General features: G+C 44.1%; 1 protein-coding gene and 1 non-coding gene across 3 annotated transcripts; one reads left to right on the top strand and one right to left on the bottom strand.

The window, feature by feature from the left end:
• Positions 1-68,031: 68,031 nt before the first annotated feature.
• Positions 68,032-68,105, bottom strand: trnat-agu (transfer RNA threonine (anticodon AGU)). The gene has a single exon. It is a non-coding gene; the product is annotated as a tRNA-Thr (tRNA).
• A 55,688-nt stretch (positions 68,106-123,793) lies between these two features.
• On the top strand, positions 123,794-252,960 carry esrrga (estrogen-related receptor gamma a). 2 transcript variants are annotated; one of them, XM_063006930.1, is made up of 8 exons: positions 123,794-123,888; positions 186,533-186,661; positions 205,451-205,866; positions 208,642-208,758; positions 225,944-226,054; positions 230,324-230,506; positions 247,053-247,322; positions 252,582-252,960. In XM_063006930.1, the coding sequence occupies exons 2-8, from the start codon at positions 186,534-186,536 to the stop codon at positions 252,824-252,826; spliced, it is 1,470 nt and encodes a 489-aa protein (XP_062863000.1). In that variant the 5' UTR covers positions 123,794-123,888; position 186,533; the 3' UTR covers positions 252,827-252,960. The 2 variants fall into 2 exon arrangements, with proteins under 2 accessions (XP_062863000.1, XP_062862999.1); XM_063006929.1 differs by lacking the exon at positions 123,794-123,888 and having other exon boundaries at positions 208,642-208,768; positions 225,942-226,054.
• Positions 252,961-267,266: the final 14,306 nt, after the last annotated feature.

The following is a 267,266-nucleotide window of genomic DNA, read 5'->3' as shown; positions in this document are numbered from 1 at the left end:
AAAAAAGACGTTCTGTTCACGAGTGTAATAATAATAATAATAATACATTTTATTTATAACGCACTTTACATTTGAAAACAAATCTCAAAGTGCTACAGAAAAACAGTAATATAAAACATGAAATATAAAACAAATATAAACATAGCATTATGAGACATACATCATAAAATCAGCGTTAATTTAACAGTCATAACATCTGTTAAAAAGAAAAGTTTTTAGACCCTTTTTAAAACTCTCAATCGTCTGTGGTGCCCTCAGATGGTCAGGAAGGGCATTCCATAGACGAGGAGCAGCAGAACAGAAAGCCCGATCACCCATGGTACTTAGTTTAGTTCTGGGAATGTGGAGAAGATTTGATTTTGCAGAACGGAGGGATCGCAATGAAATTTTAGGGGTAAGAAGTTCTTTCATGTAGGGCGGTGCATTTCCATAGATGCACTGATATGTAAGGAGAGAAATTTTATATTCTATCCTTGCAGAGACAGGGAGCCAGTGGAGTGAAAGAAGGATAGGTGTGATGTGCTCGTGTTTCCGTACTCTCAGCAGGATCCGTGCAGCACTATTCTGGATATACTGTAATCTCTGGAGACTCTTGGTAGAAATCCCGATGAGAAGTGCATTGCAGTAATCCAGCCTGGAGGAAACAAATGCGTGAACCAGCTTTTCAGCATCTGAGACGGTGATGGTAGGACGAAGTTTGGCAATGTTTCTGAGATGATAAAAGGAGGTCTTGCATAGATGTTTAATATTGGCTTCAAAAGTGAGTTGAGGGTCGAATTTTATGCCAAGATTGATAACCGTTGAAGAGGGAGAAATAGTATGACCAGCCAGTGTAATACTGGTTATAGGGGATGACTGGGTCTGGAGTGAGGTGCCAACCAACATCACTTCAGTTTTTGCACTATTTAGCTGAAGAAAGTTGTGTTTCATCCACAAACTTATCTCCTCCAGGCAGGCAGAGAGTATTGAAAGAGATGCTGATGAAGATGATGATGAGGGAGCAGCAGAATGGAGGGAATTTGTGTCAATTTTCATGTAAAGTTGTATATCATCAGCGTAGCAGTGAAATGAAACTCCATAGCGTTTTATAATTTGGCCAAGGGGAAGCATGTATAGGGTGAAAAGGACGGGGCCCAGGACTGACCCCTGGGGGACTCCGCATGTCACAGCATATGACTGGGACCTTGCATTTCCAATAGAGATGTACTCTGTTCTGTCGGTAAGATAGGACTGAAACCAAGCCAGGGCAGCATCAGTGAGTCCAATGGTGTGGTATAACCGGCGTAAGAGCATACCATGGTCAATGGTGTCAAATGCTGCCGATAAATCCAGGAGGACAAGCAGAGAAGGTGAGCCAGCGTCAGCCATCATCAGAAGGTCATTGGTAACTTTAACCAAGGCCGTTTCTGTGCTATGAGCAGAGCGGAAACCAGACTGAAATTTTTCAAAAAGGTTGTTGTGTTTAAGGTGATCCTGGAGATAAGTGTCAACTACTTTTTCCAATACCTTAGAGAGAAAAGGAAGATTGGAGATAGGCCTATAATTTGCCAAAACTTCAGGATCAAGTGCTGGTTTTTTTAGAAGTGGTCTAATTATGGCAGTTTTTAATGAAGGTGGAACATAGCCAGCTTGGAGGGAGAAATTTACTACAGTTGTAATCAGAGGACTTATAGTAACGGTGTGCACTTTTACTAAAGCAGTAGGAAAGGGGTCCAGGGCACAGGTGGAGGATTTCATCTTCCTGATAATGTCTTCAATCTGTTGTTGTGAGACTTCTGGGAAACAGTTAAGGGGCTGGGAAACCTCTGCCTGTGTATAAAAAAGAGTCTGCACTTGTAGAGAGTTGGTACTAGAGAGATCAGAGCGGATTGAGTCAATTTTTGTTTTGAAATAAGTCATAAAGTTATTACAGCGCTCTTCTGTAGCTGTAGTGATTGAGGGGACCTGTGGGTTGAGGAGATAATTGATAGTGGAGAATAACTGTTTAGAATTCCCTGGACTGTTGTTAATGATGCTTGAATAGAATTGTGAGCGAGCCTCTCTAAGGGACCTTGAGTATGCCTTCTGATGTTCCCGATAGGCCAACTTGTGGACGGTGAGGCCGGAGGCTTTGTAGCAGCGCTCGAGGGCACGCCCAGCTGTCTTCATTTTCCGTAGTTCATTAGTGAACCAGGGGGCTGAGCAGGAGAAGGTGACTGTCTTGGTTTTAACAGGAGCATGGAGATCCAAAATGTTGCTTAGTGTTCTATTATAGAAATCCACTGCATCACTGACTGATGTAAAGTTTCCAGGAGGATTTGAATGAAGAAGATGCCGTAGATCAGCTGTCATGGTTTCTTGGTTAATATTTTTCAAATTCCTAAAACAAATTTGGCGTTTGGGCCTAAGGAGAGGTGTAAGAAATGGCAGATCCATAGACACCACCTTATGATCGGACACACCCAGATCATAAACAGATAGTCTGCTGACAGTGGCGGAACCAGTAATAACTAAATCAAGAGTGTGCCCCCTAGTATGTGTGGGGACATTAACAAGCTGCTTGAGATTAAAAGTCAATTGTTTGCAGAAATTCAACTGCTGAGCAACAGGAGGGTGTGTCAACATGAATGTTAAAGTCCCCTAGTATTATAATGTTGGCAGAAGAAGTACAGAATGATGAGAGAAGGTTGTACATCTCAGAGAAGAAAGAATGGTTATATTTAGGAGGTCGATAAATGAGCAAAATTGTCACAGGGAAAGGGGGTTTACATCTGAATGCCAAACATTCAAAAGAAGACAGCTCGGGTAGAGGCAAAGTAAACAGATCCAAATCACTCCGGTAGATAACAGCCAGGCCACCACCACGACCAGTGCTACGGGATTTCTGAACATAACAATAACCAGGAGGACACGTCTCATTTAAAACAGAAAAAACCTCTGGTTGATGCCAGGTTTCTGTGAGACACATTAAATCCAGATATTTGTCCAGGATATGGTCGTGTATAAAATGAGATTTGTTTGTTAATGATTGCACATTAAACAGTTCAATTTTGAGATTAGATGATGCAGTGAATCTCGGTATCGGTCGAAGCAGATGAAAGTCCACTCCGCGTTTCCCATCCCACTCCGTGGACAGCGTTGTCATGGAGACTACATCGCTACTCGTGTGCAAGGCAGCAGTGCTCTGATGACGTGTTAGCGGAGCGACAGTGCGCACGGCTGACCAGAAGGATGGAATAGCGTTACCGTTTCGAAGATAAACAAGCTTTCTCCGGGAGCCCCTGTGAATGTAACGAGGCCGGCGAAGGAGTCCAAGCTGTTTGATGACTGAAATACACGATGGAGTAGTGTAATTGTTGAACTTCATCAGCTGGTCAACGGAATAGTTCAACATTGTGCCGATCCCAGGAAAACTCATCCACCGTTCGCCACCAGCCGCAGACGCGATGCACAGTAGAAGGCACAAAAAGTATCAAAAGAACAAATAAAAGTATCAAAAGTAAATAAAAGAAATAGAGCCACAAGTAAAAAGATGAAAATGAGAAAGAAAAAACGATAAAATTACAATAAAATACGGTAACGGTAGCGGCAGCCAAATGCGCCAGCGTCCACCATCACCATGACAACTGTTCTGTTCAGGTGTAACCAATTGCAAGTCGATTCTTTGCTTTAAATGATTAAAAACGACGAGTTCATTGCTGTAATTTGTTTTTGTTTATCATTATATGGGCGAATGGACGTTCGGTTCACATGTGTGTGCATTAGACTAAAGAGAGTCGATTCTTTTTTCAAGTCATGAAATACTGAGAGTCGACTCCTGATTGAAATATGACGTTAACTTAATAATACGCATAATATTAAGCTGTTTGATTCACATGTGTAACGAATTGCAGCAAGTCGTTTCTTTTTAATGTCATTGAAAACGGTGTTGATACGAGTTGCTATTCGGTTTGTACGTGTAAGGAATCGCTGGTTGAGAGTCGGTTCTTCATTTAAGTGCTTGAGAATAGAGTTGACCGCTGTAGTTTGAATTTACACATTTAAAGGAAAAAAAGACGTTCGGTTTACAGGTGTAACCAATTGCAAGTCGATTCTTTGTTTTAAATGATTAAAAACGACGAGTTTATTGCTGTAATTGGATTTTTTTTATCATTATATGGACGTTCGGTTCACATGTGTGTGTATTAGACTGCAGGCTGAGAGTCGATTCTTTCAATTCATGAAGTACTGAGAGTCGACTCCTGATTAAAATATGACGTTAAGTTAATAATACGCAGACTGAGAGTCTAAAGTCATGAAATGATTTATTTAAGTTTATGTAATTTAAAAAGCTGCTGCGTAACGAATCGCTGCAAGTCGATTCTTTTAAATGTCATTTCCAACAGGGAGTCGATTCTCTTTTTGTTGTATGTGTTAGGGATTGCTGTTTGAGAGTCGATTCTTCGAAGTGTTCCGAATTAAGAGTCGACTCTGGAGTTGAATTTGAAATGTGTGGCATGCACGAATGGCATATTTAGAGTCCAGAATTTTAATTAATTGACAACAAAGTCACTGATTCTATGCCGATTTGCAGTCCTGTATGTTTTGGAGGGTGGCACGGCACAGACTTGAGATTTTGGGGTTGGTTGGAATTTGTTACTTCTACTAATAACAAGTTATTCATGTTAATTATACAGGGGTCAGTTCCACAAGCTGCTTGGTTGCCATAAATGTTGGTCAGTTCATGGGTGTTTTTTAAATATAAGAGTATTATGATCATTACAGGATCAATATTGGGTCAGTTTAACATGTTAGACATTTGGAATTTACATTATCTTAATGATATAAGCATTCTGGGGCCTGCTCAAGGCTCTGAGCTTTTCATCAGCAGGTACTGAAGCTGATCCTCACACTCGAATGTCGATGGATGATCATTCCTGAGCTCCATTCCAGTATTTTAGTTTTTGTCCCTTTATAAACTTGATCCATGTGCCGTGTTGCAATGATCGCTTTGCCGCCCTGGTCTTGACGCCGGCCCTCCATCCTGAGCCCGGCGCTGGACTGGAAGCCGCGGTAATTACCTCCAGAGTGGAGCTTTGACAAGCCGGGCGGCTGTAGAGCCATCATTTCCCCTCAGCACAGAGACATGTGCATGTTTTACACGTGACCGCATGACCTGCTCTACAGAAGCAAAAGTATATGGACACCTGACTATGAGCTCTCTATGTGTGGCTTTAACAGCCTTTACGTTTCTTAAAACCGCATCATCTTACTGTTATATTTTGGAGCATGGCTGTGGGAATTTGCGCCCATTCAGTCAAAGACTATATGTGAGGTGAGGCACTGATGGCTCTCGGTCAACGTTCCAATTCATCCCTAAGATATTTAGTGGGCTTTGTGTATACAGGTACAGCCATACATATATTATTATACACATATTTAGCAATCAGGTTGCCTGAAACACAGAAACTCATCAATCTTGGAGGGTTTTTCCCCGGTTTCAGCTCTGAGGGGCTACAGAAATGAAATGATGGTCATTATTTCCCATCATCTTTACCCACCGTACCTTCTAACCGGAGAGAAAATCATAATTTTATTAGATGGTCAGTATCCGGGGAGGAGAAGCGGGAAAGCTAATGAATTGAGGAACGCGGACGCCGCTTTAATCTCCCGGCGGTTTATCATTATTTGTGGCGCCCTCGCTCAGAGACAGCGGTAATCCATTAAGAAGGGGGATGATCCTGCGAGGGGCGTCGGCGAAGTCCAGAAAGGGCGTTTGGTGCCGTCGGACTTCGGAGCCATCGCTGACGCGGTTTGGCTGATCTCTTCATCATTCTCATACCTGAGATCATGTGTAGTATGGACTAAAGTATTTAGATGCCACACGAATCATTCGAGGAGGGTATATTTTCTGCTCACGCCCCCTCCGACCCATGCGCAGTCCTTTCGGACCACTTCTTTTCACCCATGCTTTCTGCACAGGCTGAAAAGTCTCCACCCACTTATAGTCCGGCCATCCCACCCTAGCAGACACGGTGGAAAATTAGTGTCTGCTCCAGGTGTCTATATACTTCTGCTTCCATTACCATTACCAAAGCCCACTATAAACCTTTCGGATGAATTGGAACGTTCACTGAGAGAACGTAGGCCTTCCTTATATTGTTGATTCAAATGTGGAAGCAAAAGTATATGGACACCTGACTATGAGCTCTCTATTTGTGGCTTTAACAGCTTTCACTTTTCTTAAAACCACATCATCTTACTGTTATATTTTGGAGCATGGCTGTGGGAATGAATTTGTGAGGTGAGGTGAGGCGCTGATACAGGTACAAGAAGACCTGGGTCTCATTTGTGTAGATCGATGGACTTTAGTTTGAGCACAGGATACACCCAGCAGACACGGTGGCCAATTGTTGTCTGCTAGATGGCGCCAAGCTGACCGGTAGCAGAGCCGAGATTCCAACCGAGGTGTTCAGAATCCCAGTGCTGGTGTGCTAGTGGAATATCCTGCTGAATCTCTAATCCTGTCTTCAGGGCTTCGCCACGGTGATTGAAGCGAATGCTAAAACTCATCATTTGAGTCCCAACTTGCTTGTTTTTGACGGATGGGGTTCTTTTTTTGGGGGGAAGGGGGGGCCTGCCCACCTATGAAAAATAATACAGCCAGGTGCTTTCCATCACCGTACCTCTTAAAGATCAGTCGCTTTTTTCATCTGCGTCTCAGGTTGTACTGGTGTGATCGAAACAGGCATCAAAGGCGGCGGTATGTTCCTGTTCTGGAACTTCAATCGCAGCCTCACGGGTCGCAACACTTTCCTCCCAAGTATATTCCCAATTATATTCATACGCTATGTACGCCCACTGTGGGGTATGTGGAAACCACTAGGCTTTCATTTACATGCTTAAAAGCTTTGTTTTTGGGGGATTTTGGTAACTCTGGACACCCTGGACCACTGGTTTAAAACAGCTGTCTCAAACGTGAACATTTTTCTCCCAGTTCTGGCCAGATGTCTGATTAGGGACTGATTAGGTAGCCCAATGGGTAGAGCTTTGGGCTATCAATCGAAAGGTTGAGAGTTCGAATCCCAGCTCTGCCATGCAGCCACTGTTGGGTTCTTAATTAAGTAAGGCCCTTAAGACTCTCGGCTCCAGGGGCGCCAGACGATGGCTGACCCTGCGCTCTGTGTATTATTTACATTGACATTTTTGCCATTTAGCAGTATACTGTCTAAGCAATTGAGGGTTAAGGGCCTTGCTCAAGGGCCCAACAGTGGCAACCTGGCAGTGGTAGGGCTTGAACCAGCGACCTTTGGATTACTAGTCCTGTACCTTAACCACTAGTGCCCTGTTGTGTCTTTTAGAAAACTAGCACACTAGTGCTAGGATTCTGGGTGGAAAAACACAGGACTAAACACAGGTGGAAAAACATAGGACTATTTTATCAGCTCCACTTACCATATAGGGGCACTTTGTAGTTCTACAAATACTGACTGTAGTCCATCTGTTTCTCTGCATGCTTTGTTACCCTCTTTCACCCTGTTCTTCAATGCTCAGGACCCCCACAGGACCACTACAGAGCAGGTATTATTTAGGTGGTGGATGGCTCTCAGCACTGCAGTGACACTGACATGGTGGTGGTGTGTTAGTGTGTGTTGTGCTGGTATGAGTGGATCAGACACAGCAATACTGCTGGAGTTTTTAAATACTGTGTCCACTTACTGTCCACTCTATTAGACACGCCTACCTAGTTGGTCCACCTTGTAGATGTAAAGTCAGAGACGATCGCTCATCTATTGCTGCTGTTTGAGTCGGTCATCTTCTAGACCTTCATCAGTGGTCACAGGACTCTGTTGGCTGGATGTTTTTGGTTGGTGGACTGTTCTCAGTCCAGCAGTGACAGTGCGGTGTTTAAAAACTCCAGCAGCGCTGCTGTGTCTGATCCACTCATACCAGCACAACACACACTAACACATCACCACCATGTCAGTGTCACGATTTGTTTGTTGTTTATTTACTGGAGCTCAATTTATAGGTGCTATTATCGTAGACAGATTTGTTTTCTCGGAGCCTGATGATGTGAGACCGGGGGACATTTTGGTGGTTAGAAGGCTGTTCAACGTGGAAAAGTTTGAATGTCAAATCGGTTGAGCAACTAAGGTTGGTGTAACAAACTTCAGGAACCGAATGGATTTGTTATTCAGCTTGAGGTTCCATCACTTAGCGGCTACTCCAGGCTCCACTCTTATGGAAACGCTGTCCACAAAATTCTGGAGTGTCTGGCTTGGCTGGTAATGGACGTTTCAGTTTTGCAAAGGACGTTCCAGTATCCCAAAGGACATTCCATCCAGTATCCCAAGGGACGTTCCATCCAGTATCCCAAAGGAAGTTCCATTCAGAATACCACTGGACGCTCCATCCAATATCCCAAAGGACGTTCCAGTATCCCACTGGACATTCCATCCAGTATCCCAATGGATGTTCCAGTCTCCCGAAGGACGTTCCGTCCAGTATCCCACTGGACGTTCCAGTATCCCACTGGACGTTTCGCCCAGTATCCCACTGGACGTTTCGCCCAGTATCCCACTGGACGTTTTGCCCAGTATCCCAATGGATGTTCCAGATTCCCACTGGACATTCCATCCAGTATCCCACTGGACGTTCCATCCAGTATCCCACTGGTTGTTCCATCCACTGTCCCAGTGGATGTTTCAGTATCCCAAGGGATGTTCCATCCAGTATCCCAATGGATGTTCCAGTATCCCACTGGACATTCCACCCAGTATCCCACTGGATGTTCCACCCAGTATCCCAATGGATGTTCCAGTATCCCACTGGACGTTCCACCCAGTATCCCAATGGATGTTCCAGTATCCCACTGGACGTTCCATCCAGTATTCCAATGGATAGTCCAGTGCCCCAAAGGACGGTCCAGTATCCTGATCGATGTTCCTGTATCCCACTGTACATTCTTATCAATTGTGTGTTAAGGGTCTTGCTCAGGGGGCCACCAGTGGCAACTTGGTGGCAGTGGGGCTTGAACCGGCAACCTTCTGATTACCAGTCCAGTATGTTAACCACTGAGCTATCACTGTACATACGTTATTATTAATAGTCGCTGAGCCCGCTTTTACTAATCATGTGACCTGATGGACCATGTGGTACCTAAAGGATGTTCTTCACCGCAAGGTTTATCAAAGCTCTTTAAGCATCGTAAAATTGTATTAACAACATAAAGACCTGGATTCTGATTAATTCGTTAAAGAATCATTTGCTTGGACTGATTCGCTAAAGAATAATTTTCCTTCCGACCACTTTGACTGTCACATGCTGTCCCGCTGCTTGTGTTGATTCAGTTTAAATACTCTTCTAGGTGTTTTTTTCCTGACACTGTGGTGTAAAATAGAAAAAAAATCTATTTTGGGCCGATTGAATAATTAAAGCGGTGGAATGGCACTGAGGTGGAGTAAATGGAATCGATAAAGATGGCAGTGTGCAGCGCAGATAGCAGCTTTTCTCCTCCAGTTTTTTTGATTAACCCATCCAGTGGTGAACTCGACAGTAATATAACACCGCCGGCTACGCCGAGCTTTTCCCTCGGGCCCCGGCGTTGTCTTACCGAAAACCGTTCTGGGTGTATTAGTGGTTTTATGGCTCGAACGTTGAATTTAATACGATGCTTTTCATTACAGCTCATGTAGTCAGCGTAAGAAGCGAAGTGAAAAGTTCAGTGTTTTAGTGTTTTAGAGTTTTTATTTATATTATATTTATGACAGGAGAGCAACAGCTGTCATTTTTTTTATTTAAATGAGCAAAACTCATGGAAAGCGACTTCATTATTGAAAATTTAATTTAACATGTTGTGTAGGTTATCTTTGTTGACTTTTTGTTTAAACGTCATTTGAAATAAATTCAAAATCATTTATTTACTTATTTATTTATTTTTCTGTCCCAACAATTTTGGAATCCTAACATTGTAATATTAAATTTAATATATTTATATATATAATATAACATTTAATTTAATGTATTCATATATAATATTAAATTTAACATAATATGTTTATATATAAAATAACATTTAATTTAATGTATTTATATATAACATTAAATTTAATGTAATATATTTATATATAGATTAAAATTAATTTAATGTATTTATGTATAATACTACATTTAATGTAATATATTTATATTTAATATAAAATTTAATTTAATATATTAATATATAATATTAAGTGTAATTTAATATATTTATATATAATATATTTTATTTAATATATTTATATATAATATTAAATTTTATTTAATATATTTATATGTAATATAACATTGTATTTAATATATTTATATATAATATAATATTTTATTTAATACATTTATATATAATATAAAATTGTATTTAATATATTTATATGTAATATTAAATACAATTTAATATATTTATATGAAATAATAAATTTTATTAAATATATTTATGTATAATATTAAATTTTATTAAATGAATAAATATTTATTATGTATTGAATTCAAATGAATTTTATTTGGCTCTTTAAAATGGTTTACTGGGGACCCCGGGCACATCCGAGGAGGGTATTTTCTTATTCGCCCATACTTGGGTGGATTTGTGTGTATGGAGAGTCACGCACTGATCTCCACGTTCCTCCACTTTTGTACAGGCTCCCACAGCGACCCTGACCATGATAAAGTGGTGGTAAAACATGATAATTAAATGAAAATATTATATTAACCAGTAAGGGAAAATTTATTACCCTCGCTTATATAATAAATCTAGGGCCGCATTCTAAATCCCTCAGAGCTCCAACTTCTCTGGCTGGAAGACATCGGAGCGTCGCTGAAGCATTAATTAGTGATGCGGCGAATTAATAGGCGCATCGAACTCGTCGGCGACAACAGACGATACAAGCCGAGGACGTTTCGCTACGGCGGGACGGCGGAAATGAAAACCTGCTGTGTGAAACGCCAGATGTTTGTGTACCAAATCCAGGCTTATTAATATGGTTTCACTATATATTGTGGCTATAACAGGCTCTAGTCTTCTGAAAGGCTTTCCACACTAATGTGTGTGTGTATCTGTGGGAATTTGTGCCCATCCAGTCTAAAGAGATTATGGGAGGTCAGGTACTGATGTTGGATTTGTTGCTGGCTTGTCATTGGCCGTTTTGGTTTTTATATATGTTATTTATGGAGCTTGGGCACTAGCCCACTTCCATTGGGATCCAGGGTTTGAAACCTTAGAGGTGCTATCGGCCAGTCGGGGGTCTACATGCAGACACGATTGCCCATGTCCGGGTCAGTGGATTGTCCGAGGTGTTACGACATCGCGTTTTTACATCTTATGTGAGCACAGTTTAGGGAAGGCCCTCTCCTTTTGTAGCTTGGCTGCCAGATGGCAAATGTTTATATACTGTAGTTCTACAATTACTGACTGTAGTCCATCTGTTTCTCTGCATGCTTTGTTAGCCCCCTTTCATGCTGTTCTTCAATGGTCAGGACTCTCCCAGGACCACCACAGAGCAGGTATTATTTGGGTGGTGGTTCATTCTCATTACTGCAGTGACACTGACATGGTGGTGGTGTGTTAGTGTGTGTTGTGCTGGTATGAGTAGATAAGAGACAGCAGCGCTGCTGGACACCTCACTGTCACTGCTGGACTGAGAATAGTCCACCAACCAAAAATATCCAGCCAACAGCGCCCCATGGGCAGCGTCCTGTGACCACTGATGAAGGTATAAAAAATGACCGACTCAAACAGCAGCAATAGATGAGCGATCGTCTCTGACTTTACATCTACAAGGTGGACCAACTAGGTAGGAGTGTCTAATAGAGTGGAGTGAGTGGACACGGTATTTAAAAACTCCAGCAGCGCTGCTGTGTCTGATCCACTCATACCAGCACAACACACACTAACACACCACCACCATGTCAGTGTCACTGCAGTGCTGAGAATCATCCACCTAAATAATACCTGCTCTGTGGTGGTCCTGTGGGGGTCCTGACCATTGAAGAACAGGGTGAAAGCAGGTTAACAAAGCATGCAGAGAAACAGATGGACTACAGTCAGTAATTGTAGAACTACAAAATGCTTCTATATGGTAAGTGGAGCTGATAACATGGACAGTGAGTGTAGAAACAAGGAAGTGGTTTTAATGTTATGGCTGATCAGTGTATATACAGTGTATCACAAAAGTGAGTACACCCCTCACATTTCTGCAAATATTTCATTATATCTTTTCATGGGACAACACTATAGACATGAAACTTGGATATAACTTAGAGTAGTCAGTGTACAGCTTGTATAGCAGTGTAGATTTACTGTCTTCTGAAAATAACTCAACACACAGCCATTAATGTCTAAATAGCTGGCAACATAAGTGAGTACACCCCACAGTGAACATGTCCAAATTGTGCCCAAATGTGTCGTTGTCCCTCCCTGGTGTCATGTGTCAAGGTCCCAGGTGTAAATGGGGAGCAGGGCTGTTAAATTTGGTGTTTTGGGTACAATTCTTTCATACTGGCCACTGGATATTCAACATGGCACCTCATGGCAAAGAACCCTCTGAGGATGTGAGAAATAGAATTGTTGCTCTCCACAAAGATGGCCTGGGCTATAAGAAGATTGCTAACACCCTGAAACTGAGCTACAGCATGGTGGCCAAGGTCATACAGCGGTTTTCCAGGACAGGTTCCACTCGGAACAGGCTTCGCCAGGGTCGACCAAAGAAGTTGAGTCCACGTGTTCGGCGTCATATCCAGAGGTTGGCTTTAAAAAATAGACACATGAGTGCTGCCAGCATTGCTGCAGAGGTTGAAGACGTGGGAGGCCAGCCTGTCAGTGCTCAGACCATACACCGCACACTGCATCAACTCGGTCTGCATGGTCGTCATCCCAGAAGGAAGCTGACGCACAAGAAAGCCCGCAAACAGTTTGCTGAAAACAAGCAGTCCAAGAACATGGATTACTGGAATGCCCTGTGGTCTGACGAGACCAAGATAAACTTGTTTGGCTCAGATGGTGTCCAGCATGTGTGGCGGCGCCCTGGTGAGAAGTACCAAGACAACTGTATCTTGCCTACAGTCAAGCATGGTGGTGGTAGCATCATGGTCTTGGGCTGCATGAGTGTTGCTGGCACTGGGGAGCTGCAGTTCATTGAGGGAAACATGAATTTCAACATGTACTGTGACATTCTGAAACAGAGCATGATCCCCTCCCTTCGAAAACTGGGCCTCATGGCAGTTTTCCAACACGATAACGACCCCAAACACAACCTCCAAGATGACAACTGCCTTGCTGAGGAAGCTGAAGGTAAAGGTGATGGACTAAACCCAATTGAGCACCTGTGGCGCATCCTCAAGTGGAAGGTGGAGGAGTTCACAGTGTCTAACATCCACCAGCTCCGTGATGTCATCATGGAGGAGTGGAAGAGGATTCCAGTAGCAACCTGTGCAGCTCTGGTGAACTCCATGCCCAGGAGGGTTAAGGCAGTGCTGGATAATAATGGTGGTCACACAAAATATTGACACTTTGGGCACAATTTGGACATGTTCACTGTGGGGTGTACTCACTTATGTTGCCAGCCATTTAGACATTAATGGCTGTGTGTTGAGTTATTTTCAGAAGACAGTAAATCTACACTGCTATACAAGCTGTACACTGACTACTCTAAGTTATATCCAAGTTTCATGTCTATAGTGTTGTCCCATGAAAAGATATAATGAAATATTTGCAGAAATGTGAGGGGTGTACTCACTTTTGTGATACACTGTATATCACATACTAGCATTTATAGTTTTGGAATGGGACATACAACAAGCTCATGGTCAGGTGTCCTCACACGTGGACTAACAGGAACACAACACGATGCTTGTTGCACACCGTCTTATTTAGTCATGATCAATCACGCAGCCCAGCCAAACCGGGTCGGTGGAGAGTAGGCAGGCTTAGTGATTCATCCCAGGCCTTGGAACCTAATTTGTTTCGGATTGATTAACATTAATTAACGACGGTAATTACGCAGGATGGAAACAGATGTTCCCGTCTTGAGGACTAGACTTTAATTACCGCCTCTCGATTCGCCTAAAAATAACGCAAAGTTCTTAATAACAGTTAACTGTAACTGGGCTGTAACTTAATAACTGGCTGTGTGCAGTCAATTAGCTTCTCGCTTGGCAAGAAAAAAGCATTTTTATGTAGGAAAGGTTGTGATAAGGGCTTGAAATTGTCAAGGGTATGAGTAAATTACAGTCGTTCCATTGATCGGAAAAAATAATATAAAAAAAACATCATAACATCGTTTTTATTTCAACCCAAAGCCAGAATCCAGCCATTAACTCGCTGGCGTCTTTTATTTCTTATTTATTTCTTTATTTTTTGGGCCGGTATGTCCTCCAGCGTGATCATGTGTGTCGGTCCTTTTCTTCACCGAAAGCCTGTCATCACCGGCTGCCACTCACTCGCGCTCCTGTCTGTCAGGCTGTGATATGATAATTCACCCTGGTCGAGTGCGGTAATGACTAGTCTGCCGGGTGCGATTAAGCAGCCCGGTCTTTCCGTGTGACCCGGCGAACCTGGCGCACTGCTAGCGTGACCTGAGTGGGACTGCCTGAGGGTGTCGTCGGTCCTCTGATGAGCTGGTGCTATATAGACCTACATGGAAACACTAAACTGCTACTAGAGACTGGTGTCCTTACGTGGGGCCGGACATATACAGTGGATAAAGAAAGTATTCGGACCCCCTGAGCTTTATGTTGTGGATTTGATTTGGATCGGATAGAACTTCCATTTTTACCCAACAAACTTCACTTAATTTAAAATGAATAATAATAATAAATAATTAAATGACCCCACTTTTTTCAGAATTATTAATATTAAAATTAATAATGATATTAAATAATCATTATAATAATATTAAATAATAATAATAATAATAATCCAATAAATAATCATAATAACAATAATACTAATAATAATATGTTATATTTATTATATATAATTAATACTACTAATTATTATAATTAAATAATAATTTTAATATTGTCATAATACACAAGTTATATTAAAAATAATAATATTAAATAATAATAATAATAATAATTATAATCACTGTTTTAAAAATATTCAGACCCCCTGATTTTTCCTGCGCTTTGTGTTGTGGATTTGATTTGGATTGGACATAATTTACATTTTTACCCATCAGTCTTCACTTAATTTAAAATTAATAATAATAATAATAAATAATTAAATAAATTAAAAACATGTCTCTTTCACAAAAGTATTCAGACCTTTTGATTTTTTCTGACCCCACTTTATTCAGAATTAATAAAAAATATAAAAATTAATAATAATAAAATAATAATATCTAATAATAATAATAATAATAATAATAATAATAATAATAATAATATTAAATAAAAATAATAATCCTCTTTTTTACACAAAAATATTCAGACCCCTTGATTTTCCTTGTGTTACTTTATTGTGTTGTGGATTTAATTCTGATTGGGCATAATTGACATTTTCATTGTAATTTTGACTAAATTTAAAATGATTTAATAATAATAATAATAATAATAATAAAATCTTTTGAGTTAATTTGGATCGGATAGTCTTCACCTAATTTAAAATGAATCATAATAAATTAAATAAATAAAATCTGTAAATAAATTAAAAAAAAATTCATAAAAACGGCAGCTTTAAATAGCTTCCTATTATGATTGTATGATTAAGTCTACTTTAATCCCCCCCAAATGTTTCTTACGGGCGTCTGTAAACTTGTGAGCTGTAAATACATGAAACAGAAGTCATCGTGAACTTGCCGTTGTTTTCTTTAATAAGTCTCATCAGCCAGGGTGCATCGCCTAACAGGAAATGTCAAACTGCGGAAGGTTGATCCAGAATTTGATCTGGAGCGCATTTTCTATCGGGTTCGACCCCCCCGCCTTCTCCCGCCCCCCTCTTTTCTGTAGCTTAACTGCATGGATTTGCTGCTGAAGTTTGAGCAGGTTTGAAATTAAAATGTATTGCTCATTCTCATCCTATTGATTCGCACCTCGGTGTGTCAATATTAACTGCAGCTAGTTTTCCAATAGCAAGTGAAGATCTGATGGTGGATTCGTTCTCGCTCGCACTCTCTCGCTCGCCCACCCGCCGTCCTAATGTTGGTTTCGGCAGTCGCTGCGCTCTGATGGGGTGTATTGGATTTTAAAGCGGCCATTGGAATGTGTGGTGGTGTGTAAATATTTTCATAAACGACCCAAATAATATAGAGCAGTGTGACAAATTACAACTATACACTGATCAGCCATAACATTAAAACCACCTCCTTGGTTCTACACTCACTGTCCATTTTATCAGCTCCACTTACCATATACAAGCACTTTGTAGTTCTACAATTACTGACTGTAGTCCATCTGTTTCTTACATACCTTTTTAGCCTGCTTCCACCCTGTTCTGCAATGGTCAGGACCCTCACAGGACCACCACAGAGCAGGTATTATTCGGGTGGTGGATGATTCTCAGCACTGCAGTGACACTGACATGGTGGTGGTGTGTTAGTGTGTGTTGTGCTGGTATGAGTGGATCAGACACAGCAGCGCTGCTGGAGTTTTTAAATACCGTGTCCACTCACTGTCCACTCTACTAGACACTCCTACCTGGTTGGTTCATCTTGTAGATGTAAAGTCAGAGACGATCGCGCATCTATTGCTGCTGTTTGAGTCGGTCATCTTCTAGACCTTCATCAGTGGTCATAGGGCGCTGCCCACGTGGCACCGTTGGCTAGAAATCTTTGGTTGGTGGACTATTCTCAGTCCAGCAGTGACAGTGAGGTGTTAAAAACTCCAGCAGCACTGCTGTGTCTGATCCACTCATACCAGCACAACACACACTAACACACCACCACCATGTCAGTGTCACTGCAGTGCTGAGAATGATCCACCACCTAAATAATACCTGCTCTGTAGTGGTCCTGTGGGGGTCCTGACCATTGAAGAACAGGGTGAAAGCAGGATAAAAAGGTATGTAGAGAAACAGATGGACTACAGTCAGTAATTGTAGAGCTACAAAGTGCTTTTATATGGTAAGTGGAGCTGATAAAATGGACAGTGAGTGTAGAAACAAGGAGGTCGTAATGTTATGGCTGATCGGTCATCTGGCAAAGTATGTGGACGCTACATTTTATTCACCCGATCGGTTGCCAGATCTCCTAAAGTTAACCACTTCAGCTCTATTCTGATCCTATTATTAAATATCCATCTCCTTTAATTCTCTCACCCCCCTCGGGGTGTCCACGTCACCCTAATCCTCTCTCCTCTCCTCATTGTCAATACCCATCTAATTCTGCTTGAACGTCAGTAATTGGCTGATAGAGTAGCGCTATAGATCCGGCTTCTCTTTCTTCCCCCCATCGCTAAACCTAATAGAATTCAAATCCTTTCCGCTGCGAACGCACCACGAGCAGGTCAGAAGTTATGTCAAGGTCCTATCGGAGTCTTCGCGTCTGACGTCTCAATTTAGAGTCAGATCCAACCCACACCCACATCCACCCACCCTTCCAGTCCTCCAGTCCTTCCAATTCGTCCCGTCTTTCATTTCAGAGCAATTCTGATCAGGCCTGTTATGTTAGCCGATTAGTCTATTTTTAGCAAACGTATTTAATTCATGTGTGTGCGTGTGTGTGTGTGTGTGGCACTATTATCAGATGGGACTTGTTCCTCCCCGAAGGATTGCGCATTTGATCTCCTTACATACCCCCCTCCTTCGGTCCCGACCCGTCCTGAGCGCTGGTCTGTTTTTATTTATAGGCTTTTGAATTGAATTCCTGATCGATGACAGAGGACGTTTTGCACTCGCGCGCTTCCTTTCAAACTGAAAAAAGGGGTGGAGGGAACAAAAAAAAAAGAGAGAATTGATTGCATGGGCGCGGGAGACCGAGTTCTGTGCCTCGGCTCACGCTGCGCCGGCCGAAAATAACCGAGGCGCAGCTGGGCGTCGGGAGAAGTTACCTTGAGCGAAGGGCGATCGGGGTGGCGGTTCGCAAGCTAGTGAGAATCTGTACAGCCCGGGGAGCCGGGGGTATCGGATCTAGCTGACAAAAGTATTGGGACACATTTTTGCGTGTGATTCAGCCACAGCAATTGCTAACAACTGCTAATAAATCAATTATGCTGTATAAAGGATATGATATCCTTCCAACTTCCAACTGCACCAACAGTTTAGGGAAGTCCCAGCAACATCTTCACAGAAATTGACCGCAGACTCACTGAACAGCTCTGGAATGAACCAGAACATCAGTTTCACAATCGAACCAATGATAGGGGCCAGTGATAGCTCAGTGGTTAAGGTACTGGACTAGTAAACAGAAGGTTGCCGGTTCAAGCCCTGTCACCACCAAGTTGCCACTGTTGGGTCCCTGAGCAAGGCCCATTGTGTAAGTCGCTTTGGATAAAAGCGTCTGCTAAATGCTGAAAATGTAAATGTAAACCAATGCTGCCGTTCGACTACATGGGCACAAATTCCCACAGTCTTGTGGGAAGTCTTCTGTGAGAAGAGTAGTAGCTAAACAAACCACATATAGGTCGCTCAGTTTAAATGCTGTTTGTATTTTTTAGCAGTTGTTTCCTAGTGGTTAAGGTACTGGACTAGCAATCTGAAGGTTGCTGGTTCAAGCCCCACCACTGCCAGGTTGTCACTGTTGGTCCCCTGAGCAAGGCCCTTAACCCTTAATAGCTCACTATCACAGTACTGCAAGTCGCTTTGGATAAATGTGTCTGCTAAATGCTGAAAATGTAAATGTATTTGAAATGGGATAAATAAATAAAAAATATAAAAAATAAATAAAACAAAATAAATAGAAGTAAAAATAAAATATATAATTTTTTTTTTTAATTATTAAAATCAAATAAATATAAATATAAATAAATAAATACAAATATAAAAAATTAAAATAGACGAAATTTCCATAAATAAAAATATTAAAAAGAAATAACAAATAAAATAAATAGAAACAAAAATAAATAAATAAATAAATTAAAAATATAAAAATAAATAACGTAAAAAATAGAAATAAAAATAAATAAAAATATTTTTAAAATAAATAAAAAATATATTAAAAAAAAAAGCAATGAAATACACAGTATGGTCAAAAGTATGTGGACACCCTTTAATTGAGTTCGGATGTTTCGGGTACATCTGCTGCTAATTAATTATTAATTAATTGGAAATGACACAAATAGCCACACCCACTTCCACACGCAAAGCATTCCCAGACGTTGAGCTAAGAATTTAGACATGCCTTCTTCTCGAAATGCATCAAAGTAGAGAGATTACTAGATTTTCAGGCAGACCCTGTGTTTTCACACTGGGCTAAACAGCAGGAACCCATCTGTGTCCACATATTTTTGGCCATGTAGTTTTAGACCTATTAGCACATAGCTCCTTTAGCACTCGGTCAAGTCGTTTAAGTTTTAAATTATGTAGACGTAGCTTTTATATCATGATCCATTTACTCTCCCAACAGCGGGCAGCTTCAGCCAGGTGCAGCTACAAGGTCGGGCTCCGCACTCGGGCGCTTAATTTCCCTTTTTACGGTAGCTCCTAGCACTCCGCCCAATTTCCTCCGCTCCGCCGGCGCGTCCCTGCTCTCGCCGAGCTTCACTTCATTAGGTCAGCCCGCAGGCATGAAGGTTCCACTCATTACCGCGCTCCCGTCCGAGAACCGGCGCCGGCTAATGGGACAGCGCCTCGACTTAAGTTCCCGAAAGAAGTCGTTTTTCCGTCCCTTAATAATTAATGTCGGAGGACGTTTGCGAAAACGTTATCGGTCTCGAGTCAGTGGGGCGAGTCAATGTGAGGCATTTTCTTTTTTTTTGCTTATTCGTTCCTGTACGTCGGGTCCTCTTGGTCTCGCGGGGCCCGGGGAACGTCGCGCATACGGGGCGAAGAAAAGGTAAATTAGATTGTCATGCTAATTTAGTATCAGGTGACTGTGTAATCTAATGCATAGCGAAGGTTGCATGATCTTGACCAAGCTGAAACGAGCTGACCTTGACACCCACCACACACACAACACCAGCGGACACTCTGTGGTTTGGAGCTCATTGAGCGATGATGCTGTCCCACCACCGCTGAGATCCAGGGTGCTATCGGCCGGTCGGGCGTCTACACAGACACGATTGGCTTTTTGTGTGGTTCGGATATACAGAAGTCACATGACATTACGTGAACCTACACTTTAGGGTTGCATCAGGAAGGTTATCTGGCGTAAAAAATGGCACAGAATCAACCAGCGAATCATCTCCTGTGGCGACTCCTTAAGGAATCATTTGTTCCATAACTGAACAACTAATAAGTTGAGTTCTTTAAGAAAAAAAAAAAGATCTGGACCTGTCAGTGGACTATAAATCCCGATTCCCAATTTTGGGATGAAAGGGAGGAAAAATAAGTGCCTTGAATCATCTAATAATATTATGCACAGTAGAGGGAGAAATATGCCATTTCTTTCCAGTTTAAATCATGATTATTGTCACCTCCCAATCACATATTGGGTCTGTCTGAAAACCTAGTGAGCTGCCTTGCTGCCTACTGCCTACCTGGGCAGCTGCCTAAATAGAGAGGATTCTAATATGACATCGAACTTGTAAGGCAGATTATTTAGACGCACTACTTAGACATTCGACATGAGAAAAGTTGTTCCGCACTGAATGCTGGGATTGCCTTCAGCGCTAAGGAAGCATCAGATCCTTTCTCGTCATTCAGTCAGATTATCGCTCAGAATTAAGGCACCTCAGTAGGAGCGTTTTAAGGTCTCTGAGGTTTTAGACATGCCTTCTTCTCAGGAGTGTGTTGCAGGCCTGAAATGCGGGAATGAATGTATATTAACACATTAAATTAAGTTGACCGGACAAAACTTGAAATATTTTGGGTTCATACAAGTGTTTCCGGCATTTTCCGGACTGTCCCAACTCTTTCTGATTTGAAGTTTCTGACTTTTTAGTCAGTCCACATATTGTTGATAGGGTTTAGGTAATAAATAATATATAAACAAAAAATAAATAAATAAATAAATAAATAAATAAAAAATAGAAATAAATAAAATAAATATAAATACAAATAAATAAATAATATAAAAAATAGATAAAAAATAAAATAAATATAAATAAAATAAATACATAAAAATATAAAAAATAAATAAAATAAATATAAATAAAAATAAATAAATAAGTAAATAATATAAAAAATACAAAAATAAAAATAAAAATAAATGTAAAAAATAGAAAAAATAGAAAAGAAACAAAATAAATAAAAATAAAAATAAATAATTAAAAAATATAAAAATAAATGAATAAAAACTTCATTTCATATGTTAATCTACATCCATTCCTGCATTCCAGGCCTGCTACACATTCCTACAAAATGGGGGTGATGGGTTGTCACCGTCCTGCTGGAACACCCCTTTGCGTCCAATATCCAAGACCTCTCGAACTAGGCAGTCTTTCTTTTTGTATTTTTCTGTCCACTATTTTCAATACACTAGTTGAACGGCTGCAAAAGAGCCACCGCTACCAATACACGTGACAGTAGGTACAGTGGTGTTGGGTTTGGAATCCTCACTTTTTCAGTCAGGTGTCCTTTAAGAGGCGTTCTTGTACTTAATTGTACTTGATTAAAAAACGAGAGACCACTGTTCCATGTACATTGTACTTACAGTACACCCAGTTGTTTTGGGACCCGGTTAGGTGGCTTGGTCTAAGGGGCGTGGCCAAACTAGCCCTATTTATATGGACATATAGAAATCACCTGCTTTAGTCAAGCATAATTAGCATGCCTCGATGTTCTAAACATCTGACCGTGAGCTTGCTGGACATCCCGTTCCAGAAGCGTGGGAATTAATATAGAGCTACTCCTCTGGAAATGCTTTTGACTGTTCCTATGGGAATTTGTGCTCACTTTATCAATGCAGCGACTTTTTAAAATAATTTACCTCGCAATCACGCCTGCTTCCTTTCATTTGAGAGATGGATATCAGCGGTCGGCCATTCTTCTAGATGAAGGTGACCTCCGTTCGCTTGGAACGAGCCGCTTTTACTTTTTTGCTGTTTTTGTTATGCTGGTGATTTTATTTTTCGCTTCGAATGCAACTTTGTCCAGCTGCCGGGCAACGACGCGGCGTTCGGGTCATTAGGAGAAAGAAAAGCTACGCTACGCGCAGAAATGCTAGGTGGCTGACGGTTTAATCAGGGACGATGGGGAGGACGGGGGAACGCGAGGACATCTAAGGGATAAGGACACAATGAGATGGCAGCAATGAATGTGTGTGTGTGTGCGTGCGTGAACCAAACACAAACTTCATTAGCGTGGACGAGAGATGAACGCGTGAGGCCTCTGAAGGACAGACTCGATCGTTACTGGAACTGGAAATGTGTCGGGTAATACTTCCTGTCAGGTTTGCGCCATATGACTAAAAGTATGTGCACTGCCTTCTAATTAGAAAGTTTGGTTCCCCCAACTTTATTCATTGAACTTTAATAAAACTGTTTGGCACAATCGTGGGTTCCCACAGCAGTGGAATAGCTGAAGAACAAGGAACAGAGCTGTGGGCCTCCCTTTATACTGCTCTAGTCATATCACATTGGGTGTTGGACTTCAGAACCTCCATTCTGTGCTAATTGTTGTTTCTTATCTGCGCACAACAAACATGTTGCTTATCTCCCAGCTACATCTCAAGCACAATAACATTAAAACCACCTCCTTGTTTCTACACTCTTTGTCCATTTTATCAGCTCCACTTATTATATAGGAGCACTTTGTAGTTCTACAATTACTGACTGTAGTCCATCTATTTCTCTGCATGCTTTGTTAGCCCCCTTTCATGCTGTTCTTCAATGGTCAGGACCCCCACAGGACCGCCACAGAGCAGGTATTATTTAGGTGGTGGATCATTCTCAGCACTGCAATGACACTGATATGGTGGTGGTGTGTTAGTGTGTGTTGTGCTGGTATAAGTGGATCAGACAGCAGCGCTGATGGAGTTGTTACATCTCACTGTCACTGCTGGACTGAGAATAGTCCACCAACCAAAAATATATCCAGCCAACAGCGCCCAGTGGGCAGAGTCCTGTGACCACTCATGGTCTAGAAGATGAGCAACTCAAACAGCAGCAATAGATGAGCGATCGTCTCTGACTTTACATCTACAAGGTGGACCAACTAGGTAGGAGTGTCTAATAGAGTGGAGTGAGTGGACACGGTATTTAAAAACTCCAGCAGCGCTGCTGTGTCTGACCACTCATACCGGCACAACACACACTAACACACCACCACCATGTCAGTGTCACTGCAGTGCTGAGAATGATCCACCACCTAAATAATACCTGCTCTGTAGTGGTCTTCTGGAGGTCCTGACCATTAAAGAACAGCATGAAAGGGGGCTTAGAAACAGATTGACTACAGTCAGTTCATGTCCTACACGAACACAAAGTTCACTACATTAATCTGTACATCAACACAACGCCATGGTCGTTTTAGGAGTCGTTTATAATTAGAATCATTTTTCTTTCATTATGTACAAAGCACATCCTGACTCTGTCCTTCTGTAGCATGATCTAGCGGCCGCCTGTAGCTAGCGCACCGCGTGGAGATTAATGGAGCCCCGCGTGTAAAGTAGCTTCACTTTCCTAATGCTGGTGTTTGCCTGTCACACCGACTCTCTCCGGGCCAATTCATTATGATGGCCTAGTTATGATGCTTCATTCTGATGATTTATGGTTTAAATGAACTGTTTGTGCAGGATGGATCTTGTTCCGTCAGGATGTAAAGCTCAGCCGCCGCCAGCTGCTTTCGGGCGTTATTTCGGGCATCGTATTTTAGCATCGTACATTAACGCCATACCTGATCATATGGTGCTATATTAACTAGTGCTCATGGTTTCACCTTATATGCTACTATAACAGTCTCCATTCCTCTGTCGAGGTTTTCTATGTTGTTCATGTTGGTTTATCTGTTGGTGTGTTTTAACCTAATGTTTTGATACTAATCCTCAGTATAAAACTAAACCAACTCAAGTTATGCAAAATGATAAAAGTGTGACAGTGTGGTGCTTATTATTATTATTAATAATAGTATTAATAATTAATAATAATAGGTTCATTCATAAATATAAATATAATATAAATAATACTCAGTATAATGTCAGTGCACGTCTAAATAAACGTAAATCAGTATGTTAAAGTTAAACAAGCCGTGAATAATAATAATAATAATAAAAAATAAAAAAATAACAATGATAATAATAATAACAGTGATAATAATAATAATAATTTTAGTGATGATGATAATAATTAATAATAATAATAATAATAGTAGTGATAATAATAATTATAATAACAATAATAATAATAATAATAACTGATAATAATAAGTGTTATTTTTATTATCATTATTTTACTGTTATTATTATGGCTGTTATTATTACTATTATTATATTAGTAATAATAGCAGAAATAATAATAAAATATTAATAATTATAGTCATATTATGAATAAAGCAGTTATAATAATAACATTAATATAATAACTAATATAATAATAATAATAATAATAATAACAACAGAAATTGTAATAATTATATATATTATATAGTAATTGTATAATAACAGTCTCCACTCTTCTGTCAAGGCTTTGTTTATGTTGGTTTATCTGTTGGTGTGGTTAAAACAACCAAACCCACTAATTAAAAGGCTCGTCCACGTACTTTCGAGCATATAGTGCATATCTGACAAAAAAACCCTCAGATCTGTACATGCCACTGATGTTCTATCAGACCAGGCTCATTAAACCAGGTCTTCACAGTTCTCATGTTGTGCTCTGCTGGAATAAGAAACGACCTTCCCCAAACTGCTGCCACACTTTGCAAGTTAGAATCAAACTACTATTTTTTTACACCTAAAGTAAACTATTAAGAGGGGTGTCCAGATACTTTGGCCATTATAGTGTAGGTTTTATGTGAGTCTTGACCCCCTGGCTGGACGAGCCCCGCCTCACCATTTCCACAGACGGGCCGTGCCAGCCATCACGGCCGGGGCCATCGGCTCCACTCCGGCGAAAGCCCCGGTGATGAATGGCGAACGGCTGGCACCCCGGCACGCCACCCCAAACGCAAATAAATCTTGGGCGTGTAATAATGACAGGAAGCAGGGAGAAGACTGGCAGCTATAACAAGGCGGCCCATGTCACCCACTTACGCCGGCCTTTCCAGATCCATCATCGGCTGGCAGGTCGCACGCAGGGGTGAGCCGGACACGGCCGGCCCGAAAAGAAGGATGTGTTGTTTTCGCTCGAGCGTCCAGCCAGTCCCATCTGGTGCTGTGCAAATGGGATTGTTTTCCCCCCTCCATCTTTACGTTCCCACCTCGTTCGGCCACTGGAAGTGTCTGTCATTTCGTAAACATATCGGACTCCTAACTATAGGTGTTGTGTGGAACCGGACCCGTCCCGATCCTGACCAGGATAAAACGAATTCCTAAGAACCTGCAGCCAATCAAATACAATCAAGTACAATTCAATCAAGTTATTGTATTTTGTTGAGATTAAAACTGCTCGTAACTGGGTTGGTCGCCCAAATCTCTCTCGTTCAGTTCCATCATCACTGAATATTTTAAAAGTTTAAATAATCATTATTTCTGACATTTTTCCGGACCTTTCTCCGGACCTTTCTCCACACTGTATAAACACAAGCTTACAGGTGAATCCTCAAAGTCTAACGATTCGCAAATCATAATTAAATGATTATTTTAAAAGGAGTAATCAGGGAGCCCTGTGAGGGTCCCTGCTCATTTCAAACCCCACATATAAAAGAACCAGAATTTATTATATAATATTTATTTATGCAGATAACTGCTTATTAAAGTAAGTTAAAATGTCTTCATACAGTTTAATGATTGTTAATTAAATTACATTTTATTACTAGTTATGCAATCATACCATCTGTCCGTCTTTCAGTTTTTTACCCTAATATTAAAGGTTTTAACCTACAATACTGGTCCTCAGTACAACACTAAACCGACTCCTTACAGGCAAGTTATGCAAAATGATAAAAGTGTGACAATGTGACAATGTAGTGCTTTAAGATCCAGTCTGATATTCATAATGTTTTAGGTTCAATACTCTGTATAAATAATAATCAGTGTAACATGAGTTCACCTCTAAATATTATCAGCAAAGTAAAATAAAAAAGGGACCATATTTATCTATTTGTATCCTGTATGAAGAAAAAACCTTAATCAGTATGTTAAATGAGACGTGAATAATAGTAATAATAATAACAGTAATCATGTTACTTTTAATAATCTTAATATTAATAATAACAATAATAATAATAATAATAATAATAACAATAATAATATTAAATAAATAACTATAGTAATAATGATGATAATAATAATATCAAATAAATAAACAAATATAATAATAATAATTGTAAAATATATAATAACTATAATAATAATAATAATTTCAAATAAATTTAAATTAACTAAACTATAATAATAATAATAATAATAATAATAATAATAATAATAATAAAATCATGGTGAGAATATTATTATTATTATTATTATTATTATTAATAATAATAATAATAATAATAATAATAATAATAATGCACAGCTTTCAAAATCAACCTGAATAAATAGCAGGGAGAGACTGATCACTTACAGTCAGTCCCTAGAATTAAAATAACAAATATGTAATAAAATTCAATTGTACTTTAAAAAAAATTATACTTACAATTCCACACACAAAACCTGAAACCTAAATATTAATAATAATAATAATAATAATAATATTAATAATAATAGTATTATTAATTCAATTAAATAAATACTTTTAATAAAATTAAAAGTAATATAGTATTATAACAGTAATAGTAATCACTACTGCCAATAACAATACTAGAAATAATAGTAACAGTAGTAATCTTGTTATATAATAATATTAATAATAACAGCAATTATAAACATAGCTATACTACTATTACTGCTAATAACAATAGTAATATCAATAAATACTATTAATATAATAATAATAATCATTATTATTATTATTATTATTATTATAGTGATTATGATAATAAAAGTAATATAATAATTGCAATAACTACTATTAATAATATTAAATATAAACACTAATAGTAGTATAAAGTATTATAATTTCTATAAAATACTATGATACAATTACTTTAATTTTTTGTAATTAATGATATACACACAATTATAATTATTCTATTAACTAATCATTGTAATAAAAATAATAATAGTGATTATAAGACCATTTGTAAGATAGCAATACTACTACTACTTATAATAATAATAATAATTATCTTGTTTTTTAAAGATCATCTAGGGATCTTAGGTGTAGCCCAGTACTTTGTGAAGGATGTGTGCTTTTCCCGCCAGCATAATCTACTGGAATTGGGATGTACTTTGTTCTGGTAGTTTGTCCAGGTTTTTGTTTTATTGCTTAATTCCTTCTTTATGGTTCCAAGGGTCTCTACCACCAACAGCTGATTTTGATTCTTATTATTATTAGATCTTGAGTAATATCACACAGGGTCTGGTCCTGTTTGAGCAAGAACGAGTCAGGGCTGTACAGTGCATGACGGCAAAAGCTCATCTGAAATGAACTAAGTGGAAAAGTGCTTTGCATTGTGGTCAGACGAGGCAACCTTGCAGGCGAATGTATACAGTCGTCACAGGGGTCAAACTTAATCTCAGATTTCAATAATCAAGAGAAGACGAATCTGTTTCCTCCCTGCATCTCTCATCTCCATCACTTACTGCTCACCTCCAGATATATTTAGACTTGTATAATCGTGATGACTTGCTCGGTAACGTCCCGACGACTCCGACCCGCAGGTTCAGGGTCTGTAGCATGGTGCGAGTCCTCTCATCGCACCACCGTGCGCTGTAATAAATCTTCAGCTCGCTCATGCAGATGCTGGCGTGGGTGAGAGGGCATCAGAGCAGGACCGCTCAATGATACCTCTCTCTCTCTCTCTCTCTCTCTCTCTCTTGCGCTCGCTCGCTCGTACACTCTCTCTTTCTCTCTCTCTCCGGGCTCGGATGGGCTGTGTAAACAGGGATGTCAGGAGCTGTGATCTCTGCAGCTCAGAAAAGCAGGCAATTTGTTTCAGCGCAGTCAGAGACGTGTTCCTTGGCCTATTTTTGGAAGCCCCTTTGGTGGCCCCACAGTGCGTTTGCACATAATTTATGGTGGCACTCTAACATACGGACTTTTCATCATTGTCCGGCTCCGAACTCCCCCTCGAATGTCGAGTTTGCTTTCTCTTCTCCTCTCACTTTCTTTTCACTCGTTTAGACTCTGTGTAGCCACACGTGTGACTGCTCTGCATCATGTAGCTTCTGCAACTGCTTATGTAGTGATTTATATCTGTTCAATGAGAAAGCTTTATGTACTATATGGCCAGAATGGGCACAAATTCCCACAGGCACACTCCCACAAAAGCCGCAGACCAGCACCTGTACTTTCCCACACACACACACACACACACACACACACACACACTCATTAATGTATTACACTCTTGTCCCTACAGCGGGCGGAAGCTGTCATAAAGTTTGTGATAACATACTTTAGAATTGGTCAATGCTGCTGTCCTGATTATCAAGCCCTCTTTTTTATTTATAAGTAGCCTGATGTTTTTTTTATTGATTCATGCCTTCACAACAGTTTAGTTAGTAAAAACATAAACTTAATGTATTTACTTTGATTTGTATATATAAAAGCTCTCAAATGTTACCCTTGAATAAATGAATATTATAATTTAGTGCAGTAAATCTCAAAGGAAAACAAGTTTTACTTTATATATATATATACAGTATATATATATATATGTATATACAGTATATATATATATATAGATATAGATATAGATATATGTTTTTCTTTTATATATATATATGTATATATACACACATATACATATTTTATATCATTTATACATTATATTTCTATATATAGTACTAAATTATATATATATATATATATATATATATATATATATATATATATATATATATATATATATATATATAAAGTAAAACTTGTTTTCCTTTGAGATTTACTGCACTAAATTATAATATTTATTTATTTATGGTCTAAATGTTTTATGTATATATTGTATATAATTTATACATTTTATATATATATATATATATATATATATATATAATACAAATATTATAAGTATATTTACACATATAGAGAGTGTATATATATATACAGTATATATATATATATATAATATGTTGTATGTTTTATATATACTACATACATATATATATAATTATATTATTTACCACGCCAATATTCTAATATGACTACATAATACAGCCAGATTTAGATCTTTTTTTAATCTTATCAGATATTTTTATTTTGTTTATCTAGATTTTTTATTGTTATTTACTTGTAGTCTTTAAGCTCTCAAACTTAAATAAATCAATTTATTCCTTTTTTATTAATATTGTAACTTTTTTTATTCATTTTTTTGTACTTCTCGCCAAAACATTAAACCTTGTGCAGAAAATAATGCAGAGTCTCACGAGCCTCTGATAAATCTTCCTGTATCGCTCCTCTATCGATTATTCTCGGCCTAAAGCTCCTCGGAGGATCTGCTCTGTGTCTGTTCTGTCATTTATTTCCATCAGTAAATCTGCTGTCTGTTTTTCTACCACCAATCAAACGCAGGATCCTCACAGCACTGGAGGCGAGAGGTGATGATGCCTCTCGTAGTAGTTACACTCACTATGCACTGAATATACATATATGTGAATGTATCACTTATGTATGTAATGTGTGTAATATCGGATAGTAGTGCAAGTGGACCCATCATTATTCACATCACTGCTCATATCACAAGCAGGACAGGAGGTCCAGTTCCATAAATAGCCTGAAGTTTATCTTGTAATTATAGAACTGCAGAAACGTTATTAATTATTTAGTTATTCTGTCGTGACTTTTTGGAAGTATGAGCTGCTAAACAGAATATGAATGGACTGACCGCATTTGATATCTCATGGTAGACCAGTATGTGCTCCCTTAAACTTGTGTGTAAAGGTTTTTTATTATCGCCGTGCTCAGTGTGTGTTGGGAGTGAGAAGTGTGTGTGTGTGTGTGTGGGGTCCTAAGTGAATTCAGGCATGTTATTATAGGAAAGGAAGTTACTGTACATATAGAGAACAATTTTTTACCCTTTACTCAATCCAATCATACCCACGTACAGCAAGCCATTAGTTTTCTGTCACCTGACAACGTGGCCGAGCTTCTCTGCATAACCTGGTAGTTTTATTTTATTCCACCCTCTAGGAAGTAGTACTGCTGCTCCTGGTTAATATGTAATATAACCTTTTATTATTGTTATAACTGTTATAATTTTTTATTTTTATCTATTTATTATTGTGATATAAGGTCTAAAGTAGAAAACATCTACGCATCAAAATATTTATTTTTTCTTTAATTCATTATTATATTTTTTTATTTTAATTAATTTATATATATATATATATATATCCTAAATGACTTTTGGACAGTTATGTTTTTAATTTATTATTTATTATTTATTTGTTATTTATTTTAAAAAAGGGTAGAAAAAAAGTAGAAAACATGTACACATCTAAATTGTATTTTTTTTGTATAATATGTATATTTTTCTAAATTATATGTATATATAAAACTGAAGTAATTAATTCATTTTATTTATTTATTTATTTATTTTAATTTAATTTCTTTCTATAAGGTCTAAAGTAGAAAACATTTACACACCTAAATGGTATTTATTTGTTTTTTTCTTTAATTATACATATATAAAATCGAAGTAGTTTAATTAATTCATTTATTTTATTTATTTATTTTAATGTAATTTTTTTGTATAAGGTCTTATGTAGAAAACATCCATGCATCTAAATGGTATTTTTGTGTTTTGTTTTAGTTATTAGTTATATTTTCTTTATTTATTTTAATTATATATATATTTTTTTTATATATGTCCGAAGTAGAAAACATCTACCCCACTGGTGATCCTAAACGATTTTTGCACAGAATTGTACCTATAAAATAGAACCCCCCCCCCCCCACACCCCCCCCAACCCTTCCTTTTTTAATACATTTTTACATTTATCATTTATCACTGATTATTAATATTCCTACTAATGGTTTAATAATAAATAATGAATAAATCAAAATAAAATGAATACATGATTAGAAACCATCGAGACCAAGATGAATGAAACCAATTAATGGACGTTATTAATGAATCATTTGAATTATTTATTATTTCATCAGAAGGGCTCAGAATGGCACGTTCGGACTTGAAATCAATCACAGCGTGTTCATTTAAATTGTGTAATTTTTTATTAGTACTATTTTTTGGAAAATGTAAATATTAATGCTGTTAAATATTGGTTTTATTATATTTATACCTAATTAAATTACAATTAAATTGAATAATTGAATTTGTAATGTTAGTGCTTTTTGTTTAGCCCCCCAAACCTCCACCCCTCAAATTTCACTACTGCTGTGTAAAAAATATATTTTATTTTATTTATACTGTATAAAAAAAAAAAATTTTTTATTACTTTTTATTTAAATAATTGTGACTTAATGATAGTCGGCGCCTTTATGTGTTTTTAATGTATAAACTTTACCCCAAACATAAAGTTATTCAACCCCTATCCAGCAGCCCAGTGTGCCATTATATGGGAATTGTGTGTGCGTGTGTGTGTGTGTGTGTGTGTGGGGGGGGGGGGGGGATGGGGGGGGGGGGGGGGGGTTGTCCTGTGATCTGACAGTGTCACAATGTGTCTGTATGAGGCATCGCAAGGCATCAAAGTGTGTGTGTGTATGGGTACAGAGCTGCAGTGGGAGTCCTACTGCTCTCAGCTTGCCAGCAGAGGCCACTCACAGCATATCATACAGCTGCCAGGCGCATCCCACACACTCCGCTCTGTGATCACACACACACACACACACACACACACACACCGAAACAGCATGCCGTCGCACCGAGTCATTTTGCCCGTTTCCGAATTTCTCTGTGGTGAAATGTAGATCAGAAACAAATACAGCGGTACCTTGAAAGTCAATGCCCGTTGGTTTAAAGACGTTGAGTTTCAAGGTATTTTTTCCCATTAAGATGTATGGGAAACCTGTTAATGCGTTCCAAGGTCCCGTGAATTAAAAAAAAAATGCTGAACACGTCGAAGGGTGTCGAATTACAAGGTACCACTGTGAACATAAATTGTCGTTAATGCCGGCCCCACGTCTCGTCTCGTTCTCGAGCGTTCGGGGATAGTCCCCCGTCCGAAAGCCATCAATCACCGGCTCGTAAAAGCTGATAAATGATTTATCCATGAGAAATTATTAACTGCGACCCGGACGATTGATCGAGCCATGATGAATGCAAGGCTCGCCGTAAATTTACGTGTCTGGCCGATACCGCGAACCGCTCTCTCGCACCCGTTACACTGCCGTCGGTCGACCGGAGGAAACACAGACTCGCCGGGATTATAGAGCGCAGCGTTGGTAATCAACATATGAAAAAAACAAAAAAAACAGCGTGCCGTAGGCAACCATTTCTTTTCTCCTGCACGAGACAGGTTCATATGGAGATCTGTATCGCACATGGAGAGTCACGCACAGATCCCCGTTATCCCCTGTCTATTTAAAGGGTTTATACCTTTCAGCCAGACGCTTTGTTACCAGGTGTCTTAAATTGGCGCTGCCATCTAACATACTAGCCTATAATCACGGCTGGCTGTGCCTGAGGGAGTAGTGGCTGAAACGGGTTTTCTTTGCTGGTGTGCAGTTGTGACCTCTGCTGTCTGGTCGAGGATTCGCGGATTTCATAACATGCGATAAGTGTGAGAACTTAAGGATGAATTGGAACGTCGACCGTAAGCCAGGACGTCTCGTCTAACTTTAGCGGCCAACCATCCGATTAAGTACGGGTTGCCAAGTAATCAAAATTTAAACTCACTTTTTGTCTGATACACTGAGGTTCTTCCTTGTATTAGCCACAGATTAAGTACAGGTTGCCAAGTATTTGAAACTTAAAAAACATTCAGAAAATATTTGTTTGATACACCAAGACAGCTGGTTGTGTTGGTGCTGCACAGCTTCAGAAATAAGGGTTCAGTCCACACCTTCAAAAGTGAGTGGATGACTGAGTGGAAGGTTCCTCCTTGTACTATCTACAGATTAAGTACAGGTTGCCAGGTAATCAAAACTTACTCTTACTCAAAAACGTTGTGTCTGATACACTGGGACCGCTGGTTGTGTTGGTGCTGCACAGCTTCAGAGATTTGGGTTCAGTCCATGCCTTTATATATGAGTGAGGTTTGGTCAGCACAAAATTCTGACCTCAAAGAACTTGGGGATGAATTGGAATGTTGACCTGGAGCCAGGACGTCTCGTCTAACTTGAGCAGCAAGCCAAGTTACTTGCATTAAGTACTGGTTGCCAAGTAATCAAAACTTACTCTTACTCAGAAACTTTGTGTCTGATACACTGGGACAGCTGGTTGTGTTGGTGCTGCACAGCTTCAGAGATTTGGGTTCAGTCCACACCTTTAAATGTGAGTGAGGTTTGGTTGGCACACAACCCTGACCTTAAAGAACTTTTGGGATGAATTGTATCGTTGACCGTGAGCCAGGACGTCTCGTCTAACTTTAGTGGTCAACTAAACAGGGCGAGGTTTTCCTCGTATCATTCACAGATTAAATACAGGTTGCCAAGTAATCAAAATAATTAAACTCATTTAGAAACCTTTTGTTTGATGCACTGAGACAGCTGGTTTTGTTGGTGCTGTACAGTGTCAGAGGTTTGGGTTCAGTCCACACCTTCAAATGCGAGTAAATGGGTCCTTTCTTCTTTTATATACAGATTAAGTACAGGTTGCCAAGTATTTGAAACTTAAGCTCCTTTAGAAACTATTTGTTTGATACACTAAGACAGCTGGTTGTGTTGGTGCTGCACAGCTTCATTAATTTGGGTTCAGTCCATGCCTTCAAATGTGAGTGAATGGATGAGTGCCAAGTAATCCAAACTTACACTCACTTAGAAACACTTAGAATCAGTTTGTACCTTATCATGACCCGGACCAGAACAAGCAGGTTCCTGAGCATAAATGAATTTGCTGCTACCAGACCGCCAGCGTAAGTTGTATTTTGATTGCGATTTGACCGCACCGAAACCCTCTTTCTTAAGCCCACAGGTAGTAAACAAGTCTTTTTTTTTTTGGAGAATAGGCTCGGCCTGTTTTGCGCCGCCGGCGCGCTGGAGTAGCTGGTATTGCGGTATTTGTCCCGCGATAAGACCGTAAATAAGATTAATACGGTGTCGAGAAGGTTGCTGGCAGGCCCGGGCCTGAAGGAAATAAGTTGGCCGCGAGCAGACACCGGTTTAAAGCCGACGAAACGCCGGGTTCCCGGGCCGGGGTAATGTGATCACGAGCCCGTGTAACTCGGCATGACAATGGGCGCGGCGCAGCCCCGGCTCCGTGCTGCACTGTTGAGAATGGATTATCCAGCCGCGGTGGTTCACCGCACTCCTATTTTCAACCTGCCACCGAGATAGCGGCCAGATTAAAGCCTACACACACACACACACACACACACACACACACACACACACTGGACTTGCACGCTCACACACACACACACAATACAAGTGTGCACATACTTAACACATGCTACTCGGTTGTGACCACCTGACCACGATATCCCAGCTGGACATCCCATTCCTAAAGCATGTGCAAGATTTTGAAGTGTTTCTGTGGGAATTTGTGCCCATATAGTTTTTACATGCATGGTCACTATATGGCCCAAAGTATGTGGACACCCCTTTTAATTATAGGTTATATATTGTATAAAATAACCGACAACTGTTGAGAATGGATTATCCAGCCGCGGTGGTGCACCGCACTCCTATTTTCAACCTGCCACCGAGATAGCGGCCAGATTAAAGCCTACACACACACACACACACGCACACACACACACACACACAATACAAGCGTGCACATACTTAACACATGCTACTCGGTTGTGACCACCTGACCACATTATCCCAGCTGGACATCCCATTCCTAAAGCATGTGCAAGATTTTGAAGTGTTTCTGTGGGAATTTGTGCCCATATAGTTTTTCTTAGGTCAAGCACTGCACTTCTGAATCAGCTTTGCGGCTAGAACAGTCTCCACTCTGCTGGGAATAATTTCCTCGCCTCTGTCCCATATCTTCTCGCCTTATGATGCTCAGATTGCCGTTCCACACTCGCGTGGTGCTCAGACGCGTTATCAGGCGTCCCCGAGACACTTGGCAGCTGGCAAACTCGCTCCCTTCAGGTCCAGTGGACTCACAAGTGTCCAGTCTCGCCCGAATCGGGCCACAACTGCACGCCAGCACAATTAGGTTAAAGTGTGATTGAAGATTGAATGCTAATGTGGGCCTTGGCTGGCGGGTAATTTGGGCCCGGCAGGAGGGTGAGGGGTGGGGGGTGGGGGGTGTTTGTGTTGTGTTGGCGGACCACTTCATTATGTGTGTGTGTGTGTGTGTGCTCAGTGGGTGGAAGATAGCCTTCCTGAGGAACGGCCTACTGCATCTTCTGCCCGCTGACACCGTGGCATACATCACCACCCGGCTTCCAGTCAGCCACACCCTTCCCTGTGCCCATTCCTGTCCTCCTCCCATCTTTCATTTCATAGAGTTGATTCCTCATCACTGCGGATTATCAGCCTTCCACAAGATTTTGGACTGTGTCTATGGGAATTTGTGCTCATTCACTTGAAAGAGCATTCATGAGAGGCTATTGGCCAGCCGGGCACCTACACAGTCACGATTGGCTGTGCCTGAAGGAGGGCGGGCTGAAGTGTTTCCTCATTGTTTTACAGTGCCTGAACAGAGACGGTGAATAACGGATAGCAGTGCCTGACTCTAGGTACGCGATACTGATCCCTGACAGGTGAAAAGAAGCGCTCGGTAGCGTGCATGTGTCCAGTGTGTCCACTCGGGTCAATTTTGGATTCATTTGAGTACATGTTAATACGTGCCAGCAGCCAAATATAAATGGGTGGCTATCGGCCAGCCGGGCACCTAGGCAAACACGATTGGCTGTGCTTGAACGAGGGCGGGCAGAAGGGATTCCTCATTGTTCTATGATGCCTGAACAGAGACGGTGAATAACGGATAGCAGTACGTGACTCTAGATACGCGATACTGATCCCTGACAGCTGCTTCACACATCAGATGGGCGTGTGTTAGGTACCCCTCCTCTGTCAGGGTAGGGGTCTGCCCATACAACCGGGTAATTGGGTCTGTTAAGCAGCCCATTATGGAGTATAATCCGTTCATAAATGTGAAAGATCAGACGACGTTCGTCTTTGATTTCAGCTTATTTGATCATTTTCCCCTTTTTTAAAACAATGTGTTGCGCCGTCGGGAAAATCGATAACGTCGTGGCGAGATATCGATATCAGATACTTCCCAGCCCCTCCACGCGCCGCCCTGTCGGATAGCAGCGATAGGCGTGCGAGCGCGGCGGAGGAGAACTTAATAATCGGAAAGAAAATTGATTTTCCGGAAAGGGATTCAACCCTGATAAGGTATTAGCATGAAAGAGAAAAGCTCTGAATCTTCATTACGCTGCTTTGATATGCTAGCATTAACGGAGAGCAGCGATGAAAAATGAATGTAAAATAAAATAGATAGATCACTACTTTTTTAGTAAAAGACGCCGAGCTTAAGGTGGGAAGTTTGTTAAAACCTAATAAAAAAGGGAATTGATTTTTTTGCTCCCTGAAGGATGAGGGTGCAATTATATAAAGGTGAAGATTAGATGAAAATGTATTCCATTATATTCTATGAGATAAAAAAAATCTACAGTGATGATATTCGAGTCAGCCGGAGCGCTAAGGCCTCTTAAGTTACAGCAAACGACTCGAGACGCGAGCCGAAGCTGACCTCAAGCTTGTTGGATAGCTCTGTCACAAAGAAACAGGCTTTTCATTTTCATCAGACGTTGAATAACGGGGTGCAGTGCGTGACTCTAGGTACTCGATACTGATCCCTCACAGGTGAAGAGTAGCGCTCGGAAAGTTCACGTTTTTAACCAGAGGGGTTATAGTTGTTCCTCACTTTCTTCCCTCTATCCGTCCATCCAAGTGTGACTTCAACGGACATCAAAGGAATCATCAAAGGCTGCCAAAGAACTTTAGAAGGCAGATTATTGAGACAGCTATTGCGTCTGGTCGGGTGTCTACATACTTTTGGCCGTATAAGGTGCATTATGATAGGCTCTGATCTAACGTGATTAGAGACTTGATGTGGAGGACGTGTGGACATGTTGGTTTGTCACTGTGTGTCTTTTGTCTGGCTCCCAGATGTCAAACGTATTCGGTTCTCTCTCAGCTGTGAGGACTTTGACACGAATCGAGTTGAACAGGACGACCGTATACGGCGTGTGTGTGTGTGTGAGATCATGCGATGGCGTGCCGACGTGTCTGTAGTAACTCCCGCCACGCCCGAAGCCCCGTCCCTCGTCGTGGCTTCAGGCCTACCTCACATGTGCGAACGCTAATGTTCGAAATGACAAAGATCAAAGCGGAAGGTGGACATCGAACACAGCGCGTCTATTCAATAAAGACTGTTCGTTCATTGATGTCGTGGCCATGTGATCATGTGATCACGTGAACAGCTTTATTTTTCCACTTTACTTGGAGTCCTATTTGTTGCTTTGCAACAGTGACCTCTGCTGTCTGGTCAATGCGTTGTCACAATGAGTAGAGGAATACACCAAGGAAAGCGTGGTCCTCTGTACACAGTAAAGCTAGTGGTGAATCCTTACCTGTTTTATCCTGCCTTAGACAAGGTTAATTTAGGTAAATTTATAGTAAAATATACAATAATCAGGGTCTTTAAACCCAAGCAACACAAACGACGCATCAAAATGAAACACAAAATAAAATGGACTTAATTAATAAAATTGTGGCAATCTGGTCCCACTGTGGTTTACAAGATGGAACGTAAGGCCTCCACACGGGGGCTCTGTGTACAAGTTCATTTTCTGTTTACGTGCCTATTACTACATGCACTTCATGAACAAAAGTATTGGGACACCCCTTTTTATTTTCAAATTCATGTGTTTCAGTGTGTTTCAGCCAGAGCCCTGACCTCAGCCCCACTGAACAGCTTTGGAATGCACTAGAACATCAACTGAGGCTTTCTTGACCAACATCCGAGCCCATCCATATGAGAATGCTGTCATCTTTTGACTGAATGGGCACAAATTCCCACACATCTGTTCTTGCTATAAAGATCACATAAAGGTACGTCTACTTTACTCTCATTTGTTTTCCAACAAGCTCATGATGAAGTGTCCAAATACTTTTGGTCACATAGTGTACGTAAGTGCTCTTTTTCTTCTCCATGCCCAAAAAAATTGTAGACACCCATCAGTCACCGCTAGGGGGCACCCAGCCGACCGGTGGCATAGCTGAGATTCGAACTCGGGTGCACTAGTGCAGTACGCATCACCATGTACAGTTTTGTATGTTGGTCCTAATGTTTTGGCTGATGGTTGTTATGCATCCTCCTCCTCCTCTTCCTCATGTACCCCAGGATGGGGCGAGACAGGTCCCATCCATTGAGGGATCGTTTCATTCGTTACCGCTAATGTTCACCAGCAGATACGGATCGGGCGCTTTTATCTGCGCTGAACAACCCATCAGACGAAGCCCAACTTATTTATCTTCACCTGCCAGCTCCCCTCCGTGCCAGCTGTGCAACCTCTGCTCGTCTGCTCGTCCTAGGAAGGAAAAAAAGAGGATCTGTAGCTAGACAGTTTGGGGGAACAGTTTGGGGAAGGTCCTTTCCTCTTCAAGCATTCGTGGGACCCTTCGTGGGGGGTTCGGGGTTGAGGAACTCCAGTGGCCTGTATAGAGTCCAGACCCTCGATGCCACTGAATGGCACCCAGGTGGCGGTCCAAATATCTGAGGCTCTCACATATTCCGCTTTCTCCTTCTGGCTTGATCTAAAATCTATACACATGTGGAATCCATATACATTTTAATAGGACTGCAGACAGGCCATACTAGCACCTGCACTCTCTTACTACTAAACCTCTCTGTTGTAGCACTTTCCTACGTCTAGACGGAAGCACGTGTTGCTCCAAAACACATGTACCTGCCCCGTTTGAAGGAGCGTCGCTCGATCGAACCGTGGTTTTTTGGGTGAGATCCGGTTCATGATGATCTATGGTGTGTAATAAGTGTGCTATCGCTACGGCAATACACAAGATGAAAGACGTTCTGTGTGGTGCCGGTCAGCAGATAATGAAGATTTACGTACTTGGGCGGCCTCGACGGGAAAAGACAGACTTTGTTCTCGTATGCGGCTGCAAAGCCTCTTCAAAATTAATAATACTAAAAATCCAGGCGTCCTTAATATCACACATCAGCTTTTCACGTTAGGCGTCATTATTTTATGTATTTATTTATTATTATCATACTTTTCTGCCAGCATGATGGTTACATTTTCACTCAGAGCTGTAAAAAGCATGGAGGATCGCGCTACACTGAAGTATTCTTCCACCGCACATGCAGGCGCCTTCACCAGACAGCAGGTGTCACTATTATTATGGCAAATGTGCAGTACCTCATTCAGCTTTCCCTCCCACAGACACATCCAGTTGTGCCTGTTGAGAGCTCGACTGGACCAGTGATCAGAAGGTTGCTGGTTCAAGTTGGGCCCTTTAGCAAGGCCCTTAACCCTCAATTGCATGCAATATGTCAGTGTGCGTTTAGGTTTTAGGAAGTGCTTTATTTGGGCGTTCTGATTCATTTCGAATGGCGGTTGTGATGTATACATATTCATACACTGTATAACCGAAAGTATGTGGACGCCTGACCTTGAGCTATTGGCCACTCCCAAAGCTTTCTACACTCTTCTGTGCCCATACACAGTCGTTAAAGCTTTTTTGAGGTCAGTGAGGGCGTTCCGGTTAAAGGAGGTTAAAGGCACTTGATCACCAGAGTCATGCTGGAACAGGAAAGGACCTTTCCCAAACTGTTGACATAGATTTAATGTTTCTCTTAGGTAAAGAGTTCATGTGTGTCCAAATTGCTTGTTGCATTTGCTTTGCTAGGAAGGCTGGAACATGGGCTCTGCATTTCCACTCTGGCTTCTTACAGGATTTTAGAGTGTGTGTGTGGGGATTTGTGCCTATTCCAAAAGTTCTATAATAGCAAAAGGTTAAATGAGGTTAAGGTCAGGGTTCTGTGCATGTTTATTGCACCTGCTTTTCTAGGAAGGCTGAAACACAGGCTGTGCTTTTCCACACTGGCTTCTTACAGGATTTTAGAGTGTGTCTGTGGGGATTTGTGCCTATTCAAAAGGTCAATAAAGACAAATGGTTAAATGAGGTTGAAGTCAGGGTTCTGACTTCTGACCCTCGAACAGGAACGGACCTTCCCCAAACTGTTACCCTTCCTTCCTTCCTCCCTAAATGTTGCTCGTCACCTCATCCAGCGCTCCGTGGCTGTGCACTTGCAGTTCACCCCACCGGGCAGCGATGGCTCTTGACAGCAAGCGCTCTCGGGGGCAGGAAGGGGATCCAAACGCCCCCCTTCCCCCTTCTTCAACTCGCCCCCCCGTATTGTTACACGGCCAGCTGATGCTCTGTCCGGCCCCATCCACGTCCGCTTGACGCTGAGTTCTCTTGCTAAATGCCAGGAACCATAGTCACATCTGCTCGTCACGGGCGGCCTGGTGGCGCCTTCTCCACCAGCGACCGGGGGGCGAAACGCGTCCACCGACGCCACTGATCCACTGAGCGACAGTGTCGGGTCGAGAACAGAGAACCTGTTTTCTTCGCTTCACTGTCAACACCGGTATGTCAACACCACATCGCCGCCGGGCTCTCGGGCTGTCCAGTACAAGCTAATTATCTAATGTCTAATCGAAGTGTCCATTTAATTTTGGTTTGATTATGTAATTAATCACCTGACCCATTTAAATAAGACAAAAGAGCAGCGGTGAGGTCTGGGCGAGAAAGCCTGGCTCACAGTCTCAGTTCCAACTCATCCCAAAGCTCTCTGTACAGGCCGCTCTAATTCCTACATACATACAAAGTGCAGTTGTAGCCTAGTGGTTAAGATTCTGGACTAGTAATCAAAATGTCATGGGTTCAAACCCCACTACTGCTGCCAGGTTGCCACTATTGGGCCCTTGAGCAAGGCCCTCAACCCTCAATTGCTTAGACGATAAAAATGGCACAATAATGTCATCAAAAGGTCACTGGTTCAAGCCCCACCACTATATACAGGGGTTGGACAAAATAACTGAAACACCTGTCATTTTAGTGTGGGAGGTTTCATGGCTAAATTGGACCAGTCTGGTGGCCAATCTTCATTAATTGCACATTGCACCAGTAAGAGCAGAGTGTGAAGGTTCAATTAGCAGGGTAAGAGCACAGTTTTGCTCAAAATATTGCAATGCACACAACATTATGGGTGACATACCAGAGTTCAAAAGAGGACAAATTGTTGGTGCACGTCTTGCTGGCGCATCTGTGACCAAGACAGCAAGTCTTTGTGATGTATCAAGAGCCACGGTATCCAGGGTAATGTCAGCATACCACCAAGAAGGACAAACCACATCCAACAGGATTAACTGTGGACGCAAGAGGAAGCTGTCTGAAAGGGATGTTCGGGTGCTAACCCGGATTGTATCCAAAAAACATAAAACCACGGCTGCCCAAATCACAGCAGAATTAACAATTAATTAATGACAATGCACCAATACACACAGCAAGACTGGTGAAAGATTGGTTTGATGAACATGAAAGTGAAGTTGAACATCTCCCATGGCCTGCACAGTCACCAGATCTAAATATTATTGAGCCACTTTGGGGTGTTTTGGAGAAGCGAGTCAGGAAACGTTTTCCTCCACCAGCATCACGTAGTGACCTGGCCACTATCCTGCAAGAAGAATGGCTTAAAATCCCTCTGACCACTGTGCAGGACTTGTATATGTCATTTCCAAGACGAATTGATGCTGTATTGGCCGCAAAAGGAGGCCCTACACCATACTAATAAATTATTGTGGTCTAAAACCAGGTGTTTCAGTTATTTTGTCCAACCCCTGTATATAGGGTAGTTGTATCCTAGTGGTTAAGGTGTTGGACTAGTAATCAAAGGTCATTGGTTCAAGCCCCACCACTATATATGTAAGGCAGTTGTAGCCTAGCGGTGGACTAGTAATCAAAAGGTCACTGGTTCAAGCCCCACCACTATATATATAAGGCAGTTTTAGCCCAGTGGTTAAAAGTACTGGATAATCCAGAGGTCATTGGTTCAAGCCCCACCACTACATGTGTAAGGCAGTTGTAGCCTAGCGGTGGACTAGTAATCAAAAGGTCACTGGTTCAAGCCCCACCACTATATATATATAGGGTAGTTGTAGCCCAGCAGTGGACTAGTAATCAGAAGGTCATTGGTTCAAGCCCCACCACTATATCACTATATATATATATATATATATGCCAGTTTTAGCCCACTGGATTAATAATCAAAATGTTGCTGGTTCAAGCCCCACCACTGCCAGGTTGCCACTGTTGGGCCCTTGAGCAAGGCCCTCAACTCTCAATTGCTTAAACAATATACTGTCACGGTACTGAATGCCTTATGAGTTTGATGTCTTATTAGAATCCTCTTTACTTAGGCAACTCACTAGATAGGCAGTAGGCAGCAAGGCAGCTCACTAGGTTTTAAGACAGACCCTTAGAGACAAGCCCTAAAGCCACTCGTGTTGTTTTGGCTGTATGCTTTGGGTCAGCAGGTTAAATAATTTGTAATTGTTCTTAGCCTTGCTGTTTTAAAGAATGTATCCCCCCCCCCCCCCCCCACCAGTTCCCCAGGTGCTAAAACAGGACCAGGCTGGACTGTTTAACCTTCCCTTCAGGGTTAGTTTCCACCCCTCGTTTTAAAACGAACACCGCGAGCCGCTCCGGCGCTCTGAACACAGACAAATTGAACCCGTGCCCTTCTCGCTCGCCGACGTGAAGTGCTGCATATTCTTCTTAATGGAAGCAGAATTACATGCTTTTACCAAGGGAGCGCTGGGTAAGCGAGGAGTGGGAAGGGAGAGGGGTGTATGAGCGGGTGGGGGCGGTGCGTTTAGGTTTTCACCCCTGTTTTATGATAAATACATGGAGGTGCTTTACCAGTCGTTTTATCACGTCAGTGCAGTCAGGATGCAGCGAGGTGATTAAAACCTTTGTGTGTGTGTGTGTGTGTGTGTGTGTGCATGTGCATGTGCACGTGCACGCTCTATATTTATCACTCCCCCTTATCTGACATCTTACAGTAATGAATTTGTGCTTACGTTGTCCCATTTTGTAAGCTATTAAGCATAAGATCGTAAGGCTGCATTCACATGCGCCTTTACATTGAGGTGCTTATGTGTTTCACACACCGAACAGATTAATTATAACGTACCGATTTGTCACGTACGGGATGCGGAGGCCGTAAATTCAAGTGGCTTGGCGGTAAATTACGCTACCCCCTTACGACTGGGATCGAGGGTACGAGTCTCTAGCTGTGCTGTCGGCCAGTCGGGCGTGTACATACAGACACGGTTTTCTTGTTGGGATTGTGGTTGGATACCTGAGGCTCAGCGATATATTACTGCGTCAGACCCAGTGATTCTTTCTACCTAAGCAGCTGTCTAGGTAGGCAGTAAGTTTACAGGACAGACCCTCAGAGACACGCCCTAAAGTGCCAGTCTAGTGTTGTTTTGGCTGTATGCTTCAGGTCGAAGGTTGAAAGGTGAACTATCGCATCAGTCTGAGTTTATTTTCTTCAACATTATGCCTGTATATGCAGTGTAGATGCGATTTATTTTTGCTACAACAGCAGCCCCTTTTCTGAGGCGGCTTTGAAATATGTCTGTGGGAATTTGTGCCCATTTAGTACAAAAAAATGACAGCACGTGTATGGCTGAGCACTGATGTTGGCTTTTCTTAATGTTTATGTAGAGCAGCGATAGATTACTGCGTTAGGACCAGGGATTCTGAGGGAAACCGGACCTACCGTGACCCTGGACCTACCTTGACCTTGACCAGGAGAATAATTTTATGAATTAATTAATAACCATGAACAAAAACCTTCAGGTTATTACAGTTCATTCAATTTATTGTTACAATTATTTCACTTCATTTCTAAGCAGGAGGAAATCATTAAACGTCATGTTTTCCCCTGCTAAGACCTCTCCAGGTGGCTTAGCAATCAGTACTTCCAGTTACTGTCTTTCAAAAAACTTGGTATGTTCTCCCTAGGTTTGTATGGCTTCGCTCTGAATGCTCTGATTTTCCTCCATCAAATTTAGGTCTCGGGAATGAAACCAGTTTTTCTTATTTATTGTAAAATAGTCATAAAATAATTTAAAAAAGTTATAATAATTAATTTTCATAATTATTATATAATATAATATACATTGTAATATTATATAATAATTATTTGTATTATATCTAATTACATTTTAATGATAAACTATTATAATTATATCGTTATTATAATTATATAATTAGAACTTGATTATGACAATATGACTGTAATTAGGGCAGTTCTTATTATTTACTGAACCGTAACCTTTAAAAAAGTTATAGCCTTTTTTTTATTTTAGGTGGATGGGTGGTGCGGTGGGGGGGGGGGGGGGGGGGGGGGTACATCCAATCCCTCTGTAACCTAAAACACTCCATTAGTTCATGACGGTCAAAAATTTGCCAGCGTTCGGCACGCATTCCTCTCCTCTTTCACGACTGGAACACTTTACGACGCCGGGGTTCGTTCTGCGAGCGCGTGTCAGCCGGCATAATTATGTTTTGATATAAGCCGGATTGGTAGCTCTGCGCCGTACCCCTCTCCCGCCTGCGCCCGCTGCGATTTAGACGCGGCGATACGCCTGGCTGTTGCTATTTATGTATTTACCCACTTTGTGCACGAGCCAATGTTGTGAGACGTAACTTTTCACCGAGGGTCACCTGTATAGGAATGTGTGTGTGTGTGTGTGAATGTGTGTGTTAGAGGAACACCACAACAAGTGAATTTATTCCCCTCATCCCTCATCGAGAATCTCCTGAGCGGAGCCGTCCTCCTCCGGCTCCTGACAGCCTGATCGTTCTGGAGTTTCTATTAGGCATATTGCATGGTTGAGGGCGTCCTAAGATTGGTTACATTTTGTTCTGGCGGCATTAGCGCTCCTTATAGGGCCCATCAGTGCCTGTCGAGCGCCTGCCGTGATCTATGATTCCCCCATCACGCTCTTATAAATCATACACTAAAAGCATTTTCCCTTCCGCATTCTCTCCCGTCGAATTTATGCTGCTGTAAAAAAAAAGGGAAGGGGGCTCATTGACCCCCCCCCCCCCCCCATGCGCCCTCTTCTCCTCCGTAGCCATCCTTGTTCTTTGCGATGCAGCCGAACTCCTTCGGATTCGAATGCTCACGGTAATTACGGCGGTTTCACAAATGCGCCCGCTCTTCTCTCTTCTGAAAAAAAGAAGCTCTTGGCGAGTGCGGCGTGACCCTGAGGGGTTGGACAGCATCCCAATTACAGCAAGACTCGACCACAAACAATCCGACACTGTAACTGCGAATCGGGGAGGCGCTCGAGTGGAACGCCTCTCGGATCCTCCCCAGCCGACGCCGGTGTTTTATCACCGCCGGTCTCCAATTAACAGTCCTGATCTGTGATCGTGCGCTTGGTGAGAGGAAGTCAGAGATGTACAGATATACCGAATGGGCACCTAATAATGGGCGCTTGTAAGGTTTGCCCATGAAATTGCTTTAACAGGTTCCGGTGGAGCCACTTGCCATTGAAAGGTCATAATTACAGTAGATGAATGGCTCCATCTGATGAATGAATGAATGACTGTATTGTCATTGTATATCTAATACAGTTCGAATCTCTCCAGGCGCAAGACTCTCCAGGCGCAAGACTGGCCTTGTGCGAGTTTGAGCGAATAATGGGAGTACAGTGTCAGGCAAATACACGACGCCGGGGTTCGTTCTGCGAACCCACTTTTAATTCATTTGACTCTTAGCCGAGATTTTCCTTGGTTGCGAAGGGTCGGTGGTTTTGGAATGCACCATGTGACCTACTCATAGGTTCTCAGGTTAGTCTGACTAGTAGTTGAATACCTACCCCCCACCCCATCCTTCCCAAACCATGGAGTCTAATCTGGTCTTTCTCGGGGAGCAAATGAAATGCAAATCTGTGTCGTATAGGGATCATTAATGTGGCTCCGCATATGCAAAATAAGCCTTTTTGGCTCCCGCCGAACCCTGTTTTTGATGTCGTAACAGGACCGTGTCACGATAGGTCCGTACAAAGCCGCGAATCTCGTTTGCATTCGAGAATGGATGTGAAATTGAACAAGCGGGACTCATATAGTGAAATAATGAAGTGTTTTTTATTCCAGGACGGCTCATGTAAACAGTCAAATGTCAATAATTAGTTTGTCAAAACAACTCTTGCTTATTTGTTATAAAATTAGGTTTTTGGGACCTCATTTCAGGTCGCTTCATTTCAGGTCGCTTTTAAAGGGAATTAGGATCGGAGAGATCAAGCCGATCATATAAGCTTACCTAGACACACTCATTGGAGCATATTTGTCACACTTTATAGTTCCAGACACGAGCTTAAGGAAACACCAGACACAAAAAATGACTCGTACTGAAGTTCGTTAAAGTCCCAGAACTTCATTGGTGTTGTGAAACGTTCAACAAGCAGGTCTAATTAATAATTCGCCTTCCAGCTCATCCCAGTGGTGTTCAGGGGCTCGCTTTGTGCAAGCAATCGGTGTGACTGACCTCAGTAACGAGTAAGTCTACATACTTTTGTGCATCATATTTTGTCTGGACCAGTCAGCGGTCACCATTTTATATACACTTTCGCCTGCTGCGCCACCTTTGCACCCACAGATTACCCCCTTGCTGGGAGGCATCTGAAAGCTCAAAAGCACATATACGCATCCGTAGCTGGACGCTAATCCCTGAAGGGTCAGCATCAGGCCAGGCCTATCGAGGCTGGTCATCGGCCGCAGAGATTTACCCAGACAAGGACATTGGGCGTCCACTGTGCCATCCAAACTTTGCAAACCCAGAATACGAAACCGATCGAGAGGGGGGTCCTGACCGGCTGCCCGAGGTCCGAGGGCACTTGTAGGAAGGCTGCTGAGAAGCTAAAGAGCTGATTAACTTCCTCTGCGGGCAGGAAGTTTCCAGCAAAACAAAGAGAGGACACAATTCAAAGTCAGAGCTAAATCTTCACACTGAAGGTGCTGGTTAAGAGATCACCTGAACTAGATTTATTTGTCAAGGGAAAATCTTAAACCTCTTGTATTTGGACTAGCTGGGCGACAAAACAGTGCTAGTAGTACCTCAAGTGTGACTGTTGACCGTGCCAAAAGACTGAGATACCACCAACTTTGAAGTTGAATGTCACTCGACAACCATAGGTTGACATAAAGAGACCTACAACAAGAATAGCAAACAGCAGCTAGAGTAAAGTGCACAGCGAGGAGGCTTCAAAACAGCCTTCTAGGGTCTTCAATGATAAGCAAAGAAGACCCAGGCCATAAGGAAAGAGGAGACAAGACCATATGGATTAAAACGCACCCACTGTGAATGATCGGTAATGACCAGGGGGTGTCCATCGATTCCCGGGAAGAAGACTTAACTCCTTAAGCTCTGACGATGTTCCCCGACTATGAGGACCCAATGCCAGGTCAATCAAGGTGTGGATGGAAGACTTGAAGACCAAACTACTGTAGAACCTTTTTGAGAACCTCTGGAATGGGATCAATAGAAAGATGACCATCCAATTACAGAGGTATCCCCATATCCCAGCTTGTTTGGAAGCAGGGGTCAGAGCGCAGGGTCAGCCATTGTACAGCTCTCCTAGAGCCGAGAGGGTTAAGGGCTGCACAGCATATCCACCATAAGGATTGGAAAGCCGCAGTGTCTCTGGTGGATGATCGGTGATGACCAGGGGGTGTCCATCAATTCCCGGAAGAAAACTTGACCCCTTAAGCTCTGACGATATTCCCCGACGATGAGGACCCAATGCCAGGTCAATCAAGGTGTAGATGGAAGACTTGAAGACCAAACTTGAACCTCTTTGAGAACCTCTGGAATGGGATTAATAGAAAGACGACCATCCATCAAACAAACCATCAAACAAATCAAAGCTGCTTGATTTTTTGCGTTGGTATTGGCGGAAAGTCACGTGACAGCAATAGTCATCCTGAGAGTGTTTAATAGGATTAAAGTCGGGGATCAATGTGAGTTCCTTCACACCAAACTTATAGAGGTATCCCCATATCCCAGCTCGTTTGGAAGCTGGGGTCAGAGCACAGGGTCAGTCATTGTACATCTTTTCTGGACCCAAGAGGGTTGAAGGCCTTGCTCAAGGGCTCAAAGTGGCTGTGTAGAATAGCCAAGATTCAAACTCTCGACCTTTCACTAGGCTACCCCTGACCCTAAAGGAGAAATGGCCATATAGCTTATACACCTGTTAGCTGGTAGTTGGCATGGCTTAACACTGGAGGTGTCCATATACTTTTGACTATGTTGTGTAATCTCTGGATCTCTGTTGGTGGTGTGTTTGGCTTGAACCGTTCTAGGTCAGTATAGACTCGCCGATAGATGCATCCCGGAGAACTTCTGGCCATAATGAACCCTCTCGCTCCCGTGCCCAGTGTAATATGAGAACGGTCACCATCTTTGCCTGGAGCTAGTACACATCACAGTGCTTAACCTTCTGATATCGTGGCATCAGAAGGGCAGAGGGTCATGGAAAGCATCATGCCAGCATGCCTGCCATCAGCGGGTCCAATCAGGCGTCGGGCCAGAACTTCAGACTGCACTAGTTTGGCACTGGCTTTGGATTTTCTCTGTATAGAGGCTCTGCTCTCTCTTAGAATTACAGAGGGGATGATACAGGAAGGTGTTGTTTATTGTTGTGAGTCCTGAGCATAGGTCTTAATTGACACAGCATCTCAAACGCCTGGGTCTTAAAGATGGGGAGAAAAATGCATCATTTCTTAACAAGTTTAGGTCTTTACCCTCTACTGTGCATAATATTATCGAAGGATTCACACATTTAATCCTGTCCATAAGGACAGATCAGCCATGACATTAAAACCACCTTTTTGTTTCTATACTCACTGCTCCACTTACCATATAGAAGCACTTTGTAGTTCTACAATTACTGACTGTAGTCCATCTGTTTCTCTGCATACTTTTTAACCTGCTTTTACTCTGTTCTTTAATGGTCAGGACCCCCACAGAGCAGGTATTATTTAGGTGGTGGATCATTCTCAGCACTGCAGTGACACTGACATGGTGGTGGTGTGTTAGTGTGTGTTGTGCTGGTATGAGTGGAGTTTTTAAACACCGTGTCCACTCACTGTCCACTCTATTAGACACTCCTACCTAGTTGGTCCACCTTGTAGATGTAAAGTCAGAGACGATCGCTCATCTCTTGCTGCTGTTTGAGTCGGTCATCTTCTAGACCTTCATCAGTGGTCACAGGACGCTGCCCACGGGGTGCTGTTGGCTGGATATTTTAATTGGTGGACTATTCTCAGTCCAGCAGTGACAGTGAGGTGTTTAATAACTTCATCAGTGCTGCTGTGTCTGATCCACTCATACCAGCACAACACACACTAACACACCACCACCATGTCAGTGTCACTGCAGTGCTGAGAATGATCCACCACCTAAATAATACCTGCTCTGTGGTGGTCCTGTGGTGGTCCTGACCATTGAAGAACAGCATGAAAGGGGGCTAACAAAGCATGCAGAGAAACAGATGGTCTACAGTCAGTAATTGTAGAACTACAAAGTGCTTCTATATGGTAAGTGGAGCTGATATAATGGACAGTGAGTGTAGAAATAAGGAGGTGGTTTGTGACCCATGTAAAGTTGAAAAATCAGGGTCAGTCGTGGTACGATGGTGTACGAGCGTTCATGGTAGGATACGATACAGCGGTGCGGAGCCGCGTCTGTTTTCTAATGAACATCTGTAGAGGTGCACCCATGTTAATAATTTCTTTTAACCAGCGTCTTCTAGTTCTCAAGTCCTGACCTACAGTAGCAGCGTAGCTTCAAACACACACACACACACACACACACACACACACACACACACATTTCCACACCTGAGCGTGACTGCAAGGGTGAGTGGGAAAAGCCAGCGACCAGATGTTTGCCTCCTCGAGTCACTTGTGCAATATGGCAACCAGCAGACAGCCACGGCGAGAGCGACAGGGCCTCATCTCACATTATTTACCGCTATTAATCATGGTGCAGCATCACTCACAGCCTCCCCGCGCTAGAAAAACAGGCATTAATTAGCAGCCAGAACCATCAAAATGTCATTTATTCCCTGGATGGTGTGGATTTTTGTCATTATTAGTCACTTAATTATGCAAACGACTCTAAACTGTATTAAATACTGGGAGGAAAACATTTGTCATTTTGCTGTGCAGGCACAATACAGTAGATTGTAAATATCAGTTCATGTTAAACAGTGTAAAATGAATCTATAAGGAGTCAAAATTACACTGCAATTTCCCCCGGCCTACATAAATTTTATTTTATTATTATATATTTATTTACACAAATCAAATTTTTGATATTAATGCTGATATTATTTTTTATATTTATATACTTTGACATAGGAAATATTTACCAGTTACCAATTATGGCAAAAGAAAAAAAATTGTTTCTTAACCAGTTCTTATTGAAATTTTCATTATTACATTATTTCAACCTCTACAGTGCATAATATTATCAAAATATTCTAATAATCACTCTCCACGTAAAGTACAAGGCCGGTTAAACTGTCATCTTTACCATCACATTATCCTTCATCAAAATGTAATTTATTCCCCCAAACTTGCATCATTAATGACATTATTAATAATATAATAACATGAACAATTAATAATTGGGACCAGCACTAAGAGTGCACTGATATGTGTCTCACCCACTGGCTAGGTTCACGTAGGCGACAGTGCTACCTATCGAGACGCTGTAATAATATTACTACTGTATAATTCTACTACTACTTCTAATAATAATAACAATAATAATAATTAAATAAATATAAACCCACTGATGATGATGATGATAATAATAACAATAATAATAATAATAATAATACAATATAAGCTTTATTGATAATAATAATGATAATAATAATAATAACAATAATAATAAAATAAATATAAACCCACTGATGATGATAATAATAATAATAATAAAAGTATTATGAATAATAATAATAATAATAATAATAATAATAATAACAATGCTAATAAAAAAAATATAAACCCACTGATGATGATGATAATAATAATAATAATAATAATAATAATAATAATAATAATAATAGGGCCACTACTACTATGTACAGGTATATATATATATACAGTATATATATATATATATATATATATATATATATATATATATATATAAAATACTGCTACTACTACTAATTATAAAAATTAACAAATCAAAATAAAATTGGTTTCTATTAACATAATCAGTAAGAAAATCACTGATGACAATAATAAATCATAACACCAATAATGATAATAAAAAGCTATAATACTACTATGAATGAAGTAAACAAACAAAAAAAATAATTATTGACTATTATTATTATTAAACTAAAAGTCATTGTAGTATTATTACTTACAAAAAGTACCATTAAATTGACATGTATTATTATTATTATTATTATAATAATATTAATTATAATAACTCATTATTAGGAACTATTATTATTATAGTAATATTAATCATAGTAACTAATTATTTTTATTATTATTATGCCATTTAATATTGAATTTGCCCCTCAAACCCTTCATACTTCTAGCCCTGGCTATTGAAGTGTACATATATTTTTTTTTAAAAGACTTAAGGAGTTAGTCTGGGGCGGTTTGGCATTACGACGGAACTTGAGGTTTTAACAACTCATTTGTTTTACTGATTTGCTGTAACTGATACCCACGTGCCAACTGGAGCATGAAAAGTCCTGCTGGTCTGCAGAAAAAGCCAAGCCTCATTGCCTCGGCACACCTGATGTATAGAAGAGCAGATTTTACCGGCTTTCCCCTGCCACCCCGCGCTCGCACCTACCAGCACATTTCTAATAAGCATCATCAATATACATTAACAGCGATAATCTGCTGCCTGGTTATAAAAGCAAGCAATTGTAGCGGAGAAGCTTTCAAATACCTGGAGATGTTTAGAGAGGAAAAACGGTTTCCAGTTTTTAACATTTATTTTATTTATGCTAGACATCGATTCTGTATCAGCCTGTGAGACACTAACATATAAATAAATTAACCTGTTATTATTAGTAATAGAATTATTAGTGACCTTGTGTGGCACAATGGTCAGAGCCATGTGCTTCAGTTCCGTGAGTTTGAATCCCGGGCTGGGCTCACAAATACAGAGGGTGCATGGGGTTACGTCAGCCTAATGGGACTGGTGGTCTGGATTAATAACATGGTTGAGTCAGGAAGGGCATTGGGCGTAAAAACTGGGCTGAATTAAATATGATAACCATATAAGTCATTCAGTATTAGTAAAGTTAGGTGTAGTAGAAGTGCTAGTACCAGTAGTAGAAGTGCTAGTACCAGTAGCAAAAGTACTAGTACCAGTGGCAGCAGCAATAGCAGAATTGCTGGTATCAATAGTAGAAGTGTTAGTGCCAGTAGTAAAAGTGCTAGTAGTAGCAGTGCTAGTACCAGTAGTAGAAGTACTAGTACCAATGACATCAGATGTGCTAGTACCAATGACATCAGCAGTAGCAGAAGTGCTAGTACCAGTAGTAGAAGTACTAGTACCAGTGGCAGCAACGGTAGTAGAAGTACTTATACCAGTGGCAGCAGCAGTAGCAGAAGTGCTAGTACCAGTAGTAGAAGTACTAGTACCAGTGGCAGCAACGGTAGTAGAAGTACTTATACCAGTGGCAGCAGCAGTAGCAGAAGTGCTAGTACCAGTAGTAGCAGTGCTGGTACCAGTGGCACAAATACTAGTACCAGTGGCAGTAGAAGAAGTACTAGTATCAGTTGGAGCAGCAGTAATAGTACTAGTACCAGTTGGAGCAGCAGTAATAGTACTAGTACCAGTTGGAGCAGTAGTATTCTCATCCCTTTCCCTTTCATACTCTTTCTTTCTCTCTCTCTTTCTCACACATTCTCTCCCGTTGTCCTCTCACATGCATTCTCTCAATCTGTGTCTCAGTTTACAGTCTTTTTTCATTCGCCCTGTCGGTCCATCTTTCTCACACACTTTCACCTTTTCTCTTTTTCTGACTTTCTTTCCCGCTCTCTCATTCTCTTTCTCTCATGGTCTCACCCTCTCTCTTAACCTCTCACACACTGTCTCTTTACCTCTTTATCTTACATTTATTCCCGCACACTCTCACCATACGCTCACATTTTCTAACATATTCACTCTTGTTCTTTCTCTCATCCTACACACACTGTCTCTCTTTACTTCTGCCTCTCTCTTTCTGTCTATTTTTCTCACTCCCACTCTCACTTTGTCACACACTTTTCTGGCTCATTGTCTCTCTCATTCCCCCTCTATGCTCTCACAGTTTCTCAATATTTCACACTCGCTGTCTCTTTCCCTCTTACACGCTCTCTCTCTCATACAGTCAACCCTATCTCTCGCTGTCTTTGCTATTGCTCTCGCGCTCTCTCTCTCTCTCTACACAGGGAATAATTGTCTACAGGGCAGCAACAGATGTACATTCTCATTTTCAGAATAAAAAACACAGTTAGTCCAGCTTGACTCTTTTGAGTGCGGCAGAGGTCCTGACCCCATTACGGTCGGTTAACAAATGAAGGAAGTACAGCGACCAGATGCTGACGGGGTTCCGAGAGCGCTAGTTAGCAGCGCCGCCTCATCTGCATTCCGCTGCCCGGCTACTCCGACCAAGGAGATGAGCTCGGGCGGTGGGGAGGGTGGAGGGGGGGTGACAAGGCCTTGATTTGTTGAGAGGATGAGATGAATAAATGGGTTTTTCTAAAGCTGAGGAAATATCGCCATTACCAGCCAATTTACGTCTTTTTATCTGTTCTTCAAACGTGTCAATTTTTGGTACCACGGCATGCTAATTATGCGCCATCCAAAAAAAAAAAGAGCAGAAAGGCGAAGTACAGAGTAGTTTACGTTTTCAGATGGGCTTCAGAAATCTTCTAATCCGGATAAATACCCATTTATAATACTCTCATCTGATAGACTCATTTTAATTTTGAATAGGCTGCACCGTCCGCAAATAGGATCTAGAATTGGGTTCCAGACATTACGATCATCTTAAAGGCAAATGACAATTTGGTTATTTATTGCCCTCTCTCAGACTATATGAAGCCAAAGGTCATCGTTATTGACTGAAAAACACACTTTTTAAACAATTGTGTTTCTGCTCAACCCTTCCTGGGTGGTATTTGTTCATGTCTACTGTTCTATTCATGCATTTCAGTCTAACCATAGGGTTCAAGACCCCGGAGTCGACTGTGGGCGGTTGGCATTTGTTAAGGGTTGAGGGTTTTGCTCTGGTGCCCAACTAGGCGAGCACTAGGCGAGCACCACTGTTTTGCCCTCAGCGTTAAAATTTTCCATGTGTTTGTAATGGGTTTAGTTAGATTGAGGTAGTTTATCCCAGTCTTTATGGCAGCTTTGCCCAAGATCCAGTGTTGTTGCCATTTGGCAGACATTTTTTTTGATACAGTGGAAGACGTTGAGAGTTGAGGGTTTTGCTCAGGGGCCCAAGAGTGGCAACTTGGTGGAAACAGAGACCTGAGCTACCACTGTTTTGCCTTCAGCATTTAAAAATTTCATGAGGTTTTAATGGGTTTAGTTAGATTGAAGCAGTTTATCCCAGTTTTCATGGCAGATTTGCTCAAGATCCAGTGTTGTTAGCATTTGGCTGACATTTTTGCCAAAGAATACAGTGCAAGAAGTTGAGAGTTGAGGGTTTTGCTCCCAGCAGTGGCATCCTGGTGGAAACAGAGACCTTTAGATGACTAGGTGAGTAGTTAGATTGAGGCAGTTTATCCCAGTCTTCACGGCACATTTTCTCCAGATCCAGTGTTAATACCAGCACAACACACACTAACACACCACCGCCATGTTAGTGTCACTGCAGTGCTGAGAATGATCCACCATCTAAATAATACCTGCTCTGTAGTGGTCCAGTGGGGATCCTGAGTCAGTAATTGTAGAACTACAAAGTGCTTCTATATGGTAAGTGGAGCTGATAAAATGGACAGTGAGTGTAGAAACAAGGAGGTGGTTTTAATGTTATGGCTGATCAGTGTACGTTCATGGCCAAAGCAACTCACACTTGTAGTTGAAGGTTTAGTGTCAACTTTCCAGAGACTTTCAGTAGGGTTTAGTGCTGGGCTTTGGCTTGGCAACTCAAGGTCATTCAGATCCACTCAGGTGTAGTTTTGGCTGTATGCTTTGGGTCATGTTTTATTCTTGTGCTCAATGTCTTGCCGTAGTTTGAAAACGTAGATGCACAGACGGTTCCTTGAACTCCTTTGCTCGGTTTTGGTCATACCACACAAGGACAGTTAGGGCAAACAGGATGCACTTGGAGACAATTTGGAGTGCTGCAAGAAAGGGTCCAAATACCTTCGTGAATAAGATTCTTGTAATTATACTTGATTAAGTGTATAATAATGGGTAGAAATGGCAATTATAACGCTACAAAATCGAATCCACAACGGAGTGTGCGAAACGTCAAGGGGTCTGAATCGCTTCTGAATCCACTGCGCTTTACACAATGTATTACATTATATTTCTTTGTCATTTTAATAAATTGATCTGCTAGAAGGACACTTGAAAGTCATCGAGGCGTGAAATTTCCATATTCTAGGCTTTTCACACCAAGAAAGGAGAACACCACGGATTTCTGCTCCATGATTTACTCGGATTGTTCTAGTCGCTACTCCGTCGGATTGGACGAGGGCTCTGCGCTAAAGTCTCTCGTCTTAAAGCTTCTCTAATTCACCCTGTCCCAGAAAGCTGATGTTCTGAGAGGTTGGAAAAGTAGCGGTATATTAAATAATACCAGAATGGCAGCGGATTTTACCTTAGCATATATCGGGCACTCTTACGTGGCTACATATTAGAGTAACAAAGCCTTAATCTCACTGCACAGTGAGATTAGTTAGCACATAATAGACCTAGCAGAGTGCTAGGAAATCCTGTTAGCGTCCCATCTCGCTCCTCAGCCCTTCCGTGTTGCCAACGTGTCCGCACCATTCGGCGTTCAAACAGCAGCAGAAATTAATTTGAGCCATTATGTGAAGAGTCTAAATGATTAAACTCCTCATGCCCGGGCGTCGCGGGTAAGCCAGAGGAAGTGAAAGGGGGGTATTTTGGTTTATTTTTCCTACCGTGAGCCGTTAATGTCATTAATTAGAGTTGTGGTAATGAAGAAGTGATCTATTGCAGGTCTGCCATGTTGCCTGGCATGCTAATGAGATCGGCTGGTGCGTTACCATCTACTGTACATATACTGTACATACATACAGGCATAACATCATGACCACCTTCCTAATATTGTCTTGGTCCCCCTCTTGCTGCCAAAACAGCCCTGACCTGTCCAGGCATGGACTCCACTAGACTAGACCCCTGAAGGTGTGCTGTGGTATCGGGCACCAAGATATCAGCAGCAGATCCTTTAACTTCTCTAAGTTGTGAGGTGTACCAATGTTCCTTCCTTGGACCACTTTTGATAGATACTGACCACTGCACCCCACAAGAGCTGCAGTTTTGGAAATGCTCTGACCCAGACATCTAGTCATCACAATTCGGCCCTCGTCAAACTCGCTCAAATCCTCACACTCGCCCATTTGAGGATAAAATGTTCGGACAGCACTACTGTGTACTGTATGTTGCACTTTGTTTACTGAATGCAGCCCCAACAGGATAAGTTTGGACACCAGTGATGTACAGTCTTTCTAAAGAAGGGCTTTTTAGTGTAGAGTGCAAGTGCTATACTGGCCTGACTACAGTCCAAACCTGTTTCTTGTTAAAAACATCAAAACAGGTGATACCAGAGACTCTGTGTTGTTGAGCAGCATCCTCTACTGATTCAACCCTCCACCCCTGAATGAGGACGCTTCTCAACTGACACACGCCCCCTCCGACATATGCTCAATACAGACTGCATTTTACCGATCAGCACTGTGCCACACCCTGATCAGCATTATTCCTCAGCCCTGTGCAGGCGCCATCAATCAGCCAGCAGGGGTCCTAATTGCACCAGTTATGAGGACCCATGATCCGGCTTGTCCATAACCCTATGAACAACAGCCAACCGTTGTTCATGCAGCCGCCCAGCCCAGCCGGGTGGCAGAGCTGAGTTTCGATATGGTGTATTCGAAAACCCAGCTCTGGTGTGCTAGAGTATTTTATCGCTGCACCACCTGAGCACCCTTAGCTGATGAGTTATTAAGCATTCAACTGGTGTCCACAATTCCTAAAAGTTCCTAAAAATAACACTCATCCATTGGTCCAAGCACACGCAATCATTTAGACGATGAAAATGGTTCTAATTGAGACCGCACGTCCCGAACGTCTCCACGAAGGTTGGACCCGCCGCGTGAACGTCCGTACTCGCGCACGAGCCGAAATTAAAGCGTGCGCATGTTTAGACAGGAGGGGCCGGCGCACCCCTCGGCCATACGCGCTCCTCATGCTCCATTTAAGTCGATGATTATTTGCTGCGTTCTCCTCTCCGTGTAAATTATCATTATTCCTCTGACAGGCTGTCGGCCGCCGACGCCCGGAGTACGAGGCAAAGTGGTTTTAGAGCGCCCCGCTTTCAGGTCGTCTGCGCCAAAGCCAGGGGCCGTGTTTTTTTTCTTTGCTAATATGTTCCGAGCTCGCCTGACAGGACCGTCGATTTACGGCCGAGAGACAAACAAATATTTAACCAAAAGCTGGGAGAAAACGATCACTCCTGGATTCCGTCGGACAAGTCGTCGGATTTGACGGATTTCCTCGTCTTATTATTTCATGCCACCCACATGAGCCTCCCGATGGTGTCTAAAAACGACGTGCAAATTGCGTTTTGATATCAGATTGGATAAAATGACTTTTTCCGTACTGAGAATGTAAAAAACAATAGAAACGATTCACTTCTTGAAGGGAAATCAAAGTTTTTGATCCATATGGACAGTTAGAAAGCAGAGATGTTCACAAGTCACAAAATACGAGTCAATATGTGGACACTTGAGCTTGTTGGACACCACTTGTCAAAACCATGAGCTGTACTAGCTTCCGCTCTTTTTGAAAGGCTTTCCACTGTGTCTGTGGGAAGCTGTGCCCATTTATTTTCAAGAGCATTTGTAAAATCAGGCACCAAATCAACGTTCCAACAAATCTCAGATACGCCAAGCTTGTCAGACAATGTCTTCAAAGACCATGCTTTGTCCACTGGGGACAATCGTGCTAGAACAGGAAATGGCCTTCCCCAAATCGTTGCCACAAATTACCAAGCATACATATATAGGTGTGGCTAAAACAACAAAGCCTAACAAATTACTGGGGTGTCCACATACATTTGGCAGCACATTCTCCCCACTGTCTGTAAGCGCACATCCGTCTTCGTCCCACACTCCACCGATTCTCAGCGGTGGCTGGTGTGGGATGACCCAGAGGTGCTAGGAATTGGGTAGTAGGGATTACCTGAGGTGCCATGGCAGAGGCCGAGCAGATGGCGTCGGACCGCCGACTCCCGTACGGGGCGAGATGCCGCCATGGGCCAATATGCACACGGAAGGCTTTGTGCGTCATCTACGATTGTTTTGGTGAGGAAACGTTGTCCTGCAGTGGTGCCCAGAGGCCGGTGGCAGCCGGGTGCCAAGGCCCACTCAATCACTCATGGTTTCAGCTTGTCACAAGGCGCCTAGACAGAAGTGGAGGAACGTGGAGATCAATGTGTAACTCTCCATGCGCAAGACTGGCCTCATGTATGGATCCGCTAAAGTATGGCAAATACACCGATCAGCCATAACATTAAAACCACCTCCTTGTTTCTACATTTATTGTCAATTTTATCAGCTCCACTTACCATATAGGAGCACTTTGTAGTTCTACAATTACTGACTGAAGTCCATCTGTTTCTCTGCATGCTTTGTTAGCCCCCTTTCATGCTGTTCTTCACTGGTCAAGACTCTCACAGGACCACCACAGAGCAGGTATTATTTAGGTGGTGGATCATTCTCAGCACTGCAGTGACACTGACATGGTGGTGGTGTGTTAGTGTGTGTTGTGCTGGTATGAGTGGATCAGACACAGCAGCGCTGCTGGAGTTTTTAAACACCTTACGGTCACTGCTGGACTGAGAATAGTCCACCAAACAAAAACATCCAGCCAACAGCGCCCCATGGGCAGCGTCCTGTGACAACTGATGAAGATCTAGAACAGGGGTGCCGTTCCACCAAGGGGAGGGGGGCGCAAGTCGCGCTTGGCACATGAAGGGCGGCGTATGCCTAAAAAGGTTGAAAACCCCTGGTCTAGAAGATGACCAACTCAAACAGCAGCAATAGTTGAGCGATCGTCTCTGACTTTACATCTACAAGGTGGAGCAACTAGGTAGGAGTGTCTAATAGAGTGGACAGTGAGTGGACACAGTATTTAAAAACTCTGTGTCTGATCCACTCATACCAGCAAAACACACACTAACACACCGTAGTCAGTGTCACTGCAGTGCTGAGAATGATCCACCACCTAAATAATACCTGCTTTGTAGTGGTCCTGTGGGGGTCCTGACCATTGAAGAACAGGGTGAAAGGGGGCTAAAAAAGCATGTAGAGAAACTGATGGACTACAGTCAGTAATTGTAGAACTACAAAGTGCTTCTATATGGTAAGTGGAGCTGATAAAATGGACAGTGAGTGTAGAAACAAGGAGGTGGTTTTAATGTTATGCCAATTCTTGTAGTAGACACCAATTCTGCAAACTTCTGCAGGTCTTTTTATGTTCTTTTTCCCACCTTGTTCAGCATTGCGTTTTGTGCTCTTGGTGTCGTCTTTGCAGGATGATCACTCATGCAGTACTGAATTTGTTGACAGTAGTAGTAATGTTGAATGTTCTAGTCCCTGTAACAGAAAACCTACAATCTTAAAAGCTAATCTGAAGGCCTGATGAACATGGTAGAATGGTAGAATGTTGGTATGTAGGGCCTTCCCTATACTATTGCTGCAAGGTTGAAAGCATATCATTTCTTTTATAGAATTAATTTAGCACATCATTTAGTAATTGTGGCTAAAAAACATGAATTCAGAAAATAGAAGGGGCGTCCCAATACTTTTGTCCACATACAGTAGTGTAGTATTAAACCATAATGTGAATGCTAGGTTCAAACCCAGAAATCCGGGTCCTCCCGACTGACAGGAAGGCCCCCTGTTCTCCACCGGTGCGCATTAGAAAAAATTACAGCCTTGACATTTCTTCATTAATCATATCAGCCGCGTGACGGCGGCGAGCAGACGCGAGGCCCCTGGCAGCCCCAGGCGCCCCCCCCTACCGCGCCGCCAGCCGCGCCCCACACGCCAGCCCCGACGCCGCAGATGTTCCTGCCACCAGCCCAGCGAACATATGACTCCGCCGCACTCCAGATCTGCTCCGTCCCAGCTTCACGGTCCTCCCGTGGCCCCGTCGGGTCGAGAGGTCCGGGGTCTGTCGGGAGCCCGGATGAAAGGATGGATGGATGCCTGCGAGCAAATCTGGTCCACGGTGCCAGTTTGAGACGTGCCATCCGGAGAGGCTGCAGATCCGCTGTCAGAGGTGGTGAGAGGCTGAAGATGCTCTTTTAATTAGTGGGTGTGATTAGGAAGGATTTCGGTCTTCCGCGGGGGTTCGAGGGACTAGTGGTGGGGACACGAGTGCAGTTAACTTAAATAACTACCCCTAAATATAGACACTGTGTGTGGACAAATGACCTTGGACAGTCGATTGTTGGACATTCTATTCCAGATTCGTGGTCATTTATTCTGAGGCGGCTCTTTATTTGGGGCTGTAACGACTTCTGCTCTTCTTTTGGAATCGGATCTGTTGGAATTTGTGCTATAACAACCTTGGCAGTCAACATTCCAATTCATCTCAAATGTGTTCAGTAGGGTTAAGGTCAGGGCTAAGGGCACTGGAGTTCTAATATACCGAACTTATAAACATGTCTGTCAATAAGTGGAATTTAGCAGACACTGTTAAAACAGTGGTAGCTCAGTGCTAAAGTGCTGGATTGTTGGTCGGAAGGTCTCAGGTTCGAGCCCCAACATCACCTAGTCGCCACTTGTAGTCCCCTGAGCAAAGAGCCTTAATTCTAACTTGCATTACTGGCACTTCTGCCACAAAGTGAAATTAGAATGGGTGTCCACATACTTTTGGACACATATAGTGTAGTTGGGTTCTCGCACGGTGTGGGTACATTAACGGAATTCAGCAGACACTTTTAGGACTGGACTGTTGGTCGGAAGGTCTCAGGTTCGAGCCCCGACATCGCCCAGTCGCCACTTGTAGTCCCCCGAGCAAGACCCCAAGTCTAAGTTGCGTTACTGGCACTTCTGCTACAAAGTGAAATTAGAATGGGTGTCCACATACTTTTGGACATGTAGTTGAGTCCTTGCATGGTTTGGGTACACTTTTAGGACCGGACTGTTTATCGGAGGGTCTCAGGTTCGAGCCCCGACATCGCCCAGTCGCCACTTGTAGTCCCCTGAGTTCCAACACATATTTGAGTTGTTGCACGGGTTGGGTACATGTATGGAATTTAACAGACACTGTTAGGACCAGACTGTTGGTCAGAAGGTCTAAGGTTCAAGCCCCAATATCACCCAGTCGCCACTTGTAGTCCCCTGAGCAAGAGCCTTAAGTCTAGATTACTTGCATTGTATTCTGTCACAGTTGTTAGTTTTTTTGGACGTGTTGGCCGAAACACTTCAATCGTTAGAGTGGGTGTCCACATACTTTTGGACATGTAAGTTCTTGCGCTGTTTGGGTGTAATGTCCCCATTATTTGTTCATGTCCTCACATGTGCACGTGTTCATGAATGTGTGTGTCTCCGTGCGGGGGGTGTACATGTCACAAGGTGCGGTCTGAGGTGTTCATACCACCGGAGTGTGTGTTCTTTATCCTGCCATATGGTGGAGACCACTGGGACTACACAGGGAATCAGGCCAGGCTGCTTTCTCAAGAAGACAAACCCTCCAACACACACACACACACACACACACACACACACACACACACACCTACGTACAGTATACACACACTCACGGCCATAAGTTTGAGGCCAGACCTCCATGGTGCATGAAGAGAAAGTAGGACAGGCTGAAGGAGTGAACGCTCCATGGGCCCAGATGTGGCACACACACACAGGCGGTGGAGACGTCTCCCCCGTGGTCCCTCCTTAAGACCATTTTATTACCCCCTCTCCTTCTGCCCTCCTAATCCTTTGTCTCTCCCAGTTCCCTTCCCGCTATTTATAGTCCACCTCCCCGTTCCCCCACACAGACCAGTGTTCTGTAAAGTAGCTAAGTAGTGCAGGAATGTGGGTTCTCGCTGTGCGTCTGTTCTGACGTCTACTCCACCGAACCACAGCGGCAGCCAATAGAAAGAAATGTGCCCCCTTGTCTATATTTGTCTATATGGTTAGAAAAACCAAACCACGGGCCGTTGGAACATGGGTGACCCTGTGTACCGCCGAGCAAGCTTCATACTACCGTGGTTTTAAAGGCTCTTGTCCACCTTTGACTGAATTTGATCCAGACGAAGGACAAAACCAACACCAGAGCGGGGACTTCTGTCTCGCACGGCAGCCTTCAAACCCACAGCAAGCACCGTGTCGAAGAGTCACCTGGCCGATACTTTTACTACAGTGAAGCGCGGTGGTGGGAGCATCTAAGCAACAGGAACAAGGAGAATGGAAAGAATGGAAGGAGATACAGGAATATCCTTGAAGAAGCGATAGTTCAGCCTTTGAACACAAAACATACAAAAGTGTATCCGAGTATACTGTCAACATGAGACGGGATCATATGGAGATCCGTATCACGCACGGAGAGTCATGCACTGATCTCCATTATTCCCCGTCTCTGTGGTTCAGTGGTGGGTGGGTTCAGTGTGGCAACAGAGGAGGTTTGGATCTCTGCAGTTATTGAGTTATTGTCTGTAGTTATTGTCTTCTGGGGCAGCTATTCACAGAGTTTGGACTGTCTCTATGGGAATTTGTGCCTGTTTGGTAAAAAAAAAAAAAAGCATTCGCATGGTTGGTTACTGATGGCGGACAGGAAGGCCTGGCTTACAGTTGGAGTTCCAACACATCCCAAAGATGACTTCTGGAGTTCCTTGACATCAAACCGAGTTGTATTTGTGTGGACACCAGTACATCTCAACGATATTCTTGAATAAAGTGATAGTTTGCCTTTGAACACAAAACATACACACACAGTGAGTATACTGTCAGCATGAGACGGGGTCATATGGAGATCCGTATCGCGCACAGAGAGTCATGCACTGATCTCCATCATCCCCCGTCTCAGCCAGCTGTCAGAATTGCAGCAATCATGAGGAACCCCTCTGGCATTGCCACCCCCGGACAACCAAACACTGCCTTTTTGGGCGCCCAATGTCAGCTCTGGTATGCTACAAGCATGTTTTGCCACTGTGCCACTCAAGGTCCCCAATTCTTTTCAAAATCATTTGCGTAGGTTGTTTACTGGGACGTTTCGCATGTACTATGGATTCAGTTCCTCTGGTTTTAGGCTGGATTTCAGCCCAATTTTAGCAACGTTCGAACCCCAAAATATTTCTTGACGCGCCCCAGGGGCGAATCTCATTCGCATACCTGTATCACGAATCTGTAAGAATCGGAACAGCTTCGTTTCCTTTGGCCTTCTGTTCTCTAATTGTCAACCGATTCCTCTGCTAGTGTTAACCGTCACATCATTAAAGCTCTCCACCGCTTTCTTCTTTTTCTAGCTGGGTTTGGGGGCTTGTAAAGGCAGAGCAGATGTTAACATCTGCACAGGCTTAAGAATTACCCGGCTTCAGGTGCACGCTGGGAGTTCTATCAGTGTAATGGTTTTAGATTGCACGGGTGACGTGTTCGCCCAGAAGACGCGGCCTCTGATGAACAGGGTCCTCGAAGGCTGGGTGGTCCAGAAGCTCCGTCCTTCTTCATATGTTTCAACGTTCTTGTGAAACACGATTCCTGTGTACGAGCGGTGCTAAAAATTTGCCCCCTGCCCCCAAAAATGACATGCATTGGGCCACTTTACCATGTTCATTTAGTCTATTTAGCAAACGTACACCTACAGTTCTAATACCACGCATGCAGCTGAGCATTAATAGCCTTGCTCAGGGGCCCAACAGTGGATTATTAGTCCTTAACCACTAAGCTACCACAGCCTTACAACACCACAACCTGTTGGATCCCCACAAGGCAGAAACACACCCTGGAGAGGGCGCCAGTTCACATTGTGCATGTTTTTGAGAGGTGGGTTCAGTGTGGCGACAGGGGAGGTTTGGAACTCTGCAGTTATTGAGTTATTGTCTGCTGGGGGCAGCTATTCACAGAATTTTGACTGTCTCTATGGGAATTTGTGCGTAGGATAAAAAAAAAAAGCATTCGTTCGGTTGGTCACTGATGGCGGACTGGGAGGCCTGGCTTACAGCTGGAGTTCCAACACATCCCAAAAATGCTTAGTGGAGTTGCAGACCTTTGGAGTTCCTTCACATCAAACTGAGTTGTATTTGTGTCCAAAGTATGTGGACACCAGTACATCTCAACTATATGTTCTTGAATTAATATTTCATTCCGAACCAACAGGCGTTCATATCAAGTTTATGTCTTATTTGCTGCTATAACAGCCCAGGCTCCTCTGAGAGGTAAGTGGGTAGCACTGTCGCCTCACAGCAAGAAGGTCCTGGGTTCGATCCCCAGGTGGGGCGATCCGGGTCCTTTCTGTGTGGAGTTTGCATGTTCTCCCCGTGACCACGTGGGTTTCCCCTGGGTGCTCCGGTTTCCTCCCACAGTCCAAAGACGTGCAAGTGAGGTGAATTGGAAACTTATCTGCAGTTATTGAGTCTGCGACCCTGATCTGTAACGTTACATGGTCTGAAACTTCATGGCTAAGCTGCTGTGGTTACTGACCTTACAGTTAGTTCTCCACCATGTGCCCAATGGCCTGCCTCTCTTCCTCTTTGCTGGTGGTACCCATCTGAGTGCAGCATGTGGATGTCTGGTCTTGCTCATTCGTAGGACGTGGCCCAGCCTGTTGTTGATGCCTGTGTGTGTACTAAATCCTTTCACGTTTCAATAATGCCGCTCACAGTTGATCGTGGAACATCTACGAGGCGATGTTTGGAAACACAGACTGCACGACTCGGTGCTTGATCTTATGCACCTCAATTCATTAATTAATACACGTGTCCGAATACTTTCGTCCATATACTGCGTGCCCCAGTAACGCCCAGCTTGACTCGGTTCCAGCACATTGTTTTGTCTACTTCAGTTCAACACGACCCGGAATCAAAAACGTTTTCAACTCTCTCGCCCCAGCTCGCTCTCCCATTTCATTCCAGACAAAACATGAATAAAAGATCAAAGTTGAAAGCCCCTCTTTGATCCTCGGTGGCGCTCTTTTGTGTAGGTGAGCCGCAATTACAAACACCGCATGATAAAATGATTATTAATACTAAAGGAGGCTGCAAATGGGAAAGACCCGATTGAAACGGCTTCGTTCCCGAGCTCATTTCATGCTTTGGCTCTTCTTCCGATTCACGTCACTCGAAAGGCTGGTGCTCGTGTTCGGTGGCGTGATGCTCTATAATCGCACGTCCTTTTAGGAGGCAAGGACTTCAGCTTGTAGGACTTTCCATTTCTTTCCAATCACAAAGCAAAGTCCTTGGTGAAGAAGAACTCAACCCCATTGAACATCTATAGAACGAATTGGAACGTCCATTGCAAGCACAAATTCACACAGACAAACCACCTCCTTGTTTCCACACTTACTGTCCATTTTATCAACTCCACTTACCACATAGGAGCACTTTGTAGTTCTACAATTACTGACTGTAGTCCATCTGTTTCTCTACATGCTTTGTTAACCTGCTTTTACCCTGTTCTTCAATGATCAGGACCCCCACAGGACCACTACAGAGCAGGTATTATTTAGGTGGTGGATCATTCTCAGCACTGCAGTGACACTGACATGGTGCTGGTATGAGTGGATCAGACACAGCAGCGCTGCTGGAGTTTTTAAATGCCAATGCCGTGTCCACTCACTGTCCACTCTATTAGACACTCCTACCTAGTTGGTCCACCTTGTAGATGTAAAGTCAGAGACGATCGCTCATCTGTTGCTGCTGTTTGAGTCGGTCATCTTCTAGACCTTCATCAGTGGTCACAGGACGCTGCCCACGGGGAGCTGTTGGCTGGATATTTTTGGTTGGTGGACTATTCTCAGTCCAGTAGGGACATTGAGGTGTTTAAAAACTCCAGCAGTGCTGCTGTGTCTGATCCACTCATACCAGCACAACACACACTAACACACCACCACCATGTCAGTGTCACTGCAGTGCTGAGAATCATCCACCACCTAAATAATACCTGCTCTGTGGTGGTACTGTGGGGGTCCTGACCATTGAAGAACAGCATGAAAGCAGGCTAAAGCATGCAGAGAAACAGATAGACTATAGTCAGTAATTGTACAACTACAAAGTGCTCCTATATGGTAAGTGGAGCTGATGAAATGGACAGGGAGTGTAGAAACAAGGAGGTGGTTTTAACGGGCGCTCCAGGCTACCTTGACTGTTTCGAAAGGTCGGGCTGGTTCCTCTCTGACTTTGGACTTTCAGCCAATTACTGGACGCCCGAGCTTTGACTTCTTTCCGCGTAAAAACCGCTTATTATTTAGGAACGCTGCCATACATCACGTTGTCATTTATACATACGTTTATATTCACGGACATCACCGATTTAAATTGAGGGAGGTTTTATAAATAAATACATTACGGCGCAGGGGGACGTTAAAACGGCTCTTTTCTCCGGCCCCGCTAGTCTGACACACCTATAACTCACTGCAGGTGTCAGGGTGGGTGAGTAATGGCGGTTGCTGCATTTTTAAATAGTCTGCGTTTGGCGTCCTTGTACGTTTACCACTGAACTCTAGTGAAGGTTTTTAGTGGCCCTCAGATTAGCATTTCATTTCGGTTTAAATGAGCGCTTTGATCTTTCCACAGAAGGATCTTTTTTAGAAGGGGCCTCAACTCCTGACCGAGGAGGGCCATGACTAACACGCCCCCTCCGACACATGTGCAGTAGCTGACTGCATCTTTTCACCTGCTTGAAGCGTAAGTATGGAGATCCGTATCGCACACGGCGAGTCACGCACTGATCCCCTTTATACCCCGTCTCAGTGAAGGCACCATTTACTAGCCAGTAGAGGCCGTTTAGAGTTCGACATGACAGTTCCAATTTTTTTTAGAAGGGGCCTTACTCCTGACTGAGGAGGGCCATGGTGACCTCAATTCCTGACCGAGGAGAACCACGACTAACACGCCCCCTCCAACACGTGTAGTAGCCGACTGCATCTTTTCACCTGCTTTAAACGGAGAGTCACGCACTGATCTCCAGTATCCCCCGTCTCAGTGAAGGCACCATTTATCAGCCAGTAGAGGTCGTAATTGCCTCTTTGGACGGTCTGCCGGTAACAGAGCTGAGATTCGAAATTGAGAGAATGACATGGCAGTGTTGGGGTGATAGCGTGTTTTACTGCTGCACCACCTGGGCGCCCCCTTATAATTTATGCAAAGCGACTTACAGTATTGTGATAGTATACTGTCTAAGCAATTGAGGGTCCCAACAGTGACAACCTGGCAGTGGTGGGGCTTGAACCAACGACCTTTGGATTACTAGTCCAGTATCTTAACCACTAGGCTACAACTGCCCTATTAATTTATTATAAAGATAAAACAAGTTACCCCACCTGTGCAGGGTGTGTTACTGCATCACACCCAGTGATTTCAGGTAAGCCGTACCCACTTGACCCTGATCATGATAGTATATTACGCTAGCCCAGCCCTGCTATATGTCGGCTCGGTGCTCGGTCCAGGATATTTCTGCCTTCCGCACATTGTCTCCAGGTGAAACTGGACCTGCTGCGATCCTGACCAGGTTGATTGACAAATCTTTTCATCTCTCTCTGCTTTCCCATGCTCAGCTTCCATCCTTTCTTTCAATCAGAGGCGTGAGCCGAGGGTGAAATTTCACCTTGACCCAGACCAGAGGAGAATACACATTTCCTCCAAAACAGACCCTGGCTATTTCCTGCGCCTGTCTGTGTGTGACCCTCGACTCCAGGGCCCTGCCGGCTCCTCTGGCCCTTCCTATCACAACTGATTTGGAGACGCTAGGACACAGCAGCTTTTTTCGTATCAGGCAGCGCTGCTTTCAGGCCGTGTACGGTGACGTAGTGACGGGGAAAAGCCGGGAGACACCCACACCAATTGGCACTAATTAGGAGGCCCGGGCTAGCCGGAGAATACTGATGCCAGCCGAGTGTTGAGACACTGCTGCTGTCGCCATGCGCTCTGCCAGTGGCATAACAATGCAAAAAACGCCACAGTGGCGATGCTCATTAAATAAGGTGGACGTTCTTTATTAAAATCAGCTACACCTATTGCTGGATAAGGGTTTGCCGAGACAAAATCCGAGCAGTGCTATCATCCGGTCAGGTGTCTACACAGACACATTTGACCATGTTTGTTGGCTGAAGCTCTGTTTTGGATTACCACCTTGTCCAGAAGGTACTTCCTCTCACTCAGTGTTTTGGGAAACTTACTAGAGCAAGGATAGGTGTTGAGCCCTGGCCTCAACTTATTGAAGGTTGAAGGCCTCAAAATGGCCCAAATTCCCAAAGACCGAAAATGCCTTTCCAAAGGAGTCCGCATCAAACAGAAAGCTCCTTTTTAACGCCCATCGTCTTCTTACCTCACCTGACCTCTACACGCTTCTCTCAGCTTGCTGCCGAATTCCTGCCCTTGCCCCTAATCCTGTGATTCCGGTGCCAGTTTGCCTCTGTGTTCCCCCCTATGGCCTGCCAGCCCCTGTTGCCAGCCGATCGCCGCTGTTTATAGGATTATCCAAGCACCAATCACGCTCTCTCACATGTGGCGAGATCTTAAGTGGGGTGAGCGGCAGAGTCTGATGCCGAAGGTGTTCGTTGGAGTTCCTCCACACCTAACACACTTTCTGTACGCTGAAACAGGAAATCACCTTCCCCAAAGTGTTTGTTGCCATGAAGTTGAAACTATATAACTGATTGTGTCAGCTGTGGCATTAGGACTTGGCTATTACGACTGGTGTCCACGTACTTTTGGCCATGTTGGGTAATTCAGATCAAACGTGTAAGCATGTCGCTCATTTCGACTTGGTCGCCATGGCAACTGTGCCTACAATACGTGGCATGGTGCGCTCAGACTGACCAGCTGACCATCACAAGCCATTGGGACACCACCACCACCAATGGCCAGTGATGACTGATGATTGACTCTACCTGGTGATGTTCTGTGTTCATATAAATAGGGCTAGTTTTACTTTTCCCAATGATTCAGATGAATCAATGAATCAATGACTCAGTGATTCAATGAATTACTTCACCTACCTACTAAAAAGTCCTGTTGGTTCCAAGCTCAGGACCCAACTGTTCCTGTTGGCTTCCAGGAAACCTCAGATGTCATATGTGATCCAAGAACCCAGCTGATGGGTGTCACTGTTCACTGTCAAGCGAGTTTATTTTGCATAAGCCAACCATGATGTTAAGCTTACTTGACTGTAAACAGTGTCACTTCTATTCCACAGACAGACTTGTCTTTGGTTTCCTTAGATTGCATCTGGCCATGTAGACTTTAGGATTACTTGGCAAGAGACCACTGTTCCATGTACATTTTGATGGATGCAGTCAAACTCACCCTATGTACGTTCACAGAGAAGTCACCGTAATTGTCACCCTGTTCTTCAATGGTCAGGACCCCCACAGGACCACTACAGAGCAGGTATTATTCAGGTGGTGGATCATTCTCAGCACTGCAGTGACACTGACATGGTGGTGGTGTGTTAGTGTGTGTTGTGCTGGTATGAGTGGATCAGACACAGCAGCGCTGCTGGAGTTACCGTGTCCACTCACTGTCCACTCTATTAGACACTCCTACCTAGTTGGTCCACCTTGTAGATGTAAAGTCAGAGACGATCGCTCATCTATTGCTGCTGTTTGAGTCGGTCATCTTCTAGACCTTCATCAGTGGTCACATGATGCTGCCCACGGGGCGCTGTTGGCTGGATGTTTTTGGTTGGTGGACTATTCTCAGTCCAGCAGTGACAGTGAGGTGTTTAAAAACTCCAGCAGCGCTGCTGTGTCTGATCCACTCATACCAGCACAACACACTCTAACACACCACCACCATGTCAGTGTCACTGCAGTGCTGAGAATGATCCACCACCTAAATAATACCTGCTCTGTAGTGGACCTGTTAAGAGACCTGGCCAAAAAAAGGGCCGTCCACAAACCTTTGGCAGAACATCGGGGCGTATTTTTTATTTTAACCAGAGATGCGCATTGTTGCCAAATATTATAGATCCCTCAAAGCGGTTTCACTCCTCCCCCTCCCCGCAGACCATCGTCGAAACACGATCGTATTTACAACCGAGCCTGATCCAGCCGGCCTATTTTAGAACCGTGGCACCCAGCACACTGCTGTGGCAGGAGAATTCGTGCCCGGATCGGATTGCACTGGAGCGTCGACAGGAAACGATCAATAAGGCAGCGGAAAGGAGGCCGTCATCCTTCATCAAGCCTTCACGCTGCCCTCGGAGCCACTCGAGCGGAGAGACGAGAGGCGAGGCCGGCCGCCTGTCCTAGTCGTGCCAGTCTTTCCTTCGTTTGCTTCAGCTTGGTACCCTGATTGGGCTCGTGAGGTGCTGAAGGATTGTTGGATCAGGCAGCACATGTGTGCCTACCTATGTACCGTTTCCCTCAAGTCAACTCCCCTCAACCTAGGCAACCTCATCATCAAGCTTGTTGGACAACCCATTCCATAACCATAGGTGCATTGAGCTGGCCCGTCTGCTGCTTTACCAGCCTACACTCATCTTGGAGGGCTTTCTACATGTGTCTGGGTCAGGCACTGATCCTGGATGAGATAAGGTTGGAACAATTGATGTTCGCTGGAGTTCCTCCACACCAGGCATTGGAACCAACCTATTAAGAGAGGTGTCCACATACTTTTGACCATATTAGTAGTTCAGCTCAAACACGTTGCCTACAATATGTGGCGCACTGTCGCCTCACAGCAAGAAGGTCCTGGGTTCGATCTCCAGGTGGGCGGTCCGGGTCCTTTCTGTGTGGAGTTTGCATGTTCTCCCCGTGTCCGCGTGGGTTTCCTCCGGGTGCTCCGGTTTCCTCCCACAGTCCAAAGACATGCAAGTGAGGTGAATTGAAGACATTAAAATTATCCATGACTGTGTTTGATATAACCTTGTGAACTGATGAAGCTTGTGTAATGAGTAACTACCGTTCCTGTCATGAATGTAACCAAAGTGTAAAACATGACGTTAAAATCCTAATAAACAAACAAACAAACAAACAAACAATATGTGACGTATTGTGCTCAGACTGACCGACTACCAACATCTTTTGACAGGTTCCCCTGTCCATCCTGGTATCCCCTCATTCACCCAGACAACACCGTAGCCAGGGCTAGACCTTTGCCACTTGCTCTTTTCTTCCCCTTCCTCTTTCGCATCACATTTTCACTCACCGCCTGTCAAAACGCTGACATGAGGGCTTCTCTCAGGCAATGATGTACCCCTCCTCCTCCTCTTCCCAATCCCCCTCTCCAGAAGGGTTGTTTGCACCCAGCAGTGCTGTGTATATCCGGAGGTGTTTACTATTCTAATTCCGCCTGGTCCCGAGTCTGTGATATTCGTGTTTTTGGGATGCGTTTGCACTCTCTCTATTTATGTTTAATCATGTCCAATTCCCATTTGCACTTGCAACACTCACTGCATGCACTACACCCACGCTGGCCGACAGTCGTTTTTTCACCCGCTGAAGGCAGATTCTTCCAGACAAAAAGAAACGTTCCGGCCTCTTTGTATTCTTCAGAATGTAGGAGTCGTTGTTGCATCGGCAAAAGGTCCCTCCCTCAGACACAACCAGTTGGGTCTGTAGAGCGGCCGATCCAGATCGAATTTGAGTGTATTTGCCTTTTGCTTTCAACGGATATAATTTTTAATAATAAATTCCACAAAAGTATAAGTGCAGTGATATAATATAAGTAGATTGTATTGTCTACACTAACCAACATTAAGTAGTGCTACTTTATTATTATTATTATTGGTTTTATAAGTTTTATAAGTATTGGTCTCATAAATACATTACTGCTATTGGTTTTATAAATATTATTATTGGTTTTCCAAATTTTATTATTAATAGTAGTAGTATGTTAATTCTTCTTCTTCTTTTTCTTCTTCTTCTTCTTCTTATTATTATTATTTTCCTAAATACATTAATGGTGTTGTTTTTAAAAATATTGTTGGTTTTATAAATGTAATTATTATCAGTAGTATTTTTATAAATATTGTTATTTTTAATATTATTATTATTTTATTTTTATTGTTATTGGTTTTATAAGTTGTATTATTATTAGTAGTACTTTTATAAATATTATTATTATTATTATTATTTATTATTATTATTATTATTATTATTATTATTTATATTATTAGTAGTAGTAGTATTAGTATTGGTCTCATAAATACATTACTGCTATTGGTTATTATTGGTTTTATAAATATTATTATTATTATTGTTATTATTATTATTGGTCTCATAAATACATTACTGCAATTGGTTTTATAAATATTGATTTTATAAATGTAATTATTATTATTAGTAGTATTTTTTTATAAATATTATTATTATTGGTTTTATAATTTTTTTTAGTAGTAGTACTTTCATATTATTATTATTATTATTTTTTTTTTTTCCTAAATACTGTACATTACTGCTATTGGTTTTATAAATATGATTGATTTTATAAATGTAATTATTATTAGTAGTAGTATTTTTTATAAATATTATTATTTATCATTATTATGATATTTGGTTTTATAAAGTTTTTATTATCATTATAATCAGTCGTAGTAGTAAAGTTGTATAATAATAACATTTAGTGGTGCTACTTTACTGTTATTTAATTTTAAATAATCAATATTTTTATGATTGTTGTTAATAGTAAATTATTATTATTATTATTATTATTATTATTATTATAGTATTGAAATATGTATTGTTCAAATGTATTATGAGGGCTATTTTTATCGTATTGTTGTTTTAATTAGTAGAGGTTATAGTAAATGGGGCACGCGGGTGGCACAGCGCTCTTTTATGCCAGATCATGGGTTCGCCTGCCGAGCGTCTCTACAGACATGATTGACTGTGTCTTGGATGCCAAAGCCCTGTGATGGATTGGCACCCTGTCCAGGGTATTCCTGCCCTGCGTCTAGTGATGCCGGTGGAACTGGACCCTCAATGTCACTTACCAGGATGAAGCTGTTAACGTTTACATCTGGCCCTGCTTACATGGGGTTATTAGACTTAACTAAGGAAGTACACTGTTTACGCGACTCGATCCACTCGTATACTGCTGAGTTACACTTGAACATGTTTAGTAGCTAGATCAGGAGACTTAGACCGCCCTTAAACCTCCCTTGTACGGTGGACCCCACATATAATACAATTATACTTCCAAAACCATGTTTTTTTTCCCTTGATGTAACAAAATATTCAAAGCCGCATCCTGTTCCCGTCACCACCTCCCGGAGCATTCGGCCCACGGTGGCGACATTAACGAGCGGCTCATTATGAGCTCTTCTTGTGCCGCTGCGTGTCCTCTCGATCTTTCCATCACTCTCTTCTCACAACCCCGAACACAGACGCCCGGAGACAGCAGACCATTAACGATACCCTGCGTTTTTTTTTCTCCTATTGGCCTGAGGAAAGCTCTCCAGCACCCACCTATCACTGTAATGCTTTGTGAAGGGCCACTTTGCCAGGAGTATTAATTAGAGCTTGGACAGTTGGGGAGCTGGTTTATGTCGGGCATAGCTCAGCGCTCTGCCAGGTCATGACTACGCTGCGACACGACCGTGAGGGCACGATTTCATCGAGTGTCTGTTCGCTTCTTTGTGTGTGTACACAGATCAGCCATAACAATAAAACCACCTCCTTGTTTCTACACTCACTGTCCATTTGATCAGCTCCACTTACCATATAGGAGCATTTTGTAGTTCTACAATTACTGACTGTAGTCCATTTGTTTCTCTAAATACTTTTTAACCTGCTTTCACCCTGTTATTCAATGGTCAGGACCCCCACAGGACCACCACAGAGCAGGTATTATTTAGGTGGTGGATCATTCTCAGCACTGCAGTGACACTGACATGGTGGTGGTGTGGTAGTGTGTGTTGTGCTGGTATAAGTGGATCACACACAGCAGCACTGCTGGAGTTTTTAAATACCGTGTCCACTCACTGTCCACTCTATTAGACACTCCTACCTAGTTGGTCCACCTTGTAGATGTAAAGTCAGAGATGATCGCTCATCTATTGCTGCTGTTTGAGTTGGTCATCTTCTAGACCTTCATCAGTGGTCAGTGGTGCTGTTGGCTGGATGTTTTTGGTTGGTGGACTATTCTTCCAGCAGTGACCGTGAGGTATGAGGTCTGATCCACTCATGCGAGCACAACACACCACCACCATGTCAGTGTCACTGCAGTGCTGAGAATGATCCACCACCCAAATAATACCTGCTCTGTGGTGGTCCTGTGGGGGTCCTGACCATTGAAGAACAGCATGAAAGGTGGGTAACAAAGCATGCAGAGAAACAGATGGACTACAGTCAGTAAATGTAGAACTACAAAGTGCTTCTATATGGTAAGTGGAGCTGATAAAATGGACAGTGAGTGTAGAAACAGTGGCGAACTGGCTTGAATCAGCGACCTCGCGATTAACAGTTCATTACCTTGTCCACTGAGCTTCCATCGCCTTTAGTTATTCTCTACTTCTGTCCTTTGTCCTCATGCTGTCCATACATTTAATCTTCTTGTATTCTTGCTTTCTCTCTCTCCTCAGTGGTCGCTCGAGCCGTCACGATGCCGGAGGATCTGGAAACCAGGAAATGTTTGGGATATCACATCAGCTTGGACGAGGGTCATCTGTGGCCGGGTGGAGGTGAAGCAGGTACGTTCTTGTCATTAGATACTTTATTAGCGCTTCACTCTAAGGAACACGTGAATCTGCTGACAGACAGCAACTGAGGCAAAAATTAGCGGCACAGAAAGTAATACAGAGGCGGGGCGGGGTGATTAGAACATGGCCGTTTTACAGACGTACAATGGATGTGGATTCAGAATGTATTCAGACCCCTTGACTTTGTGTTCAGCAGATTCGTCCGGTAATGAGCATTACTTACATTTCTTTCTTGACTGTCGCATACTGCTCACTTGCAAACCTTTCAAAGCAGTGGTTCCCAGATGTTTTTCCTCTCACAGTAGGTCATCACCACTTAATCAGCATCGATCTTGAATTTTTATTGGGGAGCTTATTTAAATTTTTGACCACTTTACAGCTATTGGTATTTTTTATTATTTTATTATTGGAGAGGGGCATTTTTACACCGGATAAGGATATAGAGATCCTCAGCACATGTGGAGGACCACACTACGGTCTCTGTATTCTTCTACCACTTGTCGCAGTGCCTTGACCATAGGACAGTAAGAGTCAATCTTGCAGTTGCAAGGCTGGTGGATAGATAGATATTCAGTTCTAGAAACCATATATACCCATATATATCCACATATGACCCCAAAAAAAAATTGAGAGGATATTGTTAACAAGTTTGCGGGCGGCATGGTGGCTAAGTGGGTAGCACTGTCACCTCACAGCAAGAAGGTCCTGGGTTCGATCCCCAGGCGGGACGGTCCGGGTCCTTTCTGTGCTGAGTTTGCATGTTCTCCCTGTGTCTGCGTGGGTTTCCTCTGGGTGCTCCGGTTTCCTAAAACTGCACAATGGTTGAAACTAAATACGGCTTGGATGGCAGTGCCTTGCTGTACACAAGCGAATACTGTGCCCTGTAAGAATCGTCCCAGCAGGTGAAAAGTAGCAGTTGCCGACTGCGCGCTTCACGCATGTTCGAGGAGGTACGTGATAGCCTCCAAGGGTGGAGGTGGCGGCAGCCACGAGTACATTGTGGGGGAAAGGGGAATAAAATGCTCCATAAAGAATTTAGCAATCAGCAATAGCTTGAATTTGGGGTGTTAAGTTTTCAGTGGCTTGAGCTCCCTACTGAGCAACTTTGAGATGTATTGGAACAGCAATGACAAGCCAAGTCTTCTGCTCAGACATCAGTGCCTGAAAAATCAAGACCTTTACAGCTACTATGGAATAGGGCGCCATTGTCAGGTGTCCACATACTTCTGGCTACAGGGTATATTTCTGACTCGAAATCCTCAGCTCTAAAACATATAGATTGGGAGTAAAGAGGCTTAGCTGCGGCAGTAATTACGCACTCCGCACCTCTGATTCTGTTATTTGTACCTCCAGTAAAATCAATAGCTGATCCTCCGAGTGAACCGCTCCGCTGACATATGAAGATGCATGCTCTCGCTTGAGAAGGGGGAAAAAAAACATTCTCTTTTTTTCTCTTCTTGTTCTTTCTCGTCTGTCAAAGCCGGGCAAATAGTTTTACCGAGCAGCTAATCCATGCTGGATTCATGAGCTGCTTGTTGCAAAGTGATTGTTTCCTTGTTTGGAGTGGGGCCATTCGTTAACACTGCATGTAACGGGGTTTGTTTAGCACTTAACAGTTGTCGAAATGCGCTTTACCCGAGGTTTTCCATTACGGGATAATAGACGGCCAAGCGAAGCGGCTCGATAGCCTTCCAATTAATCTCATCTGCATTGTATTAGCTCCATTTAGCAAGAGGAAACGTCTTAACGCCAGGGCTGTCTGTCTTACCTGGTTATACAGTGTTGCACTGGTAGCTCGGTTGAGGTTGTGAATCTTGACCATGCAGCTGCTATTGGACCCTTGAGCAAGGCCTCAAACACATATCTGCGTCGGGTTCTGTATAGCAACTGGTCCTAGACTTTGTACATGTAAGTTAGTAATAGCTCAGCGGTTCAGGTACTGCACTATTGTGGGCGACTACCACACCTTAGATCTTTAGCTGTGAATCTCAGCTGTGCTATCAACCAACTGGGCGCCTAATGGAGGGGATAGTAACAATGAGTGATTTGTGGATGGTAGTAGACTCTAATCCACTACCGCTCTCTGTGAGACCCCATTTCTAATTGGTACTAGAGGTGACAGCAGCGATGAGAGGAAGATGAGCTCCAATTGGCCAGATAAGGTACTGCACTATTGTGGCTGACCAGCTGTCAGGTTTGAATCTCAGCTGTGCTATCGACCAGCAGGGTGCCTGCACAGACATGGGCTGTGTCTTAAGGCAGAGGATAGTTGAAAGTGGGTGATTTGTGGATCTTAGCGCAAGACCTAATCCATACGCTGTATTACTCTCTGTGAGACCCCCGTTTCTGATCGGGAGTAGAGGTAATGGCAGCTATCTAGGGACTTCTCTGTGCCCATATAAATGCGGCTAGTTTGACTGAAACCATACGACTAAGCCATAAGCATTAGTATTGGGAAGTCTAGACGGTCACAGATGTCTTTTGGAGCCACTATACGTGCCGCAAAGTGTGTGCCCGCAGAGCAAGGTTCTGATGTCACGGGTGGTATGATGACGCGTGTGTGTGTGTGAGCAGTGCAGTTAGTTCTGTCAGTGTGTATCTGTCACAGCTGAGGCTGGACACTGGCCTCTCCTCATCCCCGTAGCTGAGGCCAACACGGAGGGACAGTTCGCAGCCCCCAAATGTAAAGCTAAGATGTTCGGACAGATGCCACCCCTCAAGGGGGGCCAGCTAACGCATGTCCCTTCCCTCCTCCTTTTTTTACCCACCGCCCTCCACACTGAGACCGCAGCGAGCCCTGGTAACATGCAGTACTTCGGTACCTCAAATTGATCCTAAGACTTGTCAGTTTGTCAGAAGTTTACCTACACATGTAGGCCATTGCGGGGTTTCATACGTAGGGTTCGAACAAATACACATACAGCAAGATTCTTTATTTGGTGGTATAAAAAGGTGTCCTTATAATTCCTTATTAATGATTATTGCTAGTGATGGCTATTTTAATTGGACTGCACTCATATCTCATACCAAGTATGCAAAGAAAGTCACCTGACTTCAATCTGACGGATTCGTCATGGGTTGTGGTGTCCACATCACATTGGGCTTAAAGGCTGACGTGCAAGAAAAGTAGCAAGCATGGGGCCGCTCAGGTCGGTAAAAAACGCTAGCACACCAGAGCTGGGGTTTCGAATACATCATATCGAGTCTCAGCTCTGTTGTTCAGGGGTGGGATGAGCCTCATAACGGGGTTCTTCATAACTGGTGCATTTATGACCTCTGCTGGCTGACTGATGGCGCCTGCTGATCAGGGTGTGGCTCTCCGTGCGCAAGGCTGATCCGCATATGAACTCGCCTCGTGCAGGTAAGAAGATGCAGTCGGTACTGCACACGTGTCGGAGGGGGCGTGTGTCAGTTGCAAAGCTCCTCAGTCAGTAGTGGAGGTTTGTATCAATAGAGGTGAAGCGTAATGCAATCAGGGTAATCGGATACGACTAGATTAGTGGAGAAAATTGGGGGGGGGGGGGATGGGTGGCTCAGTGGGTAGCATTGTCGCCTTACAGCAAGAAGGTCCTGGGTTCGATCGCCAGCTGGGGTGGTCTGGGTCCTTTCTGTGTGGAGTTTGCGTGTTCTCACCGTTAGCTTGTTGTCCTGCCTGTTTTCTTGCTCACACTAAAGGCTCGAGAGCAGGAACCTAACTCTTCAGTCTGCGCTGTAATGCTATATGTTCATTATACACGTAGCGAAAATGTTCTCAGAGAACTTCAGATTGTTTATTGATTTTTATCTCTGTCGAGAAAAAGCTGGAGAGAGTGTGTCAGGGGGCTTCGACGTGGGGTCACCGGGGGATCAGCGAGGGTGTTTGTTAGAGACTCGGTACAGTGGGATACGATGGAGAAGGGAGCAGTCCTGGTTGATTATGGTTCCTGGAGAGGCTCTCATTATAGGGCTGAAACGCACCATGAGATGGGCTTTACTGCTGGAGAAGTTCAGACCACAACAATAGGATCAAACATGGTGCGGCTTCACAGTTGTACAGGGGTGACTGTGTGTCGGTATGTGTTATTATAAGGAATTTGATCGAGTAAATGGTCAGGTTTGTTATTTTTTCTCTCAAACCTGTTCTCACTTTATTAGGTACAACCATCAGGTACATACACTATATTGCCAAAAGTATTCACTCACCCATCCAAATCATTGAATTCAGGTGTTCCGATCACTTCCATGGCCACAGGTGTATAAAACCAAGCACCTAGGCATGCAGACTGCTTCTATAAACATTAGTGAAAGAATGGGTCGCTCTCAGGAGCTCAGTGAATTCCAGCGTGGTACCGTGATAGGATGCCACCTGTGCAACAAGTCCAGTCATGAAATTTCCTCACTACTAAATATTCCACAGTCAACCATCAGTGGTATTATAACAAAGTGGAAGCGATTGGGAACGACAGCAACTCAGCCACCAAGTGGTAGCTATGTAAAATGACAGAGCGGGTCAGCGGATCCTGAGGCGCATAGTGTCGATCGCTACAGACCTCCAAACTTCATGTGGCCTTCAGATTAGCTGAAGAACAGTGTGTAGAGCTTCATGGAACGGGTTTCCATGGCCGAGCAGCTGCATCCAAGACTTCCATCACCAAGCGCAATGCAAAGCGTCGGATGCAGTGGTGTAAAGCTGGTTCTCTGGAGTGACGAATCACGCTTCTCCGTCTGGCAATCCGATGGACGAGTCTGGGTTTGGCGGTTGCCAGGAGAACGGTACTTGTCTGTCTGCAGCAGCAGCAATGAGAGACCCTGTCGACCCCCCACTTTCTAAGACACAGCCAGTTGTGACTGTTGGACGTCCGACCAGGCTATTAGCACAACTCTGATTCAAATTTAAGGCTGTGCTGCTCTGTGAGTTCCCACCCATTGTGCAGTAGCTTAGACCAGCCAGGAGAGGTCGCCTGAATGATTTTTACTAATGATTGAATGGTGTGCATGGTGTGTCTAAGAACAGACAGGACCCGCCAGCTCGAGAAAGGAAGTTGGCACCCCAGACGACTGCTGCTTAACAGACCCGCTTGGCTTGTTTTCTTACCTATGTCACAATGATATGAATAGCATTGATTAAAGTACTACCAGCCTCAGCATCTGTGCTTTTTGGCAGCCGCGTCTCTCTGGCACACTACAGCCCTCGTTCAGGTTCTACGGGCATCCGAGAACACCTCGCCTCGTCACCAGCGCACCAGGTTCACAATCCTGGATTACGCCGAGCTGCAGATTTGCTAAGTGCAGCGTCCATGCAGGTTGCTGGTATCGGGTTGCCCGTCATAATGGTGCATAAGCTAGATCGGGGCCTCTGTCAGCACTGTTCTCATTCACTTGCTCGCAAATAAACCAGGAGGACCTACAGCTCAAGTCAAAAGTTTGTGGACATTTGTTTTGTGATGCCGTTTGTAGAATTTTCTGTGTTTCTCTTTGTTTCATGGCCTCCGAATTACTTGTTAGTCATTGATTGACTCTAGCTGGTGCTTTCTCAGTGCTCATATACATTGATGGACCAAAAAAATTAGGACCACTGTTAAATCTCAAGGAGTCCTGTGGTGTCTAGTACCAGGACATTGCCACCAGGTCCAACCTTTGCACATTTGGAGGTGGATCTTCCTACAGTGCATCCCATTGCCATCTATATTACAGGTAAACAATGAAGACGTGCCCTAAGAAAGGCATAAGCAAGGGTGTCCTCATACTGGACTTATTTAGACTCAGAAATTCAAGGGTACTGTGCAACCTGTTCGATCGTCCACTGTGCCATCTGTAAGTATCTATAATACCCCGATTTCTGTGAGCATCGGAGGCGTCCCATGTGCAGTTTTGCTGGACGTTCTTGTTTATGAATTATTAAGAGTACCCGGTCGGCCAGGCTTCGCCGCTGATCACTGGCCCACGGAGGTGTAACAGGAATGACCTCGCTGCTTCTTCATGTCTCCCTCGGCTGCGTTTACCGGCTTGAAATGAAAAATTTGGCATCCCAGCCAAGGACGCCACTCGCTCCTGGCAGGCGTTCGCATCAGAACTGGGATTGTCATTTTACACGGCAGATTGGAATCGCTTTCGACCGCCCGTACCCGTGCATATCTGATGATCCCACTTGATTAGGAAAACACACGTTCAACCCGAGCGAGGTTTTAACCAGTGCACGAGTCCCAGTAAATGGTCCGAACAGCACATTCTTGTGTTGTTGTCGTATGTAAATCGGAATCAGATTTGAGAGCGAGTGTCCGGTGGGAAGTTGGCATAACGAGCAGCCGTCGGCACGGGCGGGGGAATATTACGCATATATTTATTCAGCAAACTCGGAGCACATCTGTTGCTATGAATCATAATTTGAGTCGCAGCTTGGTGTCTCGGTAGTTACCGGAGCAAATACCTTTGCTCTTACTTTAAAGCCTTCATCTTGCGTACACATCAGTTGGCAAGCGAGAGATAAGGTTGCTTTTGAGGAAAGTGCTAGTCTAGGTGGATGGATCGCTGTTGGAAACCAAGGGTCTGGAGAGTAACTCCACAAAAGTGTATGCCCATCCATTCTTGTCCTGGCATTTCCTTCTCAGTTCTTATATTTTTCTTCCATTCAAATTCCTGTATGGCCGGCGACTACACATGTGTCTGATGGGGTGGGGAAGTAGTCTGCGGCCCTTCTCGGCCACTCTGCTGCCAGCGCCACCCCCACACTGGCCGGGAAGAGCCACAGACTAATACCCCACCCCATCAGACGTGTGTGCAGTCGCCGGCCATACTTAGGGTCACACTATTTGTACACTTACACCGATTAACATTATGACCACCTTCCTGTTTCTACACTCACATATAGAAGCACTTTGTAGTTCTACAATTACTGACTGTAGTCCATCTGTTTCTCTACATACCTTTTTAGCCTGCTTTCACCCTGTTCCTCAATGGTCAGGACCCCCACAGAGCAGGTATTATTTAGGTGGTGGATCATTCTCAGCACTGCAGTGACACTGACATGGTGGTGGTGTGTTAGTGTGTGTTGTGCTGGTATGAGTGGATCAGACACAGCAGAGCTCACTGTCTCAGCTGGACTGAGAATCGTCCACCAACCAACAACATCCAGCCAACAGCGGCCCGTGGGCAGCGTCCTGTGACCACCGATGAAGGTCTAGAAGATCACCAACTCAAACAGCAGCAATAGATGAGCGATCGTCTCTGACTTTACATCTACAAGGTGGACCAACTAGGTAGGAGTGTCTAATAGAGTGGACAGTGAGTGGACACAGTATTTAAAAACTCCAGCAGCGCTGCTGTATCTGATCCACTCATACCAGCACAACACACACTAACACACCACCACCATGTCAGTGTCACTGCAGTGCTGAGAATGATCCAACATCCAAATAATACCTGCTCTGTGGGGGTCCTGACCATTGGAATTGAAGATAATAAATTGTCCACGACTGTGTTTGATATAACCTTGTGAACTGATGAATCTTGTGTAATGAGTAACTACCGTTCCTGTCATGAATGTAACCAAAGTGTAAAAGATGACGTTAAAACAAACCTGATCATTGAAGAACAGGGTGAAGTGGAGCTGATAAAATGGACAGTGAGTGTAGAAACAAGGAGGTGGTTTTAATGTTATGGCTGATAACTTACTTTTGGCCATTTGCTGCATTTTCGTTTGATGATCTGACATCCTTCAGATTGCGAAACCGGTTTCTAATTACATCAAGGTGTTTTGATCAACGCTCCTGGTCTTTTTGCTGCTTTGTCCTGGGTTTAAGGGGGGATGGGGGTGGGGGGGTGCCCCCCTTGAAAACCTCAAACCTAATAATAATGCCCCTTCCATAGATATACATATCAGGCATGGAAATAGGAACCATGTTTCCTTCTCCAGGCTCCTCCGTGCTCTTTGGCAGACGTGGCCCTCACCGCATAATCATATTAATTTATGCCTCACATCAATTATGCATTCAGATTCTCCCGATACCTTGTCACTTTTTATCCATTAGTCTTTGTGTTCTAGGTGCGGGATGTGTAAATAAATAGGAAACACGACCCGCCCCGCGTTGCTCCGAGGGGCTTGATGAGGTGTCCTGGTGCATTTGTTGAGATTTAAGGGTTATTACACGGAGACCCACCTCGCTGGGTTTGTTAACGGTGTGGAGGGTGGGGCCCAGGGGTTGAACATGTCATATCCACGTTGTATTTAACAAAGATGGGAAGTTCACCCAGAGCGTCTCTGGAAAGCGTTGTGCTGAGAAATGCAAATGGACTCGCGTCACATTGCAGACGAGACAATTACCTGAACGGGTGGAGCTGCAAGAACACAAAGGACTAGGAAATGTTTGGTGGTGGGTGCACAGCTCCAAGGGTCTATGTTCAGCCATAACATTATGACCACCTCCTTGTTTCTACACTCACTGTCTATTTTATCAGCTCCACTTACTATATAGGAGCACTTTATAGTTCTACAATTACTGACTGTAGTCCATCTGTTTCTCTGCATGCTTTGTTAGCCCCCTTTCATGCTGTTCTTCAATGGTCAGGACCCCCACAGGACCACCACAGAGCAGGTATTATTTAGGTGGTGGATCATTCTCAGCACTGCAGTGGTGTGTTAGTGGGTGTTGTGCTGGTATGAGTGGATCAGACACAGCAGCGCTGCTGGAGTTTTTAAATACCGTGTCCACTCACTGTCCACTCTATTAGACACTCTTACCTAGTTGCTTCACCTTGTAGATGTAAAGTCAGAGACGATCGCTCATCTATTGCTGCTGTTTGAGTCGGTCATCTTCTAGACCTTCATCAGTGGTCATAGGGCGCTGCCCACGGGGTGCTGTTGGCTGGATGTTTTTGGTTGGTGGACTATTCTTAGTCCAGCATTGACAGTGAGGTGTTTAAAAACTCCAGCAGCACTGCTGTGTCTGATCCACTCATACCAGCACAACACACACTAACACACCACCACCATGTCAGTGTCACTGCAGTGCTGGGAATGATCCACCACCTAAATAATACCTGCTCTGTGGTGGTCCTGTGGGGGTCCTGACCATTGAAGAACAGCATGAAAGGTAGGTAACAAAGCAGGCATAGACTACAGTCAGTAATTGTAGAACTACAAAGTGATTCTATATGGTAAGTGGAGCTGATAAAATAGACAGTGAGTGTAGAAACAAGGAGGTGGTTTTAATGTTATGGCTGATCAGTGTATACAAATAGTCCTGTTGTATGTGGTACCAGAGCATTACTAGACCTGATGCCATCTCTTCTGTGAGTATACAATCTGCCAGACCGGTCAAGCTTCCTCCATGTCCAGTTGCAATGCTTGCATTCTCGTTGTAGGTGCTTTTGACAGTGGACAGGACTATGCAGTCCTATTCACTTCATCACTAGTGTTAAAATGAATTACAATTCCAGTCACAGAAGCTCTTCTGTTGGTCTGTACTAGCTGCCATAGACTTCATGTCTTCTGGCATCAGTGAGTCTTGGCCTCCTTACAACCTTCATGTCTTGGACCACTGTCTAATGTCTGGGAGTGTCTTGTTTATTGAACTGAAGGTGTAGAACTACATCACTGCTTAGCAAATACCAAGACACACCGTTGGTGCAAAGATGGCCCTTTTTTAAAATAAAGGATGTCTGTTTTTTGGCAGGACAGTAGGAGCCACTTTATCACTTGGTGCTCCCAACCCGTACAAAGCTCATTTGTTTAAGTATATGCCATCTGGACAGAGAGTTAATGAGGAGTGTCTCTCCCGGGCTACAAGAGTAGGCCGGCTGGTGATTGAGCTCTGGCTGGACCATGCTGAGAGCAGGCTGCTCCAGAAAATCTGACATTGTATTAGTTTATTTTACCTAAGTGGGATTTCAGTATTTGTACTCAGAATCACGTACCAGAACGTTAGGATTATCCCCCATTGGTCTGGTACGGACCAACAGAAGAGCTACCGTGAATCGATTCGCAGATCATTGGTGAAACTGGTGATTACTGTGTAGTCGCAGGCCAGTCAAGGTGCCCATGCTAAATACAATAGGCATATGGGCATGAGAAACTGGACATCAGAGCAAGTCCTCTTCAAGATCTTGTGGTTGGCCAGGCAGGTGTACATTGTTCACCCATGATGCACTGTAGGACGATCCACCTCTCAGCGTACTTAAGTTGAAGGACCTGCTGGTAACGTCTTGGTACCAGAAACCACAGGCCTCCTTCAGATGTCTTGTAAAGTCCATGTTTTAGCAGGACAGTGTTGTTTTGCCAGTAGATATATGTGGACACCATTGCTCATTCTTGAGCTCAGGTGTTCGGCTACAGCTTTTGTTCGGCTACAGCTACAGATTGTGTCTCTGGCTTGATGTGAAGGGTTTGATGGACCACCTCAACCCCCATGAACACCTTTGGGATGAATCTGAATGTCAGTTCAAGCCAGGTCTGTTCGTCCCATCAGCGCTTGCTCTTTTAAATAAGAACACAATTCACAAAGGATTCCCAGATGAGTGGTGTCCATTACAGTCAAAAAGGAGGTGGCAACTCTATTGGAATGCCATAGTCAGGTGTCCGCATACTTTTGACCCCAGCACAGCTGAGCTGATTGCAGGTTTCACAGCTGCAGAATCAGGATAAAGTAAATGGCAACCCTCTTACGCAAGAGGAGGAAGCCGTTCTCAGGTTACGCATCAATTAATGCCTAAATGGGGGGCAATCCGATCCGTTCTCAAGCCCGGAGCTTCAGCAGTTTCTTCTGTTACACTGGTACGAGATACGGACCCTTGATCATTTTCTGCTGTGGAGATTGATATCCAGGTACAGATCATTGCCTCCTTTTTACCTCGCATAGAGCATTTGAGAATGAAACTAAAATAAGGTAAAATAATATAGAAAACCATGTTTTACCATCATTTTGTCCTGATCAGGCTTGCGGTGGGTCTGACTCACTTGGCAAAAGCAGGAAACAGGTTGCAAAATCATCACAGGGCAAACACACACACACACACACTCACTCTTGGAGCAATTTTAAGTAGTTCTGATTGGCCAGACTGCATGTCTTTGGACTTGTGGGGGAAAACCGGAGCACCTGGAGGAAACCAACCTGGACACGGGACGAACATGCAAACCTCACACAGAAAGAATCCCTTAGAATCTGCATTCCAGTTTATCCCAGAACTGTTAATTGGGGTTGATGTCCGGGCTCTGTGCAGTCTACTGAAACAGGAGCACAGTCCGGTTGAACCAGAAAAGGGCCAGCAGCAATAGATGAGCGATCGTCTCTGACTTTACGTCTACAAGGTGGAGTGGACATGGTATTTAAAAACTCCAGCAGCGCTGCTGTGTCTGATCCACTCATACCAGCACAACACACACTAACACACCACCACCGTGTCAGTGTAACTGCAGGGCTGAGAATGATCCACCACCTAAATAATACCTGCTCTGTAGGGCAGTTGTAGCCTAGCGGTTAAGGTACTGTTCCAGTAATTAGAAGGTTGCCAATTCAAGCCTCACCACTTCCAGGTTGCCACTGTTGGGCCCTTGAGCAAGGTCCTTAGATTGTATACTGTCACAGTACTGTAAGTCGCTTTGGATAAAAGCGTCTGCTAAATGCCGAAAATGTAAATGTAGTGGTCCTGTGGGAGTCCTGACCATTGAAGAAAACATGCAAAGAAACAGATGGACTGCAGTCAGTAATTGTAGAACTACAAAGTGCTCCTTACTATATGGTAAGTGGAGCTGATCAAATGGACAGTGTGTGTAGAAACTAGGAGGTGGTTTTAATGTTATGCCTGATCGGTGTATGTGTATATATAGGATTTTTATACGCGTTTTATACGCTGCTCTAAAATGATGGCTGGACCCACCGGAACCTTGACTGTGATGAAACGGTTAGTGTAAATTAATAAACGGGGTGGATGAATGAATGACTAAAACAAGTTGCCGCTACCTAGATGTCATATATTAGATTGAATTTCTCCACGTCCAGGGTGGAATGTAATTCTAACCTGAGCCAAGTGTTCACCGCGACCTTGATCGGATCGACGCTAAAAAGCAGGATGAAAAATGTATATACATTTTATATATATTTATATATAATATATATTTATGGTTTATTACAACCGATCTTTCTATATGCTTTTTATCTTTTGCGCAAAAAGTTCGCTGGTGGAAAAGCGCACGGAATTATGGGAGCAGATTTTAACGGTAAACACTGTCTGTTAAAGGAACCTGGCGTGTTTAAAAATCCGCATTAAACAGTAAAAAATACGGGTTTATATTTCACAACAAAGATGTGGCTTTTATGCACATTTAAACGTGACGTGAGGAAAAAAAGGTTCGAGTCAGGATGCGTCTGGACTCGATAAATCGGTAAAATCGCCCCCAGACGCGGCGCTTTCTCTTAAATCTCTGGTGTCCTCTTTAGTTTATGAGCCATGAGATTAGGTAGAAATATGAAACAAAGAAACGGAACCGCGACCATTTATCAAAAGAGAGGATTCAAGACGGTTTCGGATAGTTTGGTAGCTTATTTTATTATTAAATGACTTTTTTCTTATGAGCAAGTTGCACCAAAGAAACGTAAAAAGCACCAAAACGGCGCACGTGCGGGTCTGACACGCAACACATTGTTTGCTTTTTAATAAACGTAAATAATAAAAATGTCAGTGTTTATGTATTATTATGAGAATGAGAAACCTTCGCTGTGTATTAAATGCATTGTGACGCGTCATAATTATCTCACTCTTATTATGACGTAACAGTTATAATGCGCACATATCGTTTTATTATTATTAGCCGGTTTAGTGATGTACAGGGGGTCCCTAAAGTCTGGACACACATGCAATAAGCATATTTTCAATACATTTAATTGATTAGAATATTAATCAGTAACATCTTCCACTCTTTGTGATACAATATATATGTGTATTTGTAGTTGTAGGGCAGTTAAGTTAGCGGTTAAGGTACTGCACTAGTAAGCAGGTTCAAACCCCACCACTGCCAGGTTGCCACTATTGAGCCCTTGAGCAAGACCCCTAACCCTCAATTGCTTAGACTGTATAATGTAAGCGTCTGCTAAATGAATGAAATGTATTTTAGTAAACATAGTTAGGTATAGTTAGTGATATTTCCTATGTGTTCAGACTTTAGGGACACCCTGTATACTGAAGTACGTGAGGAAAGATATCATTATAATTATATAGATGAGCTGGACAGTTTGAAATGGACTTCCTTTCATTTATTTATGATTTTATTTCATATTTTGAACCTTATAACCAAGCATAACAATTTTATCTGACAGTATTTATTTTTCATTTATTTTTTTAGGTATTCAAATCTCATCAATTTCATCTTATTATTATTATTATACTTATTTTAACATGCAAATCTAAATTGTATATAGAACAGAACAGATGAAAAAAAAAACAGTACAATAAATACAGAAGACATTTTTAATCTAAAAAGTAATTAAGGCAGACAAGACTAGAGACAAGTGTAGTGATGGCAAGTCAGTAATTGTAGAACTACAAAGTGCTTCTATATGGTAAGTGGAGCTGATAAAATGGACAGTGAGTGTAAAAACAAGCAGGTGGTTTTAATGTTATGGCTGATCGGTGTAATTCCATATATGTAAATAGCTATAGTTATAACTATATGTTTATATTAATCATAGATATTATAGATATATATACATGTTTACTGATATTCTCTGGTTCTTTTTGCACACTGCTACTCTTTGCACTTCTGGTAGATGCTAACTGCATTCCATTGCTTGTACTTGTACTGAGAAATGACACCCATGTCAGCACTGTTATTGACAACAGAAAAAAAGACACCCTGGATATGGGGTAGGTCCTCAAAAATGAAAAAGTGCAAATATGGGTGTTTTAATACCTTTACTTTCTGCACAGTGATTAAAAGGTTCAATAGGCATAAAGAAGCATTTCTTTTTACCCTATATGTTAAGTCTATTTTGTTTGATTGTTGTATGGGAATCAAATAGCCTAATAATGTTGTTTTCATTTTATTGTAGCATGATTCTATTCATAAATGCTATTTTTTTTCTCTCCCCTTAGTGCTCTATTCAACCTCTCTGGCTTCCGGAGTCTGTTATCAGCTCTGGCTGAAAGATGGAGCTCTTGCGCAAAGTCAAACCCTCAGCTCTCATTTCTGAGCCGTATGGAAAGAAAAAAGTTCCATATCCAAAATCAAGGCTGTGAGACTTTTCAAAGGCGTCTAAGCCGAAGCGTGGTCGATCCACAGATCCGGTGTTCTCCGATCAGCGGGACGAAAGGACGGCGGAATCAGGCGGCAGAGGGTGACCCCGCTACGACCGTGTGAGTACCGACTCCTTACTGGATTACATGCGCCGTTATGAACGCCACACATCACAAACAGAGCAATACGACATTATAATAGGCTGCATTAAAGCTGCAGTATGCAACTATGTTTGGGCTGTGGGTGGAGTTTGGGTCCTGCTTTGCGCCCAGGTTCAAACTTTAGCATAAGTCAAGGCTGTACGACTACTTTAATGCATCAGGTTTGCATTCCTCCTACAAGTCATAGCGTTATAGAGTATCCCACCCCTTTCCTTAATTCACAAACACAAACATGGCATACTAGTGTATTAAATGGCTTGTGTTTTTAGATATTATTGTTAAATGGAATAACGTGGGTTGTACCGTAACTCTCATGATCAGGGATGGAATGAATGTCGGACAACACTGGGCAGACTTGTTTTTGTACCCCGTACCCTCCCTGTATCCTCTCCGTACCCACCACTTGCATGCTCTTTATGTGGAAGCCTTGAGCTTGAGAACATGAGTTGGACAGGCATCCAAATGGCGTCCTATCCCAAACCCACAGCGCATATAGGTGTAATAATAGAGTAAAAAAACACTTAATTTAACACTTTTTGAATAAGGCCTGGCTGACAGTTGATGTTCTAATTAATTTTAAAGACATTTAACGAGGTTGAGGTCAGGGCTCTGCAGCTCACTGGAGGTTCTTCAGATTAAACTATGCAAACCTAGATTACTAATCTAAAGGTGTAGAATGTTCTTATGACTTTTTTTGCATGATAGAGATGTGAAGCTTGCTTGATTGTGGACACTGTCACTCATGTCACTCAATAGTAGACCTACTTTCTATCTGATCTGGAGATTCAGGACCGTCCAGAAAAATGTTCGTAATATATATACAGTGAAGCCCGAAATTATTCATACCCCTGGCAAATTTAGACTTAAAGTTACTTTTATTCAACCAGCAATTTTTTTTTTGACCAGAAATGACACAGGTGTCTTCCAGAAGATAATAAGACGATGTACAAGAGGCATCATTATGGAAAAAAATATTTCCCAGCTTTTATTTACATTTGAACAAAAAGTGGCATGTCCAAAATTATTCATACCCTTTGCAAACTGTCACAGTCTATGGGAAAATCCAAAGTTCTATACCATTCCAAATAGTCCAAGCTGTTCTAAAGCATCCTAATTACCCTGATTCATTGGGAACAGCTGTTTTAATCAACTCAACAGGTGAAAAACAGCAACTCTCTGCAGTTGGTTTGTGGACAGTCATGGCTAAGACAAAGGAGCTCACTAAGGACCTGCGGCTGTGCATTGTGGCAGCTCACAAGTCAGGAAAGGGCTATAAGGCCATATCTAAATGTTTTCAAGTTCCAGTGGCTACAGTGCAAAGTATTATTAAAAAATACAAGACATTCCGCACTGTGGAAAATCTCAGAGGACGTGGTCGGAAGCCAAAAGTGACACCTGTGCTGGCCAGGAGGATAGTGAGAGAGGTGAAAAAGAATCCAAGGATCACCACCAAGGCCATCCTGGTGAATCTGGGCTCTGCTGGTGGCAACGTCTCAAGGCAGACAGTCCAACGGACACTGCACACTGCTGGGTTCCACGGACGCAGACCAAGGAGGACGCCACTTCTCCAGAAAAGGCACACAAAAGCTCGCTTGGCCTTTGCAAATGCTCATCTGGACAAAGAAGAAGACTTCTGGTCTTCTGTTTTATGGTCAGATGAAACAAAAATTGAATTGTTTGGCCACAATGATGTATCCTTCATTTGGCGTAAAAAAGGAGAAGCCTTCAACCCTAAGAACACCATCCCCACTGTCAAACATGGTGGTGGGAACCTAATGATTTGGGGGTGTTTTTCAGCCAATGGACCAGGGAACCTAATCACAGTAAACGGCATCATGAAAAAAGATCAATACATCAAGATTCTCGACAACAACATCAGGCAGTCTGCAGAGAAACTTGGCCTTGGGCACCAGTGGACATTTCAGCACGACAACGACCCAAAACACACAGCAAAAGTGGTGAAGAAATGGTTAGCGGACAAAAACATTAACATTTTGCAGTGGCCCAGCCAGAGTCCTGACTTGAATCCAATTGAGAATCTGTGGAGGGAGCTAAAGATCAGGGTGATGGCAAGGAGACCCTCCAACCTGAAAGAGTTGGAGCTCATCGCTAAAGATGAATGGGCAAAAATACCAGTGGAGACATGCAAAAAGCTGGTCAGCAATTATAGGAAGCGTTTGATTGCTGTAATAGCCAATAAAGGCTTTTCTATTAATTATTGAGAAGGGTATGAATAATTTTGGACATGCCACTTTTTGTTCAAATGTAAATAAAAGCTGGGAAATATTTTTTTCCATAATGATGCCTCTTGTACATCGTCTTATTATCTTCTGGGAGACGCCTGTGTCATTTCCGGTCCAAAAAAAAAATTGCTGGTTGAATAAAAGTAACTTTAAGTCTAAATTTGCCAGGGGTATGAATAATTTCGGGCTTCACTGTATATATATATATACTGTTTTCCTTCCATACCTCCCCCCCAAAGAGGCAAATATCTTGTGTTCTATTTAGTGATGAGACGTGTTGGTTACCGGTTAATCGTCAGCCAATGCTGATTGTTTATCGGTTAAAAGGAATGGGCATAATCCCCAGTGTGGACACTGTACCAAAAGTGTGGCTCTCGATATACACACGTCTGATCACTAGACGCCTTTTTCTTCCTGTAGTCTCATGTAGCCCAAATGTAAATTCCAACACACTCAGTGTTGGTGTCATAAACACAGGAACATTTTTGGTCTTGGAAGATCAGGTTGTTGTCTAGTCTCCTGTTTAGATTTGATTAGATTCTGACAGTAATTGAAATGAAGCAGCGGTAAAATAAAAAGGGATCCGTGCCTGCCGGAACGGCGATGACGTGATGAGAGGGAAAAGATTAAATTGGCATATTACCACTGGCTCAGAATCACTGCTGCGTGCTGGGTGCCAGGGCTGAGACTGGATCTGCATTAGAGGGCAGCAGAGAGACTTTGTTCTGCTCGGTGCCCTGTACAGTGCAGGAGCAGGATTCACACACTACACAGGAAACTTTAACTGGGATAGAACCATTATAGTGCACAGTAGTTTTATGCTTTAGTTACTAGCTGTTCATTTTATCAGCTCCACTTACCACATAGAAGCACTTTGTAGTTCTACAATTACTGACTGTAGTCCATCTGTTTATCTACATACCTTTTAAACCTGCTTTTACTCTGTTCTTCAAACACACTAACACACCACCACCATGCCAGTGTCACTGCAGTGCTGAGAATGATCCACCACCTAAATAATACCTGCTCTGTGGTGGTCCTGTGGGGGTCCTGACCATTGAAGAACAGGGTGAAAGGGGGTAACAAAGCATGCAATGAAACAGATGGACTACAGTCAGTAATTGTAGCACTACAAAGTGCTTCTATATGTAAGTGGAGCTGATAAAATGGACAGTGAGTGTAGAAACAAGGAGGTGGTTTTAATGTTATGGCTGATCGGTGTATATAAACACACATACACACAAACTCATTTTCAGAAAAGTTGGGACATTTGCTAAATGCGACAGATAAAAATAAGCCATAAATAGAGCTGTCCAAGGTGCTGAAGCAATTGAGGTTTAAGGGTTTTGCTCAGGAGACCAACAGTGGCAACCACCTTAGTGGTGCTTGTGCTATGGTGTAGAGAGTTCTATACTGTCTTACAAGTCGTTGGCATCATATGTCATCCTACTTTTCTGACTACAGCTGGTGAGTTCTGTGCCCACCTAAATAGGGCTAGTTATTTTGCATTCCTCACAACCCCAAAGTATTACCATTCGCTAGGAAACCCAATGGTCCGAATGGCCAAATGTGAGCCAAGAATCACCAAAATAACTAGTAGGTTATGGACTAGCAGCGTCTAAAAAATAAGTGTCCACAGTTAGGTGAGTTTTATCGTGCCGTGGACTCAGACGTTCTTTATTGCTGATTATATGGACAAATATGGAAGGTCACTTACAGTCAGTTGTGATTTCTGGCCTTGCCCTACACAGACTCTCAGTTCTCTGGATTCCCTGAATCTGAATCTTTTCACAATATTATGTACGGTAGATGGTGAAAGACTAAATTATGTGCAATCTGGTACAAAGTGCAGAGCCACGACCCATAGTGGAGCATATTTTTATACCCCATCATGATTTCATCACCTGTTACCAGTTTAGCTGCTAGCGAGTTCATACGCCAACAGCACTGCTGCACCTGCTACGATCATACCAGAAGGACACACGCTACTAAGAATGGTGAACATCCAAACATTATCTAGGGCAGTCTTAGCCTAATGGTTGAGGTACCGGACTAGTAATTGAAAGGTCGCTGGTTTAAGCCCCACCACCGCCAGGTTGCCACTGTTGGGCCCTTGAGCAAGGCCCCTAATTCTCAATTGCTTAGACAGTATACTGTCACAGTAGTGTAAAATGGGGTGAATGTAATTGTTATGAAGGCTGAAAAAAGGAAAAGCTTCTCCAATAGCATTGTCGGCTATGATGACCAGGCCGGTGATTGATTTACCGAATTTATTACCCAGAACCAATTAGACTTAAGTTTAATAAATACGCCATCAATCCAATCAGCAGGTCCTTATTGGATTAAGATTAATCATTTAGCTCGTGGAAATATATCTCTTCCAAGTACATTATCAGCACCGAGCCATAAATAACCAAGACGGCGTAAACAAAGAACACACCGTGACCACGCGACTGAATAGTGACGAGGTCCACGGGGGTGGAAAATAGTCTGCAAGTCAGGAAAAGAAAATTGAAAAGGGGGTGGGGGGTTTTAGGGGTAGAGTGACTACTAATCCTGGGGAGCGTGACTTGTCTTTCCACTCTGGGGAGCGATACTTAAGGAACGCTGGGCTGCTCTCACCTGGAGATCAGACAGTCCAAAACAATACACCCGCCCCATAAGAACCTACTAGGCAGCATGAGGTACATACACTATATTGCCAAAAGTATTCGCTCGTCTGCCTTCACACGCATATGAACTGCCACGAGTGACGTCCCATTCTTAATCCATAGGGTTTAATATGATGTCGGCCCACCCTTTGCAGCTATAACAGCTTCAACTCTTCTGGGAAGGCTTTCCACAAGGTTTCTTCCAGAAGCGCATTTGTAAGGTCAGACACTGATGTTGGACGAGAAGGCCTGGCTCTCAGTCTCCACTCTAATTCATCCCAAAGGTGTTCTATCGGGTTGAGGTCAGGACTCTGTGCAGGCCAGTCTAGTTCTTCCACACCAAACTGGCTCATCCACGTCTTTATGGACCTATCTGTCAAAATTAGTACATCTTATGTAATAAAGGAAATGATGGGAGTACCAAGCCGCACCCCGCCCTTTAAAAACATTGTCACCACTATATGTGTCAAATACTGCTTAATGAGTGGTCTGGAGACGAGGATGCAGAACACGTAATGTTTATTAGGGTACAACAGGAAACAAAAGAATACGGTCGGCGGAAGTAGGGCAAAAAATAACAAAGAAATGGATGACGAGAGAAAAGAGGAAATACTGGAGAGAAAAAAACAATGTTACTAAGAACTAACAGAAAAACCTAGATAGGACAGTAAGAGACAGAGAGGTGGTGAACTGAACGAGGCGGCCAACGGATGGGACCGAGAGCAAGTAGAGTGAGAGAGAAGTACAGGGAGAGCGAGGGATAGGAAAAAAGTAAGAGAGTTAGTAGGGGGAGATAGAGAGAGCGTTAGTTCACCGACAGAGAAGATGTTAGTAGGAAAGAGAGAAATGTTAATGAAAACGAAAAAAGAAAACAGGACGAACTACACAAGCACAGGTAGGGACGCGCCGGAGGAGCGGGCTAGGGTGAGACCTAACTCAGCCCCAGCCGGCCAAACACAAAACACCTGTGAGTACAAACAATGCTCCAAACAAACAGCGATAGAGGAAGAGGGAAAGGAGTGAGAAACCTACGGATCTAAACAAACAAAACACTGGAGCAACAATACAGAGACCAGGACAGTTCACACACACACCTAAACACAGGTTAACTTAATGCTAAGGAGAACAGGGAAAGGAGAAGGGGCGCGCGTGTAGGAGAACGCTGGGAAACACACAGACTAACGTAAAACTGAACACACTACGCACACACGCACACACTCACCCGACGTAGATAAACACGGAAGTAAGTAGCAGGAGAAAAAGTAACAGGAAAAGGTATCGCTCGGTATGACGGCAAATCAAATACTTCGCACTCGAACAGTGAAAACGGAAACCTTAAATAGAGAAAGAAAGAACCCGGAACTAATGAACCGCACCCTGTGAATGGCAAGCGCGCAGATTAGAAGGCGGGGCTAAGAGAGCGCGTCACCGAGGGAGAGTCAGCGTCGGGATTTCTTACAATATGAATCAGAAACTTGACATGCCACGTACATAGCCATAAATCCCAGCTATCATCTTTATGGAGCTTGCTTTGTGCACTGGTGCGCAGTCATGTTGGAACAGGAAGGGGCCATCCCCAAACTGTTCCCACAAAGTTGAAGCATCAAGAGTTCCTTTCACTGGGACTAAGGGGCCGAGCCCAACTCCTAAAAAACACCCCACACCATAATCCCCCCTTCACCAAACTTTACACTTGGCACAATGCAGTCAGACAAGTACCGTTCTCCTGGCAACCACCAAACCCAGACTCCACCATCGAATCGCCAGGCGGAGAAGCGTGATTCGTCACTCCAGAGAACACGTCTCCACTGCTCTAGAGTCCAATGGCGGCGTGCTTTACACCACTGCATCCGACACTTTGCATTGCGCTCGGTGATGTAAGGTTTGGATGCAGCTGCTCGGCCATGGAAACCCGTTCCATGAAGCTCTCTACATACTGTTCTTGAGCTAATCTGAAGGCCACATGAAGTTTGAAGGTCTGTAGTGATCGACACTATGCGCCTCAGGATCCGCTGACCCCGCTCGGTCATTTTACGTAGCTACCACTTGGTGGCTGAGTTGCTGTCGTTCCCAATCGCTTCCACTTTGTTATAATACCATTGACAGTCGACTGTGGAATATTTAGTATAGAGGAAATTCTCCGCTGGACTTGTTGCACAGGTGGCATCGCGGTACCACGCTGGAATTCACTGAGCTCCTGAGAGCGACCCATTCTTTCACTAATGTTTGTAGAAGCAGTCTGCATGCCTTGGTGCTTGGTTTTATACACCTGTGGCCATGGAAGTGATTGGAACACCTGAATTCAATGATTTGGATGGGTGAGTGAATACTTTTGGCAATATAGTGTATTAGTACGTGTCTTGAACTTTATTAATAACCCGTCTGATCCGGTTTGAAGGACGCATCAGACCCGCAGAACTTTTCACCTCCGTCAGCAGATTACGAGGATTCGGTTGCGCCCCCGGTTCTCGGTTCAGTCCGCGGCTCCATTGATTGCTCTCTCTTTGTTGAGGAACCAATCTCCTCTCGCTCCTGCTCGGCTTGGCACGTCGCAGGGCCGAGTGTCGTTTTCATCTTCTGGCTCAGACACAACGGATGAGAAGTTTACTTCGGGAACGACTTCCTAAAGTAGGAGGAGTTGGAGAAAGTTACTTCTCAGGTGCCTCCGCTCCAAAATAAGATATAGTCTGGTCAGTTTGGCCTACACAGGGTCCTGACCTCGACCCTACTGATCATTTTGGTTCAGTGTGAGCGTCAAAGTCCAACAGATACAGTCAAAAACCTTTCTTACAGACCAAAGACTGCCTACATTCACCAGTGGTTTATGATCTTGGCTCTCACACACAGATCTGTCAATAATATCATGCACTGTAGGGGGTGAAATACCTCAAATCCTTGCAATTGCCTGTATACACTCACTGAGCACTTTATTAGGAACACCCATCTGATCTGTTCATTCTTTCATAAGTCATACCTACCATACAGATAAGCTTTGTGGTATAAAATTATCCCAACAACACTGCTGCACCTGCTACGGTCGCACCAGAACAACCCCCGCTACAGAGAATGGTAAGCATCCAAACGTTATCTAGGGCAGTTAGTCGTAGCCTAGTGGTTGAGGCACTGGACTAGTAATCTAAAGGTCACTGGTTCAAGCCCCACCCCTGCCAGGTTGACACTGTTGGGCCCTTGAGCAAGGCCCTTAACCCTTGATTGCTTAGACAGTATACTGTCACAGTGAGGTAAAATGGGTTGAATGGGGCTCCTCTTAATTAATAAAGAAGTATGGGGGGTAAAACAAGTGTAAAGCAAATGGGCTACAGTCAGTAATTGTATACCCACAAAATTGATCTGTAGAGAAGTTTTAGGTTATATTATATATATATATATATATACAGTATATATGAATTAATTGTATAAAGGGAATGCTATGTTTCCAACTCTGCAGAAACAGTTTAGGGAAGGCCCTTTCCTGTTCCAGCATGACCGTGCCCAAAAAAAAAAACACTCCAGTGGCCTGCACAGAGCTCTGACCTATACCCCACCGAACAGTCCGCGAGTTACCCCCGAGCTGTCACGGTCTCCGCCACCCGAAGCGCCGATTCATGAAGAGCACGCTAAGCATTCCGGAGCATCCGCAGACACGCGAGCCCTTCCAAAATAGGTGCGCCGTGCGTTTGCTGTCTATTCCGGGTGCTCTCGGGGGGTCGAACATGAGCCATTCTTCACGCGGGACAGTTTGGCGTACTGGGGGGGTCTGTCCTGCCTTACGGAACACGATGCTGCGACCGTTTTTCCACAGCCGACTCTGCGTCCCGGTACACAAGCAGGTAAAAACAAGGCGGTCAGCCATAGCCCCCTCTCTCTCCTCCCTCTCTCCTCTCTCTACCCCTCACTTGCCAAGCTGTGGTCCCGCTTAAGGATTTCGAGAGGATCGCGAGAGTAGCCCTTGATTTAGGCTAACCGGAAAGAAAAAGCAGCCGGGCTGGCACCCGCCCTCCCTTCCTCCCTCACTCCATCTTTATTTTGCGCTTTTTTCTGTAAGCGTTTGTGGTCGCCGCACTGAAGAAGAAGAGGAAAAGAGAGAGGAAAAGCGAGAGGAAAAGCGAGAGGCAGCCGGAGGGCGGACGTCCTCGTCCTTGAAAGAAAGACGAGGGGAAAAAAACCTAGAAGGCGGCAAAGCGGCAGCCGGGAAGTCTTTGAGTGAAGCCGGGATCCTGTGTAAGTAGGGAACTTGAGGGACCCACTGACCCGCGAGTCTCCCGTGCTTGTCCCGTTTTAAATTCTTAATGCTTTTTAAACTTCAGGCGCTTGACGATGCTTTTGAGGCGTATAGGCCCTCGCTTAAAATGTAGATCTCAAATCTTATGACATCACTTTTGCACTACTTTGAGAGTCGTAGGGATGGACGAAATATCGGAAACCACTATCAGTATGTCAGCAGAACCTATAAAGAAGCAGGGCTGACCTTCGGCCCCCGAACTCAGTCTATCATAAAATGCAGTCCTATAACTGTAGGAGAAAAGCATTTCTTGAGAAAATGGTCCTTAAGGATTTGGAGTGCGTCTGTGGGAATTTCTACCCATTCATTCGAGTATTTGTCTGGACGTGAAGCCCAGGCTCAAAATCTATATTTCAATTTAAACCTGAAGGTCAGGGCTCTGTACAGGTCATCTGAATTGCCTCTGATTTTCTGTATAGGTCTACTGCAAGACTTTGGAGTGCGTCTGTGGGAATTTCTACCCATTCACTAGAGTATTTGTGAGGTCTGGACGAGAAGCACAGGCTCAAAATCAACATTTCAATTTAATCCAAAGGTCAGGGCTTCGTGCAGGTCGTCTGAATTGCCTCTAATTTTCTCAATAGGTCTACCTCAAGACTTTGGAGTGCGTCTGTGGGAATTTGTACAGCGCCTATTCAATCATAAACAAGAAGCCCCGGCCGGCTCAGTCAACGTTTCAATTCAATTAAAAAGGTGTTCTGTTGGCCTGAGGTCAGGACTCCATGCAGGTTGTGTGGGTTGCTTCCTATTTTTTGGAAAAGGTGTAGCTCAAGACTTTGGAGTGCGTCTGTGGGAATTTCTACCCATTCACTCGAGTATTTGTGAGGTCTGGACCTAAAGCCCAGGCTCGAAATCGACATTTCAATTCAACCCAAAGGTGTTCTGTCGGCCTGAGGTCAGGGCTCCGTGCAGGTCATCTGAATTGCCTCTAATTTGGATTTTGGAGTGCGTCTGTGGGAATTTGTATAGCCCCAATCCTTCGTTTGCTTTGCTGAGTAAAAGGCTTCTGAAATCCTGTAGATGTAAAGCTAACTTGATCTGCTGATTAGTATTCCGTCCTGACGTGTATGTGTACGTTTTCCCAATATATTCCGTGGCATGGGCGAGGGGCGGGGCATGATTTACAGGGGGGCTGAATGTATTAATCGGAGAACGCTGAGGTCTTTCGACGTCCCGTGAAGTTGGTCACCCGAAGCCCATGCAGGCACCCGGTCGCCCGTGCATCTATTAATTGGCTTGGATGGAGGTATTTGAATAGGTAATCCTCTAGATTAATGCACGACTCCGGAAAGGTTTAGTTTGTCACGGCGACCGCAGTTGGAGCTCCAACGATGTGTCCCCTAGGTACGTTTTTCAGGTCTTGCTGGCTGTACCAGACTCCACTTATCTAGTAAGCCTTTTCATGAGAATTTGGACTGTGAGTGTGGGAATTTGTATTCATTCAGTGCTGGATAAGAAGGCCTGGCCTGCGAGTGTCAAGCTCACTTGGCTGTGGACAGTGACAGTTGTGTTCTAGCAGCGTCTAATTCTCGGCAGCTCTTCTTTCTTTCTGACTTTGGCAAAGCGACCACTGTTCCATGAGCTTTGTTCTCAGTCTAATAGGCAAAGTCATCTTAGCTCTATTTATACTCTGTGTGGCCAAAAGTATTTGGACACCTGACCAGTCAATGTAGAGGTTACAAAGTCAGGTGTCAACAGATGGCTTCTCACAACTTTTTGGAGTTTGTCTGTGGGAATTTGTGCCCATTGAGTCAAAAGATGAGTGCATTTGTGTGGCTGGTCAAGAAATCTTTGGTCCTGTTCAGTAGGGCTGAGGTCAGTGTCTTTTACTGGTAAGGACCTTCCCTAAACTGTTGCTACCACATTGAAAGCATATTATTTCCTTTCTTTATATTATTGATTTATTTGACCTGTTAGCAGCTGTTCTGACTAAAACGCATGGATTTGAAAACTAGAAGAGGCGTCCCAACACTTTTGCCCATATTGGTCGTTAGTTGCTGTATATAATATTATTATTATTATTATTATTTTTTTTTTTTTTGGGGGGCTTCTCAGCGATACCAACTGAGCCGTCATCTAAACTGTCATACTAAAGGATCATCAACGTGTCACTCGGTAACTTATCTCGCCCAGGCTGGATTCCGAGACGTCTTCCGTGGTTTATTAGCGGAGTCGGCACGCGCCATCATCTTTCACCCTCTGAATAATTAACAAGCAAGATAAACAGTGTGCTAGATGAATCCAATCAATCTGATGCAGTGCGCCACCCTGATATTGTTGGTGCTGCCCAGCCTCATAAAGCAGCCGGGCTGATCGTTTTTATGTCTTATGAACAGCGACGGCTGCCGTAGACTGCCAGCCCGACCTGTTCTTTTTTTTTTTTTAATTGTGAAGTTGACTAAATGATGCCTGAGGTGCCCCAGGATTAGGGCAGAAGTGATGCCTTATATAGTCAAAAGCATGTGGACACCTGACGTATTCAGTTCCAAAACCATGCTCATCAATATGCAGCCTCTACTTCTCTGAGAGAGCTTCCTACAAGATGAGAAGTCTGTCAGTTATGGATCAGTTACAGATTTTAGACTACAGGGCCTGGCTTACAATCAGTATTCTAGTTCATCCCAGGAAAAGCTGGATTGACTGTGGGCTGTGGCAGCTATGTTATATTTGAACACAAACTGAGTGAGAGTAGATTGGTTGGTCGCGTGAGCGTAGGTTGATTGGTTGGTCAGTCGCGTGAGGGTAGACTGATTGGTCGGTCGCGTGAGGGAAGACTGATTGGTCGATCGGTCACCTGAGGATTGATTGATCGATCGATCGATCGCTCGCTCGCTCACATGAGGGTAGGTGACGGTTTGGATTTTCCCCCTGACCTTGGCAAGTGACCGCTCATCCATGAGCTTTGTATTTACACACAAGCGTTTGCACAGATGATCTTTGAATCTGAGGTTGTTTAGATGTCGCTGTAATTTGCTTTGTCCGCATACTTTTGGCTCTGTAGTTCACCGGTCGGAGAACTAGGGGAGAGGTTATGCAATCTGGCCTCCCTCAGGGGAAAAGGTAGCGAGTTTCAAACACAACAAAGATGTTTTCTTGTTGTGAACCAGATGACCACAAGGTTGCCATTTGCTGCCTTCTTCTTTTACACGTGGTGTGCACAACCAATCGATACTTGGCTCTGTTTAAGTCTGCAGTTGAACTAAAAAAACAACTTGGAACCGAAGTATTTGCTCCCTTCTGATTCCTTTTATTTGTCAGGGTGAATGGTTTAGATCAGTGGAGATCACTTTCATCCACCAAGAGCCACCAAGGATGCAGGTTCTCAACCTGGCCAAGCTAGAACTGGCAGCTTCACCAGATTCCACCAATCAGTAGTTCCAAGACCAAGACCGACTGATTAAGCAAGTACAATTAGGTGCAGCTCATGCCTCGTTGGTCTAAAAACTGGCGGCTTTCTTGGGATTTGAGTGAGCATCCTCATACAAACACACAAATGAATTCGAAGACGAAGAGTTCCATCATGTGACAAATAGTCATCTAGCTCCTAAACTTTGGTTGTGCCACCTTTAAAGACTTGTGACTTGACTCAGACTCTAGTCTAAAGACTTGTGACTTGACTCTGACTCTAACCTAAAGACTCTTGACTTGGACTCTAGCCTAAAGACTTGTGACTTGACTCAGACTCTAGCCTAAAGACTCGTGACTTGACTCAGACTCTAGTCTAAAGACTTTTGACTTGACTCGGACTCGAGCCTAAAGACTTGTGACTTGACTCGGACTCTAGCCTGAAGACTTGTGACTTGACACAAACTCTAGTCTAAAGACTCGTGACTTGACTCGGACTCTGAAGGAGTCTGAAGAAGTCTGGTATCTGGTTCAGGCTGCAAAAAGAACACCTAGATGGAGGCAAGCTGGATGGCTGTGTCTCAATCCACCCACCAAATCTTGAAGTGTGCTCACCATTGGTCGAATTCGAATGTGGCACACTATTTGGTGTGTAGGATGGTATTTGAAACACAGCTCTGTGCTCTGTGTGCAGCCTGATACAGAGTTTTAAGTTTCAGCTGGAATTCAACTCCCTTCACTAAGCCCCCCCCCCCCTCCCCCCCCCCCTCCTTCCTGGCTGGGTTTTCTTTAAGACTAAGCATGTTGGCTCTACCTCCGAACCCTTAACCGATCAATATCTATAGATCCTCTAATTGGAAGCCATTAGTTATGGGCTTTATAAAGCTAGTAATTATTGTGTGTAATCTTGCAGAAAATTAAATTTAGGGCCGTGTACACTACAGAAGTTTTGCTCGTTGGTTTGTGCTGCGTTTACAAACTGTCAGATGGTCCGTAGACCTACTTTTTTACTGGCTGAAACGGCATGTCCGGGTGTAGTATGGTAGACCTAACGTACCTACAGTGGAATGCTCGGTGTGGAAGCAGTACCGTCATTATGAGCACTGACAGGTAAAGTGAATAACACTGATTATCTCTTCATCACAGCACCTGTTAGTAGGTGGGATATATTAGGCACCAAGTGAACATTTTATCCTCAAAGTTGGTGTTCTAGACGCAGGAAAAATGGGCGAGCGTGAGGATTTGAGTGAGTTTGACGAGGGCCAAATTGTGATGGCTAGACGACTGGGTCAGAGCATCTCCAAAACTGCAGCTCTTGTGGGATGTTTTCTGGGTCTGCAGTGGTCAGTGTCTATTAAAAGTGGTCCAAGGAGCCGCTCAGGTGGCGCAGCGGTAAAAACACACGCTGGAACCAGAGCTGGGATCTCGAATACATCGTATCAAGTCTCAGCTCTGCCTGTCGGCTAAGGCTGAGCGGCCATATGAACAACGATTGGCCTGTTGTTCAGATATGGGCAGGACTAAGCTGGATGGGGTCTCTCTCTCTCTCTCTCTCGCCCTCTGCTGGCTGATTGATGGCGCCTGCACAGAGATGAGAAAAGAGTGCTGTCAGGGTGCGTCTCTCGTACACAACGCTAAGCTGCACTGCACACGGCAAGCTGGCGGAGGCAGTGTGATGCTTTGGGCGACGTTCTGCTGGGAAACCTTCAACACCAAACCTGCCTAATTTGTCCACTTGTGTTTCAAATATGAAGCCAGTTGGACCTCATTTTAAACACAGCAACTTTCCTAAATGGATTAAATATGCTTATTTTGTCTCTTGGGCATATTAGTGCTTTTAGGTTATGCCTAAATTCCTAAATCAGGCCTTTTAAAGTTTTCAAAATAAGCTCTCGCTGTCTGTCAAGGTGGCGCCATGAGTCAAAAATAGCTCCACTTCAAAAGCCCAAGACGGGGAGACCTTTTACCAAACTAACTCACCAGTCTGAGATGCAAATCAGCCTTTGTTTAGCTGTGTAAATGAAAATTGCTAATCAATTTTACCCCTTATTTCATGGCCCGTGGTTCCTGCCCCGCCCCCACCAGCTGGTTAATCATGCACAAGCTGAACACTTCATTACCCAGGACATGTTTGCCCCTCAGCTCTTTCTGGCTGGTAAATTAGTTCTTTCTATTTATACAGGTAAGGCAGGTCAGAGGTCTCCGGGTCGCCAAAGGTAAAGGGATGAAATTAATATAGCGGCGGGCTCGTCTGGCCAAGAGCCGAGCGCTACGAGAAAAGCCCTCCAACTCAAACAGTTTCATAAGGGGAAACGAATTGGCACCGTCGGGGCGCAGATCCTTCTGTTCCAGTCGTGCTGTGTTCATTCCGAGCTCTGTGGCGGGCTGGCGTTTTCCGTCATGGCTCTTCTGTCCCGTCTCAGCGTAGAAATTCAGAGCCTGAGTAAGACCTCAGCTGACCTCGTTTCCTGGTGGTCACATTTGGTGTAGGGTCCATGTGTTACAGTAACATGCTCATCCTCGCTTAGCCTCGATCTTTGGCGTTAGAGAAGGTATTGGTAAGTCTCTGGCATGAAGGTTGAGTGATTCTTTGATTACATCTGCTACATGGAACAGTGACTCTTGCCAAGGATAAATGGAATCCCCAAACTGTCAGAGGAAGTTTGTCTGGATTGTCATGAATTTGAAGCCTGGAACATAAATGACACTGTCTACAGCCAAGCAAGCTTTGCATCACTATGGTCATGTGATCAGCAACGAGGTTCAGTCAAGCTGTATTCAAAGCTGATTCCTGAGCCGGCGATTCTCCTATCATGGCTACCTTTAAGCCCATTAATGTACAGCTCACTTGGCTGTGCACAGTGTCACCAACGTTCCAGAAGTTTGTGGTGGTTCTTGGGTCATATCTTCTCTCAGCATGACCGGACAGCCTTGGTCTTCTTGACAAGACCTTTTTAAATGAGCACAGAGAAGTCTCCAATGGTTGGCGCCATTGATCTCGAAGGTTCAAGCTGCCCGCCTGATGCCGCATGTGGTTCCACGTTCGGAAATCCACAATCCTGTGATCCTTGACCAGTTTAACCATGATTAAGCTTTGTGGACAACTTATCCAGACCTGTGTTGTGGAACGCTTGTGGAACCCTTATTAGAAGAAGAACCTAGCTTGGGTTCTCCCTTCCAGCTTTGCTCTTATTCCAAGAACCACCAAAATGTGGGGTTCTGTTGCTGCTGGAGCTTTGGGGTTCTGTCTTGACTATCAGCCTTTAAACTAAGCCTACAGTGCCACTTCTTACCCCCTGCCCCATATTTTCCTGTCCATTTATTCCCTGAGATCCCAGTCACTCAGACATCATCCTTCCCCCTAAAAATACTCAGCTTCTTAGCGTCCGGTTTCAACCCCCGGCCTATTTTTAATCAGCGGCCGCAGCGATGAGAATTACGGCCGTCGATTCATTAAGTGACCCAGCTGTGCGGGCCTATGTCATATTTTCCCTTGGCGCAAAGAAGCAGGGAGGGGTGGCTTCCATGCTTCTGAGTCTCTCCCATCCACGGGACTTTGGATCACATCACCGCTCAAGTATTTTCATTGAAACTGGAGTAGGCACATCATGGGTATTCGTCTATTAATACACGCCAGAGGTGCAAGCCAGATCAGCCTGAGGGGGGTCATGTTTTTTTCCATTCTATTCCTAGCTTAGTAATGTTTACATCCATTAATAACTCGTTCCTTCATCTTATCGCGTTTAGATGGACAACATGGTTGCGATGCTTGACCGGGGATGCAATGGAAAGACGGTTCAGTTTCTCGCTCCGGTTCACGGTGCGATCACAGTAGGAGTTGGCCTGCCGCTCCGAACTTGACAGCTGCATCTCCGGAAGGAGACTAGGTGAAGGTGCGGCCCTCATCCTTTCCATTTCTCCGGTGTCCTTTAGAGTATATCACTCCTACCCGAATGGTTCCAGGCTTTAGCATCTAGATGACCTGGATTCCTGGGTTCTCGCTGGCCCCGGGACAGTCGCCTGTTTAATTTACTAAACATACCGTCCCAGTGGGATCCGTAGCGAAGACGAATAAGTCTGCGGGCGTGGACAGGAGGGATGATTTGTGAGATATGGCGTCGGCTTCGCTGTAGGTCAGAGCTTGATGACAGTACGGAGAGGAGGGCTATTCCTGGACGTCGGTCCCTTGCATTTCTATATAAAGAAAAGGACAAGGTGTTGTCGCATTGTTATTTTAGGAAATGAAATAATACAAGCTTTTTAAGGGTGTCAATGAAGTTCTAATCTCTTACAGAGTACCACTGGTTAACCCCCCACACTTGTCATATGCACTAACAGTACAGAATAAAATACAGAACTTGACTACATTCATAGAACTCTGGCAGTTAGTCTTTGATACACTATAGGACCGAAAGCAGAAGTGGATGCCCCTCATTACCCCAAATCATTAAGCTTAAGGGTGGTAGCCACACTAACAATTTGGCAGCTGAATTGGCGAAGACGCCACTGTGCACAAAGTGACGTCCATAAAGACCTAGTTGACCTGGACTGAGACATGCTCACCCTCGCTTAGTCTGGGTCTTTGGCGTTAGAGAAGCTGTATGGGTTAGTGTCTGGCATGAAGGTGTAGTGAAAGTGACGTCCATAAAGACCTAGTTTGGCCAGTTTGGTGTGGATTCTCAGTCGTATTGAACTTTGCTGGTATGAATCAGAATGTTATCAGTGAGCCAGGCCTTCAATGTTGAATTTTGACTGAGGAAATTCAGAGCATCATCAATGGCTGGATGATTCAATTCTTATTTGGTCTGCTGACCTTGCTCTGTGGTGGTCACATTTGGTGTTGGGTTACAGTAACATGCTCACCCTCGCTTAGTCTGGATCTTTGGTGTTAGAGAAGGTGTATGGGTTAGTGTCTGGCATGAAGGTGTAGTGAAAGTGACGTCCATAAAGACCTAGTTTGGCCAGTTTGGTGTGGATACTCAAACGCATTACACACTGCTGGGATGAATCGGGATGTTAATGGCTAACCAGGCCCTCAGTGTTAAACTCAACAAAAAGTGTTATAGCCCCAAAAGGTAAGCCAACTCCATTAAAGATTTAAGATTTTTGGTACACCCCTCTCCCCCCATCCCAGATCTCCTCACCAGTCCTTGGTTCCTTCACTTTGTTTGCCCAACGTTTCCTGTAGCGTTTCGTGTGTATGGAGCTGCAGCGGTTGTGGAAAGACTTGCTAATCCATAGTACTGGCTGAGCAAAAAGGGCAGATATATTTATAGCCGTTTGACTCGGTCACCTACAAACACACGACAAAAGTGTGGACACTTTCAGATCTGGACACGAGTTAAAATAAATGAATACTTTCTTTGCACTAAATTAAACTTCAGGACTGTCCCTTCATTTTTTCACCTCCTTGTTTCTACACTCACTGTCCATTTTATCAGCTCCACTCACCATATAGAAGCACTTTGTAGTTCTACAATTACTGACTGTAGTCCATCTGCATGCTTTGTTAGCCCCCTTTCATGCTGTTCTTCAATGGTCAGGACCACCACAGAGCAGGTATTATTTAGGTGGTGGGTCATTCTTAGCACTGCAGTGACACTGACATGGTGGTGGTGTGTTAGTGTGTGTTGTGCTGATGGAGTTTTTAAACACCTCACTGTCCATGCTGGACTGAGAATAGTCCACCAACCAAATATATCCAGCCAACAGCGCCCCATGGGCAGCGTCCTGTGACCACTGATGAAGGTCTAGAAGATGACCGACTCAAACAGCAGCAATAGATGAGCGATCGTCTCTGACTTTACATCTACAAGGTGGACCAACTAGGTAGGAGTGTCTAATAGAGTGGACAGTGAGTGGACACGGTATTTAAAAACTCCAGCAGCGCTGCTGTGTCTGATCCACTCATACCAGCACAACACACACTAACACACCACCACCATGTCAGTGTCACTGCAGTGCTGAGAATGATCCACCACCTAAATAATACCTGCTCTGTGGTGGTCCTGTGGGGGTCCTGACCATTAAAGAACAGCATGAAAGGGGGCTAACAATGCATACAGTGAAACATGGACTACAGTCAGTAATTGTAGAACTACAAAGTGCTTCTATATGGTAAGTGGAGCTGATAAAATGGACAGTGAGTGTAGAAACAAGGAGGTGGTTTTAATGTTATGACTGTGGACATCCGGGTTTAAATCTTTTTTTGGTGGAGCTGGACCTGCAGTGAACCTGATTAGGAATGAAGTGGTGCATTGATTGATTTTAAATAGCTGTTAGCAATGGATGTGGCAAGAATAGGTGTCCACATACTTTTGGACATATGTTGTACTGTGTATGAAATAACAAAAACAGACGCAGCTGAATACTTGCTTTCCCTCACTGTGTGTGTGTGTGTGTGTGTGTGTGTGTGTGTGTGTGTGTGTGTGTGTGTGTGTGTGTGTGTGTGTGTGTGTGAGACAGTGCGAGTGTAGCTTGCAGTAGCATTAGTCAGAGGAGGTATTTTGGGAGCGCAGACTGGTGGCTCTCAGTTTGAGCTCCGTCGGTGTGACATTTTCATGAATCATGTTGTTTCACTGAGGTGCAGGACTTTATCTCGCTGGCTTTTTCCGGATTCTTCCTCTCCCTGAAGAGCAGTGTAGGGTTTCAAAGAAGTGCACATGGAGAGAAATACTCGTCTCATGCAGCACCGTTCATGTTCACTTCTAGTGTACGCTGATCAGCCATAACATTAAAACCACTTCATTGTTTCTACACTCACTGTCCATTTTATCAGCTCCACTTACCATATAGAAGCACTTTGTAGTTCTACAATTACTGACTGTAGTCCATCTGTTTCTCTGCATGCTTCGTTAGCCCCCTTTCATGCTGTTCTTCAATGGTCAGGATCCCCACAGGACCACCACAGAGCAGGTATTATTTAGGTGATGGATCATTCTCAGCACTGCGGTGACACTGACATGGTGGTGGTGTGTTAGTGTTTGTTGTGCTAATATGAGTGGATCAGACACAGCAGTGCTGCTGGACTGTTTAAATACCGTGTCCACTCACTGTCCACTCTATTAGACACTCCTACCTAGTTGGTCCACCTTGTAGATGTAAAGTCAGAGGCGATCCCTCATCTATTGCTGCTGTTTGGGTCGGTCATCTTCTAGACCATCAGTGGTTACAGGACGCTGCCTACGGGGCGCTGTTGGCTGGATATATTTGACTGGTGGACTATTCTCGGTCCAGCAGTGACAGTGAGGTGTTTAAAAACTTCATCAGCGCTGCTGTGTCTGATCCACTCATACCAGCACAACACACACTAACACACCACCACCATGTCAGTGTCACTGCAGTGCTGAGAATGATCCACCACCTAAATAATACCTGCTCTGTGGTGGTCCTGTGGGGGTCCTGACCATTGAAGAACAGCATGAAAGGGGGCTAATGAAGCATGCAGAGAAACAGATGGACTACAGTCAGTAATTGTAGAACTACAAAGTGCTTCTATATGGTAAGTGGAGCTGATAAAATGGACAGTGAGTGTAGAAACAAGGAGGTGGTTTTAATGTTATGGCTGATCGGTGTATAGCTGGTGTACTAGTGCGCTGTGATTCGGGGAATACATGACTACCACTTATTTGTTAGTGATGCTAAATTCCTTAATGTTTTGTGAGAGGAATGTAAACAAACAAGCTGCTCCAGCAATTAGATGACGTCTAGGTGAAATTCAAATACATTTGAGGGTAGGGGGTAGGTTGTGAGGTCAACTCAAATCACTTGAGATGATTATGAGCAACCATAATGACCCCCATGGAATCATGTACAGGGAGTTTTTAGACTTTAAGACATGTCCAGTTCTCATGTATTACATCGCCAAGCTCCATCATCATGCATGATGTATGTCTGGTCTCCATACTGGTCTCACCCTTCCCCCCCCCCCCCAACAGTCACACAGCTATACTCCAAGTGTTCCTCTATGGTGTAGCACTGTCACCTCACAGCAAGAAGGTCCTGGTGGAGCTACAAAATCGTCCATTAAACTTGTGAACTGAGGCTGGTGGCACCTCCGAGATTTGAACCTATGCTCTCTTTCCTTATTTTATAGGATCTCTGAGTATATTTGGTTCTAAAAATGCTTCATAGTTATTTTTCATCCTCGTTCACCACTGGCATGGTGGCCAGCCAATCAGAAAACAGGATTTCTGGTAGGCATAGTGTACACACGGCTCCTACAAGTGTGTGTCTGTAAGTGGTAAATATTTATTGGATGTCTTATGACTTGGTGACCATTGCGTCTATCTTCTCAGTTTTGATGACCGTACCGATTTCCCGCAACATCGCGCATACGCTGGCTCCGACGAAGAGAAAACGTAGATGCCTCGATCTCCAAGGATCACGCCGCTCTTTTTTTTGCACATGTAGCTTTTTTGAATCGTGATGGGATGGTAGGTGTCAGCGGTGATGGAGCACGATGATGAATATGGCAAAGATTACTCAGGAGCCCCAAAGGAACCCTGTCAGTTCCTACCAGCGCTTTCTGAACCAGTGACGCCGCTCTCTTATTCACACACACACACGTATATAAATATACTCACCCTGATACAGCTGATATCTTCTTCACATCAGCGATTGTGCTGGGTGAACAGAATTGCTTACACCTAGCGTTATGGCTCGCTTTGCCTGCTTTCGCTTAGCACGCTGTTGCTGGACGGTGCTTTTTTTTTTTTACCTGCGATGAGTCTGCAGATAGGCAGCGGAGCAGGATAAGATGTAACCAGGATTAGAATACATTAAGCATTCAACCACTGTACACCTGGTCGTGAGAGTGTCGGACATCCCGTTTTAATAGGACATCTACACTGAACATGTTTCTACACTCACTGTCCAATTTATCAGCTCCACTTACCATATAGGACCCTCACAGGACCACCACAGATCAGGTATTATTTAGGTGGTGGATGATTCTCAGCACTGCAGTGACACTGACATGGTGGTGGTGTGTTAGTGTGTGTTGTGCTGGTATGAGTGGATCAGACACAGCAGCGCTGCTGGAGTTTTTAAACACCTCACTGTCCATGCTGGACTGAGAATAGTCCACCAACCAAAAATATTCAGCCAACAGCGCCCCGTGGGCAGCGTCCTGTGACCACTGATGAAGGTCTAGAAGATGACCGACTCAAAAATCAGCTGTGTCTGATCCACTCATACCAGAACAACACACACTAACACACCACCACCATGTCAGTGTCACTGCAGTGCTGAGAATGACCCACCATCTAAATAATACCTGCTCTGTGGTGGTCCTGTGGGGGTCCTGACCATTGAAGAACAGCATGAAAGGGGGTAACAAAGCATACAGAGAAACAGATGGACTACAGTCAGTAATTGTATAACTACAAAGTGCTTCTATATGGTAAGTGGAGCTGATAAAATGGACAGTGTGTGTAGAAACCAGGAGGCGGTTTTAATGTTATGGCTGATCGGTGTATGCGGTCCTTTCAGCTAAAACAACAGCCACTTTTGACGTGTCGCATCGTCTTGCTGGAAGATCCCATCCGCCCCAGGGAAGACGATCAGCACGTATGGGTATACGTGATCTGCAGGGATTGATTCATACTCAAACCTTATATACCCACCAAGCCAGCCTTCAAATGTAGGAGGTGGTCATAATAATGTGACTCGACAGTGTAATTTAACATAGCATTCCATTGCTTGGTAGGCATTGATTCGCTTCATGTTTCAGATCATTGTCAGGTGTCCACATACTTTTGACTATCATATGTGCACACCAACAAATATGCCATAATATGTGGGCGTTAGGTCCGAAATCCAGTCCACCTTAATCAGCCCTTATTGACTTGCTCATGCAGCACCAGTCCCAGAGCCGTACACCCCCCGGACCTCCACCGTGACCTGCAGGTCCTCGCTAAACACAAGACCCTTCCATCACCAGTAAATAAATACACTAGTGTACTGTACCATCCCTGGCAGCCCAAGAGACCTGACCCTGTCCTCAATTCTGACCCTCTCTGCCCCCACTCTGCCCCCCCTGCCTTACTGTTTCACTTTTTTTTTAATCCAGTCGCTGAAATTTGGTCGCCAGAGGATATTTGCACCAAGGTGAACATGAAGTTCCCCAAATTATCATCATTTCCATATTCTTAGCAAGGACGTCATCACATTACCTCTAACGAACGCTATTGTGAGATCATTTGGTAAACTAACACACATGAATGGGGGGTGACAAGTGTCCTCTTGTGTCTATCAAAGCCCACAGATACCCAAGATTAAAGGGGATAAGGGGAGTATTGCCATCTCTCCCACACAAGGGGCTAGTGATGCTCCGCTTGACTCCCGGCCAGGGATGACTATGGCATTAAACTTGCATTCTCCTGATGAAAGGGCGAACGCTTATCAGCCACACCAATCCAGAGACATTTGGATCAATTGCTGGTGCGTTTTCTTTCCCCTCACACCCTCTTTAACGCTTTTTGATCCGAGTTGTTCACTTTGGGAACTTCTGCACAGCAAACCTAAATAGAAACGCAGCAGAAATTGATTTTGTTTGGGTTATCCGGGCAGCCGCTCATGAATATTCAGAGAAACCTTGTAGCGAAGGTACAGGAGGAAGAAAAGTTTGAATTCCGTTCTGATCAGCGGCCGCGGCTGACACGTTTGAAGCCGGAGGAAAACGGAAGGCTTTAATTTGGCCTTCAGCGTGATGGAAATGCGCGCGGCGGAGAGGAAAAAGACGAAGGAACGGGCCGGAGTGTAAATCCAGGCAGCTGATTAGACTGAAATTGTTCAGAACAAACACGGAAATAGCGGTACCCGCACATATGCTGCGCTGACATTTTTGCATTCATTTGAATTAATTTGTGGACCCTTATATTCAATTCAGCTTTTACTTTTTGTTTGTCTGGTACCAGAAATTATTTGTTGGCCGTAGGAAGTCTTAAAATTTTATCTCTATTTTTGGTCTCAATTCTACAACCCCAAAGTTCCTTACATTTACTTTGACTTTTATTTCATTGCAGACAGGATGAACCTGAGATATTCCCTGCGTTTCAGGCCTGCAACACATTCCAAAAAAAGTTGGGACAGTAAAGTCTCCCCACGTTCTCTATTGGGGACAGGTCAGGACTGCAGGCAGGCCGGTCCAGTACCCGTACCCTCTTCTTCCGCAGCCATGCCTTTGTAATGTGTGTAATGTGAAAAATGAACGGACATGTTGCTCTAAGATCTCAATGTACCTTTCTGCATTAATGCTGCATCACAGAAGTGTAAATGACCTTTGCCAAGGGCACTGACACGACCCCATACCATGACAGACCCTGGCTTTTGGATTTTATTGTCCAAAATTTTTTTTTCAAAAAAAAGACCTGGAATGCTGATTCATCTGACCACAATACACGTTTCCACTGTGTGATGGTCCATCCTAGATGCCTCCGAGCCCAGGAAAGTCGACACCACTTCTGGACATGGTTAACATAAGGCTTCTTTTTTGCACAGTAAAGTTTTAAGTTACATTTGTGCATGTAACTCTGTATTGTAGTGCTCGACAAAGGTTTGCCAAACTAATCCCTCACCCATGTGGTTATATCAGCTATTGTTGAGTGGTGGTTTTTGATGCAGTGCCGTCTGAGTTCAAAGATCACGGACGTTCAGGTTAAGCTCACACCCTTGGCCTTTACACACTGAAAAATGCTCATCAGTGACTCAGCCTTTCCTGGATGCTGCTTTTGTACCCAATCACCTGTTTGGAATCACATCATTATTTAGTTTTTTTCATTACTAGCCCTAAATTGCCCCGTCCCAACTTTTTTCGGAATGTGTTGCAGGACTGAAATGCAGAAATGGATGTTTATTAACAAATGAAATGAAGTTGAGCAGATAAAACATGAAATATCTTGAGTTCAAACTGTCTGCAATCAAATAAAAGTAAATGTAAGAAACACTGTATTTTTATGCTTTTTCTGCATTTTCCGTACCGTCCCAACTTTTTCTGATTTGGGGTTGTAATTCTTTTCTATCATACCTAGTTCTCTGGGCATTTGTGCATGATGTTGAAACCGACTTTCCAATTTATCCCAGTGATGTTGAGTTGGGTTGAAGGTTCAGTTAGGGTTCTGTGCAGACCATTAGAGTTCCTCCACTTAAACTTATCAATGTCTTTATGGACAAGAAGGGGTGTCCACATACTTTTTTCCACCCCTCTTTATTGCTACTATTGTTATCTGATTAGAAGAACACCACCTGCTCCTAAATAAAATAGACACAGAATCTTCGTCTGCTTGCTGGTGCATCAGGATCATACTGTTTGTTTTTGTCCATGTGTCTGGTAGGTCACGTGAGGCCTGCCAGCCATGTGTCTGGCCGGGGGGACAGATGGGGATGCTGAGAGCAGCCCGCAGCAGTAGAACGGCCCAGACGGGGTAGCACCCCATTCACACCCTACCATCCATCGCAGGGCAAATCAGGTCACTGTCTTCTTCCTGCCATCTCTTTCTTTCTGTTCTCTGAAGATCCAGAAGTATCAGTGACTATCTGTGATTTAGACCATAAACTGGCTGTTAAAGTTGTTGTCCAGTGTCGTACTGGTTATATAGGTAGGCAGACACTGGTCAGGCTTACTGGGCCCCAAAATTAGTAGCTGTTTCTCTATATCAAGTGTAAATCACTGTTCCATCTGTCATCTTGTTCCTCAGACTATACCTGTGTTATTCATAAGTTGGGATCAGGGACTGTTGATTCTTTCCTTAATATGTACAGTACCTCTAAATACCTAACAAGTGGCCAAAAGTATGTGGACACCTGCTTATGAGCATGTTAGACATCTGAAGTGCATATTTTGCTCATTTTAATGGCACAAAGGCTCAGCGGTAGTGCTGTAACCTCGCAAGAAGAAGGCCCTGGGTTCGATTCCCTGGCCGAACTCTCAGGGTCCTTTCTGTGTGGAGTTTGCATGTTCTTACTCTGTACCGGGTTCTCTGGTTTCCTCCCACAAGTCCAAAGACATGCAGTCAGGTTAAGTGGGGCTACTAAAGTAGTCACCCCAAGTACATTTACATTACAGTTACAGTATACAGTCTGAGCAATTGAGGGTGGGGCTTGAACCAATGATCTTCTGGTTACTAGTCCAGTGGCTAAACCACTAGGTTGAGCTTAACCACTAAGTAAGAGTTTGTGAATGGATAAATTAATTAATTAACGCTTAGTTTGGATAGTGGCTCAGAAACTCGGGTACTGGACTGGTAATCAGAAGGCTGTCGTTTCAAACCCCACCACTGTAATTTAAATTAAACAACTGACCCAAAAGTATCAGCCTGTCCAGAACAATATTACAGTCTATGTGTAGAAAAATTGGTGCTTAAACGCTTCCGTAAACAGTAGCGAACGTATTTGTTTGCAGTTCCAGAATTTCTCCGCTTATCTGCAGCAAGGAACAGCAACCCCGCAACATGCTCCTCATTAATAATTTGCTTGTTTATAGCCGTTTGTAATACATGGAAATTTGAATGCTAATTACGAAATTAGCAGACATAATGTCATTCGGTGGGTGCTCAGTCGAGAGAGCACGATGCCTGAAGAGATTCCGGTCCCGAGAGATCGAGCCACTGTACATGACCTTTTTTTTTATGAATATTAGCAATGTTACGTTAATGAGCAAAGTTTTCTTCGCCGCGAAGGCACATCGCTTTCAGCCCCGCTGCACACTCGCAAATTAGCCACGGAGAGCGCTAGCACCTGTTGCGAGGCCGTCTGGAGTGTGAAATGAGCATCCCGCTGAACTTCGGTATAGGCGGAAGTTCTGCAGGTCTCGGATCATCTCGGCAGAGTTTGTCGTTCCAGGTCAGGATGAAATTCGGTACGTGGGGCTGATCCCGGATCAGCGAACAGGCGAGATCTGGCTCGGGCCTGAGGCTGGAACCTGACTGGCTTTGAAAAGAGCGATCAGTGATATAGAAACAGTGCCTGAATATACCTTCTGTACAGTCCCACCGAGGAGCACGAGTGTCTCACGGAGAAACCGGTCTGTCTTCGAGACAGGTAGTAGCATTTGAGATCGGCTCTACCCTACAACATTCGCTATTTGGCCAAAAGTATGTGGACACCCCTTTGAATGATTAATTATTGCTTACAAGTCACTCACACTTACTCACAGTTTTTTTATCCAATTAGGGTCGTGGGGGGGGGGGGGGGGGGGGGGGGGTCGTGCTGGAGTCTATCCCAGCTTTTCAATGGGCGCAAGGCACACACACACCCTTTCACCTATAGGGCAATTCAATGTCTCCAATTAACCTGACTGCATGTTTTTGGACTTTGGGAGGAAACCCATGCAGACACGGGGAGAACTCCACACAGAAAGGACCCAGACCGCCCCGCCTGGGGATCGAACCCATGACCTTCTTGCTGTGAGGTGACCATTGAAGAACAGGGTGAAAGCAGGTAAAAAAGGTATGTAGAGAAACAGATGGACTACAGTCAGTAATTGTAGAACTACAAAGTGCTCCTATATGGTAAGTGGAGCTGATAAGATGAATAGTGAGTGTAGAAACAAGGAGGTGGTTTATATATGGATGGATGCTGCAAGTAATCCGATGCAAAATGATGCACGCATGTAGAGTACCGCTTAGTAGTGTACCATGACAACAACAGAGTAGCAATACGTTACCTGAGTTTTCGGTTGGTGTGTTTGTCTTTAATTGCTTTAATATGACGTTAATATGACATTTCGGTGCAGACAGCAGCGCTGCCACCTGAACTTTGGAACCAAGATCTCCAGATTCGTCATTCTTCTGTTATTCCTCACCTCTGTTGTTTTCTGAGTTTTGCTTAACACCCCAAAAATGTATAGCCTCGTGAATTTCTTTCTCTCCCCGCTCCCATCTCGAAGATCCCTGTTCCAGATAGCGCTCTCACGTCAGAACCGTCCCTGATAAGACGCTTTTTCTTTTGCAGAAACTCGGGTCAGCAATTTAGCCTCCACTCCCAGACTAACAAACCAGAAGACAATAATTCAGAGATCGAGGCGGTGTGTGAGTCTGACGAACGCCTATAGAAACAGCCGTTAACCCTTTCCAGCGGGTAAAGAGGCGGCTTGAGAACTTTTGAGAACCTCGGGTTGTTTTCTGATGGTTTGGATGTGTCATGTGTCTTCAGTGGTAAAATTTGATCAGATTTGAGAAGCGCTGGATGTTAAAACGATAAAGCCAAAAGTATGTGGACACCCTTTCTTATTCAGCTATAAACTTTTAGTGTAACTGTGTCCCGTTGCTCAAAGCAAGGTCCAGAAAGACATGGTCTGTCAAGCTATTTTGGTAGCCTGTACAGAGCCCTGACCTTCACCCCACTGACCACCTTTGGGATGAATTGGGATCTAATCTTGATTACAAACCTCATCCAGTTTATTTTGGAATAGGAGGATGCTCATGGTTTTGGAATAAGATGATGCTCATGGTTTTGGAATGGGATGATGCCCTGCATTTTGGAGTGGGAAGATGTCCTTTCGGGTTATGAAATGGGGTACAAGGGGGGGCGACCACATTCGGCACTCTTACAGTTGAATGACTGTGTTAATGGTAAGAACCAAGCCTCAATTCAGGGGGTTTGAATCCCAGTCTGAGCTCATAAATACAGAAGGTGCATGAAGGTACATGAATTTCACCATTAATAGGACACATCAGTGCACCCTTAGTGCTGGTCCCAAGCCCGGATAAATAGGACAGTCGTGACCGCATTCGGCACTCAGAGACTATCAGAGAGTGCAAGTGCTAGACTGGTCTGCCTGCAGTCCAAACCTGTTTACTATTACAAGGTGGTGCATTATTAAGTGCAGACTATGATAATAAAGGCTCCCTATGGTTGCCAGATCTTTAGTCAGATATAGCTTAGCATGGCGTAATGGTAAGGATCACTGTGCTGGTAATAGTAGTGCCACAATTCTGGGGGTTCGAATCCCAGGTTTGGGTGAAAAATAGTACTGTATGAATGTACAGGCTGTTTTGTGCTAACGCTGACTTTCTCTATCCTCAGTCCTGCTGAGACCGTGGTAAAACACAGGTTTCGGAAAAAAATATGGACGCTTAATAATAATCAACATGAATCTCTACATGTTCCTCTTTGAAATCTAAGCCTAGAATACGTAACACGTGCCGGTAGGGAGCTGTAATCTCGGCGTGCCAGGAGTGCCGGTCCGAGCAAACCGCTGCGGTGGGCTTAAGTACAGGTTTGGGGCCCCGGCACCTCTGAATAGAGTTCAGACGGTCATTACGTGTCCACAAAGATAAACCCAAATAACACCCTGGTAGCTCGGGTGCTAAGTTGTTTTCCGTCTCCGCGGAAGGAGGCGGGTGGCGGCGAGCAGGTGCACTCACACAGAGGTAAACACCGGGCATATGTAAGTGCAATTCCAAAAATCATCATCTCGCCGAGAAACACTCGAAATTGTTCTCTAATGGCCCCGGCTTTGTCATATGGCTTTGATTATAATACGAAAATTGCATCGCCGCGCCTTCAGCACGGATGGATGGGAGCGTAATTGGTGCGGGCATAAAATGGCTCCTTGTCGGAGAGCTAAAAGAAGGTGGGGGGGGGATCCCTCCTCCACCCCTAACTTCCCCCCTTTACAAACCCTTCAAACACAAACACACAAACACTCATCCCCCCGCTCCCCGCGCTCCGTCGGCCTCCTCTGGTCATCGCTCGCCTCTCGGTCAGCCTGTTATGAGTTTTCTAAGTGGGTTATCTATCAGACCCGGTTGTGATAAATATGCATTTCCTTCAATCGCCCGTGCCGTCCGTATCAAGATTGCGCCGCCCGGGATACAATTTTGCCACCGTCGGGCGACGGATCGAAGAAAGAGCAACAGAATCCGAAATAAACAGGCGGAGACGCTTCGGTGAGGGGTGTACTGCGTGATGAAATTAGGCTGTGAGCGTCATAACGTACCCTAGTTGACCTTGATTTACGATCAAGAACAAATAAAATCAGAAGAGTGCAGGTGCTAGACTGGCCTGCCTGCAGTCCAGACCTGTTCACTTTTAAAAGTGGTACATTATCAAGCACGGCATACGAGAATGAAGTCACCCTAAGGTTGCCAAGTTGAATATTTGTATAACTAGCCTAATTTTACATTTGTAATGAATGTAGCGGGGGTTGTAGGGGTTCGAATCCCGGGCTGGGCTCACAAATAAAGAAGGCGCATGGAGGTACACGAACACATATTAGTGCACCCTTGGTTTTCACTCTGCTTAGTGGAATCTTAATTTTCATTGAATCTTTTAGTAATGTTGTGGACTGTAGATGGTAAAATCCTCAAGCTGTTCTGAATCTTTTAGTAATATTGTGGACTGTAGATTGTAAGATTCTCAAGCTGTTCCCAGTCTTTCGATAATATTGTGGGCTGTAGATGTCGATTTGATAATATTGTGGGCTGTTCCGAATCTGTTTTGAATCTTTCAGTAATATTGTGGGCTGCACATTGGAGGATTCTCTGGCTGTTCCGAATTGGTTCTGAATCTTTTAGTATTGTTGTGGACTGTAGATGGTAAAATTCTCAAGCTGTTCCGAATCTGTTCTGAATCTTTCAGTAATATTGTGGACTGTAGATTGTAAAATTCTCAAGCTGTTCCCAGTCTTTCGATAATATTGTGGGCTGTAGATGTCGATTTGATAATATTGTGGGCTGTTCCGAATCTGTTTTGAATCTTTCAGTAATATTGTGGGCTGCACATTGGAGGATTCTCTGGCTGTTCCGAATTGGTTCTGAATCTTTTAGTATTGTTGTGGACTGTAGATGGTAAAATTCTCAAGCTATTCCCAGTCTTTCGATAATATTGTGGACTGTAGATTGTAAAATCCTCCGGCTGTTCTGAATCTTTTAGTAATGTTGTTGACTGTAGATGGTAAAATTCTCAAGCTGTTCCGAATCTGTTCTGAATCTTTCAGTAATATTGTGGACTGTAGATTGTAAAATTCTCAAGCTGTTCTGAATTTTTTGATAATATTGTGGACTGTAGATTGTAAGATTCTCAAGCTGTTCGCAGTCTTTCGATAATATTGTGGACTGTAGATGTAAAATCCTCAAGCTGTTCCGAATCTTTCGATAATATTGTGGACTGTAGATTGTAAGATCCTCAAGCTGTTTTGAATCTTTCGATAATATTATGGACTGTAGATTTGAAAATTCTTCATTTCTAAAATCTGTTTGGACTTTTTTACTGCAGTTTTTTCTTATTCTCTGTTTGTCTTCGGCCTCTTAGGTTCCAAAACGGAGGTGTTTGATCGTTCCACAGACTTTTCGGTCTTGCATTTATTCTGATCGAACTTTTTTGGAATGATTTGCAGTCATCGTATTAGGAATTTGTATAATATGGTAATGTTAATATGGTAAAACATTATCGATATTTAACCTACCGTCCGAACTTTTTTTGAAATTCGTAAGTGATGGAGCTTTTCGGATCAGATTTACATCAGTTTCAGTCCTGTTTGATCATCCAAAGCAAACGTTTTCTGTCCTACCCTGTCCGGGCCTGATCTTCTAACCTGCAATTGTTTGCCTTGTTTCTCTCTCATCGCTCTCTCACCGCTCTCTCACTCCTGCGCCGTATAAACTCCTTTAAGGAGGAATATGGTTTCAGAGACGAGTTCACAGCCGCGCTCGCGGAGAGCGAACAAGCGCGGCGTGAAACACAAGCCGGCAGAAAAATGCACATATAAAAAGCTTTGTTTTATTGATGAGAGAGCTCCAGACGCTCTCGCTTTTTTGTCTCTGTGTCTTTTTTCCCCACCTAATATGTTTTCTTTTTGACTCGCGCGGCACTGAGAGAGACGAGAGACTCCGCACTTCAGCACGGAGGCTGGCACTAGACCGTAGACTAGTAGTCCTGTGTTTTCTCTATGTGTGTGTGTGTGTGTGTGTTTCTTACTCAAACACACTTTAATAAATTCTCCCTAATTCATTTTTCATCCTCTCGGGGGAGCGGCCCGCAGATTTGTCTCAACAGAGGAAGCGTCGGGTTACCTCCTCTAAATAATTGATGCCTCTTGCTTCTCTCCCAGCCGTGGCTGAAATCTCAAAGTATTCACTGGCTTGAGTAAATTCAAAGATTGCTGTAGTGTGTGTGTGCCAGTGTGTGTGTGTGTGAGGCACCTCTTCATGCCACGTTAATGAAGCGGCAGGCTGAGCAGAGGTTAAGTGCTGCGTAACAGAGGTTTGGTTCGTCCCGCGCGTACCTGCCTCGCCCCGGGGGTGCTGTCAACTCTTGTTTTGGCGCGCGACTCCAGTGCCATCGGAAAAAGCTTGATTGTTGGAAGAGCGGAAATGATGAGGGGGTCCCGAAGTCGGCGCACGTAATCATGCCCCCCTTTTGTCTGGATGTTCTTTTATTTGGAATCCCCAACCTTTCCAGCAACCCCAACTGGGCCTGCTTACACCCCTGACCTCAGTCCCATTGAACGTCTTTGGGATGAATTGGAATTCAGGTTGGGGCAAGGCTTTCATGTCCAACATCAAGCGCCTCTTTGGTCACGTGGTCGTGGTCAGGTGTTTGAAGAGTATTTGGACGTCCCATTTTAAAACACATCTTCTCAGCTAGAACACTCACACTCTTCTGAGTTGACTATCAAATATGCCTGTGGGAATTTGTTCCCATCCAATCAAAATATGACAGCATTTGTTTAATTGGGCACTGATGTTGCTCAAGTTGATGTTCCAGTTCATCCCAGAGCTGTCCAGCAGGACTGAGGTCAGGGCTCTTGCTGGAACATGAAAAGGGCCTTTCCTAAACTGTTGCTGCCCAGTTGGAAGCACATAATCAGAAGCAAGTGTGCCAAGGTTTCCCCAAGGTCAGTGCATGCTCCTTTCAGAATAGTCCTGGTTGCCAGCACAAATCCCTGACTTCAGTCCACTAAACACTTTTGGGATGAATTAGAATACCGACTGTGAGCCAGGTCTTATCGTCCAACACTGCTGATGTAGTCCTTGAAGCCAAAAGTATATGCCGATAGTATGTGGACACCACGTATTCATTTACTTCACCCGTTGAGAACAACTGTGTGACTCTGACTCTAGTGACCTGCCCCGAGCACTTAGGTCAACCCTACTTAACATTTTCGGGATGAATCGGAATGCTGGCTGTGAGCCAGGCCTCTAACACTACATAAAGAGTGTCCCTAGACCGACACATTTAGAAGTTCTTGTTTAAAGCCTACGTGGTCGAGTGGAGACTGTTATAGCTCCAGACTCCAGTGAGCTGCACAGAGGTCTTGGGTCAACCCTACTGGACACTTTCAGGATGAATCGGAATGCTGACTTTGAGCCAGGCCTCTAACACAACATTAAGAGTGTCCTTTGACCGACACATTTAGAAGAAAGCCTACCTGGACGAGTGGAGACTGTTATAGCTCCAGACTCCAGTGAGCTGCACAGTGGTTTTAGGTCAGCCCTACTGGACACTGTCAGGATTAATCGGAATGCTGACTGTGAGCCAGGCCTCAAACACAACATAAAGAGTGTCCTTTGACCGACACATTTAGAAGAAAGTCCACCTGGACGAGTGGAGACTGTTATAGCCGCAACAGAAGCCAGGGAGAATGGGACATCCAACAAGCCCTTACTTCACCACATATGCTCTGTTAGGACGCACAAACAGATACACTATAAGGCCAAAAGTATGTGGACACCAGGTATTAATTTATTCCAGATGTTTCAGACACACTCGTTGAGAACAGCTGTGTGTTTCTGACTCCAGTGATCTGCACTGAACACTTAGGTCAACCGGGATGAATCGGAATGCTGACTGTGAGTCAGGCCTTCTCACAGCATCACACACATTTAGAAGTTCTTGTTAAAAGCCTACCCAGACGAGTGGAGACTGTTATAGCTGTAACAACCGCCAGGGAGAATGGGACATCCAACAAGATCACGATCGGGCGTCCACATACTTTTGGCTGTATGCTGAAACAGCCACCGAGCAGTCTCTCCAGATTAGCTTTTAGAGTGGCCCGTCGACCCCGGTGCCCCGCTCTTTTTTCCGAGGCTGACCCCAGCTACCAATTAGCGCCCTGTGGGCCCCCCGTGTCACCCGCCCTTCGCCCCTGTTTTCACTAGCTGGCAGGTTCGGTTAAACGGCTGGGTGAGGGGCTCCTTAAATGGGCCGATGTGTCAGGCTCCCGTTCCTCGCAGACTACCCGGGGCTCGAGCTGTTAGTCCCCTGACTATAAGGCGGAATCTATTTCCAGCCCAGTGTTCGGCCTTCCTAACCATGTGACCGAAAGTATCTGGACGCCTCACCATGAGCTTTTTTGGAACGCCAAGCAGGCGGCTTTTATCCAAAGCGACTTACAGTTACAGCAGTGGTGGCACTTGAACTATCAGCCTTCTGATTGTTAGTCTAGTGCCTTAGCCACTAAATACTAAACCTCTTGTCCTTTGTCTTCCAGGTCTCGGCTCTTGAACATCCACCTGAAGAAGAACTTGGCGGTCAGACACCGGCTTCAAGGGATGCGACCTGTTCTTCTCTGAGATCTGTGCTGGATTGGAAGGTAAGAATAAGCGTTTACTGCTGGTCTCAACATCATTACAGTGTCTTTCGATAAAAAATACCTCCCATAGTGACTTGTGGCTCTTTGTGCTTGTTATGTGACTTTAGTTTCAATAATGAAGCAATAGAAGTAATCAAATCGTCGTCTACTATTGGTTGTTTCAGTTTCTAGTCCGTAATGATTGGAAGTAGCTACTACACTTGACGTACATCCTATAGACTTGAGTTGCCAACTCAGAGTGAGTTGTAACAGTAAAATGTGCAGACGCCACTGACCGCTGAGATCTGGGTTTGGATGGCAGCGGTGCTATTGGCACTCTGTGGTTCGGTTAAACGGCTGGGTGAGTGGCTCCTTAAATGGGCCGATGTGTCAGGCTCCCGTTCCTCGCGGACTACCCAGGGCTCGAGCTGTTAGTCCCTTGACTATAAGAATCTATATCCAGCCCAGTGTTCGGCCTTCCTAACCATGCAGGGCTCTAGACTAACTTTTTGCACTGGTTGCACTGGTGCACCTAACTTTTTTTCTTAGGTGCACCAGCACAAAAGTTAGGTGCACCCAAATTTTCGACCGCATCGCATTTAACACCGCAGTTTTACAGGTTCACTTTTTTTTTTTTTTTTTTTTATCACTGTCCATACAGGCAATATTGACTTGGAAATAACTAACAATCTGGTCAACATGGCCTCGTCTGATGATCTGTTTTCTGCTGCCTGACAATGAAGGGCAGTGGGGAGAGGGGGACACTCGGGCAGTGCATTTATCGAGGCATGTAATGTGTTTTATAGATGCATTGGGCTTTTTCAGCCTTTCAATTCGAAATGTATTAGAACCAGTCACAAATATACTATTGCCGGCCACTGTCTTCTTTACAGTTAATTATAGTATTACAGACTAATTATAGCACACTTATAAAAATTATAAAAATAATAGAGTAAATGTGTATGTATGTGTGTATATCTATTTATATGTGTGTGTATATTTAAATTATATGTATATGTTTGTGTGTGTGTTAGAGTGTAATCTTAAATGCAGTGCATTATATTATCGGCTTTACTGAATCTTTTACACAGATTCCCAAAATCGCTTGCGGTGCACTCACTGTGTATTTTGACTACATGTATTGTAATATATTTTGGTCTTTTAGTTATTTTTATATTTTACTTAACGAAAATATTGTCGTGTTTTTACTTTCACTATCGCGGCACTTTACCGCTAGCATTAGCCCCTTGCTACTGTAGAGGGTCGGCTCACCTAGCCGCTGTCCGGTGGGGATGCTGCGGGTCTTTTGCTGTGCGGTGGTGGAGGTGTGGGAATAAAGGCACACGACAGGGTAGAGTCACTTTAACTGTTTAGTCAGGACTTCAGTGAGCGTTACGACACTTTACACCGCCAAGCTCCAGAACCCGAACTTCCATTCTGGGGACATCCGGCGAGTCCAAACGCACGTGTATAAACCTGGTGCTGCATTCTGATTGGCTGAGCTGAATGTCGCTCACATATCACCGCTACAATATTGTCCCGCCCTTCACTATCTCTGATTGGTTTAGACCATGTTATTGGCCTAATGTGTGTCTGTTGTTTTTTTTTTCCCTCGGACGCCTGGTCGCACCGGTGCGACCTGAGATTTTTTTTAGTCGCACCATTGAGAAATTAGGTCGCATGTGCGAGCCCTGCCATGTGACCGAAAGTATCTGGAATACAGGTTAAGCAAGTGAGACCAACATTGGCAGTCTGGCAGTGGTGGGGCTTGAACCGGCAATCTTCTGATTGTTAGTCTAGTGCTTTAGGCACTGAGCTACTACTGCCTTAAATCACCAAAGTTAGCTACTTTATATTGCTGCTATTAATCAAAAGGTTGCTGGTTTAAGCCTCACCACCACCCACTGTTGGGCCCCTGAGCAAGGCCCTTAACCCTTAATCGCTCCTTACACAAACCCTCAAATTGTGTATAGACATAATTGCCACAATCCAAAGCAACCTACAATGCAAGCAACTGAGGGTTAAGGGCCTCGCTTGAGGGCCCAACGGTGGGGACTTGAACCATTAGCCTTCTGATTGTTAGTCTAGTGCCTTAGCCACTGAGCTACCACTGCACTAAATCACCAATAGCAGTGCTAATGGCATTCTCAAAAAAGACCTGAATTAAGTAGGGTTAAGGGCCTCACCTTAGGGCCCAACAGTGGGGACTTGAACCATCAGCCTTCTGATTACTTGTCCAGTACCTTAACCACAATGCCACTACTACCTTAAGGCTTTGTCCCATTCAGTCGAAATAGCATTTCTTAACTTAGGCACTGATGATAGACTGGATGGTGTAGCTTGCCACGACGTTCCATTTCATCCCAGTAGGTTTGACTGATTAGATCTGGGTTTAGATGTCACCTGTTCTCTGGTCAGTCCTGGAGTTGGGAGGGTCAGGAACCCGACTACAGACCTGTAGGAGTTGGGTGAAGCTAAATCCTCCAGTGGTGGCTTTGATACTTCCTCTGTAGATCGCGTCTCAATTTCACACTCAAAACCCTCGATCTTTATGTCGGTTTGCTTTGGTGCTTCGGTGACGCCAGTCGAGTTCACGTTTTGCTTCAGCACACTCCTGCACACACGACGCAGCCAGTCATTCTTCTACACTGGTGATGGGGAATTAACTCGATGGCCCTGTTTGATCACGCCTCGCTGCTTCTTTAGCCCCTTTGTGGCCTCGCGTGTCAGCGACTGAGCTTGGCGGCGCGGTCGCATGTAGCGTTGTCATGTTCCGCAGACGGCGTGGCGTAAACTGACATCTCTTTCTGTAATCGTACCACGGTCTTTAAGCTTGTGTTCTTCATGTAACACATGATGTTCACATCAGGGGTGTGTCCGTATCAAACCGCATAACTAGCTAGGGTTGATACTGGAATTGATTGTTTGTTCGCTGTATGCTATATGGTCGATTGTTTATAGCAGGGGGCTGTTGTGGAGGGCAGTAAGTTGTAAGACCCAACAAAGACCCTACAGGAACGAATTCCTTGATGTTTATAAGACGATCACGAAGCACTAAGTCAGTTTACACTCAACAACCATAACATTAAAACCACCTTCTTGTTTCTACACTCACTGTCCATTTTATCAGCTCCACTTACCATATAGAAGCACTTTGTAGTTCTACAATTACTGACTGTAGTCCATCTGTTTCTGGTCAGGACCCCCACAGGACCACTACAGAGCAGGTATTATTTGGGTGGTGGATCATTCTCAGCACTGCAGTGACACTGACCTGGTGGTGGTGTGTTAGTGTGTGTTGTGCTGGTATGAGTGGATCAGACACAGCAGCGCTGCTGGAGTTTTAAAATACCGTGTCCACTCACTGTCCACTCTATTAGACACTCCTACCTACTTGGTCCACCTTGTAGATGTAAAGTCAGAGACGATCGCTCATCTATTGCTGCTGTTTGAGTTGGTCATCTTCCACACCTTCATCAGTGGTCACAGTGTTTGGTTGGTGGACTATACTCAGTCCAGCAGTGACAGTGAGGTGTTTAAAAACTCCAGCAGCGCTGCTGTGTCTGATCCACTCATACCAGCACAACACACACTAACACACCACCACCATGTCAGTGTCACTGCACTACTGAGAATGATCCACCACCTAAATAATACCTGCTCTGTGGTGGTCCTGTGGGGGTCCTGACCATTGAAGAACAGCATGAAAGGGGGCTAACAATGTATGTAGAGACAAAGATGGACTACAGTCAGTAATTGTAGAACAACAAAGTGCTTCTATATGGTAAGTGGAGCTGATAATAATTATTCAATGCGGACTATCGCTACTAGCTACGTTGGAAGAGAACTCCCAGATGTGCAGGCAGGGTTCAGATTCAAGATTTGCTTGTACGTTGGATTATAGAAAAGCCAACATGGAAGTCTGAGATTCAAACCCTGATCTTGTTATGGGGATTCAAACAACCCCTAGAGGTTAGTTTGGAACCACTACTCGGGAAATCAAGCTCAGAAACAGAAATCAATGAAAGAGGGTTTTAATACCAGTACCCCAAACTACAATCAGCAATGTAACAAAATACTACAGCGTAAGTAAAGGAAGTTAATGTTCATAAGCACATAACACATGTCCAGACGAACGGAGTCGGTTCCAGGGCTTCTAAAACGTAAGTGTCCCAATCTCCAGTATCGCCTGGACCGCTCCCCCCTGCAACAAACAGAATAAACACAGCCGAGGTAAAGGCTCAACAAAATAGGAACAGGGATCTACTAAGAATGCTCTAGTCCGACGACCTAACGAGACCAACTGGCAACAAGGATTCCCACACCACTTCTATATATAGTGCTCGTGATTAGACTACTTAAGCCCCGTGCACCAATAAGAAAAGAACAAAAGGTGTGGCTAAAACCCTCCACCAATGTGACCCCGTAACAGTACCCCCCCCTTAACGGGTGTCTCTCGGCACCCTAACCAACTTGCCCGGGAACTCTCTCCGAAACTGTTGGATGAGCGAAGGGTCGAGGATGGCAGATCTCGGCACCCAGCAACGTTCCTCCGGTCCGTACCCCTGCCAGTCGACGAGGAACTGGATCCCCCTGCCCCGTCTCCTGGAGTCCAGCAGCCGGCGCACCGTGTAGGCGGGTTGATTCTCCACTAATCGAGGTCCTGGTGTCTCATTCGGGGAAGAATTAAGTGGAGAATGCAGCACCGGTTTAATGTGGGACACATGGAATGTGGGATGAATCTTCATGTGGCGAGGAAGCTTAAGCCGAATTGCCGATGAACTGATGACACGAGTAATGGGATAAGGACCAATAAATCGGGGGGCTAGTTTGTTAGATTCCACCCTTAAAGGAATGTTTTTAGAGGATAACCAAACTAGTTGTCCCACCTTGTACAGCGGGCTCGGCCGTCGCCGTCTATTCCCGGAGATGACCGTGGTCGCTTGGGCTTGGCGGAGAGCGATGCGCGTGTTCCTCCACATCTTCCTACACCTCCTCATGTGATGAGCTACTGATGGGACTGCTATGTCCACCTCGCCCTCCGGAAATAATGGTGGAAGATAACCCAAAGCGGCCTCGAACGGCGACCTTCCTGTGGCTGCGCTTCGTGCCGTGTTGTGAGCGTACTCCGCCCAGGACAAGAACTTGCTCCAGCTGTTAGGGTGTTGAGCGGCTACACAGCGCAGCGCAGTCTCCACCTCCTGGTTAGCCCTTTCCGTCTGACCATTAGACTGCGGGTGGAACCCCGACGAAAGGCTGACCGACGCCCCCAATGCCTTGCAAAAGGCTCTCCAGACCTGTGACACGAACTGTGGTCCTCTGTCCGACACAATGTCCGCGGGAATCCCGTGGACCTTAAAAACATTGTCAAATACCAAAGTGGCTGTTTCCAGCGCGGAAGGGAGTTTAGGTAAAGCAAACAGTCTGATAGTCTTGGAAAACCGATCCACCACATTTAAAATCACAGTCTTACCGTTCGACGGTGGAAGTCCTGTGATAAAATCCAGAGCTATGTGGGACCAGGGCCGCCCTGGAATCGGCAGAGGCTGAACCAACCCCGCAGGTGGTGCATGAGACGCCTTGTTGCGGGCGCAGACGGGGCATGCTGTGACGAACTCCCTCACGTCAGTAGACAAGGAAGGCCACCAGAAATGTCTCCGAACCAAATCTTCCGTCCTGGCCACCCCCGGATGGCAGGCGAATTTGGAGTCGTGCGTCCATTTCAGTACCTCCGATCTGGCTGTTGTAGGCACAAACTGGCGGTTGGACGGTCCTGTGCCCGGGTCAGGGTCAGCGCGTAGGGCCCTCTCGATGGATCGACGAAGCCCCCAAGAGACCCCAGCGATCACTCGAGCCGTCGGAAGTACGGACCCCTCTGCGTCTGTGTCCTCCGCCCCCGGATGGAGTCTCGAAAGAGCGTCTGGCTTAGTGTTCTTGGTGCCTGGACGATAGGTGAGGATAAAATTAAATCGATCAAAAAATAACGCCCACCTTGCCAATCTGGAGTTCAGTCTCTTGGCCGTCTGCACATAGGACAGATTCTTGTGATCGGTCCAGACCACAAACGGTTTCTCTGCCCCCTCCAACCAATGTCTCCATTCCTCCAGGGCCATCTTAACTGCCAATAGCTCCCGGTTGCCGATGTCATAATTCTTCTCGGCCGGTGATAGCTTCCTGGAGAAAAAAGCGCATGGGTGGAGACGACTTTCCTTACCCGAACGTTGGGAAAGAACAGCTCCCACTCCCGTGTTGGAGGCATCCACTTCAACCACGAATTGCAAGGATGGGTCCGGTTGAGCCAGGATCGGGGCGGACGTGAATCGGTCCTTCAAGTCCTCGAACGCGTCTTGAGCCTCTCTGGACCACTTGAATTGTCTCTTCGTCGAGGTGAGGGTCGTCAAAGGGTTAGCTATATTGCTATACCCCTTAATGAACTTCCTGTAAAAGTTCGCAAAACCTAAAAAACGCTGAAGTTCAGTACGAGAAGAGGGCACCCTCCATTCACGAATCGCCCGAATCTTCTCTGGATCCGCCTTAATACTATTGGCCTGGATTATAAATCCTAGGAAGGAAATTGAGTCCTTGTGGAACTCGCACTTCTCAGCCTTTACAAATAGCTGATTTTCTAAAAGTCGAGTCAGGACCTGCCGGACATGTGCAAGGTGCTCTTGAACTGAACGCGAAAAAATGAGAATATCGTCCAGATAGACAAACACAAAATGGTCAAGGAAATCCCTTAGAACGTCATTAACTAAATTTTGAAACACGGCAGGTGCGTTAGTGAGACCAAACGGGACCACGCAATATTCGTAGTGCCCACTAGGTGTGTTAAATGCCGTCTTCCACTCGTCGCCCTGTCTAATCCGGACCAAATGATAAGCGTTCCGAAGGTCCAATTTAGAAAAAATTACCGCCCCTTGCACGGATTCGAACACCGTAGAGATGAGGGGTAAGGGGTACTTATTACGAATAGTAATCTTATTCAACCCCCGGTAATCAATGCAAGGCCGTAAGGACTTGTCCTTCTTTTCAATAAAAAAAAATCCCGCCCCCAGTGGCGACGAAGAGGCACGTATGAGACCCGTAGCGAGACAATCCGCAACGTAGGTGTCCATAGCCTTCCGTTCGGGAATTGACAATCGAAAAGACTTGCTCTTGGGGAGTGGTGCGCCCGGGAGGAGGTCAATAGCACAATCGTAACTGCGGTGTGGTGGTAACTGACAGGCATTGTCTTTAGAAAAGACTTCCTTGAGATCGTGATAAATGGATGGAACGTTAGTTAAGTCAGTAGAGACCCTAAGCGACGCCACCTTCTTCCCTTCGTCCGAACGTAGACACCGAGATAGACATTCCCGGCCCCACGAAGTAATTCGCCCCTTGCCCCAATCGAACTGAGGGTTATGAGTACGCAGCCACGGATGCCCAAGAATCACTGGTGTGTCAGGAGAAAGAAAAACAGAAAAACAGATCATCTCTTTATGAGTCTGCTTCACTGTCATCCAAACAGGAACTGTGCGGTGCGTAATATGAGTTAATCTACGTCCATCCACTGCGATAGTGCTTAAGGGAACCTCTAACCTTACCAGTTTGCAACCCAAACTAACTGCAAACTTGGCGTCAATCAAATTCTCCTCTGAACCAGAGTCTATCAGTGCCCGAGAAGAGAATCTTCCCTTACTGGTGTGCAGGGAGATAGTTATATTACAACGGGGAACACGGTTAGTAGGGATTCGGCTCGACCATGCCCCGTAATTCACGGTCGAGCCTGATCTTTTGACCGATTAGGACACCAGGCAGCCCAATGACCCTTCTGACCACAGAAGCGGCACGTCCCATCCTTGTGAGGGGATTGGGCCCGCCTTTCAGTGATCTGGGTCTTACCCAGTTGCATGGGCTCGTGTACCTCCAAGGATCTGGGAGAGAATGAAGTGCCCCTTCTACCTATAGGTACCCCCCCACTAGGAGATTCCGCTCTAAGCCCCCCGGTCTGAAGTGCCCCCCCCTGAGTCATCCCATCCAGACGAATGGCCAGGTCTATCAGTTCTTGGAGAGAGTTAGGCTTCTCCCTGTTGGCCAATTGAGTCCGGATGTGAGGATTCAAGGCCCGTCTAAACACTGCCTTGAGGGCGGTGTCATTCCACCCTGCATCGGCCGAAATGGTAACAAAATCCACCGCGAATTCTGCCACCGACTTATTACCCTGACGAAGATCTAATAATCTATCGTCCGCGTCGCCAGCACGTTCAGGTTTATCAAAAACCGCTAAAAAACGCTGTAAGAACGCTTGGTAGGTACAAACCGCCGGAGAAGCGGTGGATTGTGAAGCCTCCGCCCATGCGAGCGCCCGACCACGCAATAAACCAATAATGTAAGTGATCTTGTGCACATCGGTGGGGAAACCGGAGGGACGGATACCAAACACCAATTCACATTGGTACACAAAACCACGGCACTTATCTAGGTCACCGAAATAGGGTTCAGGATGAACCGTAACGGAATCGGTACGAACCTGAGGTGAGTCGGCAGGTAGCGGAACAGCGTCGGCCGTGAAAATTCCCGACGAAGCCGGTCGTGACGGAGATGGAAACGGGGGGGCAGGTGCCGCGATGGCTTCCGAGATACGTTGCACCTGACGTGCCAGATCCGACACGAAACGTACGATCTCACGGTTGCTCTCCACGAGGGACGCCATTGTTGGGTCTTGGGAATTAGCTCCGGGTGGAAACGCGGGCGCAACGGGATCTGATCCGGGCTGATTTCCCGAGGGTTCCATAATGGGCCAGTTGGTACTGTTATGGGGATTCAAACAACCCCTAGAGGTTAGTTTGGAACCACTACTCGGGAAATCAAGCTCAGAAACAGAAATCAATGAAAGAGGGTTTTAATACCAGTACCCCAAACTACAATCAGCAATGTAACAAAATACTACAGCGTAAGTAAAGGAAGTTAATGTTCATAAGCACATAACACATGTCCAGACGAACGGAGTCGGTTCCAGGGCTTCTAAAACGTAAGTGTCCCAATCTCCAGTATCGCCTGGACCGCTCCCCCCTGCAACAAACAGAATAAACACAGCCGAGGTAAAGGCTCAACAAAATAGGAACAGGGATCTACTAAGAATGCTCTAGTCCGACGACCTAACGAGACCAACTGGCAACAAGGATTCCCACACCACTTCTATATATAGTGCTCGTGATTAGACTACTTAAGCCCCGTGCACCAATAAGAAAAGAACAAAAGGTGTGGCTAAAACCCTCCACCAATGTGACCCCGTAACAGATCTCAGTGGTAACAGTCTAGCGTAGCAGGACTCTGCGCCAACCGAGCACCCTAGATGCAGGAACCAGGTAGCAATGTTTAGAAGTAATTATATGTTATATATTACAGTGTATCACAAAAGTGAGTACACCCCTCACATTTCTGCAGATATTTAAGTATATCTTTTCATTGGACAACACTGACAAAATGACACTTTGACACAATGAAAAGTAGTCTGTGTGCAGCTTATATAACAGTGTAAATTTATTCTTCCCTTAAAATAACTCAATATACAGCCATTAATGTCTAAACCACCGGCAACATAAGTGAGTACACCCCTTAGTGAAAGTTCCTGAAGTGTCAATATTTTGTGTGGCCACCATTATTTCCCAGAACTGCCTTAACTCTCCTGGGCATGGAGTTTACCAGAGCTTCACAGGTTGCCACTGGAATGCTTTTCCACTCCTCCATGACGACATCACGGAGCTGGCGGATATTCGAGACTTTGCGCTCCTCCACCTTCCGCTTGAGGATGCCCCAAAGATGTTCTATTGGGTTTAGGTCTGGAGACATGCTTGGCCAGTCCATCACCTTTACCCTCAGTCTCTTCAATAAAGCAGTGGTCGTCTTAGAGGTGTGTTTGGGGTCATTATCATGCTGGAACACTGCCCTGCGACCCAGTTTCCGGAGGGAGGGGATCATGCTCTGCTTCAGTATTTCACAGTACATATTGGAGTTCATGTGTCCCTCAATGAAATGTAACTCCCCAACACCTGCTGCACTCATGCAACCCCAGACCATGGCATTCCCACCACCATGCTTGACTGTAGGCATGACACACTTATCTTTGTACTCCTCACCTGATTGCCGCCACACATGCTTGAGACCATCTGAACCAAACAAATTAATCTTGGTCTCATCAGACCATAGGACATGGTTCCAGTAATCCATGTCCTTTGTTGACATGTCTTCAGCAAACTGTTTGCGGGCTTTCTTGTGTAGAGACTTCAGAAGAGGCTTCCTTCTGGGGTGACAGCCATGCAGACCAATTTGATGTAGTGTGCGGCGTATGGTCTGAGCACTGACAGGCTGACCCCCCACCTTTTCAATCTCTGCAGCAATGCTGACAGCACTCCTGCGCCTATCTTTCAAAGACAGCAGTTGGATGTAACGCTGAGCATGTGCACTCAGCTTCTTTGGACAACCAACGCGAGGTCTGTTCTGAGTGGATCCTGCTCTTTTAAAACGCTGGATGATCTTGGCCACTGTGCTGCAGCTCAGTTTCAGGGTGTTGGCAATCTTCTTGTAGCCTTGGCCATCTTCATGTAGCGCAACAATTCGTCTTTTAAGATCCTCAGAGAGTTCTTTGCCATGAGGTGCCATGTTGGAACTTTCAGTGACCAGTATGAGAGAGTGTGAGAGCTGTACTACTAAATTGAACACACCTGCTCCCTATGCACACCTGAGACCTAGTAACACTAACAAATCACATGACATTTTGGAGGGAAAATGACAAGCAGTGCTCAATTTGGACATTTAGGGGTGTAGTCTCTTAGGGGTGTACTCACTTTTGTTGCCGGTGGTTTAGACATTAATGGCTGTATATTGAGTTATTTTGAGGGAAGAATAAATTTACACTGTTATATAAGCTGCACACAGACTACTTTTCATTGTGCCAAAGTGTCATTTTGTCAGTGTTGTCCCATGAAAAGATATACTTAAATATCTGCAGAAATGTGAGGGGTGTACTCACTTTTGTGATACACTGTATATGTCTGGGCGTTTCGTTCAGCTCCGGTAACATTTAACTCTGAACGCAACTCTCGCTCGAGAGTTTCACTTTTTTTTTTTTGATAGAGCGACGAGTCCTAATCGCGTTTGCAAAATGCGGCTTCAAAGTTTTCGGCGAGCACGCGGAAAAGCGGAGAGGCTCAGAAGCCGAGATCTGAGACGGGAAGAACAATGGGCCTCCCCTGACAAATAGTTAAAAAAGCCTTAAGACTTCAGTTTAGATCTGTGATGTCACGCCGCATACAAATGAAGGAGCCGTCACTCTCAATTTGGTTGAAAGCCTTTTGATGTTCGCTTCTGAGAGCCGACGCCGCGCCGGGGAAAACAGGTACCCGCGTGTGCTGCTCCTGAATGCCTGTCTTCCCAGTTCGGCCCGGTCTGTATTCCAGTTCGGTACATAAAAATAGCACCAGTGGTTAGTTCTTTGAAGAGTGTGTGTAAAGTATGTGGACACTGTACAGCCTCCACTCTTTTGAAGGATGTTTGTGTCTGTGGGAATTTGTACCCGATGGTGTTCGGTGGATGAGTTCAGGGCTCTAGACAAGCCACTAAAGTTCCTTCACCCCAAAATACAGGGGGAGTGAGGGAGGGTGTGTGGGGTGTTTTGATGGTTTGTTTAACCAAACAGGGACAAATTCTCCAAGTCACACTCCAAATTCCAGGTCTTCATAGACTGTTGGGCAAATTGGCACCAATTCTAAATAGTAAAGGACCTTCCTCAAACTGTTGCCTGGGATGCAATCTGAGAACCACCTGAAAACCAGGACTTGTTGCCCAAAATGCAGGGGACTGGGGGTGGTGTGGGGTGTTTGGATTGTTTGTTTAACTAAACAGGGACAAATTCCCCAAGTCACACTCCAAATTCCAGGTCTTGGGTCACTAATGCTAAAACAGTAAAGGACCTTCCCCAAACTGTTGCCTCAAGGTCTTGGAAGTCGTGTGCACCCACTTCTAATTTAGTAATTCCCCACGCTAGACGAGAGGGGCGCAGACAAGCACCCCTCTCCTCAATGGGCCGCATTTTGTACACCGAGTTGTTGTTGGGGGGGGGGGGGTTATTACCATAGCTGATGACTTCTCTGTGCCCATGTGAATACGACTAGTCATTCAAAGGTACATGGAACAGTTGTCTCTGTCCAAGGTCTGGAAGCAAATTCAAACCGTCACCTTATGTTTAATGGAAACTTACTTGGAAAATGGGATGCAATCCGAGAACCACCAAAAAACAGCTGACGGCTTCTCTGTGCCCATGTAAGTACGACTAATCATTTAAAAGTACATGGAACAGTTGTCTCTGTTCAAGGTCTGGAAGCAAATCCAAACTGTCACTTTAGGCTTAATGGAAGTTTGATTGGAAAATTGGACGCTATCCGAGGACCACCAAAAAACAGCTCAAGGCTTCTCTGTGCCCATGTGAATACGACTAGTCATTCAAAGGTACATGGAACAGTGGTCTCCCTCCAAGGTCTGGAGGCAAATCCAAACCATCACTTTAGTGGAGTAGGGACCAACTCCCTATTATAACGGGGTGCGTTTCGTCTCCAGCTTTGTGGACGTATGTCGTACACGTTTCGCCCAGCCTCGGGACAGGTGAGGGCTTGGCAGCGCCCGTAGGTAAAGATTAGCAACGGGTTGTGGGTTCAAATCCCAATGAGCGTTCACTTCCCTGGTTCTCCCTCGACGACGCATCCCCCCCCTTCCAGACACACACCATTATAGACACACACACTTACTCCCCTCCCCCACTTTCCTTCGCTGGGGTTGATAAAACACTCGCCAGGATGGCATCCCCTAAGAAATTATTAATTATCTGGTTAATGTGCGCCAGGCTGCGAGTCGGCTGATTAATCACCGACGAGGGGGACGTGTGCCGGAGCGAGGGCTCTATTTTCTTTCTCTAAGTGACTCTGCCTCCCTCCGTCCTCCCCGGGCGCAACAGCGACTGTCTCTTCTATAATGGTTTCTATACCACCGGGTCATAAGAGGTCAGTGTCTTTATGATATATAATTTATATTTATATACGCTGTACGTCCAAGTGCTTGGTGAACGTCTCAGTCCAGATCCCTGCCTTCAACACGACTTACGAGAATCACCGAAAAACTGCTGTTGGCTTCTCTGTGCCCGTGTAAATACGACTAGTCATTTAATAGTACATGGAACAGTTGTCTCCCTCCAAGGTGTGGAAGAAAATCCAAGCAGTCACCTTATGTTTAAAGGAAATGCAGTTGGAAAATGGGATGCGATCCGAGAACCACTAGAAAACAGCTGATGGCTTCTCTGTGCCTATGTAAATAGGACTAGTCATTTAATACTACATGGAACAGTGGTCTCCTTTCAAGGTCTGGAAGCAAATCCAAACCGTCACCTTATGTTTAAAGGAAATGCGGTTGGTAAATTGGATGAAATCTGAGAACCATTAAAAAACAGCTAACGGCTTCTCAGTGCCCATGTAAATAGGACTAGACGTTCAAAAGTACATGGAACAGTGGTCTCCCTCCAAGGTCTGGAAGCAAATCTAAACTGTCACCTTATATTTGATAGAAATTTGCTTGGAAAATGGGATGCAGTCCGAGAACCACTGAAAAACAGCTGATGGCTTCTCTGTGCCCATGTAAATATGACTAGTCATTCAAAAGTACATGGAACAGTTGTCTTCCTTTAAGGTCTGGAAGCAAATCCATCAGTCACCTTATATTTAAAAGAAAATCACTTGGAAAATGGGATGCGATCCGAGAACCACTAGATAACAGCTGACGGCTTCTCTGTGCCTACTTAAATAGGACTAGTCATTTAATACTACATGGAACAGTTGTCTTCCTTTAAGGTCTGGAAGCAAATCCAAACTGTCACCTTATGTTTAAAGGAAATGCGGTTGGTAAATTGGATGAAATCTGAGAACCATCAAAAAACAGCTGACGGCTTCTCTGTGCCCATGTAAATAGGACTAGACGTTTAAAAGTACATGGAACAGTGGTCTCCATCCAAGGTCTAAAAGCAAATCCAAATTCACTTGGAAAATGGGATGCAATCCGAGAACCACAAACAAAAACAGGTGTTGGCTTCTCTGTGCCCATGTAAATAGGATTAGCCATTTAAAACTACATGGAACAGTTGTCTCCCTCCAAGGTCTGGAAGCAAAGCCAAACTGTAACTTTGTGTTTAAAGGAAATTTTCTTGGAAAATGGGATGCAATCCGAGAACCACAAACAAAAACAGGTGTTGGCGTCTCTGTGCCCATTTAAATATGACTAGTCATTTAAAAGTACATGGAACAGTGGTCTCCCTCCAAGGTCTGTAAGATCCTTTTACCCTGCGTCCACGCTAGCCAACAAAGAATGACTGGCGTTTATTGATTTCCTTGATCAGCGTATCAAATAGTCATAGCAACAGTTGACCAATCGTATATCATGAGTGTCTTAGTCATTTCCAAATCCCTATTCCCGTTCCTCTGCTGCCTGCACCACCTCCCTCACTTTAAATCTGTTGCTACACTAGTCAGTGGTTCCTCGACCAGGCAGCAGGCAGCTGCACATCTGGTGTTTTTTCCTCATTGATTAGTCGCGTAGCTAATGCGCGCTCATTCCTCAGCCGAGCGCTAATTAGCATGCGCTCAGCTCGCCACCAGTTGACCACCAGGCTCTCCGTGGGACCCCTTCACCACCACGCATCGGTCAGATTAATAGACGAGGTGCTGGGCTAGTCCATTTGCTTAGCTCTGACCCTTGGTTCACCACATGATTTAGTCATGAGTGAGTAAATAGTTCCTGTTTGAATGGCCGACTGTGTTTATCCAGCGGCAGTGCAGGGGTTCCAAAAGTATCTGGACACCCTTTCTAATGTATTGACTTTGAATGTATCAAATACATTATTTTCAACACTGATGCAGTCGTTTGGTGAAGACCCTTTCCTGTCCCATCAAGACCCGGCTTCCATTGGGTGCAGGAAAAGGTGGCAATGCAGGAGTCCCAAGGTTTTGGAACTTTTGGGGTTCCAAAAGTATCTGGACACCCTTCTTAAGTTATTAAGTTCAAGTGTATCGAATACATTGTTTACAACATTGGGGCAGTTGTTTGGTGAAGACCCTTTCCTGTCCCATCAAGACCCGGCTCCCACTGGGGCTAAAAGATGCAGGACCGCAGGAAAAGAGGGCAAAGCAGGGATTCCAGAGTTTTGAAACTTCTGGGGTTCCAAAAGTATCTGGACACCCTTCTTAGTTTATTAAGTTCAAGTGTGTTGAATACATTGTTTAAGACATTGATGCAGTCGTTTGGTGATGGCCCTTTCCTGTCCCATCAAGACCCGGCTTCCCCTGGGGATAAAAGATGCAGGACCACAGGAACCTGAATTGGGTGCAGGAAAAGGTGGCAATGCAGGGGTCCCGACGTTTTAGAACTTTTGGGGTTCCAAAAGTATCTGGACTAGTGGACAAAAGTATCAATGCCTTTGCGCTGTCAGTCAGAAGATTGTCAGATCAAATCCAGGCTCTACTCTGCAGCCACTGTTAAACCCTTGAGCAAGACACTTCTTCTTCTTCTTCTGCTCACTCCATACCTCTGCCCCTTCCCAACCAAGCCCCCCTTACTTAAAAAAAAACCCTTACCCATCGCTACGAGAAGTGTTTGAGAAAGTGCACGGCAGTATCAGAGCAACCACTTAGTGCGAGATTAGGTTCTCATTGATGTGTCTCCGAGGCCGTGCTAAAGTTACCCTCTCGCTGACTCCGGTCATTGACTGCCATTCTAATGGCCTGGTCCGGTTCCTCCTGATGGGCATTGACTTGCTGGCCTGATCGATAACGGGTTTCCATCCCCAGTACCTACGTAGCAGTCATGGGTTTATTATCTTCCTTGTTGATTACCGTACTGGTTTAAACCGCAGCCGGCGGGTTTCACTGGAACGAGGAATTCAATTTATTTGACTTGTACGGTGACCGGTACCACCACTATGACATCACTTCCTCCTCCAAACTGGGGTAGAGATGCAGTCACTGCTGTATTTCTCATCAGGTACCAAACGACACTTATCAGGAGCATCGCTGTGACTCAAATCATGAGTCAGTCCTCCACACGACTCTGATTCTTTTTGAATGGAACTTTCCATTTTGGACCCTAGATGTCCTTCTGTCTTTGATGTTTGATTTTTTCCCCAGAAAGCATTGCTTTTAACAGATCTAGACCGAAAACCTGTACACGTATTGCTTTCTGCGGATCTGAATTGTTTTTGGAAGGGTCTGTGCTTTGGTACCGTGGGGGGATTGTTATTAGACACCGTTGCAAGTTGTTGTCACCTCAGGAGGAAATCTGGCAACGCTTAAAGCCACCAGGAGCATCTTTTCCCCCAGCCAGCAGTGACTCCTTACAGATATTCTCAACATCTGGTCTGGAGGACCTCGCTACCTTCTAGATATTCTTCCACCGCTCACGCTGGCGTCTTGATCACACAGTCTCTATCAGGAGTCTCTATCACAGTTGCAGGAGGTAGAACCTCAATCCCTTCCCTTCCTCAGACACAGTCAAGTGTCTGTTAGGTGTCTAGCCATGTCGATAGCACTCTTGATAGAGGAGAGTTAAATTATGCAATGTTTCCTTACATTGGGTTCACTTGCACCTTTGTTAGAGGAGGCGACTGTATGCATTTAGGCAGATGGGTGTCGATTTTGGTATCGAGGGGGGAGTTGTTAGAGGAATTGTTATTAGCCTGTACAGGTTTTGCTTTCCGCGGATCTGAATTGTTCAGACAGTTGTTGTCCGTCTTTATAAAGTGACTCCTACTTTGGGACGTCTAGATCGGTCCCTTTGGGCCGATTTTCCCCCACTGGTGTGTATTTCTGACCCACTTCATGTCTCATTTAGACCATGGCTTTTTTACACCTAGAGCTGGTTTGCTTTGGTCCAGATTGGTTGGTTTGTTTTGTTTTTTTCCACATTGAGAAAAATCCAAGCGCACCCAAAGGCATCACAACGAACCAAGTCCTGTTTTTGGACTAGTACATATTTCTACACACTTGAAGTGGTCACTTGTTGACAGCTGTGGTAATTATCTGGACGGAACCACATCAGCCGAATCCCGAATTTGTCTAAAAAAGGCCGCACTGTCTTAGACTTTTCGAAGGAGACTTGCTACCCTCAGACGACTGAGCAGTAGCGCGCTAATGTTGACCTGGTACAACGACAGTCTAGCTGGATCTCGTTGAGGTCGAACCACTCCAGGGTTTATTTGGAGCCTCCTCTCAAGGTTCTTGTGCAGTTGTTTTGGGGGAAAACGAACCTTTGTGGGAGTGGAAACACCCTAAAATTACAAGAACAAATAGAGGTTGGCTAGGTCATATTATTGCCCTTGATTTTGGAATGGAACATCCAACGAGACACTGAGTAATGTCTACAAACGTTTGGCTGCCACCTGGGGTGTTTCTCAGACCAGGGTTGTTTTGAGTGATTACATTATCATTATTTTTTTCTGCGACCCATTTCTTTTGGTTTATATGGAATTTAGAATGATAAAATGTGTTAAACATACTTTTTATTTGTGAAATATTGGAACAGTAGGTGCAGGGATTGTATTGCAGCAGGGTACAGTAATGCAGTAATGCGCGACACTTTGTGGTGGTATTTTAAGGCCCCTATTTTATTTTTTCTATTTCTATTCTTCACCACATTACCTCACCACATTAGCCTAGCGCTGGCCTGTCCCAGCGTCGGCATCCAGTTTCCGGCCCACTCTCCCCCTCCCGGGTCTGCAGCGGCTGCAGATCAGATCTCAGCCCCCACCTCGGAAAGACAATGATCTCCACCCTGGAGAATGTGCAGTCAAAGCTATCGATCGCCTCTATTCCTGGCCCACCGGCGTGCCTCGTCCCGGCTCGGAATGAGCATCCTCGGGCTAAAACCTAAGCTTTGAGCGGGCGGGGACACCCGTGCGAAGAGGAGAGAGAGGATCTCGAATAGTGCCCTTCCTTGCTAAATTAGGCAACGTTCCCTTACATCGGGATCACTTGCAGCTCCCTCAGAGGAGGCGACTTTGTTGCTTTTGGGTAGACGGGTGTCGTTTTTGGAAGGGTCTATGCTTTGGTATAGCCACCATTGCAAGTTGTGTTGTCACCTCAGGAGGAAATCTGGCAACCCATAAAGCCACCAGGAGCATCTTTTCCATCAGCCAACCTCTGGTCTGGAGGACCACACTACCTTCTAGATATCCTTCCACCGCTCATGCTGGTGCCTTGACCACACAGTAGGAGTCTCTATCACAGTCGCATGAGGTAGAACCTCAATCCCTTCTCTTCCTCAGACACAGCCAAGTGTCTGTTAGGTATCCGGCCATATCGATAGCACTCTTGTTAGAGGAGAGCAAGGTTCTTGAATATTGCCCTTCCTTGCTAAATTATGCAACGTTCCCTTACGTTGGGTTTACTTGCAGCTCCCTTGGAGGAGGTGACTGTATGCGTTTAGGCAGACGGGTGTCGATTTTGGTATTGAGGGGGGAATTGTTTGAGGGATTGTTATTAGCCATCGTCAGCAGGGTTGGGAAGAGACACATATTGCAAGTTGTGTTGTCACCTCAGGAGGAAATCTGGCAACCCTTTTCCACCAGCCAGCAGTGAATCCTTACAGATAGTCTCAACATCTGGTCTGGAGGACCACACTACCCTCTAGACCACACTGTAGGAGTCTCTATTACATTCGCAGGAGGTAGAACCTCAATCCTTTTCCTTTCTCAGACACAGCCAAGTGTCTGTTAGGTATCCGGCCATGCTGATAGCACTCGCCTTTCCAAAATACCCTCTTACACCCAGCTTTGTGTCTCACTTCTACGCCCTGTAAAGCAAAGGCCTTCGGAGGATTCTCGTCTTGAACGCCTTCAATACCCAGCTCCAGTTAGCAGATTGTCATTTTCGGGTTTGATGTCCCTGGGTCTAATCGCCTTTTATCCGAACAATGGCGGCGGCCCTCCGGTGAGCCGCGGCGAGCCGAACAGAGAGGTCAGGCCGCGCATAGCAATGTCCTTTTTTTTATTATTAGCTTGTGAAATTAGCAAGCTGGAAGTCGTTACATGGATCCCCCCGTCCTCATTTCTCTCTTTCCTTTTTGCTCTTTCAATCTCACCGGCTTTCTTCTTTCTTTATCCGCGTAGCTTTTTTTCATCCGGTAATTGTAATGCACGGTCGAATTTGTTTGTGGACTCGGAGACAATAGCACCGGCCAAGCCTGTATTAATAGACTTTTACTCCTACCCCTGCACTTCTGCTCTGGGTCCTAATAAGGTGTCTGTCGCCAAGGCGGAATTTGTTTAAAAAGCATGGTAATTGATGTATTGCGGTTAGAGCGCGTGCAGCCTCGCTTGATTAATGTAGCAGAAAGTGTGTGTGTGTGTGTGTGCAGGTTGTTTTTAAAACCTTTTAACAGGGGCTGGGAAAGGTGGCGAGTCCTTCCCTGTAAACACTACCTCACAGGAGCCGTTCAGGGAGCTGACGGTCGTTGGCGTCTAAAGGCGGCAGGGTTTATGCACACTGTATCTGATGTATGTGTGTGGGAATTTGTGCCCGTTCAGTCTGAAGGATAGCACTCTGGTTTGCGATCAGCATTTTAAATGTTAAAGTCAGGGTTCAGCTCGCTTTGTGGACAAGGGTACAAGGTCACAGGTTTTTCTCCCTAGCTGGATGCCTGGGTTCGAATCTCAGCACTGCTCCTTGGTCGGCTTGGCTCCACAACTGGCCTCCAGTCTGCCCAGCAACATCTCGAAGCGGTGGCTTTGTTATCAACCCTTCGTACGCACGCGATCCGTCGATAAGTAAGCCTAAAAGGTACCTGTACCTAAATATAGTCCTGCAATAACCCCCCCCCCCCACACACACACACACACACACACACACACAAGTCCCGAACGCCGCGGCAACGATAACGCGCTGTTAAATACCGCTGGTGTTTGCAGATTTGATATGGAGGCCTTGCGTGCCGTTGGAGTCCGGGGGCTCCGCAGGTACCTGTTTCCTAATCGGAGTCCAGATAGCGCAGAAGTTTGCTACACTTGGATAGTCAAACAAGTTGTTTTAGTGTGTGTGTGTGTGTGTGTGTGTGTGTGTACACTTGTACTCCTGATAATACACACTTGCTGGAGTCAGGTGTCTGGCCTTTATCAGAAACACAGATTACACACAGATAGACGGATGACGCACAGCCAATCAGTGTTCCCCGTCCGAGGAGGGTATAGTCGTCTATAAAGCTCCCTCAGACGCATGCAGTCTACCGATCCCCAGTCTTGCGCATGGAGAGTCACACGCCGACCTCAACGTCCCTTCACCTCCATACAGGCGCCTTCGGGCCACTAAGCAGTGTCCTTGCACAGCGTCAAAGACCCCACCCCATCTTTTCTTTAGTCTGTTTTTTCCCCACCCTGGCACTGTCGCAGGCGCTGCCAGATGTGCCTGCTAGGGGGCACCCACTGACCGGTAGCAGAGCTGAGATTCTCTTAATTCTTTCTTAGTGATCGTTTGATACATCTAGGCAACTGCTCCAGGTCAATTTAGGGATATATATATATATATATATATATATATATATATAAAGGTGTCAACATACTTCTGACCATAGGTAGGTCCGCTGTTCCGACTACCAGCTGGACACTTGGACAGAGAGGGATAATCCGCTAGCACCGAGATTCTGAGCTCCCGAGTTCGAATCTCGGCTCTGCTACTGGAACAGTTGTCTCGTGTCAGGGTTGCCAAAAAATGCCACCCTATGCTTAAAGGAAAGGAAGTCTAACGGTCAGGTGTCTTCCAAGAACCAAGAGGAAACCGGATCTGTCCTGATTTGGACAAGATCCAATGGACTATGGGTAAAATCATCCACAGTCAAGCAAGCTTTCCATGGTTTGACGGTGGGGGGGCTGCATCAAAACCGGCACCTAATAAATCTCACTTGACATGTGGTACTTGGTAGACAACTGAACGTCCAGCCTCTACGTCATGACCTTGGCGAGAGATCAATGTGTGGTCAAACTAGACTTGCTTATACGGGCACAGAGAAACCATATATATCAGCTATAGTCAGTCAGCACATCCACGCTGGTCACCAACAGCTTCAGAGGCGCTTCAGAATCGAGTTCAAACCCTCCCTAGAAGAGGCGACTCCAGATCGATCCTCATGGTGACACGTACACACAAGGCCAACTCTATATTTCCCTTTTTTTTGGCGATCCCCCTGGTCCCCCCCTCCCCTTTTCGCTCCCGTCCCGGCGCACTCGAGCACGACTAAGCCGGTGCCGAGACACAATGAGACCGTTTTACAGCAATCATCTCTTTTCACACTCGCTGATGCTCTTAAGAGCTGCGGGGATCACAAACTTCCTTTACCTCTCGCCCGCCTGACATCCCGACACCCACTCGGACGGCAGGCGTCGGCCAAACAGACCACGCACGCCGAGCACAGATAACCACGTCGCGTCTGACAAGCCGTCGCATTCAGGTTTAGATAGCGATGGTTCCAAGACGAATTTGAATCTAGAATCGAGTCGCCCTAAAATTAATTTCTACCCCTGTGATGCCAATTTAGATTCCGAAATAGGACTCTGCCATCCCATAATATGAATATACATCAGCTAGTCTTCATTTCAATACAGTCCGACCATCCTGCGTTCCAGGCGAGGATAAAACGGACCACTTAGGCATCCCAGGGTCAACCAGGCTCGGGCGGACCGACCCGCCGCGGGTCGCCGGGCGCAAAGTCAGGCTCGCATAATCCGAGCTCCCGGACACCGATCACATTCGGATTATCCGATTAAATCGGGGCGGGGCAGCTCTGCCCCCCGGTCCTCTCCCCCGAGTCGCCGAGGCGCTAACATCAATTTCGTAAGTGCTTTTAACGGATTACCGAGGGCTGGATTCGGTCTGAGGGGTAAACAGTGGTTAGGGTCGGTCCTCCACGCCACATTACCGTGATTGGGTGAGGGGAATTAAAGAGGGAGAGGAGCTGATTGGTGAAGCGCCACCTGAATATACTGTAAAATAAAAGAAATTTTATGGAAATGATGGGTGAAAGGTAACGGTTCAGTGGTTTAACAGTGGGGAGGTTTACTAGGCACGACTGAGCGCAAATTGCTCACTAAAGCGAGGCCGTTTTATACACCTGGCCCAAAATTTAAAGGTGCAATAAGGCATTCCCTAAAATATTTACTGTTATTATTCTCAACAGACCATTATACATACAGCCTTTAGGGGTTAGGGGCTATTACTAGTACGGCCTGGCGCATCTGGCGGAGGGTAGTCTTGCGTTCCCGGTTGCCACCTATCTGGACACCCCTTCTTATTGTTGACCTCTGGCCTCTGGTTGAGTTTACTGACCTCTGGTTGAGTTTCGGCCACCTATCTGGACACCCCTTCTTATTACTGACATCTGGTTGAGTTTCGGCCACCTATCTGGACACCTCTTCTTATTACTGACCTCTGGCTTCTGGTTGAGTTTACTGACCTCTGGTTGAGTTTCGGCCACCTATCTGGACACCCCTTCTTATTACTGACCTCTGGCCTCTGGTTGAGTTTACTGACCTCTGGTTGAGTTTCGGCCACCTATCTGGACACCCCTTCTTATTACTGACATCTGGTTGAGTTTCGGCCACCTATCTGGACACCCCTTCTTATTACTGACATCTGGTTGAGTTTCGGCCACCTATCTGGACACCCTTTCTTATTACTGGCCTCTGGTTGAGTTTACTGACCTCTGGTTGCATTTCAGCCACCTATTTGGACACCCCTTTCTATTGTTGACCTCTGGCCTCTGGTTGAGATTACTGACCTCTGGTTGAGTTTGCTGACCTCTGGTTGCATTTCAGCTACCTACCTGGACAAGCTACCTTATTACTTACCTCTGGCCTCTGATTGAGTTTACTGACCTCTGGTTGCGTTTTGGCCACCTATGTGGCCGATATCCAGGTAGGTGGCTGAAACAGCAGAAGCAGTGTGTGTGTGTGTGTGTGTCCACATGGGGGTCATAGAAGTTACCAGAAGGGCAACCAAAAGCCAAGCAAAGAGGCAAAAGTGGACGCCTTATTCCCCCTCCGCGGGTACACCGGGGTCCTTTCAGATTTATGACTAGGCTGGAAGTGTCCTGTTCAGTGGTGCCTCATCCATCGTGGGGTGCCAGCGCAATCCCCACTCCTTCTTACTGGGGAGAAGCGGACAGGTTACGTGCCCCGCTCTGGCCCTTTCTCTTAATGGCGTCCCCTGGCACCTGAGACCGCCGGGAGACCACCAGGAGACTCATCTATACTCTAACGTTCTGATCTATCACTGATTTTTAATCGTTTCGGGCGGACCGACGGGATTTGTGAACGCCCCTTAAGCGGGACTGGCATGCCCGTATCTTCTACGATAACAGTTTGCGCCCGCGTGGAGCTCGCACCGACGCCCACTCGCTCTCCGTCCCGCACCACCTAATTGACACAATTAATCAAATGAAAATCTCATTAGGGTGAAGTTGGGCGAGACCTTGAGGAGTCCTTTGGTTCCGCGCTTTCTTTCTATTCGGCGTCCTTCCGTCGTTCTTGCACCGCCCCCTTTTGGTTTTCGGTACGGACACGTACACAATTCCCACAGACACACTCCAAAATCTTGTTGCCTGACCTCACGAATCATTCGAACACGTGCACAATTCCCACAGACACACTCCAAAATCTTGTGTCCTGAAACGTGCACAATTCCCACAGACACACTCCAAAATCTTGTGTCCTGACCTTACAAAGCTTGTTTTGACTGAATAGACATGTACACAATTCCCACAGACACACTCCAAAATCTTGTGGCCTCATTATATCCATTCTGGTCCCTTCTGTCAACCAACCGCACTGTCGTCCAACAATCCGCTCGTCAGTCCCCCCGACCATGCCCATGCCAACACACCTAACACGCCCCCCTCTGTCTTTTTCGAAGGGGTATAAATTATGCCCCTCCTGTACGACACCTCGGCGTCGAGCGCTTCCCCTCAGTTATGGATTGCAGCGTTCTGGACTTGACAGGAACATAATTAGAACTCTTGATGAAATCTGCAAAATTGTTCCTCGGCGGCTTCGGCGCCCCCGAAACGTATCCGTATTTGTGAGCGGCCACTTCGCAGGTCCTCTTCCGGCACGCGCCGCTAATAGCTTCGTTCATTTATCGTGTAATCTGTGGGCGATGAATGGATTGTTAGCCAGACGCATGGATGGAGATGGTCGGACGAGGGCGGCTGCAATAATAATAATTGAATTAATTTTAAAAAAGTTGTTTTTTGGTCAAGTCCACTTTTAAATGCTTGTTATTGCATAAAGTGCTCACTCGGGTTTGAGAGTTCCGATCTCAGCTCAGACGATGATAGGCTGGTCCGGTGCAGGGAGGGCCGTAGGAATTCCTCTGCTGGCTGATCGATGCTGACCGGGGGCGACTCCCAGACCCACTTGTCTCTTGGCCAAAAGAAAAATAGAGTTCAGCCTTAGAAACCCAATCTGAGTGCTCTCGGGCCTGTCAGAAGCTGGCGAGCAGGGGCATAAACCCAAACGTGTGTTTAACACGGGGTGAAGGGGGGTAGCGAACGCCAGAACAGCTCATTTGAATAGCGGATATAAAGAAAAGACCGCGGGAATCAGGGGAGGAGAAAGGAATTGAATATGGATTAGAGGGATGAATATTCTATTATTTTAGCTCATTCTGCTGATCTCTCCATCGCTGCTCCCCGACACAGCCGGAATCTAGCGGCGGGACCCGGAGCCCGGCGGTTCTCCCGTCCGCGGTCGCTCCCTCGGAATTCCGAAGCGTTTTCTTGCGTCTGTATTAGAGGAACGAATGCTGATGAGGGTGGCATTAGCCACCTGTGTGCGCCCGCCTCGGAAAAAAAATGGCCCGGAGATCCTCATCACCCTCGGTCGGCATTTGTAATCTCCGAGATGATTAAGGAAATCCTTTAACACCCACCGTCCCCGCCCTTCCCGCCTGCAGAGAGGCCTAGCAAAAAAAATACCTGTATGCATGACTACGCTATTCAGATCTATAAAAGAGACTGTTGTTGTTGCAATGGGTTTGTAATTGGATGTCTGTGGGGATTTGTGCCCTTTCTTTATAAAGAAGCACCATGAGAGCTGATTTAATTTTGGAGTGTGTCTGTGGGAATTTGTGCCTTTAGTATACAAAGAAGCACCACAAGAGCTGATTTGTGACTTTGGTAGTGCAGTTAATTTACTTTTGGAGTGTGTCTGTGGGAATTTGCGCCTTTTGTATATGAAGAAGCACCACAAGAGCTGATTTAATTTTGGAGTGTGTCTGTGGGAATTTGTGCCCTTTTGTGCCCTTTCTGAATGAAGAAGCACTACGAGAGCTACTTTAATTTTGGAGTGCGTCTGTGGGGATTTGTGCCTTTTTTATACGATCTGGCGCCCAGTACTGCTGAGATCTGGGGATCCAGGGTTCTAATCCCAGAGGTGTTATACATGGACATGATTGGGATTGGGGTGGCCGGAACAGCCTAGGCCTTGGGATGCACACTGACTCGGTGCAGGTCCCGTACCCGGCTAAATAGGAGCGTCGCGTCAGGAAGGGCATCCAGCATGGTGACCCTTGCGGTAGAAAAAATAAAGACTGTTATTGTTGCAATAGGTTTGGAATAGGATGTCCAACAAGCTAATGTAGTGGTGTCCACTTACTTTTGGCCACGTGTGACATTTGTGCTCTGTAATACTTTAATTTTGAGTGTATCTGTGGGAATTTGTGCCATTTCTATACGAAGAAGCACTAAGAGAGCTGATTTTATTAATGCAATTAATATTAAGTTTTGGAGTGTGTCTATGGGAATTTGTGCCCTTTCTTTATAAAGAAGCACTATGAGAGCTGATTTGTGATTTTGGAGTGTGTCTTTGGGAATTTGTGCCCTTTCTTTATGAAGGAGCACTATGAGAGTAGATTTGTGGTTTGGGCCAGATTTTGACGTAGATCAGGTGCCCAGTACAGTAGAGGTGCTATCCTGGACTGGGATTGGGCGGGGCGGGGGGGGGGCTTCAGTCTAGGCATTGGGATGCACTCTTGTTAGTGCACACTCAGTGCAGGTCCCATGCCTGGCTAAATAGAAGGGTCTCCGGTGTAAATACTGATCCCTGTGTACGTAGCAGACTAGACTCGTGGAATGCCGTTCCAGAAAAATAGAGACTGTTGTTGCAATGTCCAACAAGCTGATGTAGTGGTGTCCACTTACTTTTGGCCACGTGTGACATTTCAGCCTCCTACAGTGTTGAGTTTGGAATGATACCTGGTGCTTTTTACTTGGTTTGGCGTGGTCTTCTAAACACTACTGGAATAATTCAGAATCACCCCCACCAACCAACCTACCCCCCCCCCCCCCCCCCACACACACACACCCTTTTTTAGATTTACATATGAGATGGGGTGAATCAGGTTAACCTTTAGAACACGATTGCTGTTGATTTGTTCGCCATTTTAGCGTTTTCGGCGCATATCATTAGCATCAACAGTATCAACGTAAACTTTCTGTCGTTGCCCGGTCCGTATCCGTGTAGAATCAGAGCACAGAGACCTACACCACCCGCCAGACGCGCTGTCCGAACAGCGCTGACCCTCCCGTCCAACCAGGCAGTGGACGATGCCTGGTTTTAATGCAGGTGCCTATTGTGGGTGGACAGGAGCTAGAATGGACACCTTGACTGGCCTGCAGCCCTCTAAGCATCACCAGTTGCTCCTCTGTTGGTCAGCGTCCTCTGGCATTGATGAGTCTTGGCCGCCCAACAACCTGCCCAACAAGGGGCTGATATTTTTACCCTAAGTAAGTGGACATTGAGTTTGTTGGAAGTTCAGAGTAGGGTAGCGCAGGAAGTTACATGGACACAGAGTGTGTCTGTGGGCACTTGTGCTCTTTTTGTGCCCTTTCTGTACGAAGAAGCACTACGAGAGCTGATTTAATTTTGGAGTGCGTCTGTGGGGATTTGTGCTCTTTCTGTATGAAGAAGCATCACAAGAGTGGATTTGTGGTTTTGGTAGTGCAGTTAATTTACTTTTGGAGTGTGTCTGTGGGGATTTGTGCCTATTCTATACCAAGAAGCACTGCGAGAGAGATTTGTTGAGTTGGAGCCTCTCACATTGAACTGTATAACTACCGTCCCTGTTGCGTCTTTCGCCTCCGTACCAGTATTGTCCCGCCGTCTCGCTTCTGACACAGAAAGGGGGGCCGGAGGGGGATCTCAGACCTGGCCAATTTGTTTTGACACCAAGAGGATGCGAGAGACCTGCTAGACAGAGAGGGAAAGGGACGGCGAGAGCAGGACTGATATGACGTCTGACAGGTTTTTTGTGGGGGAGGGGGCTCCTGTTTCCAGTCGCTCTCTAGTCCTGCTTTAATGGTGGAGACTCCACCGGGCTTCCGTACCTGGCGCCTAATTTTGTTGAATGGGGTGTCCAACAAGATCATGGTCAGGTACCGGCTAACGAGGTTAAATTAGCAGAGCTGTAAGGCCAGACCGCGGAACCGGAACCGACCCTTGTTTTCCCTTTTCGGCGGCGCCACGCACCTCGCTGAAGGTGCGCTAACGAGGCTGAGGTGTTAATTGAAGGAGTAATTAGCCTAACGGAATAATTGAATCGGTTAATGATGTGCTCTAAAATGTACAGATACTTCTGGGGACTTGTCTTCTTCATTCAGTGGCATTTATTGGACACTAAATCCAAACCGACTTACCCCCGGGATTGTATACATCAAAGCTATTGAGAGTTAACGGCCTTGCTTAAGGGCCCAACAGTGGCATCCTGGTAGTGGTTGTATTTATACTATATTCATTACAGATAGGTTTGTCTGAGGGATTCAGCATTGGTTTTTGGATGAGACCTTTTTGCACAGACACCCCCCATCTCTTCAAAAAACAACATATTTCAATAATATTATGGACTGTAGATGGTAAGTTCCACAAAATAGCTGCTATTCGCTTATGTACTTTTTTCATTAGCGGCAAACATTGACCCATTCCCAAGTCTTCGTCAATCATCCCGCTCCCGTTCCGATCCAAGGTTCGTTAGCAGCGGCGTCTGAACAGAAACACTCAGCTATGCACCGAATGCCCCGAAGGCCTCCGCTGCAATTACCGCGTCTGAAAAAACCTCAACGGCCGCGGATAGAATTAATTAAAAATGTAAAACGGTCATTAAGAGCCTCTCACAAACGGAGACCACCAGAGAACGCTCCCGTCAGCTCTTCAAGCCTGAACGAGGCACTCGACTTCCCGTATTAGCCAAGCTGGCCAAGTGGGTTGGGGGACGGGGAACGGCTGCAGTTTCCAGCGTCACTGAGGGCACGGCGACAAAGTGGCGTGCTAAATCGACGGGCTAAACCTTAAGAGACGGTCTCGAGAATTAATTAATCGAAGGGATTAATCACGGATTTGCGGCGGCCGCTGAAGACGGAGACGGGGGAAAATACGGCTCTCCCCAGCTGCCGGACGCTGGATTTTAAGGAGCTTCTTCGGAGCTTCCATTAGGGGCCACACGTATGGTACGGTCGCCTCGGCATCTTGCCATTTTGGTGGCGAAACATCAAATCCCTCAATCGTTCCCGCAATCATTTGACAAACTGCAGCTAATTACAATACGTTGCTTTTAAATGCGTGGTAATTATCTCATCCGCCGCCCGTGACCGGAGTCGGGAGGTAATCGGCCCGCAGCAACATGACGACTCCAATCATCTCCTGAAATTAGTCGGCCCTCCACGAGGCCGAGCCCGCCGTGCCCGCCGCGCTCCCCCTACTGTAGGGAGAACAATCAATTTGATAAGTGGCCACCCGCTCCATTGTTCCGCATTAATTAGACTAATTGCAAAGACTTGGTCTTCGGGAAAAGGAGGCAATTGGGGACTCCTTCTGAGAGACTGGCGACCCATTAAAACATTTTAGTTCAAGGCCCCCCCTTGTTTCTTGCTTTGTGGTGAAGCTGAACTGGAGTGTGACGTTTGGTCGCAGCTCAGGGCACCCTGACTGTCCCAACTATTACGGAGACGTAAGACGTAAGTACTATCCCTTATGTCCTCTGACACCTAGCCGTGACCTTGTTGGACATCATATTCCAAAATCATAAGCACTAATATGAAGCGTCCACTCTTCTCGGAAGTGACACTGAGGTCAGGCATTGGTAACGGACCAAACGGATGTGGTTGAGCTGGCCACTCTGCGAGGTTCCTTGTAAGTACCTTGGGTCTTTGGTCGTCTTGTGAGGACACCAAGACTGAAAGCTCTTGAGAACAGAAGAGCCTTGATGCTCGTCTTCCTTGAGTTCTGACAGCTGAACCCAGAAAAAGGGGGCCAGGCCGGTCCCTTTTGACTTTGGCTGCTAGCTAAGGGAGGCCGGTGGTAGCCTGGCTTTGCGATTCCTTTTCTTCCCTTGTTCTTTATTTAGAAACGTGATGCTTTGCTCACGTAAACAAGACTAATCTGACGTGGAACAGTGGTCTTCCGCCAGGATCAGGAAGAAAACCCAAACCAAGCCAAACCTTACGCTGACGTTGGATGGAAATTGCTAGCTAGCGATTGACATTTGTTCATTTAGTTTGAGGCCTCTGGAGCTCCTGGTGAACCCTGTCTTCATGGGCCAAGGCCCTTCCCCAAACTGATTTATTTTATACTTGTTTAAAAAGTACATGGAACAGGGGTCTCCAACCTAGGTCTGGAGGAATGCCCAAACTCTCACCTTATCCAAGCTTTTCATCATTAGGAAACCACTGGTCCTTGTTTTTCATTTAGTCATGTGATCAGAAAGAAGCTTCAGTTGAGCTTTCATCTAGGTATACAACTACTGACTGGAGTCCATCTGTCGCTCTGTATGTTATGCCCTCTCTAGGGAAAAGGGACCCCCTACCGAACCACCCGGTTAGATATTATTTAGGCAACACACCAGATCTCAGCACTGGAATAACACTAATGTAGTAATGATATGGTAGTGTGTGTTGTTATGTCAGAAGTGTAACAGGTGCAGCAGTGTTGTTGGGATTGTTGGGAGGAGAACGGCGTCTTTAGATCAATAAGAATCCACTAATAAAAGACCAGATGAAGATGCAGGCTATGTGTTCCTAATAAAAGGCCAGTAAGGTTAAACACCATTTTTTGTCCCAACAACAATGCTGTACCTGATGTGCTCATCACAGCACAGATATCTATCATTGGGTTGGGTAGAAGGGGTTGACAAGTCGTACAGAGTAACAGATGGGCCATGGTCAGTGATTGTATACCCACAGAGTTTGGTAGAGTTCCAGTACTTAGAACTGCCGCTGCTAGCAGAACAAGTCTTTACCCGCTCAAGAGCGTGTCAGTCAGAAACGCTGGCGGCTGGAGGCAGCAGGTCTCGTTAGCCATTTCTTTATTTTCCTTCCCTCGTCCCCCCCTGCCTTCTTACTCTCGGGTTCTTCTCAGCCCGCTGCACCTGACTGAGGTATCGATGGAACGTCAGGAAACCCGCCGCTAGCCTGACACCAAGACGACTGCTGAAGTTTCTTTCCCGCTATGGCTCTCCCTCAAAAATAAGCTCTCCCTCTAAAGGGGCTCTCTCAAGGCTTCATCGACTAATGATGTTGAAGCTGAAGGGGAAGAGTTGACGGATGACCAGTAAGCAGCAAGAACAACAGTTACCCTATGTTCAGACCGGCAGCGACTTTTCGCCACTTGTCGCCTGAATTGCTGATCGCTCATCTCCGTGTTCACACCGGCAGCATCATTATCACCTTTGGTCGTTTGCTTACCTTGGTAGATTCAGCATACCCCTTTTGTTCCCGCCAAAAATACTAATCCTAGGGGGGAAATTGCTTGTCGATAACTTCCAATCCATTAGCCTTGCGTGAGGGGAGAAAGGTGGAGGGGGTTCGTCAGCGCTCCCCCAAATGCCACCTCTTGCGGCAGGTCGAGGCACCTGCACAAGTGGTGGATGATTCCCAGAGGGCATAGCGTGACTCTCAGTACAAAGCAAGGTTCATGGCTCTTTAAAAGAGGCCGCCATCGCCAATACAGTGATCACAGAGAGGTTCTTGACTGTCTGCGACTCTCAACCGCAAGCAAGGATGTAGGGCAAGCAGCAAGGGAACCCCAAGAAGAGGGTCGGAAGTCGGGCGTCTAGAGCAGGGGTGTCAAACTCATATTCACCGAGGGCCACATCAGCATTATGGTGGCCCTCAAAGGGCCGATTGTAGCGTATCCTGCTGTGGATTGCAGTCACATTGCTGTTTTTCTTGGAGGCTGAATTCTGCATTTATATTGTCCTACTTTACTACAGACACAGCCTCATAACACAAGAGACGCACCGGTTTCTCTTCCTGAAGCACAAACTTGTTTTCACTTTCATTAAATTTCCTCCTTATGCTTAATTTTCTTAATTATCTTTTTGTACATTTTAGGATCATGTGTAAATATGTGTAACATCATCTACTGGCGGGATGTGTCACTTTGCAGGTCACAAAATCAGCCAGCATTTTGAAAGATGCAGTTTATTTAGGATTTTACAGTGTATTTTTAAGACAATCATTCTGCCCTCACTAATAGTTTATCCCCCTTTCTCAGCTAGACATACAGACAGACAGACAGCTCCCTTCAGAATACAGTCGGTTTATTTGCTCCCCAGCTGTGTGCATCAAAATGAAGTAAAAATACAAACAATAAAAACAATAAAGAACCTAATACAGTAAAAGCACACAGCTGTAGTCAAGTGTTACATCTGGTACAATATGAGATTTAACCAAACGTAAAATAACGAGTTAAAATTTTGTGTAAAAATACTAATTGCTATAGTAACGTAACAACAGTATTTAATTACGGTAAATTTGTAACTAAAACGCTGTGATATACTCACTAAACAGTTACTAACAACTGAGAATATAAACGCCACTACTTACAGACGATGCTTCTGTATTATATTGCAATATAATTATTTGTATTTATTTATTATTGTTTACGTTACTGACTACGCTACCCCGCGTTCTTTTGCCGTAAAAGTCACATGGCTTCTTAGCGAAGGTTAAAGTTAGTTGCCATGACTACGGTCACGTTGTCTCTTAAAGGCGCAGGAGCGCATTAAATTATAAGCGCGTCTCTGTAACGACTCGAACCATCACAACAATCATACAGTCGTTTAAGCTCTCGCGGGCCGGATCAAATGACGCGGCGGGCCGGATGTCTTGACTTGCGAGGAAAAGCCTGGAACTTTACAGGTCACTAGGCTTCCAGGACAACCTTTGAGGAACTGTAATGGATATAGGGGCGACACTTGTGGCACGCCGAGTAGATTTGCTATTTTTAGACTTTCTCGAGTTCCTCTACCATATACTCATCTTTCTTCGGGGTTTAAGGAACCACTGTGTTCTTTTTTCAAAGGTGGATTTTAGGAGAATTTGTAGACGACGATGAGGCAGCTTCCCGCTCGCTCTTCAGACACCGTCACATTCCCCGGAGAGCCACTTAGGGCGACGCGCTCCTTCTTTCCTCAGGCTCTCGCTCTTAACACGAGACCAAACGGAAGTCTCGTTTCCCGGTTTGTTTTACACAAACTAAACCAAGAAAGAGTTCCCTGGCCTACATTAGAACGTCTGTGTGGAGAAAAGTGAGCAAAAGTATGTGGACACCTTGAGCTGGGTAGACGTACCATTCTAAAATCTTTGGGGTTCTTATGGAATTGTTCTGGAGTTTTGCGGTGGGCCTTTTGGGAAGGTTGCAAATAGAACGCACGCCAAGCTTGCAGTCGGCATTCCAATTCATCTCAAAGGTGTTCAGTGGGGTTGGCTCTTGCTGCCAAGAGTCTAATAATTTGGAAGGGTGTCTACATACTTTTGGTCATACAGTGTGTAGAATGTGCGGTCTTTCTTAGTCCCTGCGAGTAAATAAGAACCTTGGCTCTTGGTGTTTCTTTGGAATTACGGACTCCAAAAGTGGTGTGGGTGCACCAGGGTTCTCTGGACAGTGGTTCGAGTCTCACCTACTACCAATCTCTATCTCTGAAGAGTTCTGTATGTGCTCTTGCCACCCTGTTAGTGAATTTGCCTACAAGGTGGCAAGGGTAGACCCTGTTCTGTCCACAAGTCTGGAACTGACTGGAACCAGTGAAGGTGTCTCTCTCTACACATGAGAGGAGAGACCGCCGGACGTTATGCAACAGGGTCCGAACCCAGTACTTTGCAGTGGTTAGCATTTCCGGACAGGAGTTTGAGTCTCACCTACTAGCAATCTATCTTGAAGGAGTTTTATTTATTCTTCTTGTGTCCGTAGTGCCTTTTTGCCACCCTGTTGGTGATCGGGACACCGTTCAGGGTTGCCAGGTAGACCCTGACCTGACCACAAGTCACAAGGTGTCTCTCTCTACGCATTATGCAACAGGGTCCGAACCCAGTACTTTGCAGCACTTAGCATGCGAAGCACCGTCAACCGGACCTCCCTCACATCACCCATTCACCCGCCGTGCCTCCATTTTCAAATTGTCACTACACCCTATGGAACAATCGCAATGACGAGAGTAAACAGATCAAAGGGAAATCAAAGGGAGATCAAAGGAAACGCGATGTGGCTTGTCTGGAGTTCAGCTGAGTGACCGGCTGCTCTTAGCTAAACAGCTTCGTGATTTCTGTGCCGCTTTGCATAATCCATTAATGTTTCATCGCGCCCGTTCGTATCTGGGTTTCACCGCGTGAGCCGAGTGCGTCGCCGGCTGTAGTACAAATACTGCAGGATTAATAATTAAAGCCAGACACTGACGGCGTTTCCTTGGTCTGGATACGTAAGCGTACGCTGGAGCATACGCATGTAGTCCGACCCCTTGACTTCTTGCTCACTTTGATAAGATAGGAAACATTCTAGGGCAGGTAGGACGTCTTTATTCGTCATATATACTGTAGATTTACACGTGCATAGCAGCTGGGGTCAGATCCTGGACCCGAGAGCCTTGCTCAAGGGCCCAAGTGTGCTGGTATGACATTTGTGCTGTCTCCCAGTCCCTGCCTCTGAGAACTATAGCATGATGCTACCACCAGCACGTTTCACCTTAGGAATGTCAGGTGATGTGCACTGTGACGTGTTGTTGCCAGTCATAGCACTTGCCGTTCTGACTTTATGGACCTGGACAGAAGTTTTCGGACACATGACCATGAGCTTGTTGGGTTTTTTAAATTTAAATTTAGGTCCTATATACCCCCACATTCACAAACTTATGAGGCTGCGTGGTCACAGGCCGGTCAGTACCCACGCCATCCCATGTCCACAGAAGACTCATAGGCATCAGAATACCTGGTATGAGCCGAGCACTAGGTACCACAGGGCACCTTCAGAGCTGTTACAGCATATTAGGCGAGTGGTCCTAATGTTTTGGCTCATTGTATGCCAGTACACACACTTATACGCCCCTTCTTATACGTGGGTTTGCACATGAGGCTCATCCCTGCTAACCAGCGTTTAAAGACCCCACCCTCTTAATTAGTCCGGTCATTTTAGTCCCCACCCAGCAGACACGGTGGCCAATTAGTGTCTGCAACAGGCTGCCAGCTGTGCCCACTAGATGGCGCCCAGCCCACCGGTAGCAGAGCCGAGATTCGAACCAGGGTTTTTGCATAGCGTTTGAAGACCCCACCCACTTTATTAGTCTGGTCATTTTCCCACCCAGCAGACACGGAGGCCAATTTGTGTCTGTTACAGGATGCCAATTGTGCCCACTATATGCTAGCGGAATATCCCGCTGTGCCACCTGGGCGCCGCCAAGTCTTCAAGTCATCAAAAGTATGCGGACCATGCAAAAGTGACCTCTTGTGACCTCTTATGACCTCTAGTGACCTCAACCTTGGCAATGAGGTACAAATGGTGTGCAAAAACTTCAGTGTCTAGCGTCCGGTCCTAACCTCGACCCCACTAACCCGTATCTGATCTTACAAATGCTCTGAATAAGCACAAATTCCCACAGGCATGGTCTCAGAACATGACTCATGATTGTTCAAGTTTTTATTGCTGTAGTTGAATGAACTTGTCACTCCAAATTCCAGCTGTTTTTCAAGAAGGGTGTCATTCCTCGCCCCGCCCCACCCCCCATGACCCAAGGGATAAAAAATCTGAATCTATGACCTCTTTATGCATATTTATTTTCGCTGACATTTTAATTATTTTGAACGATCGTGCGCAAAGTCCCCAAAACACAACCCCTAATTAATATTGTTCCCAAATTAAATCGGAAGGCTTCGAGAACGCCGTCGTTTCAAGGTGGGGCGGCAGGGCTTTGGGGCGGTGGGTGATGAGTTCATAAGGGAATTATGTTTCAATCCGCAGCCATGAAAAAATGACTTGTGTACATCCGACTGGCCGCATTTACCAGACAGCCTGCAATTTACCGCTTTTGTGTCCGGCAAAAGCAATCAATGAGGCGACTATAAATTTACCGCGCAGTCAAACAGACGGATTGTGTTTTCATATGATTGTGAAATATTAGCAGACGAGCACACCGATCCCTCGCGCTGCCGGGTCTGGATCCGAGTTCTTCGGTTTCCTAGATCCATATTGCTTATCCGCGTACACGGTGTGCCTTGTAATGTTCGTGTGGGAACTTGTACCCATGTAATCAAAGGAGCATTAGTGAGATTGGGCGCTGATCTTGGACCTAGCTTGTTGGGTGAGGTTAGGGCGAGTTATTTCAGTGCATCAAACCCATGCTGACCCATTTCCACCATCGAAAATGCTTACAGTGGGCACAGGCTTCAGAACTGTTGGTAAAAGCCTGTTACACTAATATATTAAATAAAACTAATAATAATAATAATACACTAATATATTAAATTAAACTAATAATAATAATTAAAAAAAAAAAAAAATACACTATTAATTAAGACAAGTGATAATAATACACAAAAATATTAAGTACAACTAATAATAATAATAATACACTAATATATTAAGTAAAACTAATATTAATAATAATAATAATTATACACTAATATATTAAATAAAACATAATAATAATAATACACTATTAATTAAAACAAGTGATAATAATACACAAAAATATTAAGTACAACTAATAATAATAATAATAATACACTAATATATTAAGTAAAACTAATAATAATAATAATAATAATAATACACTTATATGAAGTAAAACTAATAATAATAATAACACAAATATATTAAATAAAACTAATAATAGAAATAATAATAAAAATAATACACAAATATATTAAATAAAATTAATATTAAAATAATAATAATAAAAAAATAAAAAAATAATAATAATACACAAATATATTAAGCCAAACTAATAATAATAATAATAATAATAATAAAAATAATACACAAATATATTAAATAAAACTAATATAAAAAAAATTATAATAAGAAAAAATTATAAAATAATAATAATACACAAATATATTAAGTAAAACTAATAATAATAATAATGATAACAATAATAACAACAATAATAATAATATGACCAAACTGTCATGCTAAGCGTAGAGAAAATTACTCTGGATTGTCAGACTGAATTCAAAAACATTTAGGGCGAGGGATTTCAGTGCATCGAACCCATGCTGACCCATCTCCACAACTGAAAGTGCTTACAGTGGGCACAGGCGTCAGAACTGTTGGTAACAGCCTGGTTTGCCGCTGACCTTTTCAAAGCGCCTCCAATAAGACGAACTGTTTGATATGACACAGTAAAAGTGACTCAGGCAGTACGGATAAAAATAAGAAGGGGCGGCAGGGGTCCGGTGTAAAAACTGCCCCAGATCAGGTGTGCCGACCAGAATGATCCGGCGTGGCGACCCCTGAATACGGTAGCACCTGAACGGAAAAAAAATTACCCGAGTAGTCCTAATAATGGCTCATTAGTGTATATAGATGTAAAAATATATGGAAATAGTCCCACACTGTCACCTTATGCTGGAAACAAAAGGGTCCAAAGGGTCAGAACCACCAACTGAACCCTGCGCTGAACCCTAGAAGTTGGTAACACAGTTCACAGTCTTTGCCATGGGCTTAGAAGTTGCCATGTTAAATTTTTACCCCAAAGCTTAACTGAATGTTAACAAAATGCAGATTTACTCAAAATACATACCTATACTAGCATGATCAACCCCCCTGCCATTGTTCTTGACATTGTCCATTGTCATTGACCTTGAAGAGCCTTCACACCTTTTCTTTGTTCCTTTCTTTTCTCCTGAATGGAGATTTCCGTGTTTCCTGCGATCGTTATTATTAGTGGAATTATTCACCGGCGGAGGTACGTGGCGGCTGAATAAATTGAGCGCCGAGTCGGGGCCGATGCTCCTCGCTGGCATACATTTGCGCTCGGTTAACAAAGAGCCGGATCCCTCCAAATCCCACTGGAATGGTGCACTCATGTTCTGTTTGAAACCAACATAATTAAAGTCACTCTCTGAAGTAACCTATTTGTATAACGAAAGCTCCTTTAGAACGCCGGGCACCGACGAATAACCCGTAGGAGGGCCGCTGGCATAATTATTTCCCGTTTCTAATTTAGGTGAGGGAATATTTGTTATCAAATCAGGCGGAGAGAGCGTGGGGGGGTGCAGATGAGGCGGGAGAGGGTGGTATTAGTTTCGAATGAGGGGACATAACAGGATCAGTGTGAGCGCTACGTCAGGGCGAGGCCGCGGATGCTTTACTGGACTCCTCTGATGAGCGCTTTGTCATATTAATGCAGAGGTATTTCTTTTATGTAGCTGTACATAGTAGAAAAGTAGTAGGTATGATGTGCAAAAGTTTAGACACCCTACTTAGAACTTAGCGACACCCTGTTGAGCAGAAATCACAGCTTGTAAATAATTGTGGCCATGAAGTGTTTTGTTTTTACTTTATAGGTAATTATTTATAAAGGTAATAAATAATAAAAAATACATAATAATAACAACAATAACAACAACAACAACAACAAAACAACAATAATAATAACAACAATAATAATAACAACAATAATAGTAATAATGAGAATAATAATAACAACAACAACAATGATAATAATAAAATGTAAATAATATATAATGTAAATGTATAAATAAAACTAATAATAATCATAATCATAATAATAGTGGTAATAATAATAATAATAAAATAATAATAATAACAATAATAATAATAGTAATAATAATCATCATAATAATAGAGTAATAATAATAATAGTAGTAGTAGTAATAATAATAATACTTGTTATTATTATTATTATTATTATTTTGGGTTTCCTTTCAGACCGGCCCTATTTATGTGAGCACGTACAAGTCGCCATGACGAGCAATCATAATTGATGCGAGGCATCGGGAGGTGAACAATGGACGTGTTGGGATCGTTCCGGCGCTCAAAAGACAGTCGCAGAAATTGACTTTCAACCGGATTTGTATGTGCGCGAAGGCGTCTGCTCGGGGAACCGGCCGTCCTCATTAAGATTCCTCGGCCATTCGGGTTAGCTTTGGAGGACCAAAGATGTGAGGATGGTCTGAACTGAATCCACCCACCGGCTCCCTTTTGAGAAGTCAATTACGGCTTTCATAAAGGAGAGTGTTTCATATGAGAGAGAGAGAGCGGGCATATTAATCTCCAACAGTTACATTAGCAGGGGTGTCCACATACTTTTGGTCCTATACTTCATAAGTTCAGGCGTTTTTTTTACAAATGCTTTTTAAACCGAATAGGCACAAATTCCCACAGATTCCCATTCCTAGGAGATCCTAAATTTCACCCCAATATTACCCCTTCTAACACACCTCACTCCCTCCCTAAACCAACTCTGCCCTTGTTTTACTTTTCCACGTTCAGAAATTGGCATCAATTAACAAAGTAATAGATCTCACTGTTTGTTTCCAGGCTCAGACGCGTCGTGCTTAACTCCAGCGTGCAGCTCCATCGGAGCAGCGATTACGGTTAAGGCTCGGCTGATAGCGAGTGTCTCGGAGGCGTGAGCTGCGCTCGTCGGGGTTTGGAGATAAGCGGAACGAAGCCGGCCGACTGCAATCGCGCAACCGGGTCATGCTCAAAAAACCCACCGGTCGTTGATTATGCTAATACGCCCGGTGTTTGGTAAGTTAAAGGGGGGCGGAACTTGTTTTCTTGTTGCTGGTGTAACTCGTAAGCAAGGCCCGACTTTTACGTATTATTTGAGAATTGTGGCAAATGTTAAGCCTAATGTAAACCAAATTGCTGTTTGCTGGTCTCCTGGAGTCATGAGTAAGGTTGCCAGATTTTTTATATCAGGGTTGTCTGGGCTGCTTTACTTAATATCATCTGAAGACCTTTGGGATGAATGGGAACCTCAACTGTGAGCCAGACCTCATCCACACTTCACTCTGATTGTTATTAGAAGGCCTGGCTCACAGTCGACATCCCCATTCATGCCAAAGGTGTTCAGAGGGGTTGAGGTCAGGGCTCTGTGTGGGCCATTGGTCAACCCATGTCTTAATGGACTCTGCTGTGACAGGAAAGGGACTTCCCCAAACTGGTGATTCATATGTGATTCATATTTGTCGACTGTTGGTCAACCCATGTCTTAATGGACTCCGTTTTGTCAGGAAAGGGACTTCCCCAAACTGATAGCTTGAATCTCAGCTCTGCTACCGGTCACCTGGGCGCCCTTGGCAGGCACAATTGGCCACTAGTCTGCTAGAGCGCTAGTATGTTGGGGTGGGGCCTTGCTGTGTAAGAACCCTGGTTAGCAGCCCGAGGCGCCTGTACAGAAGTGGAGGAACTCAGAGATCGGTGCGTGACTCTCCATGTGCGGGACTGGTCTCATGTGCAAATCCACCAAAGTATGGGCGAATGAGAAGACATCGGTGGACCTGCTCACCTGTGTGCTAGGTGTTCCTAATAAACCGCTCGCTGTAGCTTGTAGTAGTGTTTCCTCACATGTTTAACCAGTCTTATCTGATCAGTGTTTACCTCACGCTCAGTATCAGGCCCGGAAGTACGCAGGCATATCGGACGGACGCTCTTGTGTTTGAAGGTAAACGCTACGGCATTAGAACGGCGGGAGTCGTGTGTGTATTAGAAAGGTACCGTGAAGTCCTAATTGCGGCCCTAGATAAGGATTAGAGGAGCCTGGCAGACACAATCTGCAAATACCTTCACCTAAAAGGCGCCTTAATGCCCTAATGGGGATCGCATATCAGGATGGGGTAATTAAGTCTGAGATTGCGCGTATGTGTGAGTGTGAACTGTGGGAAAATGTGGACGGAGCGGGCCTGTGTAACACTAGCGGCAGGGTTATTACGCAATCTCAGTTCCACAAAAAAGTTGGGATCCCCACACACACACTCCAAAATCTCAAGCAAAGCCAGATTTCAGAATTAAGGCTGTCATGGTGACAAAGTGGGGGTGGGGGTCTGTCAGTGACTTAACGAATAGAACAATAGAGGACACACACTGAGTCAGAGTGCTGACCACATGACAGCCAGTGGCTCCCTCTGTTGTCCACGGCTGAACTGCATGGCCGGCCTGCCAGTCTGCTTACACGTGCACACGCACACGCGCACACACACAGAGTTTGTATTAGCAATGACATGTGCCTGATTTGTGTATATACACCACACACACGCACACACACACACACACACACACACACACACACACACACACACACACACACACACATATCTATACATACACACACACATATACATACTCACACATCACATAAATGTATATACACCCCCCCCCCCAAAAAACACACACAGAGTTTGTATTAGCAATGACATCTACCTGATGTGTGTGTATATATACACACACACACACATATATGCACACCCCACACACATATATACACACACCCCTCCCACACACACACATATATACACACACACCTCACAGACACACACATATATACACACACACACCTCACAGACACACACAGCTGATGTGTGTATATACACCACACACACACACACCTCACACACACATAAATATATGCACACACACCTCACAGACACACACACATATATACACACACACACCTCACACACACATATAAATATATACACACACACCTCACAGACACACACATATATATACACACACCTCACAGACACACACACCTGATGTGTGTATATACACACACACACACACACACACACCTCACACACACACATATAAATATACACACACACCTCACAGACACACACACACACATACATATATATATATATATATATATATATATATACAGTATATATATACAGTGTATCACAAAAGTGAGTACACCCCTCACATTTCTGCAGATATTTAAGTATATCTTTTCATGGGACAACACTGAAAAAATGACACTTTGACACAATGAAAAGTAGTCTGTGTGCAGCTTATATAACAGTGTAAATTTATTCTTCCCTCAAAATAACTCAATATACAGCCATTAATGTCTAAACCACCGGCAACAAAAGTGAGTACACCCCTAAGAGACTACACCCCTAAATGTCCAAATTGAGCACTGCTTGTCATTTTCCCTCCAAAATGTCATGTGATTTGTTAGTGTTACTAGGTCTCAGGTGTGCATAGGGAGCAGGTGTGTTCAATTTAGTAGTACAGTTCTCACACTCTCTCATACTGGTCACTGAAAGTTCCAACATGGCACCTCATGGCAAAGAACTCTCTGAGGATCTTAAAAGACGAATTGTTGCGCTACATGAAGATGGCCAAGGCTACAAGAAGATTGCCAACACCCTGAAACTGAGCTGCAGCACAGTGGCCAAGATCATCCAGCGTTTTAAAAGAGCAGGGTCCACTCAGAACAGACCTCGCGTTGGTCGTCCAAAGAAGCTGAGTGCACGTGCTCAGCGTCACAGCCAACTGCTGTCTTTGAAAGATAGGCGCAGGAGTGCTGTCAGCATTGCTGCAGAGATTGAAAAGGTGGGGGGTCAGCCTGTCAGTGCTCAGACCATACGCCGCACACTACATCAAATTGGTCTGCATGGCCGTCACCCCAGAAGGAAGCCTCTTCTGAAGTCTCTACACAAGAAAGCCCGCAAACAGTTTGCTGAAGACATGTCAACAAAGGACATGGATTACTGGAACCATGTCCTATGGTCTGATGAGACCAAGAATAATTTGTTTGGTTCAGATGGTCTCAAGCATGTGTGGCGGCAATCAGGTGAGGAGTACAAAGATAAGTGTGTCATGCCTACAGTCAAGCATGGTGGTGGGAATGCCATGGTCTGGGGCTGCATGAGTGCAGCAGGTGTTGGGGAGTTACATTTCATTGAGGGACACATTAACTCCAATATGTACTGTGAAATACTGAAGCAGAGCATGATCCCCTCCTTCCGGAAACTGGGTCGCAGGGCAGTGTTCCAGCATGATAATGACCCCAAACACACCTCTAAGACGACCACTGCTTTATTGAAGAGGCTGAGGGTAAAGGTGATGGACTGGCCAAGCATGTCTCCAGACCTAAACCCAATAGAACATCTTTGGGGCATCCTCAAGCGGAAGGTGGAGGAGCGCAAAGTCTCGAATATCTGCCAGCTCCGTGATGTCGTCATGGAGGAGTGGAAAAGCATTCCAGTGGCAACCTGTGAAGCTCTGGTAAACTCCATGCCCAGGAGAGTTAAGGCAGTTCTGGGAAATAATGGTGGCCACACAAAATATTCACACTTCAGGAACTTTCACTAAGGGGTGTACTCACTTCTGTTTCCGGTGGTTTAGACATTAATGGCTGTATATTGAGTTATTTTGAGGGAAGAATAAATTTACACTGTTATATAAGCTGCACACAGACTACTTTTCATTGTGTCAAAGTGTCATTTTGTCAGTGTTGTCCCATGAAAAGATATACTTAAATATCTGCAGAAATGTGAGGGGTGTACTCACTTTTGTGATACACTGTATATATATATATATATATATATACACACACACACACACCTCACACACACATATAAATATATACACACACCTCACACACACATATAAATATATACACACCTCACACACACATATAAATATATACACACACACCTCACAGACACACACACACACACATATATATATATACACACACACCTCATACACACATATAAATATATACACACACACACCTCACTGACACACACACATATATATATATATATATATATATATATACACACACCTCACAGACACACACCTGACACACACCTGACACACACACACACACACACACACACCTCACACACATATAAATATATACATACAGGCACACACATATATATACACACACACACCTCACAGACACACACACACACACACACATATATATATATATACACACACACCTCACACACATATAAATATATACACACACACCTCACAGACACAAACACACACATACAGTGTATCACAAAAGTGAGTACACCCCTCACATTTCTGCAAATATTTCATTATATCTTTTCGTGGGACAACACTATAGACATGAAACTTGGATATAAGTTAGAGTAGTCAGTGTACAGCTTGTATAGCAGTGTAGATTTTCTGTCTTCTGAAAATAACTCAACACACAGCCATTAATGTCTAAATAGCTGGCAACATAAGTGAGTACACCCCACAGTGAACATGTCCAAATTGTGCCCAAAGTGTCAATATTTTGTGTGACCACCATTATTATCCAGCACTGCCTTAACCCTCCTGGGCATGGAATTCACCAGAGCTGCACAGGTTGCTACTGGAATCCTCTTCCACTCCTCCATGATGACATCATGAAGCTGGTGGATGTTAGACACCTTGAACTCCTCCACCTTCCACTTGAGGATGCGCCACAGGTGCTCAATTGGGTTTAGTCCATCACCTTTACCTTCAGCTTCCTCAGCAAGGCAGTTGTCATCTTGGAGGTTGTGTTTGGGGTCGTTATCGTGTTGGAAAACAGTTTTTGAAGGGAGGGGATCATGCTCTGTTTCAGAATGTCACAGTACATGTTGGAATTCATGTTTCCCTCAATGACCTGCAGCTCCCCAGTGCCAGCAACACTCATGCAGCCCAAGACCATGATGCTACCACCACCATGCTTGACTGTAGGCAAGATACAGTTGTCTTGGTACTTCTCACCAGGGCGCCGCCACACATGCTGGACACCATCTGAGCCAAACAAGTTTATCTTGGTCTCGTCAGACCACAGGGCATTCCAGTAATCCATGTTCTTGGACTGCTTGTCTTCAGCAAACTGTTTGCGGGTTTTCTTGTGCGTCAGCTTCCTTCTGGGATGACGACCATGCAGACCGAGTTGATGCAGTGTGCGGCGTATGGTCTGAGCACTGACAGGCTGACCTCCCACGTCTTCAACCTCTGCAGCAATGCTGGCAGCACTCATGTGTCTATTTTTTAAAGCCAACCTCTGGATATGACACCGTACAAGCTGTACACTGACTACTCTAAGTTATATCCAAGTTTCATGTCTATAGTGTTGTCCCATGAAAAGATATAATGAAATATTTGCAGAAATGTGAGGGGTGTACTCACTTTTGTGATACACTGTATACTGTATATACACAGACACACACCTCACAGACACACACACCTCACAGACACACACACAGCGTTTGTATTAGCAGTGACAGCTAACTGTGTGTATATACACCACACAGACAGACACATATATACACACACACATATACATACACACACCCCCTATATAGCCCACAATGACAAAGTGAAAGCAGGTGTTAAGAAAAATCTAAATGTAAAATATCATATGTACACTAGTCTGCACACCCTTTGATATGACACTCAAAAGTGAGCTGAGGTGCATTTTGTGTTCACTCATACTGCTTGAGATGTTTCTACAGTTTAACTGGAGTCCACCTGTGCTAAATTCAGTTGATTGGTCATGATTGGTGATTGCCAGCACCTGCCTATAGTAGGTCCCACAGTTGACAGTGCATATCAGAGCAAACTCCAAGCCATGGGGTCAAAGGAATTATCTGAAGAATTATCTGTTTCTCTGCATGCTTTGTTAGCCCCCTTTCATGCTGTTCTTCAATGGTCAGGACCCCCACAGGACCACTACAGAGCAGGTATTATTTAGGTGATGGATCATTCTCAGCCCTGCAGTGCCACTGACATGGTGGTGGTGTGTTAGTGTGTGTTGTGCTGGTATGAGGTTTTAAACACCTTACTTTTACTGCTGGACTGAGAATAGTCCACCAACCACAAATATAGAAGATGACCAACTCAAACAGCAGCAATAGATGAGCGTCTCTGACTTTACATCTACAAGGTGGACCAATTAGGTAGGAGTGTCTAATAGAGTGGACAGTGAGTGGACACGGTATTTAAAAACTCCAGCAGCGCTGCTGTGTCTGATCCACTCATACCAGCACAACACACACCAACACACCACCACCATGTCAGTGTCACTGCAGTGCTGAGAATGATGGTGGACCTGTGGGGGTCCTGACCATTGAAGAACAGCATGAAATGGGGTAACAAAGCATGCAGAGAAACAGATGGACTACAGTCAGTAATTGTAGAACTACAAAGTGCTTCTATATGGTAAGTGGAGCTGATAAAATGGACAGTGAGTGTAGAAACAAGGAGGTGGTTTTAATGTTATGGCTGATTGGTATATATATATATTTAGACACACAGAGAGAGAGAGAGAGATTTTAGAATGTGTGTGAAGGAATTTGTGCCCGTTTAGTCAACAGAGCCTTTTTTATAGGGTTGCAGGCCACACATGAACCTACCAATCCATGTCTTTTTGCTGCCACAAGTTGGAGTATGTTGATTGATTGACTCGATTGTTAGGAACAGGTGTAGCTCAATAATATGAGTGGGATTGTACAGTGTCCACATACTTTTGACCACTTGAGACAGAAGGTCTCGATTCAAAATCCTCCTGAATTTATTAAGCGGCAGTTGATTCCAAACAACTCCAGCGGCACGCGCATCGAGCCGGCCGACACGCGACCCGCACGAACCCGGCCTCCCCTATCGACCGGCGTGATTGATGCTGCCCCGTTCACGCGCCGATAATTCTTAGCCGCGTGTCAACAGCCGCCGACCGAAGGGGTCACCGGTGTCTTTAACGTTTCGCCGACTTTCGCCAGCGCATCAGACAAAAGAAGCCAGAGATGGAGTTAGCGGAGGCTCGTTCGCGCTAGCTCGCGGATTGAATACCCGCCCGTCTCCGCAGGGAAATGGCAGCTCCGTTCCCGGAGGCCGCTGGATGTAAAACACTGGGCGGAACAATGGATGGCGGGGCTGTGAGAAAACTGCTAATAAGAACGCAGCCCGGCTATTGACACGTATCGACAGCCGGGGCAATCGGCACAGCCTGGCCGCGCATACTTAAGTTCAGATGTATTCAGTCAGGCTGCAGGGATTAAAGCCTATTAATGACAGCCTGCTGCCAGAAGCCTGGCTCGACACTTTTCAGGCTTATTTTCTTTCCGCGGATGAATTTAGGAGTGGAGCGGGGTGCGTAATGAGCCCGTTTAACTTGAGTGTCAGCTCGCTCCGAAAGAGCAGCGTTAATTATCTATTACGTCGCTAAATTTTGTAAACAGACCCGATTATGATCAGCCACCTCCTTGTTTCTACACTAACTGTCCATTTTATCAGCTCCACTTACCATATAGAAGCACTTTGTAGTTCTACAATTACTGACTGTAGTCCATCTGTTTCTCTGCATGCTTTGTTATCCCCCTTTCATGCTGTTCTTCAATGGTCAGGACCACCACAGAGCAGGTATTATTTAGGGGGTGGATCATTCTCAGCACTGCAGTGACACTGACATGGTGGTGGTGTGTTAGTGTGTGTTGTGCTGGTATGAGTGGATCAGACACAGCAGCGCTGCTGGAGTTTTTAAATACCGTGTCCACTCACTGTCCACTCTATTAGACACTCCTACCTAGTTGGTCCACCTTGTAGATGTGAAGTCAGAGACGATCGCTCATCTATCACTGCTGTTTGAGTCGGTCATCTTCTAGACCTTCATAAGTGGTCACAGGACGCTGCCCACGGGGTGCTGTTGGCTGGATATATTTTTGGTTGGTGGACTATTCTCAGTCCAGCAGTGACGGTGAGGTGTTTAAAAACTCCAGCAGCGCTGCTGTGTCTGATCCACTCATACCAGCACAACACACACTAACACACCACCACCATGTCAGTGTCACTGCAGTGCTGAGAATGATCCACCACCTAAATAATACCTGCTCTCTGGTGGTCCTGTGGGGGTCCTGACCATTAAAGAACAGGGTGAAAGCAGGTAAAGAAACAGATGGACTACAGTCAGTAATTGTAGAACTACAAAGTGCTCCTATATGGTAAGTGGAGCTGATAAAATGGACAGTGACTCGCCCCACTGCTACCAAATTGGCACTGTTAGGTCCCTGAGCGAGGCCCTTACTTCTCAGTTGCTCGCACTGTATATATACAGTATATACAGTGTATCACAAAAGTGAGTACACCCCTCACATTTCTGCAGATATTTAAGTATATCTTTTCATGAAACAACACTGACAAAATGACTTTTTGACACAATGAAAAGTAGTCTGTGTGCAGCTTATATAACAGTGTAAATTTATTCTTTCCTCAAAATAACTCAATATACAGCCATTAATGTCTAAACCACCGGCAACAAAAGTGAGTACACCCCTAAGAGACTACACCCCTAAATGTCCAAATTGAGCACTGCTTATCATTTTCCCTCCAAAATGTCATGTGATTTGTTAGTGTTACTAGGTCTCAGGTGTGCATAGGGAGCAGGTGTGTTCAATTTAGTAGTACAGCTCTCACACTCTCTCATACTGGTCACTGAAAGTTCCAACATGGCACCTCATGGCAAAGAACTCTCTGAGGATCTTAAAAGACGAATTGTTGCGCTACATGAAGATGGCCAAGGCTACAAGAAGATTGCCAACACCCTGAAACTGAGCTGCAGCACAGTGGCCAAGATTATCCAGCGTTTTAAAAGAGCAGGGTCCACTCAGAACAGACCTCGCGTTGGTCGTCCAAAGAAGCTGAGTGCACGTGCTCAGCGTCACATCCAACTGCTGTCTTTGAAAGACAGGCGCAGGAGTGCTGTCAGCATTGCTGCAGAGATTGAAAAGGTGGGGGGTCAGCCTGTCAGTGCTCAGACCATACGCCGCACACTACATCAAATTGGTCTGCATGGCTGTCACCCCAGAAGGAAGCCTCTTCTGAAGTCTCTACACAAGAAAGCCCGCAAACAGTTTGCTGAAGACATGTCAACAAAGGACATGGATTACTGGAACCATGTCCTATGGTCTGATGAGACCAAGATTAATTTGTTTGGTTCAGATGGTCTCAAGCATGTGTGGCGGCAATCAGGTGAGGAGTACAAAGATAAGTGTGTCATGCCTACAGTCAAGCATGGTGGTGGGAATGCAATGGTCTGGGGCTGCATGAGTGCAGCAGGTGTTGGGGAGTTACATTTCATTGAGGGACACATGAACTCCAATATGTACTGTGAAATACTGAAGCAGAGCATGATCCCCTCCCTCCGGAAACTGGGTCGCAGGGCAGTGTTCCAGCATGATAATGACCCCAAACACACCTCTAAGACGACCACTGCTTTATTGAAGAGGCTGAGGGTAAAGGTGATGGACTGGCAAAGCATGTCTCCAGACCTAAACCCAATAGAACATCTTTGGGGCATCCTCAAGCGGAAGGTGGAGGAGCGCGAAGTCTCGAATATCCGCCAGCTCCGTGATGTCGTCATGGAGGAGTGGAAAAGCATTCCAGTGGCAACCTGTGAAGCTCTGGTAAACTCCATGCCCAGGAAAGTTAAGGCAGTTCTGGGAAATAATGGTGGCCACACAAAATATTGACACTTCAGGAACTTTCACTAAGGGGTGTACTCACTTTTGTTGCCGGTGGTTTAGACATTAATGGCTGTATATTGAGTTATTTTGAGGGAAGAATAAATTTACACTGTTATACAAGCTGCACACAGACTACTTTTCATTGTGTCAAAGTGTCATTTTGTCAGTGGTGTCCCATGAAAAGATATACTTAAATATCTGCAGAAATGTGAGGGGTGTACTCACTTTTGTGATACACTGTATATATATATATAAATTATCCCCTGTCTCGATCAGCCAGCAGAGGTCGTTATTGCAGCAGTTACGAGGATTCCTTCATGCTGTCCCGCCCTCCCTCTTTCAGGCTAGCCAATCAGCGCCCCTGTAGACGCAGAGCTGAGATGTCAGTGCTGGTGGGCTGTACGTTTTGTAGCTATTTAATGATACAGATTAGCAACAATATTATTGTTTTAATGTGTTATGCTCCTACTAGGCCCCGCCATTCTAAAACTAACGTTATTCAGTAGTTGTGTTGATATTAGCTGCGACGGTATTGATTTTCGTGCAGGGATTACTGTGGTTGGGATCTGAGGGGTGCTGATAGAGCAGCTTTGGGGGTCTCTGTCTTTACCCCCCCCCCCCCCCCCCCCCCCTTCTCTTCCACACACACACAGCCCCTAAGAGTCACGTTCGACTTTATTTTACCCCCCTGGAATATGGAAATCTGCACTTTGAGAAGAAGACGTACGAGCACAGAGAGCGCGACTGGAACTGAATCAATAAGTCTGCTCCCTCAGCGCTCAACCTAAATCACCGTCAGAGAAAAGCTGGAAAATAAAATTTATTTTTTATTTATTTATTTATTTCTTGTATTTTCAAATGATCTAATTCTACCGTTTTACTTCATGTGGAAATGAAAACGCTTCATTCTTCCTCTTCGCTGTATCTCTGAACCCGCTACAATTACGCACCGCGTGCCGCTGCGTTCGCCGGGCCCCGCCTGCCATTTGATCTACACACGTCTTAATACGAGGAATGTTTGCCCGTCCCGGGGGATTTTAAAACGGCGCTGGTATTCCTCCTCCTGCCTTTGGGGAAGCGTCTTGCTTGCTCTCTCTCTCTCTCTCTCTCTCTCGCTTGCTCTGGCTCTTTTTAGCTTCTGTTTAACACGGTGCGAATGAAACCTGGTGGAAAACGCTGTGTTCTGTCTGTTTTTGAGTCCATGGTCGATGGATGTTTGGGACGATGCCCTGTAAGGCGGAGGTGGGAGTTTTTAAATTCAGAGGAAAAGGAAAATTCGCCCTGGATGCACATCTTAAGTCTTAATGAGTGGAATTTTAAAGAAGTAAATTACTGGCTTTTTATTTGTGATTTGGTCCTGAGGACAGAGAATTTCTAAACAATGTTAATAAAGTTACATAATCCGGTCAATGTAATATTTAATTATTTATTTTATTTATTTATTTATTTATCATAATTTATTTATTTATTTTTCATAATTTATTTATTTATTTATTTTTTATAATTTATTTATTTTATTTATTATTTTTATTATTTTATTTTTTTTATTAATTAATGGTCCTAAGGACAGATAATTTGTAAACAATGTCAGTAAAGTTACGTAATCCGGTCTTTGTAATTTTTATTTATTTATTATTTTATTCATTTATTTTATTTATTGTATTTATTTATATTGTGTTTATTGATTTTTATTTATATATTTTTTATAATTTATTTATTTTAATTTTTTGTATTTTTTATTTTATTAATTAATGGTCCTAAGGACAGATCATTTCTAAATAATGTCAGTAAAGTTACATAATTCGGTCTCTGTAATATTTATGTATTTATTTTATTTATTTTTTATAAGTTTTTTTTTTTTATTTTGTGGTATTTATTTATTTATTTATTTATTTATTTTGTTTATTTTATTTTTATTTTTTTGTAATTTTTTTAATTAATTAATGATCCTGAAGACAGATCATTTCTAAACAATACGATTAAAGTTACATAATTCGGTCCTAATCTGAACAGCCCGTGTCAGGCCCTGCTTCAATCCTGTTTTATTTGTTGTTGAAGTTTCTTCATCCCGCTTGGCGTCCCTCAGTTTACGTAATCCTAGTTCAGTAGTTAAAAGTTTTTCATAATTCCATTCAAATGAGCAGTTCTGTCACATTTTGTCTCTTTCTAGTCCAACCCTCCCTTGTCCCCTCTCTTTTTTTTGGTCAGCTGAGCAAACCTCCACCTCATCCAGTCTTTTCATGCTGCACAAAGGCAAGGTGAAGAGCAACTTTTCAAAAGGGAAGCAAATGAGTACTCTGTGTGTGAGTGTGGGTGCCGGGGCTTTTTGTTTTGCCTGTCATACTTCAAACAAAACAAAGCTTTACTTAAAGTTGAAATGTGTGTGGGGTCGGAGGTCGACGGGCTCGTTTTGCCTGCGGACGTCACAGTGGACAGTTTTTTACATGAGTACAATGTGTATGATGTCAGCACATGCATTAGAGTAATAATCTAGTTAACGGATAGGTTAGGGTTTATTTATTATTTGTTTATTTATTTTTATAATGTATTTAATTTTTTATTGTATTTTTTTTATTTATTTTTATAATTTATTCATAATTTATTTATTTTATTTATTTTTGTAATTTATTAAATGTATTTATTTTATTCATTTATTAAATTATTTATTTTATTCATTTATTTATATATTGTACTTATTTTTTATTTGTTTATTTTATTTATTACTATTTATTTTCATAATTTATTAATTATTTCTAATGTATTTACTTTATTTATTTTTTATAATTTATTTATTGTATTTATTTTTTATTTTTTTATTTTATTTATTTATTTTTTATTTATTTATTTTTTGCCGATCTTGATATAACGGCTCTTCCTTTTCCGTCAGACTAAATCTTCTAAATCTTTGCATGTTTATCAGGTCGAGTATAGGAGTACCGTGGTATTAGAGACCGGTCATAATTGCTAGCGCTGTTTATCATCATTTTGCCTTCAACTCTGTCTCCTTTGTCCCTGATCATACTCCGCGTACACTGAGCTCCGCTGCGTATTGAGCCAGGAGCATAAAAGCAGGCCGGAGACGGTTGGGGAGGCCAATCGTGTGGCGGGGCAGACACAATAGTTAGCCATCCATCGCCCAGCACGGCCCCTGAATCTTCTTATCGGCGGGGAATTGCGCGGAGCAATATCTCCCCCGCCGAGGCTGGAAATGCCGGCACGCGTCCACACGGACACGCAAATCACACGCGGCCCAATCATCCTAAAACAAAGGGGGGTCTTTGATGTTTTCTCACGGATCCCAGCATGCTTATGATGAGCGTACGGGCCACTCTTAGGCCCACAGACGCTAACACAACGAGGCCGACGTTTGCCCGTGTCACCACAGAGCTCCGGCTTAATGAAATTCTTTCCTTGACTTGTGTAGCCGAGGACGGCGCGCGGCTTCATTTACAACGTCTCGCGTCAACAAAGTGAGCGGCTTTATCTGGCCGCTTGACAGCCGATAAGCGGCGCGGGACACGCACTGCCTCTTTAAATCCCCCTCTCGCTCCATATATCTAGCTCACCATTCTGTCTCGTTATACTACCTCCCGTTCTCTCTCTCTCTTACTCTCGTTCTACTCCCCCCCTTCCTCCTGCTTTATCCTGACTGGCCCGGGCTGATCCCGTCTCCTCCCTCCCCCCTCCTCTGTCCGTCCCTGCGCTCACACAATTGGCTGCCCGGGCACCAATCTGGCTCCGGCGAGGACCCGGAGGGACTGCATATGCAAAGGCTCGCTTCATATTCATGAGCAGCAAGCGTGGCTTTAAGTCCTTGATTAGAAGAGCGCAAGAGCTTTCGGTCCCAACTGGCTGTGCCTATAGGCTTGTCACCGGCACAACGCGGGCTGGTGAACGCGCCGAGTCTCGAGTCTAGAGTAGAGAACGAGCGACGGGACGGCGAGAGAAAGAGAGAGACGGGAGGAGAGAGAGACAGGAGGGGAGAAAAGAACTTTGATTTATAGAAGAGCTCGCTCAAACGATGGTCACTGGGCGCAAATGGATTCAGTAGAACTTTCCATCCCTGAGTGTTTCTCGTTACACTCTGACCAAGAGTAGGTAAATTTTACGTCTTCTTTCATTCCTGTGTGTGTGTGTGTGTGTGTGTGTGTGTGTATCCGTGTCTGTGCTCGTGCTGGTCGTGTGTACCTGTGCTTGTGTTGTCAAGTATATGAAGCATGTGTTCCTGCACTTAGTGGTACGTCTGTTGGGAAGATGCCTTGCCAGGCAAGGTCGTCGTCTCTCAGGTAGCGCGACTGCATGGGTAAAAGTTCCGATCTGATTCGTCCCATCTGCCTGGTAGAACGAGACTAATTCTAGACTTGTGGACGCTGACCTTGGGAAGAACAGCATGCTAGTCCAGACTGCGGGACAAACCCGAGCAAGGTCTCGCTCGTCCGGTGTCGGGTGCCTCAAAGAGCCAGGGAGTCACTTGCCTCGTGCTGACCTTAAACTTTGCATTGTAAAGGAATCATTTGAGGAATCGTTCATATGGTGGCTTTAGACTTTACTGTAAATACTGATGGTTTATTTCCGTCTGCATTGATTCCGGACTGAAAGGGACGTGAACTGAAGAGTTCTTTGAATGATCGAAGACACTTCTTCTTGATTTCGGGGTAAAGAATCAGTTCTGAATATATTCCTCTAATAGTTCGTCTATAATATGTAGACATAATATATAGGCATCAATCCAGGTGTCTAAACCGTTTTAAATTAAACTCTAGATTTGTAAATGTGCTCCATTTTCTTATTTATTTTTTTTGGAAGTCAGGTGGATGTTAAAGTCCTGATCAGATATCATAAGTAAACGTAGCGCGAATACACGCGAATGGCAACCCGTCCAAACATTACTTCAGGTTCACCTTGCACCCTGCACGCTGGAAATCCTTCATTCCTCAAGTGCAGTAAGTGTCCAGACTGAAGGAATGAAATGCACAATTAAAGAATTAAAAAAGCAAAATAATTAAATAAATAAATAATAATATAAATATGTTATTAAAGCTGTACTTTATATAGTAAAAAAAATAGTCCGTTTTCGTCTTTAGGATAGATCCTTATCTATGAAGTGTTTAGTCTGTGGAATAATAAACAGCGTTAGCAAAAGTAATTATTATTATTATTATTATAAGTGCAGGTAATATGGTTAGAATAAATTACACTTATTATAAATTCTATATATCTTTAAATTGGTTGTAAACAACAGTGTGTGTCGGAAGAATAAAAAAAAAATACATATGTTTTTTATACATAACAATTAAAGAATCCTATTAATATGCATATCCTATTCATCTTTACAGGTTTACCTTATATGGTTACAAAGAAAAAAATACATTTTATCCATATATTTTGTAATTAGTAAACTGGCTTTTATGTACAAAAAAATCCAGTCAGTAAGAAATTAACTTTATTTAAATCAATTAAATGTAGTTATTTTTTACTGTGAAGGAATTTAAGAATCGTGCAAGCAAAACCAAGAAGTAATAACGGTTTACCTTGTATGGTTATACATAAGGTTATTTATTTATTTATATTTAATTCTTTTCTTTTCTCTTCTTTAAATTAAGTCTTATACACAAAAGTGTCCAGTCTGACAGAATAGAACCTAGAAAATTGGAAAAAAAAAAAAACATTATTTTTATTTTAAACAAAAAATAATGAAAGCAAAACCAATAATAATGTAGGTTAACGTTATATGGTTATATATATAAGGTTATTTATCAATGTATATATATATATATTCTTCTCTGTTGGCTCATGTACTCTAAGTGTCTAGTCTCACAAGATAGAATGTAGAAAATTAAAAATATATATATATATTTTATTTTTACCTTATATGATTATATATATAAATATATATATATATATATATATATATATATGAATGTATATTTAATTCTTTTCTCTTCTATAAGTTGAGTCTAAGATGAAGTATCCAGTCTGAAAGAATAGAATCTAGAAAATTATATATATATATATTAAATAAAGAATCATGCAAGCAAAAGCAAGAAGTAATGACGGTTAACCTTATATGGTTTTATATATATATTATATATATTTACAGGTATATATATATTATTCATTCATTTCATTATTTTCTCTTCTCTAAATTAAGTCTTGTACACAAAGTGTTCAGGCTGAAAGAATAGAAAAATACAAATAAATAAACAAATAAATAAAGAATTATATATTTTTTAAAAATAGATTTGCCTTTAAATTAAAATAAAATTAAATATATTGATTTAATACAAAGAAATATATAAATATGTAAAAGTGGCTGAAATAAACCAAGTGTCAGGTTTAAAATATATATATATATATATATATAAATATAAATATACATACACTGGGGAAAGAGGGGAGCAAAAAAATCTGTACACACTTTAATAGACGTTATCTATTATCTATAGTTGAATTGAATTACAGTAGCAATGTGTAGTAAGATGTTTAAAGGTGACTTATATTCATCCCTCATATTCATGTCTATAGAAATGTATTATTACAACTTTTTGTATATAGATAGATAGATAGATAGATAGATAGATAGATAGATAGATAGATAGATAGATAGATAGATAGATAGATAGATAGATAGAAATCCATGCATACAGACTACCTGTTTGAAAGAGTGAATTTTACTTGTACATTTACATTTACAGGAGCGACCTTATGTTACATGCTCACATGTAAAATTGAAACAAATCTATGGTCCTTTAAAGACGGTATATGTGTGTGTGTGTGTGTGTGTGTGTAAGTGTGTGTGTGTGGAGGGGTGAATATGGACACTACAGACACCCCACAAAAAAAAAAAAAAAAAAAACCATGATAAAAAGTTTGTATCAGAGTTTGTATTGTTCAGTCGACTGAATTGAATCGGAGTCAAAATGCGCGGATATTTATGAACGAATCATAATGAATCGTGTAATTAAATGTAATATATATATACATATATATATTGCTTTTCCTTAGCCTACCACACCCCACCCTTCCTAATTTGCTGCTTTCCTCACTGTTTGATCTCCCCCTTCCATTCAAATGAACTGGCCATATTCTAATCATTACAATAACAGTGGCAATAACAACAAGTGGCGGTTTAGCTATTATCATAATTACACCCACTTACTGGCCCGCGCGGACGTCCCATTTGCATGCTCCTTTTAATCTTTCCCTGCATGTTGCCACACTGGATTTGCAAGCGTTTAGGGTTTCAGGGACACCTTTTTTGTCCAAAATGTGTATACACACGTGTATACGATGCACCACATCCTTTAGGGTTCTCCATAGGTACAAGTCCTGGGGTGTTAAATCAGGAGAACGTGATAAGTGTGTGTCATGTGTGTATATACACCGATCAGCCATAACATCATGACCACCTCCTTGTTTCTACACACACTGTCCATTTTATCAGCTTCATTTACCATAAATAATACCTGCTCTGTGGTGGTCCTGTGGGGGTCCTGACCACTGAATTGAAGAACAGGGTGAAAGCAGGTTAAAACAGTATGTAGAGAAACAGATGGACTACAGTCAGTAATTGTAGAACTACAAAGTGCTTCTATATGGTAAGTGGAGCTGATAAAATGGACAGTGAGGTGGTTTTAATGTTATGGCTGATTGGTGTGTGTTTATATATATATATATACTCTTCTATTTTATATAGGTGTATTAATATATATTGTTCTATATTATTATTATCAGTTTTATAATATACAGTCTAGTTTTGTGCTCCTAGTCACGCACTTTCCCTAAATTGACTTAAAATACGCCACCCTGGATGCGAATCCCATTAAATAAAATGCCAAATTAATTGTATTACCTTTATAATAACCTGCAATTAATAACCCCGTCAAGTACTTTATCAGACAGCGGTGACGGTTCGATTTTTAGGGTATTTGTACCTTTTTCTGGCTTTATTTCGGTGGGATGGTGAGTGTAGGGGGGGGGGTGGGAGAGACGGGGACAGGCGGGCAGGGATCAGCCGGGAATGAAGGGCGATTGGGGGAATTAAAATCCTTTTAATCTGCTTATAAAATCATTCACTTAATTCGTCTGTCAATATGATGCTCTCGCTCTCTGTCTATACATTGCACTGGGCTGTGTCTCATTCTGCCATTGAAATCAAGGGTCCTTGCTGTCCCACTTCCACCCACCCCGGCTCGGCCGCTCACTTCCCCCGGACCAAAAGCGTCCCAGGCATTCGAGGGTAATTAGCCGGACGTAAAAACAAAAAGAGAGACAGAGAGAGTGAGACACCATCACCTCCTCCTCTCCTCAGCGTCCGGTCTGTCTTCCGGGACAGAAAAGGGAACGTCGAGGTCGTAAAAGTGAAAGTGGCACGGTTGGTCGTTTTTTGCCCCTTTTGTTCACGAGGTGGCCTTTAGCTTTTGATGTGCAGAAAAATCCCCCTCCAAAAAAATAAATCACATGATGCAGGTGTCAATTTGTATGATTTATGTCTCATCCATCACTTAAAATAAAAAAAGAAACAAAGAATTAAAGAAAAATAGGATTTTGTTGGGGGGGGTGTTTTCGGGTTGTTTAGGTTCTCGCCAGCTGAGACTGAGACTAGAACCAATTTCCACACGATAATTACCAATTACCAACGCTGCGCAACCTTCAGCTAGTCGTGTATGTTAAAGCGTCTGCTGCTTTTTTTCCTTCACCCCTCCCGATTCGATTGCTGCGCTCCCTGTGGATCTCCCCCCGTTCCTCTTGTCTTTCATCCGCTCGTTCTTCCACTCGTGCGCTTTTTTCCTCGTGCTCTTGAGGAGCGTGGAGTAGGTGCGTCCAGGCTCAGAGCGCGGGCCGATTGAGTTACAGCGGGTCAATACAGACCGGGACGAGGGGGTGGGGGTCAGATAAGGGTGTAAAAATAGGGCCAGAGGTAGGCACTGAACTTCACTGTGTTAATTATTATGAACTGCTTTACTTTTCTTTATTTATTCATATTATTTGTATTTTTTTTATTTTATTCATTTAGTTTTATTTATTAATATTATTTATTTTTCAGATGTATTTTTATTAATTTGTTTAATTTATTTTTTCATTTATTTTTGTTTATTCATATTCTTTTTTGTGTTTTATTTATTTTTTATGTATTTATTTTATTCATCTTTATTCATTTTTTTATTTATTCATATTATTTTTCAAATGTATTATTTTTATTTAGTCATTATTATTTATTTGTTCATATTTTTGTTTATTTATTTTTAAATGTCTATTTATTTTTATTCATATTTTTTAATTTTTTTATTAGTTTTTATTCATTTGATTATATTTATTCATTTTATTTTTAATTTATTTTTTTAAATTACTTTTTATTTATTTTTAATTTCTTCATATTTTTATTTTATTTATTTATATATTTTTTAAATGTATCTATATTTTATTATTGATTTATTTTTATTAATATTAATTTATTTGTAATTATTTATTTTTATTTATTCATATTAATTTTTATTTTTTATTTATTTGTTAATATTTTTTTGTTTTGTAATTTATTTTTTAAATGTTTTTTTATGTATTTATATTTTTATATATTATTTTAACAGACCAGGACATAAGTAAGGGGGGGTGCAAGGGGGGGGGGGGGGGGGGGGGGTCAGGTAAGGGCCAGAGGTAGACACTGGACTTCACTGTGCTGCTTATTATTTTCTGCTTTACTTCTGCGTACATGTCGGTACAGAATTTAGGCACATAATGCGGATCCTCGGTTGATTTTGATACCCCTATTTTAACCCCCTACCCCCCCCCCCCCCCTTTTACACACCCCTTTTCCTTTTTTCCTTCACTGATCTTGTATTAAATGATGAAATTGTCACTGTCCTGTAGCTCGGAGTGGGAAATGAATGGCCGTGCAGCTCGGCGGCTGACAGTGAAATATTTCGACACCCTGTCCTATCATACTTCATTTGTGTGTGTGTGTGTGTGTGTGTGTGTATGTGTGTGTGTGTGTGTGTGAACGAGAGCTCTCGACACTTCCCCCCTTTTTGTCATGACCGGTTCTCTTTTTTTCCTGCACGTACAGCAGGGTCCGACACTCCTCATACAGGTCCTGTCCGCTCCCGTCCCTCCAATATCAGGACGGATTCTGGTGGTTCCAGTTTGTTCTGTTCTTTACTTTTCTGGACGGTGCGATGGGCTGTGTCTCATTCTGCTCTTGAAATTGAGGGTCCATTGAGCGAGGGTCGAACGAAACCCACTAGTCACGTCCGTTGCTTCTTATTAGCTGTGACGTGAAGTCCTTGGTTTCTCTCTAAGCTAAATACTTTATTTATAATTTACTTCACTGTAAGTTTAAATTTGTTATCCAAATCGAAACGTCAAACCCTGAACAGTTGATCTTTGGCTTTACGTACAGCAGCAGCGTTCGAATACCCGTGTTTGTATTTGCATTACAAAATCCAAACCCTGAAATTTACTTTTATTTGTTGTATTTTTCTATATTATGTTTTTTTATTTTTTTATTTTTTTATCTATTTATTTTCATTAATATTTTTTTATTTTTTCATGTATTTTTATTTATTTATTTTTTATTTACGTCCGTGTTCGTTCGTACTGGATTCTGTGTGTTTGTAGTGTGCATACTTTTAAACAGGAAAGTACACACAGGATGCATAAGGTACCCGTGCCGTCGAACTGGATCTAGTACCCGCGTAGTCCGACTGACGTACCCCTGAAGTGTTTGTGCAGTTCTCTTTAGGTTCTGTGCTCCTGGCATAGCCCACACCAGCCGGGCACCATCTTTGTCTTGACACAGGACAGGAGTACCAGTTACAGTACCAAAACTGTCACTCATAATGCGGAACCATGGGTCTCGTTGTTGTAGCTCCTTCCCAGTTTCTCTGTCCCAGTCAGTGCCGGGGGTGAAACTCCACTTCTTTTTATCGTACAGCAAGACGGACCCAGCTCTCGCCCTGTGACGCCTGCCTCTAGATTATAATCTGGGACTAGACGGGTTTTATTAGCAGGACGTTGCGCTCGAGTGGGCTAATTATCCTCTTTATAGGGAGGGATTAGGTTGGAACAGGCACGTCTTGCATACACTGTTCTGTACTATATTTTTTATTGTTTGTACTATTTTTCCCTTAATTTTTAAGTTTATTTTTATTTATTTTTAATTTCTATCATTTTTTAAATTTATTTATCATTTTTTATTTATTTTTTATTTATTTTTTCATATCATTTATGTATTTTAATTTATTTTTTATTAATTTATTCATAATATATTTTAAATTTTTTTAAATGTATTTTTATTTTAAATTTATTCATATTATTTTTTATTTTATTTTTCTTTTTTTAATGTATTTTTATTTATTTATTCATAATATATTTTTAATTTTTAAATTGTATTTTATTTTGTATTTTTTATTTATTCATATTATTTTTTATTTTATTTTTCATTTATTTTTTATTTTATTTATTTATTTTTATATTTTTTTATATTATTTTTCAGATTATAATATGAGATTAGACGGGTTTTATTAGCAGGACGTGGCACTCAGGTGGACTAATTGTCCTCTTTATAGGAATGGATTAGGTTGGAACGGGCGCGTCTTGTGTTCAGCGTTGTCGTACAGTGTATGCTGGAATGCTCAAACACTGTGTGTGTGTGTGTGGGGCGCTGTGTGCGTGTGCAGACTCGGCCCGCAGGAGGTAATTAGCGGCCTAAAAAAACTAAAGGTAGAGAGACAGTGAGAATGCATGGGAGAGAGAGAGAAAGGAAAGAATGGAAGCCTGGCGTGGGCCGGGCGTCGGAGAGAGAATGCTACCTGTCCTATCAATCAAAGCTCCGCCATTCACAGATGGACCGGCGACACATGAACGAGTCAGTGAGCATCAGCTCACACACACACACACACACACACGGCGTAAATCAGCTCATTGTCCTGTGTGGTAATCCTGGCTCGAGTGAGGGGTGCGTGTGTGTGTGTGCACTTCTGAAGGGAGAGTGAAACGGGTTCTGGTAGCCCTAAGGTTCAGCTTTTCCCTTTATTTTTTAATCCACACTTGCTTAGAATTGTACTCATGTCCTAAGAAATATGACTGATTAATAATGTACTAATTAATAATCCAGTTTGTACCATATTTTTATTGTTTGTACCATTTTTTTCCTCATTTTTTAATTTATTTTATTTATTCATATCATTTATTTATTTTACTTATTTTTATTTATTCATATTATTATTTTTATTTTTCTTATTTTTTAATTATTTATTCATAATATTTTATTTGTTATTAATTTTTTTAATGTATTTTTATTTATTTTGTATTTATTTATTCATATTGTTTATTTACTTGTTATTTATTTTTTAAATATATTTTTATTTATTTTTTATTTATTTTGATATTATTTTATTATTTTATTTATATTTATTTTATATGTACTTTACAAAATCATTCTCTATCTAATCTACATCTAGTCATATCCAGTTCCCCTGTTGCATCTTTTGTATTGCTGCAGACCCTGTACCTAGCGTATGCCCCCCTCCGACAAGTGTGCAGTTGCCAGCCGCTTCTTTTCACCTGCACGAGACGGTTTCACGCAATGCTCTCCGTTATTCACCGCCTCTGTGCAGGCGCCATCGATCGTCATCTCCCACTTGGCAAACGCTAGCCATTCGGGTCTGTGTAGGTGCCCGGTCAGCTGATAGAATTGCTAAGATTCAAACCCTCGACCCCTGGATTTTATTTGGCCTTGCTTAAGTCCTTATAGGCTTGGCTGTTCTGCCACCCTGATTTCAGATACAGGCAATAACGTCCGTCTAGACGCCCGACTGTTGGATAGAACCCTGGATCTCAGTCGTAATAGGTCATCATGATTTACTGCTGCGCCACTTGAGAGATTTTGTATTATGCACTATGTGGCCAAAAGTATGTGGACACGTAACCATGAGCTGGTTGGACGTGTCGGTTGTGTGTATGTGGTGTGTTTGTGTGCATGTTTGTTGTCCTTGCTTCTTTATGCTTTATTTTTTTTTATTTTTGGTACGTCAGGCGCTCCTTTTCACGCCCTTATTTCCTTCTTGAATGATTTACCTCACCAGCTCGGGTGAAAAGTATTGGCTTTTGATGTCTTTTTTTTCAGGACACAGTGTGTTCCTGTCTAATATTGAGAACCACTGTGCCAGAGGACTTCTGAGATACTCTGCCTTATTTGCCATCTGAGCCAGGCGTCGTTAATCAGCGTGATCCTTTATACGTCTAAAAATCTGAGATCATTGGGTGTTGAAATATAAACATCTGGCCAGAGGAAAGAGCAAGAGGAAAAAGCTCCTCTTCAGTCGGCGCTCGTGCCTTATTGTTCGCTTCCTTTTGATTGACAGCGCCCCGCGTCGGTTCGCTTTGCATGTGGCTTCGCCCCGGGCCGAGTTCATTTGCCTGCTTTTGCCTAAACATTTCACTGGACGCACACAAAGCCAGAATCCGTCACCGTCCCATTTGCCTAAGTCTGACACAGATCGACTCCTGACTTTGATCAGCTTCTGGCAGCCCGTAAAAGCTGGCGGGTTCCTCGGCCTGACGTACACTTTCCCCAGTAGCAGTCCGGCTGAGCAGTGAACCACGCCGGCACTAAAAACGTCACAGGTTTTCAATTAACGCCGGGCGCTAACAAAAGCTCCCCACGTTCTCCATTCCTGGCTATCAACTCGACGGGGGAAAAGTGGTCGTTAAAGCCAATTCGTTAAAGAATGGTGGTTCGGGGTTACGTCATTGTCTGTCGATATTCTTTAATGCCGAATTCCTCGCTGTATCTCTCTGCCCCCCGGCCTCTCTTTTTCATTCCTTCTCTTGCTTCTTCCTTTTTGTTTTGTAGAATGAATATATCAAAGACCCAGGTTAATAGCGAAGATAAGTACGGCAAATGCGGTGCATGGAGAATGCAACAGCATTACAACGCCGAGGCCAGTCACATGCGCGACGCGCACGCGCTCTATAACCAAAGGTAAGAGATGGAAAAAAAATCTAATCATCAAAAGCCAAAAGCTGTTGTTTTTTGGTTTGGTTTGCTTTGCTTATTTTGCTTTGCTTGCTGCATGGCTTATTTATTTATTTATTTTGTATATTTATTATTTATTTTTTATTTTTTATATTTTTGTTTATTATTTATTTTATTTTTATAATTGTATTATTCATTGTACTGTATTATTCATTTATTTATTCATTTATTAATTTTTTTGTTATTTTGTTTTCTTTATTTTATTATTTATTCATTCGTTTTTCATATTCTATTATTTTTTATTATTATAAATTTTATTATTTATTCTTTTTTTTTATTATTATTATTTTTTTTTAAATTATTTATTTTATATATTTTGGGGTTTTCAAATTCATGGCCAGAGTGTGAATTATACAGTAATGATTTGGGAGGCGAAGGAGAGTAACTTTACATATTAGCTAACTACTGCCACACCTGTGCTGTTTTTACCTCTTTATTGTGTAGGGAGGGGCTCCTAAGTATTAACTACAAAGGTCCAACCCCTCTTAATCCCACTCGTAATTCGAACCATGATGGGGGGTGTTCTTCGGTGCCAGTTAACACGTTGTCCGGCATCTTTATTCGTCAAAAGTATGTGGACAGTTGTGTTTGTTTGGACGTCCAACCAGGTCATAAGTTTGCAGAGACTTGCATTTGCTTGGACGCCCAACCAGGTCGGGCGTCTTAATTTGTAATTAGTGGTGATGACAGACCTTAGCGGGTGGCATAAAGCTTGCTCGACCGTCGACGCTGTCATGTTCTGGCGTGTTCCGTCTGATCACCTGGTCAAATCTCACCCTATTTCCCAGCAAGTTTTCAGCAAGTGGGGTCAAACTAGCCCTATTTACATTCACATTTATTCAAAGTGACTTACAGCACTGTGACAGTATACAGCCTGAGTAATTGAGGGTTAAGGGTTTTGCTCAAGAGCCCAACAGCAGCAACCTGGCAGTGGTGGAGTTTGAACCAGAGACCTTTTGATTACTAGCCCAGTACCTTAACCACCAACTATTTACAGTGTATTCATATAGGTACAGAGGATCCGGGAGCAACCGTCAGTCATAATTATAAGCCGTGGCATTCTAGAAGTTTCTACACCATGACGGTGCAAACTCAAATCTGCCGTATTATTGCTGTGTGTGTGTTTTCTAACCCGGAATGTTCTCGGAGTGAGACGGGCGTATCATTATCAGTGAGATTCCGTTACATCAGGGAACGGTCGCAGACCCGATCGAAATGCCCAGCCTATCATACGGGTGTGTGTAAACCTTCGACTTTGAGTTTGAATGTAGTATTGGTTTTCGTGGGTTCTTAGATTGTGTGTGTGTGTGTGTGTGTGTGTGAGAGAGAGAGAGAGACAAAGAGAAAGAGAGAGTTGCCATCTGTCTCACCTGCTACATGTAGGTGCCCATCTGCTTTGGACCAGGGTAGAGAGATGAACAGACATTCAGACGAATGGACGTACAGACCCGAGCGAGAAAGAGAGAGAGAGAGAGGCAGGCCACATCACCCTTTTCACACCTCACCACACACACACACACACACACACACACTGCTGGTTCAGGTCGGAGACAAAGCTCGACATGCAAATCTAAACAAATGACCGGTTAGACTGACACATAGACTGACACATACAACGTGACTGACAGGCAGGTAGGTCGGGTGGGCAGGTACGCAGGTACAGATGGCTGACTGACCAAGCGCCACGTATCGTCTGGCATCTCTGCTAATAATTGAACAAACAAGTAAATAAATAAAAAACAAACACGGGTTGCGACAGTAAAAGACCGGGTCGTGTCCTAATTCGACATTACTTGTTATAGGTTGCTTGGTTTGACACACAGCCGTTATGTACAGGAATCGTGTGTGTGAGGATTTGTACCCCTTCACACAAAACAAGCATTTGTGACATCAGGTACTGATGTTGAATTTGAACACTGATCTTACAGTTGACGCTCTAATTCATCCCAAAGGTGTTTAACAAGGTTGAGGTCAGACAGACAGATGATGATGGATCAGTAAACAGACAAGTAATAGAAAGATTCATAGATAGAATATGATAGCTGGACGGACAGACAGACAGCAGGCTGACTGTATTTAATTAGATTTAAGATGGATTGATAGACAGGTAGATCAGATCGATGGCTGGATATTATTATATTATATTATATTAGATTAGGATGGATGTGTAGATTGGGCATACAGATTATGAGTAGACAGACAGGTGTTACATATGTTAAATAGATTGGCTAATCATGGTTAGATAGATTACATTACATTACATTACATTAGGGATGGATGGAATTGTGGTTATGGGTGAATGGATAAATTGATAGATGAATGGGTATATTGATAAAATTAATGATATAGGAATGGAATTGGTGGTGGATTGATAGACTGAGGTGGGTGGGTGGGTGGATGATGGATGGATTGATTTGTTGGTGGGGGGGATGGATGGAATTGTTGGTGGGGGGGATGGAATTGTGGTTATGGGTGGTTGTATAATTGGATGGATGGATTTGTGGTTATGGGTGGTTGTATAATTGGATGGATGGATGGATGGATGGATGGATTTGTGGTTATGGGTGGTCGTATAATTGGATGGATGGATTTGTGGTTATGGGTGGTTGTATAATTGGATGGATGGATGGATGGATGGATGGATTTGTGGTTATGGGTGGTCGTATAATTGGATGGATGGATTTGTGGTTATGGGTGGTTGTATAATTGGATGGATGGATTTGTGGTTATGGGTGGTTGTATAATTGGATGGATGGATGGATTTGTGGTTATGGGTGGTCGTATAATTGGATGGATGGATTTGTGGTTATGGGTGGTCGTATAATTGGATGGATGGATTTGTGGTTATGGGTGGTTGTATAATTGGATGGATGGATGGATTTGTGGTTATGGGTGGTTGTATAATTGGATGGATGGATGGATGGATGGATGGATGGATTTGTGGTTATGGGTGGTTGTATAATTGGATGGATGGATGGATGGATGGATGGATGGATTTGTGGTTATGGGTGGTTGTATAATTGGATGGATGGATGGATTTGTGGTTATGGGTGGTTGTATAATTGGATGGATGGATGGATGGATGGATGGATTTGTGGTTATGGGTGGTTGTATAATTGGGTGGATGGATGGATGGATGGATGGATTTGTGGTTATGGGTGGTTGTATAATTGGGTGGATGGATGGATGGATTTGTGGTTATGAGTGGTTGTATAATTGGATGGATGGATGGATGGATGGATGGATGGATTTGTGGTTATGGGTGGTTGTATAATTGGATGGATGGATGGATGGATGGATTTGTGGTTATTGGTGGTTGTATAATTGGATGGATGGATGGATGGATGGATTTGTGGTTATGGGTGGTTGTATAATTGGGTGGATGGATGGATGGATGGATGGATGGATGGATTTGTGGTTATGGGTGGTTGTATAATTGGGTGGATGGATGGATGGATTTGTGGTTATGGGTGGTTGTATAATTGGGTGGATGGATGGATGGATTTGTGGTTATGAGTGGTTGTATAATTGGGTGGGTGGATGGATGGATGGATGGATTTGTGGTTATGGGTGGTTGTATAATTGGGTGGATGGATGGATGGATTTGTGGTTATGGGTGGTTGTATAATTGGGTGGATGGATGGATGGATTTGTGGTTATGAGTGGTTGTATAATTGGGTGGGTGGATGGATGGATGGATGGATGGATTTGTGGTTATGGGTGGTTGTATAATTGGATGGATGAATGGATATACGGATAAAATAAATGATGGAGGAATGGAATTAATGATGGCTTGATATACTGAGGTGGATGGATGAAATTAACAATGCAGGGATAAATTAGTGATGATGGATTAATGAATGGAAGTGGATGGATGAATGGGATTGGTGGTGTATTGATTGAAGGGTGATGGATGAATGGATGAAAGTGATAAAGGATTGATGGAGTTGATGGATGGATTAGATCATTTAGACATTAATAAATGGGATGTATGGAATTAAAGTTGGATGAATTGATGATGGATGGATGAATGAATGTAGAAGTGGATGGATGATCAGATCACAGATTGATAGATGGGATGTATGGAATTGAAGGTGGATGAATTGATGGATGGATGAATGGATGTAAAAGTGGATGGATGATCAGATCACAGATTAATAGATGATGGATGGATTGATGGAGGTAGATGATAGATGGACAGATAAATCTAGAGATCAATAGATTGATTACCTTCCATAGATTAGCAGATCAGATGAAAGCATAGATGGACGGACGGACGGACGGACGTAGACCGAGAGGAGAAGCCGAATGAGTTTATGGCTCGGGGCTCGGCGGGCCGCCGCTCTGGAATGTGTTAAATGCTTGAAGGATCCCGATTAGCATATAAATTTAGACGTATGAAGATCATCGCGTCGATCACGAGTCACTGAGTTTTATCTTGACTTAGCGGCGGCTGATTTGCGTATAAAATACAGCCAGATGTGACCAGTTAAAGGCCTCCCACCCACTACCCCACCCGCCATCCCATCCACCATCGCTCTAATCCTCGCGCTGTTCTCCTCGCTCAGCTTTTGTTTGGTATCACCTGAGGTCGTTTTTTTTTTTTCCTTTTTATAGAATTAATATTTTTCTAGATGTTTCCCCTATTTATCTCCCAATTTAGTCATTTCTGCTTCCCAATTCTGAATCCGATGACACCTTACAACCCCCAGTTTGAGCCGGATCACCACACTCCCCCTCCACTGTGTGTCCGATCTGCCGCCACTTCTTGTCACCTACCAGTGTTAGGTTCCCACACTGAGCCGTATCATGTTTACGGACAGTTGTGTTTGTTTGGATGCCCAACCAGGTCATAAGTATGCGGACAATTGTGTTTGTTTGGACGCCCAACAAGGTCACAAGTATGCGGACAGTTGTCTTTGTTTAGACGCCCAATTGGTCATAAGTTTATGGACAGTTGTGTTTGTTTGGACGCCCAATCAGGTCTTAAGTATGCGGACAAATGTGTTTGTTTGGATGCCCAGTCAGGTCATAAGTATGCGGACAGTTGTGTTTAATTGGACGCCCGATCAGGTCATAAGTTTACGGACAGTTGTGTTTGTTTGGATGCCCAACCAGGTCATAAGTATGCGGACAATTGTGTTTGTTTGGACGCCCAACAAGGTCACAAGTATGCGAACAGTTGTCTTTGTTTAGCCGCCCAATTGGTCATAAGTTTATGGACAGTTGTGTTTGTTTGGACGCCCAATCAGGTCTTAAGTTTGCAAAAATTGTGTTTGTTGGGACTCCAAACCGGGTCATAAGTATGTGGACAGTTGTGTTTGTTTGGACGCCTGACCAGGTCATACATATGCGGACAGTTGAGTTCGTTTGGATGCCTGATCAGGTCTTAAGTATGTGGACAGTTGTGTTTGTTTGGACGCTCGACCAGGTCATACGTTTGCGGACAATTATGTTTAGTTGGATGCCCAATTGGTCTTAAGTGTATGGACAGTTGTGTCTGTATGGATGCCCAACCAGGTCATAAGTATACAAACAATTATATTTAATTGGATGCCCAACCAGGTCATAAGTATGCGGACAGTTGTGTTGTGTGTCTGTTTGGACGCTCGACATGGTCATAAGTATATGGACAGTTGTGTTTGTTTGGACGCCTGACCAGGTTGCTAGATTTTATGGTCCTCCGTGTCCTGCAGACAGGATCTGAGGTTTACGGCCTGGGTGGATGTTTGCGCGGTGATGTTTTCTCTCTAATCCCGCTGTGTGTGTATCCTGCTACTTCTGATTCTGCTCTCCACACACACACACACACACACACACAGGATGTGTTAGAGAATGTAGTGAAACCTTTTAAAAGGGGGTGACTGCTTTCACTAGAAGCCTCAAAGAGCATTACGCCAATTGGATTGCGGCGAGGGGGAGGGGGGGTTGCGACGGGTTGGTGGGGGGGTAGTCTGGGTCAAACCAATTACGCACCATTTGCATGCGAAAGGCCGCTCGGCTTTAAGCCACTCAGTTAGATGTTTTCCTGAAGCAGGTGGGCCACGCTCGGTGCTAGCACAGTCCCGGTAGGGTCCGGAAGCAAAGCATGCTGGGGTTTCATGAAGACTTAAGTAGATACACACATCAGAATCCTGGAGGACTGAGACTCTTTCCTTGTATGTGGCTCTTAAAGCTTGAGCGCCTGGTTGGTGCTGTCAGCCTGGTTGGGCACCCAACAGACTTGATTGGCTGTATCTTATGAGAGAAGGCTGGATGGCTGGTTGAGGCGCCCACTAGACAACGGGTCTGGCACTACCCAGATTTACTAGGCGCAGTAACACTCCCGGCACACCCGGACAGGACAGCAATTCATTTTGAGGCCCCAGCCACCCCTACTTCCTTGCTGCTGGGGGTGCCAAACCGGGTCATAAGTATGTGGACAATCGTGTCTGTATGGTCGCCCAACCAGGTCATAAGTATGCAGACAGTTGTGTTTGTTTGGACACCCAATCAGGTCATAAGTATGTGGACAATCGTGTCTGTATGGTCGCCCAACCAGGTCATAAGTATGCAGACAGTTGTGTTTGTTTGGACACCCAATCAGGTCATAAGTATGTGGACAATCGTGTCTGTATGGACGCCCAACCAGGTACTTATGACACGCTCGAATCCGAACTCCTCGAATAACCCGCTATAAGTGCAGGTGTCTGGACTGGAGAGCAGAGCCTGTTTGGGTGCCTAGCCAGGGGCCTTGTAAATCTTTGACGCCCTATTTAGGGCACGCCCCTGTCCTGCGCTCAGTGGTGCTGATGCTGATGCTGATTAGCATCATAAATAATGTAGTGATGTGAGCGCCTAGACATACATGATTGGCTGCGTCTAAGGGGGCGAGATGGTCAAATTGGCGACCTGTCCAGGGTATGTAGTGTGTGTGTGTGTGTGTATATGTGTGTATAAATACACACTTGTGTGTGTGTTGCCTGTGAGAGAGCGGAAAGGGACGGATCTGCAGCAGGTATTAAGAGAACTAAACCCGCTTACGTCCGGAATGTGAATTAGATTCGGTAACAGATGGTGGCTGGTGTTGAAAATTTAAGGTGCTTTAGGGGCGTAGTGGCAACAGAGGGGGGGCAGCTCAGCACATCCCGGCCCAAGCTGGTCTTGATGGCGGGAAGGGAAGAGGAAGGGGGGTGATAGACGGCTGTAACTCGCAACAATCCCTTCTTGACAGCCAATTTCAAGATTCTGATCTGGTTAAAGACGCGGCGGCTTTTCCGCGCCGACTTCTCACTCACCGAAAAACAACCGGGGAGAGTTTTTTTCCCACCTCTTTTACGCGCTCTAAAATCCTCTTTAAGCATCTGCTTAATAAATGTAGGTTTTAATCCTCCTGTAGTGATATTTTTTGTGCAATTTCATTTCATCCAGACCGCGGCTCATCCTCGCTTATCTGTCAGCGAGGTTCTGCCCAACGGATCAAGGGTTTTACTTACGGACGGTATTTTAGTCATAGCACTTGTTAAAATATGCCGCAGTGGCCCGTCATAGCAGCTTGATTTTTGAATGAGACACGATTCAATTCTCATTTCTTTTCTTCACAGCAATAAACAACCGAATCTCTGGTTCTGATAGGCTGACGCGTGATTACATCACAGTGCGGTCTGTCAAAAGTTAATTTATAATTTAATTGTAATTTAATTGTAATTTTTTTAATTGTAGTTTTAATCTATTAAGATTTGTTAATTAATTAATTAATAAGAAAATTAATAATAAATTGTACAAATAAATATAATTAAAAGTATGAAAAAATACCAATATAATACATTTATTATTGCATAATACAAAATTAAGGAAAAAAAGAAAAAGAACATAAACATTAATTTATAAATTAATTGTAATCTAATAACTTTCATAATAACAATAATATACATTATATTCCCAAAATAAATAAATAAATAATTAAAATAATAAGAAAATACAATTAAATAACCTATTTACAGTTTTATTTAAATATTTCAATGTGCACTTGTTATTTCAAACATAATTCATAATATACATAATATTTCTGAAATAAATTAATTAATTTTAAGAAATAATAATAATTACAATAATTACAATAAAACATGATTAAACTTTAAAAAAAAATACAAATAAAATACAATTACTATTGCAGACACAAAATGCAAATAATATTTTTAACACTCAGAAAATGAGGGGAAAAACATTAATTTATAAATTAATTTTAAGCATAACAACCATCATATACATAATATTCCTAAAATAAATAAATTACTTAATTAATAAGAAAACAATTAATGATACAGTTAAATGTGATGAAATGTATTTAAAAAATATAATACATTATATCCAGACTGAATATAAAATATTTATTTATTTAATGTTTATTTAATTATTAAGATCAGTTCTTGTCCTCTCCCAGCATGGCTGTGCTTGTCTGCAAAGCGTCCGTTACGTTTAAAGCAATTTAAATAAAGCAACTCTGACCAAACAATTGAAGCACATTAGGGTTAAGGGGCCTTGTCCAGGGGCCCAACAGTCCCAACTCGATTGATACTCTGACATCTTAAGTGCTTAGAGCTCCGGTTTCATGCGAAATGACAGTTTGGGATGCATTGGGATGCTCATTGAATGGGCACAAACTCCCACAGATACAGTCCAACGTCTTGTGAAATACCTCGTCCAAAGAATGCACGATTAGTCTGGCGTCCACATACTTGGCTCTGGAAAATGATTTAAAGTAGGGATTCCGGTGCATCCCAACAACTCTTGCAGTGTAGACCAGAGGTAGTGGAGTACTGATCAAAAGGATTATCCAAGGTCAGGCACTAATGACCCATGGTGGATGTTCCAATTCATCCCAGCCAACTGTGTTAGCATTCAATGTTGCAGATATACCCGGAATCAGTAAGTACGAAGGCCCTTCTGGACGAGACGGTTTCATGCCCACGTGCTCCGTCATCCGAATGCGGTTATGGCATTGATTGCGTGTAATCAGAGGTGTTATTTTGCAGCCAGTCATCGACAATGAAGTGAATTACTGCTTTCCAACCCGGTAACGTTATAACAATCGATCTTCCCGCACGGCTGATAAAAAAAGCCACGGGGGCGTCGCGTGTGCTGCCTTTCCGATGGCGGAAATAACTGTAATCAGACACCCGGCCTCTAATTCTCTGGCCAAATGCAGATTCTGAATGACACTGGACGTGTCCTTGTTGATCCCGGTGCAGGTGGATCAGAGACAGGGTGTGAATTCGTGGCCTTTACAAAATGTAATAAATACATTAGTGACATAAATCATGTATTGCTTTAATAACGTCGTGTTGTGATCTAGACCTGCTGTAAAAATGTCCCACACATGTGGATTAGCAGCAGTATCTGGACTATAGATTGGTAGGTCGCTAGTTAGTCCCCACCACGGCCCACAGAGTTGCCTTTCTTGGACCCCTAAGCAAAACCCTTAACCTTTAATCGCTTGCGTCATATTTTATCACAAGTGGGTCCCTATGGACTAGGACTTTTAAGAACCGAGTGGGCAGGACAGTAAACCCTGAGGGACGTTTGTGGTGCAGGAATTATATAATTCAATATATATATAATATTTCTGAAATAAATTAATAATAAAAAATTATAATTGGTACAAATAAAAATGATGAAAAAATATTTTTAAAAATAATAAAAAAAATTACAAAATAATTGAAATATAATACATGTATTATTGCACATTTAAAATGCATATAATATTTATTTATTTAGTGTTTATTATTCATAAATCATTAATCTATTAACAATTTATAAAATAAATAATATTCTTAAAATAAATAAATTAATTAATTAATTAGAAACAATTAAACAATTATTGGTACAATTAAATATGATTAAAATTATAAAAAAAAATACAAATATAATACATTTATTACTGCAGATTTAAATTGTAAAAAAAAATTCAGAAAAAGAGGGAGAAAAGAAAAACATTAATTTATAAATATATTGTAATTATTAATCAAGAAAATAACAAAATTTAATTAATGGCACAATTAAATATGATGATATTTATTTAAAAAAATATAATACACTAAATGCAAACTGCAAATATTATTTTATTTAGTATTTGTATTTAGTATTTATGAAGTATCTTGGTTTCAAATGAGAATAGGTTCAAAAGTCTGTAGACCTAATGAACAAAGCGCTGCTTCTGCAGCTAATCAGACAGCTTTGTTCCTGATGGTGGGCAAGAGAGCCTAACATAGAGGCAGAGAGAGAGAGGAGAGAGAGACGGGGGGAGGTCGTACCTTAATGTGATGATTGTACGTTTTGCGCTGCAGTTGTCAAACCATCGAATCGGGCGAACGATCTAATGACACCTGTCATCGGCACCCGGCCTGTGTTTGCCCAAATTGTTTTCCTGTTGATTCGCGCTGCCTCGTCCAACACAGGGGAAGGGGTGGGGGGGTGGGGGGGGGGGGGGGTAAAGCAATGCGCTACGGGGACAAATAAAAAGAAAACAATCATCTGTTTGGTTCCACTGGGATTTAAGCTGTGAGTAAAAGGGGGAATGTTAGATGTTACGCTGGACATGGTTTTGTGATGAGAATCCATGTCTGGGGAAAGTCTGGGCAAAAGTTGGTGCGAATTCAGCAGAAAACAAGTCTCAGGTTCAACCTCTAGTCTTGACAAATTCAACTAAATCGTAACCGAATCAAACGGTAGGCCAATTTCTCCATCACTGAGTTCAGCCATAGCAATTGCGAATGTGCAGTAATGTGCAATGCTTCACACTTTGCATCAGCAGTTTGGGGAAGGCTCTGTCATGTTACAAAAGCTCCAGTGTCTTGCACAGAGCCCTACTGTACAGCTTTGGAATGAACCGGAACATCTAGTGAGGCTTCATCACTGACCAGCCATACTGTCATCTTATGACCGAATGGGCACAAATTCCCACAGACATGCCTTCTCAGAAGGGCGGAGGCTGCTATTCTAGATGAAAAGATCGCAGCGGTCGCTTTGTTTTAATGCAATCTGGTTTTGAGTCACATGACTCTCGTTTCTTCTATCCAGAGATCAGGTCCTGTTGTGCTCTTTTGGACTCCTGGCTATGGCTGTTCATAAAGTATTATATCATAAATGCATTTATATACCCAAACCTTATATATATATATATATATATATATACAGTGTATCACAAAAGTGAGTACACCCCTCACATTTCTGCAAATATTTCATTATATCTTTTCATGGGACAACACTATAGACATGAACCTTGGATATAATTTAGAGTAGTCAGTGTACAGCTTGTATAGCAGTGTAGATTTACTGTCTTCTGAAAATAACTCAACACACAACCATTAATGTCTAAATAGCTGGCAACATAAGTGAGTACACCCCACAGTGAACATGTCCAAATTGTGCCCAAATGTGTCGTTGTCCCTCCCTGGTGTCATGTGTCAAGGTCCCAGGTGTAAATGGGGAGCAGGGCTGTTAAATTTGGTGTTTTGGGTACAATTCTCTCATACTGGCCACTGGATATTCAACATGGCACCTCATGGCAAAGAACTCTCTAAGGATGTGAGAAATAGAATTGTTGCTCTCCACAAAGATGGCCTGGGCTATAAGAAGATTGCTAACACCCTGAAACTGAGCTACAGCATGGTGGCCAAGGTCATACAGCGGTTTTCCAGGACAGGTTCCACTCGGAACAGGCTTCGCCAGGGTCGACCAAAGAAGTCGAGTCCACGTGTTCGGCGTCATATCCAGAGGTTGGCTTTAAAAAATAGACACATGAGTGCTGCCAGCATTGCTGCAGAGGTTGAAGACGTGGGAGGTCAGTCTGTCAGTGCTCAGACCATACGCCGCACACTGCATCAACTCGGTCTGCATGGTCGTCATCCCAGAAGGAAGCTGACGCACAAGAAAGCCAGCCAACAGTTTGCTGAAGACAAGCAGTCCAAGAACATGGATTACTGGAATGCCCTGTGGTCTGACGAGACCAAGATAAACTCGTTTGGCTCAGATGGTGTCCAGCATGTGTGGCGGCGCCCTGGTGAGAAGTACCAAGACAACTGTATCTTGCCTACAGTCAAGCATGGTGGTGGTAGCATCATGGTCTTGGGCTGCATGAGTGTTGCTGGCACTGGGGAGCTGCAGTTCATTGAGGGAAACATGAATTCCAACATGTACTGTGACATTCTGAAACAGAGCATGATCCCCTGCCTTCGAAAACTGGGCCTCATGGCAGTTTTCCAACAGGATAACGACCCCAAACACAACCTCCAAGATGACAACTGCCTTGCTGAGGAAGCTGAAGGTAAAGGTGATGGACTAAACTCAATTGAGTACCTGTGGCGCATCCTCAAGTGGAAGGTGGAGGAGTTCAAGGTGTCTAACATCCACCAGCTCCGTGATGTCATCATGGAGGAGTGGAAGAGGATTCCAGTAGCAACCTGTGCAGCTCTGGTGAATTCCATGACCAGGAGGGTTAAGGCAGTGCTAATAATGGTGGTCACACAAAATATTGACACTTTGGGCACAATTTGGACATGTTCACTGTGGGGTGTACTCACTTATGTTGCCAGCCATTTAGACATTAATGGCTGTGTGTTGAGTTATTTTCAGAAGACAGTAAATCTACACTGCTATACAAGTTGTACACTGACTACTCTAAGTTATATCCAAGTTTCATGTCTATAGTGTTGTCCCATGAAAAGATATAATAAAATATTTGCAGAAATGTGAGGGGTGTACTCACTTTTGTGATACACTGTATATATATATATATATATATAAGACATAATGATGTCGTACTACCTATTTACTATACAATTTTGCTCTCTTGGACTCCTGGAAATTTGGCTCGAATTGCTGTCCCAGCTAAGGGCCTCTTTTGAAATAGGATGTATGTTAAGCTTTTGGTCGGCATGTTAATATAATGTGTGTACACCAGAAAATGTAGAGACGCAGAGTGGTGATATATAGCCAAAAGTATTTGGACACCTGAGTGTGAGCTTGTTGGACATCTTATTCCAAAAGCACAGGCTTCATATTGTGGCTGGGACAGTCGTCAAACTTCTAGTGTGTCTGTTGGCAGCATGGCTGAGGTCAGGCGCCAATGTTAGACGAGGAGGTCCGAGTCACGATCCACGTTCCAATTCATTCCAAAAATGAGTGCACTTAAATACAGGGCTCTGTCCAGGTTGGAAGCATCAAAGTAGGAGCAAAGCTCTACATATTGGTCAGTGTATTCGTATTAATCGTCCGACTCTACCAATTATGTACCAATCGTTTCAGTCAGAGCTGCACGCAGCTTCAACGTGAACTATTTTTAACGTCAACTACCGCGCAGCTGATCGTGCCAATCCATTTTTAGCAAATTTGTCTTGTCTTTTTCTCTAAACTCTACAATGCCCTCTTACTCCACGATGATTATCTCTCTCCATTCATAAGCTCGAATGAAATCACGGTGCTGTTCCCCCGTCTTTTGTTAACGGCACGGCGCGGAACCGAAGCGGGCGCCAGGCGTCGCTGAAAAACATTAATAGATAAAATCATTACCTCTCAAATAGTCTCTTCTCGGGCAGAAAGGGCTTTCTTTTCTTCTAAAATATGGCCTTTAGAATTCCATTTCTCTTACAGCTAATGCGAGTTTTACTGCCTCTAATTTTAGATTCCGGCGCAGCCCGGGATAAAAAAAAATCCCCGGTCTGACAATTGAATTTATAGACAGTTGTGAATATCGCTGGCTCGGATTAATGGAGTCGTAGAATTTCAAAGAGCCGGGAGAGACTTGGGGTTGGGCCGAGGAGAAAGGGAAGGCTGACGGACGTGGGCTCGGGCTAGGTTTAAGACCCGTCTCCTGCCGGGAGACTTCAGGCAATTAGGACGGGTTATAAAGACGTCACGCACGCCTTCATCCTGCTCTTTTGTTCTTTCGCTGCCGGTCTTGCTTTGTGCTGCACCGTCCTCCTGCTACACAGACCAGTTTGGCCTTGCTGCCATAAATGGAATGGGCAGTCAGGACTACGCTTTGTGTTTTTGCCCCTTGGAATGCCATTGTGGTCGTGTTTGGGGGCGTTCAAATAGGTAGAAATTAACACATGACTTGTTTCTTCTATATATACACCGATCAGACATAACATTATGACCACCTTCCTAATGTTGTCTTGGTCCCCCTTTTGCTGCCAAAACATCCCTGACCCGTCAAGGCATAAACTCCACTAGACCCCTGAAGGTGTGCTGTGGTATCTGGCACCAAGATGTCAGCAGCAGATCCTTTAACTCCTCTAAGCTGTGAGGTGGGGCCTCCATGGATCTGACCTGTTTGTCCAGCACGTCCCACAGATGCTCGATTGGATGTGCACAACTCATCATTGTGCTCCTCAAACCGTTCCTGAAGCATCATCCTGCTGAAAGAGGCCACAGATGTTAGGGAACCGTTTCCATGTAAGGGTGAACATGGTCTGCAACAATGCTTAGGTAGGTGGTACTTGTCAAAGTAACATCCACATGGATGGCAGGACCCAAGGTTTCCCAGCAGAACGTCGCCCAAAGCATCGTACTGCCTCTGCCCGCTTTCCTTCTTCCCATAGTGCATCCTGGTGCCATGTGTTCCCCAGGTAAGCGACGCACACGCACCCGGCCATCCACGTGATGTAAAGAAAACGTGATTAATCAAACCAGACCACCTTCTTCCATTGCTTTGTGGTCCGGTTCCGATGCTCACGTGCCCATTGTTGCTGCTTTCGGCAATGGACAGGGGTCAGCATGGGCACCCTGACTGGTCTGCGGCTGTGCAGCCCCATACGCAACAAACTGTGATGCTCTGTGTATTCTGACACCTTTCTATCAGAACCAGCATGAACTTCTTCAGCAGTTTGAGCTACAGTAGTTTGTCTGTTGGATCAGACCACACGTGCATCAATGAGCCTTGGCCGCCCATGACCCTGTCGCCAGTTTACCACTGTTCCTTCCTTGGACCACTTTTGATAGATACTGACCCACAAGAGCTGCAGTTTTGGAGATGCTCTGACCCAGTTGTCTAGCCATCACAATTTGGCCCTGGTCAAACTCGCTCAAATCCTCATGCTCGCCCATTTTTCCTGCTTCTAATATGAACTCTGAGGATAAAATGTTCACTTGCTGCCTTATATATCCCCCCCACTAACAGGTGCCGTGATGAAGAGATAATCAGTGTTATTCACTTCACCTGTCAGTGCTCATAATGTTATGCCTAGTTGGTGTATATGGGAAGCGAAGTTCCGCCCCAGATTCTGCATTAAGTGGATTTACAATGTGTCCAAAAGAATATAAGCACCTCAAGTATTTGTCTCATGACATTGATTATTAAACGTCTTAGGAGCAGATTAGGGAAAGCTCATTTTCCTTCCTGCATAAATGTGTCTCCGTGCACAAACCGAGGTCCATTGAGACCTCCAGTAGTCACCCCTTGGGGATCAAATGGTAATGGAATCCAAAACAAGCTAATAGTCAAGTGTCCACATACTTTTGGTCACCGTAAGAAGCCGGCATCCTTGAGTCCTAGTATTTTCGTTGGTAAGTGGATTGGTTATTTTGACGTATTTTTCAATGCTTGGTCCGCATTAGAAAGCCAAAACGAGGTGTCTCCCCCCCTTATAAAAGCATCCCCGCTTTCCCCTCTCTCTTTCCGTTTCACTCTCTCTTTCTCAATCCCCCGCTACTTTATAGACCCGAGAAAGAATCCATCTTTTACAAGCCGAGCGGCTTTTTAAAACCCTCATTTAGAAGCAGGCTTCCTTAATTAAAAAGACCTTTGTGTGGTCCGTCAGCCTGCCTGCTTTATTTGTCCTCCTCCGTCTCCTGTGTTAAAACTCGCTCCTCCACCCCGTCCATATAAACCCCGGACGGGTTTCTTTTCTGTCTGTGTAATGGCTTTGGCTCGTCTCTGATGTCCCGGGTCAGAGCGCTTTTCACACCGACGCGCCGGAGTGTGAATAGATTGAGAGATCGGACGCGTACGAACGCTGGTAGGTTTTAAAATCTGTGACGTCAGCAAGTGTAGCCAAAAGAACAACAAGCTTTCAGCTTGTACTGGTCTGTAACTCGAAACTCGAACCTCAACCTTGCTGAACCTCAACCTTACTGCACCAACAGGAGGTGCAGGACGTCTTTAAGTTAGGGTACAGGTTAGGGTACGGGTTAGGGTTATGTTACCCTATTATGGTACAGTAACTTCGTAACTCGAAACTCGAACCTCAACCTTACTGCACCAACAGGAGGTACCATCTTTAAGTTAGGGTACAGGTTAGGGTTAGAGTTACGGGTTAGGATTAAGTTACCCTACTATGGTACAGTAACTTCGTAACTCGAAACTCAAACCTCAACCTTACTGCACCAACAGGAGTTGCAGGACGTCTTTAAGTTAGGGTACAGGTTAGGGTGCGGGTTAGGGTTAGGGTACAGGTTAGGGTTATGTTACCCTATTATGGTACAGTAACTTCGTAACTCGAAACTCGAACCTCAACCTCACTGAACCTCAACCTTACTGCACCAACAGGAGGTACCGTCTTTAAGTTAGGGTACAGGTTAGGGTACGGGTTAGGGTTATGTTACCCTATTGTGGTACAGTAACTTTGTAACTTGAAACTCGAACCTCAACCTTACTGCACCAACAGGAGTTACCATCTTTAAGTTAGGGTACAGGTTAGGGTTAGGGTTTTTTCATAGACTACACCTGGGTATACAATTACTGACTGTAGCCCGTGTCGAAAGGAACTCCACTGGACCAATCACAGGGTGACCAACCATGCTCAGCACCGCACTGATTTCAGCATCAATGCCATGGTAGCGTTCGTTGTTCTGGTATGAGTGTAGCAGGTGCAGCAGTGTTGGGATTTCATTCACCTCAGTGGCCATGCTACTAGCTCTGGCCTCCAACTGTACATCGTCTGGTCAGCAGTCATCCTCTGAGGGCAGATTGATAAGCCGGGTACTGGGGTGGATTGTATACCCGCAAATAGATAGGTGTACCTAATAAAGTGCTCGGTGAGTTGTCAAAGGGGGATTGCTAATCCACTTCTCCAAGCCTTGTTGTCCTCGTTAAGACAGAGCAGATATATCTATTAATTACATCATTTATTAATAAGCCAGTCTCCCAGGACTGATTGTAAAGTGGGGGAGTCGGTGTGGGGGTAGGATGGGTGGAAGAGCAAACCTCAATTAAATGGGTTTGGCGGTATTGACCGGTGCTAATGTGGAGTGCTTTCTGTGTTGTCTTTCATGCGTGCGTTCGAGAATCATCATGCATGCAAGGGGCCTGTTGACGTCGCCGTCGGCGAGGATGATGAAGCTCCGGTCAGCCTCCGCGCTGATTACATTCGTGTAGAACAAGTTGATATTGACCGTCGGATGAGCGATGGCGGATGGCTCCGGGCAGCGTCCCTCTGTCACGACCATCCGTCATGCCGCGTTTTGATCGTCGGCGTCGGGTCCAGCGCATTACTCCCTCGCAGATTCTTTCGGTGTTAGCGGCCGGGATCATCCCGAATGCGGCGAGTGATCGTTTACGAGGAGGCGTGATGGCGCATTCATTCATTATTGTAATTCATCGATCGGCGGAGGGTTGATACATATTCATGAAGTGGCGACGTGATGGGATTTGCATGCAATTATATGTGAAGTCGCCGTCGGACTCTGAGGTTTACGTGCGCTTGTAAGGGACTTGGGATTTTGACGATTTCTGCAACTGTTCTTTCAACAGAAGAAGAGCAGGCCACAATAGTTTCTCCAGACCGGGTCCTGATTTGCTATAACAGGAGGGCCTTCCCTAAACTGTTGCCACAAACTCAAAGGCATATTAGGCTTGTAAGCAATGGCTGTGGCTGCTTCATCTTCCCGATAATCGGTGGGGTGCCACATACCACCTAATGCTGAGAGGGAATGAGTCTGGATGGTGAGATGTAATCCTAGAACTACTAACCCCCTCCCCCAAAAACCCAGGTCTGCCAGAATTTGGAATCTTCCAGAATGCAGGCGACACCGTCCACAATCATGCAGGTTTTACTTGGACAAGAACCTTAGGCCGACAATCGATCAAGAAGTTCCTGCTCAAAGGTGGTGATTTTGGAGCAAGGGGTTCCTCCTTGGAACCCATAGACATAACCAAGTCCATGGTGGTGTAAAGCTTGCTTGACTGTGGACAGTCACGGCTGTGAGACCATTTGTTTACCCCCATCGAGGGGGAAAGAAGGCGGGAGCCATAGTATCTGGAGCACCTGAAGCAAATGAGTCTTGGTGGAGAGATGTCTGCCATAATTTGGAAGCTTCCGGAATACAGGTGACACCGTCCACGGTCAAGCAGGTTTTACTAGAGTGTGAACTTTTAGGCCGCCAGTTGATCAAGAAGTTCCTGGTCTTGTTATTGTTATCAGCACCAAACTTGAGGTGCTCAGAGGTGCTGATCTTGGAGCAAGGGGTTCCTCCTTGGAACCATAGACATCTCCAAGTCCATGGTGGTGTAAAGCTTGCTTGACTGTGGACAGTCACGGCTGTGACACCACACGGCTGTGACACCATTCCCCCCACCGAGGGGAAGAGGGTGGAAGGAAACTGGAGTGAACGCAGGGAGATTATAGACACCCCATATAGACAGTGTTTAAAAGCCAGGTTTGAATCCGGGTCCTCAGGACCGCGGTGCCGTGCAACACCCACACACTACTTACTGTTCTTAATGTGATACATGTTTTCTTTATTATTATTTTGCAGGTTGCTCTGCAGAATGTCCAGCAAGGATCGTCACATTGAGTCCAACTGCCCCTCGTACATCAAGACGGAACCCTCTAGCCCGGCCTCGCTGACCGACAGCGTCAACCACCACAGCCCCGGCGGCTCGTCGGACGCCAGCGGCAGCTACGGCTCTGCCATGAACGTCCACCAGAACGGCCTGGATTCCCCCACGCTCTACGGCCCGGGGGGCGCCCTGGGCCCCAACGGCAACAGCGCCAAGCGCTATGAGGACTGCTCCAGCACCATCGGGGAAGACTCGCAGATCAAGTGCGAGTACATGCTGAACTCCATACCCAAGCGCCTGTGTCTGGTGTGTGGCGACATCGCCTCGGGCTACCACTACGGCGTGGCTTCGTGCGAGGCCTGCAAGGCTTTTTTCAAGAGGACCATTCAAGGTTAGTTTCCTGACTCTCTGCCATATATGCTTTGACCAACTTTGGGAAGCTGATATCTTGGTCCGATGACAGATCTGGACTAAGGGGGCTTAGTGAATTGGGTAAGAGGAGGAGGTGGGGAACCATGGTGGTACAGTCAATAGGTTCATACCTCTTGTGTTAATTGTCTAGCCTAAAAGAGGTACCTTGTAGGGTTCTTGAGGTTAGAGGTCATGGTCCTAGACTATCAAACTGATGGTCAAGCTGGCAATGAGGGGTCTCCAAACCTCCAGAATGTGAAGGGACAGAAGTACCCATGTTACTAGTGTTGGCACCTTTTTTAAGATTATCTTCAAACTGTGTTCTGTACAAGGGAATAAGGTGATTGCACCAATTTGCAGGAGGGTACAGTTTAGGGTACAGGTTAGGGTACGGGTTAGGGTTATGTACCCTATTGAATTAATTCCTAATTTAATTAAATGTTGATCATCATAGCTAGCTTGAATTAAAATATCCGTACACTGCAATACCTCAGCCCTTCATCCGGGAAGAAACCGTAGAACCGGTCAGATGTTTGGCTTGGCCCGGTCACAAGCCAGACGCTTTGATGCTGGGAATCTAACATATTGGTATGTTTCATCCCATTAGCCGATGAAACTCCTGGTAATTTCCAAACCCACCTCATCCAGCTGGATGCTTATTGACTTCCAGGCTGGCTGGTTTTCGCAGAAGGGGAGGAGGGGAGCAGGGACCTGCTCGGAGGTTGCGGTGCGGTGACGAGGCGATGGCACGGGCAGCACGGCCGCTCGGAGCCTCTGGCAGCTGGTGTCAAGGTGGCACCCCTCCAATGCCATCTGACAACCTGCATCTATCACCTCCCAATTGAGCCTCGGATCTGAGCGAGGCGAATATGGGCTCGGAAGTCCATCCCCCCGTGGTCAGTCCAGGGCTACGGCTTGGGCACGAGTCAGAAAAGAACTGTTGTTAAGTGTGTCTCCGAGTGATGAGTGATGAGAACGCTGTGTGATAGGAAGACGGGCACAGTGCCCAAGACAATTTGGAACGCAGTTCTTGGCCCAGCTTGAGTGATAGACAGTGGACATTTTGCTAATGGACAGTCCAAGTTTTTCAAATCATGTTGTCGGGTGCTTACAGCTCTTGGAGGAATCTGATAATGATTCTTCCCTTTGAAGTTATAACAGCCTCCGCTCCATTTTGAAGACTTTATACAAGTTCAGGCACTGATATTGGACAAGAAGACCTGGCTCACAGTTGACATTCCGATTAATTTCAAAGATGTTTAGAGGTAGGAGACAGGGCTTGACTTTATGGGTCTAACTTCGTGCACAGAGCCTTCTCCCAACTTGTCTTACTCCCGCTCGCCACCTTCTACTAGATTCTGGCCATCACACACCCTTTTTGACAGGCGTCCAGTCGTCTGCCACTTCTTTTCACCTGCCAATGTTGGGTTCCCACACAGAGCCATGTCATGTACGGAGAGCCACACTAAGCTGCGTGTTACTCCTCCCCACTTGTGCAGGCATCTGGACCAGTCTCGGAGCCAGACCCTCACTCTGACAACTGTGGGCAGTTACGTTCAGTCCACACTGGTCACCGAAATCCAAACCCTGCATCTTCACCTCTCATCCGCATACGCTCAGGAAACACATACCCCGTAGCTAACAACCTGCGTCCGATCCGAAGACCCCGTCGGGACGCAGCGATTACCTGACTAATGAGTATCAGACCTTAGTCTAATGGACATGCATACTTAAAATACTGTTTCCTGTTGAATTAGCAGTCTTGAGGGCCGGGCGCGCTCTCTCCGCCGCTCGCTAATGTGCTTTTTAATGAGGAAACATCAGTTCGCAGAAGCGAAGTCGATACAAATCAGTGTTTACAAAGTCTGATTAACTCTGAAATATTTCATCAGCCAGGAGGTCCAGACGGGACCCATGTTAATTACATGTGTGTGTGTGTGTAAGGGGAGGGGGGTGGTGATGATTGCAACAGACAGAATGGAAGCTCCGATACAGTTTTTTGTCTGTCCTTTTATCCAACGTATTAATCTGCATTCTAGTGTTTACATCCCTGCCTAGTGTTTACGATCACTGGCCACTTTATTAGGAACACCAAATTCCGTCAGCCAACCAGGTGGCAGTATACAGTCATACAAACACCAAACAAGAGCTTCAGTTAATGCTCACTATAAATGTCATTTGACCTTAGTGGGGTTGTTTGTACCAGACAGGTTGGTTTGAGATATTTAAACAAAATCCAGCAGCAGAAAACGTCCAGTGAGTAGCAGTTTTGTTGGTGAAAGCTTCAAATTAAATAGTGTTATAGTAATAGGTAATGACAGCGGATGACCAAATGGAGTCTCCAGTGGGCACAGGTTCACCGGAACTAGACAGGTTTAAAGAAAGAGCCCATCGAGCCTATCTTGGTGTCATTGTGAAATGACCATGTGTATCCCTTTATGGCCTCAATTCACCAGTCAGGGAGCACAGGTCATCCCAAACTGGTTCCTTATAGTCGTTTCAGGAAAGAACGAGTGTTTAACAGCACAGCTACACCACCCTGAGAAGACCTGATCTAGTCTGATCTTAGAAGCTAAGCAGGGTTGGGCTCAGTCAGTACTTGGGATTGGACAGTGTCTGTTAAAGGTGTCAGATCTTCTCCTAGCAGGCTATTACCTGTTATTAGGTTTAGTACCTTACTAGTTGTACACTACTATTCAGGCGGTCATTACCAGTCATTAAAGTCTTCTATCTATCTTCTCTCTTGTTCTCCCAGGCAACATCGAATACAGCTGTCCGGCTACCAATGAATGCGAGATCACCAAGCGCCGGCGGAAGTCCTGCCAAGCCTGCCGCTTCATGAAGTGTCTCACCGTCGGCATGATGCGGGAAGGTAAGGGAGATATAAACAGCATCAACGAGGAGTAAATGGGACTTATGGGATCGTAGGGGTAGCCTAGCGGTTTAGGTACTGGACTAGTAATCACAAGGTCGCTGGTTCAAGCCCCACCACTGCCAGGTTATCACTGTTGGGCCTTTGAGCAAGGCCCTTGACCCTCAGTTGCTTAGACAGTATACTGTCTCACTACTGTAGGTTGCTTTGGATCTTTCTTTAATAGGCAAGTTGTAGCCTAGCAGTTTAGGTACTGGACTAGTAATCAAAAGGTCTCTGGTTCTGGCTCGAACAGGCTGTGGCATACCTGTCTGGAAGCCTCTACCATCGGTTTTACTTAGCCCCAGCAGGACATAGAAACTAGCCAGTAATTGTACCAGGTCCCGACCCAGTAATTTGGTGAGTCCGTTCAGTTCAATGAGATCGACTTCTAGGGGGGCATCACAAGCAACCACTATGTGGTAAATAACCGGTCAGGTTTAAGTGTTCCCGGACTGTCGCCTGCAATCAAAGGTAGACTAAGGGGAGACGGGCAAAACCTTTGAAGGGTAGGCTATGCTTCTGTCGTTCACCACACAGGACCCGTTTGAAACATGCAGGTGTTTGCAAACGGGCGGACAGGACTCATAGTCTCACTGCGGACCCGCAGGCACGAGCGTGCGAACATCCCGTCTCTTCAAGTCACGATCAGTCGGACTTGCTTGCTTGCCCTCAGCAAACTTGCCTCACATAGACCTTAACGGTCAGCTCGCATTATGCCCGAGCCAAACAGTCGTGGAATAGAGGGAGACGTAAACACCCCACAGGTAGGCAGGCATCGCGCCGGGGCGAGCGCTCATGCTTTTCCGAACCGTGTACATACATCCGTCTCTATACACGCCATCCGAATGAGGTCTGGCGTCACACGTCCCGAACGTCGCTCGTCCCCATCCGCACGCACTCTCAAAACAAATCTCATTCGGCGCCCCTGTTGCCCGGCGCGGCCCGATTTGCGTACCCCGCCAGCGCGGCTGACAGGCAGGTAATTGATACGTAGAGGCCCGTTTTCGGAAGGCTCTGAAGGATGTAGGCGCATGTTTGATATGGCACCTTCCCCCCCGCGAACGCACAGACAAATAGCAGCCTTTTGTTCTCGCTCCTAGCCGTCCGTACACACATACATCAAAATGGCACCCTATGGCATGGCCATTTGTTGTAAAGCGCTCGAATTTAATACTGAAGTCTCACCCTACATATGAATAAGGGTCATTTGTGAAATTGATTCATCAGGTTACCGCGCGTCGGCTTCGAAATGCCATCTCACAGGGCTCGACTGTGTTTCTATTTAAAGGAAATGTTTAGCTGACACGTGACCCTTTTGGCTATCCATACCGCCATGCGGTGCTTTATTGTTGTGAGTGGCTACCTGTACGGAGGCGCAGGATGAGTCGATGCGTCAGGGGTCTTGCAGGAAAGGATTAATAAGACACGAGGGTTATGGGGGGTCGAGGATTAATTCCTGGCTAGGCTAGCATCTAGCCGCGAGGAAAACCTGTCTAAAATTAACCCTGTCACCCCAGGAAAAAAACATGGGGGTGGGGATCGGTAATCCAGATCTACAAGGAACCCCCAACACACACACTTATGAGCCCAGTGATCACATGACTCCCAGGTTACCCAAGTCTAGACGTAGGTAGAGAACTGAGCACGAGACAACCCGCTACAGCGCTCTTACTCCGAGAAAGTCGCTGCCTGACTACCTTTCCGTTTGACCCTGGGGGCCGGCCACCTGCTTCGCGGCTTCCTCCGACCGGCCAGCTGTAAAATTACATCTGCAGTCGCACAGAGGCCGAAGAGCCGATGCTTACCTGCTACGACAAGCACAACAACCAGTGGCTGGTTGGAAAGGTGTAGCCCTCCCTAACTCCCAACTGCAGATTCCAGCTTAGGGCGCTACTCACGGTTAGTCAGGTAGTAGCCGTCTCAGTGGTCAGGATAACTCTCGGGGTTCGGTTTCACTGGGAGGAACCATGCTCAAAGTAGAAACACTTAGGACAGGGTGCCATCCATTCATGGCTTCACCCATTTCTTTCCCTTTTTCCCTTTAGATGTTGGCAATCATGTCTGTATAGATGCCCGGTTGGTTGATAAGTCGAGAAGTGCCTCTATTAAGTCAAGCGATACTAACCCAATATCACTGGCATCTGGGGCTTAAATCCCCAGTGGTGCTGTCGGACAGTCGGGCTTTCTATGTTCCTACATTCATACAATGGGATAGGTTTGGGCAGTGGGTGGGATTTTTGAGGATCTTAGATGGATTGGTGTCCAGTTTGGGGTGTCTCTGCACCCATTGCAGCCCTCACAAGGCTCACAAGGGCTTAAACCAGTTCTCCCTCTGGTATAGGTGTACAAGAATGCCATTGCTGGTAATGAATTCTTCATGGGCACCTACAGGCTCAAACAGTTCTGAATAATGCTCCCCCATAATGCACCTTGTGCTTCTTTAAGACGCCGCTACTGTCTCGTCGCAGCCACCAGCCCGGCCACTGCCGCTGGCATCCGGGGCTTAAATCCCCAGCTGTGCTGTCGGCCAGTCGGGCTTTCTATGTTCCTACATACAGACAATTGGACAGGTTTGGGCAATGGGTGGGATTTCTGAGACCCTGAGATGGATTGGCATCCAGTCCGGGGAGTGGACCCTGACCAGGGTAAAGCAGTGGTAAAACATGGGGGGGTCTGCATTGGGAGTAAATAAATAAATAAATAAAAACAACCCCCATCTTCCTCACAAAAGTTTAAACCAGCTCTCCCTGTGGTATAGGTGTACAAGAATGCCATTGCTGGTAATGAATCCTTCATGGGCACCTACTGGCTCGAACAGTTCTGAATAATGTTCCCCCATAATGCACCTTGCGCTTCTTCAAGACGCCGCTACCGTCTCGTCGCAGCCACCAGCCCGGCCGTATATTTCCGGGCGTTTCTCAAAAGGTCCTAACTCCAGTCCATTTATCACATCCCCCGGGGAATACGCTACATCCCTCGCCGTGTAGAACAGACGCCGCCTCCGATCTTTCCGTGGGCACGTTTACATTCCCAGCAGGGACAGCATCGGAGGAGAGACTCCGGCGCTGATGGGATGCACCTTTCGAATATGTAGCACCCTAATTCCTGAAGCAGGCAATTAGAGGCTCATCCAATTATTTTACCGTGTTAAGGCGACCGGCTGTTCTAATGAATGCCTGGGGTTTGGAGTCTGACAGCGCCGGTTCTCCTCACTAGACCGTCTCTCTGGGGAGTTGGAGCGCCACCGTAGCAGAGTAGCCGGACCCGCCCTTGTATACGAGTGAGGCTGTGATGGCTGTTACTTTCCTTTTACTAACTGAAAACAATAGCAGCGCTATACACACGGTTGTTAGCTGCAAATGTTGTTTTTTATTGACTCCTAAGTGCTAGCCAGACCCCCTTCGGAGATTTTCAGCTGTGTTAGGAGTTAAAAACTGACCAGGACCTGGCTGGGATTTTGATCTTCCAGCCACAGTCACACCAGTTTGTGGATATAGTGGACCTGAAATGGCAGAAGCGCTAACTATAGCAGCATGGAGTATTTCCCACAATATTAGCTGTGCTATCGACCGGCCAGACGCCTGTATTGGTTGGAAAATTCATAGCTGCAGTATTATTAGTATTATTACTGCTACTGTTATTATAGGTACCATCTTAGCTTAGCTTGCTAACAGCTAACTTAGTGACTATAAACATGCATATAGTCAACAAACTCTCATTGTATAAATATAGAGCCATGGTTTATAGTTAGAAAGGCTCAATTATTTATTATTATTATTATTATTAGTATTATTGATTTTATAGGTACCATCTTAGCTTAGCTTGCTAATAGCTAACTTACAAAGGTAAACATGCATATCAAAAAACTCGTATAAATATAGAACTATGGTTTATAATTAGAAAGGCTCAAATGTTAATTGTTATTATTATTATTTATTATTATTATTTGTTATTTTTTATTTATTATTTATCATTATTCTTATTATATCATCATTTGTTATTATTTATTATTAATTATTATTATTATTATATATTATTATTTGTTGTTATTGTTATTTGTTATTATATATTTATTTATCATTATTATTATTATTTGTTATTATATATTTATTTATCATTATTATTATTTGTTATTATGTATTTATTATTATTATCATTATTTATTATTATTTGTTATTATTATAGGTAACATCTTACACTCTAGAACATACAGAGACATGGTTTATAGTTAGAAAGGCTCAATTATTTTGTGTTATTATTATGTAGTTTTTTTTATTGCTAGCAACTTAGCTTAGCTTGCTAACAGCTAACTTTCACTGTATAAATGTTATAAACATATAAAGCTATGGTTTATAGTTGGAAAGGCTGAGTTGTTTGGTATAGTTATTTGTGTATTTATTTTTTTAAATAGATTCCAACTTAGCTTGCTAACAGCTAACTTAAGATCTTAAACATGCATTTAGCCAACAAACCTTTATTGTATAATGTAGAACATATGGAGCCATAGTTTATAGTTAAAAAGGCTCACTTGTTTGGTATTATATATTTATTTATTATTATTATTATTATTATAGGTACCAACTTAGCTTGCTAACAGCTAACTTAAGATGGTAAACATACATATAGACAGCAAATCTTCATTGTATACATTTTCTATGCACAGACGTGTCTCTGTGTCACCTGAAATCTAGCTTTAGCTAAATTTCTAATGCAGTTTAGTATGACTTGAGATTGCTTGACTTGCTGGGCGACAAAGTGACGAAAAATGCGACAGCCTAGTCAAACCAGCCAGGATTAAGATTGTGTTTCAATAACACACACCCCCGCCCCCACCACCACCACCACCACCACCCAAATAAAAAGGCACACCCCTTTTATAACTTTACATCTCACTGTGGGACAGAGGCTAGCTTTAATGGTGATGACCTGAGCCGTCAGATTTAAGTCATCCCGGGTGTCTCCTGGAGTGACGGATCGCGTAAAGGGGAGGGAGTAAGACAGGCACGTCTCATCCGGAGTCCCACGGTGCATCTCTTTTACCTCCATCCTTTTCACCTAGCGTTTCCTGCACCATCCAGGCATCTAATCTTTTCCCCGTTCCTTTCCTTGCTCCTCTTTTGCTCATACACCTTGTAGCCTCCAACCCAGTCTGTCTCTCGCTCTTGCCTCCTTCCCTCGCTCTGACAGGGGGCATAAATCACCGTGCTGTCAGTGCCGAGGCTTGCTAGATTATGCAACGCCGGCGTTCATTTACAGCCCGAAGCGTGGACCCGTCTGAGACCACCCTCCACCCGGCACGCTCCCCCAACCTCTGCTTCCCCAAAATAGAGAGGCTCTGTCTTAAAGAGGGTTCTCCTGGGGATGATATCATTATGCCGTCATCCTACCTCTCTTCGTCTCTATCTCGCCGTCGCTTGCTCTCCCTTTCTCAGTTTTGGTTTGGCCTACTTTTTTCCTGTACGGCACTTGGAGTCGCTTCAAGATGTTTTTTTGGCAGCTGTGTTGTTTTTTTGCAAGTCGACATTTAATTACACGTTCTATAGCCTGACACCCACTTGATAGTGACTCTCCTACAGTGGGTCAGAGATTGTCAGGTAGATTGTCAAAGGTAGGCGTACCTGACGACAAGCTGTAGTTTGCAGACGTGGGGGAAAGTGGTCGGGAAAACAGTGGGTCTAGATCTTTGGAGGTAGGCATACTTAATGGCAGCTTGGTCAATCATACGAGACATCTAGATCTTCAGAGGTAGGCATACTTTACAACTAGCTGCAGCTTGGTCAATCATACGAGGCGTCTAGATCTTCGGAGGTAGGCATACTTAACGACTAGCTGCAGCTTGGTCGATCATACGAGGCATTTACATCTTTGGAGGTAGGCATACTTAACAGCAGGCTGCAGCTTGGTCAATCATATGAGGCGTCTAGATCTTTGGAGGTAGGCATACTTAACAGCAGGCTGCAGCTTGGTCAATCATACGAGGTGTCTAGATCTTCGGAGGTGGGCATACTTAACGACTAGCTGCAGCTTGGTCGATCATACAAGGCATTTAGATCTTTGGAGGTAGGCATACTTAATGACTAGCTGCAGCTTGGTCAATCATACGAGACATCTAGATCTTCAGAGGTAGGCATACTTAACGACTAGCTGCAGCTTGGTCGATCATACGAGACATCTAGATCTTTGGAGGTGGGCATACTTAACGACTAGCTGCAGCTTGGTCAATCATACGAGGCGTCTAGATCTTCGGAGGTAGGCATACTTAACGACTAGCTGCAGCTTGGTCAATCATACGAGGCATCTAGATCTTTGGAGGTAGGCATACTTAACAGCAGGCTGCAGCTTGGTCAATCATACGAGGCATCTAGATCTTCGGAGGTGGGCATACTTAACGACTAGCTGCAGCTTGGTCGATCATACGAGGCATTTAGATCTTTGGAAGTAGGCATACTTAACAGCAGGCTGCAGCTTGGTCAATCATACAAGGCGTCTAGATCTTCGGAGGTAGGCATACTTAATGACTAGCTGCAGCTTGGTCAATCATACGAGACATCTAGATCTTCAGAGGTAGGCATACTTAACGACTAGCTGCAGCTTGGTCGATCATACGAGACATCTAGATCTTTGGAGGTGGGCATACTTAACGACTAGCTGCAGCTTGGTCAATCATACGAGGCGTCTAGATCTTCGGAGGTAGGCATACTTAACGACTAGCTGCAGCTTGGTCAATCATACGAGGCATCTAGATCTTTGGAGGTAGGCATACTTAACAGCAGGCTGCAGCTTGGTCAATCATACGAGGCATCTAGATCTTCGGAGGTGGGCATACTTAACGACTAGCTGCAGCTTGGTCGATCATACGAGGCATTTAGATCTTTGGAAGTAGGCATACTTAACAGCAGGCTGCAGCTTGGTCAATCATACAAGGCGTCTAGATCTTCGGAGGTGGGCATACTTAACGACTAGCTGCAGCTTGGTCAATCATACGAGACATTCATACGCTTCTCTCCTTTAAAACCACAAAGTTGAGTGAACTGGTGGTGACCTGATAAGCCCCCCCCCCCTCCCTGCCGCCCCCAGACATCTTTAATACCGAGACGATCTGCACACACGGGGTTTAAACAGCTGGAGATACCTCCACCAACCCAAACTCCCTTTGTTTTCTGAGCTCCCCTCTGGCACTGTTTAAAATGGCACACATAATTAGGGTATTAACTATTACTTAATTGCCAGGATGGTTTTTTTCTAGTCTTGGAAAGGTCAACCTTCGGCAGCTTCCTCTCTTCAAGCTGCCTTTTCGGAAATCCACACTTTGTACATAGTATATGAGGGCCAGAATCAGGACTAGGTCTCCTATTGTTACCAGAGGTTCCTCTTTTGTTTGATGCCTATTCTTGATCTTGGTCCTCAAGAACCAGGAGAACTGGGGTCTCTTGTCTCAGGGACTAAGGAATGCCAGTTCCTGCCTGGCATTTCAAGGGATTGTTATGAGCCTGTACTCCAGGAAGATGGTTTGGCGCCTCTGAGTCGCTTGCCCTTCTTACCTGATCCCCCAGACAACACAAAGAAAGACCCCGATTGTCTCGAACTTGTCTCAAGTCATGACAGTTTGGTAAACGGTAGCTTGGCATGGTGTCAGAGAGATAGTCTGAAGCCCTCCTGCCCAGTGGTCTCAGCAGACTGGAATAAATACGCTCGGTGGGGTGGATGCATCCTGCAGCACGCTAGAGGCTCCAAGAGCGAGCGATTGTGGCAGCTTGTGATGGAGTGTTTCCCAATTAGATCCTGGACAAGTTCCAGCATTTCTTTCCATTCCACTCTCTTGCCCCCCTTCCATTCCAACCTTGGTGTAGATGCCCGCCACTTCCCAGGTATGGTCCACAAACGAGACATTCCACAGCTTAATCTCGGCCTATCCATTTGCCTATTACAGCTTTGATTTGGTAATTCGTGCCCAAATTTCTTACTTGACTCAGCCCGGGCATGAAGACGCCGGCCGGCCGGGCAGGCACTCAGCCTCACGCGCGGTTCTGCTCTGCTGCCCACGGATGCCTGCGTTTTGCATAGTGGAGGCCCATGCTGGCTCCCACAGACTGCTTTTTTGCACCTGGCTGGTCTGATTTGGTTGCAGGGAGGTGTGGTGCGGTGGTTTTCTCCCCCTTCTTTTTTTTTGGCAGTGACCAGCCAGAAAGTACTAACAGCTGGTGCCTGAAGCCTTGTCCTTAGTGACCACTTTATGACCCGGTCGCTGCCTTGTGCTGGAGATTCTTCTGTTCAAATATACGTATCGGTAGGCGCATTCTATGATCTCTTGGGCTATCGATCTTTTTGTGGACCAAAGTGACCGATGTAGAGAGGACAGATGTTGAAGGCAAAGGAGAACGCTGGACTGGCAAGCTGCTCTAGTGGAGGCCCCGGGGTTTGCAGGCTGTGCGGGCTATATTTGGATCTGTGAGGACCTGCTGGCTTTGACAGGCTTGATAATAGCAATCTGGGAACGACAGAGGTTGGTTGGCGTGAGGCCAGTGTAGAGGCCTTTACACAACTAAAGATTGAATTGACATCATACTGGTTTTACTGGTAAGGTTCTACAAGGTATAACAATACATACTTTTTTATTTTTTACATTTTTATGCATCCCCCTCGTACACCCCCTCCAAAGGCCCAATCCAGACGTTACCAGCGGTCGTGTGATTTGCACGTAAATAGGTCATGCACATTAAACAAAGCATTATAAATGTACTTCAAAGGCGCATCATTGGGCACCTGCTAATTTCTCACCCAAAAATAGTAACGGAACGACATGTTTAATCGGTTACCCAGCATTCATCAATCAGCAGTAGACCCCGGGGCTGGTCCGGCTTCCGATGCGGAGTATTTATTCTCCTATGTCCCACTTTTTCTTTTTTTGGGGGGTACAAAATTGCCCCTGTATTCGCAATAGCAGAATGACACCCTTACCTTACCGCACAGGCGGTGCCCTCAATGTCCACCTGTCAGTCTGGACCAGGAATCCGGATCCTGATTGACAGGTGGGGGTTTATTTAGCCAAGGAAAAAGAGAGACAATTTCACTCGGGCCAAACCTTGCCCCCCTGCTGCCCCGCTGCAGCCTAGACTGCAGCTACACACACACACACACACACACACACACACACATTGGTAGTATTGGTTACATAGTGGCATGGTGGCTTGTTGGCTACACTTTGACTTCACAGCAAGAAGGTCACGAGTTGGATTCCCAAGTGGAGCAGTCCGGGTCCTTTCTGTATGGAGTTGCATGTTCTCCCCGTGTCTGCGTAGGTTTCCTCCGGGGGCTCCGGTTTCCTCCCACAGTCTAAAAACATGCAGTCGGGTTCATTGGAGACACTGAATTGCCCTATAGGTGAATGGGTGTGTATGTGTGTGTGTCTGTCCTGCGATGTGTGCCTTGCGCCCATTAAAAAAGCTGGGATAGGCTCCAGCACCATCCCCCCCTCCACACGGCCCTAATTATGTGGCATAATGATAAGAGCCACGCCCGAGTTCCAAGGGTTCGAAACCTGTTCTGGGCTCCCGACTACAGAAGGCTCATGTATTCATGTATAGACAGTAGGGTTGCATCAGGACGGGCGGCAAAATGAATCACAGATGGTGCACCCGCCCTGGAGCCCCTTCCCACCCGAAACCTAAACGGGGCTAAGCGAGGTAACGTTCCGAACTCTAAAAGAGGTTGAGCGAACCCAGTGCGACGGTAATTACCTGTCCTCGTCCCACCGATACACCTAGAGAAGCCTGCAGGTGTACCGTTTCCGCCCGCTCGTAACCCCATCAGCTTTCGACCTGCTTCGTATTAACCAGGGTGGCCCACCTTCCGGCGCCGGCGCACATTTTACACCCCCCTGCTCCTCCTCGCTACCTCGCTCACCAATTGGAGCGCTTTTCATTCCAGCGGTGCCGTTAGCGATTTTTCAAAATGGTCACTGACTATCTTTTTATACACTTTAGAGCCAAAAGTATGTGGACACCCCTCCTAATAGATCAGTACACATTGCCTTCAACCTTGTGCCAACAGTATGGGAAAGGTCCCTTACTGTTCAGGCATGACTGTGTCCCTCGGGGGCCCCGATCATGTCCAGTCCACCGACTTCTCCTTATTTGCTCTGACTTTGTTGGATTTGCATGTTAGGCCAGTCTTGCGCATGGAGAGTCACTCGCCGACCTCCACATTCTTCCACTTCTGCACAGGCGCCTTGGTTACTAACCAGGGTCCTTAGACAGTGTCAAAGACTCTGCCCCATTTTTTTAGTCCAGTCAGCAGACTAGTGGCCAGTTTTGTCGGCTACAGGCACTGCCGCACTGCCTAGTGCTTGCTGTAGGCGCCCAGCCGACTGGTAGCAGTGCTGAGATTGGCATTAATTTTAAGCTTTAGCTACTACCTGTCTGGATGATTGCTAGTATTGTTTGTGTTGGTACTCATTGGTCATCTGGGTTACCTTTTATGGGACAAGTCTACTGACCTAAGGGTTGCTGGTTCCAGCCCAGTTCCTGCCTGGTTGCCACTGTTGTGTCCTTGAGTTCAATTACTTGCATTGTTTTTGGGTGCTTAGTCTGTGGTCTTCCACCTTGTCTAGTGTGTTTACCTTCCTTGGAGCCCCCCCGTAACCTTGATGATAGGGCCCTTGTATGATTGAGGCAACAATCGGGAGGCTCTGTAGCGGCGGAGATAACACCTGCTTATTCCTCCCGAGGCACGACGGAAGAAAGGAGGCGCCCATGGCCTCCTTGTATAACCGCCTCAATTACCATAAAACCGCCGCCGCTCGTACGACCGGGCTTTAAGATAGCGGCGCATTTCCAATCACAGATTCAGACAATGGAAGGGCTACCAAATGATACGTCACCGCCCGCCGCGCTGCCGTGTGTGTTGTACTTCAGGAAATCCAGTGTTGATCCCATATATCGGCTCCCCGCGACGTTCCGGCTCCCCAAATGACCGACATTTATCAGTTTGTTTATTAAGTTGCCCAGACGTTTGACAGCTCGCCATCGACGCCGCATGGGTGGAATCGCATTCCTTATATGGACACCTGATTTCCAGCATGTTGGGTTTTCTCAGGCTAGGAAGGTTTGGCTTCACAGTGGGCGTTCCGATCAATCCTAAAGTTGTTCACTAGGGGTTGAGGATCGAACCAAGTCTTTATGGACACCACTTTGTGTACAGGGTTGTTTTTAGCAATGGGTGGGGCTGAAATAGCCAAAATTGTTGACTCCAAACCTCATTCTTGGGCTGCTTATGATTAATTAGGTTTATTTATAAGGCGTTCGTTTGTAGGTGTTCAGTCTAAACGAATAGGCAGAGGCAACGGACACAGTTTGACACGTTAATTAACACAAGACGATTGCGCAACTCCCTGCGGATCCGAAGACACCAGACATATCCCAGTCCCGCCGTATCGTCCCCGATCCTCCTGGTCATCTTTTAATATCTGAAGGCTCATTTGTTAACCGGCGACGGCGGCTTTTCTCCTCCCGACCCCTCCATGTGAGCCTTGGAAATATAATTTTCAATTCTTAATTTGATTCGTTTAGATTAAAATCATTAATCAGGACCGAAAGTGGAAAATAAATGAGCTCATCGGAGGGGATTTCTTTATTAAGGCGGCTGGGATGGAGATGTAGAGGAAGGGGGCTTTTTCGGGTCAAATGGAGGATTGAGATGCAGCCGGACGGCCGAAAATGCAAATAAAATATAGATGCAGAGTTCCTCACATTGATTTTGACTTTTATTTGATGTCAGACAGGATGAACCTGAGATATTTCATGTTTTATCTGCTCAACTTCAGTTCATTTATTAATAAACATCCATTCCTGCATTTCAGGCCTGCAACACGTTCCAAAAAAAGTTGGCACGGGGGCAATTTAGGGCTAGTAATGAGGTGAAATAACTAAATAATTATGTGATTCCAAACAGGTGATTAGGTACAAAAGCGGCATCCAGGAAAGGCCAAGTCTACAAATGTTTAAAAACAATGTAACTCAAAGAAAGATTGGAAGGGATTTGCATATTTCTCCCTCTACAGTGCATAATATCATCAAACCATTCAAGGAATCAGGAGGAATTTCAGTGCGTAAAGGCCAAGGGTTGCAAGCTTAAGCTGAACGCCCGTGATCTTCCATCCCTCAGACGGCGCTGCATCAAGAACCGCCACTCAACAATAGCTGATATAACCACATGGGTGAGGGATTACTGGCAAACCTTTGTTGAGCACTACAATGCAGAGTTACTGCACAAATACCACTTAAAACTGTACTGTGCAGAAGCGGCGTCGACTTCTCTGGCCTCGGAGGCATCTAGGATGGACCATCACACAGTGGAAACGTGTATTGTGGTCAGATGAATCAGCATTCCAGGACGCCGTGTGCTCCGGACCAAAGACGAAAAGGGCCATCCAGACTGTTATCCAAAAGACAGTACAAAAGCCAGGGTCTGTCATGGTATGGGGTGTGTCAGTGCCCTTGGTGAAGGTCATTTACACCCTGTTACGGTGATCGTTTCGAGCGGCTAACGAAGACGCGCATGCTAATTCGTTCAAGCTTGTTTATCAAGACGGTCACGTCGTGTTTACCTGCGCGCAGCGGTCAGCAAATTTTCACAGTACGCAGATCCTCGACCGGCGCTCTGATGTGTGACGTTTTAAAGACGCAGCGTCCTAATATTTACGCCAAATCTGAGGTGCGAAACACCCGACGTTGATGTTTTCCCGAGGCGTAATTACGTTACGTCAAAAACAAAACGTGTGAACGGGTGCAGCGATTGTTTTGAAGCGAACGCTCGGGGTGCAGCAGCTCTAAACAAACCCAAAATCGAATTTCTATGCATGAACCCTGCGTGGCGACTCGCCCCGGTCGTACTGTGCCACGTTCCCTTTGGCGCTGAAGCCGAATCCTAATTGGATTAGCGCAGAGATCGAGATGACAATCCCTCCACCTGTCTATATCCTCCCTGGTGAAAATGTAATAACTCGTTCCTGTGGGGCTCGGGGGGATCTGGCAACCCACGGTCCAGTTGCTTGTCCGTGTCCTTTTTTTTGGTCAGATTTGCATGAGATTTGGAGACTCGGGTGGGTCGCAAACACCTCGACGAGCATCCTCTTGGAAGGAGGCGCCTGATCCCCCCTCCACCCAACCCCCCCACACACACACACTCAGTTTGGGCCTAATAAAAGCTCACGTGGTGCGCTAGACTGGCAGAGGTGTTTATTGGCACAGACTGGAGGTTCGTAAATGTTTTTGTTAGATGTGTGTGGGGGGGGGGGGTTGGCTCCCGTCCAGAAGGATTCGAACCCTCATATTCAGGATGCACTTTTGTACACTCACACACACCTTGTTTCAAAAGCGTTCTGATTTGTCTAAGTTGTTAGCATTTTATAACCTTGTCAGAGTCGCTGTGGGTCTGGTTGCCTGGAAACGCTGGACACGAGGCGGGAATACGGGGTGGACAGGGCTACGGACGGCCCCCTTTCCTCAGACGATTCGAACCCGGATTATAGAATGCTGCGCCACCCTAGTGCCTGCTATCCAACTATATATATATATACAGTATATATACACGTTGAGTATACTTTGCTTTACTCCTGTTCAGTTTCAGCTAGGCTCTGGATCCACTGTGACCCTGATCAGGAAGCGCAGCTACAGGAGTAGCTTGTTTGTCTATATTCGTATGTACTTTTTAATGCGTTTCCCACAGTTGTCCTCCCAATGTAGTCGTATCCGATTCCCTGATCGTATTTCGCCTCTACTGCTCTCTCCGACCGCTTCTTTTCACCCGTGAGGGGCGGGTTCATATGCAGGTTCAAACCCGGTAAATACTACGCCGCGGCACCTTTTGGAATTGAACTTGCTTGCTCCTAATACTCACATGCTTTGCTGCTGTCCAGTTCCAGCTAGGCTCTGGATCCACTGTGACCCTGATCAGGAGGCCCGTCCCAGAGTAAGTGGAACGCACTGAGCGCCTGACCTGTGACATCATCCGATTTCTCGATCTAACCTCAGAGCTTGTATGTGCGTCCCGTATCTTTAACTCGGTTCCTACAAGTACAGGAGCAGCTTGTTTGTTTATATTTGTCCATATTTTTAATGCATTTCCTCCCAGTTTTCCTTCAAATGTAGTCGTATCCAATTACCCGACCGTAATTCGGCTCTACCGTGGCAGACCTCTAGTCACACCCTCTGTCTGACGTGTTCAGTACAGACCGCTTCTATTCACCCGTGAGGGGCGGGATCATACAGAGATCTGTATCGCTGACAACACCCGGTTTTACCCAACTTCGAATGATCTTTACTTGCATCCATGGTTCTTGAACAGGGTGTCCCAAAAAAACTGACCAAGTCTGATCAATTAGCTCCCGGGTGGCTCGCCTGCTCTGCGCCGACCCCCTTGTAAACTGCGGCAGACGGCTCGCTTCAAAACAGGCCTCGTAAACCGTTTTTACGGTCATCTGTGAGGGGCTTTGAAACGAGGCGGTAAAAAAAATCCCAGCATTCCCGGCTGGGAAGTATTAGGGCTGCTCACGGTCTGCATTCCAATGCATTTCACATATGCTGGATCCAGTTTTTCTACGCCAGACCTCATAATCAAACTCATGATCACCTGTCCACATACTTTTGATCGTATAGCCTACTTGCGCATGAGGGTCCACTGTAGGTCACTGGGATGGGGACAGGGACGGGATGATTGGTCACCATATCGGTCCCGCCCATATCGAAGCAGTGGGCGCAGGAGCAGCTTTGGCAGCGGGCAGACGATGACGCAATGCTGTCCATCGGTGCCGCTGTGCACCGGTTTGGAGCGGTCAGCTTCCTTTTGTGCCCACATGCGCGCGTGTAGGTAACCTGATCTAGCAAAGGAGCATGTGCAGAGGAACACGTGCACCCCGGCGCTGGACGAGTCACGGGTCAGGCGCCTCATTGCAGTGGGCACGTGCCAACAGGCGCCCGATTTCCTTGTGTATATACGCACCAACCGAGCACTTTATTAGGTACACGTCTTATTTAATAAGCCACACCTACCATACAGGTGAACCTTGTGGTTATACAATTACTGCCTGTAGCCTATTTGCTTGCTTACTTTATTCATCATTTGAAAGGGACGCAGCGGCCCTTGTGGGTCTCCTACTGACCCGGTGATGATGTGGTAGTATGTTGTACAGCAGTGTTGTTAGGATTTGTGGCCATTTAGAAATCCCAACAACACTGCTGTACCTGATATTAGTTTATTAGTTCAGCCACTTTTATTAGTTCAGCCCCAATTCCCCCAGTTCCCTAGTACGCCTAGTTTCAATTCACCCATTGAAAAATACATGGAACAGTTGTCTCTTGTCAAGGTTGGGAAGAAGGCCTGACCTGTTCCCTAATTCTAAGAGTACATACGTTTGGATGGTCAGATGGGGTGTTTATGATTGGGTCTGGCTGGTCACTTCTCACTGACCATATAAACTGGCCTAGTTTCAATTCATCCATTGAACATTACATGGAACAGTTGTCTCCTACCAAGGTTGGGAATAAAGCTCAACCCGTTCCCTAATTCTAAGAGTAGATAAGATTGGATGGTCAGATGGGGTGTTTGTGATTGCCTTTGACCGGTCACTTCTCACTGACCATATAAATTGGCCTAGTTTCAATTCCCCCATTGAAAAATGCATGGAACAGTTGTCTTCTACCAAGGTTGGGAATAAAGCTCGACCTGGTTTCTAATTCTAAGAGAACATACCTTCTAGAACCTTCTGGAATCAGATTCCCCGGTAAACTGTCACGCCCGCTAGCAAGGCTCTTAAAAAAAGTCACTTTCTTTGATGTGGCTCGGTACTTAGCGGGTGCGACCGGTCTAATAAAAGCTACGTAAATCTAGCCAGCATTAGGCGGCGGGATGAAGGCGTGGCGGGACGGCATGAAAGGATAGGGTGGATAGGGTATCGGGACAGGTCGCTGTCCGAGCTAGCGCTGAATTAGCACCACGTACGGCGCCCCGCTTGTGTTCGGCATTCTGGCATCTGAAGTAACATGACATGTTTTGAGACCCTTGGCTATTCTTGTGTAGTGAGTGTGTGTGTGTAGTGTGTGTAGTGTGTGTGTGTGTGTGTGTGTGTGGTGTGTAGTGCCTTTGGTAGGGTGCATGTATACCCCCCTGCCGTCCCACCCAGGCTTGATCAGGAATGTCTGGTCCTGTGGAGCAATGTCAAGTACTCAGTGCACGGCGAAGGCACGACAAGGGTGGAGATAATTAGCGCTCGTTGGGGTCGGGGTCATGTTTCCTAGCAACCACAACAAAAGACGGCGGTATACGGGCGATATACGGGCACAGGGAACCCCTGGTGGTCACCCGAATTGAACCACAGTAGATTAGTGACGTCCCGCTTGCACTGATCCTTTAGGGTTGCCAGCTGTCTCCCTCCACCACACTTCACAGATCTGTGGAAAGCATGCTGGGAAGGCCACTGTGTGGCCAAAAGTATATGGACACACCTTTAATTAAATACAATAATAATCAAAGCATGGTCCATAAGGTCGCAAGTCTTGAATGTCAAATGGAAATAGTTTAGACATGAACGGGCACAAATTCACACAGGCACACTTCGAAATCTCATAATATATGAATGAGGTCTTCCAGTGTCCGCATACTTTCGGCCACATACTTTCGCGCACACCCACTGACTGACAGTGACGATCGAGACGCGGAGCAGCGTTAGCGGCGAGCGCGGCGGGAGACGGGCAGGTGCGCGTCCGGACGTCACGCGGAGAGAGCGGTCGCGGCCCTAGCTGTCAGCAGCTGGCCGTCTCCTGTCCGCGGCTCTGAAACGGCCACTGACAGCTGCTGCTCAGCTGGGTCGGACGCCGCGCCCGCCGCTCCTCGCCGCTCCTCGCCGGCCTCGATTCTTTTTAAAGCGACAGAACGGAACTGCTGCGGCGCTTGTGCTAACCTATTGCTATTCAGTGCTAGCTTTTATATTTTGCTAAATGTGCTTAGTGTTAATGTTACTTTTACTGGATGGGCACAAATCCCAACAGGCACACTCCAAAATCATGCAAAATGTCTGTGTTATTTGGAAATGTATCAATAAATGAAGGTTTTTCTAATGGAATGATGTATGTGTCCGTCTGTCTTGCAGGAGTACGGCTGGACAGAGTGCGCGGCGGCAGACAGAAATACAAGCGCCGGATAGACGCGGAGAACAGCCCCTACCTGAACCCCCAGCTGGCCCTGCCAGCCAAAAAGCCATGTAAGTTTAAATCACCTGCATATACTACTATATATGCGTATATATTGTAGTTACACATTTCCACCAGAGGGGTCGCCAAAATCCCTGTATCCCTGTAAATCCTTGTATTAAGGGCGCCTTATTCTGAGAGAGTGGGAAGCTGATGGATCATGTGCTTACTGCAGTGTAAAGCTCGCCTGACTGTGAACGGTACCCCCACCACCACCCTTTATTTAAGCAGCTTTGGGCAGAGATGCCACTATTTAAAGAACCTCCACTCAACATATCAAGATCATGTGAGACACACCGTATGGCCAAAAGTATGTGGACACTTGACCATCTTGATGGACGTCCTGTTATAAAACAATGGTCATTAATCGTGCCCATTAATTTGATTATGAGGCTTTCTACAAGAGTTTGGACTGTGCCTGTAGGAATGTGTGTCATTTATTCAAACGAGCATCTGGAATGTGGAACGAGAAGGCCGGCTCGCAGTCATCCTTCCGATTCATTCCTCAGGTGTTCTATTAGGTTTAAGGCTCAACACTTTAAGGGTGTCCACATACTTTTGGCCATATGGTGTTTATAGACACTCACTTTCTTAACCGCTTATCCGATTAGGGTCGCAGGGGGTGGTGGAGCCTATCCCAGCTTTTCAATGGGCGCAAGGCACACAGTAACACCCTGGACGGGGTGCCAGCCACACACCCATTCACCTATAGGGCGATTCGGTGTCTCCAATTAACTGCATTGACTGCATGTTTCTGGACTGTGGGAGGAAACCGGAGCTCCCGGAGGAAACCCACACAGACACGGGGAGAACATGCAAACTCCACACAGACAGGACCCGGACCGAATGAAATAAAAATTTCGAGGTAAGACAAGGATCTCTAAACCAATCAAATTTCACGTTGAAAAGAGGGCGGGTGTTGCTAGATTGGCGCTAAAACTGAAACCAGGGGGCAAAACCCCAGCTGCTCCAGACAACAGGATGTGCTTACAAAGACATGAAGCAGGAGTTGTAAACAAACAAGCTGCTCTAGCAGTTAGACATCCAATTACACATTTAAACAAGTGGGGAGGATTCTAAACGAACAAGGGTGTCCACATACTTTTGGCTCTATAGTGAAATGGGTTTAGCTTAATTCCACAGTCAAGATCAAGACCTTCTCGCTGTGAGGCGACAGTGCTACCCACCGAGCCACGTTGCCGCCCTGTATATATACATATATTCGTATATACACATAAACTCCATTAAAACGTCTTTTTCCGCTAAGCCCAGCTGTAGCAAGAAAAATACCCGTACGCGCCGGAATACCGCGTGACAGAACCAATAGACGAGGGATCGGCTCGCGTGTGCGAGAGAGAGGTCTAATCCGGATTAAACCCAATCTGGCAAAGACATCAAACCCGCAACACCGTCTCCTCCGCGCAGCCCGACCGCTCGGCAAACAGACAGCGCGGGGGCGCTTAACAGATTTGGCCCTAAAGCCTTTTTACTTAATGCTAGCAATATTCCGGCGGAACACAATATGCTTTTATGCACGATAGCGGCGGGAAGAATCACAATTATCACCGTAGCGGAAATCGTATTAGAACCGCGGTGCTGAATCACCTCCCGTCTAATCCCGCTGATCCGGCCTGCCAGGGTTAGCTTTATTTTCATCTGTCCGGAACAACTTATTTCGAGTCTCATTCCCCCGGTCTAGTTCTTATCCGCTTTTATTACTTTTTTTCCTCAATTCCAAAGACTTTTGAATCCGTTGCTATAAATATGAACGGAAAAGCCGCAGTGACGACCCGGCCGAGCCCTCCTAACACGATATGAGGTGGCGTGATTGGACATTACAAAGCTCTTCTTTATTACCTCCTTGTAGTTACACATTTCCACCAGAGGGGTCGCCAAATCCCTGACATACAAAATCTGTGCACCCCTCTAATTATTTTCAGTACATTTGTGCTACTGGGTCGCCATGTCGACCTGTTTGAGGTGTTTGTTTGTACACGTCAGACTCTAGTTGATTTGATCATGAGGTTGGAGATTGAGAGTGAAAATGTGAAGTATGGTGGAGGGAGCGTCATTATTTGCTGCAGACAGATTATTATAAGTTTGGTGGCGGCTATATCCAAGTCATACATTTGGTCCAAAGCTTGCTTCTTGGACCGAAATTCCAACAGACATACTCCGAAATCTTGTGGATGCAGCTCTATATGGTATCGGCAGGTTGAAACGTGATGACTCAAAGTATCGAGCATTTCAGCTTTGAGGCTGTGTGTGTGTCCGTGATCATAAACACCCCCCCCTCCTCCCCGCCCCATCTTTTCTAAACGAACAGGGAGGGCGGGCGGGGGACGAGCGTGGCCGCAGCCTTCCTCATCGATTATCCGCGCATAACAAAGGCACGGGGCTTTGGAAATTGGGTTTCATTGATTCTAATTAGGGAAACATTAAATAAGATTTACCTACAGATAGCGCAGCTCTCTCGCCCGCTCTCTCTCTCTCTCTCTCCTCTGAGAGTGGACCGACCGGGCTGATTGATTCGCTACACCGTCCTACACCCTTTTATTCCCTTCGATTTGGTTTTCTCTTCATCTGTAGGCCAGGATATTTACACCATGTGATCAAAAGTATGTGGACACCCTGATCTAAGCTTGTTTGACAAAAACGTAATACGGTTCAGCATTAGTGTGGACTCAGGGCGCTCCGGGGAATCCGGGGTTTGAATCTCAGTGTTGCTACGTGCCAGCATGCACGTACGTGATTGGCTGATATCAGAGACGGGGTGGTCAAAGCAGCCTAGCCATTCGGAGGTGCACTTACCGGTGCGCTCTCAGCGCAGGTCCCAAGCTCTGATGTTAAACAAGGAGGCTTGGCTCACCATCATCGTTCCAATTCAGCCCAAAAGTAAAACGATCAAGGTCAAGGGCACATGCTGGAAAAGGAAAGGGCCTTCCCTAAACTGCTTGGTGAAATTTGAAAGCATTTACGTTTCCTTTTGTGCCGTTTAGCAGACGCTTTTATCCAAAGTGACTGAATACAGGGTACAGTGGTGGGATTCGAACAGGCAACCTCCTGATTACTGCGCTAGCACTGCCCTACAAATCATAAAATAGCGTGTCATTTATTTAAGACTCATTAATGGGATCGTTTTGTACTGTGTAGAGTATATTAGCCAATCATTGCAGTGTGATGCACCCGCCATCGTATTTTACAGCGGTCATGTGACATCATGCTTTTTCAGCCATATTAATGAGCTGGTGTCCAGTAGTCCTAGTAAACACTTCCTTCGTAGGTCATGCACTTAGTCTAGTAGGAGGGCCTGACCTAGGCAGTGTGGCTGAAGCTTCTTTTTATGTATTGTTTAGGTGCTTATCTTCTTTCTAATGTTCACTTTGGAATAAAAGGACACTTGATACTTAAAGGGAAAAAAAAGTGATGCACCCGCCGCCGTATTTTACAGTGGTCATGTGACGACATGCTTTTTCAACCATATTTAAATAAATATTGTCTGATCAGAATGACCAGAATGAGCTGGTGTCCAGTAGTCCTAGTAACCACTTCCTTCGTAGGTCTAGTGGGAGGACCTGACCTAGGCAGTGTGGCTGTAGTTTCTTTTTTATTTATTTGTTTTTATTTATTTTTTTATTATTTTTATTTTTTTATTATTTATTTTTTATTATTTATTATTTTTGTATTATATTATATTTGTATTTTTTTATTATTTATTACTTATTATTTTATTTATTTATTTATTTTATTTATTTATTTTATTTATTTACTTATTTTTTAGGGCTCACTAAACATCATTCTTGTAATGCTTTTCAAAAATATATATTTTTATATTTTTATATATTTATATTTAATTTTATTTTTTTATTTATTTTTTTATTATTTATTATTTTATAATTTTTATTTTTTATTTATTTATTATTTTTAATAAATCGTACTAAATATCATTCTTCTACTAATTTAAAAAATAAATATTTTTATATTTTATTATATTTATATTTCATTATTTGGAATTAAAGGACATTTGATACCCAATTTTAAAAAAGAAAGAAACTACAGCCACACTGCCTAGGTCAGTGTTAAATTTTAGTTAAATTTTCTGTCGCAGCAGAGAAAACCAGCCAACCTTTTATAGCAAGTCGGCTGGACCGCCCCCCGGTCGACGGTTCCCCCTCAGCTGCCGAACTGCTTACTGATGAACCTTGGCTCCGTTTGTCGAGCGCGCTCGTATAATCCCGTTCTTCTTTTTCTTGTCTTTTCCCCTCGGTGTTCAAATCCAGTCCCCTTTGGCTGCCTTGCAGATAATAAGATCGTGTCGCACCTGCTGGTGGCCGAGCCCGAGAAGATCTACGCCATGCCGGACCCGACCGTGCCGGACAGCGACATCAAGGCCCTGACTACGCTCTGCGACCTGGCCGACCGCGAGCTGGTGGTCAACATCGGCTGGGCCAAGCACATCCCGGGTGAGTCCTCACGACTTCTTACAAGACTTTAAAGTATCTGTGGGAATTTGTTCCCATTCAGTCAAATGTTGGTCTCCCAGTCCGGGGTGTTCTCCCGTCTCGTTACCCATTTTGACCCATTGAGTGACTCTGGTGGTCACGACTGAGACGAGTGGTCCCAGTCTTTCTCCTGAGTCTTTCCCTCTTCCATGTGATTGGCTGCCTTCTACAGAGCAATAAAGGATTTGTACTGCTTTTTCTAACAGTTGCCTCCGTTTGAGACATAGCCAGTTACCCTTTTAGACATCCACACTCGAACTTAGACTTGGAATCCTACAAGGAACTTTGACAGAATGTCCGTATTCCTTCACCGTGTCGTACCGGTGCCTCGTCCAGACAGTAGGAGATGCTGTTGCGCAGTGGCAATGCTTCCAACATTGTGGCAACAGTCTGGGGAAGGCCCCTCCCTCGCAAAGCAAGGTTCATAAGAATATGGTTAGGTAGTCTAGAGGAACTTCTTACGTAGGCTTACATAGAGCACCGACCTCAACCGTATCAAGCGTCTTTGGGATGAATCGGAATGTCCAATTTTGGGATCCACTGAATGGGCCCTAATTTCCATCTAGGCTCCTGACCCACCTTGACTCTTAGCAAAGGAATCCAGTTCAAACAAGCGAATTCAGGCAGAGTCAGGTCAATCACCGAACCCTGACACTCTCATGCGGTCAGCTCTGCCTCGTCCAGACAGTAGGAGTCGCTGTTGTGCGGTGGCAATGCTTCCAACATTGTATAAACAGTCTGGGGAAGGCCCCTCCCTCGCAAAACGAGGTTCATAAGGATGTGGGTGGTCATGTAGGGGAACTTCAGAGGCTCACAAAGAGCAACGTTTATTTAAAGGATCACTGCAGGGACAGGGACGATCCAAAATCATCACAGAAAAGTTTAGGCTGTTCTACATACTGTCCACAAACTTTTGACCATATAGCGACTCCCTGATTTGCGCATGCATACGATCGCACCAGGCTGCCGTCTCCACAGTACAGTAATTTTTCTCTAATCAGATCGACGAAGGCCTCCGTCGCTCCCCGGGAGAGGCGCGAACCAATTTAGCACTCATGATACAGCGGCTGTGCTGCTAACCGTCGTAACCAACTGTCAGGGCCTCGCGCGGGAGCTAATTTGAAGTCATTAGGCGCGTGTGGCGCGCGGGCAACAATTTGTTACGCCGGTTAGGAGCGCGCCTGACATTTCTGAGCGCCTTCGTTTAAGATCTGTCCTGGACTAGGAGCGGGCCAAATTGTAAACTAATTTAAACATCACTCAGCATTACAGGGGCCGCCGTGCCGCGTGGCCCGCTAGATAATGAAGCGGTCTGTGTTCGGCGGAGTCGGGTTAAGAACGCTCCCGGCTTTCGTGCGCTTTCTTTTCCTTGATTGCTTTTTTTCGACGGTATACCCATAGCTAAGAACCACTTTATCTTGGTCAGGGTTGCGGCAGGTCCAGGAGTACCTCACATGGGGCGCCAATCCATCCATCCATCCGTTCTCACACATAGTCAGTGATGTTTGTGTGGGCACCAGGCCAGCGATAGCACCCCTGAGACTCAAACCTAGATCCCAGTGGTTGGTGGGATAGCATAATAGTCCCAACACTTCGGGGAAGGCCATAGGCAATTGGAAACTTGTTCTTCACAGAACCCTGATTTCAACCTAATGACATCAACTTTTCTGGACATGATGTCCATTGTGGGTGTGGTCACTGCAGCCTCCCTCACTGCAGCCGCTCAGGTGGCGCAGCGGTAAAAACACACGCTGGAACACCAGAGCTGGGATCTCGAATACATCGTATCGAGTCTCAGATCTGCCTGCCGGTTGGGCTGGGCAGCCACATGAACATCGATTGGCCCGTTGTTCAGAAAGGGGTGGGATATTAAAATGCAGATAGGGACTCTCTCATAACTAATGCAACTATGACCTCGAGAGACGGGGAAAGAGTGCTGTCAGGGTGTGTCTCTCCGTACACGGTGCTGATCCGCATTGCACTCGTCAAAGTGTAGGTGACAAGATGCGTTTGGTTGCTGCCTACGTGTCGGAGGGGGCATGGGTTAGCTTTGTTCTCCTCAATCGAAGTGGGGATCGGCATTGGTGGAGAGAAAGCATGACGCAATCGGGTAATTGGATGCGCTACAAAGGGAGAAAAAGGGGAGAAAATGCACAAGCAAAAAATATATACCCCTTTTTGATCGTTGGTATCGTTCGACTTGGCGCAGAGTCGAAAAAGGACCACGGGGGCCGGAAAGCCCCATTGAAAACCCTTTTATCTGTAAATATAACAGAAAAGAATCTGTAGAATAGAAGACTGTCACGTAATTGTGACAGGCCTTATCAGAGCACGTTCGGCGCACAATAGCCGCCCAGTCGCACTTCAGTTCACTTGAGGAACGGCCGAAGCCCGACAGGCTCTTCGCCATTAAAGCTCTTTTATGGCGGCCGAAATTGCCCGGGGCTCCTCGGGCCCTATCTCGCCCCACCTCAAGCTTTTCTTTCTCTTTAGTTCCTTTTCAATTTCAACCGGCGGGCGGATAAGCACGTGCTAACACAAAGCGATTGAGGTGTAGAATGGAAGCCTGTCGTCTCTAATCTCTTTTATGTAGATATCGAGGTATGGAAGCGGACCACTTAATTCCTCGCTCGGGTCGCACCACGCTAGGCGCTCCCGCTCTTTAACTCTGTTGTCGGGCTGACGGGAGCGAGATGCCGGAGACTCCCGGTTACACGGCCGCGTTGTTGGGTCAGGTTCGGCGTCTTGATTGAGACGTCTGTATAGAAGCTCGGTTCCTCATCCTCGACGCACACAAAAGGAATTAAATCAACACCTCTTGTCCTCAGGCCGGTGCCGATCTCGCCTCGCAGCACGTGCTTTTCCATTTTCTTATTTGCTTCCTCAGCGCTCTCGGGCACGGGGGGACGTCTTAATCAAGCCGGCGGGACGGTGAGGGTGAGGGATTTGTGTGAAGCCCAGATCTGATTTGAACCACAAGTCCTATAATCCCTAATATGAAGACATGCTGGCGACTGCAGCATGAAAAACAAACCTATTTTTTTTCCCTGGCTTGTGATGGTGGTGGTTACGTATACGTAAATAATACACTTATGTGACCAAACCCCCCACAAACTACAGTCCTAATCAGGTCTCAGGACTTCCGACCAGGATCTGCTACGCCAGTGCAGCGCAGAACCCCACAGACTTCCTCCCCATCCGTCCCCTCTCCAGCCAATCTCCAAATGACGGACCCGACGGACTGACACTCCGCAAATATTGATTAATAGACGCCCTAAGCTCCTTTTAGCAAATCAAATTTATACTTTTAGGCGGGGGGGTTTCACTCCCGGTGCATTCGGCAAAGTGAGAGCCACTAAATTAGGTCTGACACGCCGAGAAAATAGCTTGTGAAACAAAGCAAATACAAAAAAAAATGCCCTGTAGGGAGGGGGGGGGGGGGGCTATGTCATGTCACCCTAGGCTTCCTATTTTACTGTCTTAGAATTTAGCCTGGAAATGCGGCTTCGTATTATTAAAATACTCATGGCACAGCGGTCTAATACGCTGGCCCACCAGTGACAGGCTAACAGACGTAATGTTGCAACAACGACTCCCCCTGGCAGGGGAAGAACACAGAGAGAGTAGCGTGGTCCTCCGTACGTGCCGACGCTGCCGAACCCCCATCATCATTCTATGTTGTTATTATTTAAATGTTTTGCTGCATCCCAAACTTCATAGAGTTAAACTAGGGGACTGTCTGAAAACCTACTGAGCTGCCTTGCTGCCAGCTGCCTAAGTAGAGAGCATTAGATGCTTCCTCGTTATTCAGTCAGATTATCGCTTGGAATTGAAACACCTCATTAGGCAGCATTTTAAGGTATCTAAGAATTTAGACACGCCTTCTTCCTGGCGCATAGGATAACGGTAGAAAGAGGTTTCCATATAGACCCACTGTATCAAAAAATATACATCTAGCAAAGTAGATTCTTCACTCAGGGGTAGTAATTACATCATCGTTACCTATGATATTTGACTATAGGTGATGACTTTCCTGTGGCCGTATAACTAGGGCTTGTTTGACTCCACCCATCAGACTGAACCACAAACGTTTCCTAGATTGGGAAGTCTAGGAAGCTCTGTAGCGATCTCAAAATGCAGACTGTAGATGGGCACTAGTCGCTTAGTGAGATCATGTAGAGAGGTTTTCAGATAGACCTTCATTGGTCAGATTATCACTCAGAATTAAGGCACCTCAGTAGGCAGCATTTTAAGGCATCAGCTAAGAATTTAGACATGCCTTCTTCTCGGGAGAGCATGGGATAGTGTGAAATGTGTCTATGCAGAGAGATCATGTAGAGGGGTTTTCAGATAGACCCACTGTATCAAAAAACATACATCTAGCAAAGTAGATTCTTCACTCAGGGGTAGTAATTGCCTCGTCGTTACCTATGATATTTGACTTTCCTGTGACCGTATAACTAGGGCTTGTTTGACTCCACCCATCAGACTGAACCACAAACGTTTCCTAGATTGGGAAGTCTAAGAAGCTCTGTACAGATCTGTAGATTGTCACTAGTCCCTTGAGTCATTTACTTCGTCATGTCCAACATGTTCCTGGTCTCGCCCAACGCACCCATTCCAGAGAGGCTGTACTGTGGCGACCCAACGTCACCCCGACAGTGTAACGGAACGGCCCTTTGTGATTGCCGGTTGAAAAAACAAGGCATTATCGCTCATATTTTCCCTCTTATTAGTTTGATTACATTTGCAAATCAAATCAATCCATCAGGCACTTCGCAGGGGAGGAAAAAAAAATACAGGCCGCATCATGGCGCAATCTGAGAGGGCCTCGTAGTAATCTCCATCTAATAAGATGCAAATGTGTCACGTCGGTAAGTAACCAATAAATCACGCCGGCGTCGCCGCCAATCATTAACTATCCGGACCAGCAGTCAATTTTTTGGTATTTTCAATTTGCTCCATGCTGCTGGTATATAAAGATAGATGGATATAATTACGCAAAACCAAACTCCATTTCAATTCGGCCTCGACAACCCCCTTTCACCCCCCCTTCAGCGCGGGTGCCCATCTTCAGGCTACAGATTTACTCCGAGGTAGAACAGGCCTGTCATCACATGACATTATTTTCCCCGGAGGTTCATGCAAAGTTCAAGCCGTCGAGGGACGAGGCCCCGACCGGCCCCTCGCCCCAAAATAACAGCGCAGACGGGGAGGGATCCTCTCCATCAGGCGCTAAGCAGGTGAGGAAATGGGATTGGATTCGAGCTGTCGGGTGGCTTTGAGGAATTACAACCTTGTCTTGGTGTGTGTGTGTGTGTGTGTGTGTGTGTGTGTGTGTGTAGAGGTGGGTTAAGCAGCCCTGTCCTGACATGTAGAGACATGGGAAGGATGCGCTTCATCCAGATGTAAATCGTTATCGATGTGCTCGGGCGCTGGCCGCAGGGTCGCGCGTGATCCTGACCCGCTGCGCTGCTTATGAATAACATTATTGGACGTCTTTGTTATTTGATCTGATCTGCAAGCGTCCTGTAGGGCTGTTAGTGCAGGCTTGATGTGTGTTATTAGATTCATTATAATACAAATTCAGCCATGTTGATTACCTACGGGATAAATGTGGGCACAAATTCCCACAGGTACGTTCCAAACCAAATAGCTTAGCCTGTCATAGCTACAAAGAGCGTCTCTGTATTGATGGTTATAACTTTTGGAATGCAGTGTCCACAACATACCACCAACAGACTAATCCCCTGGTGTCCACTTACTTTTGGCTGTTTTATTTTAAAATAGTTCGGACAGGTGATTCAGTTTATGTTTTGCGTAGTACATCTAAGGCTACTTGATTAGCTAATGTACCTACTACAGTGCATAATATTATCAAAAGAAAACTCAGAGGAACCTGTAATAGTTGGCACCGCCCAGGTGGCGCAGCGGGAAACAGAAAACATACCCTCCTCGATATACCCTCCAGCTAATTGCTAGTTTCGGATATTGTAAGAGATTCGACTGCGATGTTAGCACACAGTTAGCAGGCTAACTAATTAGCATTAGCTTGATTTAACATCTGGGAATTATTGTGTTTGTTCAATAATGAATGACCGATGCGAGTAGCTAGAAGCTAAATGTGAGAAATGCTACATAACCAGGATCTGTTTTGCTATATACTTGATGTTAGCACATAGTTAGCAGGCTAACTAATTAGCATACGCTTGATTTATCCTCTGAGAAGCAAAGTGTTTGTTTAATAATGATTGGCTAGAAGCTAAACTTGAGAAATGCTACATAACCAGTATCTGTTTTGCTATATACTTAATGTTAGCACATAGTTAGCAGGCTAACTAATTAGCATTAGCTTGATTTATCCTCTGTAAATGAACATGTTTGTTTAATTGTTGGATTTCAATGTTTATTTTCGAACATTTTAAGGTATTTGACTGACTAGAAGCTAAACGTGAGGGATGCTACATAACCAGGATTTGTTTTGCTATATACTTTATGTTAGCACACAGTCAGCAGGCTAACTAATTAGCATTAGCATTATTGTTTGTCGGATGTCGTGTTAAAAACAAAGCTGGAGGACGTTAGCGCTTCTGGATTGTTTTTTGTTATTGTTGCTGTGTGATTAATTTTCAATAGCCGCTTCATCCTGATCAGGAGCGCAGTGGATCAGTTAGCATACACAAGGTTTGAACCGTTGTAACTTGTAACCCAGTCCCTACCCCCCCTCCTCCCGGCTTGTGTTAGCGTCCGCGCTGTCGGATTTATAGTTTATCTTTATCTGCGGCTTCATCTGCGGCTAGCCATTACCGCAGAGGCCCGGCCGGCTTATTGTCCCGGCCCTGATGGATCCGCGCGTAGTCCATCACGCGTGATGGTGCGGCCGGAAAGCCATCGGGCCCCGACTGATGATGAAATACGAGCTATCAGCCTCGGTAATGGCTGTAAAATTTCATAATTACATGGCCTTTATTGCATTGCATAATGACCCTGAAGCAGTATGAAACAATTAATTAAGATCCTCAGCCGTGCCGTTAGCGGGAATTAAAAGGTGCTCGTCGCCGTGGAATGGGGGGTAGAGTCTCGTCTCCGGAGCGGGTAGGGTTTGAGCGCGGGCGCCGTCGCGACGTGCTATTAAAGCGGCTGTTTAGAAGGAAGCTAAACCCGAAAATATTCAATCCGTCCTGGGTGAAGAGGCACATGTTTGTTTGTTGTCGTTTTTTAGCTTGATTAGCATGACAAAGGACGCTGATAAACTATAAATCCGACAGCGCGGACGCTAACGCAAGCTGGAAAAGGGTTCAAGTTACAACGGTTCAAACCTTGTGTATGCTAACTGATCCACTGCTCTCCTGAACAACAACTAAAACTGATTCAGGAGCGCTACCGTCCTCCAGTTTTGTTTTTAGCACAATATCCGACGTTCAAATCATTATTAAACAAACACTTTGCTTTCCAGAGGATAAATCAAGCTAATGCTAATTAATTAGCCTGCTAACAAAATACAGCAAAACAAATCCTTGTTATGTAGTGTTCATCACGTTTAGCTTCTAGCCAATCAAATCCCATTTTTATAATTAATAAATAATTATAATAATTAGCTATTAGCTACTTGAATTGGTCAATAATTATCAAACAAACTTATACCTGTATATACACACCACTCAGGCATAACATTAAAACCACCTCCCTGTTTCTACACTCACTGTCCATTTTATCAGCTCCACTTACCATATAGGAGCACTTTGTAGTTCTACAATTACTGACTGTAGTCCATCTGTTTCTCTACATACTGTTTTAGCCTGCTTTCACCCTGTTCTTCAATGGTCAGGACCCCCACAGGACCACTACAGAGCAGGTATTATTTAGGTGGTGGATCATTCTCAGCACTGCAGTGACACTGACATGGTGGTGGTGTGTTAGTGTGTGTTGTGCTGGTATGAGTGGATCAGACACAGCAGCGCTGCTGGAGTTTTTAAACACTTCACTGTCACTGCTGGACTGAGAATAGTCCACCAACCAAAAATATCCAGACAACAGCGCCTCGTGGGCAGCGTCCTGTGACCACTGATGAAGGTCTAGAAGATGACCAACTCAAACAGCAGCGATAGATGAGCGATCGTCTCTGACTTTACATCTACAAGGTGGACCAACTAGGTAGGAGTGTCTAATAGAGTGGACAGTGAGTGGACACTATTTAAAAACTCCATCAGTGCTGCTGTGTCTGATCCACTCATACCAGCACAACACACACTAACACACCACCACCATGTCAGTGTCACTGCAGTGCTGAGAATGATCCACCACCTAAATAATACCTGCTCTGTGGTGGTCCTGTGGGGGTCCTGACCATTGAAGAACAGCGTGAAAGGGGGCTAACAAAACATGCAGAGAAACAGATGGACTACAGTCAGTAATTGTAGAACTACAAAGTGCTTCTATATGGTAAGTGGAGCTGATAAAATGGACAGTGAGTGTAGAAACAAGGAGGTGGTTTTAATGTTATAGCTGATTGGTGTGTATATATATGTAGCATGTAGCATTCCTCACGTTTAGCTACTAGCCATATGTGGAATGAATGACAGGTAGTCTTAGCATGCAGCTAACAAGCTAGCTAGTAGCAGGCTGGATAACTAGCTAGCTCAGAAAGTTCCAGAGAACTTCATTTCCTGAAATCAGGACGTGAATAACCAGTAGCGGTAAGCTGATTCCTGGTGACATTTTGGTGTTTGTTTTTGAACATTCTAAGGGATTTGATTGGCTAGAAGCTAAACGTGCGGGGTGCTACATAACCAGGAATATTTGTTTTGCTACATACATGATGTTAGCACACCGCTAGCAGGCTAACTAATTAGCATAAGCATGATTTATCCTCTGGGGATTGACGTGTTTGTTTGTTTAATAAAAAGTTAGCATTTCAGCTGCACTGAAGTCACATGACACAGGGTCACCCTTAACCCTTGAAGGAAACCGTTTGAAGGAAATGATCGCTAGTGGGCAGTGCTAGCTAGCTCAGAACGTTCCAGAGGACTTTAGCTGCGGAATCGCATACTTACAGAGTACGTACTAGATTGGAGGAAGTATGCACTACTCGGCCGGTAAAAAAGTACATACTTTCAGTACAGAAGTGTGCAGTATGCACACAACACCGCTACGTACTACATCCGCCATCTTGCCAACGTCAAGTGATGACGTGGGGACGTGATGACGTAATATCACCATAGTTACAGACTCGTTACAAACCCCACTCGCCAAAATTTTTGTTATTTGTTCGTCTTTAAAAAAATGTATTTTATTTATCTTACTTACACTTGTGAACAGAGGACTCCGTTTTCCGCCATCTTTCTTGTTTCTTATTCCGCTTTGAACGCCTACGCAGCTCCAGTTGCATTATGGGATACATTAGCGGACCGCAAGTGTGCATCGCTTGCATGCTCAAACATGGCTGCCCAATAAGTAGGTCATCCGGGTACTTCTCGCGTACCTCTTTATTTATACTACGTATTCGGACATACTAACCGCTCTCGCGTCCTCATTTCGCGCACTATTGAGTATGGAAGTATGCGATTCCGGACGCAGCTTTTGTTTCTGTCTGTGCTAGCATTCAGCAGCTAACCAGTAGCGGTAAGCTAATTCCTAGTGATATTTCAGTATTTATCTTTAAGGGATTTGATTGGCTAGGGATGCTACATAACCAGGATTGTTATTTTTTGCTATATACGTGATGTTAACACACTGTTAGCAGGCTAACTAATTAGCAGTAGCTTGATTTATTCTCTGGGAATTAATGTGTTTGTGAAATAATGATTGGTCGATGCGAGTAGCTAGAAGCTAAACGTGAGGGATGCTACATAACCCGGGTTTGTTTTGCTATATACGTTATGTTAGCACACTGTTGGCAGGCTAACTAATTAGCATTAGCTTGATTCATCCTTTGGGACTCAACATGTTTGTTTAATAATGATTGACCGATGCGAGTAGCTAGAAGCTAAACGTGAGGGATGCTACATAACCAGGATTGTTATTTTTTGCTATATACAGTGTATCACAAAAGTGAGTACACCCCTCACATTTCTGCAGATATTTAAGTATATCTTTTCATGGGACAACACTGACAAAATGACACTTTGACACAATGAAAAGTAGTCTGTGTGCAGCTTATATAACAGTGTAAATTTATTCTTCCCTCAAAATAACTCAATATACAGCCATTAATGTCTAAACCACCGGCAACAAAAGTGAGTACACCCCTAAGAGACTACACCCCTAAATGTCCAAATTGAGCACTGCTTGTCATTTTCCCTCCAAAATGTCATGTGATTTGTTAGTGTTACTAGGTCTCAGGTGTGCATAGGGAGCAGGTGTGTTCAATTTAGTAGTACAGCTCTCACACTCTCTCATACTGGTCACTGAAAGTTCCAACATGGCACCTCATGGCAAAGAACTCTCTGAAGATCTTAAAAGACGAATTGTTGCGCTACATGAAGATGGCCAAGGCTACAAGAAGATTGCCAACACCCTGAAACTGAGCTGCAGCACAGTGGCCAAGATCATCCAGCGTTTTAAAAGAGCAGGGTCCACTCAGAACAGACCTCGCGTTGGTCGTCCAAAGAAGCTGAGTGCACGTGCTCAGCGTCACATCATACTGCTGTCTTTGAAAGATAGGCGCAGGAGTGCTGTCAGCATTGCTGCAGAGATTGAAAAGGTGGGGGGTCAGCCTGTCAGTGCTCAGACCATACGCCGCACACTACATCAAATTGGTCTGCATGGCTGTCACCCCAGAAGGAAGCCTTTTCTGAAGTCTCTACACAAGAAAGCCCGCAAACAGTTTGCTGAAGACATGTCAACAAAGGACATGGATTACTGGAACCATGTCTCATGGTCTGATGAGACCAAGATTAATTTGTTTGGTTCAGATGGTCTCAAGCATGTGTGGCGGCAATCAGGTGAGGAGTACAAAGATAAGTGTGTCATGCCTACAGTCAAGCATGGTGGTGGGAATGCCATGGTCTGGGGCTGCATGAGTGCAGCAGGTGTTGGGGAGTTACATTTCATTGAGGGACACATGAACTCCAATATGTACTATGAAATACTGAAGCAGAGCATGATCCCCTCCCTCCGGAAACTGGGTCGCAGGGCAGTGTTCCAGCATGATAATGACCCCAAACACACCTCTAAGACGACCACTGCTTTATTGAAGAGGCTGAGGGTAAAGGTGATGGACTGGCCAAGCATGTCTCCAGACCTAAACCCAATAGAACATCTTTGGGGCATCCTCAAGCGGAAGGTGGAGGAGCGCAAAGTCTCGAATATCCGCCAGCTCCGTGATGTCGTCATGGAGGAGTGGAAAAGCATTCCAGTGGCAACCTGTGAAGCTCTGGTAAACTCCATGCCCAGGAGAGTTAAGGCAGTTCTGGGAAATAATGGTGGCCACACAAAATATGGACACTTCAGGAACTTTCACTAAGGGGTGTACTCACTTTTGTTGCCGGTGGTTTAGACATTAATGGCTGTATATTGAGTTATTTTGAGGGAAGAATAAATTTACACTGTTATATAAGCTGCACACAGACTACTTTTCATTGTGTTAAAGTGTCATTTTGTCAGTGTTGTCCCATGAAAAGATATACTTAAATATCTGCAGAAATGTGAGGGGTGTACTCACTTTTGTGATACACTGTATGTGATGTTAGCACACAGTTAGCAGGCTAACTAATTAGCATTAGCTTGATTCATCCTCTGTAGATTAACATGTTTGTTTAATAATGAACAACCGATGCAAGTAGCTTGCAGCTAAACGTGAGGGATGCTACATAACCCGGGTTTGTTTTGCTATATACGTGATGTTAGCACACAGTTAGCAGGCTAACTAATTAGCATTAGCTTGATTTATCCTGTGGGAATCGGCGTGTTTGTGAAACGTTAGAAAGATGAAACGTTAGCGTTTTAGCCGCTCTGAAGTCACATGATACAGGGTCAACCTTGGTCATGTGACTGAAAGTGTGACGGAAAGTAGCAAAACACGAAACACTAAATAATCGCTAGCGTTCAGTGCTAGCTAGCTCAGCGGCTATTTGCTCTGGGCTATCTGTTGGAGGGTCAAAGGTTTCAAACATGCCTCCAAGGCCCAATGTATATAATTATATACATACATGGTACATGGCATGGTACATGGTCTATTTCTCTATAGCCAAAAGTATGTGGACACCCCTGTTATTATCAAATGTAGGTTTTTCATGTACTATTGCTAGCTTAGTGCTAATAGATAAATAAAATCAGTTTGGGGAAGGTCCTTGAACCTTGACTCCACCTTGACCCTAGAGAACTATTTTGGGGTGAATCGGAACGCCTACTCAGAGCATCATCACGCAACCTGTGAAACCCTCTCCAACGAAATGTCAGCCGCCGCGCCGCGCCTCGTTTTCTTCCGAACCCCAAACGCCCCCCTCATCATCCCACCCCCACCCCCCTCAGAGGCGCGAGCGGGGTAATTAAAATGTAAATATTGATATTTCATCGTTTCAAATAGTGGGTTGTTAATGTCAGTCCATCTGTGATGCGTCCCCCGCGCGGCCACTTTATTACGGTCCGGGGACGGTCACCCCTCTCTCCCGTCGCCGTGCCGACCTCTTCGTTTCCGTATCTAATTAAGTGGAAAAGTACAGTGCGTACAGTCGGCCGCCGCGCCATCGTAACCAGCTGCCCGGGCATTCGGAATTCATCCGCGCCGCCGATCGGCCCTTAATGTATGTAATTAAGAGGCTGCAGATTGCTAATTAGGTGCGCGCGGCGAGATTAGCCGACGACGACGTCACGCGCTCCCTGCCCTGGGGCATCGCCGAGCGCGGTAAACGGTATCCGACAAGTTAACCCCTTCTTAGCCGCACATACGAGCGCCCAGCACCCGAGCACCTGTAGCTCTAATTCTAGTTCTAATCCTAGTCTAGCCAAAAGTATGTGGACACCCCTATTAATGAATAATAAGGCAGTTGTAGTCTAGTGGTTATGGTACTGGACTGGTAATCAAAAGGTCACTGGTTCCGGCCCCATCACTACCAGGTTGTCACTGTTGGGCCCTTGAGCAAGGCCCCTAACCCTCAATTGCTTAAACAATATACTGTTCAGTTGTTTCATCAGCGCCAGTTACTGAGAGATGTATAAGAATCAGTCTAGAAAAGCAGTTTAGGGAAGGCTCTTTCCTGTATAAGGAACTCTAGTGGCCTTGCAAGCCAGTGTCTCATCCAACTAGGTGACTAGGTGTTAGCGACTATCGCTGCATGTGCATCCATGCTAACCTGGAGAATGCTGGTGTATGTGTTGGGGGGGGGGGGGGGCAGTGAAGAGTGCGAACGTGCAGTTGGAAGAGATTTGGCGAACCGTGGCGCAGAGCTTTTCGGTCCGGTAGGAGTTAGGTTCACTTGGCTGCACCACAAACTCTTCCTGTCAGGACCCAACACGTCATACATGTGCAGTATATTGTACCATATACTGCCAAAAGTATGCGGACATCAAACTGTTCCAGTCCCTCTCCTTTGCTGCATTACCAGAATTGGGAATTGGGAATATGTGCATTAACATAGGGTTTTCTCCACAGTTTGGATTGTGTCTGTGGGAATTTGTGCCTATTTAGATAAAAGATTGTTTATAAGGTCTGGTACTGATGTTAGAGAACGTCTAAATCCTGCATTAATATTGAGTTTTCCCTTTTATGCTGCATTAACAGAGTCTTCTGGAATGCTTTCCACAAGAATTTGGACTGTAGGGATTTGTGCTGAGGGATTTTTTACTATCGAGTAGTAATTTGGCATATTATTCAGTACAGTAGTATGAGGTTTGGTGTCGCTGTATCTGCTTTCAACACGCTCAAAGATGAACCAAGTCTAAGCTAAAAAGCTAAACGATACCTGGACGAATCCTTCTGCTTTGTGCTGGGAAAATCAAAGTTTAAATCAAGGCGGCACCTTTAGATTCAAGCATTTACTTCAAATTAGGTTATTACATCAATTTTATGATTTTTAGCGACAGCTTGGCACCCGAATGCCATTTTATTACCCATACTCCTTTGAGGAAAAGCCGTACGTGTTTATCGGCGGGCAGATTGCAACGCCGAGCTTTAACTCAGCTCTTTAATTCGCTTCGCACTTTTAAAGGTGACACGATATCGCCGTTATCGCAATTCTCCAAGAGATGAAGAAAAATAATAAAAGGGACGAGAGAAAGGCGAGAAGAAAGGAGGCCGGGGCGCAACTTTAAAGTTCTGCCCCGACGAAATGTAAATGTCAATACGGAAACCTCTTCCGTCTCCGCCGGTAAATTCGCATTGATGCCTCCTCTCTTCGAGGCATCGATCCGACCATGAGAACGCAGATTTCTATCTGTTAATTAATGCGTTCCAAAACGGCATTAGTATTAATCAGGGAGATAAGAAAAATTGGATGCCTGCGCCGGCATGACAACCGTAAAAGAAGCAGGGACCGGCCTTCGATAAAATCGTTGACGTTCCTCGGTAAAGGTGAGACGGGGCGGGGGGAGGTTCCTCCCTCCACTCGATAAAATAATCATCCGGCTTTTAATTATTCGCCGGGGAGATGTGTTGGAGATCGGGGAACGTAGAGATCTAATTATTTACTAACAGCAGTGACCGGGAGGGAGGTTTGGGAACGGCACACGGGGAGCTCCAGGCTACGGGCTCCGTCCATCTGCCACTGCTGTCCTCTTTTAAACCTGGAAATCCTCTTACATTCAATTATCTGAATATGCTTGTATTTTATAGCAGATTTGTGTTCTAGTGTACTGAATCAGTAGATGGATCTCCTTTTAATTCTTTATAATGATTTTATTAAGTAGTGGTGGACCAAGCTGCCAACTGGCCCTTGGCACAAGACCACTGGCCTGACCACAGGTCTTCTCTTACAAGATCAGGAAATGTATATACTAAGCACTTGATGTGAGTAATAAACATTATGACGAGAATCGATTCAGAATCAAATGATTCAAGTGAGTCGACACTTAAAGGCTCGTCATATTTACAGCCTTGCTGTGCTAGACAATCCATATATTTATTTATTTATTTATTTATTTATTTATTTATTTTGATTATTTGACTGGCATAGTCATCTTAGAGTGAAGAGAACCTGACTGAATCAGAGTCATAAACAAAACGATTCATCAAATGATTCAAATAGGTGAGCTGACCAATGCAACTTGTGTTTGTTTGAATACTTGCTGGACAATCTGTATATTTAATTACTTATTTAATGATGTTACTGGCATAGTCGTCTTAAGAGTGGTGGGCCAAGCTGCCAGTTGGCCCTTGGCACAAGACCACTGGTCTGACCACTGGACTAAATCAGAGTCATAAGCAAAACGATTCATCTGTTTGCCAAAAGAATCGACAACCCTCTTTTCAGAAATGGGTATCTGATTCTTTATAATGATTTTATTAAGTAGTGGTGGACCAAGCTGCCAACTGGCCCTTGGCACAAGACCACTGGCAGGTCAAGAAACACACTGACAGCTCAGGCCGTCCATAACAGGTTCAGGAGTTTGAATAGTTTGAGTACAATTGAAATAATTAGCACTTATAATATGAGGACTTTGTCATTCTGAGTCAATTCTGAATCAAATGATTCAAATAGGTGAGTCGACACTTAAAAGCAGACCGATGCAACTTGCGTTTGTTTGAATACTTGCTGGACTGTCCATATTTTTATTTATTTATTTATAATATTTCACAGGCATAGTCGTCCCAGAGTGAACCTGACTGAATCAGAGTCATTAACAAAACGATTCATCTATTTGCCAAAAGAATCTTCGACATCCCTTCTCAGAACATGAGGGGAACAGGAAGGAGAAGAGAGTTTGAGGCAAGCAATTAGTCTTTCAGCTTCTGTGATGGGAAGAATTGATCCATGCTGCATGTTGGGGGAGATAAGGGCTTCCCTCCCGCGGGACGCCCCCCGGCCCGCAGCGCAGCGGGAGACACGAGACGGGCCTCGTGCTGGGCGCCTCAACTACCCCCTTCTCTCTGCACGTCCTTATTCCCTGTGCGCTTCTGTCGATCGCAGCTCCGGAATGCTGATGCTTTTTGCGACGAGCCATATATGGTCGCCTTCATTCGACGTCTGCATAGCTTGATGTCCGAGTCTCGAATTGGCCATGGCTTTGAAAGGGAAGGTTGGATGTGGATCCACTTTCTTGACACTGCATCAGCAGGTTCTACTGTCTGGGAGAGGTTCTGGCACTAGTGGTTGAGGAATACAGAGGGCAGAGTGTGGTCTTCCCTGTATTTTGGGGTCCTCTCTAGGAATCGGCTGCTAGCTGGTGAGAGTCAGGAGTTGCCTGGGATTTTAGATTAATACTTTTGGAGGGAAAGTTGAGGGTCCTGTTTAGGAACCCAACTGTGGCAGCTTGGTAGTGGTGGTGGAGCCGTCTTCTTGTCATGTGACCTTGAGACTCCCAAGGTCCATAAGAAGTAAACCCTAACCCCTCTTTTGTTTTTCCCCCTCAGGCTTTTCGACCTTGTCGCTGGCCGACCAGATGAGCCTCCTGCAGAGCGCCTGGATGGAGATCCTGATCCTGCGCGTGGTCTACCGGTCTCTGTCGTTCGAGGACAAGCTGGTGTACGCCGAGGACTACATCATGGATGAGGACCAGTCCAAGCTGGCCGGCCTGCTGGACCTGAACAACGCCATCCTGCAGCTGGTGAAGAAGTACAAGAGCATGAAGCTGGAGAAGGAGGAGTTCGTGACTCTGAAGGCTATAGCGCTGGCGAATTCAGGTGAGTCGGGATCTGCTTTACGTTTATTGACTTGGACGTGGAAAGTTCTGGAATGTCGGTTAGCTTGGTGGCATGGCCTTCAAACCCATTGTAAGGGAGTAGAAGACACTGTCTACAGCCAAGCAACATCCTTGGGGGCTTCCATCCCATTCAGTCAAGGTTTAAGACTTATGGCACTGTAAAGCTTGCTTGACTGGGGACAGTCTGACCCTTGTTTTAACAGCTTGTAATTTATACCAGGACTCTTGAATTACAAATGACACTCCAGTAAAAACTCTCAGATTTGGTTGGCGATTTGGTTTCTTTGGACAGTATTTCCAATGGGTGCAGTCAAACAAGCCCTACTTATACGGGTACAGAGAGCCCAGCTATAGCCATGCCATAAATGAACGGACATTCTGGAACTTTCTACCCCCTTATTTAAATAATCTGTATATTTTAAATCGGGCCAGCCTTGAAAGGTGTCGAGCTCTGCCGTAATTGATTCCCTTTGTCCCTGGGGATCATTAGAAAAGATCCATGGGTCCGATTTTTCCGATACCAACACCTCCCCTTGTCTCAGGAATAAACAAATAAACAAAAGCCCGACCTGCCTTGTTTGAAGGCATGTCCGTTTCCCTTTATTAGCATAAGTCTGCTTTGAAATACCTCCCAAACAAGAAGCCCATCACCGACCGACCATCGGCGTGTCGATAACCCATTCGGACGCGTGCCCCGGTGCCTCCTTTCCTTTGACCCGTCTTTGAACTTTATCTCGGTCGGCGTCCGGTCTGTTTTTCCAGCGCCCTCCCCCCTTTAATTACATGAAGGAAGCCGTCGATAAAATCTGTTAAACGGGATGCGGCCGGCGGGCCGAGCGGGAGGGCGGCTATTTGTTCAAATTCTCCGGCGCTCAGGGTATTGACAGTTTGTTTTCTGAGGCCATATGTGACGATCAATCCCGGCTGGGTCTGACCATGCTGAAAAATGAAAGAGCAGATTGCTCCTGCTCTCGCCTGCCGGTGGCCGGAGGCCTGCCGTCCTCCGGACGAACAAGGGTGCACGCTCTTGAGAAATTCTTAACAAATTGATTTTGTAATTATCGGTCCGTCCCTGTTGTCGATGCCCACGCGCCTAGAGACCGATTGTTCGTGGCCAGAAGGACCAGGCAAGAGCGATGTGCAGATTTATTCAGATGGACGGGCATCGTTCCTCTCCCCTTTTTGAGCTGGACGTGGTTCCTGGCCCGGCGTCATCACCTGCTGGCTAAAGGGAGCGTGCGATGGATTTCTCCTAGAAGAATGGGACTTTTATTCAATAGTACACAAAACCCTTAATTAAGAATGATTTTTTTCTGGCCTTGGTGTTTGTTCTGAACCAACTGATCCATCCAAGTCCTTCTTTTATCGTTCAGTCTTTTCCCATCGACATGTTGCCACCGCTGCTTCTAGTTCCCATACCTAATTTTAAACTGTTCCATGCCTTCCACTGCATAAAAAAGCAGAAACTTGGCAGGACGGTCTGGCTGGCAATCAGTGTCCCAATTTATTCCGGAAGGTGTTGGTTGGGATTGAGTTCAAGGCTCTGCGCAGACCAGACCACAGGAGTGCCTTCATACTGGCTGGAACAGGAAAGGTCCTTGTCTAAACTCTTTCCAGTGTCCTCCCAGACATCACGTCTGCCAATTGTGTCTGCCAATCGTGTTACAAGTGGTGTCCACATACTTTGGGCTAATTGGTGTGTGATGGCCTCCTTTTTGGGTCTATTTTCCTTGGATTCTCTAGGCTGCAGTGCAGTAACACACCCTGGATAGGACGCCAATCCACCAGGAAGCCTCGGCCACCCTCGCAGACATCACGTCTGCCAATCATGTCTGTAGGTAGACGCTAGTCTGGGTCTTGTTGGCGTTGTCCCCCAAGCTATTCTTGGAGCTTCTCCTTATCAATGGCTAGTAAATCCTGCTCTTTATGCAAGAAGTCCTGGACGATGATATACTGTATACGTTCCCTACGACGGTCCAAGTCGTCCAGCACCTCCGCTGATACTTAGATTGATGGCAGTGTTGGCACGGCAGGCGCGGCGGAAAGGTGCAGTTAAGCACTTTCCTGGCAAGGAAACGGGTCGGCCTCGTCACAGGTCAGTTTTCTTTTCTGATGGACGGGACCTCGCCGTCTGAATTCTAGATGGGCCCGGACCGGACTGCACATGTCGAGCCGACCGCGCGGCATCATAGTTGCTAGTTGTTCAAAACCTTTCTTTTTAGCAGAACCTATGAATAATTTTTAATTTATGTAGTGATTGTAGCTATTTTATTTATTTATTTATTTATTTATTAATTGTAGTGATGTCTTTGTCTTGTGGCACTTTGAGATTTGTACACAAATGTAAAGTGCATTACAAATTAAATGTATTATTATTATTATTATTATTAAATACGGGCTATCGGGAAAAGCGCTGGGGAACTCCCACATGATTCCGTTCTTATCGATATTTGACCCTACAGTTATTATTTAATGTGTAGGCATCGATCCGGGGCTTGGATTGGACTCAGTTGGCGCGGGGATTGTGTGCGTTCTGACGTGAAGTCCCTGGAGGACGGGCTGGAGATCAAATGTCAATGTGCAGAACTCGCTGTTTATTGAAAGGCAGTCGTGTATAACAAAGTGACGTCATTTATTATATATATGCAAAATGCGCATCAGATTAGTGTCTGCTCTTCTAGTTTCCATTCCAGTTTTTGCTTTATTCTCCTTTTCCTTCTGACCTAGTCATATCAGATTCCCTAATTGTGACTTCCTCTGCCAGACTATCGCACGCCCCTTCCGACTTATAGATATTTTTGCTTACCGCAGAGCAAAATGCGCATCAGATTAGTACCCGCCCTTTGACTATATTTCCTTAGGCACCAAATTTCAGCTCTTTAACTGACAAAATGGGCGCGTTTTATTTAAATGTATAAAATAAACACTATTTTAGTTTTGTCTTGGTGCAAAATGCGCATCAGATTGATGTTTGCCCTTCAGCTATAATAATATCAATATATTAGCAGCTTTAAATAGGAAACTCAGTAAAATGAGTCCCACCCAAAAAAATAAACATATAGAGTGTACATCGGGACGACTGGAAGGATGACTGTGACCCAGTCCTTGTGAGAGAGACAAATTCCCACAGACACACTCATTTAAACGCCCACAGTGTCTAACAGGCTGGTCAGACGTCCACATACTTTTGACCATATAGTGTGTACATAGGGACGACAGTGAGTCAGCCCTAGTGAGAGAGACAAATTCCCACAGACACATTTCAAAATTTTCCTGAAGGTGCACGTCATTTAAAGGCCCACAGTGTCCAACAAGCTGGTCGGGCATCCACATACTTTTGACCATATAGTGTGTACATAGGGACGACTGGAGAGACGTCTGTGAGCCAGCCCTTGTGAGAGAGACAAATTCCCACAGACACAGTCCAAAATTCTAAATGCCTACAGTGTCCAACGAGCTGGACAGGCGTCCACATACTTTTGACAACAGAGCACAAACAGCAAGAGCGACCGAAAAGTGTAGAAAAGGGGCTCGACTCGTCCATTCCGCCGTCCCGCCACGCCACAGCTCGTTCCGCGGTGATTGAACACACACTTGAGTATTAAACAGCGACGCTCGCGTGTTTACAAGGCTCTCGACGGGCCTGATGAATGCCGCGCGATCGCGACGGCGTTCGAAGCCCGAGCGCTAACAGGAGCGGACAATGAGCCGCCCTTAAAGCGTCGATCCCCGTGCGTGACCGCTATTGTCGGAGAGAAATGTCAGACAGGGGACATTTGCATATTCGCTCGTTAGCAGGGCGCACGGGCGCGGCTGGTTAATACGAAATCCCCGTCGCTTTAACGGTTCACAATCACTAAATACTGGTTTAGGTCTGGAGGGTCTAAAAACAAACCTGAAACCACCTTATGATACATTTAGCACCACACAGAGGCCTTTCATTTAACCTATTTAAATAATGTTAACTAAAGAGCAGGCACTAATCTGATGCGCATTCTGCACCACCTAGCTCACAGTCAGCCTTCCAGTCGTCCCTATGTTCACACTATATGGTCAAAAGTATGTGGACGCCTGACCAGTTCGTTGGACACTGTGGGAATTTACAATTTTGGAGTGTGTCTCTGGGAATTTGTCTCTCTCACAAGGGCTGGCTCACAGTCGTCCTTCCAGTCGCCCCTATGTACAGACTATATGGTCAAAAGTATGTGGACGCCTGACCAGTTCGTTGGACACTGTGGGAATTTACAATTTTGGAGTGTGTCTCTGGGAATTTGTCTCTCTCACAAGGGCTGGCTCACAGTCGTCCTTCCAGTCGCCCCTATGTACAGACTATATGGTCAAAAGTATGTGGACGCCTGACCAGCTTGTTGGACACCGGACGCTTAAAGTGCACCTTCAGGAAAATTTTGGAGTGTGTTTGTGGGAATTTGTCTCTCTCACAAGGGCTCACCATATTTACACACTGTATGGTCAAAAGTATATGGACGCCTGCCCAGCTCGTTGGACACTGTAGGCATTTAGAATTTTGGACTGTGTCTGTGGGAATTTGTCTCTCTCACAAGGGCTGGCTCACAGTTTTTCTTCCAGTCGTCCCTGTGTACACACTATGGTCAAAAGTATGTAGACGCCTGTCCAGCTCGTTGGACACTGGGCGTTTAAAATTTTGGAGTGTGTCTGTGGGCATTTGTGTCTCTCACAAGGGCTGGCTCACGGTCGTCCTTCCAGTCATCTCAATGACCAACTCGTTGGACACTGGGCGTTTAAATGAAGTTTGGAGTGTGACTGTGGAAATTTGTGTCTTTCTCAGAAGGGCTGGCTCACAGTCGTCCTTCCAGTCGTCCCTATGCACACACTATTTGGTCAAAAGTATGTGGACGCCTGATCAGCTCGTTGGACACTGTGGGAGTTTATATAAAGTGGGCTTTCAGGAACATTGTGGAGTGTGTCTGTGGGAGTTTGTCTCTCTCACAAGGGCTGGCTCACAGTCGTCGTTCCAGTTCATGTCAAACTTGGTCTATGGGGTCAGAGTCAGTGCGTGTCGTTGTTAGGAAATGTAATCATCTAAGTGCCCTGTTTCTGTGCCCTGTTTGTATGGGCACAGAGAAGTCACCAGCTATATTAGAACTTCATACACCCCCAAATGAATCATCTAATTTGATTCATCTAGTCTAATAAAACCCCAGATTTCTCGATGTTATGTTTTGTCTAACGTTGCGACCCTGCCTGTCCCCCCACACAGACTCGATGCACATAGAGGACGTGGAGGCGGTGCAGAAGCTGCAGGACGTGCTCCACGAGGCCCTCCAGGACTACGAGAGCAGCCAGCACGCCGAGGACCCCCGCCGGGCCGGGAAGCTGCTCATGACCCTCCCGCTGCTGCGCCAGACCTCCACCAAAGCCGTGCAGCACTTCTACAGCATCAAACAGGACGGCAAGGTGCCCATGCACAAACTCTTCCTGGAGCTGCTCGAGGCCAAAGTCTAGCTCCTGCTGGTCCCCCGCGTCTGGGGAGCATAACCGTGACGACGCTACTCCGAACTACTGATGCTGATAGATGCTTAAAAGAAATATTGACCTGAATTTTGGGAGGATGGGGGTGTCGGACTGGAAGGAGGAAGAATTGATTAATAACGCTTTTATTATTTCGCACCGGGACTTTTGACTCGAGCCATGTTTGACTCGTTTTTAGCGCTACCGAAAAAACTCTCTCGATTTTCACTCGTCCGGAGCCGGGAAAGGACCTCGGAGTTCAACCGATCGGGAAGCCGACGGAAGCGTCCAGTCTCGAACCTACATTCGGTCCCTAATCGAGAAGTCGTGTTGCCCTCTGATCTTCCAAGGAAGGATTTAGTTTTTTCCGTTTCTGCTGGAGGGTGGACCGAGTAGCTTTCGATCTTTGTCTCATTATAAACACTCTTCCAAAGACTTTCAGCCACTTTTTAAAGCCCCTGAATGAAAGAAATCTGTTTTATTTATTCTTAGGTTATAATACCGAGGGACAAAAGTATTGGGATACCCAATAAATTATTGAATTTGAGTATTTCAAATGCATTTATATGCTTTCCAATAAAAGACCCATTCTTTTGGGATAAATTGGAACACCAGCTGAGGCTTTCTCGACCCAAACATTGACCGAATGGGCACAAATTCCCACAGACATGCCTTCTTCTAAGACTGGCTGTCATTAAAAACCTAATTTCAATGTAAACAAATAAATAAAACAGGTTTTTTTGGAGGGATTTTTTCCGTGTGTTCGTGTGGGTGGACAGAGTAGCTTTCGATCTTCGACTTATTACAAACACTCCTGGATTCTTTTAAAGTCTTCCAAACACTTTCAGCCTCTGAAATCTGTTTTATTTATTCTTTGGTTATAATACCAAGGGGCAAAAGTATTGGGACACCCATTCTAATTATTAGAATGTGTGTATTTGGCTAACAGGTCTAATAAATTGACCGTATAAGGGAAGACCTGTTCTTCTGGGATATATTGGAACACCAGTTGAGGCTTTCTCGACCCAAACATCGACCAAATGGGCACAAATTCTCACAGACATCACTTCTTTTAAGACTTGCTGTCATAATAGATAGATGTCCGACAAGCTCATGCTCGGTGTCCAAACACAGACCACATTGCCGAAAACACTCATTTTAATGTAAATAGATAAATAAAACCGGTGGACCGAGTAGCTTTCGATCTTCCAAACACTTTCAGCCGCTTTTTAAAGCCCCCAAATGAATAACATCTGTTTTATTTATTCTTAAGTTAAAATTCCAAGGGCCAAAAGTATTGGGACACCCATTGAATTATTAAAATTTGTCTATTTCAGCCACGGCATTGGCTAACAGGTCTGATAAACTGACGTATAAGGTAAGACTCGTTCCTTTGGGATGAACTGGAACACGACCCTTGACTGGGGCACAAATTCCCACAGACATGCCTTCTTCTGAGACTGGCTGTTATTATAGATGTACGACAAGCTCATGCTTCAGCTTTCCTTTCGGTGCTTCATATAGGACGGACGGTCAGCAATACCACAAACATGAACCGATCATGTGATATATAAAATAATATATGCATTTATATTCCTCCAAATGTCCTTACTTTTACTGATTTTACTGATTTAAATAAAGTAATAATAATAATAATTAAAAAATAAAAAACGTATCTATACGTAACGTAGCACTTAGGAAGGACGAGGAATTTAGAGCTGTCCGGGCGATCGGGGGCTCAGTATTGGTAAGACGGAACATTTCCGGAATCTTCTTTACCCTTGTATATTGTAAATGATCAGATTATAAATTAACGTAAGACAATTTATTAAGGGGGTGGGCGGGGCTAGTAGTGTAACGTCTAGATGTTTTATTATTGTTACTATTGTACCTTTTTTTTAATTAACATAACGCTCCGCCCAATCACGCCCACTCCGCTTCCTCCGGACCATCCGGGCTCCCGGTCACTCAGAGACAGGGTCGATTTCGAGACGCTACTGGACGTACCATTCCTCAGGAGACACGAGAAACTTGGAACCCTACTTGGCGCTGGATGAGCAGTGTAATCTCCGCTGATAGCTGGTAGAATCGATTAACCGTTATTTAAAGGACGGAACCACGTATATAAAAAGGGATCATTTATCCGACGTTCCTATAAGCTAACGACGTATATCTAAGGTTAAAAAAACAAAAAAATCCAAAAACAAAGATTAAACAAAAATAGACTGGAGCTTTGGAGCCTCTCTGAACGGTCGTGGATTCCTTTTCGGCATTTTTTAAATTTAATTTATTATTATTATTTTTTAAACAAAACGCTGTACATACGGCCTGTCATGCTTTTCTTATTAATGCTCTTGAAGTCGCCAATAAAAGTAACTTTTTTTATTTTTATTTTTAAGTTTTCAGTACTTCCAACACATAGCATCATTTTTCGATCATATCTTGACCTTGTCCACACTATTTTTGGAAATTCGATCTATTCTTTAGTTTTGTCTGCTAAACACAGCATAGAATTAAGAAAAAAAACGCTATTTTCTAGTTTAAACAAAATGCTTTCAGAACACAAGCTCTCAAGTCCCTAACTGTCCTTTTCTTTTTCTTTCTTCTTTGTTTCTTTTCTTTTTTTTCTTTTGTTCTTTCTTTCTGTCTGTCTTTTTCTTTTTTATTTCTTTATTTCTTTTTTCTTTCCTTCTTTTTGTTCTTTCTTATTTTTTTATTTGGTGTCTTTCTTTTTCTTCTTTGCCTTTTTTATTTTGTTCTTTCTTACTTTCATTCTTTATATTTTACTTTCTTTCTGTCTGTCAGTCTGTCTTTTTTATTTCTTTATTTATTTCTTTTTTCTTTCTTTCTTTCTTTCTTTCTTTCTTTCTTTCTTTCTTCATTTATTTATTTCTTTATTTCTTTATTTCTTTCTTACTTTCTTCTTTATTTCTTTATTTCTCTTCTTACTTTCTTTCTCTTTTTTATTTCTTTTTTTATTTACTTCTTTATTTCTTTTTTCTCCCTTTTTTATTTCTTTATTTTCTTCTTTATTTTCTCTCTTTTCTTATTTCTTTCTTTCTTTTGTTCTTTCTTTTCTTCATTTTTTTCTTTCCTTCTTTCTTTCTTTCTTTCTAGTCCCCAATTTTCCCAAATTCCACTTTATTAAAAACAGCAGCAGCTCTTTTCAATTCAAATAAAAAAAAAAAACATCCAGTGAGCGGCAGTTCTAACAGCAGGGGTCAAAGCTGAATCATTCTGACAGGAAAGTAACTTGAGTTCGCACTTTTTACAGCCCTGGTGGGCGACAGCTGATGCTCACTAAACGCACTTGTTGAATTTTGAGGTTCAGGTTATAGTGGGCACAGGCTCACTTAAACTGGACAGTTTGGGTTCGTAAACAATGTTACAACAAAATTGGGTATTCGAGTTATCATTTGGCTTTCGTGTTAGCTTCCTGTCACCGGTCCGGCCACATTGCTTAAAGCTTGTTAATCAACAAAGCATTTCTGCTTGTTGAACTGCCGCTCACTGGATGTTTTCCTGCACTGTTTTGTGAAAACTTGAGGCAATATTTGTCACGTCTGTCCGGGTAATTACAGGTCATCTATTAGCCAGCACGACGTTAAAATTCGTAACTAGTTAGCGCTTGCCCTTGGTAGTGCACAAATGTAGGCAGCAGGAACCCATTTGGGATACAGCCTGCTCTATTTAGTAACGACATAAAGCTGATGAATCAGACACCCAGTGCACAAAACTAGTGTTGACTAGGTCTTAGCGCTTTGGAAAGGTTAGCATGATGCCACTGTTTCATTTTTATACGCAATTTGTCAACAAAGGTGCTGTTTTTTTTATTTTTAATTCAATTCAGTTTTATTGTTGTTTTTGTTATATTTTACTCGTCTTTTGAGTAAATATGGTTCCAAACACCCAGACTAAATCCATCCACTGGCTCAAACGATCAAGAAAAGGTTTTTTACTTGAATATTGTTGTTTATTTCGTCATTATTATTATTATTATCCGTAGCAGGTCTGATTTTATTTAACATATTTTCTTATTTAAAGCAATATAACGGTGTGGCCAGCAGGTGTCGCACTTTGCAACTGACTTCGATCGAAATGCTGTATTTATCGGACTATTTTGCAACATAAGGAACACAAGGAGTAAAAAAGAACTAAACGATGTACAAAAACAACTGCTATTTTTATTGTAGAGGACGTCCCGGGCGTCGGCTGTATTTATTCTCTCACCCGGCGCACAGACGACGGCTAGAGATATTTTTCAAAGCTATACGACGGGCGAGACGACGCCAAAACCCGCAGCTCCGAGGTGGTAGGAACCGTGTCCGTAGCTCTAGACGTGCTTCACATGGGTGAATCGACAACTTGTATATTTTTGTGACGTGTACCATACAGTGTGTTCCAAACCGTTCTGTCCATCTGTGTAAATGTATTTATTTTACCCTGTATATACTGTACTGTTCAATGTAAAGAGAGAGAGAGACAGAGAGAGAGAGAGAGAGAGAGAGAGAGAGACCTATGATTCTGTAACTAGCATCACTTCAGATGTGTAACTCCAATTATGCCTTTCAGAATAATGGTAGAGCAATATTAAAACATGCTTCCAGTTTTGATTTCTGTCTCCGGCTCTCGTTTCTTCAACCAAACAGTTTCTTCTGTCAGCTCTTCTTTATCCTTCTTTTTACTTCTTTATTCTTCTTATTACTTCTTTATTCTTCTTATTACTTCTTTATCCTTCTTATTACTTCAGCCAAACAGTTTCTTCGGTCAGATCTTCTTTATCCTTCTTTTTACTTTTTTTATTCTACTTATTACTTCTTTATACTTCTTATTTCTTTAGCCACCAACAGTTTCTTCTGTCAGCTCTTCTTTATTCTTTTTACTTTCATTTTTCTTTCTTCTTTTTTTATTCCCTTCCGTCCCTTTTCTTCTGTCAGCTGTTCTTTATCCTTGTTATTACTTCTTTACCTGCTTCTACTTTCTTTTCTTTCTTTTCTTTTTCTGTCTTATCTCCTTCCTTTCTTCCTTACTCTTCTTTTCTTTTTTTTCTTTTTTTCTTTCTTTTTTCTTTTATTTTCTTTTTATTTTCTTCTTCCTACCTTCCTTCTTTCCTTGCCTTTTTACCTTTCTTTCCTGCTTGTTTCTTTTGTTTATCTGTCTGTTCTTTCTTTCTTTCTTTCTTTTCTTTCTTCTTTTCTTTCTTTTGTCTTTTCTGTCTTTTTTCCTTCTCCCTTTTTCTTTCTTTCTTTCATCTATCTGTCTTATTTTTTCCTTTCTCTTTTCTTTTTTCTTTTTGATTCTTTCCTTTTTCTTTATCTTTCTTTTTTCTTTGTTTCTTTCTTTCTTTCTTTTTTGTTTCTTTCTTTTTTCTTTGTTTCTTACTTACTTTCTTTTTTCTTTCTTTTGTCTTTTTCCTTCTTTTTCGTCATTCCTTCCTTTCTATCGTCATTCCTTTCTCCTTTTCTTACTCTCCTTTTTTCTTTCCTTTCCTTTTTTATTTTTTTCTTCCTTCCTTCTTTCTATCTGTCCATCTCTCTTTCTCTTTCTTTTTCTTTCTCTCTTTTTCTTTTTTTTTATCTGTCCCTCTCTCGCTCCCCCCCGCCCCCCCCCCCCCCCCCCCCCCCACACACACATTTCTTCCTTACTCTTTTTCTCTTTCTTTCTTCTTTTCATTCATTCTTTCCCTGCCATTTTACCCTCCGAACTCGAGGCTCTGATCCTGGCAATGACGGGCTATCGTATCAGAATGTCGTGCCACCCGGCTGGCCGGGCTGCGCCTCGTGTCGCCGTCATTACGATATTATTGTGTTGGAACGGTTGGAAGAGAAATGGCGGATACGAAGCGACTTCTTGACAACTTGATGCAGCGTTTGAGGCATGTGCACTCAGAAAGTAATCAGCCGCTAAGCCCTCAGGCTGCCGCGCGGACACTTTGATGTAAGACAACACACTCCACGCAGATCTCACACACACACACACACACACACACTCCCTCCACTTAGTCATAAGTGACTAACTCAGCACGGTGGCACTAGACGGACCCATGGGCGAGCTCCGCCATCGAACGGCAAATCTACTGAGACGCTCCTGCGCGATTTTGACAACCCGAGCCCGAAATGACAGACAGCGTCGGCTGGGATTCTCCAGGCTACATCGGGCGTCCGCGCACCGCGGAAAAGGCAAGCGAGTACCGCTAAGGATGGCTCGCTCCGTTAAAATCATCCGCCGCTAATACATATCATAGCATATAGCGCCGGGAGACGTTTAATGTTCTGTAGCCAAAACGTTTAAACCTTTAAAAGAGGCAGAAGTGACCCGCGGGCAAATATTTATCAAGAAAATGACGTCACACCGCTAGCATTTTAATAGCCGCGCCGCCGTGCATACATTTTCCTCATGCCATATTTTATCTTCCCTCTATTCAGTCGTTATAACGATACAATAAAAGCTACTTGAGCATTTCGGCCGCCGCCGACCGCTCTCATTAACCTTGTGGGACGCTAACAGCGCTGTGTGGCATCCGTAATGGCGGTTAAGGATGGGACTTGAACCAGCAACCTTAAGATTATTAGTTTTAGTGGTTAAGGTACTGGACTAGTGCTGAATAAAGTGATAGTCACTTTGGATATTATGGATTGTATGTTGTGGCAACCTGGCAAGGATGGGACTCAAACCAGCAACCTTAAGATTATTAGTTTTAGCTCAGTGGTTAAGGTACTGGTCTAGTGATCAAAGAGTTGGGCCCCTGAGTGAAGCCCTTAACTCCTAGTTGGGCCCCTGGGTTGGGCCCCTGAGCGAGACCCTTAACCCCTAGTTGTCTTTTTGAATATGATTAATTTCATGTTGTGGCAACCTGGCAAGGATGGGACTCAAACCAGCAACCTTAGGATTAATAGTTTTAGCTTAGTGGTTAAGGTACTGGACTAGTGATTAGGCCCCTGAGCAAGGCCCTTAACCCCTAGTTGGGCCCCTAAGCGAGGCACTTAACCCCTGGTTGTCATTTTGAATATGATGGATTGTATGTTGTGGCAACCTGGCAAGGATGGGGCTTGAACCAGCAACCTTAGGATTAATAGACTACTCGACTAGTTATTGGGCCCCTGAGCAAGGCCCTTAACCCTTAGTTGTCCCTTTGGTTAGAAGGACGGGGCTAAACCAGCAAGTGGTAGCTCAGAGCAGTTGTAGCTCAGAAGTTATTGTACTGGACTAGTGATCAGAAGGTTGCTGGTTCAAGCCTCGCCGTCATTTGCCACTGTTGGGCCCCTGAGCAAGGCCCCTAATTCTCAGTTGCTGGAATTGTATTCAGTCATTCAGCTTTTTTGGTTGAATGGACACAAATCCCTGCAATCACGTCCCTAAAATCTATTGGAAAGCTGATCAAAACAGTGGGGGTGGTAATAGCCCGGTCAGGGTCACAGTGAGTCCAAATCCATCGGAATGACTGGGCGCAGAGCAGTAACACACCCCAGGCAGGACCTCGACCAACCGCCCTTCGTCCAGTGGGGATTCAAACCCTGTATCCCAGCATGGATAAAAGGTCATCAGGAGAACAGCTAAGGGATGCGTCTGGAACCCCCCCGGGACGTAAGGATTCAGAAGGGTGTTTGTTCTAGTGTGTATAAACTGTGTGTGCTTCATCTCTGAGGTGCTAATGTGTGCAGTTTCACCCTTTTTGTCACCGAATTTATTTGATTGATCTGTCAGTGTCAGCGCGGGGTGTTTCCCTCAGGGTCCGGCTTCGACCCGTGGTTCGGACCGTGGGGCGGTAATGGCCTCTCACAGGTCCCCTGATACCCCTGATACTGGTCCACCAGATATATTCATGTAGAGGCAGAGAGGGAAGAGCGTAGACCTGACCACACCAGTACCTTCAAAATAATCTAGATCTAGATACATTTAGTACATCTTTCATACACTAAATGACCAAAAGTATATGGACACCTACCATAAGCTTGTTGGAGGACTAGTTGGAATGCTGATTAGCAGCCAGTCCTTGTCCAGCATCAGTGACTGAATAGACACAATGTAACTGCCCATGGTTTTAAAGTTAAATGTCAGCTTACAGTCAGGCGTCCACATACTTTTGTTCTTTATAATAATAATAATTAATCAAGACAGATGGGGCTTAAACCAGCAATCTGGTTGTTGTTGTTATTATTATTATTATTATTATTATTATAAAAATACTAATATTTAAAATAATAATAATTATTATTATTAGTGTTATTATTATGTAATTTAAAAATACTAGTAATTAAAATAATTATAATAATAATTATTATTATTATATAATATAAAAATACTAATATTTAAAATAATTTTATTAGTGTTATTATTATTATTATTATTATATAATGTAAAAATACTAGTAATTAAACTAATTAATATTATAATTAGTATTATTATTATATAGAAAAAATACTGATAATTAAAATAATTAATATTATTATTACAATTAGTGTTATTATTATTATTATTATATAATATAAAAATACTAATAATTAAAATAATGAATATTATTATTATATAATATTAAAATAATTATTATAAATATTATTGTTATTATTATTTTAAATTATGTGGAACACATTGATTTGTCATATATACATAATACACACATGTACGATACAAATAAATGTTTATTCATGTATCCCACGTCTTTGGAAGCTGGGATCAGAGAAGCCATTGTACAGCGATCTGGAGCTGACAGGGTCAAGGGCCTGGCTCAAGGGCCCAACAGCAGCTGAATGGCGGAGTTCTTCAGATCCATCATCAGCGCTTAAATGGACACAGTATTAACACACATGGTTGTGACGGTCCACATACTTTTGGAGTTTGTAAATGCTTTTTAAATAAAATCTTGACTGTTAATAAACCACCTCATTCTCATGTTGTTTTTTACACCTGTTTTGTGACAAGTAACGACAAGGACTGTAAATAAAGTCCAGATCTGACCTCCTTTCCATTCTGTTTGCTGAGTAAAATGCTGACGGCTGATGAAATTCTGATTTGATGTAGAGCTTTGGTGGAGCGCTGTAGGTTTTTCTAACCCCGGCGGGGGCGAGGAGGTTAATATGATGGGATGTATCATCAGCAGACGGGGGATTTCGCACCGTGACCCTTGCAGCAAAATAATGTTAAAGATAGCCTGCCGACAGCAGTTTATGGGAACTGAATAGTAATACGTCCGGTTGTAAAATCGATTAGCGGACGTACGGTTTCGGTACAGATGTGATTGGAACAAGGATGCGCTTTTAGGGGTGTGAATAATTAAGCTAAATTATTCCATCTGCCACAGAATTTATAATAACAATAATTATTATTAGTATTTTAATTATTAGTATTAGTTATTAGTATTTTTTATTATTATATAAAATAATAATAAATATTATTATTTTAATAATTAGTATTTTTATTATATAATAATAATAATTATTATTTTAATTATTAGTATTTTTTATTATATATTAATTTTAACAAAAATAATATTTTAATTATTAGTATTTTTATTATTATATAAAAATAAGAATAATTACTATTATTATTATTTTAATTATTCGTTTTTTTATTATATAATAATTACAAAAATAATATTTTAATTATTAGTATTTTATTATTATTATATGATAATATTATTTTAATTATTAGTATTTTTTAATATTATATAAAAATAATAGTTATTATTTTAATTATTAGTATTTTTTTATTATATAATAATTATTATTATTATTTTATTTATTAGTATTTTTTATATATTAATAATAATAATGTCCAGGATATAATGAAGAGGGGTATGAAGACTAGTTTGCTTTACTTTAAATGAACTCCACCTCAACCCTATTGCACAATTTTGGGATGAACTGGGATGCCGATTGCCAGCCAGTCATCGTCCAGCATTGTCCGACTAAATGGCTGCAATTAACCAAAACACACCCAAATCCTCTAAGAATAGAAGCTGTTATAGCTGCAAGGAGGGGGGGGGGCATCAATATACATACTGCCAATGGCTTTGGAATCACAGGGTCATGGATTGGATGAATTGGAACTCTGATTGCAAGCCAGGACACCAAGAATCGTCTGAAAAGATGAGTGGAGGCTGTTATAGCTCTATATTAGTCATGGTTTTGGAACTGGACGTTCACCAAGCTCCTGGCATCTTTGGCATCTGAGGGCTGCAAGAGTGGTCAAGAAACTGGTCAAGATGGTGAGATGAGGATGATGATGATGGGTGCTTACTGGCACCGGTGATGGTTCTTTCCAGGTCATGTGACCAACCGTAGAGGTAAAAGCAGGAATACAGCATCTGCTAATCAGATAGGAGGCCAATGACGAACCCTGATGGTGGTGGGGAGCATTGTCCAATGAGATCTGCAGGAACTGATCCAGGTGTTCAAGAACACATATTGCAGTTGATCTACTGGATGATCTTGTAGATCCATAAACAAGCTCTGGTGGTCACCTGGTGTCGACCCCTTGGTGTTTAAGGTCATAGAGATTCATAGACGTTCTGCCTCTCTCAACTGATCACTCAGGTTTGTTGGGCTCTGATGTCCATCGTAATGAAAGTCCTTAACTGTTACCTCCAAGTTTTCTTTGTTAGTTATGATGTCATAATTTGGATTGCCAGAGGCTCATGCTATCCCGAGGTGGCTCTGACGGGAACCTGTTACCCCCCCCCACACACTCCCCCCCCCCGGAGGTCGAACCCCGCAGGTTGCCATGCCAACAATGCCGTTCCTGCCGGATGATGTGTATTGTAAAGCACTATACAAATAAATTTGACTTGACTTGACATGAATGGTGTTCAACTGAGTCTGATTTTACAATTATGAGCAAAAGTATGTGGACAAACCTGCTTATTGATTCTAGATATGCCACAATCAACATGTTTCGGGCAGCTCCAATTGCTACTCCAAGCAATGCCAGGGGTAAGAGCCCTGACTGACCTCAAACTGGATTGTTGATTGCTTTTTAAACTAAATTTTCACATGTGGGGTTGGGTGCAAGGCCCAGTGATGTCCAGAGTGTGTTACTGCATCACGCCCAGTGATTCCATGGAAACCGGACCCAATGCAAGCTGTGGACTCATGACTGTGTTACCGCCTAGTTCTTTCTGTTAGTTATGATGTCATAATTGGGAGTGCCAGGGTCTCATGCTATTCTCTACAATAGGGCGGTGGTCCAGGGCGTCCTGTCCAGGGTGTGTTAATGCATCACGCCCAGTGCAATGCCAATAAAGACTAGCTTTGGTAAGAGCCACGACTGGAACGTCGACCACTACCCAGGCATTCTAATCCAATGCCCCAACTTGATCTCACAAATGGTTTTTACTTGGAATGGGGACAAATTCACTCATGGGGTTGGGTGCAATACCCCATGATGGACTGCCGTCCTGTCCAGGGTGCGTTACTGCCTCACGCACAGTGATTCCATGGAAACCAGACCCAACACATCCCTGGAAACCGGACCCAACTCAAGCTCCCATGACTGTCTTACCTCCTAGTTCTCTCTGATAATTATGATGTCATAATTTGGAGTGCCAGAGTCTCATGCTATTCTCTGCAATAGGGCGGTGGTCCAGGGCGCCCTATCGCATCCATCATCTGAGCTCAGATCACTGAATAATCCCACTCCATATCGATTTCCCAGAACAGACATGGAGTGCTGGCGTGTGTGTTTTAACACCAGCAGAAATAAAATGGGACGCAGGTTCTTGGTCCTTTTCGGTTTTGGCCTTCCTGTAGACTATTGATTTTCAGGCTGGTGCGCTAAGCTGCTCCGGGTCGTTAGGAGCACTTCATTAAAAAGTGGTCGGACTGTCTGTTCACTGAAGCGATAGCCAGTCTTTAATGTAATCAGCAAAGAACTTAGCTTGAGTAACAAGGCTTTGATCTACCTCTCATGGTTATTCACTTCAGGAGTTCGGCCACACCCATTTTTAACAGGCTTAGCCCTCATCCCAACCAACCGGACACTTGTGGGATGAATTGGAACGCTGACTGTGAGTCAGGGTGTCCACATACTTTTGACCACATAATACATTTATAATTTTGAAAAAATGTGTCTATGCGAAAGCTCCTGCAGCTCTTCTGGAGTGAGTTGCTGGGCCTCTTTTTTATTCATCATAAGAGAAAGGGCATTACCCAAATGGTTGGTGCAAATTTGGAAGACAATAATTGATTTAAAATAGAATAGAATAGGATAGAATTTATCCAACAGAGAAAAATAGTAGCAGTAAAAATCACAAAAAAATTTAATTCTTAAAAATAATAAAATCAAATCAAATAAAAAAATATTTAATTTCTTAAAAATAATAAACCAATTAAATTAAATTAAATTAAAAAAATATTTAATTTCTTAAAAATAATAAAAAAATAAATAATAAAAAAATTTAATAAAAAACAAAAAACTCATGTTATGCACTTGCATGCAACGGGTTAAAAATACTTGAGTAAAAGTACAAGTATCTTACCAGAAATGTACTTTGATAGAAGTAAAAGTCACCTTTTCGAATGTTACTTGAGTAAAAGTCTAAAAGTATCTGATGTTTAATGTACTTAAGTATCAAAATTAATTTGATATTAAATGTACGTAAGTATTAAAAGTAGAAGTAAAAGTAAATGCTGTTAGTATAAACTGAAGCGGTCATTTTGAATAATATAAAGATTGTTCTTTAAACCTGTAAACCACCTTAAGAACCACCTTTTTTCTTCCCTCCATCTGAACATGATTGGTGCCAATTCATGATTATAATCAGCTGTTCACATCACCTATCTGAAATTACGTCATTATTCAGTTTTTTTTTTTTTTTCTTATTACGAGCCCTAAATTGCCCTGTTCCAACTTTTTTAGACTGCGTTGTAGGCTTAAAATGCAAGTATGTTTATGTTAAGAATTGTAATGAAGTTGACCAGACAAAACATGAAATATTTTGGGTTCATATAAGATGAAACAAGAGTCGATGTAAATGTAAGAAACACTGCATCTATTTTATTAACATTTTCTATAGTCTCATTTTTTTATTTGGGTAGTACATTCAAGTCATAGATACAGTATACATCCCAATAACCAAAAACAACTGAATTTTGGCAGAATTCATTTGAAGCAAGTTTAACAAAACATGTGGCACTTTTAACCCTTTAATGATCTGCTCAACTATTAGTTTAAATCCAAATATCTGCGTAAAATAAGCTGTATTTAAATCATCTTTTTGGGCCGTATCTACTCCCTGATTGGCGTGTGTTAAACTCAAACAATATTGGTATTCTTACTTTAAGAAAAAACAATTTCTAACTTATATATCAGCTTGAAAAATCATCCATGATAAGTTGGATAATTTGAGTTCTTGTTGAGAGCATTAAAGGGTTAAAGATGCATGTTCCTCAGCACCATGAATGTTTCCTCTGCTGGTGTGATACAGAAGTTATCTGAGGAAACATCTGTCTGTAGGTGAGTGTTTATAAATGATGGACGTGTCTTCATGTCTGCACTGAATTCATTACAAACTAATGTAGTGAAACGTTACAGCTGGGTAGCACTGTCGCCTCACAGCAAGAAGATCCTGGGTTCGATCCCCAGGTGGGGCGGTCCGGGTCCTTTCTGTGTGGAGTTTGCATGTTCTCCCCGTGTCCGCGTCGGTTTCCTCCGGGTGCTCCGGTTTCCTCCCACAGTCCCAAAGACATGCAAGTGAGGTGAATTGAAGACACTGAAATGATCCATGACTATGTTCAATATAACCTTGTGAACTGATGAACTTTGTGTAATGAGTAATTACCGTTCCTGTCATGAATGTAACCAAAGTGTAAAACATGACCTTAAAATCCTAATAAACAAACAAACAAACATCGTTAGCTAAAAAAATCTTGTCGTTTTATTTTGTAGTACAGGTAACATATTTACATACAGCAAATGTATCGGAGTAAAAGTACACATTTTCTTTAGGAAATGTAGTGAAGTAAAAGTGTAAGTTAATAAAGCAATAAGCCACGAGAGAGCGTGCGTTACTGCGATTTTATCACGGGGAAGGATGTTTTTGCCTAAAACGTCTTTCCCTGTGATAAAATCATAGCAGTAACGCACGGTCTCGAGTGGCTTATTGCTTTTATAAAACGGCAGTCAACATAAAATATAATAAAATTCAACAATGTTCAATTTATAAATGTTTTTATTTACAAAAACACTTACAAGAAGCATTCCTCTGCGACCCCAAGTAGTCCGTTAACAGTGTTGCTAGGCAACATGAGGGCGAACATAACATTCGCAATAAACATTCCTCCACAAACACTGTTACACTATTTCTTGGACGAAACACCCGCTTAATGATTAGGATTACTGTTTATATTAATCTGGACATTTCCATGTGTAGTACATGAGTTAAAATAGTGTTCAACCAAGTTTGTACTTTTTCTTTTCAGTGGCGTATTAATATGGAATG

Source organism: Trichomycterus rosablanca, chromosome 13, assembly GCF_030014385.1.
Source record: "Trichomycterus rosablanca isolate fTriRos1 chromosome 13, fTriRos1.hap1, whole genome shotgun sequence".
Taxonomy (NCBI): Eukaryota; Metazoa; Chordata; class Actinopteri; order Siluriformes; family Trichomycteridae; genus Trichomycterus; species Trichomycterus rosablanca.
The sequence above is the reverse complement of the archived record's forward strand: the minus strand, read 5'-3'. Positions and strand labels throughout refer to the sequence as shown.

Coding starts and splice junctions, on each gene's coding strand:
- esrrga (XM_063006929.1), top strand. CDS start 186,534: ATGAATATATCAAAGACCCAGGTTAATAGCGAAGATAAGTACGGCAAA. Junction 186,662..205,450: donor CACGCGCTCTATAACCAAAG/GTAAGAGATGGA, acceptor ATTATTTTGCAG/GTTGCTCTGCAGAATGTCCA. Junction 226,055..230,323: donor CCTGCCAGCCAAAAAGCCAT/GTAAGTTTAAAT, acceptor GTTCAAATCCAG/TCCCCTTTGGCTGCCTTGCA.